Source organism: Abrus precatorius, unplaced genomic scaffold, assembly GCF_003935025.1.
Source record: "Abrus precatorius isolate BTA unplaced genomic scaffold, Abrus_2018 Scaffold4, whole genome shotgun sequence".
Taxonomy (NCBI): domain Eukaryota; kingdom Viridiplantae; phylum Streptophyta; class Magnoliopsida; order Fabales; family Fabaceae; genus Abrus; species Abrus precatorius.
Window position 1 is genome coordinate 14701383 of NW_020874384.1, and position 279021 is coordinate 14980403.

The 279021-nt window shown below is 31.4% G+C and overlaps 27 protein-coding genes, 1 long non-coding RNA gene and 1 pseudogene across 57 annotated transcripts; 14 read left to right on the plus strand and 15 right to left on the minus strand.

Annotated features, from left to right (window-relative positions):
- The first annotated feature begins 441 nt into the window (after positions 1-441).
- LOC113864478 (mechanosensitive ion channel protein 3, chloroplastic-like) lies at positions 442-6959 on the plus strand. Of its 3 annotated transcripts, none has more exons than XM_027498227.1 (14): positions 442-780; positions 1161-1338; positions 1438-1497; positions 1969-2126; positions 2805-2928; positions 3022-3119; positions 3193-3306; positions 3608-3668; positions 4023-4172; positions 4402-4512; positions 4686-4853; positions 4965-5078; positions 5369-5425; positions 5940-6959. In XM_027498227.1, the coding sequence occupies exons 2-14, from the start codon at positions 1261-1263 to the stop codon at positions 6735-6737; spliced, it is 2091 nt and encodes a 696-aa protein (XP_027354028.1). In that variant the 5' UTR covers positions 442-780; positions 1161-1260; the 3' UTR covers positions 6738-6959. The 3 variants fall into 3 exon arrangements, with proteins under 3 accessions (XP_027354028.1, XP_027354029.1, XP_027354030.1); XM_027498228.1 differs by having other exon boundaries at positions 498-780; positions 1177-1338; positions 5940-6900; XM_027498229.1 differs by lacking the exon at positions 5369-5425 and having other exon boundaries at positions 498-780; positions 5940-6903.
- Positions 6960-8748: 1789 nt separating this feature from the next.
- Positions 8749-26152, plus strand: LOC113864401 (mechanosensitive ion channel protein 3, chloroplastic-like). 6 transcript variants are annotated; one of them, XM_027498057.1, is made up of 16 exons: positions 8766-8989; positions 9146-9270; positions 9367-9426; positions 9582-9733; positions 10496-10622; positions 10708-10805; positions 10888-11001; positions 11439-11499; positions 11863-12012; positions 12210-12320; positions 12480-12647; positions 12745-12858; positions 13646-13702; positions 14130-14349; positions 14422-14904; positions 26141-26152. In XM_027498057.1, the coding sequence occupies exons 2-15, from the start codon at positions 9193-9195 to the stop codon at positions 14802-14804; spliced, it is 1893 nt and encodes a 630-aa protein (XP_027353858.1). In that variant the 5' UTR covers positions 8766-8989; positions 9146-9192; the 3' UTR covers positions 14805-14904; positions 26141-26152. The 6 variants fall into 6 exon arrangements, with proteins under 6 accessions (XP_027353854.1, XP_027353858.1, XP_027353855.1 ...); XM_027498054.1 differs by having other exon boundaries at positions 14130-14904; XM_027498053.1 differs by lacking the exon at positions 26141-26152 and having other exon boundaries at positions 8749-8989; positions 14130-15093.
- Positions 18607-27878, minus strand: LOC113864400 (probable ubiquitin-like-specific protease 2B). Of its 3 annotated transcripts, XM_027498051.1 has the most exons (17): positions 27580-27718; positions 26502-26815; positions 26329-26416; positions 26171-26217; positions 25757-25774; positions 25577-25672; positions 25409-25484; positions 25101-25209; positions 24739-24795; positions 23752-23883; positions 22820-23020; positions 22679-22734; positions 22511-22604; positions 21493-21586; positions 20832-20951; positions 19799-20197; positions 18634-19433 (listed from the first exon to the last, which is right to left on the minus strand). In XM_027498051.1, the coding sequence occupies exons 1-17, from the start codon at positions 27668-27670 to the stop codon at positions 18834-18836; spliced, it is 2592 nt and encodes an 863-aa protein (XP_027353852.1). In that variant the 5' UTR covers positions 27671-27718; the 3' UTR covers positions 18634-18833. The 3 variants fall into 3 exon arrangements, with proteins under 3 accessions (XP_027353851.1, XP_027353852.1, XP_027353853.1); XM_027498050.1 differs by having other exon boundaries at positions 18607-19433; positions 25577-25774; positions 27580-27878; XM_027498052.1 differs by lacking the exon at positions 23752-23883 and having other exon boundaries at positions 18682-19433; positions 25577-25774; positions 27580-27715.
- Positions 27879-31989: 4111 nt separating this feature from the next.
- LOC113865235 (MADS-box protein SVP-like) lies at positions 31990-39020 on the minus strand. 4 transcript variants are annotated; one of them, XM_027499653.1, is made up of 10 exons: positions 38962-39020; positions 38688-38795; positions 38179-38537; positions 33730-33802; positions 33357-33418; positions 33163-33262; positions 33033-33074; positions 32621-32662; positions 32372-32529; positions 31990-32220 (listed from the first exon to the last, which is right to left on the minus strand). In XM_027499653.1, the coding sequence occupies exons 3-10, from the start codon at positions 38358-38360 to the stop codon at positions 32202-32204; spliced, it is 678 nt and encodes a 225-aa protein (XP_027355454.1). In that variant the 5' UTR covers positions 38361-38537; positions 38688-38795; positions 38962-39020; the 3' UTR covers positions 31990-32201. The 4 variants fall into 4 exon arrangements, with proteins under 4 accessions (XP_027355454.1, XP_027355452.1, XP_027355451.1 ...); XM_027499651.1 differs by having other exon boundaries at positions 38179-38985; XM_027499650.1 differs by having other exon boundaries at positions 32035-32220; positions 32372-32544; positions 38179-38985.
- A 3800-nt stretch (positions 39021-42820) lies between these two features.
- Positions 42821-43978, plus strand: LOC113865714 (dnaJ homolog subfamily B member 14-like). Its single transcript, XM_027500438.1, has one exon. It carries the CDS (start codon positions 42886-42888, stop codon positions 43714-43716), a length of 831 nt encoding a protein of 276 aa, XP_027356239.1. The 5' UTR covers positions 42821-42885; the 3' UTR covers positions 43717-43978.
- A 1021-nt stretch (positions 43979-44999) lies between these two features.
- Positions 45000-50322, plus strand: LOC113864877 (O-fucosyltransferase 31-like). Its single transcript, XM_027499070.1, has 10 exons — positions 45000-45327; positions 45420-45482; positions 45622-45703; positions 45848-45918; positions 46060-46148; positions 46242-46445; positions 48342-48612; positions 49259-49486; positions 49649-49846; positions 50017-50322. Exons 1-10 carry the CDS (start codon positions 45199-45201, stop codon positions 50224-50226), a joined length of 1545 nt encoding a protein of 514 aa, XP_027354871.1. The 5' UTR covers positions 45000-45198; the 3' UTR covers positions 50227-50322.
- Positions 50323-53337: 3015 nt separating this feature from the next.
- On the plus strand, positions 53338-62191 carry LOC113865935 (pyridoxine/pyridoxamine 5'-phosphate oxidase 1, chloroplastic). 7 transcript variants are annotated; one of them, XM_027500755.1, is made up of 14 exons: positions 53338-53598; positions 53690-53884; positions 53961-53999; positions 54726-54893; positions 55017-55122; positions 55595-55761; positions 55904-56146; positions 56334-56422; positions 56567-56617; positions 56702-56792; positions 58318-58422; positions 58514-58584; positions 58801-58921; positions 61823-62158. In XM_027500755.1, the coding sequence occupies exons 1-13, from the start codon at positions 53443-53445 to the stop codon at positions 58916-58918; spliced, it is 1599 nt and encodes a 532-aa protein (XP_027356556.1). In that variant the 5' UTR covers positions 53338-53442; the 3' UTR covers positions 58919-58921; positions 61823-62158. The 7 variants fall into 7 exon arrangements, 3 of the variants coding, with proteins under 3 accessions (XP_027356556.1, XP_027356555.1, XP_027356557.1); XM_027500754.1 differs by having other exon boundaries at positions 53351-53598; positions 58801-58896; positions 61823-62159; XR_003505026.1 differs by having other exon boundaries at positions 53360-53598; positions 56702-57198; positions 61823-62191.
- A 5115-nt stretch (positions 62192-67306) lies between these two features.
- Positions 67307-70482, minus strand: LOC113865934 (transport inhibitor response 1-like protein). 3 transcript variants are annotated; one of them, XR_003505023.1, is made up of 4 exons: positions 69686-70451; positions 68918-69431; positions 67794-68824; positions 67307-67708 (listed from the first exon to the last, which is right to left on the minus strand). XR_003505023.1 is itself a non-coding variant. In XM_027500753.1 (3 exons), the coding sequence occupies exons 1-3, from the start codon at positions 70210-70212 to the stop codon at positions 68069-68071; spliced, it is 1797 nt and encodes a 598-aa protein (XP_027356554.1). In that variant the 5' UTR covers positions 70213-70482; the 3' UTR covers positions 67712-68068. The 3 variants fall into 3 exon arrangements, 2 of the variants coding, with proteins under 2 accessions (XP_027356554.1, XP_027356553.1); XM_027500753.1 differs by lacking the exon at positions 67307-67708 and having other exon boundaries at positions 67712-68824; positions 69686-70482; XM_027500752.1 differs by lacking the exon at positions 67307-67708 and having other exon boundaries at positions 67712-69431; positions 69686-70454.
- A 5817-nt stretch (positions 70483-76299) lies between these two features.
- LOC113865936 (GEM-like protein 1) lies at positions 76300-79499 on the plus strand. 2 transcript variants are annotated; one of them, XM_027500759.1, is made up of 5 exons: positions 76301-76464; positions 76537-76732; positions 76824-76925; positions 77015-77286; positions 79004-79499. In XM_027500759.1, the coding sequence occupies exons 1-5, from the start codon at positions 76378-76380 to the stop codon at positions 79175-79177; spliced, it is 831 nt and encodes a 276-aa protein (XP_027356560.1). In that variant the 5' UTR covers positions 76301-76377; the 3' UTR covers positions 79178-79499. The 2 variants fall into 2 exon arrangements, with proteins under 2 accessions (XP_027356559.1, XP_027356560.1); XM_027500758.1 differs by having other exon boundaries at positions 76300-76732.
- Positions 79500-84735: 5236 nt separating this feature from the next.
- On the minus strand, positions 84736-85782 carry LOC113865444 (zinc-finger homeodomain protein 2-like). The gene is made up of 2 exons (XM_027499992.1): positions 84928-85782; positions 84736-84830 (listed from the first exon to the last, which is right to left on the minus strand). Exons 1-2 carry the CDS (start codon positions 85751-85753, stop codon positions 84745-84747), a joined length of 912 nt encoding a protein of 303 aa, XP_027355793.1. The 5' UTR covers positions 85754-85782; the 3' UTR covers positions 84736-84744.
- Positions 85783-98701: 12919 nt separating this feature from the next.
- LOC113866172 (serine/threonine-protein kinase-like protein At1g28390) lies at positions 98702-100174 on the minus strand. The gene has a single exon (XM_027501055.1). The coding sequence runs from the start codon at positions 100172-100174 to the stop codon at positions 98702-98704; it is 1473 nt and encodes a 490-aa protein (XP_027356856.1).
- A 6798-nt stretch (positions 100175-106972) lies between these two features.
- LOC113864274 (WD and tetratricopeptide repeats protein 1) lies at positions 106973-119190 on the minus strand. Of its 4 annotated transcripts, none has more exons than XM_027497819.1 (20): positions 118770-119190; positions 118513-118581; positions 117798-117875; positions 117041-117175; positions 116855-116962; positions 116563-116691; positions 115470-115585; positions 115273-115390; positions 113863-113968; positions 112994-113139; positions 112711-112878; positions 112486-112596; positions 111944-112055; positions 111266-111615; positions 110880-110970; positions 108867-108962; positions 108616-108686; positions 108402-108529; positions 107841-107935; positions 106973-107146 (listed from the first exon to the last, which is right to left on the minus strand). In XM_027497819.1, exons 1-19 carry the CDS (start codon positions 118839-118841, stop codon positions 107848-107850), a joined length of 2292 nt encoding a protein of 763 aa, XP_027353620.1. In that variant the 5' UTR covers positions 118842-119190; the 3' UTR covers positions 106973-107146; positions 107841-107847. The 4 variants fall into 4 exon arrangements, 3 of the variants coding, with proteins under 3 accessions (XP_027353620.1, XP_027353621.1, XP_027353622.1); XM_027497820.1 differs by having other exon boundaries at positions 107824-107935; positions 110880-110973; positions 111269-111615; positions 118770-119090; XM_027497821.1 differs by lacking the exon at positions 118770-119190 and adding an exon at positions 117398-117453 and having other exon boundaries at positions 107824-107935; positions 110880-110973; positions 111269-111615; positions 118513-118555.
- Positions 119191-120347: 1157 nt separating this feature from the next.
- LOC113864918 (transcription factor bHLH143) lies at positions 120348-124630 on the minus strand. Its single transcript, XM_027499153.1, has 4 exons — positions 124468-124630; positions 123550-124180; positions 123281-123435; positions 120348-123178 (listed from the first exon to the last, which is right to left on the minus strand). Exon 4 carries the CDS (start codon positions 123159-123161, stop codon positions 122067-122069), a length of 1095 nt encoding a protein of 364 aa, XP_027354954.1. The 5' UTR covers positions 123162-123178; positions 123281-123435; positions 123550-124180; positions 124468-124630; the 3' UTR covers positions 120348-122066.
- A 13879-nt stretch (positions 124631-138509) lies between these two features.
- On the minus strand, positions 138510-140454 carry LOC113865825 (cyclin-D4-2-like). The gene is made up of 6 exons (XM_027500598.1): positions 140155-140454; positions 139659-139745; positions 139457-139555; positions 139166-139367; positions 138922-139049; positions 138510-138749 (listed from the first exon to the last, which is right to left on the minus strand). Exons 1-6 carry the CDS (start codon positions 140452-140454, stop codon positions 138510-138512), a joined length of 1056 nt encoding a protein of 351 aa, XP_027356399.1.
- Positions 140455-153202: 12748 nt separating this feature from the next.
- LOC113865321 (protein CutA, chloroplastic) lies at positions 153203-155641 on the plus strand. Of its 2 annotated transcripts, none has more exons than XM_027499785.1 (6): positions 153203-153482; positions 153583-153695; positions 153786-153848; positions 154897-154928; positions 155142-155236; positions 155319-155641. In XM_027499785.1, exons 1-6 carry the CDS (start codon positions 153316-153318, stop codon positions 155398-155400), a joined length of 552 nt encoding a protein of 183 aa, XP_027355586.1. In that variant the 5' UTR covers positions 153203-153315; the 3' UTR covers positions 155401-155641. The 2 variants fall into 2 exon arrangements, with proteins under 2 accessions (XP_027355586.1, XP_027355585.1); XM_027499784.1 differs by having other exon boundaries at positions 153204-153503.
- Positions 155642-157868: 2227 nt separating this feature from the next.
- On the minus strand, positions 157869-160537 carry LOC113865899 (14-3-3-like protein B). The gene is made up of 4 exons (XM_027500701.1): positions 159974-160537; positions 159756-159878; positions 158480-158596; positions 157869-158370 (listed from the first exon to the last, which is right to left on the minus strand). The coding sequence occupies exons 1-4, from the start codon at positions 160466-160468 to the stop codon at positions 158350-158352; spliced, it is 756 nt and encodes a 251-aa protein (XP_027356502.1). The 5' UTR covers positions 160469-160537; the 3' UTR covers positions 157869-158349.
- A 574-nt stretch (positions 160538-161111) lies between these two features.
- Positions 161112-163335, plus strand: LOC113865558 (pentatricopeptide repeat-containing protein At5g18475). Its single transcript, XM_027500205.1, has one exon. It carries the CDS (start codon positions 161159-161161, stop codon positions 162707-162709), a length of 1551 nt encoding a protein of 516 aa, XP_027356006.1. The 5' UTR covers positions 161112-161158; the 3' UTR covers positions 162710-163335.
- A 1636-nt stretch (positions 163336-164971) lies between these two features.
- On the plus strand, positions 164972-171631 carry LOC113864656 (glucose-6-phosphate isomerase 1, chloroplastic-like). The gene is made up of 14 exons (XM_027498627.1): positions 164972-165801; positions 165910-166032; positions 166347-166445; positions 166545-166628; positions 167046-167189; positions 167269-167334; positions 168806-168874; positions 168966-169073; positions 169412-169464; positions 169547-169685; positions 169794-169950; positions 170188-170266; positions 170640-170706; positions 170807-171631. Exons 1-14 carry the CDS (start codon positions 165265-165267, stop codon positions 170939-170941), a joined length of 1860 nt encoding a protein of 619 aa, XP_027354428.1. The 5' UTR covers positions 164972-165264; the 3' UTR covers positions 170942-171631.
- Positions 171632-172313: 682 nt separating this feature from the next.
- On the minus strand, positions 172314-176428 carry LOC113864834. 2 transcript variants are annotated; one of them, XM_027499003.1, is made up of 6 exons: positions 175988-176428; positions 175384-175474; positions 175103-175260; positions 173141-173168; positions 172832-172940; positions 172314-172527 (listed from the first exon to the last, which is right to left on the minus strand). In XM_027499003.1, the coding sequence occupies exons 1-6, from the start codon at positions 176201-176203 to the stop codon at positions 172446-172448; spliced, it is 684 nt and encodes a 227-aa protein (XP_027354804.1). In that variant the 5' UTR covers positions 176204-176428; the 3' UTR covers positions 172314-172445. The 2 variants fall into 2 exon arrangements, with proteins under 2 accessions (XP_027354804.1, XP_027354803.1); XM_027499002.1 differs by having other exon boundaries at positions 175103-175263.
- A 3821-nt stretch (positions 176429-180249) lies between these two features.
- Positions 180250-195238, plus strand: LOC113864833 (rho GTPase-activating protein REN1-like). The gene is given in 25 exon segments (XM_027499001.1): positions 180250-180290; positions 180412-180517; positions 180746-180832; positions 181132-181168; positions 182057-182133; positions 182517-182587; positions 182704-182782; positions 183058-183202; positions 183666-183785; positions 185067-185144; positions 185588-185643; positions 185720-185789; positions 187513-187597; positions 188595-188843; positions 188845-188869; positions 189345-189581; positions 190661-190981; positions 191168-191217; positions 192147-192207; positions 192299-192382; positions 192468-192524; positions 192645-192814; positions 193037-193097; positions 194046-194156; positions 194612-195238. Coding segments are annotated over 24 exon segments (2799 nt in total). The 5' UTR covers positions 180250-180290; positions 180412-180487; the 3' UTR covers positions 195050-195238.
- Positions 195239-198482: 3244 nt separating this feature from the next.
- On the plus strand, positions 198483-199481 carry LOC113866173. Its single transcript, XM_027501056.1, has one exon. The coding sequence runs from the start codon at positions 198483-198485 to the stop codon at positions 199440-199442; it is 960 nt and encodes a 319-aa protein (XP_027356857.1). The 3' UTR covers positions 199443-199481.
- Positions 199482-200324: 843 nt separating this feature from the next.
- On the plus strand, positions 200325-201659 carry LOC113866174 (annotated as a pseudogene).
- A 3901-nt stretch (positions 201660-205560) lies between these two features.
- LOC113865363 (aspartyl protease AED3-like) lies at positions 205561-207083 on the minus strand. The gene has a single exon (XM_027499851.1). The coding sequence runs from the start codon at positions 207044-207046 to the stop codon at positions 205730-205732; it is 1317 nt and encodes a 438-aa protein (XP_027355652.1). The 5' UTR covers positions 207047-207083; the 3' UTR covers positions 205561-205729.
- A 10051-nt stretch (positions 207084-217134) lies between these two features.
- On the plus strand, positions 217135-219042 carry LOC113865484 (AT-hook motif nuclear-localized protein 17). The gene has a single exon (XM_027500072.1). It carries the CDS (start codon positions 217732-217734, stop codon positions 218563-218565), a length of 834 nt encoding a protein of 277 aa, XP_027355873.1. The 5' UTR covers positions 217135-217731; the 3' UTR covers positions 218566-219042.
- Positions 219043-236213: 17171 nt separating this feature from the next.
- On the minus strand, positions 236214-243007 carry LOC113864961 (ubiquitin carboxyl-terminal hydrolase 16-like). Of its 3 annotated transcripts, XM_027499233.1 has the most exons (12): positions 242270-243007; positions 240460-241936; positions 240288-240376; positions 239958-240043; positions 239680-239842; positions 239467-239587; positions 239124-239281; positions 238907-238991; positions 238604-238816; positions 237494-237555; positions 236752-237198; positions 236294-236670 (listed from the first exon to the last, which is right to left on the minus strand). In XM_027499233.1, exons 1-12 carry the CDS (start codon positions 242554-242556, stop codon positions 236442-236444), a joined length of 3417 nt encoding a protein of 1138 aa, XP_027355034.1. In that variant the 5' UTR covers positions 242557-243007; the 3' UTR covers positions 236294-236441. The 3 variants fall into 3 exon arrangements, with proteins under 3 accessions (XP_027355033.1, XP_027355032.1, XP_027355034.1); XM_027499232.1 differs by having other exon boundaries at positions 236214-237198; positions 240460-241909; positions 242270-243002; XM_027499231.1 differs by having other exon boundaries at positions 236253-237198; positions 242270-243004.
- Positions 243008-254827: 11820 nt separating this feature from the next.
- Positions 254828-258335, minus strand: LOC113865866. Of its 2 annotated transcripts, none has more exons than XM_027500644.1 (8): positions 258298-258335; positions 257887-258076; positions 257677-257768; positions 257548-257590; positions 257376-257432; positions 257195-257249; positions 255165-255292; positions 254828-255079 (listed from the first exon to the last, which is right to left on the minus strand). In XM_027500644.1, the coding sequence occupies exons 2-8, from the start codon at positions 258016-258018 to the stop codon at positions 254948-254950; spliced, it is 639 nt and encodes a 212-aa protein (XP_027356445.1). In that variant the 5' UTR covers positions 258019-258076; positions 258298-258335; the 3' UTR covers positions 254828-254947. The 2 variants fall into 2 exon arrangements, with proteins under 2 accessions (XP_027356445.1, XP_027356446.1); XM_027500645.1 differs by having other exon boundaries at positions 255165-255288; positions 257194-257249.
- A 7198-nt stretch (positions 258336-265533) lies between these two features.
- On the minus strand, positions 265534-266009 carry LOC113866401. The gene is made up of 3 exons (XR_003505044.1): positions 265989-266009; positions 265697-265771; positions 265534-265621 (listed from the first exon to the last, which is right to left on the minus strand). It is a non-coding gene; the product is annotated as an uncharacterized LOC113866401 (long non-coding RNA).
- A 167-nt stretch (positions 266010-266176) lies between these two features.
- LOC113866175 (RING-H2 finger protein ATL43-like) lies at positions 266177-267463 on the plus strand. Its single transcript, XM_027501058.1, has 2 exons — positions 266177-267181; positions 267224-267463. Exons 1-2 carry the CDS (start codon positions 266177-266179, stop codon positions 267461-267463), a joined length of 1245 nt encoding a protein of 414 aa, XP_027356859.1.
- Positions 267464-271954: 4491 nt separating this feature from the next.
- On the minus strand, positions 271955-276465 carry LOC113866176 (probable rhamnogalacturonate lyase B). Its single transcript, XM_027501059.1, has 14 exons — positions 276338-276465; positions 276101-276129; positions 275889-276010; positions 275334-275573; positions 275051-275192; positions 274759-274935; positions 274471-274626; positions 274181-274287; positions 273794-273884; positions 273559-273700; positions 273312-273468; positions 273053-273169; positions 272333-272459; positions 271955-272212 (listed from the first exon to the last, which is right to left on the minus strand). Exons 1-14 carry the CDS (start codon positions 276411-276413, stop codon positions 271955-271957), a joined length of 1941 nt encoding a protein of 646 aa, XP_027356860.1. The 5' UTR covers positions 276414-276465.
- Between the last annotated feature and the right edge of the window lie 2556 nt (positions 276466-279021).

The window sequence follows — 279021 nt, forward strand, 5'->3', positions numbered from 1 at the left end:
TCTCTCTTTCTGCGCATATTATCCACCCCATTTAGCTTGATTTTGATATTATATATTTATTTGTTAATGTTATTATTAGTGTTAACTAAAATAATATTTCAATATTAATAAAAGTAATAATAACGATTTAAGTAAATAAATATCAGTAATAGAAGAACTTCGCATCCGTTTATCACATGGTGAGTCTGTAATATAATTATTATGAAAATAAAACATATAAGATGAGTTCCTTGTCTGTCATTTTTTATTTATTTATCTATATGTTAAACTATTTCATAATTTTATCAAAAAAATTTAAACATGTTTATATAATTTAAGAATCAATCTTCAAATATCGGGATAAAAAACGATGATGATGATAATAATAACAAAAAGAAAAAAGGTGAACGCGAATGTCGTGTACGTATAAGTAATAGGATTTAAGGGCCATCTTCCAGGCGCCACATAAATCCACAATAAATCTGTAATTCGCGGGTTATGAGCACAGATTAATCCGACACAGTTGGTTTTGATTGGACCACGTTCAAGAAACCCGTTAATCTGTGCATTACAATTACAAGAAGAGAAGAAAAAACATAGCCAACCAAGTTTGGCTTTTCGACCACTTCTTCAAATTCCCATCGACAACAACCCCTCCAAAATTTCTTTTCTCTCTTCTTCTTCACGAGGGTAAACTTGTAATGTTCTTTTTTATTTTCTCGTGAAGCACCTGCGTTTCTTTCCGAGGAAAATTATCTTGTCTTCCAAAAACCTTGGAATAATATCGGGAGTACAATTCAGGTATTTTGATATCAAATTTCAGTTAATTCTGTGTTCCATATCTGCTTTTCATTTCAATTTAATTACCTGCTGTGTTGGCTATTTAAAACTCCGATTATTTTGTTATTAGTTTGACACGAACATTTAGGGTTTTGGTTTTTGCTTTTTTGCCTTTTTGTCTCTTGCTTTCTTCATTTGCTTTTTGTTTATTACTTAAGTTAATTTTATCTCAATTTAAAAGAAAAACCCTGAGCTTAGTTCAGTTGGTGAGGAATTGTTACAGAAGGGAAGTTTGCATTTTCTTTCTTGATATTCCCTTCCGAAAATGGGGGAAAGGATCAGGATTGCTAAGAATTATTGAGTTTTCTACTTTGCTAATGTTCTTGTTTTGTTTCTTGCAGGTTTTATTTCTCATTGAAACTGAGGCATTGGGTTGAAAGGGAAAACTGGTTTAATTTAATCTGTGAGCTGATTGCGTGACCTTGCACTTCAATTTCAACAATGGTCAACACGGGTTCAATGCAAATGTCTCCTGATGTTAGGCTTAACAGTAATATTGGATTCAGTTGTTTCCATCGTGTACGTACTTATTTTTTTAATTTTAATATTTAGGTGATTCCCTAGTGTTTTCCTTTTCAAATTTAGAATGCTGAGTTTCATTTCCATGTCATTTGACAGAATCGGATGGGGGTTGGTCGATTGCATTTGGTCACCATAAATCTTTCACCATGTAGTTTGGTATGACTCTTGTGGATTAAAAATTTCATATATCCTCCTCCCCTCCTTCTATTATATATTTTTTTATGGATCTACCTGATCCTTTTTCAGCTTAATTGTTAGATTTTTTTCATTGCTCTTCAGCGTAAAAAAAAAGGCATTTTTATATTATATATTTTCAAATAAATTATAGTATAATGAAAATACTGTCTTGCTATGCATAAGATATTTTTTAAGTGAAGAAAATTGTAGTAACCAGTAAGCTTGGCCTACATAAAATGTGACAAAAAAATTATATCAGGTGAAAGTTTAGAACCTGGGTCCAGCTCAATTAGCTTTGAGATTGGTTGGGTTATTGGCCAGAATTGGGTCTTGAAGCACCCCTAATCTTTCCATACATTTGTTGTTTTTCCTTTGTATGTCTTAGTATTGATTGTGTTTATTAATTAATTTAATCTGAATCCCTGGAGATCTTTCTTTTGCAAATAACAGAAGCAAGATTCTTCAACGCTCCATCTTTTAAGGAGATTACACGCCCCAATAAGGCATGTGCCTTCCAGATGTAATGTTTTCATATGCCGGTCTGTCCTAATACCAGGTGGAGGGAGTGGGACTCCACTCATGAAATCTGCTAGTGTTATGTTAACACGGTTGGCCTCTCTCTCTCTCTTTTCCTTCTTAAGAAAAGTTTCTAAAGTTTAGTGAATATATGCACATGCAATATATATGTGTGAGTGTGAACTTGTTTATGATTGATATTTGCTCTTTTCTCATACTGTTACATGTATAGACAATCATGCTTGTGGCATGAATTTTTTTTTTTTGTTCTCTTATAAGTTTCTTGTTAATGGTTGTACTGTAGTCAACTTGTAGTTATGATTCAGAAGTGTATAGCTATATATCATATTGTGGTTGATGAATAGATGTTCTTTGATATCTTTCTCTATTTAATTTGTAACGTCTTTAAATTACCTATATGTTATCAATAATCTAGTGCCAAACTACAGCTGCATGATTGCTGTACTTCTCATGCCCCCTCTTTCTTTTATGGTATCTATTTATTAGCTTGTTGACACATAATTTGGAGTATATTGAACCTGTCAACTGGTCTTTTTATCTTTTCTCTTTTAGGAGTGAATATAAATATAAATTGGCATTGACTGGACCTACCAAGACTTAAATTATTAGCATATGAATTTGTAAAGTAAGCTGCAACATGATATTATGATATGTACAATTTATATTTGTGTTATTTCTGAACTACTGGTATCAATTGGTGCTAAATTTGTGCTATTCTTGTTGCTTCTCTTTCTCTCGTATTTATGCAGGTCATATGATGCTTTACAAGGAAGCCCTATTCTGATTCGATTGATCCCAGCCCTTGGTATCATTGCTTTTGCTGTTTGCGGTCTTGAGCCACTCCTTCGTCTTAGCAGGATTTTATTCCTTCAAGTAGTTACCATCCATTTTTAATTACTCATTTGTCCCAAATCTGATTGACAAATATAATTAATACCTTTTCTGATCTATGAAAAAATGTTTCAGAGGACTGACAGTAGTTGGAAGAAAAGTACTTCACGATATATTATGGCATCTTATTTTCAGCCATTGCTGTTGTGGTCTGGGGCAATGCTTATATGCAGGTTTGTTTCTGGGCCGAGAAGTATATCACCCAAGAAGCACTATTCGTGTTGATCATAGCATTATTTGTTTCAGGGCATTAGATCCACTGGTGCTACCATCTGTGACCAGCCAGGTTGTAAAGCAGCGGCTGCTGAATTTTGTGAGATCTTTGTCAACTGTGATCTCATTTGCTTACTGTTTATCAAGGTATTGATTTCTGGAGGCATGACTGGATGAAATTGGAAAGGCTTTTTATCAATGATTTTCTGTATTTTATTCTAGGTTATGCTTCCCTCTGCCCCCCTAACTTTGTAATCTGTTTGCATTGCTCTTGCATTGATTAATGTGTTATTGTTTTCTCCTAGTATCAGTCATAAATAGATACTTAGATAGTGTTTTTATCTTGTATTTTTCTTCTTTCTTTGTTGCTATTTTTCACTATTAGGTGTATTGGGTCCTGCATTGTGTTTAAATTATGATGTTATATGGTTGTATTTCTTGTTTTCAGCTTAATTCAACAAGCACAAAGATTCTTTCTGGAGACAAATGACTCCAGTGGTGCAAGAAATGTATGTTCCTGTTACATATTCATTTACTACTTTTGTCTGTTGTCATTTTTCAGTTGCTGTGTCTATAGCATTTTGCTGCAATAATCCCGATGGACTATTTATTTTTATTGTCACAGCATTTAAATGAAGCCTTATTTTTTACAGTAATTAAAAATTAGAAATGTACTCAATGTATAGGAAATAAAAAAATTAGTTGATTGTCTATATATATATATATATATATGCCTGTTTTTCAGTGTTTGGATTGAATGTGTTAAATCAAATTCTTCTTCATTTCCTGTTTGAATCTTACTGTGGAGGAACCCAAAATTGTTAATCTTTATCAGCTTCTCATTTAGGGCAATTGACTAACAGGTGGGCCTTGATTTTGCTGGGAAGGCAGTATATACTGCCGTATGGGTTGCTGCTGTGTCATTGTTCATGGAGTTGCTAGGTTTCTCCACACAGAAGTGGTTAACTGCTGGTGGTTTGGGCACAGTGTTGCTCACTCTTGCAGGTCGTGAGGTAAAGTATTGTTTCTTCTGTACTTTCCACCAGTATGGTTTGTTTTAGTCCTCTCTTGATCATTGTTTGTTGTAAATCATCCTCTAATCAACTTGAACAAATTCTGTAAGAGTGAGTCTTCTATGTGTAGAGCTAGTAGCCATATTCAATTAAGAATTTATATAAAAATAGTTATTCAATACTCTTCTCTGCTTTTGCCATTCTAAGCTCATTTTTGTTGTTAATCCAGATATTTACAAACTTTCTTTCAAGCATAATGATCCATGCTACTAGGCCATTTATTGTGAACGAGTGGATTCAAACAAAGATTGAAGGATATGAGGTTTCTGGTACAGTTGAGGTTTGTATCTCTACCTTACTTAGAAGGAAATTTTACTCGTATAGGAAGTATCATGCTGGTCCAGTAAATATTCTTTTATGAGTGGTCTCTGGAATCACAAGACAAAGAGAACAATTATTACTAATTGTAGATTTTCTTATTTGTGTAACTTTAATTCAATTATTTTTGTCCAGCATGTAGGTTGGTGGTCACCAACCATTGTGAGAGGTGATGATCGTGAGGCAGTTCATATTCCTAATCATAAGTTCACTGTAAATGTTGTGAGAAATCTGACTCAAAAATCTCACTGGCGTATCAAGAGTTACATTGCTATCAGTCACCTGGATGTTAACAAAATTAATGTGAGCATTCTTTGTTCACATGATTGAAAAATTAGTTCAAGGACATTCTACTGTGCATTTCCTTCTTTATGTTAAAGTTAATGTTATCTCCACTCCTATTTCTACATGCAGAATATTGTAGCTGATATGCGCAAGGTTTTGTCTAAAAATCCTCAAGTAGAGCAGCAAAAATTGCACCGAAGGGTCTTTTTGGAGGATGTCAATCCTGAAAATCAGGCTCTTAGGGTAAGTGTCATATTCATTAGTTTACATTTTATATTTTTTATATATTTGGCAAAAGTCTTCAGCTTTTACTCTGCAAGTTTTGATGATGTTTTCTCTGAAGTGTTGTTAGAATAACATGATTCTTTAAAAATACTTTTTTTTGTGGGGAGGGGGATAATGAATCACTCTTATCCTTCTGTTTTCACTTGCCCAGTTCTCGTTGCTAGTGTATGTAGGTGTGTGTGTATTTCCTTTTACACTTGTCCTTTCTCAATTTACCATCCTCTAACTAATGGTCCTCCTTGATGTAGATATTAATATCTTGCTTTGTGAAAACTTCCCATTTTGAAGAGTACCTGTGTGTTAAGGTAAGGCAATACCCACAGAAATTGCAGTTGCTTTTGGTGTATTACATGTTGTATGTTGACAAGTGTTTGCTACTATTTTGGAATGCTGAAGTTTTTAGATGCTGGCAAGTCAATAATTCTATTGTAATCACCTTATTTTCACTGATTTTGTAATTTGCTGTACTTTACCTTACCTTTGGTTGGTGGGATTTTGTGAATTGATTATTACATATGTGGATATTTGTGAATATTTAGATTGTTTGCTTTTATACTTTTCTACGTCTTTACAGAAGGAAATGTTAAGCTTATATTCTATTATATATTGTTTTATCTGTTTTTTTCATTTTTTTTAACTCATTGAACTTCATGCGCCCTGTGAAAAGAAGAGCTTGACCCAATTATGAAGTTATTAATTCAATGCAACAGTGTCTTTCTGCATTTAAGATAATAATTATTCTTTTAATTTAAGTTTATTAGATTCTGTTTATGTAACAAATTAGTGGCTCACTTGTGTGATTTACATGTAACAAAACAGGAGGCAATCCTTTTGGACCTTCTCAGAGTTGTCAGTCATCATCGAGCCCGGCTAGCCACTCCTATCCGCACAGTTCAGAAAATATACAGTGAGGCTGACTCAGAAAATATACCATTTGGGGACACCATTTTCACTCGATCCAGAGCAGCAAATCGTCCATTTCTACTGATAGAACCACCATATAAAGTTAATGGAGAAGATAAAGTTAAGCCTTCAACACGTTCAAGTCGTCCAAATGAGGAAAAAGATGCCAAGATTGATGAAACATTGGCATCTGACACCAAAGGAGATGAGAATATTGCAGCAACATCAACCTCCTTACATGGTGTGAACTCCAAGGATAAATCCAAGTCAACTCCTGAAACGCAAATCCAAAACACGGGTTCTGATAGCTCAGCTGCCAAAACCGTACAGCCTAAAAAGGAAAGTGCAGGAGATACAGGAAAGGGAAGTACAGTTCCTGTTTCTAAAAACAACGCACAAAGTGCTGTGTCTGAAACTTCTGTTACTTCCCATGAGACCACTTCTGCTACTTCTTCACAGTCAAAGCAAGATGAAGAGAAATCTGCTGTGTCTTCGGCATCAGTTAGGCCTTCGTTGGAAGAGAACATTCTTCTTGGGGTTGCTCTAGAAGGCTCAAAACGAACTCTTCCAATTGAAGAAGAAATGTCTCCATCTTCTATCCCTGCAGAGTCTCAAGAATTTGCTGTCCAACGAAATGGGAGTGGAGTTCCTGCTAGCAAGGATAAGAAGGATGGTCAGATATCTCCATTTCCAACTAGCAAACAGAATGACTAGATTAGTAGCTAAATAAACAGAGTAGAAGTTGATACTTCAGTATATATACCTTCAATTGAAGCTAAAAATGATCCAGCTGTTTTTTTTTGAAGTTGGAATTGTGCATTGTATTCTAATTGCCCATGTATGTACATAATTATCAATTAATGGTTTGCATAGTTCGAATTTGATTTAAATATTTCTTTTCATTGGCAGATAAATTGGATGTGGAGCCTATGTTTTTAGAATCGGTTCGATCATTAAATTTGAGAAGATACTGGGTCATGCATGATTCCTTGTTAATAAGGAAAAAAAGACATTATTATAACTCAAAAATCTTCATTATTACATGGGTGATATGGATCAATCAGCTGATCCATTTTTGGTCAACTAGTTGAAATGATTAATCGGGTATGTTTTTAACAATTATGGGTGGAACTCCTTTAACCAACTCGCTCTCATGAGCATGATTTTGTTTAATACTACGTCAGGAAAGAGAAGCAGGTGAAAGGAAGGGAGGGAAAAGTGATCGGAACTCTTGTTTTAAAGATTTTTAAAGTTGGGGGACAATGTGCAAAAAATTCTTAAGATATTATTTTCTGAAAACATTAATTAAAGTCTAATAGGATAAATTACTTCAATTAAGCTCTATCATTATCCAGCTAGTGCCTGTAGTGGACCGCTTCAGCAATGACATGTATATTCAACCCGAGTAGTGATTGACCTTTTCCTGTTCAATTGCATGGCATACCTATTACCATTGTCAGTGACCGATATTATATTGTCATGAACTCTTTTTTATAGTTAACTTATGGCTTAAGCAACTACAAGGGTTTGCATTTTACTGCCGACTAAATATTGGTACAATGCAAATTTTAATATCGCACTGTAAGAGAGAGATCTTTTCAAAATTCTTCTAATTAGAAATGTTCACGGATCGAGTATATTTGATTAATCCGACTAACTTAAACTAAAATTATAAAGTCGAATTTTAATCAGTTTTAGAGTATTAGACTTCTTCAATTTTGGATTAGGTATTAAATCTTTTTGATTTTTTTTTATAACTCGATCAACTTAACCCAATTATATATATATATATATATATATATATATATATATATATATATATATATATAATATTTAAAATTTTGAGGTGTATTTTGATATATTATTTTTTATAGATAATATATTATTTGAGTATAAATCAATATTTTTAAATAAACTTATATTTTTTAAAAAACTTTGAAATATAGACCTAATAACTCAACTGGAACCATCTTGTTTATGACCAGATTGAATTGGTTCAAGTCACGTCAAAAACGACATTCGACTTAGTTAAGACATTTTGATTCAACCTAAACAGTGAGTTCATTGCTAAAGGTTTATGCCTCTTACTTCCACTTTCAACTATGTTCAATGTTGCATCTCTTGTATCAAATGCATCCTAATATATCTTTCGACTAGGGTGTTACACTTCTAAAGAACTACTCTAAATTTGATTTTAATTAATATATTTGGAAGAAAACAACCTTCATGTCTGAAACATCATTTCAAACTAAGATTTCAATATTTGTATCCCTTGTTTAGGTTTGGACCTCTATTTAAATCATCACCTCATCTTTGTTGTTCTTGTTATAATTTTTGTTAACATCACATGATAATTATGATCCAAAGTTAATCACAGAGAAAAACTATGAACATGAAAGAGCATTGAAATACTTCAACAGGTAAGAGTACAAAACAATGACATCAGATTGTTTTATATTTTTATTATTGAATGTTGTTTTTTTAAATTTATTGTTATTATTTTTTATTTGTAATATCATAATCCTCAAAAGTGAAATAATAAAAACATTTAAACAATGTTTTTCATAAAAAATATAAATAATATTAATATATTGTCATAAAATTAATAAATTGGGACAAAGTATTATTATAACAAATAAAAAAGGTATTTAAAAATTCCCCTTTTTGTTTATCTATATAAAAAAAACATGGGTATTATGGCTAGCTGTTTGTAAATCTTACACGCGGACACAAAATAATAATTCGTGATTCCACTTCATGACATGTCATTGTTTTATTGCTAAATTATTATCTTTCTGGAAAAACGATTTCGTGTGCCGACCGACTCCTCTTAGTTCGAAGAATACAAATGTTTGTTTCTTACAATTTGCGAAGTGGCGATTGTTTCCGAGGAATATTATCTTATTTTTCCTCCCACATCTTTGGAATATTATCATTATCATACATCAGCATATCGCTCAGCTCAGGTACTTGGGAATTTGGTGATGGAGAGATTAATTTTTTGCATTTGATGTTGCTTTCCCTAGTCAATCAAAGGGGAAAATTATATATTTATTTGCAATGAAACCTTGTGTTTTCTTCGCTGCTAAGAAGGTTACTTTTGTGATTTGTCTCTCATGCAGGTCAAATAGTCAAAGGTTAAATTAGTTTCTATCAGTTCAATTCAACAATGATCTATTCGGGCTCAGTAAGATTGTGTCACGACGTTAGGCTATACAGTAATAATGGAAGCTCTTGTTTTTGTCTTGTATGTGGTTATTTAATTTGATTTGTTTTCCTTGAGATTTCCTTAGTCCTACTTTGTTGTAAAATGTTGAGTTCTATTTTAATTATTGCTTGACAGAAGCCTATGACTGGTGATCGAGTATGTTTTGTTGCCATCAATCTTTTGCCACATGGTTTGGTATGGCCTTCATGTATTAGAATTTTATGTATTATCTTTTAAATTTTTGTTGGTGGCGGTTTTGTTTGCTTTAGTTCCTGGATACAATTGTTGTATTGAATTTATGTTTCTTTTATCTATAGTCTAAAGTTGTGGAGGACTTTGTGAATTTACAGAAGCGGGATTCTTCAGCACTTCTTTCCAGATTACACTCCCCACATAGGCCTCTACCTTCTAGATGTAATGCTTTGCCGTGCCGGTGTTCTCTAATACCAGCCGGAGGGTGTGAGCTACCACTTGTGAAAGTGGCTACTGTTTCGTTGTCAAGGTTCTTCTTTCTATTTTTCTCCTCCTAGTTGAGAGCACTTTTAACAAATTCGTTGATATGCATGTCTGGGTTTATACAATATTTTATGGTTTTCTTGATAGGGGCCTTTCTAACTTTGCAATAAATTTTAGTTTGATGGGGTGTGTACCTTTTACTTTTGTGTGGACTTTCTCTGCACTGATATCTCTATGTGATGCAACTTACGCTGCATGTGAAAACAATTATGTTTATTCAATATATATTTTCTGCAGTTATTTTACTTGTTACTGGTTGTTAAGTCAGATAGTTAGTAATTATGATTGCAAGTGGACTTTCTTTGATATGTTGGGTGACAATTTGACTCCTCTCCAAGCCACTGTGTGTGGTTAGCTAGTTATCTAGTGTTACACTACAGCTGCACGGTTGCTTCCTCCTGTCTTTTCTTTCTGCTATCTCTGTCATATTTTATTAATAAATTGGAATTCTGAAATGCTGAGCTTCGATCCTCTTTTAGGAGTGGTGGTGATGGTGGAGGAGTGGGTAGAAATAGGGAATCAATCAAACCCTACGGAGACTGCAAATTGATTATATATATATAAAAAAAAAACACTTGCAAAGCAAACCCGTTGCATGGTATTGTGTTGTGTTGTCTACACAAAGTTTTATCACCATAAATCTTATCAGCTGGTGCCAAATTTTGTCTTGTTATTCGTACCCTTCCTTTTTCATCTATTTATTGCTGAACAATCACTGTGGAGATATTTATTTTTGAAATATATGCAGGTCATATAATGCTATATTAGGAAAACCAAGTGTGCTTCAATTGATCCCTGCCATTGGTATTATTGGCTTTGCTGTTTTTGGTCTTGAGCCGCTCCTGCGCCTGAGCAGGAATCTGTTTCTCCAAGAAGTGAGCATCTACCTTACTGCATGTTCTTTCTAAATCAATTGAATAGTATCAATAGTTGACTTTCTGTTCCATGACAATTTTACAGAGGGCTGACAGAAGTTGTAAGAGAAGTAGTTCATGTTATATTTTTACACCTTATTTTAAACCTTTGCTGCTATGGACTGGGGTAATGCTCATCTGCAGGTATCTTTCTGGATTGACAAATCTTTTCCACTGGAAGTTTGTTACGTCCTATTGGTATACACCTTAGCATAAACTGTTTCAGGGATTTAGATCCACTAGTGCTGCCATCAGAAACCAGCCAGGCTGTGAAGCAACGGCTGCTGAGTTTTGCAAGATCTCTGTCAACTGTGCTGACATTTGCTTACTGTTCTTCAAGGTAGATTTGATTTCTGGCAGAAGTATATCCTGTAGTTGTCAGGAAACTAACCAAGTTACGGTTGTATTGCATTTTAATTGTCAGAAATGCTTTTTTTTTATTGTTAAAAGTAGAAGTAAAACACACTAATGTGTATTTGTATATGCAAATCAAAGCTAAGAAAAAGTTGGGAGAAACAAAAAACCGAAGTGCAGAAACAATAAGGATATCACTTATCTAAGATGATTCTATTATTATTTAATTTTAATTATTCAATTATATATTTATTTGATACTTTTTGTTAATTTATTCAAATAATATGCAGATAAAATATTGAGTCCTGTTTATTATTTTGTTCAAATGATAATTGTTTCAGTCTCTCATTTCTTACTATTATGTTTTTGGAGTCTTCTGTCTTGTTCAGACTATAATGTAATATTTTGTCTGCCTATTTTCAGCTTAATTCGACAAGCACAAAAATTTTTTATGGAGAAAAGTGACTTCAATGATGAAAGAAATGTATGTTTCTATTACAGATCTGTATCTTGTTTCTATTTCTGTTTGCATAACATTTTACTGCAATAATGGGTTAATTTTGGTGTTATATCACTTAAAGTTTTAGATTAGTTGTGTTATTCCAGATGAAGATTAAAAAAGTAGCCAACCTCTAGAATTTTTTTTTTTTTATCATATTACTATCTTTTTTCTTTACAATTTTTGAAATTGTGGGCTAGCATTATATAGGCTAAAGTTCCTTATTTTCATGTTGGATGTTTTGATGAGGGAGTTCAAAATCATTAATTTAGTTTATTAACTCCCGATGGTGTTCCATAAGTGATAACACAAATCTTATTCAAATAAAAACTGTACTGTCAATCACAGATGAGCATTGATTTTACTGGGAAAGCTGGATTTACTGCTATATGGGTTGCTGCTGTGTCATTGTTCATGGAGTTGCTGGGTTTCTCCACACAGAGGTGGTTGACTGCTGGTGGTTTGGGCACAGTATTACTTTCCCTTGCAGGGCGTGAGGTACATATAGGTTGATTAGGTTCTTTGATGCTATCTATGGAAATGATTAAGCCATCTTTGTCAATGCATTTTCTATGGATCATCCTTTATATTCAATTTCTCAAATTTTATAGGAGTAACTCTTCAAGGCATGACCATTATCAATCGATAGGCTCTTGTTTCCGACATTCTAACTTCATTTTTTGTGATGTCTTTAGATATTCACAAACTTCCTTTCAAGTGTAATGATTCATGCAACTCGGCCATTTGTTCTGAATGAGCGGATTCAAACAAAAATTAAAGGAGATGAGGTTTCCGGTAAAGTTGAGGTTTGTATTTATCATCTTACTTACTAAAAAGGTTGTTAGGAGAACAGAAAACATACTGTTGGTTCAGTGTAAGTGTTTTACATTGTAGGTAATATTTTTCTCAAGTATATATCTTCAAAATTTTAATTTTGTTGTAATCAAATTTCATATTCTCACTAGCATGTGGGCTGGTGGTCACCAACAATAGTTAGAGGTGCTGATTGTGAAGCAGTTCATATTCCTAATCACAAGTTGAGTGTAAATGTTGTGAGGAATCTTAGTAAGAAATCTCATTGGCGCATCAAGACTCGCCTTGCTATCAGTCACTTGGATGTTAACAAGATTCATGTAAGTATTCTTGCCTTTAAATTTGTTCAGGGACTGTCTGATGACTATCTCGTCATCTGAAAACATAGGTAATCTCTTTCCTAATTTCTTTATGCAGAGTATTATAGCTGATATGCGCAACGTTTTGGCCAAAAATCCTCAAGTAGAACAGAGAAAATTGCACCGAAGGGTTTTTCTGGAGGATATTGATCCAGAAAATCAGGCTCTTATGGTTGATACCTTTTCTGTTTATTGGTTTATATAATAGTTTATGAGCTTACAAATTTCAATATCTTGTTATCTTCCTTTAACTCCAATCTTTGTTTTGAAAGGCTGTTTTAAGCTTCAATTTGAGATGCATCTTTTAGCATAGTGCTTTGAATGAAAAACACCGTTTTCCTGGGCTTTTTCAAACTTCCAGAACCTACCTTTCTTTGACGCATCCTCTAGTAGCCAACTGCCTGAAAATCCTTGGCATATTTTTATTTGTATTGAATACCTTTTATCCTTTACTATTAATAACTATAAATTCTATTATTATATAATCATCAAATTAGTAAATTTTTTAATCATTCTAGACAATAAAATAAATTAAAATGTATACTCAAAGAAAGCTTAAATTCTTATCTTATATCTTTAGTTTTATATTGGATAACCCAAATAGGAAAAAAATGACAATAAATATAAATAAGGATGCTGCAATCCTCACACTATTGTGATAAAAACTAAGGTAAAATGTTTTAGTCCCTACAAATATGACTAAATTTCGTTTAGTCTCCCAAAAAAAAATTGTTGGTTTTGGTCTTCATAAAATTAAAAAAATTTCTAAATAGTCCCTAGAACCATTTATTGATAGCATGACATGCATCTAGACATCTTGGAATATATATAAATAGAAATCTACCTTTTGCCACTATTAATGTTATCTGCTACTTTACTATTCATTGCCAAGAGTTTGTCACATTTATCATTTTCATTTCTCAACTGCATTATCTTATAAATGTCTTCTTCTGTTGCAGATATTAATATCTTGCTTTGTTAAAACTTCACGTTCTGAAGAGTACCTCCGTGTAAAGGTGAGCCTAGATTGCTTGTACTAATTGCCGATGCATAGTATGCATAGTGTGATGGTCAGGGCCTTGTCTGTAAGGCAAACATTTTTATAATAATGCTTATAAATGTTTGCTAATGCAACTTAATTGTATAAATTGTATCCTACCTCATTTTTATGTTTTGAAACTCATTAGTAAGGATTTTTTTAACTATCTTAATTGCATATTAACTTACAACTAATATTATTGAAGTCAGAATTTTGTTTCATTGTTGTTTTTAACTGTGTAGGTAGGTCTTTAACTTCTGAAAAATATGTTGACCAAACTATCCAATATATCTAGTTGTTGCTGCCAAGCATTTCTTCTAAAAGATCATTATTCAATTCACATTCAAATTAGTTTGTTTGGTTGATGAGATAAGTGGCTCACTTATAGCTTTGGTGATTAACAGGAGGCAATCCTATTGGATCTTCTCAGAGTTATCAGCCATCATCGAGCTCGGCTAGCCACACCCATTCGCACAGTTCAGAAGATGTGCAGTGATACTGATTTAGATATTGATACATTTGATGACACCATTCCCACTCATTCCAGATCAAAGAAAAACCGTTCTTTCCCACTGATAGAACCACATTATAAAGTTAAGCCTTCAACTCATTCAACTATTACAAGTGAGGGCAAAGATGCCAAGATTAATGAAACCTTGGCATCTGACTTCAGAGTTGAATGTCACAAATTTACAGAGACATCAAACCCCACATCAATATCTCATGCTGAAACCCATAATATGGATCTTGACATTTCAGTCCAAAAGACCTCCAAGTCCGTCCAGCCCAAAAAGGGAAGAGCAGGAAACACAGGAAAGGGAACAACATCCAAAAATTTAACATCCAATGAGTCACAAGATGAAGAGAAGTTTATGGTGTCATCATCATCGGTTAGTCCTTCCTTGGAAGAGAATATTGTTCTTGATGCTGCTCTGCGGGGATCAAAGCGATCTCTTAGAATTGATGAAGAAATGATTCAATCTATCCCTAAAGAATCCCAAGAATTTGCAGTCCAACAGAATGGGCGTGGCCCTCCCATTAGCAAGGATAAGAAGAATGGTGAGCAGAGTAGATGTTGATGCTTAATAGAGCAGAGGCCTTTGGTTGAACAACAGCAACAACAACCAAACTTTATGTTATTAGATGAGGTTAGTTACATAGATTACACGATTTCATTCAGTTAGACGTTGAAGTTACACAAATTATCTAGCTGCCTTTTTTAAGCTGGGCATTATGCATTGGATTATCCATATGTACATCCGTAGAAATGGATCATCTACATGTTCAATCTTGTGTCTATTTTGATCTATTAAATCTTAGGTAGGTCCTTCCTATTTGCGGTTTATCAAGAGAAAGACAATATTTAAGCAAGATCTTGTTATGTTAAAATTTAATTATCACTAGTCATATTTCTCGTCTAACTTTTCCGTTTCTGTCCTCCCCAAGTCCACCCACACAAAGTGAGAAGGATTGGGATCTTAACCTACTTTGCACGTCAAAGTTTAATACTATGTGATTCAGCACTAATCTATGTCACAGAAGGTAATTTAACTCAAGTGCATGATATTCGAACTATCCAGCCTTCATCCATTGTGATTTACTTGGTCACACAATCATTTCAATATAATCATCTTATTTAAAGAAAGGTATCTGATTGCATTTCAATCACTTAAAGAAAAGACATATGTCTGACGGTGAGAACAGATACTATTGAATTGTTTTGATAGGGAAAAGGAGAATGAAACGTAGACAACTACAGCAGCACTAGCAATGGCCGAGTATAGTGACAATGAACCAAAGAGAGAGTGCAAGAATGCTAGTGGCAACAAAAATCTATGCATTTCTGGCACTGATCATGGTAGAAAAGGAAATGCAATCTCTAGGTAGTATGGGTGAGTTGGTGGGTCTTCTGATGGTATTGAATTTTATTAGCTTCATTGCAAAACAAAACCCCCTAACATCAAATTATATGCAATAGAATCAGTCATCTTTAAAGAGGCTGGTATCTATAATTGCTTAATGTAGCTCGAAAGATAAAAATTGAAGATAGCATTTGTAAGGAGAGGAAAAGAAACAATTGATACAAGTTACATATTCATCTCCACTAGTGACTAGTCAGTAACCTGCAAACATACCATCATTATCCTGAAGACCTTGTGTAATGTATGAAAGTACAAGTTCTGTGTTCATGCAAAATTAAAAATTGAATTAATGTACAAAAGCTTATCATTTCACCAGTAAACTCAATTGAAGCACCAGTAAACGTTGACAACATGAATGAACATTAACACAATTCATAATTGCACAGGCTGTGTTATGAATGTGTGCATCAACAACTTTACATTTCCCTTTCTAATGTGCTTTTGCTTCTCTCTCTCTCCTCTTTGTTAGACGTGGAAGTGATCAAGAACCTTTCTCGACTCATAATAATAAAAATTGAAAAAAAGAAAGTTGAGTAGGAAATGAGACAACAAAAAACTGAATCTGTATGGAGTGTTGGCAAAGATTAAATCTTTATCTAACAAACCAATTTTCAAAAATTAATAAATATATCTCATTTTAAAGCGATAAATAATAAGAATGAGATTATAAGAAATAAACTGTTAACCTTTATGGATAAATATTTTTTTGTTGGAATTAGACATAAAAGTGATCAAAGACCTTTATTGGCTTGTGAGAATCCTTCTTCCAAATTCCATTAGAAGTACACATTAGATAAAGATCAATTTTCAAGAATTAATAAATATACCTCATTTTAAAGGGACGAATAGTGAGAATGAAATTATAAGAAATAAGCTGCTAACCTTTATTTATAAATATTTTTTTGTTGGAATTAGACAGAAGTGATAAAAAACCTTTATTGGCTTGTGAAAATCCTTCTTCCAAATTCCATTTGAAGCACATTGAAAAGGGTGTTCAAGAATGCTCATCAATCTTCCAATCGCCGTCAAGATCCTTGCAAATTCCACAAAAACATGCTCACGTTCAACACCATAACCATCATCAGCACACAATACAACCTTGTCACTTAACTTTTGCACTATCTTGTAAATTTCTAAGCATGTCATCTTTCTTCCACTTGATGATGACAGAAGGTTTTTTTAGTAGTTCTTGACCTTTTGTTCTTCAAGAATCAATGAGTGAAGAGAGAAACTACTGTAAAGATGGAGAAGCTATTATAAATATGCAAAGCCGCAAGAGGCCAAATGGACTCATGTACGTTTATATATAGGGAAGATAATTTAGATTCTTTCCGTTAACCGACTAACTGATGTAGGTTTAGCAGCTAGCGCTCTAAATTTACTCTCATTATTATTTATAATATGTGATTGATAATTATTAATTTGAATTGCAAACTAAACTAAACTAAACTACTAAACTTTCTTATTATCAAAATTTGTATGAGTTAACTGAAAAAAGTTATAATTTTTTTATGAACAATTAATCTATATTTAAAAATTTAATAACGTTAAATAATATCCTTAAGATTTCAGTTAAGAAATCAAAAGTAAACTTTTTATTAAAAAAATTATATTTCATGCTATCAATATATTCCTATCTTTCTAACACTGTTTCTAAATAATATTTTTATTTATTGATTTTTTAATGTCCTTTGAATATTTGTTCACATGACATTTAAAAGAGTTATATAAATATTTAATTTGAGTATTATAAGTTAAATTAAATGATCTCGAATTCGATTCTTGTAGTTATGTTAAATATTCGAAAAGGAAGATTTTGTTGTCTACAGTAATTTTATCCTGTTTGACAGTTTGAACATCATTATACATGTGATATATACCAAAAGATTAAATTTTAAAAGAAAATATGCATTAAATTATAAATTTAAAAAATCCACAAATAATTATCTTTCCTCAACACTTGGTAATAAATTTTGAAGTCATTTATTCGTTTGAATAGCAATATAAAATATTAAATAATTATAAAAAATATAAATTATTAATTATCATAAATCTACACTAGTAAGATATTATGGTATTTATCACAATTTAATCACATATTTTATCTTTTTCTCAAAATACAATCAATACTCTGATCTCTTATAATTTATTTTTTGTGCTTCACTTTCTACAACTCATTATCTCTTAAAAGATGAATTTAGAAAACCTTATATAGCTTATAAGATAATTACATAATTTAATTTAACTATTTTATTTTTCTACTTTAATTTTTTAGTGGGTATGATTAGTAGTTCAAATAAATATGAGGATTAACATGCTTGTGCACCAAGTACAAAATTTAATATATTTTTTTCATACACATTTTTCTTTTTACTTTAGTCCTTGTACTGCAAAAAAGTTTAGATTAATCTTTATATATACAATTATTTTCAATTTTATTTACATAATTAATCTATTTCGATAATTGCTGTTGTTATGACACAATGATTCGCAGATAATATGAAATGTAAGAATCAATTAAGAAAATCGCATATAAGAGTAAAACAGGTATCTTGAATTTATCTACGTGGCACTTACTTCCAAATTTATATTTCCATACCCCTGTATTCTAATTTATAACTTGAACACAATATTTTGACAATAATAGATGTCAAAAGCTCAATTAAAATCTCTTAGGTACATAAAAGCTAAAAACTAATTTAAAAATAAATGTCCCAAATAATTATTCTAAGAGATGACAATTAAAGACGAAAAAGTGAGAATTAAAAGTGTTTACAATTCCGTAGTTTCGTGACTTGTCACCCTAGAACATTGTAACTTGTTCTTTACACCGTGGGATTACATTTTGTTGTTTTCTACTCTCCGAATTAACCTAAAATGTTGAAAGTTAGATAGACAATCAAGAGCAACGATTCGTAAAATTTAAAGAATGAATCTTAGGATTCAAGAAATAGAAGGCAAAAGAGCTTGAAAGGTTTTCATCTAGAAAAAAATTTACTATCATTGTACAATTGAATTGTATCTAAAGTCGCAGATATTTCTCAATTTTGGTGGCAGAAATAACACGGCCACAAAAGCGTCATAAAATCAACCGCTAAGCAACGACACTATTCACATATTGGCAAAGTAAAACCTAGAAACAATTCAAAACAAAGGTAAAAGAAAGCTATATTTATTTATCCATATCTACAAATTGGATTCTGTCACAATGCCCTCACTTCTGCATTGTAGAGGCATAACCCGCCGCCTCTTTGGAGCTTGTTCCTCACAAATATCAGGAGCCATGCCATCAATCATCAGACCATCATCACATGCGGCCTCGTCATCTACTGCATCAGAAACTTGTTGCAATGGTATTGTGGGGATTTCTTCACCAGAAGGGTGGAGATCTTCATTCTTGTTATCATCACACTTCGTAATTGGGTCTTGAGAAATTCCCACGACAGAGGTGGAAATATCAATAACATCATCAGGATTTTCCGCGGGTGAATAAGTTTTCTCACCTTCAGCTTCATTAGATGATCCGGGCTCATTCCCAACGGGGCAGTTTTCAGTAACCCTTACATCTTCTGAATCATCTGAAGCACCACTTAATGCATCTAGAGATGACTCAACCACATCATGCTCTGCTTGCAAAGAGATTTCTTGTCTCTGACATGCCTCATCTTCACAATCTCTAGTGGGAAAATATGGCAAAGAACATGCTTGAGGTGTAATTCCAGCCACTTGCTGGAAGTTGGAATCTGTAGCCAAGAACATAAACTGTTCTCCAAGATCTGTGTCTTCCTATTAAAATACAACAAAATAGGGGTGGGGAATTAGTTTCACAATATCAAAGTAAAAAACAAATGATAGGGCCTGAAATATTGTTGTCGTGTCAGCAGGTATCATTCAATAGCTATATTTAGGAACTATGCCTAAGGAGGTGAATAGGTCCTAAGTTTATGTCAACATATATAATGTAATAGACAGCCTAAATTCCTGAACAAGCATAGCAGCCAGCACAAGAGATAAAAAATTTTGTGGACGCAAAAACTGGCTGTATTGACGTGATAAATTATTTTGCTGTGAGGGGAGACTATGCATGACCCATGTTGAGCGGTTAAAAACAAATTTTCAACAAAAATGCATATGCAGACACAAGTAGATACCTCCATCGAAAACATTGAACCATTGAAACGATAATCAGATGAGCGCTGGTCAAAAGATTGACACTGTCCCAATATGGTTCCTGCAGTAGCTCCAGGCTCAAAAAGCTCTTTGAGAACCAAGCCTGAATTGTTAAAGGATTGAGGATCCAAAGATGATGAACCAGACAATAGAGTGATTTCTATACCCTGCCCAGTATGGGAAGTTGTTGACTCCCTATTGACTTCAGGATGCTCAATCCCAGTTCTGTTCCCATTATTTTCTAAGCACTCATCGTCATCACTACAGTCAGAGGAAGAGATTTCATGTGAACCATCGTTTTCCACAAGTTCAAAGATTAACCTCTGGATCAGTGTTCGCTTAAGATATGCCTCAGCAGGGAGAAACCAATCCACATTGAGCTGGAAAATTAGTAGTTATGTAAGGTCCAATTCATATAAGAAACCATATGAATCAATAATAGAGTTGACAGTCACCTTTTGAATGTTAAAACAGATAACATTGAGACAACTAGCCAAAGGAACTAACAACAGCTGGGAGATGACATACTAAAAATAGGCATGATCATGATCAAACAGCTAAGATAAAGATAGAAATGCTAGCAACAGGCTCTTTTTAAGACATTCTTCAACAGACTGTTATTGGGTGAATTGCAAGTGGGTCAAACTAAAGAGTGTAGGCCCAGGTATTTAATGGGACCTAAATGTGCTTCACCCCGTTACAGTGTGTTGAAGAGAATGCCAAAAAAAAAAAAAATGTTTTGCTAGCACTCCTTGGATAAAGATAAAGGAAATAATAAAGTTGCAACAAATGAATTACGGGTACAGCTATTTCCAACATAAAAATACTAATCCAAGTGACTAATTAAGTCACCAGCAGTTACAGCAGTTAATCATTAACCAAACTTTGAACAATGATAACCAAGTAAGTGATAATTGATTTTAGAATGGAAATAAATTTCCAATGTTTTCTTTTCCGTGATTCTCCATAGGAAATTTGAAATAAGCCAAAAGTAAGATTAAGTAGACATCTTACAAAGTTGGAAAACTTGGTTAGTTTGAATGGATTGAAATTAAGAGGTGCTTCAGCCAGGAAGAGCTCTAGGTAGTGCAGCAAAAAGAGGCCACAATCATACGAGTTTTCTTGCTGCGGCAACTGTCATAGAGTAAGCATTGGGTCACAAAACAATTAAAAAACACATTAACAGAAAACAAAAAAAAATGTCAGTGCACCTTGAACAACTCACAATTAAACATGAGTCCTGAGCAACTGAGGAAAAATACAATGCAATACGCATGTCATATTCCATTTCTCTATTTTTTCCATAGCAAACAAAAAAAATCAGGAAAATTAAAATTATCAAGTGAAGGGATTTTCCTTTTTAAAGTGTATGTAACACAAATGGTTTGCCGAAAAAATCCAACATATCAAGATTGGACCACAATTTAACAGCAGCGGAGAAGATTTTCACATTCATCAACCAGTAAGTAAGATTTTTTAAAAAGACAGAAAATTTTAGTAGTTACCTAAACAATGTAAGATTTTTTAAAAAGACAGAAAATTTTAGTAGTTACCTAAACAATGTACAATCTACTATTTCATCAAATAATACTGAAATTAGTTTTATTCAACGCTAATAAGAGAAAGGAAGAATGATTATCCTTGTGAAAGTCATCAAAATATTAACAGGCAATACCGCAAGTGGAAGAAAGCGCATATTAAAGAATCTTGATGAAAGGTCTTCTTCCAATGCATCCTTATGTCTCTCTTTCCATTCTTCACACAAGTAACTGTCAGCATCACATAAGAAGGGGGAGAAGTATAAGTCCCTTCAGTTTGACTTTTGAAAATGAAAATGCAGATAGACAAATATAAGGAATAGGTAAAGAAGTACTAATAGAAATATACACAAGACATTAATGTTGCAATTATGTAAGGAAATAGAAAACACAGACAGGGAGCTACTAATGAAGCAGAAAATGCTATTAAACGAAATCAGCAGCATCCATGCACACTAAACTCAGTTTTCTTGTTCGTTTTGCATCACTATTTAGAATCAAAGAAAAACCAACCTTGATATTTGCATTTTCAGAGTTCAAACTCAATTTCCAACAATAAAAAAATTCAACATTGAATGTGTTTCAATAACTTCAAAGAAAATTCATCTAGAAGACTCATTTACAGTTCATCAAATGTAGGATCAATGGTCTGAGCTCTACGTATAATTTAAGAGAACTTCAGATTTTACATGTAGAATTTTGCACTAAAATTTAGTATGATGGGACTAAGTTTAAATGATAATTACTATACACAAAGCTTGAGCTAAGGATATAATGAAAAGATCCGTAGAATGGTTCTGGGACTGATAGATAAGCTTACACAATTTTGTGATATATTTTGACAGTCGTGTCAGACTTTGCAACTAATTATGTGTAACTACAAGAAGTTTATTAACAACTAGAAACTTCATTATTATCTGCTTGATAAAATACAATCTAATAAAGGTACTGCAAAATTAACAATTGCAAAATTCAGGTGAGGGGACAGACAGACTGCAATGTTCTCAAAGATGAAGCTGTCGCCAACTTGCATTTGCATATATAACATCAAATTCATCTTTAATATAAAGAACATAAAAACCAGAATACATATTTTTTGGGGCCAGGGAAGGGATTGAGAGAGAAAATAAAGAAAGCAAATGAGTTACAATCTACCTTTGCACCAGGTTTTTCAGACCACTATGACTTCCTTTTATAGAATCCATATGCAATATACAAGGTATCTTAAGTGACTTGTCCAGCTCCTTATCTGGAATATGCATCATATAACATAAATCTCTGAAGGTACATTTTCACAAGAAAGATCATAAGCTGAGACCTCACCATTAAAATTAACCACTTCACCAGGATGGCATATGACTATTAAACTCCAGTGGAGACTACCATCACACAAAAAGATAATGGTGATCAGCAGTTGAATACAGATAGAGAAAATTGGAGAAGCAAAACCTGATAGAATCTCACCTGAAGTTCACGGGAATGAAGATATAATCCTTTGCAAATAAATTTACTTTTCTTGTCCATTTACGAACACGTAAAAATGCTGCTTTTCCATCAGAAGCACTAGATGGATTTTTGTCCATATCAGCCAGCTTTCTAAAGAAAAAACTATTAAAAAAGTGAAATCTAGGCTTTTCCTCCTCTTGTATTTGATTCTTGAGATACCTGACAAAATTGAGATTTTGAAAACTGTTAACCATTTTCAAGAATCACTACATAGATCAAGAACCATATAATTTGATGGTCTTTTAACATATTTATACCAGAAAAAACGAAGGAAATAGCCTGGTATAAGAGGAAGGGGCGAAATCTGTCATGAATAAAAAGGTAGTGTTGGGACAGAATTAACAGATTTTATACATGGCAGGCGGGAATTGGGGAGAAATTTTCCACAATGACGAGTGGAAGGAAAACATGAATAAAGAGGAAGATGAAGAAATTGGTGGGGCAGAAGAGAAATTTTGTCTTGTAAAGGAGAGTTTCTCCTTGACTTTTATTGTAATTTCGGTATCTATAAAATTTTCTTTATTTAATATCTTTTGATCATTATCCTGCAAGTGTCAATAGTTTTAGTATTCTCTTTATATAAACATGGCATATCTTACTGTTCCCCAGCCCAAAAGTGTTTACATATATGATTAGCTATATTCCATTATAAAATGGATGATACAAAAATCATGTAATAGTTTTTAAAGGGAAAAAGACAAAGTCCCATGGTTCACAAAGATACAATCTATAAGAATGAAAATGCAACCGAGGACAGAACATAGGAAAATTAGTATAAACAATCTTACATATGGGATGAATAAAATTTCCAAGAAAAAGAATGCAACATTCCACATACACACACAATGGTGCACATGCACATCAGAGAGAGAGAGAGAGAGCAAACTTACTGGATGTAAAAATCAATAATTGTGTCATTAATGAATGTGTCAGGTTGCAAGAGATCTACATCTCTCTTGCTTAGGGAAACAGCATCTGGATCCCCTTTAGGATAGACAACTTCATCAAAAGGCTCCTCAAAACTGTTTCAGATATAAATTCTCAAACTTAGCCATCATATAGTGTTAGGAGCACGCACACACCCCAAAACACAAAATAAGAAAAGAACATGGATGGTAGAAAGCAAAAAGCAGTAAGCCCTAAAGGAAAAAATATCCAAGATATCATGATCTTAAACATCCACTCGATTAGACACATTAAAAAGTACTAGAAATTAGAGGATTTATGCTCACATTTTAATGTCAAAATAGCAGATATTGTGCAAATTTATCATTAAAGGTAAAGGTATATGGAAAACATGAAACACCATACAAATGTAACCATGGACTCCAACCTCATTTCCAACAAACAAGCAACTAAAGATATCTGCAACGATTGTTTTATTAGAAGAAATAGGGTAGCAAGGATTGAATCTAGACCAGTTGGTCATAAAGGCTCTGAATGTCATGAACCAACGATCCCAAAAGTGTCAACATTGTAAGCCTAATATCTTAGTCTTTGTTTGGAAGCTAATTTTAAGGGAGAAAGGAAAAAGTTTATTGGACAGTAACCCTTGTTTGAGAGTTTTTAAATGTGAGGAAGAATTTTTATAAACCTCCCCATAAACTCATGTTTCTAAGTTCCTATAAATTGGTTGGGGTGTTTCATTCTCCCTCCAAACTCCCAAACAAAGCCTTATTAAAAGCACACACTACACCATGGAATAAAATATGGATACAGGGATTAAAATATTAATAGAAAGCATGTACCATGCAACAGCAAAAGAAATAGGACACCGTAGCACACAAAAGCAGAAAAAAATTTCAAAACAAAAGCTATGGTATCAATACATATAAGCATGCTTGTTCAGAAAGATAAAGGAAGTTAACAACTCTTACTTAGGGAAGTAGCATCTTGATCCACATGAATCAGTTTCATGGCCTTCTACATCCATACTACAAGATAAAAACTGATGATAAGAATACTACATTCATTAAAATGATACAAATTGGCATTTGGAGCACAAAACATATCCAATTCAAATCAATTTTAAACCAAAAATAAACTTAACTGTGAAATGAAATTACACATCATAATTTTGTATACAAAAAACGTACATAACAATCAACAAAGTCTAGTCAAGACTCATGAGTTGCAACCTATTCATCGAATATAATTGATGGAAACCAGTAGCCTACAAATGAAAACCTGCAATGGATAACCAACTGACCAAGGATAAAAATACAACTTAATGACTTACTGAAGCACAATGTTCCAAATAGCCAAGTATTTCATATTAAGAGATGTGATCTGTTTATGTCTCTGAGACCAATTGGAATCAACAACCGCAATCTCCAATTCCTCAATGCCTAGCATATGCACATGCATTACAATCAGTAAACAAGAAGATACTATCTGCAAACACTCTACAAACTCATGATACCAGAAATTACTCAAATAAATTTATAGGTACAGATTAAATAAAAATGACAAGTTCTGTCAAGTATGCCAAGCTATAATGAAGAAGAAAGCCATTCCTCATTGATCAACTACAATAACTACACTCACCTGAAGCATCGCTAACATGATTTGACTGGGTTGCATTAATTGATATGACACGAAGCTTCATAATGACCATTCCACTCTGAAGAAATTGCAAATCAGTCAGGAATTACAGAACACACACATTTTGTGTATGTATGTATGTATTTTAAGCAACAGAACTACAAAACTCACATTTTTAAACAACTGACACTTAATATCAATGAGATCATCAACTGCCCATTCAAGATCAAAGGCTTCTTGCTTTATACATGCAGTTGAAGTATTGAACTTGATGCAACAAGGTGAAAAGGTTAACTTTGGCCCCATATAATAATTATCCTGGTATATGACATAATCAGGATGAAGAACAACTTCTGTATTTGTGTCATCCTGAAGATTACATGAAAGAAAATAATATTAAATACAAAAAAAATGAACCAACACAATATAGCACAAAAATAATGAATAAAATGCGTAGAAAGCATTTATTATTGATCTACTAGATTTAGAGATAGGAAAGTACAGAGTTCGCAACCCAAATGTTTTGTACACCAACTCATATTTCAGATAAAAATTAGATAAACTTTATGAATCAGTAGGGGGTGAGACAAACTAATCCAAAAAATAGGCATCTGTAAAGAAAAACTAAATAGCAATAAATGACAACAGTACAAGAACAGCCAACAATACCAAATCTAAAAAACCTCAAAAGGTGAAAAATGCTGCATGAAATGTAAAATTTTTTAGCACAAACAGATTCAGTTATATTAAAGAAAAAAAAATTACCATGTCAGAATTGTCTGTGCCATTGAATCCATGACCATTTAATGAAACTGAAATGACAAACAGTAAGTTTAGTGAGCAAGCTGCAACCTAATATTTCCAAATTAAATGTTGTAGAGTTAATAAGTATCAAAATCCACAATTATGATAAAATAGACCACCATTCTCTGCAATATCAGAAGCAGGACTTGTTGGAGCACTCTCATTCATGCCCTCATCAGCCTCTGAATTGACATCAACTGATTCATTCTGCAAAAAAAATTGAACATGCACATAAACCTCAGAATTAAATCATTTCCTTAGGCTGTAATCTTACAAATTGAAGTTACAGTACACTGTATGAAGACCCTGAAGGATCAATCTGGCTCGTTTCAGGTGATGATACTTCATTTGTATCCATTTTCTCTGGTTCATCATAGTTATGCATATCTATTTTACAGTGACGGTGATTTTCATGACTAACTGAATTAGATTGATTAGCAGCTTCCAACTCAGAGCTCTTCTCTTTGCTATCATATATATATTCCATTGTATCAGAAGAGGGGTCGGAACCACCTTTTCCCAGATTAAAAATAGCACCAGCTACATCAACATCAACACAAGGAATACTGGCAACACTATTTATGCCAACCTTGTTGACCTGGGAATCTGTCAATACATCACATGACCTATGCAAAATCAATTTAATTGAAAGCCAAATTGAAGATGAATGAAAGCAAGACACAGAGTTATGACAGCCATATTGAATTAAAATTCTTATATTATAAACAAGAAAAAGAAAGAAGCGGGGAATATGCAAGGGAAACTATTTCAACTTGAATTTAAAATTACTAACATAAGAAAGAAATGGCAAAGCTAAAGCACATTTTCAATAATACAACCATGTATTGTTTCACATTCACCTGAAAGTGGTGAGTTCCCAAAACAGTATCATTTCTATAATCCATAATGCGACTAAGATTTAAGACGCTTGATGCTGAGTAGGATATTACTTGTGGGTATTAACATTTTATTATATTCAATGTTTTTTAATTTCATTATAATAATTATATATTTATATGCATTCTTCATTATCTATCCACCAAAGTGTGTAAAGTTTAATGCCATTCCATGAATTCAACATCGTCTTGTGTTAAGGATAATCCAGCTTATCTCAACAAAGATAGCCAGACATCATAACATTTGAACTTTTTTAATTGTTTGTGGATTTGTTTAGTTCTCAAAACAAGAAAAAATTAACTACAAGAAGCATACGCTATACTTAAAAACTGAAATTGAAAATATTAAATATATATCGCAATGGCGACCTAGAAAATTACCATCCAAAAGGCAAAACGACTATATAAATGAAGAATTCTAACTGAAGATCATGTTTGTTTCGTAAAATTCGAATTTAGGGGAAATCGTCTAACCGCGAGCGAGAAAATCGTGTTTATCGGAGGCAATTTCATCCTCTTCCTTGAAATCGAAGACTTGTAGATCTCTGCGCGGAGACTTGCTCATCGACTTCGACGAGGGTTTTTGAGCTGAGAGCGCGAAATTGATGCAAGCTGTGATACCACTCTTTGGGCTTCGATGTGCGTTGAAGAATGCCCTAAATAGTGTCTAATTCCGCCAATTAGAAGAAGCCAGCTGTCCTAAACCTCCGTTGGAAACTTCATAGCTTTTTCTTTCGAGTTCGGAATTTAGGGGCAACAACTCTCTCAGTACTATTTGATAAAAAAATACACATTTAATTTATTGATGATTTTTTCACATGTATTTAATGATATATATATAAAAATATTTAATGTATCTTATTAAATATTTAAAATTATTATAAAATTATGTATTAATTATATTTTATGATTTTAAAATAATAAATATATCTATTTTCATTAAAAAAAATTAAACTTCTTTCTTAAATATATATTGAATATTTAGTTTATTGAAATTAAAAAATTATTATTATATTCATAAATTTAAAATTTATTTTATCAATGTTAATAATATTAAATGTTCAAATTAATATATTATATATTAAATAAAAAATTGTATTCATTTATATAAATATAAAAAAAAAATTGTCAACATCACTTTTGTAATTAGTAAAATTATAAAAAATTAACAATTAAAATGTTTAAAAATAAGTAAATACTTATTTTAATCTCTTTACTTATAAGTGTCAATCCTTTTAATTCTTAATTTTCTAAAAAATTTACTTTAATTTATTTACAGTTTTATTCATTTTAATTTTTATATTTTTGTTTTTATTGTCAATTGTTATAAAATAAATTAATAAAAGAACTGATATTTTATATTTTACAAATAATTCAAAGATTAAATTAAATTTTTAATAAATTCGATGACTAAAATAATGAACATTTATAATTTGAATGATTTTATTAAATATTTATATTTTAAAAATTAGTCTTCATTTTTATATTTTAAAAAAAATTAATTATTAAAAGTGGAAGTAGTATTTCGTGCCAAGTAAATTTAAAAATTTTATATAAAAAATATGCATATTGATGTTTAATTATAAAATATTATATTGATAATATTTTTTCAAATATTATATTTAAAATATTTTAAATTAATTATTTGTATGGAATTTTATATTAATAAAATATTTAAGTTAGACTATTTAAATGATTACATTTTTACTTTAATTTATGGAATATGTAATGTTACTAGGATTAATTTTTTATGTTTAAATTTTTAAACATTAATTATTACGATTAAAACTGGCCTTTGTCATTAAAAAAAAGGTTAAAATATGACAATGGAACAGTGATTTGTTATTATCTGTTTTAAAAAAAAAAATCTTATTTTGCTTTATCATCTTTCTTTAACAGCTATCCTTTTTCGAACATAACAATAATAATATTTAAAATATGACGAATGAGAGTGTAGAAGAAATGAGTACTTTTGAATGATAAATAAACATGACATATCTCAAATATTCTATAATGTTTGACATCTATATTTACAAATTTTCTCATCTCTCCTTTTCTTTTCAAGTTTTTAGCTTCACTTACATCTAAAAATTTATTGATATCTATCATTGTTGAACAAATTTTCATTGGGATCCATCCATATAGTCATAAAAAAATCGAAACAAGTATTATAGATGGCAAAAACCTCAATGGAGCAATGCATGCCAATTTTTATTGTTATTACAGCCAAACTAATAAGCATATAGTGAAGGAGGAAGTAGTTGCATTCATAGCAAAAGAAACATATTTAAATTTTGACAATGAAATTGAAAAGAAAGAGACATATAAGATATCAAAATTCACAAATTTTAAAAATAATTACAAAAATAGTATTTTTTTGAAATTATAAAATAACATTTATTTGTGTGTCTAAAATAGATTTTAACATGTCACTTAATAAATCATATTTTTACATTATTTAACAACTATTAAAATACTTGAAAAATTTTAATTCTAACACTAAAGTTTAAATTTTAAATGTAAGGGACTACGATATATATTTTAATGACTAAAATAAAAAATTACTATTTTTAAATATAAATTTAATTTATGAGTGATGACTAATAATAAATGGTTTTAAAATGAAAAATATAATAAATTTGTTCCTTTATATCGGTCTATATTAAAATTATTTATTTTTATATTGAGTTTAAATTATTTAAACATCAATTATCTTAACATATATATATATAATACTTAAATAATTTCATAAACATTTAAGATAAAATAGTTCGTAATTATATAAAAACAGGAATAATTAATTATGTAAAGTATTAAAAATTATAATGAAAAGAAGAAAAAATCAAGGCTATTAAAAAAAATAAGCACTTGATTTTAAAAAAAATGGTTTATAATTTAAAAGAAAAGTCAGTAATAACAAGAGTTATTCGTTAAAAGTTAATATACTAGAAGATTGAAATACTTTTAAGAAAATGAAAATAAATATATTGTTTGAATGGGTTAGAAAAAAGTGAAAACAAATATCATCATATTTAAACGAACAAAAAATAATTAAATTACAACCAAAAAATTGTATATAGCTGAAAAAAAAATTCTTTTGTTATCATACGTTTTCTTATTAATTATTTATACTGTGTAAAAATTTATAAATAATTCAATTAATAAAAATAAAAAATCCAACACTTCTCAGATCCCTTCCCCAACTAAATAAATCAATTTTTTTTTTATTCTTTCATGTTTCTTATTTTAAGTCCACCTAAACACAGTGTATGTTTCGTAATAAGTTTCTTTTAAGTTACTAAAAATTATAATTTAAGAACATTAGATTCTCATATTACATGTGAATATTTTAAATTATACTTTTAGTAATTATCACTCTTGACGTTTTTCAAAATTGTATTTTTCAACAAAAGTATTTTATAAGAAAACTGATCATTTAAGATTCGCATAAAAGTTAAAAAATAATAATAATAATCATATTGGACACTACTCAATTAGTGTCTCCTTCACTTTCTCAATCCATGTGCAACAATTTCAAAGACTTACTCTCTACAAGTATTTTACACTTTAATAATTTATTTTCATATTTAGACTATAATAATTACTGCATGTTTAATTATAAATTATGTTTTTATTTTTCAAAACACCTAATTATTTTATTAACTTATATTAATTAACACAATAATAGATTATTAAATAATACATTTTATTACAAATTACAACATTTAATATTATATTATAATTTTATTGAATAATATTATTAATATATTAAATTATACAATTTCAATAAAACTTGTTATATATAAATCTTTATACAATGTCATTTATACATCAATGTCGATAAACGGAAGACTTGACAGGTATTATCAAGTAAAATAAATATATAACCCATGAAAGGAAATTATAATAAAAAAAACTGTCAGGTGGCATTTGGATTATAATTTTTTTTATCCTTTTCTTAATAAGAAAGCGATAAAACGTAGAGAGGAATTATTATTATTATTATTATTTCTCAATCATTCTAATCGTTGCAAACTTTAAAATTTAAATACTCAGTTTCATAAAATTACGGGAAACCACGATATATTTTTTATATAAAAAAGTTATAATTAAAAAAATCAAAATCAAATTATGCCAATATTTAAAAAAATAACGGCAAAAAAACTTACCAGACACATTGTTTTGTAAATGAATAAAATTATAAGAGGCAAATTTACCTTTAAGGAGTTCGCATTCAACATATTAAGTACTTCAAAAAAATTATTAAGGTAGCCATTAACTTCTTTAACTCCAAGGATTAATTAGAAATGCGTTATATATAACTGAATTATTTATTAATACAGGATTCGTTTGTTTAAGATTATTTTTATGAAAAATCAAATTTTTAATCACTTTCTAAAATTTTAAGATTGTTTAGTTAAAATTATAAAAATTATCAGAAGCTGCAAATAATCTGGTTATAACTTCAGAGAAACTGTTTTGAATGGTTCTAGAAAAAAGTTGAAATTATGTGTCTACTACTTTTTATAATTGTAACCTCTATAAAAACATCGAAATTTTTTTATATACTTTTTTCTTTCAAAAGCCGAAATAAACAGGTCCATAATATATCACATTATTAATAAAATATCATAATATTTATATTATTATTTAAAAAATGGGCTACATTAACAAATGCTAATTCAATATATACTAGGTCATTAAATAACAATATTCTATAATGATATATAGACTCATAAGTACATTAAAATCAACAAAATTAGATTTGATTCTCATGAATATATCCTCTAGACAAAAGGAAAAAAAATGTGTGTATATATATATATATATATATATATATATATAGTTATAACTATTAATTGAAAAATTAACAACTAATATTGTAATAAAAATACATATAAATATATTACGAATTGTGAAATTGTTATAATGCAATTCGATGATTTTTTAATTAATAACTATAACTTTACATTTTTACATTTAAAATACACTTCTCATCCATATAAACAAATCCAACAAAAACATATGGGCACAATGTAAATAAAAATTATTGGTAACGCCAAAATGGGACTAGACTCTTTCACTAAGTTACATCTTCAGTTAAAGAAGGGCAACCTGAGAAAAACAAAGGTACTGTTTAACAAATGTAATAATAAGTTAAAAACAAACTTTTGTATAACTTAATAGTAAACATAGGAGAAAGAAACAAGTTTAATCCTTATGGGTGTTTACTATGTTGTATAAATGTTTGTTTCAGTTTGCTTACCCTAACTTAAGAGCTGTGTCCGAAGAACCATCCTCAAGAGGAAGGTCATTTATGCAACTTCTAATACCATTCATAGTCTCTAATGAGACACCTTCTTGCATCTTCATATTTGAGCCTACCAGGGAAGGAACTTTTGCTTTACCCAACATTGCCTCTATCTGCATCTCCACTAACTGATTAATTTAACTTGATATTATCTTTTAACAAACCAATACATTGATCATATATTCTTATTAGTAAATTTCTCACCTTTTGCTTTAAATGTTTGTTCTTTTCTTCCAACTCAATTCCCTTTATAAGAAAAATACATGAAAGAAAGCAACAATCCTCAAAAGTCAGAAGTGATCGAGAACGTAAATTAGGGAGTACATAAATCATGCCTAAAAGTAATATTTTAATAAATTATTTGTCTTTGTCCTTTAAAAATGTGTATTTTTTTATTTGGTGTGTTGTTATTATTTTAATCTAGTTCTAAACCATTCATATTTTCATATGGTTTCTCTAGCAACAATCTGTTAATTTGTTTTATTATTTATTTAAATAATATTTAGTTTGACTCACAATTTAGAAGTTTATCTTTTCAGGGACCAGAATTACGTGCTTTTCAATTTGACTAAAAATTGTCAAACACTAACTTCATCATCAAGCTATGTCAACAAACCTTTTTCTGAAGGTCGGAAATCTCACTCATAATCCTCTTTTCCTGAACGTAAAAGTTGAACTTATTAGTACAAATCATGAACACGCACTAGAGGTTTATTCAAATTAACCAAATAACCTTCTGTGTGTACCTTAATTTCAATCACGCGGTTGAGTCCTTTTTCAAGTGTTTTCTCCAATTGCCGCAACTTATTTAGGTCTAGTCCTTGAAGATCGTCGCCTTTCATCTGACTGGTCCATCAAAAAATAAAGACAGTGGATTTTCAAATTCATCTTCCTTTTTCTTGCATTTTAGCTCATCTAATGTTTTACAAAATTGATATACCTTAGTACTTGGCTTCTATCTGCAATTTCCTTACTCAATTTGGCGTTATTGTTATCCACTAGCTGAAATGAACAATTATACAGCTGCCAGTTACTAGTACAGCTTAATCAATCACTACCTAAAAAATTATTATTTACTGACAAATAGCAGCATATTTTTATCTAATAAAAATTAAATTATTCGTATAGACTTTGAAAGTATATACTAATAAATAATGTGTTGATATAAATGTATATATGGTAACATATTAATATGATGAGAGCAATTATATAAACAATTGAAATTTTTACTTTGGTCACCAACAACTTTAGCAAACTAATAAATAGACAAAAGCATAATATAAGAACTGCTTTTTTTTAGGGAGGGGACAAACCTGCGGTTCCGGTGAAGGTCTGGTGTTGATGACATGGGAGTGCCTATAATACCTTGTAATTATGTCCTTCATACTTTACCAGGAAAACAAGAAGAGACAAGGGTGAAGAAAAAGTTAGCAACAAACGTCAAATTAAATACATTTTTAATGGAAATAAAGCAAATGGCAAAGATTTTTGCCAACACAAACAACATTAATTGCAAAAGTGAAATTAAAGTAATTGATGCCTCCCATTGTATTTAGCTGCGCTATTTGTAAAAAACCAAAATTATATTAGTTACTAATGCGTAAAGTTGCAGTCATCATAATTTCAAATCAATACCGTTTTGCAATAATTGTCTATTCAGTGCCAATTGAAGTTATTTACTAAGCACAAACTTCCTTTCCTTATACAACATATATAGTAGAATGAAGCCACATATAAAATGCATTTTAAAAAGTCTGAATGTACTGGTGAACCCATGAACGAATATAGGACACACACAGGTAGTCTAATTAGGAATTGTATATTAAGAATGAGGGAATGAATGATGTTAATACGAAGGGAATTAAGGATAACATGCATCACGACTTGTTTATGTTTCCATATATGAATGTTGATACTAATTCATACCAATTTAATTAGTATAGGCTGAAGCAGAAAGTTTAACCTATCAATTTTTATTCTAACCCCGTAAATCTCAGTTTTTCCCATTGTTTGTTAGATGTAAATTGAGGAAAAGAAAATAATGAAAAAGAAAAACTAAAAAATGAGATACTATTTTTACAGGGAGAGGTGGGACTGACGTCTAAAAATATCATGAAATGGAGGGGATAGCAAACCTACCTTTTTCTATTTTGTTTAAAAATTGAATTAGTTTTTATAATACAAAAAAAATCAATTTTACATTAAATTTAATAAAATAAATAGTTTAATTAAAATTTACTTTTTTAATTTATATAAAAAATTTATATCGTTTCACTTATTTAAACTAATAAAAAATTATTTTATTATCTTTATCAATCTAAATAGTATATATTTTGTTTTTAATTTACATTCCTCTAATTTTTTTTCTCTTTCTAGCTGTTTCACTTCTCATTTAAAGATAACATTCTTGTTCGAAATCAAAGCAATCATCTTAATGACTGTTTGCACGTCTTTACCAAGGAGAAAAAAATTACCCAAATGCAAGTTATAAGCATAATCTAGTCATTTTTATATAATAAAAAAAAAGCTATCTGTAGGACATGATGTTTTCTAATAACTTGCATAGGAGTACGTGAGAAGTTTGTATTAAAAAACGTTCAATAGAGTCAAAGATGTACAGTTAATCATCTGTTTCACACAAACAATGTTAGTGATTGTGTTTTTTTTTTTTGTCAATTTTTATGAATATTCACGTTTATAATTATGTATCATTCACAGATCTAATCTCTAATAATTTATATTTTTTAACCTTGATATACAAGAATACCATCATCCTTTTGGTAGATGGTTCAGGTCACTGAGAGAGCTGGTGGTAGGAAGTAAATTAAAGTTCTCGTGAATTTAAACTATAGTACACAAGTACGAAATTACTGAGCAAGAGGTGTTTTTGTATGGCAATTTCGTACAATATTTGTTGTCCTTTCAACTTTTGTGGAGTATTTTTTAGTGTATACATACGAAGAAAAGGGATAAAAAATAAAGTGAGAGATGAAAACAAATAAATACAATGTCAAAGAGTCATGTTTAAATAATATAATTCTTGAAAAAATTACTATACCATACAAGAATTTTTTGAACTGCTATGTAACAATAACAATATATTTAGAAAGCAATTAGCATTGAAATATTTTCAAATCTATACTTTTAAGAATTTCATATCTATACTTAAAAGAGTAGGGAGAACTCTTCTCCAAAGTCATAAATTATTCTTTTTTCATACTTATAAGTATCTTTTTCACAATTTTTTTTATTAATAGTGAATAATTTATTCTTTTTTTTTTCCTCTTCATTAAGAGTGAGTCATTCTGCTAATTTGTACTGCTTACTTGTGTTCTCTTCATGAAAATATGAATTGTTTAGTTAATACATTATACAAACCAAAATTTAATTTTGATTTGTGATAAAAATAAAAATAAAAATAAATGTCAAACTTATAAATTAAAATTTAAACGTAATAATAAATTAACTCACAAAAAAAAAATTAAAATTTTATATTCGTGGTCATATGGTTCTTAGTGGAACATCTCTACAATCTTTACATTTATACTTTAGATAGCAATTACACATGAAACTGCTCTCTAATAATTTTAACCGCTCTCTTAAATATAACATATTGAATAGCACGAATTTTAGAGTAGTTTTAAACGCTTTCTAAATATTTTTTTGGCATAGTGAACCTATCCTTAATTAACAAATTAAAAGGAAAAGACCCTTGCGTAGTCCATGACGTTTGTTTCCATTTTATCACATCATTGCCCTAACATACTGAGTATATAGTTTAGCTATGTGGGATGAACATGCGTCTCACAAAGGGTCAGGCAACAAACACAAGTTGTTTGGACATGTTAGATTAATATTATCATTGCCTACGAAAGCTACCTAACATTTTCACCAAGGAGCACTTCGATAGAATGAAAACTTCATGATGGATGTTTCTTTCTTTAAATTTAAGATTATTTAGGTACTAATGATATTTATGTAAGAATTGGTAACTTAAAAGACTTGACTAATTGTCATTAATATAGTTAAACTGATGAGAACCCTCTCCTTCCCATACAAAACTAATGAACCAGGTCCTCGTTTTTAAGACAAACATATTATCTAATTACGATCAATTTCAAAGTAATCAATTTAATCAGTCCTTTATTAAAGTCCTTAAGTACGTCTGGAAAAAGAACATCTACTACACTAAAAATGTATTCGAGTAAACACTTTAGTTAATTAAGTATTTATTTAATAATTTTTATCACATGAAAATTCTTACACTATAAATTTAACCATAAAAATTATTAGAATAAAATAAAAAATCAAATTTTAATAACTCACTCTAATAAATTTACTGAAATAAAAAATTATAAAAATATAAATTATTTCTATAAATTTAAATAATTTCTTTATGAACTATTTCAAACAAACTAACAACATCATCATCAATCAGAATTTCATAATCAAAATTATAAATCACAATTTTTACTTATATAAAAAGAATTTCATGTTTTTTCAAGGAATTAAATTATATATTCCTACAAGCACAAGCATAATTTTGGAGAAAAAGTACATAAACTTCACAACAAAACAAAATCCAACAGTTGATTAATAACATGTTTGCTTAATGTTTTACCAAACTAATTTTAGTTTTTTAAAAACACAACAAAAGAAAAACCTTGTCGACAAGAGATTTCAGAAAGTGTTTAAAAAATCAGTTCAATTTCAGTTAAAAAATATAGTTTGTTGCATATGTGAGTGAGTAGAATATAGGTAGTGCCGAGATCAACTCCCTTTTCGGTCATCATGAATTGAAGAGAAGTGAAATGAATGGTTTTTAGAGAAGAGAAGGGAAAATAATGGGTTATTCGAAACAAGTAAAAAAAAAAGTTTTCTTTTCCCTTTTCAAAAACAATGCTTAAAAACCGTTTTATAAAACAAAAAAGCATGAGTACAAGCAATAAGCAAGCCCTTATCTGCATTTTCCAATTCCCATTCCCATACACAATACATGTATAGTTATTGTTCTACCCAACATCACTTATTCAATAAGACATGCTCAACCAGTTGAATCTCAGAACCATGCAGAAAAAGTTAGATGCGAAAAGCCTAAAGCTATACACCATTCAGTCAAATGAATCAATGTGTAAATGAAACGATTAGAGGCTTAAACGGATCGAATGTATAAACAAACTAGTCTATCTACAAAATATATATTGTAAGATTATAGCATATGCTATTGGTCACAAATATCATGTTGATTGAGCTTGGAAGGAGATTCAGTTCCGATTAATGTCAGAAAGCTCAAGTCTTTTGTTTTATTTATATAATTTTATTAGTAATTACTAAAATATCATCACAATTTTCACTTTGTTTTTCTTTTTTAGTATTATAAAAATAGTAAAAACAATAAAATACTATAATAATCAAAAGCTTATAAATTAACGATGCAGTTTCTTTTTGATTTCTCACAACACCCTTTCATAGAGCTTCAATAAACTATTAAATTTCCATGTGCATGTACTTAAGGGAAAAAAGGGAATGAAACGAGGTTTCTGCTCCAAACACATAATTATATTACACCTAATTTCCGTCCCTCTCCTCTCTCTCACTCAGTCTCTCCCACACTCAAACACCGTACATAATGATTGAAAGGAAGCACACGTGAATTCATTGAAAACTACATAAGAATGTGTTATACATATATGTACAGTGCATGTATTCATATACTGAGAGAAAAATAGTACTGAAAATTAAATAGTGCAACAACGCCGTACCTGGAGCTGCCATAATCAAAGAGCTTCCCAGTAGCTGAGAAAACAATAAGGCCAATCTCAGCATCGCATAGCACAGAAAGTTCTTCAGCTTTCTTGAACAGCCCTCTCCTCCTCTTAGAGAATGTTACTTGCCTCGCTGCCTTGTTATCGATCTTCTTTATTTTGATCTTCTTCCGTGTCATTTTAAATTTATTTTAAACTTTTAAATGCATATAAATTAATCTTAAATGATATATATATATAAAATTGAAACAAGTATTTTTTAATTAGAAAATTTTAAAATTAATTTTACAACTTAAAAAAAAAAACCTTGAACTCTTACCCATACATCCTTCCATCCATAATCTCATGCTTTATCTCTAAACAAAATAAATATATAAGCATAATATTATGCTTATAAAGAAAAAGAAATTTACTTTTTTTTGCTTAGCATAAAAAAAACCCTAGTATAGCACACCTACTTTCAGATCTGGCTAACAATAAACACAAGAATATAAAAAAGAATCTACCACACAAAAGGAAGGTTGTTAACATGCAAGGATATGATGAAAGCTTTGGAGTGGTGGGTTTTAGTTTTAATGATTTCACCGTAGCTGGATTGATCTAGCTAGCATCATCTGGATCAGTGAAAGCATATAGAATAAACGGGGGAAAATGTTACCAGTTAGATTATTACCAAAGAAAGGAAGTGGTAGAGCACAACTGGGAACTTTTGGGAGTTAGGAACACAAAAAGAGACACAGAAGATAGAGAGAGAAACAGAAAGAATCAAAGAAAGATAACCTTGATTGGAATGCTGACTGGTTTATCAAGAAAGGAAAGAAACCCTTCCCTTTATAGCTAAAAAACGCTGGACTCTTTCTATATTTTTATAACATATGTATATTTTTTAATATTTTTTTAGCTAAATTTGCTTAAATAAATAAGACCACCATGATCAATGGTCAAAATACATAGGGATATTTAAAAACAATAATTTATTGTAGGAAAAACTGCCATTGGTTTTTAAGAGTGACATAGACGTGAATGTGATCTCTCTTGAACCTGTGGTTGGATTCAAGTTTTGAAGTTATGAATTTATACTTTTTTAATGTTATAAATTGTAATTTTCATATTTATTTTTTCAATGAATATTTTATGTATTTATTTAAGTAGATTATTGCTTTTCGTACATCATGGCCATTGTGCTTTCTGACTTGCTATTGCCTATGGGTAGTTTTTCTAAATATAGTCCATTATTACTAAACTATTTTTTCTTTTGCTTTTTATATTAATAATCAAGGTGCAAATAATTAATAATTAAGTGTACGGCATAATACTTCAAAATTTTGATTAAGATGTTTCATTGATGTCCCTTATTATCACGTTATGTACAGTCCTCCTATTTAGTTGAAGAAAAAATAAAATATTAACTAACAAATGAGATTTTTTTCATTTTTTTCTATTTTTTACAGTTAACATTATTAAATTATATCATTATTTATAATATTTTCATCCAAATAAAGCATATTATTTTTTATATACAGATGTTATTTTTCTTACTTTCTATTTCGATACAATGTCGCTGCTAAAAAAAGTAATTCATAACAAAAAGAAAATTAATGTACAAAGATAAATTTGAATCACTACAGTGACTCAGTAGTATTAATAATCACTGATTTGGTTCCTTGTGTCTTCTACGTTTCATGCTGATTAAATTTTAATCACAAATTTATTTGATTAACCTTTTTATTCTGCCATTTTTTATATTTTGAAACAAATAAAACCTTTTCACACTCTTGTGCCAGTGGCTATAGTGATTATAAAAGAGTCCTAATTATATTTTTTATATTTATAAAAATAACACTTTTTAGAATAAGTCTAAAAAATAATTAAAATTTAGTTTATAATAATATGTTAAATATTGTTTATTAAGTAAAAAGTTAAATAATAAAATTTTAATTCATTATTGATATGTTATTATTTATTTTTAATATTTTAATATATTATATTTTATTAAAAAGCCCCTGAATAATGTTTAATTTATTTTTAAAAAATCCCACCCACAGCTAATACAAAAAGTGTTGCCAACCTTATTGTGGCTGTCTTTATCGCCACCAATGTAACTTGCTTCACTTTCAGCCATGTCCATCCAATCCTCATTACTTTTCTTATTTCAAAAAGTAATAGAACCAAATCACCACCATTCTTGTTATCATTTGCAGATATCAGAGTAGATGCTGATGGAGTAGTCTCTAGTCTCTAGGTGGAGAGAAGGGAGAAAGAAAGAAAAAAAAATATTTAAATTAATTATTAGTTTTTAATAAAATTATTTTGTAAATATTAATTTTATATAATAAAATATTAAAATCAAAATGAAAAGTCAGTAATGTTATTTAACTCATTAATTAATATAAGATAATTGATAAACAATTATTTCAAATATTTTTAAAATGTTGAAAACTAAATTTTAATACTTTTTTTAAAAAAAACTTTTTCTAAAAAAGTACTACTTTTGTGGATACTACAAATATAATTAAGCCTATATAAAAATAGTTACCATGGATAAGAAGATTATTTGCTAAATTTTATTATTATTTTATATATGATTAAAAAATGACATAAAATGATTATTAAATAAAAACAAAGTAAAATAAGTTATTCTCTTATTTTACTTTTAATGTATATCAAAATAATAATTAAATATTGTGTTATTTTATTATATATACAATATAAAATTATCATATTATATCAATTAAATATAGAGTGAGATTATATATAAAAAAATAGTCTATTGTATTTATCTGTCAAAACATAACGTAAATTAAAATAAAAAATAAATAAAAGTTTCTCTTAAATCAAACATGAAATGACACTATTTAAAATCATTAAAAAAATAAATTTAAATTTATTGATGTATATCCTATAATTATATACCATGTCCTAGAGTAATGCAGTTTCTAAAATTTCTTATATTTTAAATTATTAAATATATATTTTGTATTTAAAATATAAAACAATAGACAAAATATCAATAACACATTTTTAATATTTAAATACAAATTATTAAAAAAAACCCTTTTCACTCTTAATTTTCTCTCTTTAGCTAATTTTGTTTTTCTCAAGGTATAACCTTTTTTTTTTTTTCTAATTTTACTCCCAAGATAATTATTATCTCAAAATTCATTTTTAATCTTCTTTCTCTATTTGTTTATTGCATAAACAAATTCTAAACTAATAATAATAATTTTTTTATAATTTCAAATAAAAATAAGATAATAAATATATTTATTAATTCTTGTATAGAAAATTTAAATGATTGTTATTCATACATAGATATATTATTATTTATCTTTCTTACTTTTATAGTTTCTAATGATTTTTTAACAAATAACTTAAAATGTGTTTTTAATATTTCTTAATGATGAAGTTATCTTTTAATGTTTAAAACTAACTAATTAAAATGTAATTTTTTTAATCTAAAATATGATAAATTAATTTTTATTAACTTTACTAATTAATTTAAAAAAAATAGTATTTTACAATTTTAAAATATTATTTTTTTGTCTCTCAAATTTACTTCTTAGATGATTATTGTCTCAAAAATTAGTTTTTAAATATTTTTTATCTACTAATTTATTGCATAAACAAATTCTAAAAATGTTTAAAGAAAAAATTTACAATGCTTTTGATAAAAATAAGACAATTAAATATATATTTTTAATTTGTATGCCATCGTTTAAATGACTTAACTTTATAAACAAAATTATAGAAATTTTAATCCTATATTTATACATTTATAATAAATTTTAACTAATAATTTATAATTTTTATAAAGTATATTTCTAACGTCTTTTAATAATAAAAGAATATCTTAATTTTTAAGATTAAACAATAAAAACTAAACTTTATTATTCATACACACACGTGCTCAAAGTATGAACTTGCATGCACACATATAATATATATATATATATATATATATATATATATATATATATATATATAACAAAAAAAAACTTGAAAGAAAAATTTAACATGGATTAGATTTATATAAAAAAAAAGATAAATACACTCAAGTAGAAGAAAAAAATTGAAAAACTAGCCTAGTAATATGAATTAAAAGGACTAAAAATATGAATAATTAATTTTTTTTTCCTTACCTAAACTATTGGCAAGTTTAGGAAAATTTTCCCTTTAGTTCTCCTTGAATACATATTTATTTTCTTAAATGATAAGCCTTTGAATTACACTCTTAAACTCACAATTTTTTTGAAGTTACAAAAATATGAGTAAAATTCACAATTTTTGTTTGTTTTAAAATAAAATTTAATTAACCATAAAAAATATACTTCAACATATATTATTAACATTACACTACTTAAAATAATAATAACTATTTTTGTTTGATTAAAAAATTTCTATTTCGTTTTTAGAACGAAGATATAAAAAATACTGAAATTTTACTCTAAAGAAGATTAGTTATCATTTTTTAGAAAAAAAAAACTGAATAAAGTAACATACAATATTTATGAAGTGTTTGTAAATATTTATAAACAACTTATAAGAACATCTTATAGTTAAAAAAATAATATAATTTTTAGTTTTTATAAATTTATTTTGTTATATATAACTTTGTTTATCTAAAAACATATTTAATACGTGGGTAGTTCGGCCTGTAATTCCCAAGAAGGCAGTCGAAGGCCCGTCAGAAAAATAAAACAAAAAATGGAAACAAACAGAGCCGAAGCCGAACGCTTGCTCGGAATCGGCGAAAAACTATTGCAGAGCCGTGATCTCTACAGTTCAAGGGACTTTGCCATTCTAGCGCAGGAAACGGAACCGCTTCAAGAAGGTTCAGACCAGATCATCGCCATCGTCGATGTCCTTGTCGCTGCGGAGAAACCCATCAGCAACAACCACCTCGATTGGTACGCTATTCTCCAACTCGATCGCGGTTGTCAAGACCTTGACCTCATCAGAAAAAACTATCGTAGACTCGCCATTCTCCTTCACCCCGACAAGAACCCTTTCTCCCTTGCTGACCAAGCTTTCAAGCTTGTTGCCGATGCATGGGCTGTTTTATCAGACCCTGTCCAAAAGCCCATTTATGATAACGACATCTGCCGGTTTGACCTCTCCGGTTCAGTTCACCACGGTAAGTTACCGGTTCGAAGGGGGAACCCCGGTTTGGACGAATCAGTGAGTTTCTGGACTGCATGTCCCTACTGTTATCGTTTGTACGAGTACCCTAGGGTTTACCAGGGTTGTTGTTTGAGGTGCCAGAATTGCGAAAGATCCTTCCATGGCCTTTCCATTCCGTCTCTGCCTCCACTCGTGCCGGGTCAAGAGGCTTATTATTGTCACTGGGGATTCTTTCCCATGGGCTTCGTGTTTCCAACTTTGGGTTCTGAGGGGCCTGAGTCTTCCGAGGTTCATAATTGGATCCTGCCGCCCGTGGTGAATGCTCCCAATGTAGGGAAACCAGCTGTGGCTGTTGCAAATGGGGGATTGGGATCTGCTCCGCGGAAGCGAGGGAGGCCACGAAAGGTGGTTTGAGTTTTGTGTTGTGGTTTGTTCGGAGCAATAGATATGGAAAACTTGTGGGAAGTTGTTTTTCTTTGTTTAATTATCTTTGTTTGTTGTAGATGTTGTTTAATGGTTGATAATTATGTAACTCTAGTTCTGTTTAATGTTACTGTTCTTTTAAAGGAAATTTAATCAAGAATAAGATTACAGTAATGTGATAATTTTTTTGGTTTAAATGGATTCGGGAACTTTCTTCTTTTGGAAACATGAATTTTAGATGGTGCCGTGAATTTTCCTTTCAACTACACATTCTCCTTATTTGAATATGAAAAAAAAAAGAATTTTGTGAGTGATAAGATATAAAATGAGGTCATGGTGTACAGAGAAAAGCTATTATGACATTGGTACATGACGACAAGGAGGAAAAAGTAATATTTATGACAGAAAAAAGGCATTTATAAGCGTATTTTACCTAAATTGATAAACAGCTCTGATGTAATAGATAATAAACAAATAGAGAGCTTTTGTAAGCATTCTTGATGTGGAACATGTATGATTGAAACAAATTTTAGGAGAAAACCTTCAATCCAATTTGGATTTGAATATGAAGAAGACGTTGGCAATCAAAGTCTATGGTGCAACTCCACCACCACCACCACCACAGGAACACTCCTCACATACCCTCTATCCAACAACAAGAATGCCATCATGTCAGGAATGGTGTTTGTGGCCATGAGAAGGACATGGATCATGTCAGGGATAGTTTCCTGTTTGTGAGAAATGAAGTTAGGCCCAATGATCAATCATGAACTGTCGTTTCGGTCCAATTTAGATTGCAATAAATGTGTTCTCGAAAAATTCTCTTTTGATTGATGTATAAATTGTTATTATTTAATTATAAATTACAATATTAGTAAAAAAAATATATTAATTTTGTAATAACTAACTTTCAAGCCATAAGTGTAAAACTTTGTACTTTTTTGATAATATAAAACTTTGTACTTTATTAATAGATTAAACTTAAACTCATATATTAATAGTCTAAAAATATATAAATATTAGAGTTATCATTTATCCTTAAAAATTATGCCAATTAATTATTATTTTTTATAAATGTTGGGACAGAAATCTAAAAAAGAAGAGATTACATTGAAATAATTTTGGGGGTAACTTCCATTACGTCATATATGATGAAGTGTCTTAAACTTCTTGGAGGTACATCATAACTAATTTTATTGATGTTTTAACATAAATTTCAAAAAGTTGATCTCTAATATCGCGTTAATCTTCATACAAATATTAACCTATTTTTTTAGAAATATACAATACCAACTTGATATGCCTTTGGGCGATAAATTTGATTATTTAGTAGCATTGGAGTTAGATCCCTGAACCTCCAGATGAAGATGAATCCATTGAAGCTGAGGGAAACATCCTCTTCTGGGTCAATTGGGTGCAGAACGCAGTGTTTAAATCATCGTTGAAACTCCTTTATTTGATTCTGAGTGAACAATGAAGCTTTTCAACCAACTAAACCACTCTCAAAAATCCGCTTTCGCTGTGGCTTTCGTGATTCTGTTGCCGCCTTTCATTCCCAATCTTTTCCAACCTCTGGGTCGTGCTTTCCCTTCTATGTTCTCTGTAAGTATTAGTTTTCCATTTTTATTTAACTGTGGCTTTTCTTTGAGAAATTAAAAAGATTGATTTTCGGAATCAATCAATTGCCATTACAGGAGTGGAATGCTCCGAAGCCTATGCACGTGGCTTTGCTAGAGGGTGCCCTGCGACGCCAAAGTGTGAGTAGAGATAGTACATTTTAAATTCTTAATCATAGTTATAATGATAATTATATTTAAATATTAAAAGATTTAGTTAATTTGGCATGCCTTTTCTGTGTAGTTGTTTTAAGATTATCAATTCTTTATTTGTTTTCAGTCTGTTGAACGACAAACTAGTCTTTGGTCTCCCTTGGCCTACCAAGGATGGAAACCTTGTACTGAGCCTCCAAAATCACCTTGTGAGTTCAAATTGTGAATTGATTTTTCTTTTCTTTTTGTTTTATTTACAATTTGACTTTGATTTGTCTTGAAAATGAGGACTGGGTTGTTTGTCAGTAGGGTCTGGTATTTTGCACTTTCCTTATAGTTATAATTTCTTGCAGCGCTACCTGAAAAGACACGGGGTTATATCCAGATTTTTCTTGATGGAGGGTTGAACCAGCAGAAGATGGGGGTACGTGAATGAGTTTGTGTTGAAAGGGTATAATTTGATCTAATATATGAAGTAAAAAAAAGTGGTATTTTAACATGCATCTAATGTCCAAACTTGATCACCCGTCTTATGTAATTCTTCCCTTTCCTCTCTCTTTGAAAGATATGTGATGCTGTTGCTGTTGCTAAAATTTTGAATGCAACTTTGGTGATCCCACATTTTGAAGTGAACCCTGTTTGGCAAGATTCAAGGTATATCCAGAGACAGCTATTTTTGCAATACTTATCTGTTTAGTTTTCAAAATGAGAAGTAACTATTTATGTGAAGTTGTTGTGTTTCTGCAGTTCGTTTGCAGATATATTTGATGTGGACCACTTTATTGATGTTCTTCGTGATGAAGTATCTATAGTGAAGGAGCTTCCTAGTGACTACTCTTGGAGCACAAGGGAGTACTATGGCACAGGCATAAGGGCTACTAGAATTAAAACAGCGCCCGTTCAAGCTACTGCTGATTGGTATATAGAAAATGTGGTGCCTGTACTTCAGAGGTATGCTTATAGCTTGACCTCAGATTCTGCTTTCTCCCCTGTCCCCTCCTCCTCCAATGAACTTGGGTATATTCATTTCTTACTTGGTTAGATACTGTTTCTATTTTTTGTCAATATGACTTTGAAACTTTTGATACTAGTGATGAGAGAGGATTTCCCAGACATAATTGGTATACGTGTTATTTTTCTGTGATATGAATCAATAGTCAGTGAAATGTGTGAGAATGAATGAAAATGTTCTGAGCAATGTTGCATGGTTTGAATTTTCTAGGATAGGGGGAATGAGAGTTATACTGTTTTGGTTTGCTTTTTCAGATAGAATTCTGCTTAGCATCAAATTTTTAAGTATGTGTGACTGTGTGGGTCTATATATATATATGTACAGAGTCATAAAATGGAAATTTCAGTAGAGTGAGATAAGAAATGAATATTTGAGTAAATGAAAATTAATTTATCTGCCCTTTTAGTATTCAACCTATTTTCTCTTTGTATTATAAAGATTTGAATGTGTTCCAATTTTGTTCAGTTGAGGAACTAACAATTAGTTGAGATAACACTTTTTTCTTGCAACTTTTGCTAATTATGGAGTTTGTGAGCCGAAAGTATACCACCAGTCAATAACATTCATTGTCACTAATATAAAGGCCTATATGTGAATGAAAAATTGCAAATTGCTTTAAGATTTTTGCTTCTTCCCCATTTTCTCCCACGCTATCATTGGATATTCAACTGAAAGTTTTCATGACACCCATAATAATATTCTCATCTTCATTTGGAGGCCTTATTGTACCTCCTTACACTGGTAAAGCTAGATATCTAAAATCTAGAAGTGCAAGATAATGCAAAGGGACTGACATCTCTCATTTATCGAGCACAATTTCGTCCATCTTGTCATAATTATCAAAATGTTTGTTTTCTTTCATTATATCTTTTATTTCATCCAGCAAGCTCTGCATCTTTTTCCATATCTCACTCATTTTCAGTCCTTCTCCATCACAAACTTTGATCAACAAATAAATAGGTTTTTGATTGTGATTATATTTTCTATCTCCCTAAAGTTCCTCACTTTTAATAGTCTTTGTAACTAAAACATCCATTTCTTTTGCATGCTCATTTCCTTGTTTTATCAAATCCTTCCATAATTTAATTACAACCATAGTTGCCAAAGTATCTCTACTATCAATAAGTCACTTCTGACAAAATGTGGTGCCAAGCAAATTTAGTTTTTCCCACCTTAAGAAGCCCCAATTTATAGTGCTCTCTAAAATAGCTAATTCTGGAGAATGATTCACTGGACATTTAACAATATTTTTCCTCTCTTATATGCGATACACAACTACTCAAATTATCTTGCAAAATCTTTAAGAAGATTAAGAGTGTGAACAATACATAGGGACCAGAATATATGTTTCTCTACCTTATGTACCTCCCTCCCAGGCTTTGCAATTTGAAACATTGTCTGTGACAACTTGAAGCACATTATGAGGGCCCACCTCTTTGCCCAAAAAAGTTTCAGCATACAAAAATATAGTTCTTCGACTATTTACAGCAAGAATATTTATAAGGGGCTATCATACTATTGGTCTATCCATCAGAAACAATAGAAAACCCTTGAGAATGTCATGTATCTTTGATTGGAAGAGGTCCTTCTCTATGTTTTGTTTACATTCATCAAGTAAAGTAATTCTTGCTTTATCATATGAAGGAGCCTTGTAGCCTTTAAGACCCATGTTTATGCAGAAAGCATGTCACAAAAATGAGGGTTTTTTCACATGTTAAATGGGATCCCATTGGAACATAAACCCTTAATAAATTTCTTATCAACCATATCCTTCTCCTCATTATATTTACATAAATAACTATTTTCAAATGTTGTGCATTTTCTCATTGATACAGTTATGGAATTGCTGCTATTGCACCATTCTCTCATCGCTTGACATTCAACAATTTGCCATCAGACATCCAACGTCTCCGTTGTAAAGTCAACTTTGAAGCACTGATCTTTGTTCCACATATCAAGGAATTAGGAGAGGCCATTGTTCATCGTCTTCGCCACACTTCTAGCTTCAATCAAGCAGAAGGGAATGACTATCTACTGGAGGAAACTGATAAATTTGGAAAACAGCAAACTGGGAAGTTTGTTGTGTTGCATCTGCGATTTGACAAAGTAAAGTCTTCATTTTGGTTTGAGCAGTTTAATGGGAATCAAAGCTTATACATGTAGCTTCATGAAATTCTAGGTCTCTTGTCATTCAAATTTCATTTGGAAAGTCTCGTTATTCAGTTATTGCATTGGGGTTACAATATTCTATGTTGTATATGGTTTGATATGTAGTTACAACTTATTAGACTAACTGTTTTATTTGTTTGGAGTAGAATTGTTGATTAAAATATCCTTAGCATCAAAATATTTTTCCTGTGTTTTAGTGTAATTGTTCGTGCAAATTGATAGTTCATGCATTTGTATTAGAGTAGCCAACTAATACATGCTTGTACATAAAAATATGTTGTAAAGAACTTTTAGGGTAACTAACACTTCAAAGAACTACATATTTTTGCCTGTGTGTGTGCAAGCGCGCATGGTTTCATGTGTTCAATGATATCATTCTATAGTTGAGTACTACTAGTTAACACATGCCGCTATTGAACAAAAAGGATGATTCTGTTGTAAGGACGTTTTCGATTAACTGCAGTTTAATGAAGTGCACATTTCATCTTGGATTTTCTGCAATAAGTTATACATTTTTCAGAGAACTGAGGGTCTTTTTGAGTTTCACGATGACCACGTCTATGATTCCAAATTTCATATGCAGGATATGGCTGCTCATTCAGCCTGTGATTTTGGTGGGGGAAAAGCTGAGAAAATGGCTCTAGCAAAGTACCGACAAGTGCTTTGGCAGGGAAGGGTATTGAATTCTCAATTCACTGATGAAGAATTGCGAAATCAGGGGCGTTGCCCACTGACTCCTGAAGAGATTGGATTGCTCCTGGCAGCTTTGGGGTTCAACAATAGAACACGGCTTTATCTTGCTTCCCACAAGGTTCATTAACAAATGACAGGATGGCTTGTGCTTATGTAACAGCAAAGATTTCATTCTGATTTTCATAGCGATACCGAGTGATTAACAATCTACTAGTTTTTCACCTTTATGGCTAAGCACTTCGTACATAAGCGACAGTCTGAATTGATTATATGGTTTCAGGTTTATGGTGGAGAAGCTAGGTTAGCAACTTTAAGCAAGTTATTTCCTCTTATGGAAGATAAGAAGAGCCTAGTCTCCATGGAGAAACTGGCCAAGGTTAAAGGAAAGGCATCACTATTAGCTGCTGTTGATTATTACGTGAGCATGCAAAGTGACATCTTCATTTCTGCTTCTCCAGGCAATATGCACAATGCTCTTGTAAGCATCATTGTTAAATATTCCATTTGAAACTATTTACGTGCAAGATTACTTACTGTATAGTTTTAGAAGACCCTTGAAGAGCTATAATTTGTTTTGCATTGGCGCAAGAATTGAAGTGAATTCCCAAAATTTATCATTTTAACCAAACGTCTCTTTTGGGTTTATAGGTGGGACATCGTGCTTATATGAACCTGAAGACTATCAGACCAAACATGGCACTATTGGGCCAGCTATTTCAGAATAAAAGCATAAGCTGGTCAGAATTTCAGCGTGCAGTTCTTGATGGACATAAGAACAGACAAGGACAGATAAGATTAAGGAAGGAGAAGCAGTCAATTTATACCTATCCTGCTCCTGATTGCATGTGTGGAGCTTAATAGAAACAAGTTTTGAATTGATCCTAGCTTAATTATGTTTTTCGCTTCTTTAGTTTCTCCCACATTCAATTTTTATATAAAAGTAATAATTATTGTCAATTTCTCAAATTTGCAATCAATTTCTCCATCAGAATTTGAAGTTAATTTACCTAAACCTCTTCCGATTTTATATAGACTAAAAATGTATTTATATTGTAATTAAAAAATTGCATTCATATCAATATTTTATATATGGAGGGCACTACATACAAGAGGAAAATTTATTATTTTCTGTCTATGTACACAGATTTTACTTCAAAATAAGAAGCTTATAATGAGTTTTAAAATTTATTAAATCTTTCTTTTTCATTACACTTAATTTACTGATATGAGATACGATATATGTTTTTTTTTTTTCACAAATTTTTAACTTTTTTACTTCAAAAATTTTATTTTGTTATTAAATCATACTTCATATGGTAACTTGTTACAAGGAGAACATCATTTATATTATAAAACAATTATATTTTTGTTAATCTTATCTGATATTCATCTCTAATTATCAAAAGCTTGAATGTAATGAGGACAAGGTATATGTTTTATATAAGTTGGAAGCTAAAACAATAAAATAATTTACATTTTCTATTTACATAGATAAAATATGGTTTATAATACTTTATATATCTTTAATAAATTAAAACATCTAAATCATATTTCTAATAAGATTATGTTCCTGTACGTAGTTGAGGCATTTAAAACATTAATAAAAGCAAATTATTTTTGGGGAGTAGAGTTTTGTTCATTTGTCTTATAACATGTTCATCTTAAAACTAATTTATCAATGCCGCAAATAGATGTTTTAATATTAATTCTTTTATTAAAATAAAAATTATATAATAATTTGTTACAAATAAATTAATTTACTTGCTTAATATTACAAGTGTGGCCATTTGTATGGCAGCTGTTTCAATATTACATTAATTAGATTATGTAAACAAGTATGATAAGATAAACTATTTAAAAATAATATTAGATGCTAATCTTAAAGTTTAAAACTATATTATTATTATTATTATTATTATTATTATTATTATTATTATTTAAATGTATGTTTAATTGATTTAAAATTTTTAATAATTTATATTGTTGTATAATTATTTTATAACAATTAATTTAATTTTCACTTAATTTTAAAATATGGATAAGTTATTCTTTAATTATTTTTAATCAAATTTCAACTAATTTATATGCAAATTTTGATTTTTAATATGGCATATAAATAACAATTAATCAATAATAAACGCATGCAATAATAAATAAGATATAATATGTCGGCGGAGAAGTGTGTAATGGACTAAAACCACCGACCTACTATATCTATATATATATGTTCCTAAGTCAATGTCTTCTCTTGCTTATTTGTTAGGACTTCTCCTTCTGCCTTTCGCTTCCAACCTCTCTTCTCTCTCCCTCTTTATCTCATGTGTAGCATCTCTCCATTAAAAATAAGAATTGCAATAACCACTCAAAACTACACCAACTAGAAGATGGTGTTGAACCATCAAAAAGATTGTATTGATGAGTGAAGCCAACCAAGAAAGGTTCTTGAGGGCCTCAATTTGACTATAAGAAATCTTTATGTAGGAAATGTGTATGTGGGTCTTCAAATGTGGTTCTTTATATTCTTCTTATCACTAAAGAGAGTTATCTCTTCCTTTCATTTTTTGCAATTGGCTTCTATTCACCTTACATCTTTTACTAATGGGCAATGTAAGAAGTTCCCAATTTTTTAAACATTTGCTTAATTGTTTGTTTTAGGCTTGCACTAGCTGATCTCTTCTTCAGAGAGAAAACATTCAAGGAGTTATGAGTTTGTTTTGGGTAGGCACTTGTTGTTCCTTGCAATGCTTTTCTTGAAGAAAATAATGGTAAAATGGCCAACTTACTCCTCCAAAAAGGAAGCATGTCTTGGGAAAACTAAAATGCATTAAAACCAATAACCACAAAAAATGCTTTGCAGTTACTTTATTTAATTCTTGCTATTGAATGTCACATTTTTAACCAAATACTTTGTGATGGATGTTATACGATAACACTTATTTATTTTTGAAGATCCTCTGTTAACTCAAGTACAATTCCTCCTTCTGCTGGCATTTTTTGCTCCCTATGAGAACAACCAAATCACAGAAGAGGCATCAAAGATTTTAAGAACAGTAAAATAAAAATTTGGAAGTCATTTAAGGGGTTAACAGACCCCACCAATGGTGCCATGTGTATACTTAGTTTGGAAATTGATCAACAATATGCCCCTCTATCTCTATAAATAAGACTCACTTATGAAGAACTGGGAGATTTGCACGATAATCAGCCATGTAATCACAACGGTGCTTCTTAGGGAAAACAATGGTGTAAGGAAAATTTATTGTTGTCGCAAAACAGAACAAAAGAAGGTATTATGAAATAATTATTTAAATCCAAAACATTAATATCCCTCATGGCATTCGGCAGATCTTTTTTTAATGAAACAACATCATGTAATATAACCACTCCATCATATTTTCTTTAGGTGTGTTGGAGTTTAGTTTTGATGGGCAATGGAGGAAAGGGCAATTTTTTTAATCAAACTTTCTAATTTCATTTTTTAAAAATAAAATTAATTTAGTAAAAGATTAATATAAATTTAATGTGTTTATCTTTTACTTATTTTTTATAAACATTATATAATTATTTAAATTAGAAAATAAAATATTTATTTTTCCATCACTTTTCTTTTAAAACTCAACTCTTTTCCTTAGTTAAATTAAACATTTTCTTACAGTTCAAAAGTCAAAACTCTCATTGGCTTATGTTGAGGTTGCATATAAATTTTACTTTGGTTTCAATTTGGAGTTAATATTGTTACATCTTCTGATAGATGTATGTTCTCAAATGTATTTTAATTTCATAATAAAACTTTTACATGCATGGTCATTTTTATATTGCTTGTAAAAATATTTGCTTTAATCACACATTTATTTTAATAATTTCAGCGATAGTCTTAGAGATAAGTATTAGATGGTAATCCACATAATTAAGATTATGATTAATAATTGATTTGATTTAATTTAATGCTTACATAGGCAGGGACAGCTTAAGCTTATGAGATATAAACTGAGGAATCAAACACGGAAGAGGAACATCATCTGCAGTGAGTGAATAGTAGCGGTGAGATGCAGAAGCAGAAGAAGCACTTAATCGATGCTTTCATTGGTGGGAAAAGGAACACGAATAAGAAGCATGACATTGAAATGTCTATCCCTTACCCATTCACTCACTCAAACCCATAATTCACAACACGTCACTACCTTCTCCTCTTCTCTCCACAACCATAACCCTCTCTTTCAGATATACTCCGTAAGCAATTTTCTTTTCCTCTTTATCGAATCAAATCACATCGATGTTTTTCTCTGACATTTTGGCGTTTCTTTATCGAGTTTTGTTTCAGGGAATTCTCAGCTCTCGAATTCGAGCGTTTTCGACCAACTTCAGAGGCGGAACCACACCCACTGCTTCTTCTTCTTTGCCCCAAATCATGGCGAGTTTCGACACTGAATCTGTCACTTACCTTACGCAGCGTGAAGCCGCTGAGATCGATGAGTCGCTCATGGGTCCTCTTGGCTTCAGTGTCGACCAGCTCATGGTTATTCTTCGTCCCACTCTTTGCTTTACTCGTGTTAATGCTTAATTTTCTTAACGCCTTTGGTTCCTATTTTCAGGAATTGGCTGGTTTGAGCGTCGCTGCTTCTATATCTGAGGTATTTGCTTTGCGAGTACTCATCTCAGTTTCCCCAAAAGAAAAATGAAAACTGATAATTACTATGAAAAACAAGTAATTAAGACGAATAGAAGTAGTTATACGTTGTAAATTTATATTATATTCCGATAGTATATGGTTAAATTGGTAATTTATATATATTAAATAATCGAATATATTCACTCATATGTTAAAGGGGTGAATGTTTTGCAAATACAAATGTTACGATAAATAAGGGTATACAAACGGGGTGCAATTAATGCATCTAAAATTATCACTTTGTTTTTCATAGTTAGGGCAAAAATAATATTGGTAGTTGTTTTTTATAAATTGAACTAGAGCTTAGTTAACAATCTATAGTGGCGTGTAGCAGTTGATGCCAAAAATGCTATAGTAGGATACCACATAACGGTCATGGGATGACCGTTATTTGGAAATTTTATATACAAACTAAATAAATTATTCTATATATATATATATGAATGCAAAAACTCCACTATTCAAATTTTGTAGTAGCCTATGGCCATTTGGCACTGCTATTATAGCACCGTGATAGCCTGCTATTGATAACTATGGACCATAGGTAGTATAGCTCAGCCATGAAAGTATTCTTGTTGATGCGTAGTTTACATTAGAATGAGTTATGAAGGAGATAATGCGAAGTCCTGTCTATAAATACCAATGATGCATTTGTGCTTGAATTGAAATAATTGTTTTTCTTTCACAGGTTTACAAACCAAGTGAGTATAGTCGTGTTCTTACCATATGTGGCCCTGGTAATAATGGTGGTGATGGTCTGGTGGCTGCCCGTCACCTGCATCACTTTGGTTATAAGCCCTCAGTCTGCTACCCAAAGCGTACTGCAAAACCTCTTTATACTGGATTAGTTACTCAGGTAGGATGGAACTCATTGACAAAGTTTTGAACCACCATCCTGTGTTTATTGCTCTTGTACGTCACCATTTATTTGTTTGGGTGTGAGATGCTGTGAGTCTCATGTGAAATATTGATGCTGTAGCTTGAAGCACTGTCAATTCCATTCTTGTCAGTGGAAGACCTGCCATCAGATCTCTCAGAAGACTTTGACATTCTATTAGATGCAATGTTTGGATTCTCATTTCATGGTAGGTTACATTTTTTAAAGAAATTGTTTGCAATCCATGCTTATCTAGTATCTACATCATTCTCGCCTATCTTTTGCAAACCAGAGGGATTGAACAACATCCTGCTGCCACTGTTTTTCTGCCTCTAATCATTGTCTTGTTTATGCTACTTATCTGTTTGTTCATGCATGCTTCCTCGTTATTTCAATGCTTATTGTCTCCTCAGAGCTCTTTGTGAGTTGCTCATGGGGTCCCTGGTAGGATCAATATCATTGCTACAATTATGAACGATAACTTGCACCAATCTTTCCAAGTCCTTTCCTAGATGTTGGACTCATTTCACTCAGTTACTTAAATCAAATGGGCTTTTTTTTATTATCAAATAGGCTTTCAATTCACACAGTTTCTGAATTCCAAACTACTCCATGGGTTTTTGAATATATAATACCATTTAACTTCACTTATTTCACTTTGTTATATTCTAATTGTCCAGGTTCTCCAAGGCCTCCTTTTGATGATTTGATCCAGAAACTAGTCTCTTTGCATAATCATAATCAAATTGGTCAAAAACAATCAGTTATAGTGTCTGTAGATATTCCCTCTGGGTGGCATGTTGAAGACGGAGATGTTGATGGTACTGGCATTAAACCTGATATGTTGGTATGTTTCTCAGGGGTCTATCTGTTTCGTTATTTATTTCTTTAAACGTCTAAATTTAGATATAATAACCTCCGATATTATTTTAATGTAAATTGTGTTTCTATTGAGATACCATCCCACCATTGTACTTAATGTTTTGTAGGTTTCTTTGACAGCCCCAAAATTATGTGCAAAGAAATATGGTGGTCATCACCACTTTCTTGGAGGTAGATTTGTTCCTCCTGCCATTGCAGAAAAATATAAGCTTATACTTCCACCATATCCTGGAACATCCATGTGTGTTCGAATTGGAAAGCCTCCACAAATTGATATTTCAGCTTTAAGAGAGAACTATATCTCTCCAGAATTTCTGGAAGAGCAGGTGGAGGCTGACCCTATTAATCAGGTATATTTCATGTAAAACAATACTAGTTGTTGCAGAGGAGTTGTTCTTCCTTTTCCTTGTTGGTGGTTAATCACTTTGATACTTTGCCATGATGTATTTGAGTTACCTAATCTGAGTATTTTGAGGACTTAGATTTTAATGGCTTTGGATACTTGCCAATCTACTATATTCTATTTGTTATCTGCAGTTTCGTAAATGGTTTGATGATGCAATGGCTGCTGGTTTGAAGGAACCAAATGCTATGGCCTTGTCAACTGTAGGGAAGGATGGACAACCGTATGATCTGCTTCTCTGTTTTTTATTTTAAAATGTTTGCCTGAATATCAGTGGGTCCTGTAAAATGAATAACTCTTGTACTTCTGGATAATGTATAGTATCTGAACTGAAATTTCCTAATTATTCTACTTCATTTGGCTGCAGCTCATCACGAATGGTATTGCTAAAAGGCTTGGAAAAGGATGGATTTGTTTGGTTAGTAGTAATCATTTATTCTTGTATTAGAACTGTTTTGGCAAATGGTTATTTGTGTTCACCTAATTCAATTGCTTTGCACAGGTACACAAACTATGAAAGTCAAAAGGCATCTCAATTATCTGAAAATCCACATGCATCACTTCTTTTTTATTGGGATGGTTTAAACCGGCAGGTAATTGTTGTTTTAATTCTAGCTAGCCAGCTACATCTTCAGATTGATTTATTCATACATGGAATTGATGAAGTTAATTTTTCATGCCAAGGAGCATCTAGCCTTCTCCTTGGAAACCTTTGGTGCAGCATGTCATAATGTACCTTCCTAGGAGGCAAAAAATGAGAAGTATATAATATTTGATAGTTAGAACTCCTGAAAAGACTGTTTAAGATGTGGATGAATAAAATTCTTTCAGGTGGTATAACATAGGGAATTAGAATATCTACTTTCAGTATCACCTCTACTTTTGGAAATCTTGACAAACAACAACAACAACGACAGTCTTATCTCACTAGGTGAGGTCGCCTACATAGATCACATGACGCCATTGAGCTCGGTCAAAAACCAAATCTTTAGAAATCAGGTTAATCAAAATGTCTTTTTTAATAACTTTTGGAAATCTTGAGTTGAAGGAATTTGTTTTGATGATATGTCTACTTTCTTTTCATTTTTTGGAAGCTTAGATAGACAAAAATTGATTTTCTATGTTAATGAGTCTTGTTACAGACAGGTAGAAGTCTTTCTTAGTCATGAAATACTAAGCAATACAGACTAGATGTCTAATGTGTGATAAATGCATGGTGTGATGTTTGTCTCCTTGTCTTTGTTATACTCTATCTTTTATTTAACAAAATAAATCCAGATTGATCTTAATATGGTCTGTGTTTTATTTTTTCTACTACTAGTTACATTACATTTGAGAACTTAACACTGAAGAAAACTAGCTGTTCGTAAACCTACCTGCTTTTCTTGTCAGGGAGTTTTTTCCTTAACCTTCTTAGTTTTTCTTTACATGTTCTTATCTTAGAAACTTGCAAAAGAAGGGTGAACATTAATACTTGTCTGCCATACGAATTGAAAATTTGATTTACTATTATTTTGCATTTGATGACTTATTTTACATTGGTGAAGAAATAAAAATGTATTTGTTGTCTTACATACTATAAATTGTAACTTCACTGAAAATGTATTTACAAAAAAATCAATCAAAATGGTACATTATTACTTCTTGTAAGCAAAGGGTCTGCTGCAAATCAACATTTTGGTTCGTTACTATTTTAGAGCAGTTTAATACTTATTGTACCTATTTCACATGAAGAATCCAATTTCTTGTATTACTTCTTGTACATGCATCCAGTTTATACTGCAAACTTCATGTCACTATGCATGTTGGAGGCACGCCACATAACTTATTGATGATCATAATATTTTAATACTGTTGGGTGCTGATTTGGAAAATATGAAGCAGGTGTAATTGACTTAGTCTGATTTCCTAGGTCCTTTTAGTTGGACCAGCTGTAATCTTATTTATTTATGTTCCTTTAAGGGATTATTTGTATAGGAAAAGTTTTTTTTTCCCTTTCTATTTTAGGCTCCTAAATTTGTGGACAGTTTTCATTATTTATTTCTTCCCTGTAATTCATATTTGATTAAGGAATGAAAAAACATTGTCTATTCCATTTTTATTATTTTCTTTTCCTAGGTACGAGTGGAGGGGTCTGTTCAAAAAGTCTCTGATGAGGAATCAGAAAAGTATTTCCATAGCCGTCCTAGAGGAAGCCAGATTGGAGCAATAGTCAGCAAGCAGGTCTATTTCTGCCTCACTTCAATTAATGTAGTTGTGACATGTGGAAATGATATGGTATGTAAACTTACAATTTCAATTTCTTGATCATTAGAGCACTGTAGTGCCTGGTAGGCATGTTCTTTATCAAGAGTACAGAGAGCTGGAACAAAAATATGCGGATGGGTAAGTTGTGCTTTTAACTCAAAGCTATTTGTGAATTCTGATGAAATATGTTAGTCCCATGAGGTGCTCAATAATTCCACGTCTACCCTTGGCTTGAACATGGAAGTTTGATTAGCTCACTATCTCATTTAGGCATGAGGTCAATAGTCAATACCCATTCTTCCATTTGTTAAATCTAGGGTAGCTTGAAATAATACTGTTATTATCTGCTTGCAGAAGTTTGATCCCTAAACCTAAGAACTGGGGAGGATACAGGCTAAGACCACAACTTTTTGAGTTTTGGCAAGGACAGCAATCTCGCTTGCATGACAGGTGGTTGCTCTCCAGATTATGATAGGTTACTTGTTTTCAAATTGCTTTTTTTAAATGGATGAAGCCAAAAAGTATGTACATAATGACCTTTTAGTTACGTATATTAGGCTTTCATGCTACTGTTTAGGTTCAAGATCTATGTTGTATGTGACATTTTAATTGGTCTGTACACTAGTCTGGCTGCTTGGTTATGGTAACGTTATTTAGTAATCTGCCACATCTACTACAGTATTATAACATTTTTAATTTTAAAACTTGTTATCTACTATTTTCCCTTTCAAATTGGGTCCCTTAATTAAGTTTATGAGGGTTGTGTTGAAAGTTATCACTCATAAAGTTCTTTGCTGCATCTTTCTTACTCCATTAGCCATTGAAACAGCCTAAAGATTGAACCTTATGAGTTACTTAAAATTTGGGTACACTCCTTGACGGGCAATTAGTTTTAGGATTTTAATTTTAAAATTCCTGTTTTGATTTGGATTATTTATTATTAGGGCTTTTATCCTATTTTGGATTAAGTTATTTGAGTGTCGAATAGGGTTATCTTGTTAGGGTGTTTTGTTACGTTTGATGTGTAAATATCCATATAAACAATAGAAACCTAGTACTCCCTCTTATTGTTTTTATAAGGTACTTTTTAGAAGGTTTTAATGGTTCATTTTATTAGGCACTTTATAGTTTTTATAAAGCATTTATTATGTTGTTCATTTGTCTAAGTAAATGGAGTTGGTGGGACTGGGAACTTAATTAAAATCAACAAGGGTAAATGTTGATAGTGTGGTTAAGTACAATGATATTAAATAAGGTTAAAATTGTCATGTTATAATAATTAAAAAAAATCAAGGAAATTAATTAATTTTAACTATTTTTAGTAGTTTGTGTAATTTAGTTAAAATGTGCCGTATAAGGACTAGAAGCAGTATTTTATTAGGAAGAAATAGGGATAAACCTCAATTACAAAGATTGAGCACTACAAAACTTGAGAGTCTGTGCCTCGGCTGCCACCCTTCCCCTAAGGCCCCTAATCTCACAAATGACAAGCTACCTCTCCCTCTCAGCCCCTCTTCTTATTTATAGGCAAGATGCCCGATTATTTCTAATTACCAAAGCCAATATCTCGTTCCTTAACAGATACTAACAGATGCTAAAGATATCTAACACCCTTGAACATTCATCTTGTCCTGAAGGTGAAGAGCTTGTGATAACTAAAGAGAATCCCACTGGGACCCACTATCTGAAGTTCCCTGTCAACATTATCAGCCAACATCCTCCTCTTTAACACCAACCAAGGAGTCTGCACACCTTGTAATCTCCTGGGACAACCTTGTGCACAACAGTACCAGGATCATTTGAATCTGCAAAACTGTTCATGACTGATTTGGGCTTGGCCCCTGTTCCCCCTCCCAAATACCCACCTCTGCTTTTGGGCTACAGCAACTATGTTCTCCCTGTGGTTTGGGCTGGCCAGTAGGTCAAGGAAGCATCACACACACCCATCTCACTGCACCCTCATCCCGCTGCTTTTGGTTGCAACTGCTACCAACTTGCTTGATGTTTTCCTTCCGTTTGCTGCTGTCTCTGCTGGAATAATGTTGCTGTTTTGGAGTTGTAAAGCGGCATGCAAAACAGCCATCTGCTTTACCTTCATCGCTGCCACTTCAATAGCATTGCCCCCCATGTGAGTGATACTCTGTTAAGTTGTCTCCAGCGAAGAGGGTTTGGCCAGCCCCCTGAGAACCGGAATTCCATCATCACTCTGTCACTGTATCCATTAAGACTGCAACCCATTTCTGATTACTGTTTTCCACCCATGTTCCCTTCTCAAATTTGTTGTCCATAGTGATTCGACAGACCACTCAAACATTGCTGCACAATAGGTCAAAAACCACTTCCAACCAAGACTCTCAAATTGTCACTTGGGTTGTTTTTATCTGTATCCCGTAAAACCTCCTCCTTTACTATAGAGTCTCGGTGCCTTTGTTCCTTCTCCAAAATCATTTGACCAGGTACATCCTCAATTATATCTAGCGTAGTATTTGTTTCTTTCACTTTTCTTGCTTCAGTGTTCTCTGTTTGTCCTCCCTCACTGTTATTCTGGTTCCTGATCTTCAACCTTCAACCCTTCATTTCCCCTTCTATCTTCTTGCTCCCCAGATTTCAGTTCCCTTTCTTGGTAGGAGCTGGCATATCCAGATCATACTAAGGCTGGAATTTCTTGAGCACTGCCCTCTATAATTCTTCTTGTGATGCCTTAGGTTTACTGACTCCCCACTCGATATCAATCATAATTTGTTTTCACAACCAATTACTGCTTCCCTTCTTTTCCATCATGTTGAAGTGCTGTTGGATTTGAATCAATCATCTGTATGCATCAATAATGTCACGAATGTACTTTCTTCATTCTTGTTAAACCCTGAATGCTTCAATACACACTACTCACAGCTACAAAGATTGGAGCACTGGTACCATTTGATAGAAACTTGGTATCTTATTAAGGTAAGACATAGGAATAAACGCCAATTACAAAGATAACACTAAAGGAACTTCAATGGTTTGCACCTCCTTTCCCTAAGCCCCGAATTCTTGCACAAAATGATAGCTACCTCTCCTTCTCTCAACCCCTCTTCTTTTTTGTATGCAAGTTGCCTTATTTCTTGTAATTATCTTGGTCCAACTAGCACCCTTCACTAACCATTACAAACAGATATCTAACACTAACAGAAACATTTCACATTCCTTTCTGCGTAATAATGAAATATTTAGACTCCTTTTAAAAAATATTATTTGAAATTCTAGTTAAAGGAGTATGATGCCCTACAAGAGGAGTACTCTAGGCATATCAGTTCTGTCCCTGAGGAAAGCTCCATAGTGTTGGGTAAATTTTCCATTAGAGGTTCCTGATATTATATGCATGTTTTATTTACAGGTTGCGATATACTCCCCATGAGATCAATGGACAACGGCTGTGGAAGGTTGAGCGATTGGCCCCTTGATCACTTATATTGTTTCAATATCTCAATATGTGAAAAATAAGGGAATGAAATTCTTTCTATATCTCGACCTATTTTTTCTTTTTTGTGCTATTTCTATTTTTATATGCTTAGTATTGGTTTTTCTTGGCATTCTAAGTAGAATTGATTGCAAGTTCTACATTTTAAGTAAAAAGTTTAATTGTACTTTGCTCTCTTTAGTTTGAATTATGCGTGATTTTTGTTCCCTAAGTTTTTTTAATCTAATTAAGTCTTTGTATTTTTAACATTGGGCAAATTTAGTCCCTCATTAATTTTCTTCTACTTAAAACTGTCGAATTTTGATTTTCTATTCAAATTTTGAGGTTTGTAATGGGATTGAAATGTGAAATCATTTTAGAATTTTAAAAGTAAAAAAGTTAGCGAATAATTATTTCAAAGTACTTGTACAAGATGTGAGATAAGGGTCTCGAGGGAAAATTTATTTACTTTTAAGAGAAATTTAATATTGTGGTTGGTCAGTTTTAAATAGAAGATAATTTAATTTATTCAATTTGTAAAGATTCAGAGTAAATAAAGAAAATTTAGGAGTGTTAGGTAGAAGAAAAATTTGAAAATAGGAAATTTCGTAAGTTCAAAAAAATAATTAAGAACCAAAATTATATATAATCTAAACTAGAAGGATTGTAATTAAATCTATGTAAAATTTTTCAGAACAATGAGCCATGGCCTACCCAAAATTTGTAAATTTGAGATTGGGTTTAATTTTAAGTCCAAGAAAAGACAAACCAATAATATTGAAAGAAGATTGGGAAAAGCAGTTCAATTGAAATAATTTATCATAAGTAACTAAATCAACCATGATATATGATAGCTTCAATTAGTCGCTTGAACTATATTCATTTCAGAAATGGTAATTACGAAACGGTATCGATTATCTTAGACATGTTCTGTAAAACATAAACGATAAGAATGATCTGATTATTTTTCTTGTATTTGTTGTTTAATGTTGCTTGTATTGTTGCACAAGTTGAGAAGTTCATTTTTCGTCTAAATCTAATTATGGTCCCTCGGATCCAAAAGTATGAGATATTCTAAGATAATTGTGACATTCGTAAGTGCAATACGAGCTTTGATTCTTTAGAAAGACGAGGTTTGAATATGACACTTTTGACTGACTATTAAATAGTACCTCTTTGGTAATAGGAAACTTTATTGGGAGATCCTAATTAGATCAAGCCCGATCATCAAGGCTGAGCTTCTTGCCAGTTAAGTGTACTTTTTCTATAAGCATCCCAAATTGAAGGGTGAAAGTGCAGTATATTTGCTGTCTGCCTATACCCAATATCCTACCTCCATCATCTATGCAATATGATCCTGCAGAAATAGAACAAATAGTTTGGATTCCTTTTCTTAAGGTTTGAGCGCAATGCCTCTACCAAAAGTTTGGACTCTTCCTGAATGAACTTTTATTGATATCATGGTAGCATTGATGTGGTTAAGGTCGATCATGACCAAACTGGGCTCCACCATCGTTATAAAACTTGCAAATTTCCTAACTTTTCAGCGTTCCTATCCTCCTCCTTTTGACCAAGTTGAAGCTGATATCTGACAATCACGCTGCTTTATCCAAGGCCAGTTTTATTTAAGCCGAATTGACCCCTGACCTGACTGACGATGCCACCTTCTTTCAGAAAGAGAGGTTCAATGAGTGCTATTTCCATCTTAACATGCTTTTGTTAAACTCACAGTGCACTGTTGTTACTTGTCACGCTTGAAAGATATAGATACCGACATGTTGAGATGGGACGGAGCTAAATTAGGAGTTTGAGAGTTCTAATTATTCTAAAGGAGAAATGATTGGAGTGGTCTTTCCCCCTCTTTCCCATCATGCACCAAAAGAAAAGGTTTTAATGGGATTTGAAGTTTTGTTCTAGAATTCCCCAAGTGGGGGAGCTGTTTGATCGAACTGATGAGTAATTAGCATTGGAAAATAACTGGTTAGTGGTTCTGTTTGAAGGACAATTTAACAAAATATGACATCAACATTAAGCCTAAGACTCAATGCAACCATCCATGGAGGATGACCCATTTGTCAATTTTGGAGTAGGGAACTGGCCCCCCACGGCCACCAAATTAAGTATTCCTATTAACATTCTTAAAGGCTAAGGATGTATTTACTTTTTTGTACATGTACTATACGTATATTATACAGTGGTAGAAAGAGAAGAGTTTTTTATCTAGATAAGCCGTAGGAGAAATGGAAAAGAAAGACACTATAGACGTATATTGTAGACTTAAAAAGTATAACCCCGTTTATTCCCAAAAATAAAAAGTTTTCTACATTGCACAAACACTATCTTAGTTTCCAGTTGTATTTAGGAATGGACAAAGATACTGAAGCACAGGGAATGATGCTACTTTCTTTTTTGAAAACTTTTTCTTTAATGGTTATCTGTATTATGATGAACCTTTTGAGGGACTAAAATTTGCAACTTATCTAAAAAGATTCCGACAATCTGACTTGACTGCTGTCCTATGAGCGATTTATTGATTTATGTATTAGTGCATGTCTCATCCCTTCAATTGATGTCATATAAATTAATGGTGCTGAGATAGTTCTTCCTTTGTTATGTATTTCTGCCAAACTAGAAGCACATTGGACCTTCCCAGAGAAAACCTCCTAAACAAGATTGTTTCTTTCATTTATGGACATTTGATATGGCAGTGTAAGCATCAAATGGAAAATTAAGGGCCAGAAAAATCCTGTGATTTTTTTGGATCAAAGACAGTTGACTCCAAGAAACATTAATTCGGTCGTGGGCGAACCTCAATTGAGGAATTGTCAATCTAGATAATTTTGAAATTCAGTCTAAGAAATTCTCCAATTTTCTAGCTCAGTATATTATATATAATTCCATGTGAGACCTTTAAAATAAAACCCTTTATGCAAAAATGGTTAGCACTTAGCATATACTCCTCAACCGTTTGTATATAAGCACGGATGGTATAGAGGAGCTCCTATTGGTAGATAAAGTTATGCAAATTTAATATAAAGCGAATGGAAAATCATTTTATTATGGAAATTCAACCAACTTTCCCTCAACACATAGGTGTGCAATGTTAGTATACAAAATATTATAGATAGAAATCTGCAGTGCATGGCTTGACTCTTTTGCCGTATACATGAAAATTCAACCAGCTTTGCTTCAAAAGCCGTTGCTTTGATCATGGTCTATAACCCATATAAAACGAGATGTGGGTTCACTTGGGAAAAAGGCGAAGATCCATCCTGGAAGTGGTGTTTGAAAACAGTGCGATTAATATAAACTTTGTTTCAGGTGAACTACATTAGTGGAAGAGCTTAATACACTGATATAGTACAGTACATTATACTTAAGTGGTTGACCTTGTGCTTAGATCAGCCATAAAATGTTATTAACACACAAAAGTTGTGAAAAACCCTTTTGGCTTCCTTTCCCTACCAAGACACCGACACCAACCATGGCCACTGCCAAGCAGTTATTGGCTTCCTTGTTTGATATTTTGTACGTTAGCTTCTTCGTTTTGCCCCTTCATTATTTTATCAACCATGATATCATTATTGATAAAATGCATGATTATAAAATATCTTAATATACGCAAAGCTATAATGTATCTCAATCCATTGCCGTACACATGGCCCACATACTTTAATGATCAAAAGGTCGGCCAGACCCACATGGGTCCTCACCAATTAGCCCAAAGAACCTCAACTTTTTACAATTGCAACTCATTATAATTATTCTTGACCCAAAGAAAAAAACTCATTATAATTATTATTATTTGTTACCATCATTGTGTATGCGTGCTTAGCAAACAGTATAATGCATGTGATAACCAGATCGGTTGCGTGTTTATACATTATTCTTTCCATTCGGATCGTGTAATTTGATGAAATTTTTTTATTGAAAAAGTGATGGAATGGTCTGCGGAATGCCCAGTGGACAAGGCACGACCATAATCAATAGTCTTTCAACGCATCGGAAGGCTACAACCGAAACAAGTGTTGGGGTGAAAGGGAATCGTCCCCGCCTAAGGTCATTCATTACCAATTTTTATTGGTTGTCATTCATTACAACTCGTTTTTTCTCTTATTTTCCTTCTTTTCTCACTTTTTCCCATAGGATCAGGGTAGTGATGGCTACCGGTAAAGAATGACTAGTGCTATGATTAGTTATGCCTGCATTTACCTTTACATCGAGTTAAAGACTATAAATTTGGTAAATTTCATGTTCTGTGCCTTCATCGAGAATTTGCTTTAACATAAGGTGAAAGTAAGAAATTACTACTTTTGCTGTTGTTTTGATAAATTAATATGAAATTTATACCTCTAATAAATTACACATTTTAAAAAAAGTAATTAATATTATCCAAATAATATTCATTCTATAAATCACTTTTCACATGCAGGAACTTAAAATAAATTTATAAAATAAAGGTCATCTGAAATAAAAAAAATTATAAATGCTTAATTGTTTGCCATGGGGAGACTATTTCCAACAATTCCCATCATGAGCAAATATGGATGAGAACTGAGTGTTCCTTTACTGTCTATGTTCAGCGCATAAGCTCCTTATCCTTAGCAATGCAATGTGATTCATTGAAGGAGGTGAGGGTCAGAGACATAAAAAGGAAAAGGGTAAATGGCTAAAAATGCAAAGGGGGCAGTGTAGGAGAGAGCAGTGGGAATTGGCAATGGTCCACTTGGTGCAGCAGAAAATGGTTAGACAAGAAAGAAAGCCAAAGCTTTGCTCCCCATCACTCGTTTATTTGCACAGTCAGATTCCACTTTGATGTTAAGTTTACTTTTACCATTCTGCGTCATGTTAGATTGAATATCAACAAGAAGAAAGCAAGCAAATATATTTCTTTCCTAATAATGAGAGAGAGAGAGAGAGAGAGAGAGAGAGAGAGAGAGAGAGAGAGGGAAAGAGGTGGAGACAACCCATCAAATTATTGGCCCCCTCACACCATGTGGAATTGATTCACACTGCAACTAATAAACCTATTTGTCATTGTGAATTAATAAAGTTTTGTGTCCAAGATTATTGTGCTGTGGACGAAAAAACCTAGCACGCTCCTCATCACAAACCATCACCCCCCTCAAACCCATTAATTATTGAATAAAATATTGTCCTCTCGTTTTAATTATTGATATTTGTAAACATCAAAATTTAATTTTTTAATTTCGTAAAATTTTTACACTGAAATAAAGTGAACGACATTCTATAAAGTTTAAAATTAAAGATTTTACAAAACTTAAAATTAAGTGACTAACAATTACAATTTCAACGACTATCATACTTATAATCGATTAATGTGCCTTCACAGTCAATTTATCATTCACATTCAGATAAAACGAAGAAAAGCATACAGTCCCAGTAAGTGTGTTTGTATACGGTCCATGCATTTTCTGGCATTTATTAACCATGTCACCATGTTAACTTAAAAATAAACTCAAAAGTCAGAAGCCACAGAAACACATCTAAGAAAACAAACGGTGAGATAAGGGGAAAGCAGATAAGCTTGTACCAGTCTGGTATTTGGACTCTCGCCACCTAAGCTTAAACTATCTATCATCTGAATCAAAATACACAGACTAAGTCCTTACAAAGGGAATGCTTTTGCTTTTCTACTGCTACGGTGGAGGAGTTAGAGAATGTCACCTCCAAAATTTCCGTTGCTTTGATCTTTCTGAGTCTGCTTCTCAATAGAATAGACCCATTTATCTGATCAAGGAGACGAGTAACACTAACAAATCCTCAGGGCAGCTTCAGCAATCTCCTCTACCTTCCCCAACTCTGCTATATGATAAAATGAATAAAAAAAGGAAAAGGACATAAATCTTAACCATAGTGGTACAACATTGGATGGTCCCAATAATACCTGCGGGATTTTTCGTTTAATCTTCTGCATCATTCCTCCCCTATCTAACATTAACTCTTCCCCTCCAGAACCCAAGTTCTCATCCCCAAACAAGAATGCAGAATTGGAAATGCTTTGCCCCAGAATAAGCATCTTTATGGCCTGCAATCACAGTAACTCTGGCCAAAAACAGCAGTTGTTAGCTGAACTTGTTTTGATCTCCTGCAGGTTTATTTAAAAATCCCTGCTATATAATTTCACTTGGCAGCCACTATTCTAAGGTGAGCTTCAGAAGACTAACGAAGGATTGTAACAACTTTTGGAGCATCGTCCCGTGGCCTGTCAAGAGACCTATACATGTACAGAATCTCAATCTCATCAACTTTGTCCTCTTCACTATTGATGACTTCCAACACCAGATGGGGCAACCTTCGCGCAACTTCTTGACAAGCTTGGCGCGTCAATTTGCAGGACGACATCCAGAGGAACCTCATGTTGTAAAAATGATGCAAACCAGAACGCAGAGCTCTGTCGCCAAATGGACTATCCCTGATTTCAAGCTTTTGCAGCTTGGGGCATCCTTCTAGCACATACTTGAGGCCCATGTCTGTGTCTCCAGCAAAGGCAACTGACAGTGTCCTAATCAACTTCCCATACATCCCAATGTAACCAAAAGCTCGATCAGTCAGCAAACCAGACACGGCAAGCCTAGTGAGCTGCTTGCAGTTCATAACAATGGCACCAAAACCCTCATCCATGGGTTCTAGTGTCTCGGGGTCTGGCCGATATCGACCAATTATACACAATCGAAACACCGCAAGATCAGGGCAGTTCTTTGACATGGCTACCACAGCTGCATTTGTCATTCTCTGGCAGAAAAACAGAATTGATTGCAATTTCCTACAACCTCGAGAAATTGCCTCAAACCCCACCTCAGAAACAGGACCTTCTGTCTCCTCCCTTGTGTTAACAGGGAAAACTCGAAGCTCCCGCAAATCTTTGCAAGTCGCAGCCACTGCTTGAAGCCCTTCATCACATATTGAATCAAGAACCTGCACATAAACCAAATCAAAACCAAATAGTTTCAATTTAACCCCCAATTCACTAACATCAACACACTCAAATAAGCACAGACAACCGCATACCCAGAACGTCTTAAGCTTATGGCAGTGGCGAATCACTGATTTGAGCTGATCTGCATTGATATCAGCATAGCTGAAATTCAAAGATGTGAGATTTGCACAAACAGGGTAAATAGCAGGCAGATAATCCGGCCAAATTTCCCTAAATCCAGACAAACAAACCAAGGATTTGCAAGCTGCAAATGCAGATGCGTAATCAGGTTCATGATCCCCAACAGCCATAACCTCAGAAGCACCAAAAGACCCAGTTCCAAGATGCGTGAGATGCGGCGCTCGATGCATCAAACGGTACATCTGAGAGATGGAAACATATCGATTCAACCTAAGCTTCTTCAACGAAGGAGACCTAGCCACAAGCCTCTCCAAAGCCTCAAAATTAACCGGACATTCAACACAGTCAAAAACAAGAGACTCCAAATGAGTCTGAGTCTCAGGAAAACACGATATCCAATCCACTTCTTCCTCGTCGTCACCAACCTCAACCACAGATTCTACAAGTTCAAGCACTCTCAAAAATCTGAAAAAACCACCCAAAAAAAGGAGAAAAGGTTACAGTAGAATGCAGCCAAGAGAAATCCTAAAAAAAATAATCTTTTGAACACCCTCTTCAACTTACGAGTAATTATTTTAAAAATAAATAAAAATACTCACATACTAAATTGATATTTTCTAAAAAACACTTGGACATTTTTAAAAACTGATAAAACGATTCAAAAGAGTGAGTTAGTGGTATTAGTGACTATGCAGAGTGTGGATGGGAGTGAAAGGGACCTGCAGTTGGCGGCGACGGCGGCGAGGCCGGCGGTGGCGAAGCCTTCGCAACAGATGAGAACGAGTTGGGTGAAAGAAGGGAAGGAGTGAGCGATGAGAGAGAGATCGTGATCGGTGAGGGACATGCGTTTGAGGTGAAGGTGGTGAAGGGAAGGGTAAGAGGTGGTGAATGCGGTGGCCCAAGGGCTGAAGTGGGCACCCCAATTGAGGGGCATGAGATCGAAATCTGCGAAGCGAGGTTTCCCTTTGATGGTGACGGAGCGCACGCGCGGGAAGCGTGAGGTGGCGCGTATTGGAGAGAGGGCGTAGCAGTTGCCGATGAAGAGGTGGGATCGGGTGAGGGCTTCGGCGCGGTACCATGATTTGCAGACCAATGAGGCGGCGTTGCGGTCGCGGCGTGAGGTGAGGAAGTGAAGGACGTTTTCTAGTACTATTTCTAGTACTTGGTCTGGGGGTGGCGAGTTAGGATCCGACCCGATGCAGTTTCGGGTTTTGGTCGAGATGGATGACTCGTTTTTGTTTTCCATTATTCCCGATCGATCTGGCTGTTATCAGTGTCTGTGTCTGTGAGATGGAATCTTTACGAACATGCTTTCGTTCCAATGAAAAATGAAGACAAAGTTGAGTTTAGTTTTTAGTTGCCTTCAATTGTTCAGGTCTGAGGAGAGGACTCAGTGCTTTGCTCGTTCCTCAGCTTCTGCTCTGCTCTGCTCTGCTCTGCTCACCTGTCTTTCACCTCAGCATTCAGATCCTCTCTCTCATCCTCATCCCACCAACTATCGCTTCTCCTCTTCTTTATTTTTTTTGTTTTCACTCTTTTTTACCATTTTTAATAAAAATTTAAAATTGTTAACCAGTATCCAATCATAATTATATATTAATTGAAATACTAAAATTATAGTAATACTTTTAATTTATCTTTAATTTTTTATAAAGAATTATATTCAATCAATCTTTTAAAAATTTACTTAATAATATTTAAAATTTAATACATACAACTTTTTAATATATTAAAATTGTTATCATAAAATATTATTGTATTTGACTCATTTATCATAAAATATTTAGGTATATTTTAAAAATATTATGAAAGTGCGTGCTGCTTTTGTTGAGTTACTATTTAATTATTATAGTATATCCTTAACTTATACTATTACGTAGCGTATAGTATCTTATAATAGTGTGTACGTATACGCGTAGAAATTTGGGTTGAAGTCGAGCTGGAAGACTCCACTGGAATCGCTTTTTGTCCAATTCCACGTCTACTTCTCTAGACTTTAGCTACCCACTGCATCACCCTCACTTTTAAGTACTAATTCACACTCTTCAGCGTTTTTTGGGGCTTAGTTTCTTTAAGGAGAATCAAATTAAATATAAGATTTTAAAGTATTATATATTCATATATAAAATTTTAGAGGGAATTATAAAAATATAAAACTCAAAATCTTTATTATTTATTAAATTAATAAAAAATTTCTTTCATAATTTTAAAATTTTTATATTTTTAAAAAACTATATAATCGTTAAACTTTATATTGATGTTTGCTGTGGTACTTTTAAATTAGCGAGTATATTACATATTTTTTTAAAATTAATAGCTCTAATTTTTTTAATGTTTTAAAAATAAGATAGTATTAATATCTTTTTTAATTAAACTATTAAATTTATTATCTATCAATATAAATTTAATGGTCATAATTGTAAAATAAGATATCAAAACCTCTTTACAAAAAGTATAATAAATTTTACTTTTTATATTTAAATAATTTTTTTTAAAAATTATATTTTAGTATTTTTTTTCAACATCATACATATAAAAAAGTATCTTTCTCAAAACCTTATTTTATTTTTATTTAATTGTAAAATTACTACTTTGTTTTTATTGTTTTTTTTATTTGTATATGAAATAATAAGAGTAGAAAATAGTATTTTTATATAAATTTTTTAAAAAAATCTAAAATTAAACAACGTTTAATTTTTCATGCTTGAGGGTCCCTTATGAAAAAAAAAATCTTAAAGACGTCCTACTTTGGTAATCCATTATCAATTCTATATTTTATCTATTTTACACATTAAGAATATCACCACCTAATGTCCTTTGTCCAACCATCATTGGTAGAGGATAACCCATTAAAGCTTTATTCAACAATCTCTAATTAAGTCTAAGCACTCATATTCTATCCTTTACGTACTTATAAATTTAATTAACTTATTCGTCAAACTACTTGAGACCAAGCATTAACCCACTCATGTCCCGATTATGAAGATGCTTTCATGTAACAAATATGCTACCCTCTTAAACATTGAGAGAATGAGAAAATATCTTTATATATATCACTGTTGTAATAATTGAGGGGAATGCACTACGTACCCTAGAGTTTACAACATAGCTCTATAATTATGGGCTATGCATGTTTAACAAATGCCTTGCTAGTACACATGGTGCAGGACAAAAAATGTCAATAGTTTATTGATGGTTTCATCCAATATCTTATGAACTTGATTCATGCTTTTTATATACGATGCTGAATATGCAAAACAAATAATCACTGATCAACGTCGGATCTGTGTAGAGCATGTTTAGAAAAAATGTTACAAATTTTATAGAGTCTAAAAGTATTACCCTTACCTGGAAATTTGGAAACTCTGGTAATATGATGTTTGAAGAACGTTCTTGGCTCTTCTCACCTTCACTGTACTAAATTTTATCCATGGTAAGGGTAATACTGATAAAATAAAATATCTATATATATATTATGTACATATATACTCACAGTTATATATTTATCATAAAATGATACCGTGTCATATAAGTTATATCACAATTATTTAACCAAATCACTAAAATATATACTGATGAATTAAGAAATCTATAAATATATAACATTTATAGCTGTAGTTTTAAATCTGTCATTAAAACATACAGTATGGAACTAGAATACTGTCCTATGAATTATAACATTTCACCCAAAAAAGGAATTAAAATACCCATAGTTTCAACTTCGTGGGTTTTAGTAAAAATGTCAATAATAATAATAATAATTTTGGAAATAAAGAATTGACTCTAGGGTTTTTTCACAGCTTCCATTCACATTACGGACAAAAAAAAATTGTTTAACTTCGTTATAATTTTGCCATACATATTTGTGAATGAAATTCATTTCTTATAGTATTTTTTTATATTTATTCATTTCTTATATTATTAATCTTATGGTCCTGTTTTTTTCATATAACTTTTTTTACACTCATTTTACAAATATTTTTATACTTGTTTTTTTCTTCTCGTCACTTATATTATTATTATTTTCTTATATCTCTTCTAAACGAACATATACAGCCCATAACGATATAAAAACATCATTATTCATAATATTGTATATAACACATTTTATAAAAATATTTATGTAAAATTTGATAACTTGTCAAAAGAGACAAAGCAGAACATAAGTTCAGTTTTATAATTATATTTGGTGCTTTCTACGACCACAGCAAAGCAAAGCACGAGATTAGAAGCAGTACATTTTGTTCCATTAAAAAGAGCGGAACAAGAAAACATGTTTTCTTATGCAGTCATTTTATCTCATAACATCGTGCCCAGAATGGGAATAGTCATTTGTTTCTGATTGACATCATACAATAAATCGTAGCTTTTATTAGAATGTCTGAAAAATTATAAAAGCTCTTTATTTTGAAATTTGGATAAGTAGGTTCAATCGATTAAACTGAAAACTGGTCAGCTATTCAGTGTATTCAATCCAAAAAAAATATGTTTGATTTTAAAACTGAAGAAAACCAACTAAAATCGGTTTGAAGCGGCTAATTTGTATTTTATATAATTTATTTAAAAATATTATTTCAATAAAAAATTATAAAAAACATACACAAAATTTACTCATTTGTCTTTCTATTGTTAATTTTTTACACAGTATATACTATGATAATTTTATGCTTAAATTTTAATTTACTTTAATTTCCTAAATTCTTATGTTAATTATTGTTTAATATAGTTTTAATATTAAAAATATATTTAACTATTATCAGTTCAACCAAGGTTGAATAATTGAATATTAAATCAATACCTTTAGTTTTTCAGAGTCTGTGAATGAAAACTAGTTGAAATTGATATCGAGCCTTATATTATTGGGCCTATTTATTGGTTTTTTTTTTCTCATCATAGGCCTACTTTCTGTCTCAAAACTTCCTTCTACTGGGCTTTTACCAGTTGAACATTATTGGACGTGCGATTTTATTTTTCATTTTCAGCATTTTTTTTGAATGACAAAGAAGACCATATATATTTTTTTTCATACCATCCTTTAAAATAAAACCAATTTTCAGGATATATTAGTCACTTTCAGATAGGGATGACAATGGGTAGGGTACTACAGTACCCATCCCCATACCTGCGTTTTAAAAAAATACCCGTACCTGACCCTATACCTGCGTGGGTATGAACATTAATCCTCATACCCGTACCCTCTGGATACTTGCATACCCGTCTTGTACCCATTACTCGTGCTTGTTTGAGAAAAAAATATTTATAAAGAAAAATATGTTTATATAATTTTACATAAGTAGCATAATAAAACAAAAATTCAATATGTAGTTGTCGAACAAGGTACAAATATAGATAAAAAACAAATATTCAAATATCATAAATGTTAAATGTATCTTAATATAATAATTTTCTAAACTAAAATTCTTAGAAATAATAAGCAAAACTAAACACACAAGTTATTTGTCAGTGATAATCCTATCTTGTGTGAGATTTGATTGATTGGTAATGTCAGAACGACAACGAAATAGATCTGTACAATGGTTGTCACTTCGTGTGGGATCACTTAGTAACCTCTTGTGACGGCATTAACAACTAACTCTAATGAATAACATTTCATAGTTATTAAGTTTTAGTGAGACAGACATTGAGAATGAGAATAGAGTTACAGTAGAAAAGTTCAATACTAACAATAGAAAGTTGATACATAAAATATTTTTTTTAACTTTTGAATTTGAAATTGTAAGAAAAATATTAGATTTAATTAAAATAATATAATATAATATATATATATATATATATATATATATTAATACTAGTATTTTTTAACTCATATACTATACGAAAGTATTTTATCAAAAATATAAATTTTTGAAAAATTATTTTAAGGAATTAAATATTTATAATGTATATAAATTTAAAAAAAAGAATTTGAATAAAAGATAAATAGTTACAATAAAATTTTATAATAAAGAAATATACGTATATATTAAAAAAATTATACTTTTTTTATCTTAAAAAATTAACAAATAAAAATTAACAATAATTTTTTATATTTATATCTTTTCAAAAACTTCTTTGAATGTGAATAAATAGTAAGAATAATATTATTTAGATTTAATAGATTATAGTTGTATTTGTAATACATATGTTGCATAGAAAAATATTATTTTAAATTAAAATATAAAAATAAAAATTAAATATTATTAATAAATAATAAGTTTACGGTAATAGTAAGTGATTGTAAAATTTATAAAATATTTATAATATATTTATTATTTATCATTCACTTTATGATTTAAACATCAATATGATTTTATTAACAAAAATATGTGTAAAAAATATTTTATGTGTGTCATATATAAATAATATTTAAAAAAAAAGCCAATCTCATATTAACTATGTAATAATTAAATTGTGTTAACCTAATTAAATGATATAAAATAGTAAATAAATTTTTTTATTAAAAATATAAACCAAAATAAATTTTTTGGTTTACTTTATTATTAAATATATTTTTATATTAATATTATATAACTTCACATAAGTAATATAATAATACAAAAATTTAATTAATAATTGTAGAATAAAGTTCAAGCATATATATATATATATATATGCGGGTATGGGACGGGGTGGGTACTTAAATACCCATAGCCACACCCATTCCTATTAAAATTTGCGAATTTTTACCCACACTCATACCCTTACCCGTATAGCGGGTAAATACCCTATCCATTGTGAGTAAATTTTGTGGGTGTCCATCAGGTACTTTACCCATTATCATCCCTATTTTCAGAAATTAAATTCATGGAAGAATAGTGCTAGAATCAACCACATAATGTTTTTCCTCCGATGGGTAGATAGATGTCCATTATATTTCAACTGAAAAACAAGGGATGTCCATCTAGTATATGTACTAAATCAATTATATATTTTATAAAAAGTAATCTAATGATAGAGATTTTTAAATATATATATTATAAAAATAAAAACCGGGAAATTAATTAAATTCAAGTATATATACATATAAAATTTTAAATATATTTGATCATCTGTGTAATAATTTAAAGAGAAAAATACATATATAAAAAAAAAATTATTTAATATAAATATTTTGATATTCAAATAGCATAATTATTTAATAAATAATAAATAAATAAAACAACGTGGAGGAGACTAAAGTGAAAAGAAAACGATTGCGCAAGACTGAAATGCAGACGCAAAGACTGAACGGCCAGATCTAGAAAGAGGATCGAAGAAGCGAAACCTGTTACATGATCCTACGGTTTCGAAAAGTTTGACGTTTGAATTGAAGTCGCAGGTTTCTTCATCCGTTTTCCATTTCCAATTGTGATCCCTATTCGCCCGCTAACAGTCCGATCCCGAAGCAGAGATAACCTAAGCCGACAACAACATGAGTGGCGACCAAACCCAACCCACCAACGCCAAACCCGACGAAATCCACGCCCCAACCCAAACCCCAAACACCAAACCAGAAGATTCTCATTCTCAGTCTCACACCCCAACCCAAACCACAAACACCAAACCAGAAGATTCTCATCCTCAGCCTCAGTCTCAGTCTCAGTCTCAGTCTCACACCCCCGATTACGCTCCCTATCCTAAACTCGACCCCGACGACGTCGTTCCACCTCCTCAACAACCCCTCGAATCTCGTGCCCCCATTTCCACCGATGCTGCCACCACCATGCCCCACGAATCCAACCCCTACGTCTCTCCTGCGCCCGTCCCTGCCCCCACATCTGCCAAGAGTTACTATTCACTCACTCCCTCACTCTCTTCTCATTCTTTCTGCTTTTACCATCATCCACCCCAACGTTCCTTCTATTCTATTCTTCGCAGGTACTCTGGATTCCGTCAAAGATGTTCTCGGCAAATGGGGAAAGAAAGCCGCCGAAGCTACCAAGAAGGCCGAGGATCTCGCCGGCAATATGTGGCAGCACTGTATGTACTCCCAAGACATTCGAAACTTATTCAAAATACAAGCTTTGGTTATTGGGGTTATGTTGCTATTATGTGTTTGTGTGGAACAGTGAAAACGGGTCCCAGTTTTGCTGATGCTGCTGTGGGGAGGATTGCTCAGGGGACTAAGGTTCTTGCAGAAGGTGGGTACGAGAAGATCTTTAGACAAACTTTTGAGACTGTTCCTGAGGAGCAACTTCTCAAAACCTATGCCTGCTATCTTTCCACCTCCGCTGGACCTGTCATGGGTGTTTTGTATTTGTCAACGGCTAAGCTCGCTTTTTGTAGTGATAACCCTCTCTCTTACCAAGTCGGTGACCAGACTCAATGGAGCTATTATAAGGTATTCGTCTTAATAATACAAAATATAATACACCGTGATTTGATTTCATTACCATGATCTGTCGAGGGCTTCATTTTCTATGGTTATTTGCTAAAACTGCATATTATTATTATTATTTGTAGAATTGAATCGAAATAGATTTGCAATTGTGTATATTTCCAAGTAAAAGAAAATTTTACTTAAACATGTTTACCAGCTAGATTTGTCAACTCCCAAGTTCAGTTATGCTGCATTTTCTGGATTTAAGGATTGCTTTTAGCAGTTGGAGGTCTTAAGTGCTTTTTGATATTGTCTGAAATTTTAAATCTAGACTCAAAGTACGTGCATGATGCACAATTCTTCTAATTTTTTCAGTTTCTAAGGATGAAGAAAGTGGAATTCATTAAATATACCTTTTTTGTGCTTGTGTCTTAACTCATGCTTTTAATCTGAGATTCCTGAGTTCTGATAGCAACTTGAGAAACGAGGTCTGCTGGTATGCTTTTTTATAAATTCAGAATAAATGTTTTCTACAAATGGTGATTATTGATTACAACTTGCACTTATAGTTTACTGCTTTGTTTTTTGAACTGGAGTCAATGATGATGAAAGAGTTATGTCGCTGTGTGGTGTGTGCCCTGTTAGGCTGTTTGTCAGGATGCAGTTTGGTTGGGTTTAAAGTTTAAACTGTGTACTAGACTGCTAGTGATGCAGAACGAAGAAGTATATATGACGATTATTATGTTATTTATTATTTTATTAGGATTTTGTAGTCTAGGAAATTAATATTTTATGTTGGATGGTAATCAAGAGTACTTCCATTCTGAGTAAGGTGTTCCTGATCCCAGACTTATAAAGTACAACTTGGTTTCAGATACTCTGAAAGACCAAAAATGTTGATATTATTAATTTAACAAAAGTCTAAATAACATAAAGCGCTTAAAATGGTTTTATAACCCGATAACAATAAAATCCTAATTAAATATAAAATAAAAATTAATTTCTTACACTAAAAACTTGAATAAAATAAGAATCCTCAAGTAATATATAATCCTTGAATATAATTCTCCATTCTGCGTCAGCTATCCATGCTTGTGGTCTTTGTTAGGTAGGTGGCCATGTATCTTATTCCAGTCTTTAGAAGCTTAAATGCTAATGAGATTATCTTCATTATGATCCATGATAATTTATTGAGAAATGGGATATGGTTCTGAGGGAATGTACCAATGTTGCTGTGAAATAACTATTTGGTTCTGTGCGAATATTAAGAGTTCTTTTTTCAGTTTTAAACTTTTAATTACAAATTTGTAAGCAATAATTGTATTTGTAGATATTTTAATTTCTATTATTGAAGGTATGTAAAAGGAATTTACTGGCACTTAAGATATAAAACCATACCATTGGAAAGTCTAAACTAATTAAATATGGAAAGAGTTATGCTACATGCATTTTCGTGACATTCATATGTTCAATGTTTTCAGCATTCATGTCTTCGTAGGGGTATTAAACAAACTGAACACTACAGAATCATTTTCAATGCAAAAATATTTACAGTTTTGGAGCTTATGACATAACTCTTTTAAGTACCTTTACCTTTGGTAATTTGGTTCGCATTTTAGATTAGACAATGAGAAGTGTATATAATGTTCGTTTATTTTCTCTTATTGATCCCACACTATTTTCATATTTTTCTTTTACTTCAATACTTACGCTCATGCTTTAACTTCTCATGCATAAGGTGGTCATTCCGTTACATCAGCTGAGAGCAGTGAACCCATCAACAAGTAGAACCAACGCATCAGAAAAGTATATACAGATTATCTCTGTTGACAACCATGAATTTTGGTTTATGGGCTTTGTGCACTATGACAGTGCTGTTAAAAATATTCAAGGAGCATTGCAGCCTCAGTGACACACATGGAATTGAAAAGCACGATGTATTATACCAAAGGTGCAAAGATGAGGTTTGTGTTGATAAATCATCCTTCACAGAAACATTTTAAGTGTTTTATCTTTGTATGGTAGTCCGCAAGTTTAGTCTGTGGAGCTTTTATAGTGTTAAAACTGAAACTCTTTCAGTGTTCATGATATATTTGTTTTACCCGTGTGGACATCATATTACTTTCTGAAAGTGAAAATCAATTGATTTGTTGTAAGTTGAGTGAATATAGATGGTGAAGTTACTTTTTAATCTCTTTAATTTTCTCTCTTTCTTTTCAACTAGGAACCCCCATAATCTGTATATCTTGCAGTTGGTTGATTTTACTGTTAACTTCTGAAACATTGATACATTGAGGAAACATTTTAGCCTTGTTAATTCGAGCATAAGATAATCATTTTATGTTCGAGTGCCTAGATTTGAATGGTTCATGATGAAATGGAAGGATTCTTTTATTATCCATAGCTGGTTTTGATCGTGATATACGGTGTGCAATTTTTGTGGTATGTGGCTGCAGAGCTTTGGGGACACAATCTCCTGTCTGGAGACAATATGTGTGGTATAAAGACACTAGGACAACTTTAACAGTAGTTGGTCGTGCAAAAACAACGTTAAGCAAAGTCTCTGGGATTAGGGGAGGTATAGCTAACGGGACATTTGCAGTTTTGTTTTTTTCACACCAATGTTAGAAATTTTTTATACCTTTTTTTCTCCAAAATATCCATTATGATAATAAAATAACACTTCACAAATATGTTTTCAAAATTAAGTTTTCATGCATTCAAACATTAATTTTTTAAAATGTATTTCCGTAATAAAAATTTTACTCTTTCAAAAGATGGTTTTTAGAATTGTAGAATCTTAATTTTGAAAACTTGTTTCTGAAAATTGTTAATAATTTTGGAATTTAATTCATGAATGTGTAAAATATTCATTTTTAGAAATGTAGAATCCTAATTTTGAAATTTTATTTTTGAAAAATGGTTAATAGTTCAAAAAACTAATTTCCAGAATTTTAAAAACTTAGTTTCAAAATTAATTTTTAAAAGTGTAAAATTTTAATTTTGATATTTATTTCTAAAATGACGCTGACATTAAGAGGTCAATGGAGGCAAATGAATATGCCAAAATTTATGACAAAATAAGTCTTTTATAATACCTTCAACATAATAGAAGCTTTTAGAAAGTAATAATAGTTGAAATTTGTTCAAAGAATGTGGTGACGAAAGACAACGAAACTTGAAATAATTAAAAACGAAACGTTAGTCGAGATGAACAGGAAATTTTCAAAAGAGAATAATAATATTTAAAAAAAATGAAAAAAAACAAAAAAATTCACAATTAAAATTGTTTTTAAAAATACTTTAAAAAAAGTAATATAAGTGTAAAAAAAAAAAAAAGGTTCCCATGACGAATTTTTGGACAAACTCAAAAGCTCTAACCAGGCCCATGTTTACTACTGTTCAGATCAGGTAGGATCCACTTTAGCCCATTCTATATATATACTCGCTGTTAAAAAGTTAATATGTATAAAAAGTTATTAAAAAAATTTATTTTAGAAATCTATATATATAAAGATCATTCCCGTCCAATTCAACCGACGAGGTTTGAGGTTTGATTTGACCAACTACTGTAGAATTGGATTACCTTGACAAATCACAACTGCAAATCAACTTGACACTACCATTTAATGGAAGCACGAGACATGACAAATCAATTCAGAGTAACAGGTCAAAGTGAGACCTCTGTTATTGTCTCCGTCGCTCCATGACATACCTTTATGTTCTGCTTCAGCTCCTTTCGTTGACTTCCAAACCCATCACTTTGGTTATGCCAATGCCCCCTATTTGATTTGTATTACCAAATTCAACAACTTATCATAAATCGGAAACCCAGCTTAAGTCAAACCAAATTTAGTTTGCCAAAGTGATTCTTCTCATTTATGACACCATTAACTCCTACCAATCAAAATTACACACCAAAATGTGAATAGGAATCCAATCTTCTCCTCAACTCATATGTGGAAATTCAGAATGAGACAATTATTTTAAGGTTGAATTTTCCATCCTATCTAAATACAAATCAACTCCCTCTTTTTTAATATAATTTTGCTTTATGGGTATAAATAATAATCGAGATAGTCATTGAGTAATCTTAATTTAAAAGATAAAATATCATATAATTGTATATCACCTCTGATTCTACAATTATTCACTTTTAATTTATTTATAGTGAATGCTATGAAAAATAGCCACAAATTGATAGTAATCATAGTATGTTTTTAAATTTTCAAATTAAAATATGATTTAAATTTAAAAATTAACTACTTTCTCTAATGTTTTTCATAAGTCCCATTCTAGAAGATTCTAGTTATTTTTCTATAAGATAATTTATAATTTTTATGAAGCATTTATTATATTTTTTATTTATCTTTAATAAATTAAGTTAGTTATTAGTTAAATTAAAATTTAAAAAAATACTTATTAATAGCTTGAGTTAAGTCTAACAATATTAAATAAGAGTAATATCATTACACGATAATAATTTATTAAAAAATAATTTTATTTATTTATATTGATTTGCATATAATTTAATTAAAGCTACTTTGTAAGAAAGGAAGAGAGAGTATTTTGAAACAGATGAATTAAATAAATATAACATGGAAGTTAAGCATTTATTGTTATTGCTCCTTTCATCAATGATAGTAATGCTGCTATCGTTAGGAGTAATGGTTCTGAGTAAGCGAACGCGCTCTCCTTAATCACGTTTTGGCCTCTATCGCTGTCTCTTCATTCAAAAGAACCTTTATTATCAATTTTAACACACTTTAATTATTGATTAAAATTTACTAAAAATTTTTAAAAAATATAAAAGATAATTATGAATTCAAAAATAAAAAAATAATATTCACATAATTCTTGATAAAGTGTATTAGAAAGTGTGTTATAAGAAAATCAAGTTAAGTGATTACAACTTATTATTTTACATGTTTTTTAAAATATTCATAATTGCGAATTAAAATTTATGAAATTATATAAAAATTGTTAAATTGTGAGGTTTATATGACTTTATAATTTTAATTAGTAAAAAATTAAAATGGGCTTTATTAACACTTATCTTAAATGAATTGTTTTTTTCGTAATTTTGCAGAGAACTTAAAAACGATAATGGTTTACTTCAGGGTTGGTGATCCTCCTTGTTAAATTTTTAAAGTTCCACGTCAACAGGTAAAAAATGTGGCAAAACAAGGATGCTTACTCCTTTGTTTTTTTGTAGAATTAAAGTTAAGGTCCACCCTTTCTGCTTCGCCATTTATAACTTAATCAAACCTCCATGGGCACCCAGATGAGAGCAAACACCAATTTTTTTATCCATTATTTTTGTGATGATTTAGAAAATTAAATAAATAACTAAATTGATTTATACTTTTCTTTCAAGTTTATTACTTGATAATGTTGTGGAGGACACAAACATTAAGAACTATGGTTAGTTAAGCAAGATATTAATTTCTTAGAACTAAACATGTTAGACACAAATTAATGTGCATGATTAAGAAAACCAACCCCTGTGCATTACGTACTAGACCATCAGCAACAAATTTGTTTGAATCATCAAGGTCTTATCAATTTAACTCAATCGCATTGCTTGCTACTACCATACTCAATTGAAAGGGTATGACAGCAAATTTAGTAGAGCTTCACACATGGCAGTTAAATTGATTAAGCAGTACACTTAGTAGTTTTGCCGACAACTGCATGTCTTTACACAAATCAAATTCCCGAGCTATGATCGTCTTAAGGTAAATTGCATCAACCAAAACAGCTGAGATAAATTATAATATATATATATATATATATATTGTAGATTTACAAGTTTTCATTGAATAAATTAATTTTATATAAAAATATAATTAACATGAATTTTATGGTATTAGTTTATTTTAATGTATAATATATTCTTAAAAAATAAATAAATATAAAATTTTAAATAACATACTAATAAATGTTTAAATTATATATATATATATATATATATATATAACTGTCATATGTGTTTCTCATTTTAATTAATCTTCTTTAAGCATCTAATTTGAAGAATTAGTATATTATTTATTTAAAAAGTGTATTATTTATACAATATTTTCATAACACTTTTATTCTTTTTTTTCACATCAATTATCTTATGATATTTTTTCTCTCTTTATTATACAAAAAGATTGAACAAATTTAATGAATAAATAAAATTTATCTTAAAAAATGATACAGCATGTGTTTTTTTTTTCTTTTGAATTTTAACAAATTGAAAATGAATGATAAAATTATCACATGACTGTCCGTCCATGAGGAAAGAGAGAAATTGTTTTTCCGATTTTTCATTATAACTTCCTCGTCCATTTCCATACTGAAAAATTCCTACTAAACATCATTTTCCGATTGTTTAAATAGATTAAAGATAAATACAGCCCCATAAAAGAGAGAAAAATGCACCAATTAAAATCTTAAGTATATGCATATAAACCGGAAAACTAGAATGAAATAAGAAAGGAAAAGTGGATAGAGCAGCATTAACGTGGAGCAGTGTTCATCAAAATCAGAAAAAGTCTGCATGTCTGATCTGCAAGACAGTGATCTGCGACGCAACAGGCAAACAGTGTACGAGTTTGCCGCGTGAAATACCCACTCACAGTGAATATTGTTTTTCGATTGCTTTCTCGCTTTTTCACGCGAAACTAATCCAACACATGCGGGAATGAGATTAATTAGAAAGACTTGTTTTCATTTTTAGAGAAAATTAATTCAAGACACAGCGACCCAACACATAAAGGAAGAAATTAACTGAAAGTCCGTGGAACAATTAATATAGGAGGACGCGGTACCTAGTCTTGAACAAATCGCGCAAACAAACAACTGAAAATAACGTCAAAAGGAACATAAAATAGTGGAATGATTTGTCTATGGCTGAATCCGACCAAAAGAAAACGGTGTCACTTCACTTTTGGATCATGAATCTCTTTGACTCATTAAATGGTATGTGAAATTGCAGGTCGCGTACGTGGAAGTGTGTCCAGAAAAGGCAAAGAAAAAGCGACATTAATATGAGAGAGAAGCGAGAATAAAGGTTAGAGCGGTGTTAAGGAGGAAAAACAGGAAAAGACGACAGATGTGAAGCAACACAAAGTAAACTTAAACAGCTTTGCACTTGCATGCCATACACGTTAAATTCAACTTATATTGGATTTTATTCTCTGTGCTCGTGTCCATTTTTCAGTTCCATACTCCTCCTCACTATCACTTCATCAACTTCCAAATTCAGTTCTTTTTCTTTATTTGGTTATAATTTCCCTTTTAGGAGAAATATTCGCAATTATTGTATGTATAGCAGTTAATGTTAATCTCGCCGTTTGATCCCTTCCTTGCTCAAGGTTTGCTCAGAATCAGCCAATATGTACAGCTAAAATCACATCGCATGATAAAATAATTAAGAATGAATGAGAGTAAGAACCCTAGCTAGAATTTAGAAATAATAAAGATCTTCATTAATTAAAATTTTAGATTACAAATTGTTCCTTTCTTCTTTTGAAAACTTGAGACACAATTAACTCTGGTAATCCAACTTATCCTATTGACTAGACAGAATGATAACAAAAATGCCCAACCATTATGATGATATCGACCTAAAAATTGAAAGAGAGAAATTAAGAATCTGAAATTAGGGTTTCTTACCAAGGGTGTGTTTGTTATTGTGCATCCAAACCTTGAGGACGTGTCTCTTGACACATGTCTCAGCACAGAATTGCTCCACAGCAGCTTCATCATGCTTCTGGATTCGCCACCCTACACTCTCCGCAAATGCCAGCATCTTATCCTTCTGCTCCGGCGTGAACTTTGTCCGAAACCTCTTCTTCGTTCCACTGCCGCTACCTCCGCCGCCGCCGCCGCCGCTGCTGCTGGGGTTTGACATGTCTTCCTCTTCTCTGCTGAAAACCCCGGCAGACGCCACAGGAGGCAGAGCCAGGGGGCGGTGTTGCGACACCGGTGGCGTGACCAAGTGGTGGTGGTGGAGGTATCCGGCAGCGGGAGGTGGCGTCGTGCGGTGGTAGTAATGGGAGAATTGGTGGTGGTACTGAGGGTGAAGCGGCTGAGGCTGAGGCTGCGAGCGCGGCTGCTGGTGGTAAGGGTTAATTTCGCCGTCGATCTCCTTGCGGTGGAAATTCCGGTGGCAGTTACAGGCGGCGCAGATTACGGCCTCCAGCGTGCCTTCTTCTCCGGCCGCCAAGAACTCGCAGCAGCCGTCGACGGCGTGGCCGCCGATGCTGACGGCGTGGTTCTTCTGACATTCTCGGTATCTGACGGCGGCGGTGGACACGCTTTTGCGACCAGAATTGACGGAGGCTGCAACAGGAACTCCCTCGGTAGCGTTCATTTTGGTCCTGGCCGCCGTGTTTCCGAGCGAGTCGTAACCCGGCGGCGCCGCCAAGGGGAACTCCATTTCCTCCTCTTCCTCTTCTTCTTCCTCTTGGTCTTGGTCTTCGTGCTCGTCAAATTCCATGTCGCTCTCCACTTTTTCTAAAAAAATAAAATAAAAATGGGTTTGTGCTGTAATCGCTTGGTATGCGACTAAGGGAGAAGATCTACAATGAAAAAATTCGACTCCAGAGGGTGAGCTGAGTGAATTGAACGATGAAGGATAATAAGATTGTGTATTTATTTATATTGGTTGTAATAATAACGAGAGTTATTATAATAATAAATTTTAGAGATATAATATTTATTATTAATTTGTTTGAACTCGGAGTTGAAGATAAGAGAGGGGAAGAGGATGTGGTCATCAATAACCGGTCTGCACAAAAAGAGGTGTCTCACTCTCTAAAGCTTTTCAAATTTTTGCCATTGCATTAACCTCTGCATCTATTATGTGCAGACTTTTACTTTTACTCTTACTTTAACCGCCATCTTTTACTGTTTTATAAAACACTCTTCTCTTCAAGTTTTGTTGAATAATAAATATTTTATTTTTAATCATTCTGTTAATATACTTATTAACAATATGACTTTATCTTGGTTATATATGTGTATACTTTCACATAATATTAAAACATTTATAAATATACAGTTTAATGAAAAAAAAAGTGTATTATGCTAAGCATTGTTGATATTTGTATTATATAAAAATTTTAAACCATTTTTATAAAAATTTTAATTAAATGATTAAAAAATAAAATTTACTGTATAAAAAAGTTATTAATAGAAACTACGTACCTTCATTTGTGGGTCCATTTGATTCGGTAAAAAGAGGGTAAAAAAAATTAAATCTCGTATTAAAAACATAGAAACTACTTTAATGTTGTCATTTATGAAGTCGTTTATTTCGATTATATAAAAAAAATCATAAATGTTATTACTTATTGAAGTAAAAGTACTTATTAAAAAATCAAAATTATTCAGTTTCATAAATGCATCCATAAAAAATTTTAAAAAAATATAAGTAATAAATTGCGTTAAATTAAGCGCGTTGACCAAACTAAGTAATTAATTATCTAGTCGGTGATATTTTTAAAATATATATAATACCGTTTATTTAAAATATATATATAAAAATTTATCAAGGGACACTAAAATGTAATTGACTTATAATTATTCAAATTCAAATATAATAACAATGACGTGTTTAATAATTAATAAATATAAAATAAAATTTTATATTTATAATATATATATATATATATATACATATATATTCAATGTTCATCATATGTTTTGACACTTTTAAATTTATTAAAATTGAAAGGAAAAAACATGCACATAAAATAAGCAAAATTGTGATATTATTTTATTTAGTTTAAAGTTTGGAATTTAGTTGAAGATAAATTTAACTTTATTAGAAATAATTTAAATATGTACTTGTAAGAATTCAATTATATTAATTAAAATTTAAATTTAAATTAGAGTTAAGCTTGAGTTAACTTCCTAGGTTTTGTTAGTTATGCCACTCAAGTTAAATATTCATCCCTTCCCACTACCTAAGTTTTTATGAGTTAGAATTTTGAGAGGTAGGATTTTGTGGGTTAAATTCAAGTTTATCTACTTAAGTTAAAGTGAGGTGTGTAAGTATAGGTTAAATTTAAATAACTATTTTTTATTTTTGAAAAGAGAAAAATTATTTTACTAAAATTTAAAAAAATTAAACTTTTAAAAATTAGTCAAGTAAAATAAGATAAACTTTATCTTATTTAGTTTTGTTTTATTAGCTTTTAATAGTTGAGAATGAAATTATCATCAAAGAAATATGAAGAAAAAAGACTATGATGAAACAAAAACCTAAATAAATTTACCTAGTTCTTTTACAAGGTGACCTAAATATAGTTACAAAATAATTTTAAAGTGAACAAATTAAAATAAATTTTACCATGTAAAAAGTTATTAATAAAAATAACTATTATTTTACATTGGTGTGTTCTGTTTGATCCGGTAAAAAGAGAGAACAAAATTTAAATCTTAAATTAAAAACATAGAAACAACTTTAATTTTGCTATTTATGAAGTCGCTTATTTCAATTAAAAAAAATATATCATAAATGTTAATACTTATCAAAGTAAACACACTTATCATAAAAATTGATATTACTCATTCTCATAAATGTCATATATAAAAAAAATTGAAGTAAATATTCGTGTTAAATTAGATGCGTTGACGAAACTAAATAATTAATTATCTAGTTATTAATGTTTTTAAAATACATTTATAAATAAAACAATTTCATTTACTAGAAAAATAGCAAAATTTATCAAGAGGCACTAAGACGTAATTGACACTCAACTATTTAAATGAAGTACATCAAAATATGACGTGTTGTTTAGTTAATAAATATAAAATAGTTTTTTATGTTTATAATATATTATTTTATGTTTAAACACATCTAAAACTTATTAAACTTGAAAAAAAAATCACATAACATAAGTAAAATTGTGATATTATTTTATTTAGTTTAAAGATGAAATTTTGGTTAAAGATAAATTTAAAAGTTTTGTTGAATTCAGCCCTTAGAGATGAGAATAAACAATTAATAATAAAAATATTTTATTAGAAAAATAAGTATTTATTATATTTTTATAACTTTAATATAACTTTAAAGATAATTTTTTTTTTATTTGTGAATGCTTAAACTCAACCCTTAACAAAACTCTAAATTTAACTTAATGAGAAATAATCTAAATGTTTACTTATCATAATTTAATTATACTTATTAAAATGTGATTTTAAAATTTAAATTCAAATTAGGGTTTCGTTGAGTTAACTTGCTAAATTTTTTATTAAGTATTTTTGTAATCATTTTACTCAAGTTAAATATCCATCCTTTCTTACTACTTGAGTTTTTGAGTTAGAATTTTGACAACTACGGTTTTGTGAGATAGACTCAAGTTCATCTACTAAAGTTAAAGTGAGGTGTGTTAAAGTCTAGGTTAAATTTAAGTAACTGTTTCTTAGTTTAAAAAAAAATTTATTTTACTAAAATTAAAAAAATTAAACTTTAAAAAATTAGTCAAGTGAAATAAGACAAAGCTTACATTTCAAAAGTAGTAGATTGAAACCTTTACTTATCTTTTAAATTGAGACACTTTCCTCTTTTTAATTTTTTTTTTCATCTAGAACCGAAAATTTAAATTATATTACTTCAAATTAAGTTGAATAATTTGTTTTCTTAGCTTTTAATAGTGAGAATGAAATTGTCATAAAAAAATGAAGAAAAATGACTGTGATGAAACAAAAATCTAAATAAATTTACCTAGTTCTTTACAAAGTTACCTAAATATAAGTATAAAAATAATTTTAAAGTAAAAAAGTTAAAATAAAATTTATCGTATAAAAAGTTATTAATAAAAATAACTTATATTTTACAATGGTGTGTTCCATTTGATTCGGCAGAAAGAGAGTGAAAAAAATAATTAAATCTTGAATTAAAAACATAGGAACAACTTTAATGTTGCCATTTATGAAGTAACTTATTTTGATTAAAAAAAATAATCATAAATGTCAATACTTATAAAAAGTAAAAGCACTTATTATAAAAATCGATATTATTCGGTCTCATAAATGTCATCTATAAAAAAAATTGAAGTAAATAACTGCGTTAAATTAGCTGCGTTCACGAAACCGAGTAATTAATTATTTGATTATTAATATTTTAAAAATACATATATAAATAAAGCAATACCGTTTACTAGAAAAATATCAAAATTTATTGAGAGACACTAACACCTAATTAACACGTAACTATTTAAATTAAGTGCATCAAAATATGAAGTGTTGTGTAGTTAATCAATATGAAATAGTTTTTTATATTTATAATATATATATTTTTTTTGTTTAGACACATTTAAACCTTTTAGTTTTAAAAGGAAAAATCATACACATAACATAAGCAAAACTATGACATTATTTTGTTTTGTTTAAGGATTGAAGTTTAGTTAAAGATAAATTTAATTTCATAAGAAATAATCTAAATGTATGCTTATAATAATTGAATTATACTTATTAAAATATTATTTTAAAATTTAAATTCAAATTAGGGTTAGGTTTGAGTTAACTTGATAAGTTTTTTTTAAGTCACGTCGCTTAAGTTAAATATGCATCACTCCCTCCTACTTGAGTTTTTATGAGTTAGAATTTTAAGAGGTAGGGTTTTGTGGGTTAGATTCAAGTTCATCTACTCAAGTTAAAGTGAGGTGTGTTAAGTTTAGGTTAAGTTTAAGTAACTGTTTCTTAGTTTAAAAAAAAGAAATTTATTTTAGTAAAATTAAACTTTAAAAAAAATAGTAAAGTGAAATAAGATAAAATTTACATTTCACAAGTTGTAGATTGAAACCTTTACTTATCTTTTAAATTGAGATTTCCTCTCTTTTTAATTATTTTCTATCATTTAGAACCCAAAATTTAAACTATATTACTTCAAATTAGGTTGGATAATTTATTTTTTAGCTTTTAATAATGAGAATGAAATTGTCATAAAGAAATATGAAAAAAAACGAGGTTATTGAAAATAGTTATAAAGTAATTTTAAAGTGAAAAAATTAAATTTTAAATATTAATAAATATATTTAAAATATTATTAAAATTATAAAAATAATATTTATAATTTAAAATAATATAAAACCACTCAATTAATTTATTTACTATTTATTAACTAATATTCTTAAAATACTCTTAGCTTATCTTTATCAAAAAAATAATACTCTTAGGCAATTAAATAGTGCTTGAAGTATTGGCAGCAGAAATAACAAGAGAGGGCCCATAAACTTAAGACACCGACTTGTGATCGGAAAAAATAATCTGTCGGCATAAATGGGAGCTGCCTACGTGCCCTTCTCTTTCGACATGATATGATGTCACTTATATGTCACTAATCTCTTTTTTAATATAAATTTTGTTATAATAATGATTAAAAATTATTTTTTAAAACAAATTATTAATTATTTTTATTATAATTTTAATATTTTTTATTTATTAAAATTAAATTTTATATTCTTAAATCGACCTTAAAATATTATAGATTAGGGTTAACCCTCTTTCCCATAATGTTTCTCTTTCTATCTTTGATTTGGTATGGTTAGATGATTCACTATTTATACAATTATACTGAACACACTAGCCTTTTCCAAAACATTAATACCATTATCCGATTATCAAAACCCTTACAAAGTATATCTATCATGCATCTACTTCTGCTTCTTTGTAGCTTTACAATGGAATGAATACATAATCTATCATCAATTATCTTTCTCTGCGAAATATAAAAAATTTAAGGTAGAAATAAGAAGGGAGACAAGAAGATAACAGTGAGAAAACAATGAAAAAAAAACTGCTAATAACAATCATAAATATTTAAGTTGTGTTTTTGCTAATAAAAAAGTATAACTTATTAAGAGTTTATAAATATTGTTTTGGAAAAATAAGACAATGGAGTAATTTGATAATTATAAAATTAAAAAATGGTAGCTTATAAAAATTTGTTAAAATTGAGACTATTATTAACTTATAATTATTTACCATTGTATTATATTATTTTTAAATAATTATATGCAAATACAAATCTTAAATTCCACTCCTCATTTTGATACAGTAGAAGATAGAAAATTATATAATAATTTTTCTTAAAAATATAATGTTTAATATCATATTTTATAATTTTTAATAAAACTTTATTTTGTACAGAATTGCACAAATTTTAAAAAATTATTATAATATGATATGCTATTAAATAATTATAATTCAATCAATTATTTATAAAATTATAATGTTTTAATTATAGATAACTTATAACTATGAATTATAAGTTAATCTAAAAAAAACAAACAAGAATAATAGGGACAGAATTGTTGTTGTAGACAAAGAGCAAATCATGCGCTTAGCAGTTAGCACCTGAGGTTGCAAAATTTCAAAATAGAATAATACATATATTCTAACAATATTCGAACAAGCTCATTCCCCTCTCTCTCCTCCTTTACTTTACATAAATGTATTTAAATTTGTAAGTTATATAAATAAGCCCTAAACATTGTGGTTGAACAAAAAAAAGAGAGTCAGGCTTGTAAAATGGTCAGCTAAAAGGAGCATGAAAAATATATGCACACAATAATCAAACCATGAGGCCTCTCGAGTTATCTCACGTAACAACATTAAACAGTGTATGTCAGAAAAAACACATTTGTGTTTCTGTAAATCTAACAATCAAAGTAGAGTATATTAATAATGTGAAGATGGAAGAAATGAAAAAGCAAAGTGTTAAGATTGATGATGAAAGTGGCAGAGTAGAAAGGGCACACGTGATTCCCTCACAACAGCGGATTCCTTATCGTACTTGTGTCACTCTCATGTCAGCTGGCTGGAAACCCCCTTTCACGTCCATTTTCCTGAACGAGACACCGTTCCACACGCACGCACCAACCTCCTTATCCCTTCATTCATCTTCTTTCTCTCTCTCACTTCACTACCATTTTCATTCCATTTTGTTCCATTTCAATTATTCTTCCTACTTCTAATGCTTGTAAGAGACTTGAGTGACATTTAGTTTTACGAAAAAGTTCTTAGTTATTTTAAGAGTAATATTTTTTTATTTTATATAATTAAATACATATTAAATTATCATATCACTACAAAATAATATTATCATTTATAATTATTTTTATTAGAGTTAAATTGATTTGTTGATCTTTATAATTTTTAATTAACGTTTAAACAATATTTAACATTATTTATATTTTTTAAGTAACTTGAAATTTTTATTTCATTTAATAATTTTTTTCCATATATATGAACATTTTTAATAGTTATTTTTCATAAAAATATTTTTAAAATTTTTATTTTTTTAAATTATATTATTATTGAATGATATCTTTGACTTTGAATTATTTTTATGTAGCATGTTTAAGTTATGCATGTTGACAGAGATAAGTTTAAAATAATGTTTTTTTATCTTTAGTTATTTTATTGTAATAAATTATTTACATAATGTGTATCTAAAGACTTGAATTGCAGCAAAATAAGTTAGATCTTAAACTTTTTATAAAGGTATTTTTTAAATTTTTTAAATATTTTATGAGTAAATTATTTGTTATTAATATTTTTTATTTAAAATTATTTAATTATTTTGTATTAAATATAAGAATATTAATATAGGCTTCTAATTTAGTGTTAAATTTATCATTTAATAATAATAAAATATAATAATTTAGAAAAATTATTCATAAAAAATAATTATTAAAAAAGTACTTTAATTGACAAAAGGTTGATAACTTAAAAATGTTATGTTATTGATATTTAATAGAATATAATCATATTAATTATTAAAAATTTGATTGATTAAAAAAATTTAAACTACAACGATTAGTAATTAAAAATGTAAGAAAATTGTGGAAATTAATAAACTAATTTAAATTATTACTATTTATAAAAAAATATTAAATCTTGAAAATTTTATTTTATTATTATGTATACAAAATTAAATATCATAATTATCTTAGTATTCGTTATACAAAATAGTAAGTATATAAGACTGTGTACATTATACTGCCAAATTGTTACAGTGTTAAATTATTTCAAAATAACATATTCCATTATATTCAATAACTTCTATTATATTAATATTTTATTTTAAAGTAATAAAGAATCAAAATATTATTAACATTTATAGAAACTATTATAACATTGATAAAGAATAGTACAGTTTTATAAATGTTACAATTATTGTATACTAATAATAATAATTTAATAAAAATACTATAATTATGTTTTTAATATTTATCATATTATTCAAATAGTGTAAACTATTAAAAAAATTTGTATTTATAATAGTAAAAGTAATATTACTGCACTCTTGTAGAATAGTATAAAATTGTATGACTATATATCGCATTGAAGTGCAATAATAAATGATATTGTCGTGGTTAATATTATAATTATTGTGCATGTTATGTGTATTTTTTTTTATCGGAGATGATATGTATCATGGATAAATTACAATTATAGTTAATGTAAGAGAATTTCATATAATACAAGATCTTTATATATCATTTCTATTTTTTCTTAAGTGTTTGTCCATTTAATTTATATTTAACATAACTAATTTTTGTATATTATTGTTTTGTCTTTAAAATTTTTTAGAGTTCCAATTTTTAACTTTTTGTGACAATAGAATTTATCAAATGGAAGAATGAGTATATATATATATTATATATATATATATATATATTATAAATAATTAAATGACACATTAAGCATAAAAGATTCTTAATGTTTTTTTACAAGACCTAGTTATATTTGTAAATATTTAAGGTAAAAGTCATATAGATTATTTTTCATTTTTTACTGTAGTTCTATGTAATTGTAATAGTAATATGTACTTGTACATCTTTTATGCATTATTCTGTTATTTTGAGATAGATATTCATATGTTATAAATTTGATTTATGATTGATAAATATAATGTGTATATGGTTTGAAATTTTGGTATACCAAACTGTTTTATATTTCTATTTTGTTTGCATTATTTTTTAATAATATATGGCTTATTAGATATGCCAGAAATTGAAATAATGTCATTTTTATTAAAATTATGACAAAATATTTTTAAACTTAAGAAAGTCGTTTATTATAAACCATTCTTAGAAGTGGACTTTGGACTTTAGAGTGCAATTAATGATTTCTTTGTCAAAACTTCTGAGAGCAATTCCACGAAGAACTACTTTCTTATATGAACTTTGGAGAGCAATTGAGTTTTCACATAGAACCGTTCTTCAAAGTATAAAGTATAAAGAGTGGTTACGCAGAGAATCACTCTCTTAAGTATACTTTTAAGAGTAGTTATGCAGTACTGCTATCTAATATTAACATTTGAGAACGGTTAAATAATCGTTTTCTTAAATATAAGATATTAGATAACACAAAATTTTAGAACACTTATAAACACTATAAGTTCAAATGGAACTGCTTTTACATCTCCTTACTTTTATATCTCCTTACGGGCATGGTGACTTCACTTCTCTAGTCATTAAAACTATCTTTACCTTCATAATTAACTAGCATCAACTATAAAGGTTTGGCAAATTTACACTTATGCAAACAAACCCTATACAACATTGAATTAGAATAAATCATGAGATAATGAGCCACAAATATTCATAATATACCTTAATATTTAAAATTTTAAATTCACACCACGAGGTTAAAGGCCAATTTTTAAGAATTTGAGAGCAATTTATTACTATAACTAAAACTTGATCTACACAAACAAACCCAAATTCTAAAATAACAAATATATGAGCAACGAAGATTAGCAGCTTGAAATAGGTATTTTGAAAGTTATGTTATTTATAAATTGAAACTTGAAGGTGAGTGATTAACGTTTCAGACAATAAAATAAGAAAAAAAAAGTATTACAGACATAATTACAAATATAAAGATAAAAATGATAAACAGTATTATACAATATACAAAATAATGAAATTTTTTAACAGATTAAATTTTTTTAATAGCAAATAAACTATATAAAATTTTTGAAAGTTAAAAAATTAAAATAAAAAAAAAATTAGTGGATGAAATAAAAAATTAAATAAAAAAAATAAGAACACTAATTTTATATTTACGTAAAATAATAAATTTTATTATTTTTAAAATAGTAAGTATTTTGACGTATAAGATACAATGATATATATATATATATATATATATTTATTTATTTACACGACAGACATTAATGAGACAATAATACATAATAATATTTATGATATAATGTTTCAATTTTATCTTAAAATGATAGTTGGACGTAGACACTGACAGGACAATGAGAGACGTTGAAGAGTGTGGGGTATGCGGAGGAGTGTCTGAGCTTCATTTCCATACTTTATGGCAGCCTTTTACTTTGTTATCTTTGGGGTAAAATTTGTTCATGCATATACATATACGTATATTAATATGGTATATTTCTTAATGTGTTTAATAAAATTAAAATTCTGAGTGATATTAATAGAGTAATATTTGTATCATTGTAGTGATTCAATTAGCTACCATAGCCCCTTTAATAATATTTTAAATACTGTGATCGGAACAAGTCTCTTAAATAATATTAAAAATTTAATTTTATCATCCTAAAAAGTTTATAGTATATATATGTGTGTTAAAGTATTATATTTCACTCAGAGAGAACATAACTTAATTAAGAAAAAAAACTAAAAATGTTATTTTTATGAGTTACACGTTGAGAAAAACTTAACGTGATACTTGAATTATATACATTGAATAAATATAAAACTTAATGTAATGCTTAAAAAAGAGATTTTCTTATCTAATGAATTAGAATTTGAAGTTAGGTTTTTCTAGTTATTTAAGTCATAATAATTAATATTCTTGTCAAGAGTTGAGATAAAAAAAAGTATTGAATATATTAAAGTGTAATATACTAAATTTTGATAGATAAATGAATTTATTAATAGAAAAAAAAACATCAACTTAAAAGAAAATAGACATTGTTAAGTTTTAACATGGTACTTCAATTATGAGACTCTTTCATTGTGTTTAAATAATAATATACTCCAAAGTAAAAATGTTTAAAAGTATTATTGCCTTCAAAATTATGAATATTATCAGCATAAGCTACACGTAAGTATTGCCACTATCTGAATAATGTCATGAAAGCTATACTTCCAGCACGTTGCATGGGAATCCACGAGAAGAGCAACAAAGGATAAACCTATTTCGTGGTTTCAAGATTCACCTGTGCTAGTGGTACACTGAATTTAGCAGTGTTTTTTTCTTGGGTCAAGAATTTGACAGTCCTCTATGTTTTTTTTTAGGTTTTAAAATTTTGGAACCTATTAACCCAAGCCCAGTTGCTTCTCTTCTAAGCCCAAAACCAATAAACCTGACCCAAGTTCAACAAAAAATAGTTAAACCAAACCAAGTTTAACATGCAGGCGCACGCACGAAAATATATTGTGATTTTCATATGTTAAAATTGAGTTCACTTTAAATTCTTAAGAAAAAAAAAAGGTTGAATCATAAGGTTGATACTTCATATTTATATTGCCTCAAGTCAAACTACGATTTACTTACTATAATGATTTTTGTTTTTATATTCAAGGACATCGTTCTAGATTCAACTGTTGATGTGTTTTTGGTTAATTAATGACTTTAAAATAATTATTAAAAATAAATAAATAGTATTTTTATTATAAGTTATGTTAAAATGTATAAAAAAGTTTACCAGTGAGCCATGGCTATTACAACAGTACTATTAGTTTATGATTATTATTGAAGATAATTAAATTTTTATATAAAACATTTTAAATTATATTTCAATTAATAATGTGAAGAAATGCTTAACCAGACAGCATTTGATTGCACAAACTTTGTTTTATATGATAATATTTACTTTTAGTATATATACATATGTCTGCGTTGTGATCGATATTTGACTCTTGACTTATACATAAAATAAGTTTTAGAGGCAAAGATCAAATCTCACTCAATGATACACGTGTCAAAGTGATTAGTTTTTATTATATATATAGGATAAAACCTCGTTCAAGCCATTAATAATGATTGTTATTATTATTTAATTCCAAGTTTTTTTAAATAATTTATACAATAAAAAACACTTCTTTTATTAATGAAAATTTTACAAAGTAATAAATAACTACAAATCAACATGTGAATAACTTGTATCGTTAGTTAAAATTTTATGACTTAACTTAGGTGAACAATAATTTTATTTTTTTTTGCTATTAACAGTAATTTTATTTAATCAAGTTGAATTATAGAAACGATATTTTGTAAGTTAGTGAATGTGATGAAAATAAATTGTTTATTCTTAAGAAGGTATGTTTCAAATAACATTCATATGAATGAATTTTGAAAGGAACTTCTTAAATATATGACAAAGCAAGTTTAGAGTCACAAATAATAATTTTAAGACTAATTTTTCAAAGGAGATTAAAGCCTTATAAAATAGCAAGTAATTTAACTTACATGATACTAAAAATGTTACAAAGTACACAAATTATTCCATTATGTCTTCCCATTCAGCATGGCCTAGACTTCTAAAAAAGCCACCATCTCCGTTTAATCTAAATATACTTATTTTTATAAATAAAAATTACGTTAACTATTAAGATAAATTTTTTAATAAAAGGATTTTGACAAAATGCTAATAGATACATAACGTGAACGCATAAAATAAATCTCATTAATGTATTTGAATAATTCTTAAACTAATAAAACTTATACAAGGTATTCTTAATGTCCACAAAAATCAATAAATTCGCACAACTCTTAAAAACACGAAAAAAGTAGTAAGAATGAAATTTAAGCTAAAATTCTCACATTCACAAATAAATGTTCATCTCATTTGTTTAATGTTTATTATTATTTTAATGTCTGTCCAAATGTAAAAAAAGATATTTTTATTAAAAATAAAATATTTATTATCTTAAAATTTAAAAAATTAATTGATATTTTTTTTATAGTAATTTAAAGTATTTGATAACATATGCTTACTGTTTTTTAATCTGTGTCCTTAATTACAAAATGATATTTAATAATAATTAATATTGAAATTGATAATAAGCAAACGTTGAATGGTGCGCAGATGGATGTTTATGTAATATCTTCTTAAATGTGAATTAATTGAGTAGTAAATAATGGTAACAAAAAGAATGTATACAGTATTGGAAGGCCAAGAAGGAAAACGATGCGAACAGCTAAATATGGAAGAAAACAAAGATTTAGGACAGCTTAGTTGCAGTGTTAATGATAGTACAAAGTTGGTGGAAGATGACACTGTGACCACTGGGTCGAATGGACTGAACAGTGAGAGAGTACTGAGTTGTAGAATCTAACTAATCTATCCATTATCCAATGCAAAAGAAGGGCATCATCGTTGTCCACAAATCATGTCACAAACACACCAATGAAACATCCCATTCGAGGAATCCAATAAAATCATTCATCAACCTTCGCTATAACTCCCAGTGTGATGCGACCTCACCAACGGTTTTTCGAGCATTTTCTTTTCCAGCTTATCGTTAATCACCAACTTGGACATTGCCCAGTGAATTGGAACATTGTTATGGCTATTCTCACTCCCATAATGCAAAACCCCCATTGACTTTGACTTTTTCAGCCTCACTCTCCTCCTCCCAAACCCATGCTCCATTTGCTTCGAATCCATTCGAATCCAACCCGAACCGATTGACTTGGACCTCATAACCTTATTGGAGGAGGGCTCACCCTCGTACCCTACACCCGACACACTCGATATTTTCCTATTCCTCCTGCTCCCCCCCTTAACTCTCCTCAAAACCTCCTCACTCCTTTCACAGTCATCCTCACAAACATCCCACGTCATCCCCGCCTGCGCGCTCTCCACACGCGCCACGCGCCGTCTTAGACTTCTCCATATCGGCGACGCACGAATCCTCTTCCTCACGTATTTAAGACACTCCACCACCTCCGCCATGGACGGCCGCTTATCCGCCGTCGACCTCACGCAGGTGGCCGCAAGCACGGCGAGCTGCCGCATCACCGCCTCATCGGGCGGCGTTCCTATCCGGCGGTCACAAATTCCGGCGAAGTCACGGCGTTTAATCAAGGGCAGCGCCCAGTCGACGACGGAGGGAGGACTGTAGTTAACGTCGATAGCATTCCTACCGCTGATAATCTCGAGCAACAAGATCCCGAAACTGAAGACATCGCTCTTGGCGCTGAGATCCTGAGGCGCAAGATAGCAAGGGTCGAGGTAGCCTAACGTCCCCGCGGGTGGTGTACACTTTACGCGAACGTCCTCCACGTGTCCCCTCAACGCGAGGCCAAAGTCACCGAGCCTAGCGTTCCATTCATGGTCGATTAAAATGTTAGAAGACTTAATATCGCGGTGAATAACGGGAGGGTTAGAAGAGTGTAATTGGTGAACCGCTTTCGCTACTTGTAAAGCGAACCGGATTCGACCGGTCCAACCGGGTGGGGGAGAAGTGGAGTGTAAGAGATCGTGAAGTGAACCGTTTGGCATGTATTCAACCACGATTAGTTTGTTGCCGTTTGGGTGCGTCGAGAAGCCGATGAGGTTCACCAGACGAGGGCTGGGGACATGGGAGAGGATCTCGATCTCGTTGTCCGCGGGGGAGGTGCAGTTGGCGCACCCGCTGCATGTGCTGCTGTGGTTGTGGGTGGGTTTCCATACCAGTTTGGTGGTTTTCACGGCGGCGATCAGTTTCCCGCCGTGGAGGGTGGCTTTGTAGACTGTGCCGTGGCTCCCTTTGCCTAAGAAGTTTTGGGCGGAGAAGGATTTGGTGGCGGCGAGGAGATCCGCGTAGTGGAAGTGTGTTATTGTCTTTGGAGGGGTGGGTTTGTTGTTTTTGAGGTGGCAGTAGTGTGGGTCGCAGGTTGCAATTGCGGAGTGGGCATTGCAGGAGAGGTAACCCATTGTGGGGAGTGTGATTATTTGGATGGGTTTGGCGCGAGAGAGGATTCAGAAGAGAAGAGATAGTAAAGGGAAAGTATCCATAACTGGGAAGACATTAAGTTTCACTTTAAAGTCGTCAATGATTCGCAGCTTTGGAAGAGGATATGTTGTGTTGTGAATGCAATCCAAGATTGGACGCACACTTCCTTTTTTCCTTTTTCGCCTTTTTCTTTTTCCTTTATCTCCTCCCCTACCCTCTGTGCCTTCTAATCATTTAAGAATATAATTATGGCAAATGTTCAACAGCTTTTTTTTTTTTAAATAAAAAGTTTTTCTCAGAATTTTCTAGATATATTAATATGTTATACAAGTACAATTTCTCTTCATAATTTAATATTTCCTGCATGCAAAGTCGTGCACCAAGAAGACCAGTTCCCCAAAAATCTACACACATGTATATAGGATGGAGTATTGTTAATTTTCTTTTGAAACCTGCAGTGCATTTACATACCGTGGTTTGAGATTTTATGTAGTTTTACAGTGTGTTTGGATGAAGGTTTAATAATTTAATTTTGGATGAAGAAAAGTTTATTAGAAAATTTGTACAAATTTTCAAACTTACATTTTTGTATTATTATTTAAATTTACTTTTATGGTCAAGTTTGATTTTGATTTACTCGAACATAATATTTTTTACCCCCATGAACCAATTTTGTCCGCGGGGTTGGTGGTGGCCAACTGGTCATATGCTTTTAGCACAAAATAATGTTGTTGCTTATTCGAACGCCTATTTTCTGGTGTAGCAAGTGAAAAAAAAAAAAACAAAGAGGGATTAAAACGAGAATAATTAAATAATGTTATAAACACTAGACAATTTAATCCTTTGATTATTTTTCCTATTCTTAACATATTAGTTTCTAAAAAAGTTAAGTATGTATCGATTTTTTTTCCCCTTCATCATTCAAATCTCACGTATCTAACTCTGGAAGATGCAAGGCTTTTCCTGGGAGAAAGAAAATTTGCATTATCCAAGATATGTATCATTCGATATTGATGAAAAATGAAGCTTCGGTTTCATGACAGCCGAGTCTAATTAATATTGATAATAAATCATTAGAGAATTTATATAAACCACAAAATTGGTTATTACTTGCCTTTAACATTGTTGGATACCTCTCTTCAAAAAAAGGGGAAAAAAAACATTGTTGGATACCTACCCCTCTTTGACTATTTGCACTTTAAGTTACAAGAACATGGTTTAAAAAGAAAAACATGATTGGCTATGTGGGGACATCTGAATCTGTTCCTTTGAAGCATGAATGAAATCTTACATTATGATATATACTATACAGCTTAATAGGACAAAGTCCGATAATTGATTAAATACTTAAATATAGCAAAACAACGTAGGGGGCCAGACCCAAAGGAAACTTGTGTATGAAATAGTTTTGCAAACTGTGTGTATGTGTTTGGCACATCTCATCCATTGCATTGCAAATGAAGTGAAATAATCTCTTCTCCCGCTCTCCTTCAAATATCAATAATTAATTCTTCATCTATAAATAGTTTTAGAGGAAATGGGGGAGAACAGTTCATATATTCCATCAAGTATATATATTTGCATATTTAACAATACTCTTTTCATACACTTTTAACCATTAATTAAAAATTACAAAAATTATAAGAGTATCACTCTTGGTTATATTTAATTTAATATTTTTTGTTATAATTTTTAGTAAATTTTAGTCAATAATTAAAAATATATTAAAATAGGTGTATGAGAGAGTGAATTGTTAGTATTTTTTTATTATATGTTATACATTATGTTGTTTCCTTAGGAAAACAAAACAAACACATCTTGTGTATGACATTTTAAAAAACAATATGCATAACCACTTATGTAAGTTAAGAAAATTGTGTGGAGAATAATTTCTTCATTTGATTATCCAATTGAATTGTGAATAAAATAAGAGAATTGCCGTACAACACGCGAGTTAATAGAGAGCGTATAATAACAAGAAAGTAAGTTAATTAACTGAGCACCCTACCTTCATTTTTTTATTGGAATAAAACTATGTGTGGTTATGGAGAAAACTCTACACAACCTGAAAACACAAGCAACAAAGTACGTTTGTAAACAGAAACAAAGGTACAATACGTTGAAAATGAATGGGTAATTAAAATAAAGTTGGGTTGAGATGGTGAACAATGGTACGGTCCAAATCATTCTTTTTTAGTGACAGTGGCTGAAGTGCAAGAAAGTGAGTATGGGACAGATGGTCACACAGTGACGTGCTTAGGCAGCATTTGTTTGGCTTGAATAACACTCTGAAACGTGGGACGAGAATCTGTTGGTTGCTTTTGTTTGTAATTTAGGAAGTGAGCTATGAAGCTTTCTTCAGCTTTTGAACGATCAAATGTCTCTTTGTAATATATTTGAGAGAGATACTGAGAATCACATTGGACTTCTCAAAATCAATTCAAATGGTAAATGATTCTCTTTACCTTCTCTAGTTCTTATACACATGACATGAGGGTGGCAATTGAAATTGGATGGGCCTATTAACATTTCAACATGTCTATTCATGTTTTTTTTTTATTAGAGATTTCATTTTTAAATATTTATATAGTATTTTACTTTTTTATTTTTATCATATCATGTAATCAATCACATTTTTCACTCGTTAGCTTTCATACTGCCGTACCTAAGTGGGTAGATTGTATTACGCTGTTGATGTTTTGTCTCTTTGAATTTTCATGGCATAAACGTCAAAATTTTGAACACTGTTCATCAAATCTGATATTTTTTTAGGGATGTCTTTTGTTACCCCTATGGATTATTCTTTATTTAAATTTGTTCATTAGATACTATTACTTTAATTAACAAAAACAATACTTTAAATAAAAAATATTTGCGAGAAATGGCTATAAACATTTTAAAACATAAACAAATTTACTTTAAAAAAAAAACCTTTCCTTTTTATTAACAAGGTTGAGATAACGATTCTAGGTAGAGATTATGGCAATCACTTATAAAAGCTATATTATAAACAAACTTTTTAATATATTTTAAATTATCAATTAAAATTTATTAAAAATTCATTAGATTTAAAAAAATGAAACTTGCATAATTTTTATCTAATAACTAAAAAAGGTTAATTTTTAACATTTAAACTGTGATGGGCCTATTAACGTTTGAATATGTCTGAATTAAACAGCAGTGAGTTGGACTTTGAATGGACAATTAGGTTTGGTGCAAATATTCTAACGAAGCAACCTGGCATTTGACACAGTGGCCGGCACCGCCAGTGGGAGTAGATTTTAATTCTAGAAACACATGCAAAAGCAAAGAAAATGGATATCATGTTCATCATCTTTTTCTTTTGAATTATTAGTGTTTACTGTAAGACACAATTATGTTTAAGCTTTGAAAGTTTATATTATAAAATATAATTAGTTTTTTAGTAATTTTTATTTTCATACAGATTTTAAATTAAAAAATAAATATGAACCACTTGAATAAAGATATCACCTTATTCCAATTGTAGTTGTTTACTGTTTAGTATCAATGCAATTTAAATTCCACTCAAAATCTATACGGAAAACATGTCAAGTACGAGATAGTGACTTTTGACTTTTGTTCATCCAAAAGTCCACCAAAGCAGAAAAATGTGAAAATGCCGCGAAATAATATTCACATACTTTGGAATTCATGATAGGATAATAATAACTTCATTAGTTTGAAACTTTTGGAAATATAATAATACAGTAGTAGTGTGCATGGAGTGGTCATCACTCATCATTGTTATCAGAGAAAGAATGTTTAATTTAATTAATTATATGTATCATAATCGTTATTTTTTAGCTCTAATTTTGTATGTAAAAAAAGTAAGAGATTATACAAATTGTCATTTACAATTTTATAACCATAGCTGATTTTTAATTTTTTTTGCACAGGTAAAGTTCAAAATCTTTTATAAATAGAACTACAAAACCCATTCCGTATGATAGTATGTGAATAAAAGTTAGGTTTCTCGTATTAAATAATTTCTTTTTCGTTATTTTGTTTTTTTTTAAATATTTATTGTTTTCTTCAGCTTTTTGACGATAAATAATAATAATAATAATTGTTATTATATCGTATAGATGATATAAATTAATTATTAACAATAATTAATTTTTTTAATATAATATATGTATATTTTTAAATAATTGAAATATTAGCTGACATACAATATTAAACTTAAGTTTAAGTGAATGTAATAGTAAATATTAAAAAACTTTGCTCATACTAATCATATTTGATTTAAATAAAATTAGTCTACAAAAGATACATATGATATAAATAAAAATAAAAAATTTTAATTTAAAATTATAAATTTAATTCATTTATATAAATAAAATTATAAAACACACACATGATCAAAATAAAAGATAAATATAATAAATAATACATATGAATACTTTTAATATAATATTTAATATTTTCATATAATTTAAAAAATATTTCATTAGACAAATAATTACAATAATATTATTTATATATAAAAATTGGTAAAATACTATAATTTTTTATTTATGTGTTTGAAAAATCAAGATTTCATTAAAAAAAATTTAGGACTTTTTAATATTTTTTATATTTAAAAATATTACAAATATTTTTTTATAAATTTCATATTGTTTAATGACGATGACAACCACGGTGATATAAATTTTTTTCTAAAGACTATCTTATTTCAGATTTGTAAAATTGAGACTTTAATTTTTTATTATTATTTTGTTCATTTACTCTCACTTTTTTCCCTCTTTGATTATAATAATGTTATTTCATTATCATACACATAAATAAACTTTTAAATATAATTTTTACTTCAATATCATCCTGTAATTATATTTTTGAAATTGAATAAATAAAATACTAATATAAAATATTTAATTATGATATTATTTACGGTGAAAATTGCAGGTTGTAAACAAATAAAATAAATTAAAATAAATTGCAGAAATATAAAATGCACATAAATGTAACCGTACGACTCTTTACAGTGAACTACTCGTGAGTTTTTTGGTAGCTGGTGTTTAACGTGATGCAGATTTTTAGCATGCAGAGTTTGGGTGCAGGTATATAGTACAAAAAGTCGTCTCTAGTTATGTAAAGCTTTGTAATATTTATAGACAAATGAACCACCTCCGATCTCCTCTTTTCACCGACACTTCTCAGCAACTGTCTTCCATACATGCTTATCTTCATCCTGTACATTATCTACAATTGCTTATGATCATGTTGTCAGTTGAGGTTTTTTCCATAACTGTTATCGCCCACAATCTTTCTTCGTGTCTTAAATCTTCTACTGATGGTAACCGTTGATAACTGCTTTGAACCTTGTAATTATTTTGATATCATTTTTTGAGCTCTATCATGTCTCTTGTAAACTTAGAATATTTTTCCTTAAGTTTCTATTTTTTGAGCAATTTTTGAGAGAAATCTGTAAGCTCATTTAGTCTTGTAGACTTAAGAATAATTTCTCTCTCAGTTTCTACTTTTCGACTAATTTTAGGAGAAATCTGAAAACTCATTCAGTTTCGTGGACTTAAAATAATTTTCTCATCAATTCCTATTTTTTGAATAATTTTCTCTTTCTTCCTTTTTTTTTTTTATGTAGAAGTTATTTCGCTGTGGTTGCGCCTAAACATTTCAATTGTTCTTGCTTCAGACTTTCAGAGATCAGATACTAATTGCCATCCTCCATTTAGAGTATAGTGTTGTTGTGTATCGTTTACCTATTATCACTGTCGGAGGATGCAAGATACTTCAATCAGCTGGTGCGCTGCTCGGGGGTCACTTTTAGGACCTAGGGGGAAGGGGTTCGTCCGAAAGGAGGGTAGGATGGATTTGGAAATTAGGGTTCTGATTCGAAGAATGCCTTTTTCTTATTTTTTTTATAAATATTAATTTTTTAAATTTTTTAAAATAAAATACTAAAAATTAAATGACATAATAAATTAATTTTTATTATTATCCTCAACAGAAAAAAGTTGACAATAAAAGTTATATTTTAATATTTTAAACAAAGTTAAATCTTAACAGTTTTTCTTATAAGACTAAATCACTAAAACTAAAAAAAATAAAATTAATTCTGTTATATTTTTTATAAATATAAATTTTATTTTAAAAATATTTATAATATTAAATAGTGTAGTTAGTAATTTATATATTTAATGATACTAATAAAAAAAGAGTTAAATTTTTTTTAACAATTAATAAATCTTGAATCTATTATTTATTTTTTATAATAAAAACAAAAAATATTTTATTTTATTTCTTATAAAAAGAATAAAGAGAGTACATAAATATAAACATTTTTAATAACTTTATCCAACCGAGTATTTTTAAGAATTAATTTTTCTTTCTCAAAGTACTTGTTTTAAAAAATTAAACATTTATTTTTTACATTAATATCATTATTTATAATATACATTTTTAATTTAGAATCTATATTATTTAAAATCAATTTTGACGTTAATATCGTTTTTTATAATCTATTTTTTAATTTAAAATCTATATTTATTTAAAATCTATCATTTATTAGTAATCACAGTATTGACTATATTTTAAATTTATTATTTTAAACAATTATTTTAAACTAATAATACCTATGCAGTGAACAAAAAAAGCCTAATTATTGTAACATCCGTGTTCAAATAACAAGAGTCCTCTGGATCCTTTCATATACAGATTAAATTTAATATTTCAACTTTACCCACCTACTATACACATATCGGCACCCATGATAATTAGTAAATTTGTACAACTTTTCTTTCTAATCAACAGTCCAGGAAATAAATCCAGGATAATACCTTTGAACCAAAAATATCCGGGATAATACCCATGATTTGAATTTAATGTGCCAAATTATTCCGCGCGTCCCATTGTCAAAGCTCTTCCCACCGATAATGGCAGTACAGACTCATTTAGTACTACCAAATATCAACCTGCAACGGTACAAAAGGGCAGATTACTCCTTACAATTCCAGTCAGATACAAACATAAAAGCACGATGGTTCAGTAAGTGAAAAATAAGCATATTTCGACAAGAGGATAGGATAAGTGAAAAATGTGCGTGTTATAGCTGTACTATTTTATGAATGAGTCTAATTAAATCAGAAATGAGACTTGCTAGTTTCTAATTAGATTTCAGCCAATAACAAAAGTCCTTTTAGATAGTATATGCTAACATTTCTCATTAGCCAAATGTGAAGCTTCAGCAACTAAGCAAGCCCATTCTTAGATTCCAATAACTAAATTTTAGATAGTTATATCATATACAAGTTCAATACATATGAATTAGAATGTTTCAGAAATGAAAATTCGAGATCACATTAAGCCAATAATTGCAGATTTTGGTATATTAGTATGTTGTTCGGTTTGGCCTTGGGTGAACCATCCAGTTAAGTCAATTGAACCATTAAAACCACAAGTAAAGGTGTCATTGGCCCGGTTTTGAAACATAAATAACACCAAGAAATGAGGTTTTTTTCTCAGATCAAAATTTGTCACCCCAAAGAAGCCCACTTTAGGGATATTTCTGAAACTAATACCTTCCTAACTATACTTATACAAGTAACAGCGAATATTAACTCGTGCAAGAGATGAACAAGGTAAAAGTTACCAGTAGATGAGAATTACCAAACATTTAGCTTTGAGCGCATTCAAATGGGCGCAAGCGTAGCGACCCTTCAGGAAACTCATGCATTCTAAATGGTTCCAAAAGCTCAAAGGGCCTGCAGAAGACAAAATCACTTAACCCAGAAAATATCTAACTAGATTCCTTCTGGAAGCATTAAGGAAGAGGACGATTTCATTAAATATATCAGAAATAGGGAAGGAAGGATGGATCAAAAGATCATGCCCAATTCACGAATGACATTTAAAAGTGGAAGACTTTAAATCCAACCCTCCTAGTCAATTGCTTGACATCTATCACCTAGATGAGTAATCTCTGCAGTTGATATGATAGAGTATGACCCACAAAGAGAGTAATAGTAAACTAGTTCAATTAATATAGAAGTGAAGTTCAACATGTTACGACTCCCTACATTAAGAGCAGAATGATAGACTGAGGGGTAGCTTGTGCATATTGCAAGGCATTGTCAACATTAAATTTATTTCCAGGCCTCACAAGGCTTTGTGCTTATAATCCTTATCACAGGTATTCCTATATCAAAAAGAAGGTTTAATAATCCTTACAGAATAGAATCACGGTTACGGGATAATTTTTGTTGATTGCTCTCCATTGCAACCAACACATCACCAGTTTCTGGTCCTGCTGAACCACCGGCAACAGAAGATGGAACAGGAGCAGTTGGAGTCCATATCTAAAATAATGCACCGCCAAAAAGCTTCAGAGATTGAAGATTTTACACCCGAAAGATACGGCACATCATAGAATCACCATTCTCACCTTTATTGTGCTATCAATCCCACTGGTTGCAACAACAAAATCAAATGGATGGCATTGTACACAATTCACAACTGTAGCAGGAAGAAACAAATAGCTTCAGACAACCTAATAAGAAAGGAGACTACCAAATCCTAAAATCAAATGCCGCATTCTACACAGCTTACAACTGTAGCAGAAAGAAACAGGTAGCTTCAGACAACAATGTAAGAGAAGACTACTAAATCCCAAAACCTTAGAAAAATCAATGTTACCTGATTCATCACCATTCAGCATTTTTACGAGTCTACCAGTTCGTTTTTCCCATATAAACCATCTGCCATCATCACTTCCACTGGCAACATATTCACCTACAAATAAACAAGTGATCTTGAATAATCAAAATGAGGAATTTAAGATACTATAAAAAAAACACTCCCATGCCAAAAAAATAAAATAAAACAATAAAACCATATATTTCCCAGGTGGCTTTGCATATACCATTTGAACCATTGTTTTCATTTCTAAAGAAGATATTGGAATTCATAGCGAAGGAAATCAATTTGTTTCTTACTTACCATGTAAATTATTACATTGGTATTGGAATATATATATGTAAGTATTATCTTGTAATGATGATAGCTAGGATGCAGAATATATACAATAGAACCTCGCTGTGTCAATACACACAGTTTTTCACGATTAATGAGGGCTGGGTTGCCTGTTTTCATCAATCAGGTCAATAACTTCTTTCTATTGATAAATTATAGAGGAAATACCTACAATACTTGTGCATTGGACAGTGAATTGTGGCATACCACGGATAATCATGCCACCCCATCTAGCATAATCAAATCTACCATTTGTTGACTCAAATGACCTATGAGCCGAGTTTGAGAGTAGGGCAAGGTGTTGTATATCAACAACACTATATGGGGTTTTTCCCTATCTCTGCTTATTTCGGAAAGGTTTATGGCACCCTCAATCAGTTGTGTTGTGGTCAAAACTGAACACCATAGTGGATAGAAGATGATTGTTTCAATGAAAACACAGGTATAACACCAATCAAGCCTTATCTCAATAGGCAAGATCGGCTACATGGATCATACAACATCATTGATCAAAAACTAAATTTTCAAAAGTCTAGTGAAACTTTTAATAATTTTGTCTAAAATTTTTTTGGGTCTCCCTCAACCCGTCTTTATCGGACTAAGAGTCATACAATCTACTCTCTTTGCAGACGCTTTCAAAGGTCTTCTCTGTACATGACCAAACCACCTTAAACAATTTTAAATCATTTTTTTTACTATAGGTGCTATTTTAATATTTTTTTGTATATTATCATTTTGTATCCTGTCCTTTCTTGTGTGTCCACTCATCCACTTTAATATTCTCATTTCTGTCATTTCCACTTTTTCTTCTTATTATTCTTTTAAGATCCAACATTCACTACGATATAGGATAGTTGATTGTATTGCAGTATAATAAAACTTTCCTTTCAACTTGATAAGTACAATGAAAACATAAGTATAGAATATTAAAAATTTAATTATGCAAATACAAATGCTCAAAGGTCTAAAACTACTAGACTTTTTTTTTTTAATAAAAAAAAATTATATAACCATAAAAGAGAACACACAACAAAAACTTTAAAGACCTGTTTCAGAATGTGAAAAATCTGTTACACAAAGGGCCAAATATAGAGTAAAAAAAGGATGCAAAAGTAATTGAAGTATGACCAAACAAGGACAGAGCAAAAGACAAAGAGAGCCCTAGAGATCATTGGCAGGCCACAAACTGTCATGGGCAGCTAATTGCGATTTTTTTCCTTAGGATTGTAGGATTTATGATTAGATCATTTGTTCAAGGGCACAGGTTTCCAGGTCAGATTTTGTCTGAAAGGTCTGAAAGACACCTGTTTCCCATTAGTTTTTTTTATCATATTTTCATATTGAAACAACTTCTTGTGCAACAACACCTTCCAGCCCTAGGGTAGCTCATTTTCTCTCCTCTGATTCAAAACCTGCTTTGTGGTCTCTGTGGATGCTCTGTGTTGTGTGATTAGGCAGCTTTCTTGGTATTCTATGTTTCCTGTCTCAACTATTGGTATTCAAATGATTAACACAAAACTCCAACAAGGCAATACTAACATGAAAGTAATAAAGCAACCATGAGAAAGAGAAAATAGCAGAACATCTTATCTTTACAATGCTTGTTTGGAGTACGATAAAAATTAACTTTTAACAGAAAATGCTAAAATTTACAATATCATATATGAAATAGCATACCTCTTTGGCCAAGAAAATTAGCCTGTTTTATATCAGTGCCAACATTGCAGTGGCCAATAAATCTCTGTTTCATGTCAACAGCTGCTTCAGGCTGCATATAACACGAGTAAAAATTATCCAAATGTATATGTAATTTTTTATTAGTTTAGTAACTTTAATAATTAAAACTGCATTATCAAAGAATGGAGGCAACACCAAAATCTGAAGATTGTTGTACCCTTCTAGGATTATGTATTGGAACCAATAGAATGGAAGCAGAGTAAACATCAAATGAAGCCATTACAAAAACCTAGGAAATAAATATAAAAGAAAGCATAATTTTTGAAGGATCATATTGATGACAATGCAATAATAATAAGAATAAAATTTTATGTAGTAAAATGTACCATGTAAGACATTCTACTATTTTGAGAAGATGATGAAGGTGACTCGCATGAGCCATTTACACCAGCATTTTCTCTAGAGTCACCTCTACGATGAATTCTAAGATTTAAACTTCCATGAAGAATATTTGATTCAAGATCATGTCCCTCATCACCAGAGATTGATGTTTCAAAGTCCAATTCCAATTCCTCATCATAATCAGAATCATCCCTCTCTGATCTTGGACCATCTTGTGAGCCATCACTATTAGCCTCCGAACGATAGAGTATATCACTTAATGATAATATTCTTCCACCCCGATTGTCAAACCTTGATGCTCCATCATTTGTCTTGCTATTTTTTTCAGCTTCAGCTGTTAAATAACAAACCAGTTTTACTCACATAAAATCATAATAAAAAAATAGCATATAAATTTCCAATCTGGAAATTAGATTAACTAGATCAAATTTTAGCAGTTACGACATTATAGTAATTTTTAAATACTGTAATCATTGACCTACATAATAGAAAGGTGGAACGTGTTTCAGTGATCTCAATGGGGGATTCTCAAACTTCATCAACAAGATAAGTAGAAGAATAATTATGATGAATTTGCACATACATGCAGACAAACAGAAATGCAGCAACTAAATAGACACCCATATTATTACATCCCACCATGAAAGCCATCTTATCCATACCTAAAGCAATATCATTCTTCACATTCTCCACTCTTTCTGCAACTTCAGATTTGGATGGGGCCAATGAATGGGATGCAATAGCAAATTCCAAAGCTTCTTCGTGTCTGCCCAGCTGCATAAATATAACATTCAGAATTAGGTATAATATGTTTTAAGACTATGCCAGGTTCTGTTATAAAAAAGTATGCTTGATGCAAATAAATGGCATGAAAATGAAGTACGATTGAGCCATACAAGTCCCCTAAGGTCAAAACATTTTTTTCCAAGTGTAGATTCAATTATCATGTTTCTCGCCTCCAATCCTAGCTGGGACAGGAATCTTAAGGATTTGGTATAATACCAACATGAATAGCCCTCTCTTAATATTCAAGCTTTATGGTTTAATTATCTTTTATGAAATCTTTGTTTCTACCAAACAAAAATTTGTGACTCACCCTATTTGAATATGAGGCTTAATGCCGAGCCTCTCAAAAGCCAGCATAACAAATACAATTATGATTCAACGTGACCACATTTTAAAAATGTTTGTACAACAAAATTACCTGTGACAATGCTTCTGACATATAGTAAAGAGCTTTATAGGATGAATTATCAATTTTCCTAGCAGCATAGCAGTCTCTTATAGCCATATAAGCATCATTTTTCCACTTCCTCTGGATAAGGGTACAAATGTCAAAACAATTTCCATCCAGCAAAAATGGAAAAAAAATATAAACTGAAAGGAAAACCAAAATGCTAAGACTTAATTTAGTAATATCAAGAACAACCTTAAGCAATAGTGCAGCACGGGTACACAAGCATTCATGTTTTAATACAGGCCCAACAATATGACTGTAGCCACTCAAAACCTCATTACATGCCTCAATTCCATAATAGGCTGTCCCATTGTCCATTGATTTCTTAGCATGCTTTATTAGTTTCATGCATTTGTCAAGCTGCAAAACCCAATCAGTCAATTAAACACTGACAAGTCTTAGTTACACTGCATAACTACAGCAAATAATCATGAAGATAATCCCCCAAAAAAAAACAAAAACAAAAACTCCACACCTTAGCAGCGATGTTCTTTTTAATAGGAAAACCATTTGGGAAGACATTAGACACACAAGGTTGCAACTCTACCCCATTAATTGTTGGAGAGTAAGCCATCAGCTTTGATGCATCTTCAGAAGTATATTGCATCTCATTCACTCCAGCTGCATAGTGAAAAAGTTTAAGTGCAATCTCAACAACTTTTATAGTCTATACACACACACACACTAACAAGAAACTAACAGAATGGAATTTACTGAAATTACAATCATAAATAGATCTTTGACAGCATTCAAATCACACCACACTCGACCTAGACAATAACTTCAAGAGATCAACAAAGAATACCTGACAGTAAATAAAATAAATAAGGCTTACTCAAAGGATTATTTTAGGAATGGGTTCCCCATTAGAATATATAGGAATCAAATCAAGACAAGCAAAGGGTTGCAAAAAAAGGATGCATGGAAAACTCTTGTTGAGCAAACTAAAGGAAGAGTCCCAACATAAGCAAGGTTAACGTGTACACTCAAGAATTACCTTTCATTAAACTACAGACTACTCAGCACACACTTTTTCTTATGTCTATGTGACTTAAAGGTTGCAATGACAAGTATAGCCAAACAAGAAGACACTATGCAAGAAAAATGCATTCCACTTCTTGCCATTCATAAATTAAATTCTTGGATAATTAAAGCACTTTTATAATTTATTTTCCAATACTCCCAAACAATTTGATGTTTTGAACAAATAAAATGCACATTACATTATACTACTAGAGAAAATTTAGCCAATCCCTCAAATTGAACAAACAAAAGCACATTAGATAATACCATTAGTGACAAATAAATAAACGAGAAAAAAAAGTTAAATGTAAAATGCTTTACCATGATTTACATTCATCAAGTATACATGCTCTCCACTATAGCTGAGGAGAACCTCGTGTCCATCAGGACTGAATGTAACATGAGTTAAGTGCAAGCTTGGATGTCCCTAGAAAAGAGAAGATACAATTTGAGTGTAACAATATATAGCTAGAAGTATCAGAAAGACTTACACATGCGAAATATCATAACAAGTTGGAAAAAGGTGAGTGAATATGGTAAATTATAGGACATAAATATGTGCCACTAGGCATTTAGAATGAAAGATTCACATTACAAACTACTTGGTCTTAGTTTTGGCATTTGGAAGATAGGAATTACTAATGATATTTCTCACTGCAGCATTGTTTAATGTGTGGAGACTCCTATGTATCTTGTATTCTTTTCCCAAAATCACTTGCACAAAATTGACAACAAAATCAATATCCCAGCCAAAGCTGCCACTACCACAGCCACATCGCCATCACCTCCTTGGCCGCCACCACAGCCACAGCTGTCATATCCTTTATGTCTCATGACTATCACCATGATTGTCACCACCTTCCCAAGACCTAAAAATGCCCAAACCAACAGCGCATGTTGGTGTGTCAATGGAACAAAGACGTACACAGATTTGAGAATATAAAATACTGTCATTTCAATTTAAGACAAGGATACCATATAGTTGGAATCCAACATGGTAACACTCCCACCCTCTAGACTGGAATGGAATTCCCAATTGCGATTCTAATGAAAAAGGATATTTCACATTTCAAACCTCTCATTGACAGTAAACTTCAAATATTTGGCATACTAACCACCATCAACAGGATTATATACACCTATGACAGCATGAACAGGTACCCAACATTTCAGACAAGTATCATATTACAATCATAATAAAAGAAAAAAAGTCAGAGATGGAAAGAAATAGAGAATTTCTATGACTGTTTCCCTTTTCCAGCACAGCCACAGATTCCTACCCTCATCCATTATAATTACACTCCCAAAAGAGAAGGTAGAGAAAGTTAACATGAAGATATGAGTTTATATTTTACATAAAAGCTTTTATCAGAGATGAGAAAGAAATGCGAGAAAATGACATATACCCACCCAAAAGAAATCAAATAACACAGAATCCAGAAGTAACACACACAAACACAAACACACACACACACACACACTCATACATATATATTTATCTATGTATGTATGTATGTATGTATGCAAAGCTTGCCAACATATCCAACTTTTCCTTGTTTTTGTTTTAGGTTTCCTCATCCAATGGCATTGCATCCCTTCTCCTCTAAAAGAAATCCTTTCACCCCAAAAAAAGGACTTGCAACATTACTAACACTTAACAGATTAAATAAATTACTGACTAAAAACACTTCAAAAGTAGATACTAATAGATCAATAAAGCAAAGCACTAACACGATCAGAAAGATGCATTGGACAAAAGTAATTAACACAAGGAGGTGGAGACATTCTTCTCCGACAGGAGCTCAGAGGCGGTAGCATCCTTCTATCATATAAACGTGCAAAGGCATCACTGCAAGATATAAAAAGTCTGGTATCAATTTGAAACAGAAAATTAATTAAATAACACAAGTATCAACAGAAATATTTACCTCCCACCAACAAGGAGCAAGTGTGGTCTAGTTGAACTAATGTCACAAGATTTTAAAGCAAGGACTTGTTTAGGAGAATCGCCAAGTGACCTTTTTGCTCCACATCTTAAGTCAAGCTGACATTAACCATTAAACATGAGAATCAATAGACAAAAAAACACCAAGGATTCTCCAGCTTCAGAAACAATGATCATAGTTAACCATCTTTCCAACAAACTTTCAGGGCAAAAATTCTAAGAACTACATTGTACAAAGAATGTTGGCATCCTAACTATCTTCTGTACAAAAGCCATTTAATTTCCAGAGCATTAAGAAAAGGAAATAATGAGAGCATCAAGAGATTGAAGACGCAGCCAAGATCTCAAGCATAGAGCTCTTCATCATTAATGATTTCCCTTGAGATGCCTTAGTCCCAGGTTTTCCATGTGCACTTATGCTAGGAGGTAAATGAGCTATAGTAATTAATAACCCACAATAGTTTGAAAAACCTTGGAAAAATATCAGAACATCATATTGTATTCTTACCACTGCACATGAATAAAATGGAAAGTTAGTTTTTTCCCCCTCCATCCGTAAAAAAGTTAACTTTCCATTTAGTATAGGAATAAAGAAATGCATAATAAATACAAGTGAAAACATTTTTTTATAAAAAAGGGATCACATTAAAGATTTTATCAAATGAATTTGATTACATCCAATACAACAATATCCTAAAGCAGGTTCCAGTATACTACTCCAACATTTATTATGGAGAAAGGATTATAAATTTATATTGTATTGACATATGAGAACCAACCATCTATTGAGGTAACTTTCTATTCTAGTGAAATAGAAATAGCTTATTATTTCATCAGATCAACATGTCTCATGTGTTAGACGCCCCTGCAGATGCTCTAATATAGCAGATAAATTAATCTTCAGCAAACCAGCAAATATTACGGATATGAAGAAAAATCAGCTTTCTAAGATCACTTATACACATGCAAGCACTGAAAATTTTAAATTCAACTCCATATGTTCATATGCCAGACAAGGTTCAACTGCATTAAAAAACGATAAGTAGGAACAAAAACAACTAAATTAAACCCCTTACTAGAATATTTCGACACTCTTGGTGTGAAGATCCTGCTGGGGGACAAGAGGTACCTTCCCGAAAATCATGTTGTCTTAGCGTTCCATCTTCACTAGCACTCCATACAACATTGGGGTTTCCATTTTCAACCTGCACAAAAGGAACGCAGAAGACATGAAATTCACAGGATTCAGGTTAAATCAGATAGTCCAGCATATATTTCGTTTTATTTCTTTAATCCCTCCCCCTCCCAATTGATGTAATGCTATTGAAACTATGCTAATTCAGTATTTTCTTAGACCACATAACTTACAGCCAATTTCTTGATTCTTCGAGTGTGACAACGGTAAAGTGCAGATGGAGCAATTGCATTCTCACTAAATCCACTCCCACTTAAGCGAGACAAATTAAATACTCGGACCTGCCAAAATGAAAAATAAATAAAATTGGAGCATTAATATCACATTACCCACTAATATTGGAAGGATCATAGTATTACTTCAGCATCTCCAGCCCCAGAGACTACAAGATCATCAGAAGTTTCTGGTATAAACTTAGTACAGAATATATTTGCACTATGTCCAGTGTCAACAGAATGCAAGAGTTTTCGTCCAGAATAGCTCCAAATATTGATCTGCAAAATTTCAGGCAAATGGTTCAATGTCTTCTATTGCCAGAACAGATGAAGTGGAAGTTATAAAGCAAAAACAGAAGGGCTTTCCCCTATCTGTTTGTTTGCAATCTCTTGAGAGTTAAGAGTGAACTCATCAAACTAATCATGACTTCATAATTACAAATTATAAATTATATCAGGCAAAACAAGACCTAAAAACAAACAAATAATTATTCTCAGTACTTGGTAATTTGATGCTTCTTGATCAACCTCTATTTGGTTTGAAAAATAAATCATAACTGTGAGAACAAGAAACAAGCACAATATGTAGAAGAGAGGCAAAAGTTTCTACTAGAAAACAAAAGTGAAGTCATAGACCTATTTAATAATGGAAAAAGAAACTCCATTTTAACTCGCAAGAGGGAAATTTTAACAATGGAAAATCTACATCAGAAATTAAATTTGGTAGTTTAATGGACCCAAAATTATGTCAATATTTATTTCTTGTATATTTCTCTTCCAATATGAGATGTCTTTTTGAAAAAAGAATCTCCCTTCAACATCTCTTTCTCTGCTTTACATCTTTTCTATCATCTAGGATATGAAAATACAGTTTCGTTGACATTAAAAAAATGTGTTATACCCGTGTATCATCTGATCCAGATATCAATAATGAACCTTGGGAATTCCAAGCCACCGCATTAACACAGCCAAGGTGCCCCTGTTCAAATCATGAGCAAACGGATACCAACCAAAACTCAACAAATAAAATGAGAGTGCATATATTTGGGGGAGGGGCAGGGTTAAATGTACATAAAATGAAGCAAACAGCTGTGAACAGTTGAAGAGAATAATTATTTAGATCTACAGGTAGAGCCAGCATTTTTAAGAATTGATCACTACTGCCTACTTCTTTCAAGAAGATAAGTCTAATCAATGTGATTAATAATATAAGATACAAAAAGATTTCACAGGGACATAATACATATAAAAGTATGATAAGCCAGAGTAATCAGAACACAGAACAATGGCAACAGAATGCTGTTACCTTCTCTGAAAAACTGCAGCCTGTGTCACTAAAGACACTTAAAAAAATTATGTATATTCCTACATGCACAATCGCAAGTACTTAAATCACCTAAACCCATATCCACATACCGCAAATTTACCATAGCACAACAAATCAACATGAAGAGAATAACATTGCAGTTTCGCATTTCTTAACTTCAAGTTCCCACTAAAACACACAGAAACGTATATACGATAAAAACAAAAATCGGAAGAAATTGACAGCAATGCTATTCCTACAAACATAGAAGCATGATACACCAACTAGTAAATTTAGGTATGTTACCAACCTCTAACTCCCTTTCTTGACAAAGCCTCCGAATCAACGAGGAATGAGTCTGCAAACGAGGAAGAGCATCCTAAACAAAACCAGAAATACAGTTTCACAGTCAAAGATCATACGATAGAGCAAAGATATCATCGGCGAAAACCAAAGCACGTCTTGAATGAAACTACCATTCACCAAATTGATAATCGGATTTGACAATATCCACAATCTGGAACCATTAAGCAACTTGGAATTTAAAGAAAAGTAAAAGAAGAATACTCGAGGAGCGTGAAGGCATCGAGTGTCGAGAATGGTGCGTATGTTGCCATCGCGAAAAGGAACAGAGTCCATCGTAGAATCGGTGTGAGTGCGCAGCGAGAAAGTTAAAGTAGCCAATTACTCCCTCCCCGTTGCGTGAATGTCATCAATTGCAGCTAAGGCGGTTATACTTACAAATCCTTCTATACTCTTCTTTATTTCTCTTTTATTAATATTTCAGTAAATCATAATATATTGTGTAAAAGATTTTAATTATAATTATAATGAGCGGAGAATGAGGTTTGTTTTGGTAATTGAAGGAGTGCAGGAGTGCGATGTTGCGTGATATGTAAGCGCCCTTCATCATTGTACTGGCGGTGGATGATTGGTTCCGATTATGTTATGCTTTTCTTTGGCCACTATTACTACTATTACGTATCGTGTCCAACGTACCCGTCCACCATTTCTTTTATCTTCCCCTCTTATGGATAAGCCGAAACTATTCCCAAGCCCATGAATCCAATATCTATTACCCCGGGCCAGGCCCAGCGTAAATGAAGAGAGTAATAATACACATATGATACAATTTTTTTTTATATTGACAAAAATTCATTTTTATAAAAAAAATTATAATTTGTTTTTTATTGTATCACTCATTATTTCTCTTTCTTCTACTTCCATTTCTCAAATAAAGAGGCTTTAGATCAAAGATGATAATAGTCATAATAATAATAATAAAATAGATTTATCCACAAAAGAATTGCAGGTATATATACAAGATGTGTTTGTATATATTGTGCAATTGAGCACTTATTTAATAATTTTTTAAAAATTATAATTTATGTCAAAGATTATTATTATTATTATATAACCTCTTCCAAACCAACTCATGTTACTTGTTTGGCTTAAAAGTTGGTTCCACATAGATCTTTCTCCCTAACTTCTGTTTGCATATTCAATCTCCATTCATAACAGCGAGATAACGACTCACATACAGCCTGTTATCGGGTCATGGCTAAAAAGAGAATAAGTGTTGGTTCGCAAACATGCATATAAAGAAAAACCTTTGGATGACTGGTAAAAGGTCAATTTGATGCTTCATTGACATCATTTTTTTTTTCCAGTTTTCAGGGTAAAGGTAGTAGTATATTGTGCGATGTGATTTTCAGCAACCGAGTAAAAATGTTCAAAAACATTAGTGTTGATAATCTAGTTGTTTACTTTACCAAAATCACAACGGTTAAATCCACAAGACGAGGCATGCCATTTCACCATACCAACTTTAGGTAGCTATGAATTGTAGTTGGATATTTCACGTGTGAGTTAGATTGTTAGCCGTATTAATGCACGGATTTCGAGAACAAACAGCACTCCATTTGGCCATTAGCTTGGTTGAATAGAAAGTGAAGTAAATGAGAAAGAAAAAAGTTGGAATTTTTAAGACCTTTCATTTCATTTTATTTTATTTTCATCTTCCTACCTTCTTTCCATCCAACCAAACATGGGGTAATAAAGTGTTGTCGTAACTTTCTTTCACAGCATTTCCACTAGTGTCAAATGAATTCCATAAAAACTAAATATCGAGAAAGAGAAATATAGAAAATCAGAATTAATTTTGAAGTGTTTGATTCGATTCCTTAGCCACTAAATTAGCTAATGGAGACGTTACGTATAATGTGAAGCGCGCCTTCTTCTCAGAAATGCGATGGTTCAAAAAATTCAGACCATCCATACCTTTCACAAAAGTAACTTGTTGTTCTGTCCGCCAAGGGAAAGCCATGCATCTTTCATACCTCCGTCTGAGGAATATATGCCTCCCCATTCACCAAGCCCCACTCTTCAACTTTTTCCACAATATTCTTACTATTTTAGCTTTCTCTATAGATACCACAATCCTCCTTTTTCTTCAAATATACACATAGTTAAGAGAATATTAACCGCCCATCTAATTCAACTCCAAAATCATTTTTTCGAGCTTGTTTAAATTCACATTTAAACTTCTAGGAGCTTGTGTTTACTTCAATATGTTCACAAATATTCTAATATAAATCCAAATACACCCTAGATTTGTTTGTTTGGATTACCAATATTTTAAATCTAAAAAAATGTTAACCACAATAATTAAGTCAAGGAGAGCCCATTATTACAAGAAAAACATGTCCTATAACATGGTGCTCCAGGCAATAGTAGGCTTCAGATGCGGTGTAGAAGATGAGATCAATGAAGTTGAATAAAACACTGTACAAGATTCTTTCTTTTGTTTGACACCTACCATGACTAGTGACTATTCACAACAACCAGTGCCTCACTCTCTCTCACGCACACATAAATGTATATTTCTCCTTAATAATTCAACGCTGTGGTCCCGCAAAACCCCATGGAATGGAGCCGGATATAACTTCTCATCAACATAGGAATCATCCAAATATGAGTAAGCAATAGTGGTAATTTTTTAAGTATCAAAATATTTTTTTTAAAAAAAAACACATCACTTTCTCATATCATAAATGCGTGCATGCGACGTAAATACACGAGCAACACGACAATAGTAACGCCAACCACATTAAATAATATCAAACCAAGAGATAGTATCATCCCATCCTCTTTGAGTAGTCCATACACCAATCACGATACACAAAACACAAACCCATAAATATAGTAGGGCACTAATCAAACACAAATATCTGTTTCCCATAAGCCAACTACATTACTGTACCCATGCACTGGAAATTTGTGAACGAGAAAGTGTACCCGGGGCAACAGCACCAAGTTACCTAGATCTATCTCACAGCAAGTGAAATTTTGTTCCTCTGATCACAAAAGGCAAAACCCACAAAGGATTGAATTTAACATGACATGGATACAAAAAGTGGAAGCAAGATTGGGCCCCACATTACTAATTTTTTGGATAATCTGGAATAACCAACCTTCTCATTCAAAATAGCTCACATATCCCATGCTCCAATGTGAGTGTTGCATTGCCAAAGACATTGAAGGAAAGATTCGTTCATCCTTTATTGCTCTTAATACACTGAATTCTACACACAGCTACACATGAATTACACTGACCATACCAGCTGATCTCCAAGTTCCAATTCGATCAATAAGGAAGGGTTTCAGAAGCCAACCAAACTCAGTATTTCACAAGTAACAAGTAGTTGACGAGTACAACTGCACAAGCTCCTGAACACAACCATACCTTGTTTATTCTGCAGACTCCATGAAGTATGAACAACCACCAACAGACCAGAACTTACACTATAAAGTAGTACTACTTAGGTCACAAATAATGCCATGTCTGACTAAGAATTCTCCAAATTACGGGGCATCAAGTCCGAGTGCTTTAGCCTTGTATTTCAAGGATTTCAAGCAACGTATGGCATCATCAAGGAGCATAACTGGGTCCTTATCCTTCCTGCCAGGAATTATGCGATGCAGAGCACTCAGAACGTTCCGTATCTTCTCCCTTTTCATCTTCTTATTGCCAGAAAAGGATTCCTCATTGTTGTTACTAGAACATCTTGATTCTGCATCATCTCCCATCGTAGAGGATTTGTTCATATTCAGAGAAGTGGCGGTATCCATGAGTTTTATGTCATCATTATAACCATCCAAAAGCTTCCTCTTCCTGGTTTTCCCAGTGGAGCTCGCAACTTCTTCTGCAGTTTCCCTAAAGATTTCAGGGTTATCATGGGTGGTCATTGTGCTGGGAGAATGCCCTGTGCTAGTAACTTCATCATCATCCTCACTAGAATAGTCATCACTGTCCGAGTAAAGCAATGCATTAATTTCTTCCGTGTCTTCATGCATCTCACTTTCAATGCCAGTGCCCTGATTCTCATTGACTTTATCGGTCAAAGTTGACTCAATCATATGATTCTGATTCTGATTCGGATTCTGATTCAAATTCAAATCTGTTCTAAAAGAAGGTCCATTTCTACTCATATAGTTAGCACCATGCAGATTTGAATGCCAAGAAGCAATGCACTCTCCGGGACTCCCAAACCTAGAACTATAAACAATAGTTGTTTGACCACCCGTCTGGTCAATAACAAGAAATCGTTTCTGAGGGGTACTTGAACCACCATAGCGAGCAATTTTCTCCCTAAAACCCTTAATATGGTCATCAGGGGTTTTTCCCTCAGCAGTGAAGTTTGTAGCAGGAGTAAATCCCTGTCTAAAGCGAGGCAAACCATAAAACCAACCACGTGGTTCATTGGAATTTCCTAACTGCAAATAAGGCAGTGCAGAGGATGCAAAAGCTGGCATTGTCTCATTAATAGAGATCATATTAACACCAGGGTTCATAGCTGCAGAAATACCATTTTGCTTCCCCACATCAAGGGGATTCAAATTTGGTGATTGCCATCCAAATTGTAGATGCGGTATCCAAGTTCCACAATCTTTTCCCATTCAATCAGAACAATCACCTAAAAATTAAAGAAACATATACCATGAAATCATTAATTAAACATAAAAGACATCAAACAGAGAACACATTTTTAATGAATGAATAATAATGTAGGATTTACCTGAAGAAAAACGATTTCAACACGAGAACTATCTGTTACAAAAGTTTTCTTTCACGAACAAGGAAAACAACTAAAAGAACCGGCTTAACCCACCCAAACAAAGCAAAGCAAAACAATTACGTGACAGGTTTGAGCAAATGACGGAAATATTCAGCCTGTACAATAGTAAAAAAAACAAAACAATCAACACGAGTTAGTTTATATGCTGCAAAACTAAAAGCAACACAACCAAGATGTTGGTCAATCAAACGTGGATCAGGATCGCATACCTGGCATTCTCTGAGAGGTTGAAAGCATGCTATAACTCTAACTATAATGGTGGAGCTCCCCGCAGTTCCATTCTCATGTTTCAATGCCCGAAATCTAGTTTGACTCGCTGCTTGGCAAACCATAACTACTTCCCAACCCTCTTCAATTCAAAATACAAGACCCAAAGTTTTATGTTGAAGACAATTAATCTGAACACTTCCACGCCAGTTCAACAGGTTTTAAACTTTTGATTAAATAAACAAACGATACCCAAAGTGAAGTTCCTAAAGAAATTCAAATAACAAAACACACACCCCTACAAAGGAAAAGGATGATTACGGAAACTAAGTAAATTTTATAGAGAGAAAGATGAGTTCTTTTTGGAAGAATTTGCTACCCTTCAGCTGATCTGACGGACGTAGCAAGGAAGAACAACAAAGAAATTGGATCCCATGGAAACGACGCAAAGATATCTAAGATGAAGAAGGTATCACGCGACACAAATTACAGAATCACTTTGCAATACAGATTCAAGGAAATCCCTTTGCGGAATACATCAACAGAAAGACTAAGCCACCACCGCATGCTGTTTTGTCCTTACCCACAAATATTAAACCACCCCTTCTCCTTCACACAAATATTTTCAACACCCTGCAACATAATTTCAACATGTCACAAACCATCTTCCAATTTTGCATGAATATAATCAAATCAAGACAACAACAAAATTAAAACTTTTTCCTGAATCCTCGAACTTTAATTTATTATGTTCAATTTTCACCTAAAGCTTTTTTTAAAAAAAAGAAAAAATGAAATGAAAATTTGAGATTTCAGAACACCAAACTTAAAATGGATAGCTAAACCCAGAAATGATTGAAGAAACCTTGGTGTGAGAAACGAAAGACAAGGGATATGCATAAAATGAAGAAGTTACTTACAATATGGAGAAAAGAGATCGAAATTGGAGATGAATCCGAAAGCTCAAAAGTTAGACAGAGAAGAAGACTGAAAAGGGAGGAGGAGAGTGAGGAAGGACAAAGAACAGAGGAACAAGCGTGAATGGCTACAGTCAAAGTGGAAAGTGGATGTGGAAACTCCAACCCACAAGATAGCACGGGAGTTGAATTATATAGAGCATGCATTGACATAAATGCCCTTGATGGAAGTGCATCATCAAATAATAATTAATTATTAAATTAATGGAAAGCCAAAAGAGGAAAAAATAATAAAACAAAATGCGGGTGTGGATGAATTCATACGTGCGTGAGGGGTGAGGAGTGCACGCAAGGTATTTAGTTTACAATCATGAATCACAGTAGCTGAACAAAAGAGAGAGGGTGTGCGTGGCCCCGTGGATGGTTGCATCATGACATGACCTTGTGAATTGTTTTTTGGTTTCTGATTGAAATGGGGTCAATTAACCCATGTGTGTTGTTCACCACAACCATGGGTTCCAACCAAACCACCCCCCCACTATGGCTGTCTTTGTCTTCGTTTCACTCCACGAATCCGCATTTCACTTTTTACCTTCAAATGCCCGTTATGGCCTCATCAATCACCGTAATTGTTAATTAAGCAACCAGGAATATATCCATATTAATTATCGTTACACCTTTTAAAATTGTTCAAAGAAATAAAACATTATATCATGTTCTGGTATTTCAGCAGACTCTGGCTTGTTGACCAAAAAAGAAGACTTTAGCGTACAATATCTAAAACATGGTACAGTTTAATACAATCGTGTGCATTTTCTTCGTCCCACGTTAAACTAATTGACAAAGAGCTTGTGTTGGTTCTGTATTTGTTGCTCGTCATGAGTTAATTTTGCTCTCTTTTCTAATTATATTTTTCAAATACCTCGCACACTCCGTAACTTCGGTTTTCACTTGAATTTTACCGTCGCAAAGTTAACGCCAAATATCTACTTCATGATCCTTTTACGGTCCCTTTCGGGTCTTTTTTTTCAACTCAATATTTAATCCAATCATCCAAGCAAACACATAACGTAGAATACTAAAAATCTTCATATATACGGCTTCGTAGTAGAATATATCACGTACTTAATTTGTACCAAAAATTCAGTCCCAAAAACAAAATTATAAACATATAGCAATGCACATAACATGGAAAGAACAAGAATAGAAAGAAGATTTTTGTAAGAACATGGAAGGAGAAGGAAGTGAAAATGGGGACCATAAGACGGAAAAGAAGAGATGGTATCCAATGTTTAACATGAACAATCAATAATTTATAGCTTGACCGTTCAAACAAGGAATTATGTAGATTTAAATGAAGGACCCACCTTTTAGCATATGGTATATCATGTCTCAAACTCACTCCACCTGATGGTATATATATATCTCTTGTTATTAACCATCGATGCCTAACTCTAGGATTTGGGGTAAAAAGTTACTAGCCTTTGGTCCCTCCACCGAGTACAATTATACTTTTCATTGATGTGATACATATATGTGTGCATAAGCCATCAATTTGGTTGGCCCATTTCAGGGTCTGCAATTAAGTTCATTAGCATCAAATTTCCCAAACCATCTTATGTAATCCAACCTCTTTATTTTAGAGAACAAAAAGAAGAAGCTAGATTCAGGAAAATGCTAGTAGGTCTTAAACTTCTAGTAGTGCCCTTCTGTTTTTGGCAAAAATATTATAGTATTTGTATAGTTTGAATATATACTACAGATTAAGTTGTCTTTGCATTTTAAGTTCCAATGACGTAGATCATTCCTCTCTTTTCCTTTGTTGTGAGTGACTTCTAACAGTCATGTTGTCATTCATAAACTTCATATTGTCAATCTCTAATGAAAAGATATCTGTAAAAGACATTCCAATGACATTCAAGCTACTGAGTGCTCTAACATGTGTGTCTATATAAAAGATAGTGTGCATATAACGAAATTTTAGCTGCTCTGATTTTTGTAGAGTCATTTTTCTTCACTATACTTGCAGAATGAGGCATTTTGTAGAGTTCAACATAAGAAACGTTCTAAATATCACAAGATCATGTCGGTTATTGATAATTTTGTTGGTCTCTGAAAAAATGAAATCACAATGGGTTTATTGAGCTTGTATGAGGTTAGGTCAGACCTATGAGGTATATATTTATCTCAAGACAACATTATTATATAAATTTTTAACAGTTTCCTATGGCTTGATCATGAAAAGAGTCGTATTCTGTTTGGCTAGCATGAAATTTACGGTGGAGACCGGGAAAAAAAAAATCAATTCCCACTATAAATTTATCTTTACTAAAAACCTTTTTTGGGTTTCCAAATTCAATTACGTTATTATATTTTGCTCAAAATAATAATTCATCAATTGTGTATTGATTAAATCATATGACTTGGGCAAATAAAATTAAACCGAGAGAAGAATCAGGCTTTTTTGGTAGAGTTCTCTTTTAGTACAGAGAATAAGACTGTGAACCAAATAAATGTAATTTTACAAACTATTTATTAGATAATTTGAAATATTATTTATCAATTTAAAAATATTTATACTCTTTTTTTTTTCTTAGTGCATTGCGCCAACTCACAAGACATTACAGTATTTCGCCACTTGAATTAGCATATTTTTTTTAAAGTAAATTTTAAGTAACCCCCACCTAACAACATCTATATTGTTATGTGATAGTCATTATTACCTAGTTTTTTCATTTAACTTATTCAATTATGGTAAATATTTAAACATGTTTTTTAAATAATAGAACTTTTTCTAGAAAAAAAAAAAGACAACTTGTATATTTTTAAATTAACAATAGAATTTTTCATGAAGTTGAAAAAATTAATCAAACAAATCTAAACAGACTGGCTTTGAAATAAGATTTTGTGCCTTACGTCATTAGCTTATTTTAGATTCAACCCTAGACATTATCACCCTTAACATTGTTCATTTTAAAATTTTAAACCAGTAGTCAATCCAAATAAAAAAAAATGATTCCCATCGACGTTGAAGTACGTTGTCACTAGCGTCAAAAGGTAAGAAAAAGACAATCAAATTTACCGTCAATACAATCCCTACGTAAACATTTTTTAAAAAAATTTGAACACACGAGAACGATCGTGTTGGACCATTAACCATGATCACCAAGATGAAATTATATACGTGGCATTTAGTGAATATTTTACAAACTGATTGCATCACCAGCAGCATCAGAAGAATTATGGTGAATTTGAAGTTCTTGACCCAACAAAGGTTCCAAGTACTGTAAGGAATCTATTTTAATCATTAATACCAAAGACCAATAAATAAAATTGTCACCATCAGTATATTATTAAAACGTTTGTTGTTAACCTGATTCGGTTGGTTGGTGGATTGAGTTGAGAACTAAGAGAGTTAACAATAACTGTATCTAGTATTTCAAGCAAGAAATACGAAACACAGTATTGTCTTCTTCACGAATCATTATCTATTTTTATGACACATGTTTGTATAGAATTTTAAAAATTATACACTGTCTAATTGATTGTTTTCACTGAAAATTATACACATGATATATAGCTTAATTACATATGAAGCAAGCGCTGTAACTACTGTTAAAGTATATAAACATTGACACCATCTATGAATGTTCATGCATAACAATTGCATTTACTTGATTAGAGCCCCGAAAAGACTATATAATAGCTCCTAACGATAATAGAAGTGACTCCAAACTGTGAGATACAAGTAAGAAATTAGATACTCTATGCAACCCCTGCTACACTATATATTGCTTCAGATTAGCAATTGTGTTTTGTTTTTGAATCTGCAAGCACCCTTTTCAAATAGCCTTGTGATTTTGTTTTTAATACCAAAAAGACTTCAGTTTGGCAATTGTGTCTTGTACCTCAAAATTATTTTTATCTCAAATATGTCTTAAACCTCTAATTAATTGAGAGTAAAAAAGAATTTGAGGGACTGAATAAGGGATTAAATTCAGAAAAAAAAAACTGTTAAAGAATTAAAATGCTCATGAATCACAATTGCAATTAAGTTTTTTTTTTCTGCTAAACTGAAGATTTGGTCGAAAGCATGCTTTTATTTTCGAATAAATATCAGAATAATTAACTTGATTCTACCAAGCCTCCAGCGGAACTGAGTTACTCTCCTCGCTAGCACTTATCATGAGAAACAGGAGCAAACAGAAGCTTATATATTAGAGTGAATAAATAACTAAATAAAAGGAATCAACAACGCAAATACTGTGACAGACAGGGTGTGGTTGCACCCAAATAAGAAAATACAAATTGGTGTGACCCATGATTTGGTCACCTGAAGGAGATCTTGAGTACAGATAAGATCTCTAGGCACCCAATTACAAAGGCACTCTAGGAGTAGACTTATTAAATTGATAATAAAAAGAAAAATGCACATATTTTTTTCTTATAAAGAGAATATGCATATTTTCATGCCCTCTTGTTTGGAGTGGAGGGAGCAATAAACGAGCCAAATCAGGTTCTTTCCTTTCATGCCCTCCTTCCTTTTGGTGGCCCTAAAACAGCTACACTACATCCCAATTGTGAATTGTGATGCAAATTATCAGTTTCTTTACCGATTTAAAAACTACTCTGCTATAGATAAGTTAATCAACAATAATAAATTAAAAGAATTCCCCTGCACGTCTGTTTGTTATTTTATCATCATGGTCACTTTATTTGCCTTTTTTCTAAAATATATTTCTCTTTTAATGTGATGTCAACTAAGCCAGTAAAACATTTGTAATGTGAGCAGCATGCTTGTAGTGGACCACCTAATAACTACCAGTGTGTGTGTGTGTGTATATATATATATATATATATATATATATATATATAAAAGGTATGTATGTACATGACATGTCATATACTCTATTATGTTGCATGTATGAAGCAAAATAATATGATGTGAGCATCCCCCTCTCCTCCTAAGTTTTTACTCCTTCCTTCATCTGCCTCACTGAGATGCCAGCAAAGATTCAGACAAATAATTTCGGATTTTAACTATGAAATATAATGCATGTCAAGCTATTCAAGTGCTTCCATTGATATTCAGCTCTGTTATTTAAATATTCAAAAATTAATATTATGTACAATTAGTGTTTGTATATGCATATATCTTCAAAATATTTTTTCAATTAAGAAAAAACACCTTTAAGTACGTGTACGCTTAGTTTTACATTCTGTCTTAGTTGAATTGAGCATGCATCTATCATTGTTACACATGAATTCAAGAGTAAATAACCAAAAATATATGCTTGGAATTCTTTAGTGACGCATATTGATGTGAGTCCAATTCTATGCTACTTTTTTCTAATTTATGAAAATAGCATATGCACTTTAGGTTTTGATATTTGGTCGAATTTCTTATTTACCCCTAAACATGACGATATTTATGCTTTCCTCCATGTTCTCCAATATTCCGGCACAGCACGGAGATGACTAAAAGAAAATCGTGGGAGTTAAAAATCGTAAAGGACACTCACGGATGGTGTTCCAACAGTTCATGACATCTATCATTGTTTTAAAATTAGTAACATTATTTGTTAAAATTATTTTTCTAATACTTATTAAGTTATTATCCAGGTAAAAATTATATTACTTCAAAATTACATTCATTCAAAATTAATTTTATCATTTATTTTCATATAATCATCTCATTCAAACAAAACTAAGTGAGCAGATTGTACAGTAGGACAAAAAGAGGTCCCCATAGGAGGGAGGATAGGAGCAACTTTTTCTTTTTTGTTTCAGGAAACAGATTTTTCTTCTTCTATCATTTTTTTAACTTATATTTTCAAGAGTCAAATATACACTATGATCCGCCAGTTTAATAATAATATGTTTTCTAATTATTTAGACCTTTCAATATACTAGTGTTTGGTAATATACATTAAAAAATATTTTAAAATATTTAGCATATTAAAAATGATTAATTAAAAGAAAAAGAAAGAAGAGGAGAGGAAGAAAGAAGAAAAGTGAAGACGTGCTCTACAAGGATTAGGAGAGAAAGTAGATTATTTAAGGCATAGATGAGCACGGTCTTCCATGTTTTCTGCCACTAATGTTTGTATTTATCACGTTCAACTTAACGCGAAACCCTCTCATCCCATGATCGCACTCGGGAAGAAAACCTAAACCGTACGTGCATCACAACAAAGTAAATCAATATTTAAAAGCTAAAGCATTTAAACGAGGAAACCGCAAATTCATGAAATTTTGTTCTATATGAATATTGTCTTTGATAATTTAGACAATCTATGATTTAATTTCTTTTTTTTCTTTTAAAAAGGTTTAAAAACCTTATCCCATACAGGGGTCCATGATTAATTAGTTAAACAAAATTACTTGCATATATAAGTGGCGTGATCAAAGCGCATAGGATGCACGAGGATGTGACACATATGAGGCTCGCATTGACCGAGATAAAAGGTGTTTCTTTCCCTTACCTTTAAGCCTCCTTAAGCACTCAAACACAAGGTGAAGAAGAAAGAGAGAGTAATTTGCTTTGCTTTTTAGAAGGGTCATTGCCCATTAATAAGCATTCGAGTTTGGTGGGGGAGTGTGGGACATGAGACCATGGAGCCATTTGGTTGTGGATTCTCCAACAAAAACAACCACGCTTGGAAAGCTAACACAACGCCTTCTCCATCCACCTCCCCGCACTAAAAAGCTTAGTGTGTTTTCCTTTTTAAAAATACCACAAACCAATGCAAAGTTAGACCAAAAGGCAAGGAGGAATCCATGCCCCTTTCTTCCCTTGTTTTATATACTAAATATCATCCACTTTCTTAGACTTTTATCCTAACCAAACCATTTTTTAATGTGCACAATTTCTTTCCCTTCAAAGAAAAAGGTTGCTTAGAACTTTCAATCCTCACCTTATATATTTTAGATAAGGAAACTATTGCTTCGCTTTTTCTTTAATGGGAATGTATGGAAGCTGATTAAAAATGGGTCGATTAAGCAATTATGTCCTTAGGTTTGTTTAGATTTTTTTTCATCATCAATACACGTGTGACGGATGACGGGCATGCTCACGTTAATTTCACACTGTAATTACGTTCTCTGAATCCCAATAAACTAAAAATAATTAGTTACTAATTTTCTCAGTCTCTTAGATCCTAATCCTCCCAATTCAAAAAGAAAAATGAAAATTTCAAAACTGCAGTATGCGCAATATGCAAAAGACAATATTTTAAAATTCATATTGTTTTCCACCCTATTTATTTATACCGCTTTCTATCTACTCTCTTAAATATTAAAAGTGAAAGTTATCGGTTTGGAATTGGAGATCATAGTTAGCATAACGGTAGTGCTTGAACATAATTGGGATAGGTTGTTGTGTGAATACATGTGTCCCTTAGATGGCAAGAAAAGAAATTATCCTTCATGAGGTAATCTCATACATGCGATGTTAAAGGCGATAACTCCACATCTTTCCACCATAAGTGAGGCATTGAAGTTGTGGGATATTTTCCATTTGGCAAAAGAATCATACGGTTTTTGAAATGTTTGAATCCAAGGGTGATTCTAATCATGTCAGTCCCAATTTCGTTGGATTGATACACACTAAGAATCCATCCAGTACTTTTCTTTGGCAAGTCAACCCACAATAGTATTCCAAACCCTCTCTCTCTCTCTCTCTCTCTCTGTATATATATATATTCCACTAAGTAGTAGGCATTAATTTCAAATATGTCTTCTATTTTAGAAAAGGAAAAGAAAATAAGGGGTATAAAGCTAGGAAAGTACGTGCTATCAAATACATATAATTATGCAAGTGATAATAATATAAAACCAGGTCATGTGGTGTTCACATACTACTTAACACATATAATATGATCATACAAAAAGAAAATGCATAATCCGTACGTCCATTTATATATACAAGAATGATGGTAGATAATTGGGTATGACATTCAAATAGATTTGGACTATTATTTAAACAAGATTATGCTAAATTGGTTATTATGACATTGTCACAAGTGCAATGCAAGAGATGAGTTTCCCCTTTTTTCCCGTGGGATGAAATTAAAGATGTAGCTCTTGACGCATGGTAAATCAGTATACCCCAAAAGAAATCCAATCACTCGTGCGATACTACTTAATGCAACAAGGTGAATGTATTAGACTTCATTTTGGGGTTATTATTATTGCAATGTCTATGACAAATGTAGTGGAGAACACATTATGTTCAGGTACTAATGACCTAGGACTTAATGAGTTGCACCGTGTGCCCATTTATTCGCAATAATAAGCACTGCCAATTCCACTAATAATTCCCAAGAACCTGCTTTACACTAGTCTACCTTTTTTCATATTTTATATCATAAAAAACAATGTCTTCACTAGCCTTAATTACTATATTCAACAGCTAATCTAGTAATGCAACAGTTAATTAATCTCCTTTGCATGCTTGAATTGGGGCTAATTAACTTTTTATTTTAACCTGCCAACCTGCCTTACAAATTTAAATATCGAGTTGGAATTAATATATAGTAATGTATACTTTTCGTAGAAAAAAATATTATTTCACACCTACTTAATATCTGTAAAATGAGTCAAGAAAGAAGTAGTAATAAAAAAATATGATAAAATTTATTATAAATAATTAATTATTATAAGTTAGCACAAAGACTATCAATATGAATATAGCTAGTTATTAAAATCGATTTGCACAATTAATTCAATTGATCAAAGTAGATGATCAACATTGAATCATCGATTATCAATCGTCCGCGCATATGTATCCATATATGTATTACTGCATGGATTTAATAACGATATCCATTTAACGTGCTTCATTATACTGGTAAATAAATAACGCATTAATATACTGAAAGAATATGTTTTATCATTATATACTGAGAATATCACTGAATTCATCGCGGCACACTGGTACGATTTATTGGATTTTTCAATGCAAAACGCGAGAAATCTGTTAGTATCTCTAAACCTGATAATCCTTAGACAGAAAAACATTGTTGTTTTGAAGTAGAAGAAGTGAGGCTAGCTAAAAGAAAAACATTTCTACCCAAAAAATAAATATTAAAAAATTGACATGAAAAAATATTACATTAAATAAAAAAAAACACCTCTCACTTAATTAAATTAAAAATATTGTAAAACAAAGTTCCAAACTAATGATGAGATTTCATAAAATGACTAGTTGTCCATCGTTTGTCATTCCAGGCGAAAATAGTAATTTTCTGTATGATCGATTTTTATTCTTATTTTTCCACAGATTAATTATTGTCAATTTGTTGTATTACAAAACATTATGAAGTAATGTTATAATTTGATGCCGTATGCATTCATAATTCATAATTCAATATATAATAATGTCAGTCACCTATCCCAATATTATTAAATCTAATCATAAGAAAAAAAAATAGAAGGTAAAGGTAACAGGAAAAGAGAAGAAAATCTTGCAATTCCGACCACCAAATCTTGGGCACAGTTTGAAGCAGAAAATTGTAGAAAGAAAAAGCGTTACACGCGAATTCATTAAAGTTTTATAAGTATCACGCCGTCTTACATATAGTTGTTTTCTTTTATTTCAGATTTGCTGTGTTGTTCTGCTCCTCGCACGTGCCTTCAGAGATCAACAATAAAACTAAAATAAATTAAAATCAACGTAAAGCTGCCACACAACTCTAAACCAAACATCACTCAAACCCACCTCACACATCCCACCCTCATTCAAAATTACATTTTCTCATTAGTTACAAATTTTTAATATGTACCCAAAAAAAATTAATACTCACAAAATGTTTATGAAAAAACTACATTTTTATTTTTTTTACTAAAATTTTACATTATATTTACGAACAAAGAGCTGTTATATTTATAAAACCCATTTAATAATCATTATTTTAAATAAACTAAGAATATATATCATCAACAACACGTGATTTTACTTATCATTGACCGTGAAATAAAAAATACTTACTTTTTATCTTGTATTATTCGTCTTTTAAGATAACGTATGCGTTTTTACAAAAATATTCAGAAATTGTTTTTCTAAAATTATTTTTTATTAAAAGAATTCATATATGTTTATAAGCTAATTAATAATTTTAAGTTATTTTATTATTACTAATAATAATATATTAATAAAATTAAATATTATACTCTGTCTTTGTCATTTTAAGTTGTGTATTAATTAAATATTGAGATTTGAAATAAAAATATTTACTCATTTTTCAATATTATAAATAAAAAATAGTTATTAAAATATCAAATAAAGGTAAAAAATAATTAATATTTTTTATTATTATTCTTGACATAATGTTCAACACTTCATATTTATATTAAAATGGGTTTTATTAATAGAGTTTTAAATAATATTCATATAATATATATTTAGGAAAATTATTAAATGAAATTTCACGTCTAGTAAAGAGAGAGAGTATCATTTGAACTGCCTAAGTAAATAGGTGTAGGATTGTGGAAATGATCGCAGCAATGAGATTGTATGTAATAATGGAATGTGAATAGTTAAATTGATGCGAATAATGGTGGAGATGTGATGCATTAGCGCACGCTTTAGGATACTACTCTAACTCTACTCTACTCTACACTACTGTTTCTGTACCCATGCCAGGTTAAATTATTCTAATATCTTCCATTCTCACCCGCACCATAGTCAACCCTTATCATCATCATATGTAATATGCTATGCCTCTTCTCTCCCTCTTAGTCCATTTAATGTGTGTGTCTATTTGCATTTGTTCTGTTTTTTAACCCATATTTGCAAAGCAATGAACATTGCTTCCTGCATTGTCTTCAGCTGCTGTCTGCATTCTCCAAGGACTCAGACATATGTTTTCATGGTTCCAAAACTTACCATTTTGGCTCAATGGATTCAATCTTTTGTCTGTCCAAATTATAGAAAAGCCTTTAATTGGTGCAACGGACTGTCGTGTGCCATGCAACTGGTACCATCACTGCCCCCTGCTAATGTTGGCCCAGTATGGGTTGGGTTCTAAGTTTTTTATCAATAGTTGACATACACAAATATGGTCTAAAAATGGAATTAGAGTTAGTGCTCAAAAAATATATAGTTGAACTTTTGCAAATCATAATTAAGAGAAAGCTTAGAACAAACAATTATTTATTATATGTGTGTGTGAAAAAATATCATCCCTATCATGAAATGAACTTGTGACAACTTCATTTTGAGGGATGGATTTAAATTGGACTGATTAGACTTTCTAAAAAATAAAACTGAAATATTCTGTGAACAAGGTCCCGTGTAAAGCTCACCTCATGTCAAAAAAATAATCTTCTCTTAAGGCCTTCGTTGTAATACTTCAAAGTAGTCTGTTTATTTAAAAAGTCCATGATCCGGATTTAAAAAAAAAAAAGCCCATGATGAAAAAGAGATATATTAAAAACCTAAATCTTTAGTAAAAAGAAAATTCATTCATTCTTGAAAATTAGTTTAAAAGCAAAATATTGCTCCAAACTTATAAAGAATATTATTTCTAGCTAATGTAAAAATATTTTAACACTTTTATGCATTTACAATCACACTTTTAACGCTTGAAGTTTGTAGGTCTAAATATTGGTGAATAATTTGATTTTAAAATTAACTCTAATATTATATTAAAAATTTAAGTTTAACTTGTCACTTCTAGTAATTTTATCGTATTCGAATAAGATTTTTTCCCAAAAAAAAATACTCGTGGTGTAGAAAAAAAAACAACTTTAAAAAATTAATTTAAGAAAAGAAGTTACTTAAAAACTTATTAAAAAAATTATTTAAAGCCAACACTTATGAAGTTTGAAGTGTGTTGGATAATAATAGTGTGAAAACAGGAATGGATAATGATATATATTTTTTATATTAATATTGAATACTAATCAACTCAATTATAAAGGCTTCTGTTTGTACAAAGGTGTGTATGTGACAGTGATTTTTATTCAAATTTTGTTCAATGCGTTAAATTCTCGATAGCTGCCTTACTTTTGTTCGATTTTAATCCCATTAAAATAAGAAAACTGTTTTTTTTTTTCATTTTTATTCCACTCATTTTATTGGATCAACTATTATGTGTTCTTTAAGTAATAAAATTCTTTCCTTATTTTTAAATGTGTATCACTACAATAATTATACGAAGGGTATAATTAATAGGAGTTTTAATGATACAGAATAAGTATTTAATACATCTTAATAAATACTTTCTTTATTTCTTTTTATCTACTATCGTTCAAGGTAAATGAAACACAAATTCGAAAGTGCAATTAATCGTCCTTTATCTTAAAATTTACTCTTATAATATAAAATTGGGTCCTTATTTTTAAAAATGGAACAGCTTTTATACATACTTTTCTCATAACGTGCCTTTATCAGTTTTTACACATCTTGAAGGCTTTTATATTAAATCAATTAACACTGTTCCCCATTAAGTAATTATCCAACAAAAACAGAATTTTTTAATTAAATTTTTATGCAATTTCCTTAATTTAATTCATTCTTAAATTTGTTCAGTTAACATTAAGTATAATAATATAATTAAAAAATATTCAAACAATAAATTATTAGTTAAATAATATATAAAATTACGTCCACTCTTATATTGTTTATTAATTTTTTAATTGAATAATTTAATCTCAAAATTAATTGTTAAATTAAAATTATAATAATATTAATCATATTTAAAAAAATTTAAACTGATTAAAATTTATTTAATACCTTATTCACATATATCAAAATTAACTTAATATATAATATTGAAACATGAATATAGTGACCATTTAATTATATTCTTATAATCATTTAATTTTGACAAAATTTTACATAAATCAATAAGGTAATAAATAATTATAATTCAACGATTGCATTAATAAAAATTATATTTTATATTAAGTTATTGATAATACAAAATAAAGTAAAATATATAAGATTTAATTTAATCTTTCTCATAAATTAAAACTTTGAAAATAGTATATTTTATATACTTCATTTTTTTTATCATTAAAACTGTCTTTTACTCAAATTTGTTCATTTTTACATTTTTACATTTCATGTGTATAAATACTTGTGTAGCACACAAAAATTAGTTATTTTTTAATTTCTTATCACACTAAAAATTAGCTTCTTTTTTTTTAATTTCTTTTAACAACACACATACACAAATTACGTTAATAAGCATAATTCATCAAAACGCAATAGAAAAATTAGTATCCTCATTTTTTAAAATTTATGTTAATAAGTATAATTTATCAGAACAAACTCTTTAATTAATTTTAAAAAAATTATAATAAAAAAACGGAGAAACCCATAGTCTTTCTTTTTGTATATTTATCCTCGTAGCCTAACCGTTAGTGCATGCGAAAGAGGTTAGCAATAACCTTATCAACAATAAAGCAATGGTCTAACAATCAAAGAGTCATATTGAATAGCTAATAAAGCTTTTAGGCATTAAAGTGGAATCTGTCTGATGACAAACCAACAACATAATTTGAAAAAATGGAAACTCAAACCGATTATTAAATGACTAATTTTATAAAGATAATAAAAATTTCCCGCAAACATTACCTTATGCTACTAGTTCTGTCCCCCCCCTTTTTTTTTCTATTTTTCTCTCATTTTAAAAGTAAAACAATTGAACAAATGAAAAACTCCGATGTACTTACACATACGCTAATCCTTATCCCCTCATTCAGTTTCTTTGTTCTTTAGTTGCTGTTAAGAGATCTAAAATATTTAACAGCTGGTGTTTACTCACTTCATGCCAATGGCATGCAATGTGTGTATTAGATTGTTCACTTGATCACCCACCTTCAAATCATGACCCACCTCACCTTATATATAATTTTGGTATCCTTTACATTCGGGTCCCTTTTTTTTAAGAAAATAAAAAAATAAATTATATCTAACTATCTCTTGCTGCTTCCTTTTGGTATTGCATTGAGGGGGCACTTTCCATAAAACACACATAATGTCCTTTTCCGGAAAAGCATCCTATGGATGATGGAAAAATTTCCAACCCACATCACTATAATAGCTCTGCTGCACAGGTTTTGTTTAGCTTCCTCCTTTTGGCATCAGGGCTATTATGTGAAGAGTTTGCACATGAACTAGCATTTGTGTCATCACTTTTGTAGCTGAAACATAATGCTTCTAACACCCCTATTGGGCTATGTGGCACACAAGTGACGGAAGCACTGGAATCCTTGGCAGAGGCACTGTTGGATGACAGCTCGTGGATCATTTTAACACATTTCAATAATCTCTCCTGCCAAAACCCAAATAACACAATGTAAATACTCACTAAACAACCAATCATGAGCATTTTTCATCAATTACAATTTAATCAACTAAAAATAATCACAAGGTGGAAAAAAAGTAAAACTATGGTAATGTGTTCACTTTTTTTTCTCTTCTTGTCATTGGACCACCATCCTTACCTTTTCTACGTGTTGAATCAGAACAGAAATTGTTTTCCCAGTGTCAACTGTTTGGGTTTCTTCTCCCATCACATACACAGCCACTGCTGCGGCAATTTCTGATGGTTTGAATTCCAAGAAGTCAATCCCTGCATTGATTTCACACCATTCAAGTTATCATCTCTAATTCCATTCACAATTATTATCATTGAAGAGATCAAGTGAACAACGTGTAGTGAAGTTAGGGAGAAAAACTGATGGATACCTCTAACAGTGCTTGATATAAGTTGGATGGATCGCATAATTGAAGATCTTAATGGGCTTTGATCACCGTTGATCTTGCAAAGGAAATAATCTAGGAAAGAGAAAGGAGTAATTGCCTGCATTCTCCACTTTAGTGTGCTTAGAACTAGAAGCTCCATTCTCTGTATAGTTTTAGCTTCAAATACAAACTTTGATTCACCCACCTGCATTAAAGACAATGATCAGCAAATGCAAAACTAATACATTGACTTAACAACTACTCCTCCAAACCATTGTAAAGACAAATTCCTACCTGCAAATCAAGAGATAGCGGAACTTCAGTCTCTTCCACTTTGGCTGCCAGAGACAAGCAAGCCACAGCCAACAATTGCATTGTCCAAGCTCTTCCCTTCTGCGAGTGGAAAGACTCAGATCAAAACCAATTGAGACCACAATGAATAACCCCTCAAAAAAATTATTTTTTTTCCTTCTTGTCTTCATTCCTTGTCACTTACTGGTAATTCATAAGCAGAAAGGAATCGATCCAAGTAATTTATAGATAGGTATGCACAGAGAGGACCAAAACCAAAATGCGCTCGGACCTAAAAAAAAAACATTTTTATTTGTTCGTTAGTTAGATCATAGCAAAAGGGAATTAGATAAAAATGAAGCAACCATAGTTCAAGCTAAATCCATCTTGTGAGGCTAGTTTTGGACATATGCATGAACAAATCAAGAGAGTTTCATTCGATCAAACTTCAGAATACAATAGGAGAACCCACGAGGAACCAAAGGAATCAATCGATGTGAAATCCAAACAAAACGGTGCCCTTTGCAAAGAAAGTCAAGGTTCAGATTTCATTTCAGACCATCAAAAGTAAACACGAAGATTTCAGAAACAGCCCATTTTTTCAGTTTTCACAAGCAAAAAACACCAAAACCCGCATGCCTGAAAAAGATTGGAGCTTTGGACTTGTTAAGAAAGAGCAAAACTAAAACTCTTGAACCCACCTTTTGAATCCAATCAATGGCCTCCATTCTGGCCCCGAAGTCCAAATCCCCACTTCGTAGCTTATTCAAGTAATTAGAACGAGGACAGTGTTGGCATTCCTTTTCCACCATTAACGCCAAGCACTCATCACTCTGCAATGGCAACCCGTCTGCGTCAACAAAGTGTTGGCTCCTTTCATGGTACCTAGGACGCCACGTGTCCTCGTACCCCTCCACCGTACCCCCATAATGGCTATCGTCGAAAACACTGCTATCCTCTGTACAAAGGAGGCTCGAAACACAGTCAAAACTGGGTGCCATTGCAAGACCTCAAATTGAACTCAACCACACCCTACCCTCTTTCTCCAAATTCACAAAAAAAACGTGACTTTTTGTTCAGATTATTGATGAGGTCTGTGTTTCAGACACAATAGGCGATGAATAGAGTTTCTTTTACGAAATTATTAGAAGGAACAAATGACAAGCGAAAATAAGAACAAAAACACTATAGAGCCACGCAGTGCTTTGTCTCTCTCTTTCAAGTTTCAAAGCTTTGGCTGAAAAGAGTGGCGCAGGAGAGGGGCTTATGAAGGAAACGAACACCCCTTTTTAGGGTAAAAGGCAGAGAGAGAGCGAGAGAGTGGGGTTGGCGACAGAGGGGTTCTGAGGAGTGTGAATTGTTGTATTTGTAAAAATCATAAAAACCACCAAAGGGTATTTACCATTTTGTAATCTTACTATGTTTGAGACACCCAGTGACACTGGGAGAAAAAAAAAGTTCTTAATTTTATAAATGAAAACAAGAACAAATTAATTTATAAGTGAAAATAAAAGTGAAGAGAAAAAAAAAAACATGTTTTCGTGATTATTTATTACAAAGAGACGTTGGGACTTGGGAGGAGAAGAGGATTATCAGTATATTCTTTTTTTACATTTTTACCAACAAAAAAAAATAATAGCAGTATATTCAATTTGATGGACTTCGTGTTTACGCGTCTGCTACAATTTAGTAACTATGATGCAGATGGTCACCAATTTCTCAACCCATAGTCCTATTTAATCCAAATTATGACTTACTCCATTTCGCCCTGGAAATATTAATAGCTCTGCACATTTATTTTACCAAAAAAATATTCCTTCAAATTCTGAATGTAATAAAGCACAAGCGTCAATTATGTCTTAGTCTCACTTTTTTTGTGGCCATTTTTCATGATGCAATTTCTAAATATACAGAGCGTTGCGACTGTTAGTCAATGTAATAAGAATCTCCATTTAATACGCTTCATTTACCTTTTTGTTGGCTTGATGGGTCTTATTTAACAAATACAGAGAAAATACAGGTACAGTGTTTAAAAAATAAAAGTATTAAATGAAAATAAAATGGGATATTATTATGAATGGCAATAGAAGGAGTGAAGAGTAAAAAAGTGTTTGAAGCGGGTACGTGCATAGTGTGTTGTTTTGTCCCGTGTCGACGCGTGTGCTTCGCTGACATTGGGTGATGACCGGAAGCGTCCGTTTCGTTCTCAAGTCACTTTTCTGTACTACATACGACTACTAGCTGTCATTTCCCTCCAATCTTCCCCGCCAAATACCAACGTTTATTCAATTTTACATTATTTATCAAAATATATTATTATTATTTTTTATCCAAACTAAAATATAACAATATTTTCTGTCAACAAATAATATAGCCATCTTCACATGATACTAGCAATAATCAGTGATGGTTCAATGGGTAAGATTTAAATTTTTCATGTATGAATTTTAGTTTAAAAATTTAAATTAAGAGAACTGTTTTTTTTTATCTTTTGAAATTGCATATATTATTATTTTGTCCTTTCAAAATATTCATCGTAAATTTATTAAAACATATTCTAAAAGTATTTTATGGTCACGGTCTTTGACATGTGATAGTGTCAGATTAATTCAGTTTTTTTACCTAAAATATTTTATAAATTTACTAATCCTTTCATGTGCGAAAAATTATAAAACGTAAATCTGTTAAATTTTGTTCACATAATTTACCTTCTCATCGTTATGTTTGCTTGTGTTGACTGTAATTTGATATATTCATGCTAGTAATAATTTTTAAAATTTAGTATATTTATGTTTAATTTTATTTATTCAGTTTTTTTATATAAAATAATTATAAACAAATATAAACCAATACACATTTACAAAATTTTATTCTAATCATTTAACATTTTGAGAAATTTGTATAAATGTTTTTAACTTTTTAAAGATGTCAAAGAAACCTATGCATTAGTTTCTTAATATTATTTCAATAATTTTATCATCAAACAATATTTCAAATGTCACTGTATTGTTTGTTATAAATCATTAAGAGAATAAATTGTTAATAAATTAAATACTAAAAATTAAAATATCATTATATCGGTACTTATATAAAGACATTAGCAGTTCCCCTTTTTCTTCAAACAAATATACTTGTTTTCATCAAATGGAAGTTTGACTATTTTTAACTATAAAACAAACAAAAATTATAATAATGAAAAAATTATTTATTAAGATCATTAGGCAATTAAAAAATATTAAAACAATGACAACTAAATCATTTAAAAATTTGATTTAATTTTTTTTAAAATTAATAACACGGGTAAATTTTAAACATATTTTTTTTTCTAGAATCAACTATACTTTAAACCGTCTTCATATTAAACAAAGAAAAAAATGAATTTTTAATTTATTTTATTGTTTTTTATTATTATTTAAAGGTCATTTTGATATTATGAAGTATGTTAGTTTGTTTTTAAAAGGGAAATTGCTGAGAAATTCAAAAATAAATTTAAATGTAATTACTATATAAAAAATTTAAGAAGTTTCATATATATTTTTAATATTGACAAGTGTCTTAAATATTAATGATATTTAATGGTATTTGTTCCATGAAAAATATACGATAAAAAAATGTTTAATATTTTTAATTGAGGATTTTTTTCTGTTTTTTTAAAATAATATTAGATAATATTTTATAACTAAAATTAATTAAAGGCAGTTTTAGTATTTTCCTGAGTCTAAAATAGAATAAAAGAAACTCTGAAATAAATTTATAAAAAAATTATTAAAATGCAAAAATACAAAAGATTGTTTTTCTAATTTTTTTTCATGAAATAAATGATCTCAATGAATTACAGATAATGTGAACGAAATTAATTATTTTTATTTTCAGATAAGGAGCATCAGAATAGAACCATGAAAGTTTGGACTTGACACTGTAGTTATGAAGAGAAAAGACTCCATATATGTGTATTAAGTATAAAAATTCATTTTAAAATAATATACTAATAAAGTCATTAAATAAAAAATAATAATTCAGCATTTTATTCTTGCATAGTTAGTGTCTACACAGTAAATAAAATTCCTTTTCAACCCATGGGAATGTAAATTAAACTAATAATGAGAAAATTTAAGTTATACACACAAGCTTTACCTGTACTGTTAAAATACAATTAAAACAAAAACTAATCATGGCAGACATCAATTGTGATCGGCCTTTAAAGGAAAAACAGACTATTAAAATACTTGTCAACCATTTGAATTTCAATTGACCTTTTTGAATAATAAGTATTTTTTTTATTTTCAGATTTTTAAAAATAATTATAATAAACCATAAAGATAGTATCTATATTTTTATTGTTAGTGTATAAATAAAAAATATTAAAATAATAAAATATTTGTCACTAGTTACAACAGTGTGAACCCGTGCTTTGGCTAAAATTTAAAGAGTAACCGTACCTGAAAAAATAAAATAAAATAATTCGCTCAGATCAAGTGGCTAATGTACATGAAATTATAATTCAAAATACTAATAATTTTTATTAAAATCCATATAATTTAATATTATTAATATAACTTTTATAGTTTTTAAATATTATATGTAACATTTTATTTTATTTTCTAAAATGCATATTAGAAAATTATATTTTTTAAGTAGCAAAGTACACAACAAACCAGTATTTCCATTCCCGCGGCGAATTCCAACGAATTATCACATATAATTTTTTTCTCACGTCTTCTGACATCTTATATGAGAGGTAACGTCTAAGAATAATTGATTTTTTTTAATAAAGTCTAATAATAATAATTAAGTTAAAGTTCTGATAGGGATGAAATTATGAAGGTGTGAAGATTGAAAGAGACTAGCATTATCTTTTCAGCTACGCAAGAATAAAGTATGTGCTAATTCAGTGCAAAGGTAGACGGGATAAAAAAATCTTATTTACAAAATTTCATTACAATTGTTAATGTTAAAATATAAATATTATTAAATTTTAATTAATTTGTCTGTTTTCATTTAAAATAACTTCATCTACAATCTTCTCTATCCATTTATATATTTATAAATATTTTTATTTAAAATTTTATAAAATTTTAATAACAATGAGAACCCAATAAAAGGATATATGTTTTCATACTTTTAAATGCACATTATGTTAATTATGAAATGTAATAGCTAATATTAAGTAATCCTAAGCCAAATTAATGTTTTATAAACATAGTTTTAAAATATTTATAATTAATTCATGAATTTTAAGAGAAAAAATTGATAAAAAAAACATTAAACGTTGCAAGAGTAAAATTATCTCACAATAAACCCCGCCTTTTTATTTAACTTTACTTATTTTTTACATTAACAATATGTTAAAAATAAGCTGATATATTACAGAGCATGGCGGTGGAATTGTTTTTTAAGAGCCAAACATGACAGATGTATATTACACAGGCATTGAATACTTTGCAATTGATCTCTAACACCCATCACATGTGCCAATACTTTGGTGCTTTTTTTTGCGGGTGGGTGTCCAAATAAAAGAAAAGAAAATTAAACTCAAAATTTTCTCCCTTCAAAACATAAAAACGTTTGAATTTACATAATTCAATTTCCAACATGTGGTTGCAAATGATAAAACTGTTAAAATTTTCCTTATGGTTCTTGCTTTCACAAACGGGTGAGCACAACCATGGAAATGAATGTACGTATATTATGTGTGAAACAATATTATATTAACTGTAAGTGTGCTAAAATGGCTCATATATCATGCATGTTATTTACATATCAATCATATATTACTAGTATAAAAAATTATGTATATAATCAACTGTCATATCATTAGCAGAAAATTGTAAAGATAGATCAATAATCGTTGGATTAAAAACTACTGGAATATGTTTGATAGAAAAATAATTATATTTAGATGCTAAAATTCAAATTAAATTTAATAACTTGATATTTTTATACTTTGAGAAAAGTTGAAATATTGAATTTATAGGAAAAAAAATGAAGCGTTGTCTTTTATGGGCGGTGAGTGGGCATTTCCCACAAAACCGGAAAAAAGAGACGTACTTTCGCTCTTTTCTCACTTTTAGGCGCGTCTCCTTTTGGGATCAATCAATATTGGTTTGCAAGTACGAGATCGTTGTTAGCAATAAGATTCATTTGACCACCTTGAGTAGGTCCTCATCCTCCTAATGACTAATTTGCAAAGGAAGATCATAGTGTGAATTACTCGACAAAGATGCAATAATTGGTCGGCTATACATGCACAATCAGAAGTAAACTGTAAAACCCTTTTCTAATTAGATGCAATTTGCATGGCTTAGCCATAATCCAAGGCTAATTATATTTTCAGGCAGTGAAATTGCTAATTTCAATCTTGCCATTGTAATTAGTTAAACTTTTATGAACGAGGCTACTAGACAATAAGAGAATATTGTATCTTGTGTGTATATCTTTTTGTTTGATAGAGAGGGATGTGGGGGCTTTAACGTGTTTTTGAAATTTGTGAAGGTAGAGTTTTGAATGTTGAGATGAACAGATTTTGTAGATAAAGTTGGTCCAATCCAACGTGATTTTGGTTGTGTATTATTCATTCAGATGCGCCTCGACTAGGCAATGCTGTTGCCCCTCCGAATAGTTTTTCATTTTTCGTATATGCTCTTTGATTATTGTTTGTGGGCAAAGTAATATATATTTTTCGGATGCAGGCAAAAACAATATCTTGCGTTGGGTTTTTCTACGACAAAGTACCAACAGAAAGATTTGAAATAGAATATATAAATGTTAACGAAATGAACTCTAAATACGTGTGATGATTTAACATTTTCAATTTATTTTTGAATGCAAGCGAATCAGCATAGTCCAATGATTGAATGCTATTGTACTCACAAGATTTGAGGAAATTCTTTAAAATAAATTTGTAGAGCGCGCGCGCGAAAATGGCTGGCAATAGAGCCGTTTCATGAAAATTTTAGGCCCCTATTTTGTTTTTAAAATGAATCCAAATTGATCTTGACTTAAGAGTTCGTGAGCAATTTGGCTACATGTAAATAATAATTAATAGTCATAATCACATTTTAATCTTTAACACAATTAACAGTTAAATCACATTTTAATCTTTAACACACTTTTTGATATATTCTTGTTTTTTTTTTAAATATAATTAAAAATAAAATTTCATTCCATCCAAAAAAAAACTACAAGATTTGATATTGAATAGTCAAATTTAAAGAGATAGAAAGATGTACCGACTTTGAGGTATATTTGATTTTTTTAAGTAAGTTATGCGTAACTTGGTTTATTATCAGTCCTGACAATGAGCTTAATTAAAATTAAAAATAATAATTAAACTTAATTATTGCATATTTAATGCAAATTGATTTGATGAAATAACTAATTTTTGCAAATCTCTCTCAAGAGAACTAAAAATAAAACGAATAAAACCTGCACTAATAACGACATTAATGTGTATATGATCATAAGTTAATATAAAATGTTTATTTTTATTCGTTTAGGACCACCTGTATTTAGACAATACATTAAACATTTAACTAATCTAAGTTTGAATCAAGTCTGATTTTTTGGAGCATATGCATTCTTTGAATCACGGCTTTTAATAAGACCACAGGGTTTTTTATTTTTTATTTTTTTAGATGTAACATTAATCTCAAGCGTTAATTAACTTTGTGATCAAATTATTTTTGGTGAATTTAAAACTTTTATTAGAACGGTCCCTTAGTAAAGCACTCATATCCCAATTTAGCTAATTATTTACACACTGTTTTTGCTAGATGAGTAAACATTTGCACTTGTTTCTTTATTTTACCTATATTAATAGTGTTATTAGTTGCTATAAGAAGAGTTTAACTAATTAACAGGTGTTGTTTGTCTATTTAGCAATTTTGACTCTTACTGGTTTCTTGTCGTGAATTGATCACCGGTCAATCTTCTATTTCCAATCAAAACACAAGGTGACAATGTTGAAAACTTCGACCAATAGTTACTCAAGATCCCTCCCTTTAGGGCAAGCATTGCAAAATTTACTTAAGATCCCCTCTTCCTTGTTTTGTAGCCGTTTGACCATAGATCATCATTTTGGATGACTAATAATTAACAACATCAACGGTGAAATTTTGAAATTGAATCGGACCACAAAACATAGCAAACTTAGTTTAGTTCACTTAGGATGCCGGTTTCTTGGATTCAACACTCAAACAAGAGACGTGCTTAACACATGGAATTCTAAAAGAGACTTTAGGACACAAATTTCTAACCCTTTTCTAATCTAATCTTTGAAATTCTCCTTCTTTTTTTTTTTTTTTTATATCTACAATCTGAAATTCAACTTTTTTCTGCTTTTGCAGTTTCCCTCTCATGGTCTTTGGAATAGCAAAAACACACACTTATGCCATTTCTGGTTCACGCCAGTGTTTGTGCAAATTTCAAAGCCTATATTCCCACCTTTTATTTTTTTTATTTTTTTAAGTAAAACTTAGAGATACACGACACTAGTCGTGAGGATAATGCCCTCTTCCTAAGACTTTTTACTTCAAAAGAGAGTATTCTTCACTGTTTGAGATCCGAGCTTAACAGGTTGTCATTCACACTCACCCTTTGTTTGTTTTTTTTTTTTTTTATCTCATCCCATATGGTAGTTACCTTTGTTTCTCTTGGTTTCCGCTATCTTCTGCCACATCCCCGAGGTCGAGTCAAATGTTTATGGCATGTATATGACATTGTTTTCAATTCTATTATTATACATTTACTAAGTACTGATCCACTATTGAGCTAACCAATTCGTTCACTCATTGATAGACAAATAATTTCATGCTTGTGCGTGTTTGGTTGCGCATCTTATCCTGTGTAAAATTATACGTTCTGCCAAAGGATACCGTTTTACGGTTTTGGCTTTGCTTACTTACGTGGTCACGTTCAAACATCACATGGGTATCAATAGTAATGTCACGTTTGAAAAGAAAACTTTGCATCTAAACTTGGCTTTGGTCTATACAACTCGCGGCATTGGATCCAAGTTGGGGTCACGAATTAATGATAAATTTGAACTAAACAAAGGAAACTTTCTAACATTACCCATCAAGCATATTTATAAAAGTTATCGGTATATATATTCCTTATCATAGGATAGATACATTTTGAGTTTATTCTGTACTCAAGTATGGCAAAGTCAGTAAGAAAAATTATGCATAGCCATCCAATTTTATCATAATTTTGATGCTAATTTTTGTTTTTACCAATGCATTTATTACACGAATTACTTTATTAGAAAAAACGTTGGTGAGTATATATATCATTGTTTTATCCATGTATTATTTACAGAATTGATTTTGAAATAACCAACCACTCGGATCAGTCTGATTTTGTTTCTTCTTTGTTTAAAATATTTAATTTACAACCAGGAGATACACAGAATTGAATTCTCCATCTACAGATTTAAATAAATGATTTCCAGTCATTCAAGCAAGTCCTTGAGATTCAGCACCTCAATAAACTAGTATGTATTAACACCACTGCACCACCATTTCACCCCTTATTCTAATGCGTTATATACAGATATAAATAAAAATTAAATCGTTTTTTTACTATAAATAAATAATTAAAACAAAAAGATGGTGACGATAAAGAGTACAGTACTCTGTATTTTGTAGCCAAATCAAGGTGGGCACAAATAGATGATTTTTTTTAGTACATATAAATTGATTAAGATTGAATTCTTGATTTTTTGAGTACAAAGTTTGTGAACTACGATGCTTTTAAACGAGAGTCAAATATGCAATAATGCAACCAACCCAACGCCGCGGAATGGCACTGTCTAATGCCTCGTCCTCAGCCACAATGTCCAGAACATCTGCCGTATCTTCTGTGTCTCCACGAGAAACCCAAATCTTGATTCTTGATCTATACAACCTTAGAAATTGCACCAATGGCAACATAAATTAATGTCTAATTAATTAAAGTTTATTATTGTAGCACATAATTCTGTTCTTAATAACTAGAAGAAACTAGATCCCCACGTGGACCGAGATTGGGTCCCCGGGTCTCCCCATCTCTAATGCATCTTGATTCTTTCCAAACAGTATTGTGTCGTTTTAGTTGTGAGTCGTAACTCAGTGTATTAATCCAAGACATTCTTAATTAAAATGCAAGTAAAACACGGCATCAACTTAAACAATACGAGGAAAATGCAATTTAAATCGAGCTCAACTCAAATAATTGGATGAAAGTTGGGTAGCACGTATACTAATAAGCGATACATATACAATAACATGCATGAAATTAATGTTATATATCAATCTGTAATACTAAGTTTATAAATTTAAAAATAATAGAAGTATCCAAAAGTATATATATTTTAAATTTCAATTCTAAGCAGAATTAGAGAGAATAGTATAATGGGGAAGACTAATGGAGCTGGCAAAGTGGCTTGTCTTGGCTTAAGCACCGTCTTTATCGAAATCCACAAGAAAATCCAAACAAGGAAAGGCATTAGCTTATTGGCGACAAACGGGGCCTCTATGCCTTGAGAAAGGGGTGAGAAATGTGAGAGAGGGTAGTTTGGTTGACACTTTGGCTATACAATTTTTTTTGTTAATAATTAATTGAATTACTAATCTCTATTGTCTATTTTGCATTAGTCAAATCAAATATAAAAACACCCAACTGTGTGAACTGTGGGCGGCGCGTACCCATTTATAAGATTACTATTGAAGAAATTAAATTATAAAAATGTGAAACAAAATATCATATGGCAATGGCAACCAAGCGTGAAGATCCAATGCTACAGAGCAACCAATTAAACATTGGCAGTTCTTAACTTGTGCGCACGCTACTTCCCTTCAATCTGAATGTGACAACGGATCTCTATGTTTTGTCTTTCCCCATATTTAGCTGTCAGCTTTAATCCCACTTATAATCCGTACTAATTAATATTAAAATGTTCATATTTTATATTATTATTTAAATTTGATTTACTTATTTTTTATTGTCTCTTAAATTAGTTAAGATTTGATTAATATAAATAAGTGTTAATGTTCTAGGAACTTTTCCAAATAAATATTACACCTATCTAACTACTTGAGTGGCTAGAAGCTACACTATAAGTAATAACTCCTGTTGCTTTAAAGTTTCTAGAATATAAATAATATATAATATATATTTATCAACTTGTACTTTTACACATGCATTAAAAAATTTATTTAAATTATTGTGAGCTTTTTCAAAAACATGATTAACACATCTATATCCCAGTTTCCACCACTCATATTTATAATTTGTTGAATAGCCTTGCAATTGGGGGGGTGTGTGTGTTATCGTCATTGAATTGTACATTGGTCATTATGATGTGAGGGAATGAATGTTGCCCCAAAAATTTATGTAAGATCTTAAAACCCAAAAATACTCCTTTTTACAGTTTCAATATGAACTCAAACAACTTTCTTCTGTTGCATTGTTATTACTGCTATTGCAGATTGTTGTCACGGTTACAATTTTATCAATGCTAATGGTATTATAACTATTACTAGCATTATAACTACATTTTACCAATTATTATTATTATTACTGTAATTGTTGTGCTGTTAGTGTCACTGTTTGTATCAGTGTTACTGTGATTAATTTATTAATCACTTTCTTTTTATATATAAGCAAACGACTCTTAGTAACTATCACTAAAAAGAATAAAATTGTGATGAGATCTGACTGTATAGTTATAGAATATATTTGGTGCTAATGCATAATAAATTGTTTGCTGGTTTCAACGGCCAAGAACTAAGAAGGCCATAAAAAAATAGCAAACGGGTATATTCTCCATTAATGATCAAAACTGTAGTACACATTGTGTAAGACTCAAACAAATCAAGGCTGTGTTAAATAGTTGTGGTTGGATGCAACTTCACAATTAATAAAAACTTTAAAATACTAATCCGTTGCCAACTAATTATTATAAAATAAATGGATGGAAATTTATCAAATTGATAACTTATACATATGTATGTATGTGTGTGTCTATATGTATATATAATGTTGTTTTTTAATCTACAATTTAAATTACATTTTTTTTGGAAATATTTTTATTTTTTAAAATATTTTACAACTAATAGCAGTGCAATTATTGGTCTCATTCACACCTATGCAATGGATAACAATGAGAGTGATTTTTTTTTTCAATTGTCGCTCTTGAGCAATTTCTAAGATATATATTTTTTAATTTGGCTATAAAAGAGGAAAAGCGATTTTGTACGGAATTTTTTTTAGGTGACAAATAGACATTTAGAAATGGTAATTAACACAACTTTCTTTCAAACATGTTTATTAAGACATGACAAATGCAGGATGTATTAATTAAATAGTTTAAAGTATGGATTTTAATTAAATTGTGATATTAATATGTTTTTATTACTTTTTCTTTATATATTTTAATGTAGTTATTATTAATATTTTATTATTAAATGTTTAACTCATATCTCGAAGATACTGGTTAACAAAATTTGTATAATATTACAATATTGGTATTGAAATTTAAAACTAGCGAAATGATTGATAGTTAAGGTGAAAAAAATAATTGAGCTTGATCGAATTGACTTGACAATGACTTTAAAAAAATAGTTAGGGCATTTTTTTTTTTGTCTAATTTATTCTAACTTTTTTTAGCTATGTCGGTGTAATCTACCCAAGTGTAAAATATATATTCAAACTAAATTAAATCTTCTATTTTGTGATTTAAATGAAAAATATATTTTTTTTTGTCAAGCTCGATGGAATTTTATAAATATTTTTTGAAATTTACTTTTTAAAAATTAATTTACAGTTTCTAAAATCTAAGTTTTGAATGTAGATGTCTTCTATAATTTTATTTTAAAATGTGTTTAAAAATTTAATTTTTAAATGATTAAAAATAATTGTATGAATAAAAAAAAATAGGGCAAATAACATTCTTCTAAAATTATTATGACTTGCACTAAACAGACAACATGGGCCGAGTTTGGGCTTGGTTGTTTCTATTTCTTTGGAGCTTTGCCCTTCCCTTTATTCAGCCCTGGTTATTGCAAAACAACACACGCGCTATCTCTGTCTAGGCCGAAAATCGAAAGGCCCATTTACAAGGAATTAGTTGAACAAAAACATCTAAAAAGGATTTATAGGTAATTAACAATTATTTATGATTAATATAATTATTGTTATTACTAATGGTGATAAAAATATTTATTTTTTTAGAATTTTATGAATTCAAAATTAATAAAGGAATTAAAACACTAAAACTAAATTTAACTACATTAACAAAAAAATAGATCTTAAATTTAATTTGTTATAAATAGTAAACAAAGAAAAATCGTTGGTTTAAAAAAAAAATATAAAATAGTAACCGTGCAACTTAAAAAAATTATTTTGATTTTGTTTCTGGCGCTTAACCATGATTTTATTTCCTAAAAATTATTATAAATTTTTTAAAATAATACGTGATAGCATTTAATAGCCATATATGACATGATATATTTCATCAATAAGTGATAACAAGAATAATTTCTTAAAATTTATAAAAAAAAAATCAATAATTTTTCTTTAAGGATTAAAATGAATTATATTTACAGATATTAAAAAACATATTAATCTTGTTTTAAACTTGATTATAGTAATAAAATTGAGGGCTCATAATTATGTGTATAGAAAATTGATTGGTTTGGTTTTGACGAGTTTGCTGCACCGGGAAGCATTGGAGCAGCGATGCAAGCATACAGGTGTCAGAAGCAAGAGTATGATACGGAACTTGGGAAGCTAAGGTCGAGCGCATCAAGGAAAGGAGCAGTAGGGGGCTTGATAGAGACGCGCAGCACCTTATAAGATTGCTTCGAACCCCATTTCCAAAAATGGCTTCCACTTCCACCACACTCTGCTCCTCCACTTCTCGACCATCAACCTTCGTTTCTTCCTCTACGCTACGACGTCGTCTTCCCCTTGTTGGGGCGTTTTGCATGCTCAGTTTGGGACTCTCCAATCTCTATTCACCCTTCTATTCCTCTGCTCTCAAAACGGGGGGCGTAAAATCTCTCTTACGGTACTCTGTGTCACTCTCATAGCACACTTTCTCTTTTCTTGATTTCTCGCTCCGTTTATTTCAATTGCATCTGTTTCAGATCCAAATTAGGTATCCATAGCCACTCCTCTGCGACGAGCGTCAGAATGGAAGGGAATAACACCACCGTCCCAAGCATTGTTGTCTATGTCACTGTTCCCAACAAAGAAGCTGGTCCTTTCAACTTTGAACATGTCCTGTTATTTAGTTTTTAATTTCTGTTTCTTTGATTTTGATTTTGACCTGAGTTGCTGTTTTGTGCAGGTAAGAAATTGGCCGAAAGCATTGTCATGGAGAAGCTTGCAGCTTGTGTGAATAGGGTTCCTGGTAAGAATTTGGGCAGAGTTTGGTACTTCTAGCAATTTCTTTTTGTGCTTCTATAAATCATGTTATTTTTGCGATTACATCCCTGGAATTGATTTGATAAATAAGTGATTCTAGAAAACTAGAGAACGAGGATGAAGTATAAATATGCTTACTTTTGCATAATGATTAGACTGCTATGAATGTATTGCGGGGTGAGCTTCCATCTTATGTTAGATTCTTTTTTGATGGAATAGCAAGATCCAGATTGAGAAGTCAATTCGTATTATGTGTTACTTTGTTTGCATATATTCGAACAAGGTCATCCGGGAAATTCTCTTGCAATATGAACATGTCAGTACATGCATAGTTTGATAGCTTTCTTAAACTCACTCCTTTTCTCTTTTGAAAATTTATTGGACTCTTCTGTAACTTTTTAATCACTCCATTTCTAAGCATGTGATTTATTTAGTATAAACAATAGATATATTTACCTTGATGCATGGTCACAAAACTACAAATTGAATTCTTTGTCATATCTTTAGCTGCATGCCCGCATGTAGGTAACAGAAACTAGAATAAAATTCACTATTTGAGATGTGTCTCCGCGTTGAGCTTGTGTACTTGTTTCATTTATGGTGTGTGCGGTCCACCACCAGTGCCATTGTATTAGGGTGGAAGGAAAAGGATTAAGTTTGTTATGGTCTTGAGTCAATTTTTTTCACTTACCAAGTTGATTAAGGGCTAATTTGGATAAACTTCTTAAAGAAACACCTAAAGAAGAAATAAATAAAACAAAGTAAAGAGGCGAAGTGAATCAAATTTCTTCATAACTAATGATTAAACTTTGCATATCAAAGTTTTAGAAGCTCCCTCATCTAACTTTTTTATAAATTGAGGTGCATAAGTTAATTTTAACTTGTAAGAGAAGTTTGATTCATTTTAGCTCTTTGATTCTTTCTATTTTTGTTCTCCTATTAGTACTTGTTTGAGAAGTTTATACAAAATAGCTCTATATAGGTTGCATCTCATGACTGACTTCTAAAAGCCATTTGAATTATGTCTTGTGTAGGTATCGAGTCAGTGTACCAGTGGGAGGGAAAGGTATGACCTTCCATATCTCCATTTATGAAAAATGCTGTTTGAATACTAAATTACGAACAGTAACAGAAAGTCAGAAACTTGGTTTTAAAAACATTTTCACTGTAACATTAAATGTTCTTATTTTCTAGCATGCATTAAGGATCTTACGGAGTTGTTTAAGGAAATTCATTTGAAAGTATTGTCGCTTGATGCTTTGTTTTGCAAATTTGACAGATCCAAACTGATTCTGAGGAACTGCTTATAATCAAGACTAGGCAATCCCTTCTGGAACCACTGACAGAGCATGTCAAAGCAAATCATGAATACGAGTAAGGCTGATATATCTAGTAATTGTGGAAGGACAACAATGTATTCACATGCTTCTTACCTCTTCCTTTTGTCTTTTTTCAGTGTGCCAGAGGTGATCTCCTTGCCCATCAATGGGGGCAATCTCAAATATTTAGAATGGATAAAAGAGAGCACAAGGGAGTGACGATCAAGTTTATAGCTAGATGTGTGGTTTCAAGAGTTCATCTGCGATTGTGTGTTTAAATAATGCTGGCGTGTCATCTATGTAACTAGGCAATGGGTTCTGAAATATTATGGCGTAGAGGATGACGATCGGTCTTGTATTACTGCTGATGATTGTTATGGGTAATGGGTTGAATATGATATTATGTGAATAAACCTTTTCTTTACGGTTTTATGCACATTCGGCCTTTAGTTTTTTGTTGTCTGATTCATGTGTTACGTGCACCATCCATCCATCCATCCATCCATCTGCTTTTAGGTTATAACAGTTTTTTTTCTTTCAATTCCCTACATAAAAATATGTATTGGCATTCTATCCACTCTTTAGCCCCTCTCACTCCTCTGTAACCCCAAAAAACAGTGAAACTCCCAGGTGATTTTCTAACCTCACTCCTTGTAACACTCCTACAAATATATGACGTTGAAGGAAGCCAAATATGTAGCCTGACGTGAGTGGCGCCATTTAAAATTAGGTACAAGTCTTCTTCAAATAGGTAATTGAATTAGTGCACCGAACAAGTGGCCAATATTTTCTTAATTTTTCTTACTTATCTTCTTATCACTTAAAAAAAAGTATTAATTGAAAAATAATATTTAATGTCCTATTTCATGTTTAAAATTATTCTTTGAAGTCTACAAGTTTATAGTTGTAAGTCCATCAAGTTCATTGGGTGGCTTAGTGACTATGTTTAATTTGTTTTAACACAAATCATCAATACAACTTAAATCTACTTTGTGGAAATTAGACAATGATAGGCATTGTAGTAATTATTTGCAATTTTTAAAACTTATTTCCCCTTTAATTTGTATATCTTTATTTTGTTTCTGTAAAATTTTGAGTGTATATATATATATATGTGTGTGTGTGTGTATATATTATTGTTATTGCCAACTTTTATAGAAGGCATACTTGATCTAACAAGCTAATACCCAAAAAAAAAAAAAAAAAAAAACTGTAAAAATTGGGGATCATTAGTGCCGCTTAAATATAATTTTATGAAGCATTTCTTGACTACATATTAATCTCTGAACATGCTTTGAAATATTGTAGATTGGTAGCCATTAAAATTATAAATCTCGTCGTAAATCCCGTTAACCGAAACTCCAATTGAATCCTCTTAAAGTCTTGCTTCCGATGTAAAGTTGGTGGTCACTGGTCGCTGCCCTCCAAAGAACATTCTCCCTGTTAAAATTCCATTGACCCGAGTCTGATTTTCAATATCAGAGGTTTAAATAGTGGGGTTTTGATGAAGTTTACTTTTGCAAGCTGGGAATATTTATTTTCATTCTAAATTGTTTATTGCCACTTTTGTTTTAATAGTTTTTGTTCAAAATATTTTTTTAATCTCTGATAATGAGAGTATTAATAAAATTCTTAAATTAAAGAGACGATACTTAAAAATGACAATGCAAGATTTACCATGTATTACAAACGTCTTTGGCCACATCCAGTTAAACCGGAAGTAGATACTAGAACTAGAAGATACCACAGTTTATTGGAGGAAGGGTGTAAGATGTAGAAGGCACAAATATATTTATTGTGAAATTAATTTGGAGATCCATGTATTATTTGGAGATTTTCAATTACCTTGTTTGAAAGTTTGGGATTAGATTATTATAATTCTAAAATTTATTTTTCCATGTTTTTTTTTATCATTAGAGTGCTTTTAGAATTTTTTTTGGGGGTCAAAAGTACCTTTTAAAAGTTTATAACTTTATCTTAATAGTAAAGCCACATGCTTAATTAAGAAGTTTAAAATTGTAATAATATAACTATAAGGTTAAAAATAATATAAATAATAATAAAATCTTATTTTATTAAGTAAGGTCAATTATCCAGCGTTAATGAATTTGATCAAAAATAAAATTCTCTGAAATATTATTTTTTACTGTATTTCTTTTAATAATTTTCTATAAAATTCTTCTACTCTTTTTTATTATACTAAATGTGATATAATCTAGTGCTTTTATTGACCTTTTTTACACGTGTTCAAACTTTTCTTTTTATCTTTTCAATATTATTGTGTATAAAATGATATATTATCTCATAATTAAAAACATCTAATTAGGAGGGAGGGAGGGGGAGGAAATTATTTTAACCCTAAACCAATAAATCTTCTACACGAACAAACATGAAGGAAATGAAATTATTATTGTGTAGACAGGCAAAGCGTGCGGTGGCTTAGATCAATTACTGCCATTACTTGCAGTATGAACGAAAACGAAAATTATATAACGGCGGGAGAGGAATGTTTCTAGTCAACTTATGCAATTATATAAACCACACTTTCAACTATCTTATACCTCAAGAAGCAGCAAAAATGATTGGTAGAGAAGACATTGCGCCAAATTGGTGTAGATTGCCATTCTACAACACCAAGCGTATTTTTTGGCATCTTTAGAAAGTAATGTCGTTTGCTACTTTTAGTGCATTGAATAAGTTTGATATTTATGTTAACAACATATATCTGTCAGCATCATAGCGTGTACGACGGATGATTTATGCGCCATTATGGCTGTAATGAAAAATGTTGCTTCCATGAGAGAATAATGCGGCTACAATCACACTTCTAGTTCTTATAGGACCACACAAGCTAGAATGAGGGCTGACCCATAATTTAAAATAGGACCCACGACCCTATTTGTTGTGAACTGTGGAAGCAACACAAAAAACTGGGGGTAAAGGGATGATTGCAACAGATATAATTAATTGGATATCCCATTATACAGTATCCTTTCCAAATCATATGACACAGAAAAAAAAGGGTTGGTCTTCTGTTCATACAGCATTATATCACAGATTGTGAATCTTTTTATAAACTAGGGCGATTCTTAATTAGCACAAAGAAATGACATTCAAAGCCCACCTCCTTCAGAGGAAGAATACCACCCATCAACCTTATAATGGATATCAGGGCTCATCTAGCTGGTCCTGCAGTAAGTCAAATATAGTTCAACTCAAATTTTGATCCATCAGGTGCAACGCAATATTAGGAAGAGAGAAATATTCTATAATTGGTGGGTTCTATAGTGACATTTACCTGGACATCAGAAGTCCAAAGGGTGAGGTTGTCTCTTAGAAGTTGCATTATGAGAGTGCTGTCTTTGTAGGATTCTTCTCCCAAGGTGTCCAGCTCAGCAATTGCTTCCTCAAAAGCCTTTCAAACATGAAAACCAGTACTTTTCAGTGAATTTTAGAATCAATAAGTATGTATTGCAGTACTCAGAACACTAGAAGCCAAGCATAAAGGAATCATGCGTATCAATATGGATAAGGCTGGATTGCTAATGGACAAATGAAGTGTATATTTTCCCGGGGAAGGAAATCGAATTTCGGGTTAAAGCTACCGACACTTCAAGTTTGGTACGCAACCGATTAACTATGTTTTAGAATTTAACAAAATTAAGATTTTGCTACATAAGCAGATATTACAATGGGGTGTAATCATGATATCATTGCAGATGCAAAATAGCATTTTATTTCTGAGAAAAGAGAAGAATTTTGATGAACCAAGGTGAAAGTGCTTTTGTCGACTTGTTGCCATGTGTAATTTCCCCTTTTCTATTAGCAAAAAACCTTACCTAGCTAAAGCTTCGTGAGCAAAAGTTTTAGCATCATTACAAAATACAAATACATTCAATATCACATAACTATCACCAAACACAGACATTTCTCTTGAAACTATAAATTCTCCCACAATAACCTTAGCCTCGCCCATAAAACTACAAGTGCCCAAATTTGGCAGTTAGACTGCTATGTTGTGCAATTCATTGTTCATCCAGCTCAACTATCATAGGTACAGAAGTGGAAGAACTATCATCTGTGTTATGTGCGTAAATCAATAACTTGAACACGTTAAGAGAAAACAGATTGCTATAGCAAGCAAAACAAGAGAAATTCACAAAAGATCCGGTTTTCACCCATCTTCTGTTAAGATACACACAGTCATATACCAACTCAAACAGACCTCTTAGTCAAAATGTATTTCAAACATGTCAATACCGCATTCCTAGTGATAAGAATGCAGTCCATTATATAAAACCAGCAAAGATTAAAAAAAAGAGATCCCATTTTCCCAAAATTGTTAAATGGAATGAAATCTTAGAGCAAAGTAAAAGGGCAAGGACAATTGAATGACCAAACATGGCGAAGGTAAAAAAATGTTAAAATCAAGTTTGACCTGATCATTTCAAGGTAACAAACACAAGCAAGCAGGCACAACTTCATATACCAGAAAAAACATTCTAATTCAGACAGCAACCAACTCACAGCACATAAAATTACAAATATAGCCAGATGGGTAAGCTGAACCTGACCTGTTTAGCCATCCCACATGCTTTATCAGACTGGTTGAGAATTTCATAATAGAAGACAGAGAAATTAAGAGCCAGACCCAGTCTTATGGGGTGAGTAGGGGGAAGATCCACATAAGCAATATCCTTCAACACCCAATAAATAAAAAAGATTACTTCCTAAAAAGGAATTAAAATTTGAAAAAACAAAAAGAAATAATAATAAAAAAAAAAAGGAAAACCTGGGCAGCCTTGTAAGACAACATCGTATCCTCAGCAGCGGTTTTCCTCTCATCCCCAACCTTAAACTCTGCTAAATAGCGATGATAATCGCCTTTCATTTTCAAATAGAAAACCTTGGACTCGCTAGCGGAGGCAGAGGGAACAAGATTGGACTCCAAGAGTTTGAGGATACTAGCACAAACCTGAGTCAGCTCATTCTCCACCTTGGATCTATATTCCTTGACAAGTGCCACGTGGTCATCGTTCTTGCGACCCTCTTCCTTCTGTTCAATGGAAGACACAATCCTCCACGCCGCTCGCTGAGACCCGATCACGTTTTTGTAGGCCACAGACAACAGGTTCCTCTCCTCCACACTCAATTCCGAAGCTGGGGTCCACCCCACCACCACCTTCTGCATGAACTCCACCATCTCCTCGTACCTCTCCGCTTGCTCCGACAACTTCGCAAGGTACACGTATTGTTCTCTGTTTAGGTTTTCCGGCACCGCAGCCATTTTTTCCCCCTTCCACGCTTCAACAACCAACAACTACAACTATCTACTCTGTAACAGTACCTGTAATGGAACGGAATGGGTTTTTGTTTATTTATAAATAATAAATAAATAAATAACCTGACATGATATGATGTGGTGATGTGTAGGATTGAGCTGTCAAAAATTATGGTAACATGGAAAACTTTTAAAATTTAATCATTTGTAGTTTTTTATCTTAAAAATTGCCATTCATTTTTTGTGGTTTAAGTTTCTTATTATTTTTGAAAAAATTACTATTTATTTCTTTAATTTTTAAATTTTTTAAAGCATTTTTTGATATTTTATAATTTTAAACTGTTATATGTCTGAATCTTTATATTTGTATTACAATGATTTTTAAATCATATATTTTATAATTTAAAAAATATATATTTTAATATATATTATTTTAAAATACTATATAAAGATAAAAAAAAAAAGACACCTAGATTTACGTAGATTTTATAGAACCCATTAATTAACGGGTCTATTTATTGGGCCTGAGGAGGATACTCAGCCCATTCTTTAGGTAAAAAAGGCTGCTATCCAAGAAGACTCAACCCATGGGTTAAAAAAAAAAAAAAGATACGACGACTGAACCTTGATTACCTAAGGGGGAGAAACCAGGTTGCAAAGAAGAACCATTCGCTATTCAGTCTCTTGTTTGGTTTCATGAAAACTTCAACGATTTACTATAGCAGGCACAGGCTGCATAACTGTGTCACTTCTTCTGAATCGTCTTCGTTGCCGTGGATTTCACCTCTTAAGTTTGCAAAAGCTGCAGAACCCAAACCGGATCCTCCTCCTGAAATCTGCGTTGCTCCCGGCGAAGCTCAGAGGAAGCGAAGGTATATCTCTCACGAGTCTGCGATTAACTTGATCAAACGAGAGAAAGATCCAGAACGCGCGTTGAAGATATTCAACATGGTGTCGGAGCAGAAGGGTTTTAATCACAACAATGCCACGTATTCTACCATTCTCGAGAAGCTTGCTCGGTTGAAGAAATTTCAGGCCGTGGATGGAGTTCTGCGTCAAATGAGCTATGAAACTTGCAAATTCCACGAGGGTATATTTATTAACCTTATGAAGCATTTTTCGAAATTCTCCCTTCATGAAAATGTGCTTCACGCGTTTTTCTCCATCCAGCCAATTGTTCGTGAAAAGCCCTCTCCCAAGGCTATTAGCACTTGTCTCAATCTTTTGCTTGATTCCAATCGGGTAGATTTGGCGCGAAAATTGCTACTGCATGCTAAGAGGAGTCTAACGAATAAGCCTAATGTGTGTATATTTAATATCTTAGTGAAGTACCATTGCAAAAATGGGGATTTTGATTCTGCTTTTGAAGTTGTGAAGGAAATGAGGAAATCTAATTTGTCTTACCCTAATTTAGTTACTTACTCAACCCTAATGGATGGTCTTTGTCAAAGTGGAAGACTAAAGGAAGCTTTTGAGCTTTTTGAGGAGATGGTTTCAAAGGATCACATTGTGCCTGATCCTCTTACTTACAATGTTTTGATCAATGGGTTTTGTCGCCGAGGTGAACCGGAGCGTGCTAGAAATGTTGTTGAGTTTATGAAGAATAATGGATGTCTTCCAAATGTGGTTAATTTCACAGCCCTTTTGAATGGCTTGTGCAAAGTGGGGAAACTGCAGGATGCAAGAGGCGTTTTGGCTGAGATGAAGAGTTCTGGTTTGAAACCTGATGCAGTTACTTATACTGCTTTGATCAATTTCTTTTGTAGGAATGGCCAGAGTAGTGAAGCTATAGAGTTGCTTAAAGAGATGAAGGAAAATGAGTGCCACGCCGATACTATTATATTCAATGTGATACTTGGGGGACTAGGCAGAGAAGGAAGGTTTGACGAGGCTCTGGATATGCTTCAGAACCTCCCACAGCAGGGTGCGTATTTGAACAAAGTTAGTTATAGAATTGTCCTGAATTCCTTAATCCAAAAGTGTGAGTTGCAAAAGGCAAAGACATTGTTGGCGCTAATGCTAAGTAGGGGGTTTCTACCCCATTATGCTACCTCGAATGAATTATTGGTTCATCTTTGTAAGGCAGGAATGGTTGATGCTGCTGCTGTGGCTCTAGTTGACTTGGTGGAGATGGGGTTCCGGCCAAGACTTGATTCTTGGGAGCTTTTAATTGAATTGATCTGCAGAGACAGAAAGCTATTGTATGTTTTTGAGCTGCTTGATGAATTACTGATCACAAATACTTGATATTTACTTTGTGAAGTAATGGGTTTCAGAAGTAATTGGTGTTTAGATTTCTTATCTTCAAGCCAAGGATGATGAGGAAGTGTTTTAAGACATAATGCGATTGATGAATCACAATGCGGCAGGGGCATTCTCCATTAATAATTTCAGGAGGAAATTTTTTGAACCAGCTTAAGGTTCTGGGTTAGTCTATTTTCTCTTTTTTAAGGTAGCACTTCCCAATCCCCATCATGTCAAGCTTGAGGAATTAGATAATTGACATCATTAACATTTTCCCTTACCCAAAAGTAGAGCGATGCCACTGTAATTTACTCATTTTTATGTACAAAAACAAAGCATAAAATTTTGGTTCAGTGGAATAAGACCGACCTTTTCTAATTCCACGACATGGGAGCAGGGTGCCAAGGTGCCCTAAATACAAAAGCATTAAACTCGCCCTCAAAAGACGTTGTAGGTAGGACTTAGAAGTAGAGCATTCAGTGCCAGGTACTTGAAAATTTGTTAGATTCAGTGAAAAAACATCTGTGCTGTTTTGGTTCGGTTTAACATATCTAATGATTTATGCCATGGCCATTGTATGTAGGTTAAAGTGGTGTATATTTCAGTATATTTTAAATAAATGATAGTTTATTTTTACTAATTTTGTTTAAGAAATTTTGAAAAATAATTTGTTTTCTCTTTTTAAATATAATTTTCTGTTTTTAAAAATAAAAAACAAAAAACTTGTTTGTTAATATAAATTTTAAAAAATATTTTTAAAAATATTTTTTTTTCAGTTTTTAAAACTAAAAAATAGAATTACTATTGAGGTGTTTTTGTTTTTATTTTTTCTGTTTTGTTTCCTAAAACTAATAAAAGTTCAACTAACAACAGTTTTAAAAATTAAATTACCAAATAATTTATTTTATTTTATTTTTAAAATTTTTTTTATAATATAATTTTTAAAAACTAAAAATTATAACAGTCAGCTCCTCCGTATCTGTTGTTAAGTATACAGTTAAAATATTTTTTATACTATTTAATAAAAATTATAACAAATTACAACAAAAGAAATGGGAAAGTTGTATATATTTCAAGGGAGAATTTTATCATTCATAGTATTTTTACCCGCATCCAACAATATTAATTCCAATAAAAAAAAAAATCTATTCAATAATAATAATAAAAAGATTAGACCCTTATTTTAGTTCTTGAGAATTTGAACCTAGCATTTTAGTCATTGAAAAAATTAAAATATCGTGTTAATCTCCAACTTCTTTTTTTATCATTCATTTTAGTCTTTACACTCATACTCCATTAATAAATTGTAATAAAAAACTAATTTGTTACGTTAAGTGTCATAGTAGATGTCGGCAAGAAACGACGTCGTTTGAAAAAAAAACGCAAAATGGTGTCGTTTTGCATGATTTTGGTTAAAGGGTTGTTATTTCTTGAAGAAAGAACTTCGGAGCGACAATTGAAGAGAATGTTTCCCCAACAACAGATTTCAAGTCATTCTTAAACTCTAGCAAAGGAAGAAAAATGTTATTAGCACTCAAATCTAACAATTTCAAAGACGCTAATTCAATCTACCAAAAAACTTCAACAGTGTTATCGCTTTAAAAGTGTAAATATACCAGAATTTTACTTAAATTTATGCTCACAGAATGACTCAATTCTTTAACAATTAAAGATATTTTGTCACGTTTATTTTTTAAACAACATTATTTTTTGCCACTTAAATATCTGACATGATACTTAATATTACAAATGTTTTATTATGAGAATTGTGATATTTTAAATTTTTTAAAAATTAAAATGTTGAACACAATGTCTCTCAAAGACTAACATGATTCACGATAGAAGCAGCTCGGTCACTCTCACTCGAGCGTGACAGTGATACAGCCCCTCAAAGATATAATTTTCCAATTCAAGTCATGTTATATTTATCGCTTAACCAGATTTAATAGACAAAAGAAGTAAACAATGAAAGTCAATTTCCTAAAAAAGAAATGTGTTTTTCCATTCACGCAACAATGATTGAGTTTAAAAACATATTTCTAAATTATTTGACGATGTAGCTTAACAGTAATAATCAGTGATTATTCACACATAAGAAGTAATCCTTTGGATCTTAGCAACGTGTAACTGAACTAAGCGAAGGTTTTAAACACATCCTGAAGAAATTTAAATTAGTGCATTTGTGCTGCCGCGTTATTGTTATTGAAAAAGACAGGGTTGGGGGCATTGAGGTAATATGAGTGCAACAGATTACTAAGGTATTTGATCGTCGAGTTATGTACAACTACCAACCGATGAGCGCGTGATTCTGGTGAATATCACAGAGCACACAGAACAAGAAAACAACTTTGTTCAAAGACAAAAACCGCTATCACAAACGCTGTCACCTAAAAAAAACAAAGCTCCACTTCTTGAGATTCTACTGAACCACACCATTTGCATCATCACTTGTTATTTATTTGTTCCCACTCTCCTAAATATCAAGCCACCTCCGTCATGCCCCTACCTTAATTTAAAATCCCCTTCCAACGCTTTCTTTCAATCGCGATCCATAACACATGGCATCAATCTCAGGTATTTGCTCCTCTTCCCCAACCCTTAAAAAATTCCAATACCAACCTCCACCGTTGACCAACACTCTCCGCAAAGAACACGTGTCGTTCCCCGCGCGTCGCGTTGATCGGACTCTGAGCCTCGCCTGTGCTCACTCGGTCGCTCGGGAGGTTCCGGCGGAGGTTTCCGATGGAGCGGTGGTGGCGAGTGAGAAGAAGGGGCTGGAGAAAGATCCACGTGCGCTGTGGCGGAGATACGTGGATTGGTTGTATCAACATAAGGAACTGGGGCTTTACCTTGACGTGAGTCGGGTCGGGTTCACGGAGGAGTTCGTGAAGGAAATGGAGCCCCGGTTTCAAACGGCGTTTCGAGCGATGGAGGAGTTGGAGAAGGGCGCAATTGCGAACCCCGATGAGGGTCGCATGGTTGGACACTATTGGTTGAGGGACCCTAAACGCGCTCCCAATTCCTTCCTCAGGACGCAGATTGAGAACACTCTCGACGCCGTTTTGAAGTTTGCTCAGGATGTCGTCACCGGTAAGGTCAGTTCAATTCTCATTCTTGTTTTTCATTTGGTGATTTGTGTGTGTTGTGGATTTTGCTTCAATTAGGGTTTTACTGATTTGTGTGTGGCAATGAATATTTGGCAGATTAAGCCTCCCTCGTCTCCTGAAGGTCGCTTTACTCAAATACTGTCTGTTGGAATTGGAGGTTCAGCTCTTGGACCACAGTTTGTTGCAGAGGCATTGGCTCCTGATAATCCTCCACTTAAGGTATTCATGTTATTCCTGTTATGTTATTGTTGGTGCTAAATTGTGATGTAAGAGTAGTTAATGCGTGCCAATTTACTCCTCAAATGTGGGAGTTAAATTTGTGGACCTACATGTTTGAATTCAGTTATTTCATTTGTCACAAGTGTTTGATGATAGGCTCCTTCGCTTCTCTACCTCGACAGATGATATGGCAATGATTAAGTGTGCTTGTCTGATATTTTGAAATACCTGAGCAACTAGTGTTGTTCATGTAAAGTATGGATATATAATTGGTTTTTGTGGGGGCTCACAGGATGTTTTTGGTCTTTCGACAGATAAGATTTGTTGACAACACTGATCCTGCTGGAATTGATCATCAGATTGCACAACTTGGATCTGAGCTAGCCTCTACACTTGTGATTGTGATTTCAAAGGTCTGCATGAGGATTATACTTTTTTTTTTGTTTGATTACAATGTTGTCTTGAGTGCTTGAAGATATTTTTTTTAACTTGAAAGTTTCAATTATTTCCAGAGTGGAGGTACCCCAGAGACTAGAAATGGTTTATTAGAAGTACAGAAGGCCTTTCGTGACGCAGGCTTGGATTTTCCGAAACAGGTTTAATCTCAGGTTTTCACTTTTTATATATATATTTTTTATTTTCCTATATTAGTACATGATACTACATCTGAATCAGAAGTTTAGATACTATATAGTATTATGGTGCTAGAATTGTGACTGATAGTTTTGTGAGAGTGAAAAAGCTACTTGTATCTAGATTGATTTGCTTTACCGGTGTGAAGATTCTAAAATACTATTTTTTTTCTCACTGCTATACCTTTCATAATTTTCATAGTTTTGTTTACGTTGTCCGACAATAGTTGGAACTTCTGGAGGGATTTTTTATACTATTATTATTATTTCTGGAGTTGTGGAATATCTAAATGTTGTTGACCCCGTATCACTTGCACATCGTCTGTCAGTGTCACAGTCTGTGGAAATTGTTACTATTCACTAATACATTTTACAACACAGGGTGTTGCTATAACACAAGAAAATTCTCTGTTGGATAACACTGCCAGAATTGAGGGCTGGTTAGCTAGATTTCCCATGTTTGATTGGGTGGGAGGTAGAACGTCGGAGATGTCTGCAGTTGGCCTGCTTCCAGCAGCCCTTCAGGTAAGTGGTCATTAATCTAAAGTCAAAGTGTTTATACATTGATATTTTGTGTTTTCTTATCATTTGCTTCTTGATTTAGGGCATTGACATCACAGAAATGCTTGCTGGTGCATCATTGATGGATGAGGCAAATAGAAGTATTGTGGTATACATCAGTTTCTAATCATCTTTTTCTTTTTTTGTTGAATCTAAATATTACTTCAGAGTTGCATTGTGCCCATGTAATCTTTTTCATGTATGATAATGCTTGTGTTATACCAGAGATATTCTTACTTGATGACTTGCCATGCGTATTTTAAAGTACTATGGGTGCTGCTTCATGTGCTAATACTTGTGTGGTGGTTGGGTGTGAGGGTAAGGAAGTTGCACAGAACTAATTACAGCCTCATCAGTGAGATATTGTAAATCATTCTGATCTAATTATGAAGGTTGATGCTGCCATTCTGACACGTGTATGAGGTGCTTTCTAAGCACAAGTTTATGTGCCTAAATTCCTTCCTGATTACCTTCAATATTTTGCAATATTTATTTGTACTATCTTTGGTTAAACTGAGCAAAACTTAAATAATTGGTCAAACCTGGGGTCTGATTATTGGTGTCGCAAGTAATGAGGTCATAGGGTAAATGTGTGATGTATGGACCAAAAGTCATCAACTTGCATAAGCTGATAAACTTTATTTCTGAACGTATGTCATGCTTTATCAGTTCAGTTCAATTGGTTTCTTTCATCATCATCGATGTAGGACTTTGATCCAGCATCTATTAAAATGACCTTACCACTGTTTTATTGTTAAACTAGCTATCTGGTGTAAGACAGTTGGGTTTAGCATTTAATTGATTTGGTTTGGGATTTCTTGGGCAGAATAAGGATAGAATTTATCATATTAATGAGTTACAGTCGATAGGTAAAGGAAAGGGTTTGCAAGTTTAGAACACGGTTTTGTGGCTGTGAACTGTACCTGTGGTATTTGTGTCTGGGACTCAGGTTTAGTGAATTTTGAGACAAATTGAAGGAAAATTTGACTTAGGTTTTGATGATAATGGTATTGAAAGCCCAGAATCAAATCTTAATATTAAGTAAAATATTGAGATTATTTTTATCTCTAAGCTTATGCTTTGCTTGACGCTAGTGTGCCTTATGTTGCTATATTTTAGAAATTTGACTCTTGACGTGTCTTTTTTGTCATCTTTATGAGAAACTCAATAATGTGAGCTTGTGCTTAGAATAGGACTGTATGAGTTCGGACTTGTGGCATGCTTTGTGGCTTTGGAAAATTACTATTTTCTGCTTGAAGATGATAGGATGTCAAAAAATATGTGAATGAACAAGAATAGCCTAATTGAGAATATTTGCATACAAGTAGGAAAATGCATGCCAGAAATGGTTATATTTATCTAGTAATGCTGTTTTTATATACTGAAGGCCAAATTTTTTAGAAATCCCTTACCTTCTTGAGAAGAAACATTGCATGATTGGTTGTAACATGATGATCAGCTGTATAGTACCATTTCATTTTTTTTTTTTTAATTATACTTTACAATATTGTCTTCTTAACCTTGCCTCTCTCCCCAATAATAAAACAAAGGATCTCTGATTAATACATACTTTTGTGCAGTTAAGGAACAACCCTGCTGCTCTGCTGGCTTTATGTTGGTATTGGGCTACAGATGGTGTAGGATCCAAGGTGAGAATTATATAATTTATTAATGATTAGCATCTGTCTTCTATTTTATTTAACTGTTGCACATTGTTTTCTTCTCATCCTTATTCTGCAGGATATGGTTATTCTTCCGTACAAGGACAGCCTACTATTATTTAGTAGATACTTGCAGCAGTTGGTCATGGAATCTCTAGGCAAGGAGTTTGACTTGGACGGTAATCGGGTATGTCTTATTCTTACCTGCATCAAAATAAAATAATACTGTTTTTGTACTGCCCTGCATCAGCTTGCAGTGTTGCCTGCATCTGGAAGTAGCCGAAAGACTTTGTAGTTATAATTCATTGTTTTGGTGTTTATACTGTATACATGGTGGTGTCACACATTCATTTGGAGCATCATTAACTTGACTGGACATTGTTAATAAGGGATCCTAATTCTCCTTCATTGATGAATCTTTCTTGTCACATATTATATCACATTTGCTAACTATGTCTAGCCTTATATGCTTCAATCCTGCAAGAGTTAATGATATTATCTGAATTTGACTTTTGGATTCCATAGGTTAATCAAGGAATCAGTGTCTACGGAAATAAAGGCAGCACTGATCAGCATGCGTGAGTTTTCATTCCACTCTAAGTTTGTTTGTTATAGTTTGTTGGTTTGATTAATCTCTAGCAAACTTCTGCCCCCTTTCAGCTATATTCAACAATTGAGGGAAGGTGTGCACAATTTCTTTGTGACGTTCATTGAGGTTCTACGTGATAGACCCCCTGGTCATGATTGGGAGCTTGAACCAGGTGTCACATGTGGAGACTACTTGTTTGGTATGCTACAGGTCTGTTCTGCTAATCATGCATATTTACTTACCAAACTTGATGATTTTATTTACAACCTGTTGCTAGTATTCCCCCATGGCTTGGAGCTAAAATTGGAGTTTCTGTAGGGAACAAGGTCAGCATTGTATGCTAATAACCGAGAGTCCATCACAGTCACTGTACAAGAAGTGACGCCAAGATCAGTTGGTGCTCTTATTGCACTCTATGAACGAGCAGTAGGAATATATGCCTCTCTTGTTAACATAAATGCTTATCATCAACCTGGTAAAATATGATTTATTTAGCCCATTTTAGAATGTTATTGACTTTTAATAAAGAATAATGTTGCTATATTGATAGTGTCCATTTCAGAATTTTTCCATGTCCTGTACTGGGATCAACAAATTCTGTTGTTTTGAATTTTGAGTCAACCGTACTGAACTATATATGCAACTTGGGTATTTTTAGTTTCTTCATTGTTATGCAACCACTGCTGAAGTCTGAACTATGATAATTACTTAGGTGTGGAAGCTGGTAAAAAAGCAGCAGGTGAAGTACTGGCACTTCAGAAGCGCGTATTGGCAGTGCTAAATGAGGCAAGGTATGATGTTTATTTTACACCGCTGTTTTCTGGCTTAGCTAGGGTTATTTTGGTCATTGCTTATGCTCTCAGAGACTTGTAGATTTAATTTTTCTGTTCAGTAAAATGTGTTGGTGGGGCCCCTCTTGTTATCTTGAGCGTGAAGTGACTATCCTACCTGGGAGTCATTTTTGTAATTATGTGATATAAGGGGTCATTTCTGTAATTATGTGATTTAAGGGGCATCCACTGAAGATATTTGAAATTATTTGTTAAGGATAATAATCAGAGGGTCAACATCTGTCTAGAATAATACGGAGTCACTTTGTGTATTTTGCATCCTTGTATATATTGTCAATAAGTCTATCACTAAATAATATTTTTGACTTTTCAGTTGCAAAGAGCCTGTTGAGCCATTGACCCTGGAAGAAGTAGCTGAACGTTGCCATGCTCCAGAAGATGTACATTTATTATCCCTCTCTATTACTTTCTCAATCATGTGCCCTATCCCTTGTTCATTAAGAATCATCATAGAAATTCAACATTTTCACTTTCATGCAGATTGAAATGATTTTCAAGATTATTGCACACATGGCCGCCAATGACAGAGCACTTATTGCTGAAGGCAGCTGCGGTTCACCGCGAAGCATCAAGGTTTTTCTTGGGGAATGTAACGTTGGTGAATTGTATGCTTGAGTCAGACTAACGAAATTCAGGTTTTCTAATGTTACAGTTGTGTTTGAATACGGATCAAAAGAAAATCAGCCTGCAATAATTTAGTTTTAATGTTGAATCTCCATTATTAATGAAAGTGGAGATTTTGTTCGGATAAATTCTTGAAGGTGTTGTTGAATTTTGGTGGTCTGAATTGGAACTACATTTGATGAAAACACCATGTAACCTGATGGAGAAGCGAGTGAGTGACTATCGCTAAATAACTTGATCATTTTGCTTCCTACGTTGATTATTTGTGGGGTTGATGAGATTAGAGCAGTGGCTGTCTGGTGCAATCCAATGACAAAATTAAAAACATTGTGTGATCACTAGTAGTACTAGTAGCAGCTGGTTATTGGTTACATAAAGGCTAGAAGAAGCTTGAACTGAAGGAGAAAGCGGATGCATTTTGGAGCTGAGAATAATAGAGAGAGAAATAGTTACTAAAAAAATCCTCTAATACAGTTAGCTTTATGATCTGTGATATTCGTGGAAAGCTTGAGACCACTATAGAATACGCGGAATTATTCTCAGCACAACTGGTTTCTGTTTTTTCATTTTTAGAAAACTAATTTTGATGTATAAATTACTTTTAAAATTTTAATTCTGGAAATCACTTTAGGAATTAAAATTTCAGAAGTGTTTTAATATATTCCATAATTTTTTATTGATGTGAATTTTTTTTTTTAAATGAAATTTTATAAGTGATTTTTAGAATTAAATTTTTAGAAGTGTAATGTGATTAAAAAAATTAGTGCAATCGGTAATTTCATATAAACCCCGTACAACCCACCCACGGTTAACCGCACTCTCTCACATAAACAGCCCGTAGCACCGAGTCCAGCATTATCAAACCACACAGCAAGTCAGCAATCCACTTTCCAAAAGACCAAAACTCCCTAATTTCATATTCATTGACAGGTAACCCTATCTATCCCCACCTGACTTCTACGCTCAGAAAAACATCATTTTTTTTAATCTTAATTCTTAAAATATTTTTTATTTTAGTCCAATTTTTTTTTAAAAAAATTACTAATTTAAATTCCTGACAAAGGAGTCAAATTATGTGCTAACAAAAATCGAATAACATTTTTATAAAAACTAAGATAAAAATGTGATATTTTTAGAATTAATAATTTATTTAAGCCAAAAATATATTACGAAGCAAAAAACAACCAAGTTAAACAGAAGGGCAAGGCAACCGGATGTTCGGTTCTCGGACGTGGAGAGAGGGAAATCATGTTTATGGCTTGAGTTTTGAATTCGATATTTCATTTTTTAATAGCACTCGGAAACATTTAATAGTGATATTTACAATATAAAACTATGTTAAAATCAATTGATTTGTGGTGCGAAGAAATCGAAATTTAAATCAAACACGAACAGGGCATCGGGCGCCAAGCTAAATTGCAGCACAAGCAAGGTACAAGAGTGGTTAAATTACTACATCACAACTTCGCTCCAAGCTGCATGCTGTATTGGCAAATTAGAGAAGCTTCGATATGACATGACAAGAAGCCCAGAATGCTTTAGTTGCAGCCCTGAGAATAACAGGGTTTTGATATATCCTGTCAAGAATGTCAGACGTAAGTGGTAGATAAAAATGGAACTGTTAGCTAAAAAGAGGTTGAAATTAACTGAGAAGGAATTTCTTTTTGCTAGAGCAAATGGAAAAACAGCTAAGAAGAAGAAGATGACACGCAAGGTACTCAATATTCACCACGAGATTATAATACGTATGCTAAAAGGCAGGCACGCAAATCCACATAGCCAAGATATGCCACAAATTAAATGCAAGTTATGCGATGGGTGAGTTAAACAAGTTCCTTAAATTATAAAAATTGGGAAATTGGGTTTGGAATAACCACTTACCCTATGGCCGTAGCCCCCCATGATGCAACATTATAAATAACTTTGCTCCCATCCCAAGCCTTTCGAAGCTTTCCCTTTTTCTTTTTCACTGAGAATGTCTTGCTGATCGCTAATAAAACAGATTAAGAAAAAGTCAAGACATTCTTTCCCATTCTTTTGGCAAATTTACAATGTAATTATCACAATAAGATCATAAAAGTTTATCTGAAATGAAAAGATAGATGAAAAACAGCTATTTTTTGTTTTTCACTCGAATATATGGAAGAATAACAATGGTAAATTATTATAATAGGAAGCAAACAAACTCACCCTCCTGGAGTTGGATAGGGGTCAAATCCTACAAAGAACAAAGAAATCAATTAGAGAGAGAGAGCAGAAATTTCGGATACATTAATAAGTTTGCTGCAATTGATTGTAGATCAAATTTGTAAAACAACATTCCTCACAGGCAAAAAAGAGTACAAGTGATTGTTATCCTACAGATGAATGAGGAGGTTTACATAGAAGCACAATACCAAAAAAGGCCTGCATATTAAATGATTAAGTTTCTAATTCACTAGGATAATTTCTAGACCTTTCACTTCCAAAAAGAATGTTTTATCCGTATCATCAAAGCACAAGCTGTAACATAATACCCATAAAGGCAGAAAGGAAGGGAAACATTCGATATCAACAATGAAGTCCAAACATCTCTATATTTTTTGACATTATAGTTATTAATGTAATTATTGTGAGTAGCAACTACATATTTCCTTATATTGAACAAAGCTACCATGCTCAAAGTGGACATCTTTCCAGAGAAAATACACATTATAAATTTGAAGTTCATTATTAAATATTAAATTAAATTCAGAAGTTTCCAGTTCAACTTTGCTAAGAAACATTAGTGGTAAATAACTAATCTCAATTGACCACACACAAATTATTAAACACAATTTCATGCAAGTCACAACAAAAACACAGACCACTCGCTGCCACCAATTTAGAGTAAAATTGTATACTTTTAGTATCACATAAAATAACAGTACTGCTTCCAGATAAAACACGTAGCAGCCAAAAATTCATCAAAAGTGATAATAGAATATACTGGTAAATAACACTACTTATATTTATTCACAATATTTGGTAGCGTTTAATATAAGATATAAAGTAATTTCCAGGGTAAAAAAACATATTAAAGCACCAGAAAGTCTTGATTTTTTAAATAGCATGCTCAAATAAAACAACAATTTCAGCACCATACAAAATATGCACATAATTTAGCTACAACCATAATTTTGGCATTTTCTGCTGATTTTTTTTAGTCAGATATGGCCATGCTAATATGCAGCCAATCTGCCAACACAATGCTGATACACAACAATACAGGAAACTCCAAAAATTGCACTGAGTATAGCTCAAATTAGAGTGATTTGATATTCTATGAATGAATTCTGTGTGACTCTGCAGTTCGGAGGACAGAAAATGGTGGTTTCTCAGCATGGTTATAACGTATTCAAATCAGATTTCAAAACCAAAGTGGGAAAACTGCCTATTTTAGCTTATTTTCATTTTCTGAAAACCAAAATAAGCCTTCCTTGCATACTTATGTTTATGTCATATAAAGTATTTATAACTACATTTTTCTAAATTTTACTTATGGCATAGTTAGATATGGGGATATGATGATTAAGGTTTGTAGTGATTATGCTTAATAATTGCGGCTTTACAAATGGTTATGCATTATGCAGTCTATTTTACACACATAAATATATTAAATATTTTATTTAATATAACTCCTGACTGTATCCAAATCCAATATTTTTAAATGTTTTGTTTCCACAACATATAATCTACTGGTCATGACTTGTACATGATTCTATGTAACATAGGTGGCAACATATACATATAAGACAAGTTTAAAGATGATTGGGGAAAAACAATTCCCCAAAACCTTTTAAGAAAACATGCAAAACAATTCTCCCGGTGTGGAATTTCAATCCCAACTGAAAAGTATATTTGGAGGTTTGAGCAGATTCAAGAAAGCAGAAGGTTCAATGTACATGGAGCCTGAAAGTAAGGTGTACAGAAGAAAGCAGAAAACAGCTGGTTCTTACAGCATGTCAAGAGGTATTTTGAAGTTTTTAGCCAAATGTTTTGGGATCAGGTTTTCACAAGAATCTCAGTCAAATGATCTCACGACGAATAATATAATGCACAAGAGAAGCAAAAATAACAGGCAAATACAGTAGAGTCATCTGAATAACAAGAGCATAGATACAAAATACATACCTTAGTCTGCTTGATGGATAGCAAATATGCAGCCATAAAGCATGCAATGCCCTCCACTATATCTTCTTGTCTAACAAGGACATAATCTTCTTGGTCTGCGTCAGCACGTTCACTATCCCAGAGATCATTTTCACTGACAATGTCCCAAGAATTACCTTCTTCTGCCATAACCAATTTTTTTTTTCTTTTATTATGATTATAATTTTGAAACAAAGAAAAAACAAGTTGAACTGACTGAAATCATCAAAATACAGAAAACCATTTTGCAACGCAGAACCCACCAGCTGTATTCTGCGAAACCGACGCCTGGGCGCACTCCAACTTTTGAAGAAAGGCAGGGCATTCAACTCTGGATTTGAGCAGATCACATAACTGCATTGGGGCACGTGAGGCCATGTCGTTAGGGAGCATAATCAGCAAAATTTTATCTATATTAAAGTGGTGTTCACATGCGGACGAAACAAAATGGAACGGTTCTGTTCTGTTCTCCATGTTTCCACTTTTTTTAATTAAATCAAAAGACACCACTCTTTTAACCTCGTATAATTTTCTTCTATTTTTGAAAAAATGCACCAAATATAGAACAAAACTCGTTTTATTTCCTGTCCCGTTTTAATCCATCTATCAAACACTACCATATCAATGATCAGTTGAAGATTAAATCGCGACACACACACTAGAGGAGAATCACCGAAACGGTATTAATAAAAACACACATAAAACTCAACATGTTTCTATCACGAATGTCATCAACACGAGAATAAGTGCAACGTTGAGCATCAATGTCAAGAAGACAAGAGCAATGACCATTTCAATCCATAATCGAATAAGAATAAACCATAAATTCAGTCGTAACGGAAACCCTAAAACGGAGAGAGGGATTACCTTGTCCGCATCAGGATCAACTGATGCAGTGGCTTCACCCTCCTCATATTCCACGTCAGCAGAAGGAGAAGTGGAAGCAGTGGTGGCACTTGTAGCGTTGATCAACTCAAGAGCTCTCTGACACTGCAGAAGCACCGCCTCAAGAGTCTTCCTCTTTACGCGAAGCGGGTCCCGGTCCACGTTCGGGTCGGGGCCCAGCAAGGCTTCCGGATCCATAAGCTTAAAATAATGAATGCAAACAAAGCGTTGAAGGGAAAGGCAACCACAGATGATAGGAATACAAATACGAACGGTAATGATTGCTTGGCAATGGCTTCGTCTCTGTCTCTGTCGTGTATTGGAATTGTTCCCTCTTCGTTACACTAACTATCTTTTTCCCCTTTTTGCTTTTTGGGATCTTTCTTTCACTTTGACACGTTTCAAACTTTGGACTCCGAATCAGACTCCGTCCTTTTAATTTAATTATCATTAACAGTTTTGTAACTTTTTTTCATGATAACGTTCATTTCATGCGTTAGATTAATACATTATTTTATCTTTTTACACGTATTATTATTAATTCCTCGTCTTGATATTCACACACTCTATTAAACTCGTTCAATGAATCGTAGATACACAGTTAAAAATATTGTAAGGTTTTATTAACACTAATCTCAAGGTTGATATGGTTTTAAGAGTTTAAATGGGATAAGTTTTTATAAGAAAAAAGTATTGTTATGTAAAATTTTATGAAAATATTTTCCTTTTTGTTATTAGGATTGTGCTCAGACTTTGTTTGTTTGTGTTTAATTGCGTTCTTTATCTTACATCTTTTAATCAAAATAAAACCCATCAATAATAGTAATATTTTTCTAAAAAAGGATCAGTGATGTTTAACAATCAAAACATAAATATTGTTAATATACTACCTTAATGCCTTAGAATATTAAATTTTTATTTCAAGTTGTTTTTTGTTCCATAATAAGATCTATTTGTTTAAGGTTTTTTTTAAACAAACAAATTAATTATTATTTTAAAGCTTTATTTATCTGAAACTTTTTATTAAACATTTCTTTTAAGTCAAAAATCCAAAATTTTAAATATCATATTCGAATACGTTTGTTTTTTATGCTGAACTTTGCCTTTTTTATCCCAAATCTTTACTACCCATCCGTTGAAATTATTTTGTATTTTTTTAAAATTCCTGTTTTCTTCCAACATATAAATCAATTTTCTTCTACTTATGTTTTAAAAAATACTAATACAGTGCTTGAAATACTTAGATTTAAAAGCATTTTTTTCCCATTCCTCTCAATGTCTCCATAGATTGATTCAATTGAACTATTTTAAGTTTTTTTTTTCCAGCTTAAAACCTATCGTCAAAAATATCATATATTTTTTTAATACTAATACCGTAGCCTCATCTTATATTAAATCATTCCAAAATTATCAGTATTATATAACTTTTAAATCTATTTTCGATTTTAAATATGACATATATGCTCAATTATTTAAATAAAAGACAAAGATTCATAACTTTAATCAAAGGAAAAAGGAGTGAAAAGTTTAATTGTAATAATTAGGAAAAGATAATCAAATTTGAAAAAAAAAACATCATTATGAAACTATAATCACACATTGATGACAATATAAGATAAAAGATACAACTGAACTAAAACTATATATTTACATAAATATTCCCTATTTTTAACTTACCGCAAATTTAATTTTACTTACTTTAAAGACATCTTTATCAACATTTTTATATTGAGTAAATTATATTTTCTTAAAGTCCTGCAAACATAAGCCTAATACATTGTCACTTTCGCGAATTTTTTTTTATTAATCTTAACCTTAAAACAATGTTTAAATATCTAAAATTAATATTTTAATAAAAATAACTATCACATTAAAAACATAAAAATATATTTATACGCTTAAATTTATCTTTAGATGTTAAAATGAATAAAACTTTTTTTTTTTCTTCCAAGGAAGAGAAATTAATAATGAAAGTACAATCCACCGTTGATTTGCATTTGCCGTAGTAAAGGACAGTTAACGGTAGCTCTTGATTTGGTATACCGACAAGCTCCTTGCATTTAAACCTTTTGTTTATGTTTTCTGTGCATAATATAAGTGTGAGATTTATTGTGATTTTTCTCCAATTATGTATTAACAATCATGAATTGCATCGGTATTATAGGCACGAGCGAAATGTAAATTTAGTTTATTTTATTTCGGTGCCAAATTAAAAAGTATTATGGTAAATAGTAGTTTATTTGGTAGAAGTTCTGCTTTGTTGACAATATAAGACAAAATAAATGAAGACAATGTAGATATTTGAATTTTTTTTATTTAAAGAAGTTTAATTAAAAATTATTTTTTTACTGTGATTTGAGAATGTTATAGCATTTTTATTTAATGTTGCTCGAAGAAAATCAAATGTTGATTAAAGAATAAAAAAATAATCAAACAATTATTTAAAGAAAAAACAAGTTGTTTACTACAATATTTAAATATTATTTTTGTTTTATATAAATTCAATTTTTATATTTTTTATTTTAAAAATATATAAATAAAATATTTAAATAGTACATATTGTTAACTTTAATTATAATGTTGTTTTTTTAAATTAAAATATAGTTTCTATATAACATTTTTTTATTGTGATTATTGTTTATAACACATTGTTTTTTATACGAATATTCAAATTATAAAATTTATTAGTTTTAAAAATATATTATGCGTATAAAAAATATGTATTTTGTATATAGGCCAAAAGGCAACTTGCAATCAAAATAAGATTCATAATAAAAACTCTAGACAGGGGGATGATTTTAAATAATATAATTGTAGTTTAAATTTGCAACCAAAATAAAGATTGTTATGTAAATGTCGTGTTGAGAGTTGGTGAAAAAAAAACCACTTTTAATTGTTACAAAGTATCAAAATGACATAATCTTAATTAATTTTCAAGTATTAAAATATTCATTCTTATTTTTACTTAAAAAACATTGATTTTGTTAATATTTGTTTGTTTGTCATACAAGTCAAAATTAATGATTAAATTTACTTAAACTTACAAGTAGAATTATGTCAAATTGCTTGTTCTACAAATAGAACTTAGTCATAGGATTTTGGACATCTTCAGTGTTAAATCGAATCAAAATTAGAGTTATACCTCAATAACTAATTAAATAAAAGTCATTATTAAAATTTAACGCTAATTTCAAAGATAACTTTACTTAAAAAATAATATAAAATATTTAAAACAAGAGTCATTTTTAAACAATCTTCTAATATTTTAATATTGTATTTTCATAATTTACTTCCTATAAATAAATATTTATGATATAAAAATATATAAAATAAAATTTGGAATTATGATCGTTATTTTCGAATACGTTACAACTTATACTTAAAAAAATATTTTGATCCTTTTCAACTTTATACGTGCATTTATAGAATTTTATTTATTTTTAAATATCATTAACGGGGCCAAGGCCCAGCAGTTACTTCCTTCTCTCAGGCAACCCAAAATCACATGGTAGTATTATTATTAATTATAAACAGGTCCGGCAAATAAAAATCATAAGCGTGTTTGTTAATTTTTTTTAAAAGGAGTATTTAATGAAAGGCCCTTGTCAACAATCAAGAATAAAAAATGATTATTAAATCAAATACCATAATTTTTTTATATTTAAAATCATCATTCAGTGCTTTTAAAATATTTGTGAGTAATACTTTTTTCAGCAAACAGTTAATACACTGAAAATTTAAATAATTTGACTTTTTACTCAACATATTTTAGATTAAAATCCTGAATTATTAATTTTCGTTGACATTTAATCTGTTTAATTAATTTTAATGTCATAATCGAGACATGACTCTTGATCATAAAATGGCATAGCGGGGACCGTGACTAGGAATAGGAGCCACGTGTTTGCACGTAGTGCGTTTGCGCCATCCGGCAACCTTAGACGCAGGAAGATGGGAGTGAGAAATGACGAAAGGACCCTCACTCTTTCAACCGGGTTTAGTTTTCCCTCCATCTGCTTCGTTTTTTAAGGTTGATGTGTACAACAATAGCAAATTAGGAAGACTCGCTCCTCATTCGCATTTTGGCTTCGATTAACCACACAAACATTTCTCACACAACATTCCATTTGGAGAAGAGAGAGAAACGCCAATCTAAAGACAAAGACCCAAACACTGTTTTCACTTTCACGCTTCCCCATTCTCTCCTTTGTTTTTTTCCCCTTCCTCTCTCAACACGTTCTTTCCGTTCATATTTTTGTTCTCTTTTGATTGGTTTCCAAGCCAGGTATAATACAATGTAGATTCAATACAACGTTGTCGTTTCTTCTTCTTTTATTTTTTAAACTATTATTTTTCCTGTAATAATCGCTGAGCTGCATTGCCGTTTTGATGAATGTTGATGCAAGGTTTGGTCAATTGAATGTGGTGACTTCTGCTGGGTAATCATCTTGGATATACTTCTGTGATTTTGGGATCACAGATATGACCAACACAAGTGCAGAATTGTCTCAGGTGAAAAGCTTTTATTTATTTATTTGCTGTCACCATTTTTCAATGCACAATTTTATTGGCTGCTATATATATATATATATATTCATATTTACCGTGAGTTTTGAATTAATTGAAGAATGGGGATGACGGTGCCTCGGAGTATGGACTTCTGAGCATATATGTGTTATTATATATGTAAATAAACAGGGAAAAAAAATCATACAATATAATTACGTGTTCATTTTGTAGGGGAATGGTGGTGTTTCTCTTCCTTCTCCTAACCCTCAGTCTGGGCCACCAGAGCATCAGCGTTCTCATGGTGGCAGCGGCAATATGGTAATTGTTGTTCTCTGCAAACATGGGAATGATGAGATTTTGTGTGAATTTGGATCAACTGGACTATTTTTCTTGCTTAAATGGAAGAGCATGGCTGTACATTGTCACAACGGTCAAAAATTTCCCATGTTGGACTTTTGCATGACTATAAACGTATCCTAATGGAGCTTACTTAGATGTTGAAAGGCATGCATGTTAAAAAAAACCATCATTGTTAAATTTAGCTGACTTGAAGTGAATATGGTTTCCATGTCCCTCTGATATCGCGGTTTAAATTCCTATAATTTCACATCTTGCAGATTTTCAAGAGTGGGCCACTTTTCATATCTTCCAAAGGTGTGTTTTTCTCCACTAGTTTACATATTTTCTTTTAATAAAACCTAAACATTCATGTAATTCATAATGGAACGAGTAAGAGCAAGTTTAGTGTCTTTTCCTGTGGTACAAATGGTTGTCCTAACTCCTAACCTAAATGTTTAAAGGCAAGAGCAAAATGGGTGTGATAGACATAGTTTTTTTCCCCTTTTTACAGAATAAATCACTCTCTTTTCCCATGGATTTTGTATCTTTACAAACCTCCCCTCTATTGTGAAAACCTATAGAAATCTCTTGTATTTACAAGATACACTATCGAAATCCAAAATGCATTCCTGATAATTGATTCATTAAATCTAAACATCATATGATGTTTCATGGGAATGTCATTTATACTTTGTTCAGCCTTATATGCTGAGAAAAAGGAAACAAAGCATTCATTCATGAGTAGATGGCCCAATTAACAATTTCATTAGGCTCGATCACATTTTGGATTTGGTCATAGCATTTTTTATCAAACAACAGAGTTTTATAAAGGTTTTCATAATATAGAGGAGCAAAATGCCGGGGAAAAGTAATTTATTGAAAAAGGGAACTATGGACCAAGAATTGATGAGAATTTTGTAATGCTTGATCTGTGAAGTTTAGCTAGAAAAGAAAGCTCTGATGTGAACTAATATTAGACAAGTAGGACATGAGAAAGTAAGTATGCTACAACATCAGTATTTTCTCTTAGGCCATTTACAGTGTCAATATTGAAATCATTTATCATTGCTAATTCTTCTTTTAATCCTCCCAAAATTTAATTTCCATATTTTTACTGCATATATAATGCTCAACTCTTGGCAGAATGTCTGAGGAGATTTGAAGTCATTATTATCACATAATGTTTTTTCCTTTGATGTGTAGGAATTGGATGGACATCCTGGAAGAAAAGGTGGTTTATTTTAACACAAACGTCACTTGTTTTCTTCAGAAGTGATCCAGTAAGTACATTTTCTTAGCAAAAACTGACGTGCTTTATTAATTTAATATAATGTTAGTTAATGGGGGCGAAGTCGTGGCTTATTTTTTTCCCTGGCTAGTGGCTATGAGGCATTTCTCTTTTAAAAATAGGAACTGACATATTCCACTGTTAATTGTCTTAGTGTGATTAGCCATAATAAGATTGTCTTGAGGTTGATGCTGATAGTGATGACAAGAGCTAATTGGTAAGAACTAGAAATAGTAAACAAAATGTTAATTAACCATGTATAAGGCTTGAATTTCCAGCTTACACACCTGCAAGTTTAATTTGTGTACCTACCTATTTTTTATATTTGCAAAATTCTTGTCATATATCTTTATCGTTATGTTTTATGCTTTTCAGAATGCTGTCCCTCAGAAGGGAAATGAAGTGAATTTGACCCTAGGTGGCATTGACCTCAACAATTCAGGCAGGTTGGCTTGTGTTCCACAACTACACCTTATTATCATTTTGTTTATCTCATATTGTCATGATAGAAGGATTGTAAAGGATCATGAAGTCTTTTAACTTTTATTGTTAAATTTTGTAGTGTTGTTATCAAACCAGATAAGAAACTTTTGACAGTACAATTTCCTGATGTTCATGATGGACGAGCTTTCACACTTAAGGTGCTTTATTTTTCTTTTCTCAAAATTTTTCCTTCAGGAGATGTCTTTTTTCATTAAGAGGATATAGGATTTTTATTCTGGTGAATTATATTTCCAAACAAATTATTTAGATGCTCTGATGATGGTTGCCTTTTTCTTTTAATAAGATTTATGCTTTCTATCTGTATGATATACATGCTCTTTGGTTAAACACATAAAGGGATAGATGCAGACAGAATGGAAAATGTGTAAATGTTTTTTGCTGCTAACATATCATTTCAATGTTGATGTTGTAGGCTGAAACTACTGAAGATTTATATGAGTGGAAGACTGCACTTGAGAATGCGTTGGCACAAGCACCTAGTGCTGTCAATGTGATGGAGCAAAATGGTATCTTTAGGAACGATCAGACTGATTCAATTGATATTTCTTTGGACCAGTGTATGCCCTTGTTATAATTGTGCTTTCCATATGTCATTTGACCACACAGTTCGCAGTTCGCACTCTGTGGTTCATTCACTACGAATGTTGTTCATGATATGTATATGGTACTTCATGAAATAATTTAATCGTCATCAAGTAAATATTTATTCAAACAACTACTGTTTGGTGTGTTGGTTTTCTGATTTGATATCTGATATGAACATTACATATCCATTTGTATAGTTGACAGTGATAGTGGTTTTAAATTTGTATCATCTAATTGATTGTCTCTTTGGGACATTGGGATTGTTTTTGTTCTACATTACACCTTAAACCTGTTCTTTATCTTTTTTCCTTGTTTCAGTTATGACATTTGTAGAATGCCTTAGTTGTGAGTTTTTATGTGATGATGCTTGTGCTTGATGCAGTAAAAGTCTATAACTTTTTCTTTCTGTTGATCTGAATTTTCTGCACTTTGTAGTAAAGGAGAGAGAACCAGCCAAATCTACTGTCATTGGTCGGCCAATCTTACTTGCTTTGGAGGATGTTGATGGAACTCCATCATTTTTGGAGAAAGCCCTGACATTTATAGAAGAGCATGGTGAGTTTTCTTCTCTCTCTCTCTCTATATATATATATATCCATAAACACACACACACTCATGTATGTATGAGGGGCAGATCCAGAAGATCTGCAAGGGGCTGAAATAATGAAATTTTAGCAGACATAATTATATTATTAACAATTTTTCATGTATTTGGATATTTTTATGTTAAGTCTAAAAATATAAATTACTCTAATTTAATAATGATGAAATCACGTGTTAAAAGGAAAAAAAGTACATTAAGAGATAATCTCATTATCAAGAATGAGGAGTTTTTTTTAGGAATAAATTGTGTAAATTAACTATTAATTTAGTATGATGCACCGACATTCAAATTTATAAACTTCTAAATTTGTAGATATAGAAAGTTTTGATATTCTAGACAAGTTGATTGACTAAATTTAAAGAATAGTATTCAAAAGAAGAAATATAAATGACAAAGTAGAGATACTAAAAGGAAGAGAAGTCAAGTGGTGTATTAAAATAGAATAGATCGAAAGAAATCTTTGCTCTTAAGGATAAACACTCAAGTTTAATATAAAAAGCTAATTAAAAATTGTAAAATTAAACATATTTTAATATGTTATATTAAATTTTATATGTAATTCTTTTAAAGAATATTTGGGGATGTGGGAAGGGTTGGGACCACTTTGCCCCTCTAAAGGGTGCTTATTGGGTGACAACTTAGGTAAAAAAGCTAATCTTGACTTTTTAATCATACATGTATAGTCAATATTAGCTATTTTTACCTCACAATGTCACTTATTACATGCCTTTTATTTAAAAAGTGAAATGGAACTGGTTTTTGTGCATGTCTATGTTAGAATGTTCTGAACTCTTATATTAAAGTGGTTTTTCTCATGCATCAGAGAATTTTATAAATGCATGCTTGATGCATCATTAGAGGCATTTTATGCCTTTGCACAGCTGATGGATGTAAATATTTGGTTCATTTTTTTGTATAAAAGATTTGCCTCGTTTGGCATTTTTAACGCGTTATTGTTCTTTTATTAATGAAGAAAAGAAAATTGCAAAGTAAGAGCAACCTCATCAATAAAAGTTAAGGAGAAAGGAAGTCCTAAGGGTTTCAAATTATACCACTTGTGACCTTGCAATTGGGTTTCATTTCTGGTTTCAGGTGGAAGAGGGAGGTGAGAGTGAGCAACTAGTAAATATACATTAGTTTCTTTTAGCCAAGATCAAGTCTAAATGACCCCTCAAATGTTGCTTAACTGTTCACATGTGTTTCATATGAACTTAATGAATTTTATAAAACAGGAGCTAATGTGGAAGGGATCTTGCGACAAGCAGCTGATGTTGATGAGGTCGAACGTCGTGTTCGAGAATACGAACAAGGTTTGTACTTCGGTTCCTTGCTAATATTCCAACTGTATATAGTTGTTTGGATACATCCACCTTAGCTTGTTGGTTGTCCTTGCTTCAGTTTTGATTACATTGAGTGCTAAAGATAGTTCTCTCATATCTATCCATTAAGAGCTTCCATGGTATTTCAGGATTTTCCATACAAATACATTGAGAAATATGTGGAGTTTTGCTTATAAAAAAAATTCCTTATCATATCGTATACGTTGAATAGAACATTATTCATGTATTTGGATTCAATGAAATTTCCTTTAATATTTGCATTGGCCATGCTTTTCTAGCAAAATAAGATGGATGAAGAAGATGGAGTTTTGTAGTTTTCCAATTGCAGACATTTTTTCTTTCCACTGTTTTTTTTTTTTTTGTCAACATTACTCATCAAGTTTTATGGTCTTGGGTATGTTATATGGTTGTAGGAAAAGTTGAGTTTTCTCCGGATGAGGATGCACATGTAGTTGGTGATTGTGTTAAGGTATTTTCATGGTGAATTGAAGTGTTGATTCCTTTACCATACATTATTTTATGTTCTTATTTGCATACATTTTCAGCATGTGCTTCGGGAATTGCCATCCTCTCCAGTTCCAGCATCTTGTTGTAAGGCACTGTTAGAAGCTTGTCGTAAGTGTCATTTTAGTTTTTCCATCTATATGTTATTTTATAATATTTATCAAGCTACCTATTATTTATGTCTTTTATGTAAACTTAATTTTCCATGATTGTTGTCAGATGCGAAGGTTCATTGAAGTTGATAATAACATGTTTGAATGTGAAATCTAATAATTTTAATGGAAAGTTTTATACTATTTGGACAATTAGTTGAAAGGGAGAAACGAAAAGATCTTATATTAAATGGAATATTTGATTTGAATTATGATAATTTACATCTATTATTTCTAGTAAGAAGCTTGGTTTTGTAAACTAGTTGTTGAAAAGGAGCAGTAGTGTATTTCATGACTTGGTTTTTCACTTCACTTGCAGCTAAACCATGAGATAAGAAGGTTTAGATTTTGAACACTTACACTTGCTCTGAAAGATTTCACAAGAATTGAAGACATTAGTGATTGAAGTTTACACTGGTTGTCAGAACTTGTTTGTGTTTCTGATTAATATTTGCTTTAACTTTGGATGATGCAGTAAAGTTAGGTTTTTTATTTATTCTTTGTCAATAAACAAGTAAATGATACACAAAATTAAATAGTAATCCCTTCCTGCAGCCTTGCAACACTGCCTTCCAAGTTATGTTGTTGAATACCATTGCATCATAGGTTACTATATCTTCTAACAACTGTGCTCGTTATTCTTTTTGGACTTCCAAACATTATTATCATGTTGTCTTATCATGCTTGCCTAGTGGAATAATGCTAGGTGGTTGTTGTCTTATCATGCTTGTAGGCACTTTGCTGTTTGGCTATCTTCCCATCCTACTGCCTATGTTTTATCTTCGTTTTCTTCCTCATTTTGAGGAAATCCAATGCCTGAATAAGTTGTTGAACATACTCTATACATCTTGTTTATTATCTCACAATATTATTAAGTATAAAATATAAACTATTAATAGAATAAAAGAAGTATTAATTGGTATTAGGACATATTGAAGAACTAATTGTCTAAACATAGTAGCTTTATTTGAATTTTAAGTCATGAACAATTTGATCAAATTTGAACAATTTTTTCTGGTTTTAGCAACTTAAATTTTTGCATTATAATGTTACATATTATTAAGATGTTTCACGTTGGTTAGAAATAGAGCCAAAATACTCTTTATAAGGGATAGGATAGTCCTCCTATGAACTAATTTTTGGAAGTGAGTTAGATACATGTTTCTTATTATAGTATCAGAGCCTATCTAGTTTGAACGTTGAGCTACCTAAAGATGTCCAGTCCTGTTAAGCCACCTATGTAAATGTGTGTTAGACCGTGTTAAGATGTTTTACATTGGTTAGGAATTAACAAAGTACTTCTTATAAGAGATAAGGTAATCCTTCTCTTATAAGCTAACTTTTGATTAGACCCAAGTTTCTTAACACATATGACTAAATACTAATATTTGATATATGAGAATAGAAGATAAAAGATAAATATAATGAAATTAAATTTCTGCAAAACTCAACAGTTGATTATGCAGATTTCAAACCTCTTGACCATTTTGCACCAAGAGAAATTTTTTGGTCTCTTATTGATTCTTGCCATACTGACTACCATTTGGGGCTACAAGAGAAAGAGACAATGGGATAATTTTGGCACTGAAGATTACATATTGTTTTCAAATTGTTTTTCAAGTAATATAGATTTCTCTTGAAGTTTAATTGCATTTCATTGTTCAAAATTGGCACACTATTAGGAACTGAACGTGGGAATAGGGTTGCTGCTATGCGTGCAGCAATAAATGACACTTTCCCTGAACCAAATCGTCGCTTATTGCAAAGGTATTTGATTGATTACTTTTGCCTTTTCCCATATCTTTCCTATTGGATTAACTTATTGATCACTATGTTTGTTATTTTATTTGTTGAATTTCAGGGTTTAAGGATATTCTTATTCTTTGGATAGTTAATTTAATAACTGAAATATATATTGTTGATTTGGGTCTGGGATACTCTTGTGTGTTCAGGAACCTACTACATTACAAAAGTTATGTTGAGCCAAAGATATCCCTAGATTTGTCATTTGTGAATGCATGATATGCCTGTATTTAGGATCTACTATTGGTTACTATGTTGAATTCATTGTTTATGATTTGAGAAACAATTAAAACAAAAACTGTGAATTCAAGTGAGCAGGTCAAGATATTGGATTACCTAATGGCTCAAAATGTGGAAGTGAACCATGAAAATACGAATAAGTTACAGATTTTATAATGAAAAATAGATTTTTCTTTTGGAATAATGAAAGTTTTTTTCTATAAGGTGGGAGTAATGATGCCATTGTGTCCTGTCAAAAACACAATCACAATGTCTGTCCATGTCAGGGATTTGTCTAAGTTATTGTTGAATGTCAATTGTTTAACACAACCCTTGCCTTTTATTTGAGCTTAGGACTGGTTATGTACTGATTTGCGACAAAGTATGACATAGGCAGAGTTTTTTTGTTTGTAAGGCTAAATAACTAATAAAATATGATCACTAAGGTTTAACAAGTGATCTATAAGCATCTTTTATCGATACCACATTGAATACTCAATATTACCAAAGAATCAGCTACCAGTAAATAAGCTCATATACGGCATACTTTTCAGTAGTACTGACAATGTCTCCTTGAAGTAACTTGTGATTGAATATTGTATGATAAATGGGTATAGGTCATTTGTTACACTTCCAGTTACACAATTGGGTAAGAGAAACAGTACTTTTTTTTGTCAATTTTCTATTTTTTAGATCATGTTTTGGTGTTGCAAATTACTGATTTCATTTCATTCTTGTACAGAATACTCACAATGATGCAAGCTGTGGCTTCACGCAAAGCTGTTAATAGAATGAGCTCCTCAGCTGTGGCAGCTTGCATGGCACCTTTACTTCTTCGCCCCCTTCTGGCTGGAGAATGTGAGATTGACAATGATTTTGATGTAGGTGGTGATGGTTCTGTTCAACTTTTACAAGCAGCTGCTGCAGCGAACCATGCTCAAGCAATTGTTATAACTTTATTAGAAGAATATAACAACATATTTGGGGTAATTATATCTCACTATTCCTTTTTGCATGGCTTCCATATATATAGTATGAAACCATGTTGCATGCATCTATTAGACTCTAGTCATTCATAAGCTGCAGATGTTTTGTGCTGATATGTTAAATCTTACCTACCTCTAGTACAACTCACTTTCTTTTCTAAATAATTATAGGGAGTGCATTACTTCCTTAACGATTGAATTCCTTTTCATGATAGAAGACATGATCAGCTGCATGTGAAATCTAAATATTTTTTTGTAAGTATATAAATGGATGGTTTTCAATGTCAAACTAGCATCAAGTGGTATGAGATGACTCTTTGCCCCTATCTGATTAATTACATGTTTGATCTTCATATTATATTTTTTATTTTCTGTACCACTGTTTTTCCAATAGAGCCCAGTGGTGTTAATGAATACATGTAACTGATTCCACCTAATGTAATAAGCCTTGGTTGTTATTGTTATTCATTGTTGTCTCTATAGATGTCTAAGTAATAGTGTTCTAGCAGGAAGGTTCTGTGTCCCCTGATATATACACTGACTCAGAAGAAGAGAGTGGATCTGAGAGTGAGGAAGCTACTGATGATGATTTGTCCTACGAGGATGATGATGATGATTATGATGATGACGATGAACAAGATGAATCAGTACAGGAGTCTGATGCAGAAGCAGATGATGATCTTGTTAGCGAATCGTACAGTGAAACTGGAGAATCTGAGGCTGATGATGCAGGCGACGATGAGGTTCATACCTGATTTATTTATTTTATGACAATTTGGTGCAATTATAATAAATAGGTTTTTCATTAAAGAATATCCATTTCATTTCATAGGAACAAATTTAATTTAGGGAAGTAAATTATAAAATCCATTTAAAAAAAATGTAAGCCTGTCTTAAGGATAGAAAGAGTGTTCACACGTAATTCTGTCAGGCCTTCTCTTGCTATCTGACACTATTTCATTCAAGAAAATCTTTAGTTAGACTCTAAGTGGTAGAGTTATCATTAATTTTTCACACACACATATATACTGGGAGGATTCAAATTACATCGGTGTAAATTAGTCTTACTCTTACAATGTTAATAACTTAATATATAAAATAATTTTCATCAATCCAAGTCCAACTGTTGAATTATAATTATATTAACTAGATTATTTGTGTCAAATTTTGTCAAAATCAAATCTTTAATTGTTAATTTCAAAAGTATATATTACGTTAATTTTGATATATATGAATAATGAATTAAATAATTTTGAATCAATCTCAAATTTTGCATGTGTGATCTATGTAATTGGAACTTTTAATCTAATGGTTAGTTTTAGGATTAAATTATCCAACAAAAAGTTATTAAATAGTGTAACAGTAAGTGTAACTTGCACCGGTGTAATTCGATTTTTCCCTATATATATATTTCATATGCATAAAATAGCACCAAACATCTTAATTCCTAGAAGATAAGCTAAGTAGTCCCCCCAGGTTAAACATGGTACTGTAATTATTTTGCCTTTAATCTTGCAGCCTTTTCTTCGTTCAGTTGTTCACTTCTTATCTCCAACTAATCTTGGTTTTTCACTTTACCCTTTGTATTGTCGAACAAGCTATTCCCCTGCCCCAGCTCTAAAAATGCTCCAATAACTTGAATTATTATTCAAACTAATTATGTAAGTTGATGTTGTCCATCAATTTAGTCTGATCATCCTTACACTTTTTCCTCTAAGATAGTTATTTACGTTGCTGCAATCACTGCAACCTGGAGGTGGGGGACTGGGAGGAGAGAGGAAGAGTGAAAATTCTCACTTTTTTTTTTTCTTCTAATGGACAGGACCATGATCATGCTAGTTCTAGTTCAAAATCTTCAAGTGCTAGTGAAGAATTGAAAGCCGAAAAAAAATTATCATCAAAGTCACTTGAAGGTTCACTGAATCAACCCGAAGATATAAAAAAAAAATCTGAAAATCTCACAAGTCCAAATAAGACTGCTCATGCAGATCAGTCCAATAAGCCTGCTGGTATAGTTGGAGTGTCCACTGACCAGGTTAAATTGCATAATTCAAATTCTCCTAGTCCTTTATGTATCAAAAAATCGAATACCATGTCCAATGGGCCAGCACCTCGGCACCGCACCATGTTGGGGCGAGTCTCTGTGAGTAATTCTTTTCAAAATTAATGATGGAATTTTTACCTTGTCAGTTACATCTTTGTCACTTGCTTTAAATTGGTTAAAGCTTTTGCTATTAATTTTTTTTTTCCATTTAGTTTCTTTGGGAGTGAAATTGCCTTTGTACTAATTAGTCTGAGGTTTTATCTCTTCTTTTGTATTCTGCCTCAGGCAAGGAAGAATCTTTCCATGGAATCCATAGATTATTCTGTCGATGATGAGTAAGTAATTGACATCTATCAACTGTATGTTATTCTCTTGCTCTAGCCACTAGTTGTAAACTTGAAAATTTGCAATATTGTAGTTCCTACTTTAAATCATTTGTTGCCAATTTAGTTGTGTTTCTTGATACTCTTATCCTAGGAAAATTTGGACTACAAATGTAAATTAGTTTTTGTGATTGAATCAAAGCATGATATATCTGAGAGATAAACTGCAAAACCTGTAATCCAATTTGTAAAGTATGTGTATTCAGAATACTCACTTCAACCCTTTAAAGCACCCCACACAACAAAATAATCAGACATGCCAATGCCATTGGATCACAATTAAATAGTACATCTCAACTTTTGATAGTAGTACTCTTAGTATGCAAGTCACTTCCTAGAGGAACATAGATATCATCTATGATGTTAATGTGTCATATGGATAGAAAGCTTTATGAAAGAAAGAAATGTCAAAACAACATAATACATGACATGAAAAATAGTTAATACCCAATTGAAGGATCCAGAATCCAGAAGAAATGCTTTATAGATTTGTATGTTTGAAATTAAGTTAGCAAGAGTATAAAATTATACGCATAGTTTCAGTAAGATAAATATCAAAGCCCATCAATTTCCTTTCTTTCTTAAGAACTAGGGAAAATTAATCAAGCAAGATAGACTTTCTTCCTTCGGGTGCACTATCTTTCCATCATTGACATCCAAACCTTTTCTGTCAGAGTGACCCTGTCCATAATTTTTCAAAAATGTTTATAGCCACTTAACTACAAATTCAGAAGAAACATATCTTAGTGGTTCTAAATGTTGACCAGACCTTTCTGTGTATGTGTTGATTCGATGTGGAGCATATACTTAAGATTAAGAGTTGGCATGCCTGTTAGTTTCTTCATGTTTCTCTGTCCACTAATTTATGTTTCTGGCCATAGAGATGAGATTGAAAGGCTTGAAGCTGCTAGGGCAGAATTACAAACTCAAATCGCAGATGAAGTATGCTATTGATTTCCTTTCTGGATTACATAGCTTAGATGTAAGTTAAAATTATTTGAAGTCAATTGATCAGTTTTGCTTGCTGTTGTAGGTGAAGGCAAATGCAAAGTTGCAATCCCATATGGATAACCGAAAGAAAGCCTTGGAAGAACGTCGTCTGGCTCTAGAGCAAGATGTATGTTATTGTTCATTATGAGGGAAGCTTCCCTCTTTCTTCTTGTAAATAAATTGAGATTGTTTTCTAAAATTTCTTTTCACAGGTGGCTAGACTACAGGAGCAGTTGAACAAGGAAAAGAATTCTCGGATAGCTCTTGAGGTAGAACTCTAGTTTTTAATTTACTCAATATTGATGAAATGACTAGTCAAATTCACTCAAAGAAGGTTAATAATGTGTTTTGATCAAACAACTAATTCATAATATTCAAATCTTATACAGAACAAGGCAGGGCTTGAGGAATTAGCTCTGGTAGAAGCAGACCTTGCTAACTTAGAGTGGAAGGTTGAGGAGCTTGGAGTCAGGCTTAATGCACAACTTGAGCGAAATTATGGATCCAGTTTGGAAATCTCTAATCTACCGCGACAGATATCAAATAAAGAGAGAAAATCGTATGTTTATCGTTACCTATATGCTTGTGATTACATTATTTTTTGTTCATATTTTCACAATCTTGATCTTCTATTGGCTTCAGTGTTCATAGAAAATTTTTGTTCACAATAATTCTTCCAAGTCTGAGTAGAAGTCTTTTTGGCACTGGACTGTTTTCTTTTTCGAAGGAAATTGTATGGACAATTAAATTTGACTTTCTTCATGGGGAATATTTGTAACAGGAAAAACAAGGCAGATACTGAAGTTCCTGCCATATCACAAACTGACAGGTCAATAAGTAAGGTAAATCATTATAGTAGCAATAAAGGATTTATTCCTTAGTCTCTGCCACAAGGTATAAATGTCAACTTTAAGAGCAAAATTGCAAGGAGAGACCATAAATCATAGTCCCATCGTTTAAGTATATGATTGCATTGCTTTTTAAAAAAAGGCTAAATAAATTTATTCTCAATCTATACTATTATAAGAAACCAATACCCCTTATAGTGTCTCCAGTGAATAAATTTTATAAAAAAATAACAAAAAAGATACACCTTTGATGGTTGAATAAGTTAAGGAACGAAGATAGACAATGGCACTCAAATTTTCCCATTATCCCTTGTCATAAAACTTTGAAAATATATTTTGTAAGGGCTATCGATCCTCTATCCTTCTTTCTACTTTTATAATAATCATTTGATTTTTACTTGATCCATATGTTAGCAGATAGACAAAAGAAGATTTGAGTGAGTTTTAAAGCAAAGAACATATTAATATAAAAGAAGAGCCTATGGTGCCTGCATAGAGCCTACAGATCAAGAAATTTGAAGTCAATAAAGCATAATGATTACTTATAAGAATCCTATAGAACTTTATTTTCTCCCAAACATATTTCAGTTTGTACTTGCTTGCTAGAAAAATAAATTGCATAATTCCTCAAGCTGTTAACTCTCAAGCTTTGCTTGGTTAAAAGCCAAAGTGAATAATCATTTATTTTTGTTGGAGTAGGGGAGTTTTAGGTAGCACACCACAATGCAATTCCAAAACCTTAAGGCAATGGGTGAATGAGTCCATTTCCTTATAGACCCCTAACTTGCCCATATCTCATTTCATGTGAGACTAATTCACACTTGACTCCAATAATTTTCTTATGTGGCTATATAGAAGAAAATAAGCATATTTGCTGAAAAGGGTGACAGTAACTTGAAAATTATCATTTCTTAAACCATGGGTATTTGGTAATTACAACAGGACACTCATATTGGTGGAGCAGAAAGTGATACTGAGAGAAAGCCAGAGCCAGCACCTACATCAAACAAACATCCACCAACTAGCTCCAAGAAATCTAGTACAAAGGGTGAGGTAGGTTTCATAAACTTGGCTATGAATCTAGACATAAATCAGCATTTTCTTTAAATTGTAGAATCAGAACTATTACCAAATACAAATAGTACTCATCCGTCCAAAAGTCAATAAAATGCCCAAGTCTTTCAAGTTTCAAGCTCCTATTTTGTCAAATTAATTTTGCTATCTAACATTTTCCATAAACAATGTCTTAATTACTTTATCCACGTTATTCCTCCTATCCTCATTCTTCGTTGCATCATTGTCACTTTTATAACATTGCTTAGTATTGGGACGAAGCAATCAAACTAGTTACCTAGCAAGGTAAATTTTGAATTTTTATGGAAGATAGTAAACTACTTGTTAGCTTGGTAACTAATTTCTCGCGTATTTCAGTGGAAAAACCTTGATATTGAAAATTGATAGGACTAGTCGACTAGATAGACTTATTTATTCAAATGCTTTCACAACAGGGAGCAAATTTCACTCCTTCTGCAATGACAAAACTGACATCCAGACTGAACTTTTTGAAGGTGAGCCGAAATCAGATTGCAAACGAACTCCAAAATATGGATAAAGGCCGAGAGTCAAGTCGCTCTGCACACAACGTGGAAAAAGGAAAAGGACATGACCGTCCTCAAGCACTTCCATCCCCTCATAGATATGGAGGGTCTGAAGCTCATCATTCTGTCCCAAACCCAGAAAGAGTTAGAGGCTCGGACAATTCTCAGTCACTGCAGATTTCAGATAAAGGATCGAGCAAAGGTAAATCACATCAAAGTTCAGACAAATTGAGGAAATCAGATAGCCACCCAAGCCACCACACAGATGGATGGAATCAGCAACCAAAACATTTGGAAAGAGGAAGATCAGAAGGTCATCAGACTTTTAATGTGGATAAAGGTCGGTGATTACGAGGCGAGTCTTCTGTTATAGAACAAAATCCAGATCCAGTCAATGTTTTTCTTGTTCAACTGGGGCATTGCTTGTGTCTTTCAACATTGTTTTGTGTGGTTTATGTAATACAATGAGAAGAATCCTTCTTTGATAAGGTTGGCACTAGAGCTCATATTCAAACGAGAGAAGCATTCCATTTACACCAAAAAGCAGGATTTGCAAGGCATAGTTCAACCATCCTCATGACATAGGCCGAACCTTTTGTAACCTTTACATGCTGATTTTTACTAGCTCAGTGAACAACAGCATGATGATTTGCAATTACATTTAACGTATTTGTAGCGGCAATAACATTGAGTTGTTTGCCATAAGCTGGCAAAGCAATAGGCACATAACCTTGGTCCACATTCCGTTGTTCTAGCAAAAATTTAATAACTAATCTCATTATGTCTACCCATAATCAGATTCAGGGGTCTCTTAATCTGAATGGAACTTAAAGTTCCATGACTCTACAAAAATAAAAGAAAAATAAATGCCCATAAAACTTTTAAGCAGATAATACTTTCGTTTCTAAATGTTGAGCAGAAAGAGTTATGACTTGCCCAATTTGGTGAGTGGCTAACTGGTTGCTAACTTGGTAGTATCGGATATTCCGTAAAATGTTCAATGTGGATAGTATGTAGGTATAGGTACTTGACACAAATATGGTTAATATAAATAAATTCGTTTTAGAAAAACCACATAAAAAAGAGACTAATAACTAGCAAGTGTCTTAAAGTCGTAACTCATTAACATATAATTGGACTAGAGAAATGTATTTTCAACACCTCAAATGGGACTTAGTATTTTAAAGTGTATTTTTTAAAAATAAATTTATATAAAAATATGAAATAAAAATAATTATATACAGCATGAACTTTTAGTAATTTAAATAATAAAACTCAATTGGAATATGCCTGTTGGATGTTTGCATTAAGGTAATAATACTAATAGTATTGGGCATGATCCAAACATATGAACCAAAGAATGAGTGATATAAGTGAAGGGGATGGATAAATCAAAATTCCCTGAGCAGCTTTCTGCCCTGTTCAAAGGTGACAAAAAGAACAACCGTGAAAGGACCCTGCCTTGAAATTGTAGGGACGAAACCCTTGTAAAGGGCAAAAGGAGCTTCAGCCCTAACAGTCTTAAAAGCACAGTCCAAAGCCCCCATTATAAGCAGGCCTCTCCCCAATCTCCACCTTCATATTCATAACCCTTGTCTTTATCACAGACGCAACCGCCGCCACAAACCCCGCCGCAAAAATCGCCGCCACGTGTATTCCAAGGCCATCCTTCATCCCCCCCTTCCCTATAATCGTTTCCTTACGAAGCTAACTGTGAAGCCGTCACGATCATCCACCTTTGGGGAATGCGTGTGAAAGGCGAAAGCTGGACGGAGATTGTGCGTTGGAAGAGTGAGAGTTTTTACTCCTTGCAGTTGCATGCGAACTTTGATTAGGTCGAGTGGATGCACACTGCAACTAGGGAGGCAACACCACCTTCGAAGAAGCCTTTGAGACTCATCTCATATTGAATGAAAATCGTTGTGTTTGTGAAAGCACTTTTTAAAAGTGTTTTTGGCTTTGATGAGTGAAGATGAATGGTTATGTGTATATATTATTGATGACGATAATGACAAAAATTAGAAGAGTAATCTCACTTTAAATAATTACTCTTCTAATTTTTGTCATTATCGTCATCAATAATATTATTATTATGATCACATTTGTAAAAATATATTTGGACCACCATGCTCCGGTAACTTTGATAGGTAATTTGCAATTAATTTCTTCTATTGAATACAAAATAATTATATCCAAAGGTTCTAAAATGATGGACGATCGGTTGTTTTGAGATCACCTTATACATGCAACCAACATTTTAGAGAAATTGTATTTGTATAATTTGTTATAAAATAAAGAGAAAAGAGAAAACTATGAAATAAAATAATCAATGTGATAAATAGAAATATGAAGAAAAATAATATTGTAAAAATTGTTATGAAAAATATAAATTAATATTTTATTTTAAATATAATTTTATTCATTTGTTATATACGAGCCTTGTTTGAGTTAAAAGCATAGAATATTTCTTTTGTGATAAGGCTTGATTAATGCAACTGAAATATATAATTATATTATAAGAAGATGACGATTGGGATGAAAGTCTTAAATCTTTCTATATACTATCAGATTTTATATACTATATGATTTTTCCCATAGATTTTCTTCGTAGAGTATCTATGGATGGAATACTAGCTAAGTTATTTTTTTTATTTAATTGTAGTTGTCCTATATAAATTGTAATTTAAGGAATAATATGAGGTTTCTGTACATTTTAATTTATTGTGCAATTTTCTTATTTGTATGTATGTAAATTATAATTGTATTATTTTCATATTATCATAAGGAAACGTAAGCAATTGACCAAAATATTTATAAGAATAATTAATACTACATAAATTTAGAGTTGATTGCAAGGATAAACTTACTAATTTACAAGGGATATATCCATAAAGTAATTTACAAATTTGACCAAATTTGATGTAGAAGTGAAAGACACATGCAATCTGTAAAATTACTAATATCTGTCCTCAATACCCATTTATAGAATAACATTTTGAGATTAAAAACAGCAAAGCAAAGCAATTACGGAATGCCAACGCAAATCTACATGTCCATGATCAATTCCACACCTCATACCATTACCATGCAAATGGAAAAAAAAATGTAAAACTTCTGAAAGGGATAAAATTGAAAGAGAATGAACTTATCACAGCAAATAGCGAACGGTGCAACTCAATTTTCGTGGCACCAACAGTTTTTTTTTTTCCATGAGACAAATTTAGGGTTGTAATTTAATCCACTAACTCTCTCCCATATTATAACCCCTCCATGTAGCACCTTTCATCCCACCAAATTAGAGTCCCTGAAAACCAAAAAGCTAGATTGCACAAAAGCTGAGAAAATCACTCTCCCCTCCTCTCCCCACCCTCCATGCATTCGTGATCAATGAAAAGGGTTGTGAGCGCTATGTTGTCCCAAACATGTCGCTAACATAGAGAGCTCTGAATTAAAGGGAGAATTGGCAGCCATTAATCAAAAACCATCATCGATCTGGGGCGTAAATTCAAACAATGGAGGTGCAGAGGATGAGGGAGTTGATGACACTTTGGTCAACATTGCAAAATAACCGTGTTGCCCTTGTGGGTGGAAACCACACCGCCGCAAGATTTAGCACTCGCTAAGTTCCATTTTGCCTCTCGTTGTTCTCTCTTCTCTCTATACCTTAATTTACCACCCGTCACAATCATTTTCTTATTCTACCTAATTACTTTATAGTTTCTACACACTCACGTCATTCTTAAGATTAACCTTTCGATCTCTTTCTTAACTTCCTACAAGCATGGCAATCGATCTCATTGATGCTACCTTGAAAGCAAAACGTAATTGCAATAAGAAAAGCAAACCCGATTGCCCACTTACTCTTTACTCAGAAGCTCGCTATCTCCTCATTAGGCTTCCCAATTCCAAATTCATCAAAATGTGTTTTGGATTATTGCTTTTGGCATTGGCCTTAACTTCTTTACCATTCATAATGGGATTAACCTTGCTTGAAAAAATCTCTTCCTCCCACCAAGCCATGCCTAATTCTTTTGATCACATCAACTACGATTCTACGAACACCAACCAGGTTTTCTCAAATTTATTTCCTGACTTAACCAACGAAGACGTCATGAATAAAAAGCAACAAAAAGCACAATTGCTAAGCAATGAAGGCCTCAACTTGGCTGCGCCGAGGAAGTTATGTGGTTACTCATCAGAGGCCAAAAAAGCAGCGTTGGAGAAACTAGAGGACGTGCTTTTGGAGCCACCAAGAGCAGCATCAGGGAAATCACGAAAATATTTGAAGCGCACGCGCTACTTACCAGATTTGATGGGTGATTCTCTCGAAAGCTACCCTCGTCATATTTTCATCGACGTGGGGTTGCCAGAGAAAGAAGGAGGGAGTGGAACCGATTGGTTTCGGAAGAATTACCCAACGAGGAAAAAGAATTTTGAGATATATAAGATTGAGACGGAGACAGAGGAATCTTCAGGGAAAGAGGTGTCACAAATAGGAATGTCTGATTGGTTGAGGAAGAATGTGAAGGATGAAGAGTATGTGGTGATGAAAGCTGAGGCTGAAGTGGTTGATGAGATTATGAGGGGTAATTCCATTGGGCTAGTGGATGAGCTTTTCTTGGAATGCAAGCCAAAACAAGGGAACAAAAGGAATAGAAGTCGAAGGGCTTATTGGGAATGTTTGGCATTGTATGGGATGTTAAGGGATGAAGGTGTTGCTGTGCACCAATGGTGGGGTTAGAAAGAAATACAATGGTGTACGTGTGTGTTGAGTTAACGTACTGCATGCATGCATGTGTGTGTGTGTGTGTATAAGTAGATGAAGAGAAAAAGGGTGTTACAAAGAGTTGAGGTTTCAGAGCGATAGAGAGACCGAGAGTGGATTCGCTAAGGACTTCTTCTTGATCAATTTTCATTTTGTGTTCTTTATATTGTCGGTCACAATTCCGTGTACGTTTAGCAGATTGTGTCTGAGAAGTTGTGTTGTGTTATGGTCGTTGGTAAAAGTGTGGATAGCAATTTGGAAGGGGACTGTGAAAATTAATTTCAATGACCATCACAATAATGCACCAACGGAGGTATGTATGTTGAAGGAGGGTTAATTGGATATGTAAAAGATATGACATACAAGAAGGGCGATCCCTGCTTTCCCTTTTTTTTTTTTTTTTTTTTCATTCTTTAGTTTTTGTCACTGTTCAGATCATAGTCATCCAATATATATAACGATAAGATTCTTTTATTTGAATTCTTATATGATTTTTCTATTTCTTAGTTATTTTCAATTTAATATTTCATTAATAATAATGTATTTAAATTTTACCATTACTAATTAATCATATTAATATAAGAAACATCACAAGTTTTATAAATACATAGCATCATAAATAGATATCTTGCTGAATATATTAACATGAGATAAATTTGTGGATTTTATTGTAAATAGAGAAAATTCCCTAGAAAAAGTGAGAGACATAAATTTCTCATCTCCATCTTTTCTTAATTTGTAAGAAAATTCACATATTTCTGGGCCATCAAGTTATCAAATAACACCGTGAACTTATTAAAATGAAAACACGCAGACTTACGAAAATTGAAAATAAAATTTAAATTTAAATTAATTACCATGGACGAGGGATTTGGTGATTAAAGACTGAGCATGAAAAAGATATTACGTTAAAACTTGCAGCAAACTGGTCCTAATATATATTAATTAGTTTTATGAATTTCACCCAACAGGATTTTAATATAATTTTAAATTCTATAATAATTATTTAAAAGTATGTCAAATAATAACATGGCTATTTAATTTATACTCCGGAGGGTTTTTTTTTTTTATTAATCTTCATCATAAATATGCTAACCCATTGAATTTTGAAGAGGCTATAGCGCATACCAACAAAAAATGGTTTGTCCGTCATGTGGATATGCTGAACGAAAATAGTTGTAAATGATTTTATTGGCATTTGCACATAAACTTGATACCTTTCTTGAATCAATAATAATAATTGTTTTAATATCTTAAAAATTAAAAAATATTTATATCTTTTTATAATAACTACTAATTCTACTATCTATTATACATATTTATATGATATTAATAATAACAATTATTCTAAAAATACATAAAACGCACTATCAATCTACTCTAAAAATTATTAGTTTCATTAGGTGTATTTACCCTTAAAAAGATATAAAAGAAAAGAAAAAAAATTGATGATATAACAATTAATGTAACGTCATAATAAGAGAAAAATAAAAATTATTAAATGAAAAGAATACTATTGAGGTATTTATAAATAAATACCATATACTGACTATACATTAGTTACACAAAATCCATTATTAAAAAATCGTGTAAATGAGGAGATATGACGCGGTCGCGGTGGCTATGAAGAAAACGGTGAAGCTGTTGCTGATAACGAACTCAGCTTCGCTGCGCCGAGGAAGCTATGTGGTTACTCATCAGAGGCCAAAAAGGCAGCGTTGGAGAAACTAGAGGACGTGCTTTTGGAGCGCACGCGCTACCTACCAGATTTAATGGGTGATTCTCTCGAAAGCTACCCTCGTCGTGTTTTCATCGACGTGGGGTTGCCAGAGAAAGAAGGAGGGAGTGGAACCGATTGGTTTCGGAAGAATTACCCAACGAGGAACAATAGTTTTGAGATATATAAGATTGAGACGGTGACAGAGGAGTCTTCAGGGAAAGAGGTATCACAAATAGGGATGTCTGATTGGTTGAGGAAGAATGTGAAGGATGAAGAGTATGTGATGATGAAAGCTGAGGCTGAAGTGGTTGATGAGGGGTAATTCCATTGGGCTAGTGGATGAGTTTTTCTTGGAATGCAAGCCAAAACAAGGGAACAAAAGGAATAGAAGTCGAAGGGCTTATTGGGAACGTTTGGCATTGTATGGGATGTTAAGGGATGAAGGCCTTGCTGTGCACAAATGGTGGGATTAGAGGGAAACAGAATGGTGTGCGTGTGTGTTGAGTTAACGTACTGCATACATGCATGCAGCGAAATCATGATTCTTTTCCGTCACATGACCCTCATATTTTGTGTTTTTTCATTTTAGCTTAACACGGAACATAAAGGTTATGTTCGCGTAAAAAAATGAGAGGATCTTAATTCATGTATGTGTATATATGTAGACGAAGAGAAAGGTGTTACAAAGAGAAGAGGTTTTAGTGCGACAGAGAGACTGAGAATGGATTTACTAAGCAATTTTTGTTGATCAATTTTTATTTTGTGTTTTTTTTTTCTATTTAATTTAATCTGAATCTAATTTGAGTGACTGAATGTGATAGGTGGTTTTATTATTGAAATTTTTTTACATATACAAAAATTCAAACTTAAGATTTTACTTAAGCGATATAGAACTATTTCTTACTCAAATTAATTTCTGTTGATTCTATTTTTGTATTCTTTATATTGTAGGTCATACTTTTGTGTATGTTTGTTGTGTTGTTTTATGGTCATTTGTAAAAGTGTGGATGGCAATTTGGAAGGGGACCGTGAAAATCAATTTCAATGACGATCACAGTAATGTTTGCAATGGAGGTGTGTGTTGAAGGAGGGTTAATTGGATATGAGTGAATCATGTAAAAGATATGACATAGAAGAAGGGCGATTCCTGGTTTTCTTTAGTTTTGGTCGGTAGTAAGGCCATATCTTTGAGTAGAGATAGTCTTTTTGAGCTGGGTAGATTACTCTAGTCACAAAGTTTACCTTTCAAACATTTATTACAACTGCATATTATGTTATTCACAAGTAAAGAAAACAATTTCTATTAGTTGATCCAAGTTAGGTATATAGTAGATCCATATAATAATAAATTTTTTATTAGAATTGTTATATGATTTTTTTTTATTTTTAATTCTTTTTAATTTAATACTTCATTAATAATAATGTATTTAAATTTTATTATTACTAATCATATTATTTATATAAGAAACATCACAAGTTTTATAAATACATAGTATCATAAATAGATGAAGAATTATATTAATTTATTAAATAGAATAATAAAGAACTCTATGAAAAAATGAAATATTAATTAGTAAAGTTTTATGATTATGTCCTTATTTAATTTGTACTATATGCTATTTTGATGATTTTTTTTAAGAGTTCAAAATTATAAAACAATCACAAGATAATTTGCAAAATTGATAAAGTTTAACCCTAAGGGGTTGTTTGATTTAGTTTTGCTTTTCAATTTTTAAAAATTACATTTTAAAACAATTTTATAAAACTGTTTTTAAGATGAGAAAATAAGAAAACTTGTTTGATAAATTTATTTTTAAAAACTAAAAAAAGAAAATATGTTTGATTTTATTTATTTATTATTTAGTATTTTAAATTATATATATTTGATATTTAATTTTAGTATTTTTTATTTAATTAAATATATTTTTTATATTTAAAAGGAAATATTAAATTAAAAAATTATTAAAACATTAAAATTTAATATTATATTAAAGTAATACTTCCAATGCAAAGAGTTTCATAAATTATGAATTTAAAACTGTCTTAATTTTAAACTGTTAAAAGTTACAGAAAAAAAGCAGAGTTGTATTTCACTTCTATAATTGTATTTCTTGTAACATTTATTTAGTCTTTGACAACTTTAAACGGCTATACAAAGGTAAAAAACTCATCAAATGGAATAAGATAGTAATTACAACAAATACATCATAAGATACAGTGAAAATTTTGGGAAGAAAGAACTAAATTTGTAAAAGGAAAGAATTTTATCATAACTAGAGATCAAATTCAAAGTTGATATGCAGTTTATGATTGAGCTCATCAGCTTGGATTATATTCCTCCCTTACCCTGATCCTACTAGTTTCAGAGTGCTCTTTCTCATTGTCAGTATTACTCAGATAGCATTAACCAAATCTCAATATAATATCTTACACTCTCTTGTTCAATCAATATAATATAAAAGTTCAAAATTTTGCTATGCTGACCAAATTTGGCTATGCTAACAACACATTTAATATGATTGAAAAAATTAAAGGAATGTCGACAATACTAAACATACTCATACAAATGTTAAAATTTTAAAAATACTTAATTATTGATAGCACATCATTTTCAAACACTACCTTTATCTCGTTATCTTCAAACTTCAATCAAACATTCAGAAAAAGAGAAAAAAAATGCAAGAAGAGAAGAACCAAACATGAGTTTTTTTCCCCAAATATGTTGATGCTTGTGAGGAAGAATATAAATCTAAATAAAAATCAAAATAAAAAATGGTAAAAAAAATCCAAGATGAGAAAAGGAAAAAACCTAAGAAAAAACAATGGTGATGGTTTAAGAGTGTTGAGAAGGTGATAAAGTTGTAAAGTTGTTGTTGTTTGCCGGGAAGACGTGAGAATGTTATGAAGATGGTGAAAAGTTGTCGGTGTCACAGAAATGTGAGAATGCTGTGAAACTCTAATCTATTCTATTTACATTTTTTATTTTATTAATTTATTTACAAGAATGCCATTAATAAGAAACAACTTTTCTGCATCTTGCAAATTTTGGAAAGAGAAATCAAAATTTAAAAACGAAAACACCTTAAAAACTATTATGTATTTTAGTTTTAAAAATTGAAAATAAAAACTTGTTTTTAAAAATAATTTTTAAAATTTAAATTAACAAACAAGTTTTGAAGTTTTTAAATTTTAAAAATTGAAAACTCTTTTTAAGAAGGGGAAACAAACAGCCCCTAAGTCTTTTTTTTTTTTTTTTTTGAAAATTTATTGAAGACGAGTTGGTATCCTCAACATTAATTCATGCTTTTAATTGAATCCTTTAGCTCTTGTTGAACATGCTTGACGTCGCTGCAATAACATATAAGCTCCCACTCCCGAAACAATTATGGTGGATTGAATTTAATGTGTATACTCATTATATATGACACTACATCACTTTTTCAGCTCCTAATTATAAACTCAAAATCATCCGCAGTTGTAGAAAGATTATATTTGTGGCTGATGGAACAATAATTTATAGAAAAAGGATAAGTGGATTTTATTTTAAAATAGAGAAAATTCCCTAGAATTAGTGAGGGATTATTAACCTGTAACAGGGCACCGTGAACTTATTAAAATGAACATACACTGACTTAAGAAAATTGAAAATAAAACTGAAATTTCAATGACCATGGACGATGGATTTGATGATTATAGACCGAGCATGAAAAAGTATTAGGTTAAAAAACTTGCAGCAAACTGGTCCTAATATATAGTAATTAATGAATTTCACCCAACAGGATTTTAATATAATTTTAAATTCTAAAATAATTATTTTAAGAAATTATAAAAGGTATGTCAAATACTTATATGGCTATTTAATGGACACTTGTAAATTTTTTTATTAATCTTCCTCGTAAACATGTTTAAACCTATTAAATTTTGAAGACACTAGCAAATATTAATAATTTAAAACATTGATGGTAAAATATTTATACTCGTCTAAATTTTTTATTTAATTTATATTTATTAGTTTATTAAATAATATTAAATATTATAATTTATTTTAAAAACTTATTACTTTAATTTTTTTAACATGTACTTAGATACACGGTAAAATATAATATATATATAAAAAAGAAATGTTAAAATATTTAATGAGCTAATAATTACTGGTTACTCATAGTACTTTATTTGGCACCTTGGTCGCAATCACATGTTCTAAATTCCAAAACATAAAAAGGTGGATCACTGTGCTTGATTTCCGTGCATAAACTAAAAAATTCCAAAAAAGAAATGATAGCACGAGTTGGCGTTAAAATAACCAAACTAAAAACATCCATCCTCTTACATTAATTTAATCAAGTATCAATACAATGATCGGTCCCCCTTTGAGGTTACGATCAACCTGAAGATACAATAATGTATTTCAAATTGAATATCTTCGGAAGGGAAGCTTATTCAGCGTGGCCACACCCATTTTTTGAACACGACGAAACAACCAAAACTAGCTGGCTAATAAATCAAGAGAACCACTTACAATAAAGCAAAAAATAACTAGCTACTAGTTGCAAACCTCACGGGCTATGCCAACCTTATTATTCACCGTATCAAACAAAATCCTAAGGTTCTGTTGCTGAAAGTTGGCAATCACGTTCAACACCGAGTTCACATTGTTCGGCGCCGCCGCCATTGCAAGGCAAGCCAGCGACCCTGCGCTGCTATGAATCAAGCTATTCTCCAATGGCAGCTTCAGGTCCAACCCCGTGAAGTGAAGCGTAATTTCTGGTGCCAACGTTTCATACGTCTTCACAAAACACGTGTCGAATGCTCCAATGCTCGAGAACGGCCCTGTCACCTGTTTTCTGAACTCCTCCCTCACTGCGCTGTAAACGGGTTCCACGAACCGGGTTATAACAGTGCCCGAATCGATGATAGTTCCGGATCCGGTATTCGGGTCGAAAGCTAGATACTCGCTGGGCACGGGCACGAGTACACGCCCCACGCTGATTCCGGTGAAATTCACGTAATACAGAGAAGGCCGGTGCGGGTTGCGCAAAAGCGGGGTGGTCCGAATGCTCTTGGGTTGACCCACGGGTCCGAGTTTAAGCGACCCGGAAAAGTAGTAGGATTTGAAGCTGGGAAGACAGTAAGAAAAGACACCGGAGTAGAGAGACCCGGATTGGGAAACCAACGATAATGGGCCACGGCCCAAGCCCAAAAGTCCTTGGGCCGGAATGGAGGCACCGGAGATGGCATTAATGCACCCGAAAGAGTATTTGGGAATAATAACAGTGGCTAATCTGAGCGAGTCTTGGACGAGCGTGGCGGAGAAAGATGAATCTGCGTACGATTGGTTGAAGGAACACGCGCCGGATCCTATGGCGGGGCACGAAAGCCCGCGGACCTGACCGCATTGCGGAACGGAACAGTCCAATGGGCCGAAACTGGTGGAGACTTTGGGCGAGAAAGTGGTGTTGGAGCAGCCCGTGCAATCGGAGCATGGGACGAAGGCCTCGTCTGTGCTGGTGTCCAGGACCATGAACATGAGTTGACCGGGGGTTCCGATTTTGACCCGCACCACGTAGTTACCGATGTTGAAGGCCTGGCCCGATGCAATCGGGGCCGAGGAGACGGTCTTTTTTTCCACTAGCGTGGACAAGTACTTGACTCGGGCTGGGTCCTTGGAGGCCATGCTCATGATTCTGTTGTCCCACGAGTCTGTCTTTGGTGGGTTGAACGGTGAGCATTTGCTGAAGATGGGAATGACGTTGAGATCGGAGGAGTCATCGGGTTGAGAGGCACAAGGGTCAAAGGCACTGCTCTTGCTCAGGCAAATTACATACAAAACTATTAAGGCTGTGGCAAACTTAACATCCATGGTTGAGAAAAAGGAAAGATGAAGGTAGCTACTACTAGTAGCTATAATGTTTGGTGTGCATGCATGGCGAGGAGTGAGGCCTTTAATATAGCCAAAGCTCGCAAGAGGTGGTTGTTAATTTACGTAATTGTCCTTGGAGTTGAAATTATTGGCGAGTATTTTGGAGATTATTTTTTCATCTTCAAAATTTAGACAACAAAAATTATCTCTTTCGTTTTTAAGAAGAGTATATATGAAAATTAAAAAACAAGTAAAAATTAAAAATAATTATATATAATACCATTGTTTTTATATTCAAGTAATGATGAAACTGATTTATTTTTGAATTCCAAGTTTTAGAAAGATGTTCTTTTGCACTCTTTCAAGCTCTTATTCTATTTTTATTTCTTGTCATTTTCTCTTAACTTTTGATATTATCTCCCACACACAATTCACCTGCTTGTCCATTAATAATAGGTGTAAGACACGAAAGAGTTTTCAAGAATAATCCCTTTATTTTATATATAGGATTTTTTAAAATATATTATATAATAGTTTTTATCTATTTTTTTTTCTTTTTTCATCACTTCATTAATTTTATCTCACTCTTCTCTCTTTTTTTCTTATGTAGAAATCATTATAAATACCAGTATATATATAAATAACATTGCTTGAAACTATACAGGGTAAGATGATGCAAAGTGAGCTGGCTGGTAAGTGGTGTTCCTATTGAAAGTAAAGGTTAAGAAATAGAACACACGGTACATATTCTGATGAAAACAGTCGTATGGAAGAGTGTGCATTTATGTAAAATACAACAAGCAAAAGGGCGCTTGATCATTGGTGTTATGCAAAGGGACAAAGTTGGGGTTCAGATATTTGCGGACTTACGTGCAGTGACGCTCAAAGTGTTAATTAACATTATTGAAGTGATGATTCGCAAGAGTACTCAAGTCACAAGCTGTTTCAGTGTAGGTGGATGCTGTTGATTAACATTATTGAAATTATTGGACCGTTGTTTTCATTAGTAGTGTGATTTAAGAAGCAGTGGTGAATGGATATGAATGGAATTATAGAGTTAGAAAGAAAGTGCTCGTGAATGGTGATGAGTTTGTGGAGATATTTGGTGGGATTATAAATTGACAGCGCTAGATATTTTGTCCGTACATGGGTCTTGCACGAGATGCGGTCGGTCACGGGCATTCTAAGACTTTTTCGCTCAAATCTCATGCATGCATGGGCCCTCCCCTCATTTCCATTTCTGCATCAACGTTAAATAATAATTTTTAATTTCAAATAACAATTCATTAATTAACACCACTGTCTCAAATAAACAACCATTAACCCGATGGATCCGCATTGTAAAGTCTTTTTTTTTTTCTTGATTGATGTTATTTTAATAACCAGTTTATACAGGATGTTTGGTATAGATACTATAATCGAGTGTTTATATGTTTGAATTTTATTATGTGTATAATATTTTTAACTTATCAATAATTACTGATTGTGATAGGGACTAATCTTAAGTTTTTCAAACTTGATTTATTTAATTTTTTTAAAATGCAAAGTTGCAGAATAATTTAGCTCTAATTCGTCTTTTTTGGGACCTCTTACGTGTATACACGTACTATAAAGTAAATGTTTCCTATTTTTATGCATTAGTGTTCAACGAAACAGGTACACGGAGTTAAACTTGTACAGAAAACCTGGCGAGCTTAATTAGGAATCCAAGGGAGATTAATATTAAGTTCCAATATTCCACCAGTAAAATGGTGAAGCACGTAAAGCCAACAGAAACTTCATTTCGATTTGCAAAAATTATTCACTGAGAGCCCCACCAGAGTCGACACATTTCACGAGGTTGTGCGGCATAGTTCGTTCATATACTGGTAAGTTGTTCTTGGTGTTTCTACGTAATTAGCAACATTTTTCATTTTCTGATCAAGGAGAACATCCCCCAAGGAGAACATCCCCCAAAGAGAAGAGAAGACCAATTTCTCCAAAGTTTCCCTTTCATATGAAGTTGGTGCTTAATTAGTAAAGCAATCTAATTCTTAATTTCATATAAGTCGTTTGCAAAGTGGCAGAATACTACACAACTAAAATTTATTGATTTTCTGCAAAATTTCTTACAAATTACAATTGAGTATATGTAAAATTCTATTTTATGTAGGTTTAAGTTCCCAGGAAAACTTCTATGGATAATAGTTTTTACAAACTTTAGAATCTATAAAAAAAAATTCTTGTAGATTGTTTTCTTTGCAACAAAATAAACAATATTTTCATAGCTAAGATCTCCGGGAAAAAAATTGACAATTTTCAAATTTCTACACAAATGCTGCAGTTCTGTATCTGCAAAAACAAATACTCATATTTTTGTCAAATTCATAACATAAGTTACATGATTCTTGCAAAAAAAACAGCAGGAAAAACTCCGGAGAAATAAACAAAATTATAATAGTATTATAGTCTTAAATAATCTGAATTATCACCAGTTTGCTCCACATGCGCTGATGCACAGCTATTGGCGAGAAATGTGTAATTGTCTACTAAATAAAATCAACAGGGGTTGGCGGGCGATAATATCCTTGCAATCCCTAGAAATGTTGAATTTTTTTCTTAAAAAACATTAGAGAATATCTCGGGGTCCCCCTCCTTGATGCATTATGATTTATGATTAACCACTTAAGTGGAAACGTATCAAACAAATTGACAAATTTAACGGTGCATAAGCAATCTTAATTAACCAGCTGCTAGCGCTTCCTAGAGGATAATATATAGAACTCATTACAGTGGTAGTGTTTTTTGTTTTTAAAAATTGAGGTGCGGAGGGTGTTTAAATAATGAATTGATATAACTACGTTAATTTTTAATCAGTCGAAAAAATTATAAACACCCTATGTATTTGTATATGGAAGAGAGAGACAAGTTTTTCAGTCTCTTCTTCTCCTACATCATAAAATGTTAATATCTCTCTTTTTTATTTGTTTTAAGATAAGAGATGGATTTATTTCTTTTCCATCATAAGTAAAATAAAAATTGATATTTATTTTTTATTAATCATTACATATTATTCAATATTCGCTGGCCGTCAAACATTAATTCAACCATGCATGGTCTAAATAAATTGTAGCAATAAGAGGGGACAAAAAGATAGAGTTCAACATAAATGACCGTAGCGATAAAATGCGCTATGATATCAAACCAAGTGGTTATAACATACAATAAGTTATATTATCAATTTTAATTTTATATTATAATCCAACCAATTATCTAATTTTCTAATGTGATGATAACTTCTACCATTAAATGTCAACCCGTAATGCACCCTTTCTTTAGCTGTTTCTTGAGTTCTTTCTTTCTTTATGTTTTCGTTCCCCTGTTATATATCTCCTGAGTGCTTGTTTCTTTCTGCTAGAGAATTTTTGGTTGTCAACCGAAAGTGGCAAAGAGGAAAGGAAGAAAGAAAGATTTGTCTGTTAACATGGATAAGGCTATAATATATTAAGGATTTTAACCGTAACGGCTATTGGCGGATTGAGAACATGCAATAAACACTATCTATTAACATGTTACGGATATATATATATATATATATATATATATATATATATATATATATATATATATATATATATATTAAGGTATGATACGCTTGAATCATATTCTTTGTTGGGTTTGGGGCTCCCAACTACGTAGACAAAAGCCCAATACTATCAGCTCACTAAGCCCCATTTGGTAGAGGATTAGGAGTCTGACTAAGGAGAATTAGAGTGAGTTTCCCGCAGCCTTAAGAGTGTGTATTTCTGCAGAGAAACATTAAAAGAGAGAAGGGAAGTTAGAAAAGAAAGAAGCTCCAGACTAGCTACTGCATTCCTACGATATTCGATTCGTTCACCGTTGGATCAGATTAAAAATTTTACAGCAGGTTCGTAACACGGTGTTCTTCATTCTGACTGTTCGGATTATTATTTGTAGGTCTGAGGTTGGAGATATTATCTTCGCACAGAAGCCCTGCTTTGGTGACTCTACACAAACCAACTGCAGAGAAATCGTTATTTCTCTTTAGTTAACTGTTGGATCGAGCTGAAACTTTGACAGCAGTTTTCAGATGTATAGTTATTGGTTCTGATCATTGGGATCGTAGAAGGTTTTGGCTGAGAGAAATTGTGTCTGAACAGTAAACCTGTTTTGTGAGATTTTCTCTTTGGTTCGGCTTTATTGCTTTGTTGATATTGACTGCTGTTTGCACGAATTTGTGTACATGATTGAACACTCTTGTAATCCTTATTTGATTATAGTGGAACATGATTGACTGGCTTGAGTATGAGGGCTTTTACTTCTCACATTGAGAGAGTTTTTTCACGTAAATAATTCTCTGTGTCATTGTGTTTATTGCAATCATTTGTTATTGTTATTGCTCCTCATAAGTTCTTGCAAGTTTGGGGAATTGTTTCCACTACTTACTTTGAATAATTGTGTTATTGTATTTGGTTATATAGTTGTTATTTTTGTTCAAAATATATTAATTTTTAGAGTGATATTTTTTAAAAAATTTATAAAAAATAGAAATATAATTTTTAAAATATATTTTTAGAGTGATAGTTTTAAAATATATTAATTTTTAAAAATATTAATTTTTAAAAGAAGAAAATATTTAATTTTTGTATTTTTTGAAAAAATAAAAAATAAAATATATAAAATGCTATAATATAATTTACATTATTAACTTCCTATTATCCTCCCCTCTAACATTTAAACAAGGAAGGAGGTTTACCCCTTTAAACCTTTCTTTTTCCTCATCTAAATTTTTAAATAAAGCTTAAAAAATTGTTCAATTTAATTTAAATTTAACTCAGATTGCACACCTAGATGTGATAGATGAATTTACCATTAAATTTTTTTTACATATACAATGACTCAAACTCAAGGCTTTACTTAAGTAATACTGAACTACTTGACATTCAAATCAACCTCCGTCTTATCTCAACTTGTATCTTTAGAGTGATAATTTCTTTTACGCATATAACTTCTATTTAATTTTTCACATGTAAAACGAAGCATGTCTCGTTGTTTGAATTATAAGCAATAAGTCATATTCTATGTAGTTGAGTTGATGACTTGAATTATCAACTTGTTGACCTGTCACGCAAAATTTGATATTTTTCCTATAAAAAGCAGCCATGGTGATATTCTTCAATGCAGTCACTCCATGCCGTAATATATTGCCTTGGAAACAATGAGCATAGGGCAAAATGCTTCCTCTGTTTTTATGGTTAGCATGCAATTTGTTACTTGATAGAGCTATTCAATATGTAAAGTTTTCTGCTGGGCATTCCATACTTTTGGTCTGAAGATGTGCAATGTGTGTTTTCTTTTCCTTCCATTTTTTCAAAATTTTCTTTTAAATTTAGAAAAGAGCAGTATGTAATCACTGTATTAATGATTAAGAGAGATGTATAATTTGATGCTTAATTTCTTTTAATATTTATTTATAAATATTGAAAACGTCTATGCAGAGTTCTTGAAGACCACAACATAGTAAGGCCCGACCTTCTATAAGTTTGAAGACCAAATATTCCTCTTTCTGGGATTTTAAAATTTAAAAAATTAACTATATGTCTGATGAAATAAATATTTTTATCAATAAAAATTATTATTTTTAAATGTTTAAAATTAATTTCATAAGCTGATATTATCATTTTCTATTATTAAAAATTTTAAAATCCAGTAATGGTTGGTCACGCTGATCATGAATCTTTCGTTCATATTATCTAACTATTTTTTTTTATTTTAATGGAATTGTTCTACTTGTTTATTCATTAAATCAATATACTTTTGGTTACTATATTTTAATTTTTAAAATTTTAAATTTTTATATTTAATTTATTTATTTTCTTAATTATTCAAATTAAGTTTTTTATTCTAAAATTTCATCTAATAATTAATAAAAATATAATAAAGATGTGACATATTATTAATTTACATAAATTAATAAAAATATACAAAATATTCAAATAAATATAATAAATAATTTACATAAAATCATTTTTATTTTATTTAATCATATTAATCAACAGTTTTTCCTCAGAAATTTGTATAAAGTAATGATATGTTATTTTTTTATTAATTATTAAAATTTTAAGATAAGAGACTTAATTTGAAACTTTTAAAAAATAAAAAATAAATTTAAATAATTTATATTTAAATATTAAAATATAGAAAAAGTATAATTTTTATATAGCAGATAGATTGATTCACTTTTGTTATGAATCTGTTTAATAATACTGACCTACTTTTTATTATTTGTTTTTCATTCACCCTGCTTTTTTATTTTGACATTAACATTATTCCACTTTATTATTTTATTTCTTTATTGAATTCAACTTTTTAATTATGAATAATTATCTTTAACAGTTTTTTTTAGCTTTCTTATGTCGACATGTATCGGTATTTTCTTTCAACGCTTCTAATTTACATAATGGTTGAGATATTGAAACAGACAAGTTTGCATTTATTGTGAGAAAACAATGTTTAAGTAACAGCAAAAAGAACCTGATTTGCCACCAACCACAGAAAATGCTTGATATTTTTTATCCTTTTTAAAACCTTACACTCGACACAGTAGCATCTTAGTTTAGACTCTTTGATTAAGTGGCATGTGTAATGTGTTGCTTTTAAAACGAAATGAGTTCCCGTATTTTTGTCTTTCGCAAAAGAATGTATTGTGTTGAAACAGCACAAAAACACAGTGGTTAAAGCTTTTATTCTATGGCTTCTTGAGGAAAAAGCACAGAAGTTACAGGCATATAGTTGTACTTTGATGCCCTTTTTCCCTGTTAGAGCAAGTCCAGCTGAACAGCTCAAATCCGTATTCTTTCTTGCCATGTGCTTATTCCCATTGTTTCTTATATGTTTGATAAAGAAGATTATATATCTACTTTTTGCCTTAAGGATGAATAGGGTAAAGGTTAATCAAGGATTTCTCCAAAATCCTACCTTTTATATTTTGCTTGAGTTCTCACATCTTTAAAGTCGTTGGTTTATTATTATACAATTTAGAGTATATGTCACATTCATCCGTGATAAAACATGGGGGGACACTTGGATTCCTAAAAGATATTATTTAGTCTTTCTAAATTATAAAGATGAGTTATAAGACTCATTTAACTAAATTACACATATTAAACTAATTATTAAAAGTAGTTAATGAATTACATTTTTTAAAGATTATTTAAACATTCAAAATTTATTCTTACACGAGTCAATTTTTGTATATCACACATGATCATGTCTTTTCATTTCTCATTTTTTTTAACGTAAAATTTTAGCTCTTTTTTTTTTCTAATTCATTTTCTTCTTATATCACTCTTTTCACCTTAGATTCTCCATTCCCCTGCCATGATCACCCCACTGCTGCATGGTCTTTTTCTCCTCACTTGTCTTCCCTAATTTCCATCACCTAAGTAATAATCAGCTCTCATCAGAGGTGCCCTAATAGTCAATTAATTTTTATAATTTTATTTATAATAATTAATATCATTTGATGGAGGATAATAAATGATTAAAATATTAATAATTTTTATACAAATATTAATTATCAAAATATTAATAAATGAAGGATATAAAAAAAGCTAAGTAATTTTATAAAATTTAAAATATTAATTATTAATATTTGTACAAAACTTAAAATGTTTTTTTTTTTTTAAATAACGAAAGGAGTCTAATTTGTTTTGTAAATTAATGGATGCTGACTCTCAATTGATTTTACATTTCTTGTATCAATGTTTTAAATTCTTGAAAGTGTAATTGGCCTCTTAGTACAAGGAGTTCATTTTAGGCAGGAAAGAGCAAGGTATGGGATGCATTTTTAAAGAAAGATGTAAAAGTATGGACTTAAAATTAGTGATTGAAATTTTAATTTTTAACATTTTAATAATATTTCTTATATAGTAAAAGTTAGACAAACTCGTGCAGTAAGCATGTGTAATAAATTTATTTTTTTAACTTAATGATCATCATAACCTTGTTTTTAATCTTCTAAAATTTTATTTTTCACTTTAAAGAATCAAATTGTTTTGGTGCACATCTCTCTCACTCTGTCTTTTTTTTTTCCATCATTTTTTTCCCTATAAATAATAAAGCTTGTGTCCTGAGACTGTCTCCTATTCGTATCCTGAAAAGCTGCTGATCATAATAATATTCCGAATGGCAACCACAGTAGACATATTAGTGGCTAATAGTTGTGACTAAAGAAAGAACGATGGGCTATCAGAGAAATGGATTATTTTAAAATAAAAATTATATGAACCTTTAATTAAAAATTAGATAAAAGTACAATAGAGTTTAGAGGAGCACATCACATGATGAATAAGTGTCAAAATATTTTCGAATAAAATTACTAAGAGATAACTCGAATATACTTAGTATTACGCACGTAATGAGCTGCAGACAGGGAGCATTAATTATTATTAATCCAAAGAACATGGTTTTTGGCAAGATTAGAAGTCAAAGTAACTACGAACCAAAGCAAAGACAGTACCACCTACCATTTCCAATTGTTTCGCGAAGATGTACGATTGAAAGCCACCTGGCCCAAGGGATTTGAAAGCTTTGACAAGTTCATACCATCGTCTTATAAGGCCAAAGCACCCCACTTTGGTTATAGGCTGAGATAAAGATTGGGTACACTTGCTTCTTGAAGGAAGAGCCCGTCAATATTGTTTATTCTCCTTTCCATTATTGTTTCAATGAGTTACTTATTTGGATTTGGATAATCTTTACACTGTGTTTAAATAAGAATTATAAGTCTAATATATTATAAAGTGAAATTAATATATTATCTTATCGCATCACATACATCATAATATTTCTCAAATTAATTTTAAAAGGTACTATAAAGAATTTTAATTCTTTCATTTCTTCCTTTCTTATCTAAATTTCTCTACTTTAACTGAAGATGGGAAACATCGGCGTAATAAATTATGAACCTAGCATCTACCCCAATTCAAAGATTTTATGTAACAATTTCACAGGTCTTTCAAACTGTGAATCTGCTAAACCATACATTTGTCCCCCAAGATAGTGTGCATTTTGAACTAATTTGGGTGTTTTTAAAGAAAATTATATTCATTGAGATGTGTTATGAAAATATCATAATTACATCGTTTTAAAAATTAATTTATAAAATTTTTCAGAAGCTAAAAATAACTAATGAAAAAACCTATAAATATATAATTTGTAAGTTTAAACAAACTAAACTAGATCTTTATAAGTACAATTTTGTAATATGTGATCAAAATCATGGGTTAAAGACATCAAATATATCTTATTAAATATTTTTAAATTATTATAAAAAGATACTAAATATAATTTTATAATTTTAAGATGATAAATGTTTTATTTTTAATATTTTTTAATTTTACTTTTAAGATGTATCTTTAATTGCATATTAAAAATTATTATCAATAAAAGAAAAAAATTGTTTAATTAATAATTTCATTTTATTTTTATAAATGGTCAACAGATGATTGAGACGAAGGAACGAGGCCAAAAAAGTGTCAAACTGAACAGTTGATGCAGAAGTGATTGACCGATCCAAATAAACCAAGTCATCAAATTAGCAGAAGGATTAGAATGTGAACTGGACTACAGGGCCACAACCATATAGCGACGGAGGGAAAACAAAGGTGTTCACATGGAAGATATTGATTTGAATAAAAGATAAAACAAATCAGATAATCTTAAGAATTTACCGAAATTCTAAAATTTGAGGATACTAAAAAAATTACCTTTGAGGCCTTAAAAAACATTAGTTATGTTTAGTTTATCATATGAAAAACTGTGCTACGAGTGTCCCCATCTTAGAAGGAAAGTCATTATACGAGATCTTAAAGGACTAGGGGTTATTTTCATTGTCCATAAATGATTCTATCACTGTAATATTCAGGAGGTTTGAAATCATGACTTGTACATATTCTCTTAACACTAGCACATCTGGGCAATACACAAGTTGTAATGAGTAATTAGCTAATAAGGCGAGTAATGTGGGATTGATGAGGTGAAAATAGATATATAAAGGGGAGGAGTATTTGACCAAAATGAAATGATAGAGGGAATGTCCTGGGGGCAGGAAGGGAGGGGGGAAGATGGAGATGTCAAAAGGAAAGACCCGAAATATTTGAATAAAGGGAGAGGAAGGGAGAAAGCATCCCCCATAACCCAAAAGTAGAGGCATCAAAAGGGGGGGTCCTAATCAGTAATCAACCACTGGGGGTCAGGTCTAAGACAAGAGGAACTACCTCTCACTCAAGGTTAGAAAAAAAGGAAGGAAAGGAAAGGCGGTGCAAGATTGTGGCACCCAATAATGATCAATTTGCATTCGACATACATCTATCCCTATCTGTCTCATATGTATCTGTGGACCCCTCCTTCTGTTCCAACCAGCGGCGCCATTAGTCTCTTTACTTAGTTTCCAAGCTCACCCACCTCCTCTCTCTCTCTCTCTCTCTCCACACCCATTCTCCCATATATAACAATAAATAAACAAATCAAAACCCCTCCTCCCTCCCTTCTCCACTTCCCTCTCCACTCCTCTCTATGCCCTGTTAGTATTTTATTACAATAATCATCCAAATCCAATCATAGACTCGCTTGGGATTGGTTAACCATAGAATATTGAGAGATAATCAAAAAAGAAGAAAGGGATGAAAGGGGAATACGTAGAGCAACAACATTCTAAGACCGAAACGCCTACTATGTTCTCAAAGCTTCAACCTCAACCCTTCTCTCACAACCCTTTCCAACTCTCCACGGAAGAAGATAACCGGGCCGCCGCCACACCCAACACTGCCCATAAGCCCAACTCCTCTGGCGACGGTGCCACCATTGAGGTTGTCAGAAGGCCCAGGGGCCGTCCGCCCGGCTCCAAAAATAAGCCCAAGCCACCCGTTATCATTACCCGTGACCCTGAACCCGCTATGAGCCCTTACATTCTCGAAGTATCTGGAGGAAACGACGTCGTCGAGGCCATCGCGCACTTCAGTCGCCGCAAGAACATGGGCATCTGCGTCCTCACCGGTTCCGGAACCGTTGCTAACGTCTCTCTCCGTCAACCGTCCACCACTACCGGCGCCACCGTTACTTTTCACGGCCGTTTCGATATTCTCTCCGTTTCCGCCACCTTCCTCCCCCAACAATCCGGTGCGTCGCCGGCGGTTCCCAACGGTTTCGCCATCTCCCTCGCCGGACCTCAGGGGCAGATCGTCGGAGGACTTGTCGCCGGGGGGTTGATGGCTGCGGGGACGGTGTTCGTCATAGCCGCTTCGTTCAACAACCCAGCGTATCACAGGCTGCCGCCGGAGGAAGAGGGTCGGAACTCGGCCTCCGCCGGCGAGGGACATTCGCCGCCGGTTTCGGGGGGCGAAAGTGGGCATGCCCAAGCCGAGTCTTGTGGAATGTCCATGTACAGCTGTCAAAACTATCCCTCAGATGTGATTTGGGCTCCGACAGCAAGACCACCACCGCCGCCACCTTATTGATCAATCACACGTTGTTTGATACTGTTTCTTTCTTGGGTTATTGTAATCAATTCTATATGCTGTTCTTTTCTGGGTCTGTTTAATTCAGTTTAATTCAATATAACTGGTTTAGTTGAAATCTTTGGTATAATTATAAATGGGAACACTAGTTTAGAGTTGTGGTTACTATTGGAGTTATGTAGCTAGGGGGGTTTATTTTCGGCGCCAACTGTAACGCTGCCTCTTCACTTTCTTCAATGGTTACTGTTTACCGGTAATTACTAGTGAATTTGTTTGGTTGTAATTTTTTTAATTATAATGATTAGTGGATTTATAACGAGGGAAAAAAGAAAAGCTGCAAAATGATGCTTGTAAGGAAAGGAAAGTCGGAAATGGGTTATGCTGGTTACCCTTTCTCTATCAAGTTGAGAATAGGCCTTTTATCTAAAGGGCATGTGGTGTTTACTGTTTACACGTTGGTTACTATGTGGATGGTTTGGTTAGACTAAATTTTCGATAGTGGGTTTGGGTTTGGGTTTGGTTGTAGGGTGGGGGGATGGGGTGTTGCTTTGAAGTTTGGGACTCTGACTCTGATGGGGTGTGATTGGATGACGATAACGCTGGCTTGATAGTGATGAGTGCAGTGCTGATGGGGGTGCAGTGCAGAAGGTAGCAATGAATGAATGAATGATGGATGTTTTGTTTGGATAAAGTGAATTTGATGGCAGTGGAGAACGTGGCTAGGGTTGTGCCTGCCAGTTTCTTACTTTCTTTTCAGCAGCAGAGCTCATCTGCTTCTGCATCTGCATCTGCATCTGCAACTATTGTTCTGCTTTATCGAATATCACTTGAGAACAACAACCCTTCCCTTCCCTTCCCTTCCTTTAACTTAACTTTATCTCTCTCTCCTCTTCTCATTACTTTATATCTGATCTATCTGTACTTTGTTTTGTCCCTTTGTCATCCACCCCTCTGAATTTGCAATTAAAGAGAAAGAGAAACTTTATAAAGTGGTATAACACTTCAAATTGCCAACCCTCTACTGTGCTCCAAACTTTATTGCATCACCCTGCTATCCATAACTCAATACATATTCTTGTTCATTATCAAAACAAATACTCAATAGAGTTTTTCATTGGATTCGACGTTACTCATTACTTCTGCCGGGGAGGGTTTTTTTTTTGTTTTTTTATATATATACTTTACTTTAGGTCTAATTTTAGTTATTTAATTTTAATTTTTTATTATTTATATTAAATATTTTATTTTGAATTTTTATTCAATATTTAGTAGAAATACAATAAAATGTGGTATATACCGATTTATAAAAACTAATAAATTAAAATAATAAAATGATTAAATAAAATATAATGAAGGATTTCTATTTAATCATTTTATATCTAATTATAGTTAATTTGTATAAATTCACGATACATAATACTTTCATTAATTATGAAATAAAATTTTTAGAATGAAAAATTAATTTAAACAGTTAAAAACTATGATAATTAAATGAGTGATTAAAATTTTAAATATATTTATATCGAAATCAAAATATAAAGATTAAAAGTTTAACTAAACTTTTTTTAGGAGGTAGAGAATTCGGAGAAAAAGTGGAAATAGTATAATGTTTCTACACAGATTTTGTTATATCCTTTAAATAAATTTCTGTAAATTATACAAAACAAATATTTAATAAAAAATGTATGCATTTATTATTTTTAAAATATATAAAATATTAATAAAATTTTTATTTAAATTATCAGACAATTTTATAGATATGAAAAATGAAAAATAAAAATAAACTATTACTCTTATAAACAAAATAACTTTAGCAAGAAAGGTAATTAATTGACAAGTCATGCTCACATTTTATTTAGTCAAAGGGTCTCCCACTGTGGTAGAAATTACAAGATCAAATTTCATTCCCAAATCAGTGTTTAGAAATTCAGCTAATTATGCCTACAAAAAGAGAGGGATTTTGGATTGCTGCAGAGGTTTTAACACACACATTAAAAAATAAAGCGATTTTTTTTTTAAATCCTTATTCATTTGTGTCGATTTGCATTGGCAAATACTGTGTATAACTAATTGTGTTATTTTAAATTAGTACACAAATTATTGAATATAACAAATATTAATGTGTTTTTTAATATATTATTATTAGTTAATTAAAAATTTATAAATAAACGAATGCCATTCATATTTTTTTATATTTTTAATAAATTTAATCAATGATGTGTTAGTTATTTTTTATAATTACAATATAAAACAATAGTTTTAATTGATAAAAAAAATACATATAATGAATTCAAAGGAGTATTTATTCATACACAACATGTAAAAATGGACAATATAATAACTGTTTTAATGTATTCCTTCCATTTTTTCTTCTTCTGAGGTTTCAAGTTTTGTACAAGAATTAAGAAATTTATTAATATTTTAAATTTTATAAAAAAATATTGCATCATTTTTATTATGTTAATAATAAATATCATTAATATATATATATACACACACACATACATATAACTACCAGTATTTTATTTTGTCCTACTTATAAAGAATGAAGATCCATATATTTTGATTCATCGATTGTTATATTCATTTTATATTTTATTTATTATGATATTTATATTAATTAATGATATATATATTCACTAATTATTTATATAACTAAATAAATTTATTTATTTTATTTAATATTATAAATATTACTAGAATACAATATAGTTTATGACATATAATGACTTTATAAATAAAATATTAATTTCGTAAAAAGAGGATAAAAGTAAACTAAACAAAATTACCGGAGTATAAAAAAAAAATTAAATGTGTATACTCAATAACGTATAATAAGAACTTTTATATGAAAAAATTATTAAAAAATATAAGATATCACAAAAGTTAATATATTAATAACTTAAATATTATAATTTTTACTAAAATTATTATTTATAAATTTTTTTATTATATATCTTAAACACCTGTTGAAAAATTGAAAGTTTATTTTTAAAGATAATACCTTATCTAAACTGTACTATATATGGCAATGTATGAGTGCTGGGAATAAATTAAATCAGAATAAAGAAGAATTATAATTTATTCATGCTAATTAGACAAAACATAGATTCGGTACTTTTGGTGTTTTCGAAGTGCCAAACATAATTATTATGTAATAAACGAATATGCAATACGAGTGGATAGAACTTTAAATTAAACATCAATGTCGGTGGTAATTTATTTAATTTCTATTTATTTTTTAAAAGTAACCCCATTCTAACGTAAAACAAAATTGTGGTTTTGCTAAAAATCAAAACATATATATATATATATATATATATGTATATATATGTTTTTAATTTGCTGTTTTATAATATATTAGATGTGATTGTCTTTGAAAGTATGATTGACAAAAAAATATAACTTTTATGTTTGATTAAAAATCTTATGCTAACTTTCATTTCAATTTTGATGAGATAAATATTTTCAAATAATACCATATATATATATATATATATATATATATATATATATATATTATCACTCTAGCTAATGCTTCATGAGTACAATGTTTTAAAATTAAATATCAACGCGTCCATGAATAATTGTATAAATTTAGGATATAAATTTTGTCCGACAACTAGAGCTTAAAAGTTGTTGAATGTCCATTAAGGTGTGTATAATTGTCAAAATTATTCATATTTCATATAGAGTAGTAGAAGGACAAGACAACACATCAGATTACCCACTTTATACGCAGTTGCCAATTGACAATAGACACACAAAAAAGTTTGTCCAAAATATACTGTCGAAGATAAATATTTCCAAGTTTGGATTATTCAACTCAGACAGTATGAATTAACTACAAAATTCTCGCACTTACCTTCCTTCATAGCTCTCTGCGCTTCTTTTCTTGACCATTTTCCTCATTTTCAACTCCTGCGCTCTTTCTCCAATTTTTTTGGTTTTTGCTGGAAATTTAAAATTGTCCTTCAGTCAAATACTTTCAGCTGATAATATTCATTCAAAGATACTTCTCAAAATATAGTAACTTTATTTTCAAACTTTACTTTTCATATTAATTAAAATCCGTATAAATTAATAATTTTCAAATATATGCATCATCCAAGGGATTCAATTCTCCTTAATGATAGCTGCATGCTCTAATGATCGATCGATATCTTAAAAAGCGTGGCATCCTCCCAAATAGTCACCACCACGGTACCAAATCAAATATTTTCAACCCCTTTTAGGGAATAATACCACTAAACCTAATTATTCATGTTCTTGTTTTGTGATGACTATGCTGCTTCTTTGTCGGCTAGTAGCATGTTGCATCTCTTGCATTTCGATATGTACAAGTGGACACACGTCGATAAAAGGAGCATCAGTTTCATTCAGCTCGTTCCATAATGTTGTGTGGTTCAAAAGATTGGATTTTCAATAGGAAAATAAACGAGGGCATGATAAGTAAAATTAATGAAGCATTAAAAATTCAAACTGTGAAATGACTTACCATTTTGTAAATTTCAATAAGGCTTAGACAAGTTTAAACCACTACCTAACTTATAAAGAAATTAAATAGACTATAGTCAATATTCAAATTTGAGCGGTGGTGTTTATTGCATGTATCAAATCGGGAAGCTGACATGGATTGGATTCTATTTACGGGTACCGGCAAGATCATGGGTCTCACTGGCAGTGGCACTTATATACATTTAACTAGACAAAGAATAGAAAAGGGACAAGAAAAGAAATAAAAGAAGGAAGAAAGTTTCTCTTTTGAATGTGGGTGATAGCGATATGTGTATATCCAATGTGGAAGGCGATATATAGGTGTGGTCAGCAGCAAAAATCCAATTGGTTTTGTGTCCACATTTCACCCATAATTGTTGCACATGCATCTACTTATCGACGGATCGCCTCCATCTTTGGCTTTAGCCAACCTTGTTTATTTGTGTGTGTTCTCTTTGTTTGCTAATAATGACTAGTCTTAATTTGTTTGTTGCCATGCATGCATGTATTCCTCCATGCTGCATTTATAAAAGATAATGTCAGCTGACTTACCTTAAGTTCCGGGAACAAGTGGGGGGCTCTAAAGGATTGAGCAAATACACGTTGCAGTTTAGATAAATACTTAATAAAATTAGAATGAACATATATACATGTAAATAAACAAGTGTGATACGTGAGTCTTAAGAGAGAAAAACAAACTGAATTTTTATCGTATCATATAAAAATTATATTTTTTTCTTCAAGATTATAAGTATCTTTTTAATAAAAGATAGCTCTGTTTAAGCTAAAATTATCCAAATAACATGATGGAGTTTTTCAGTAAATTTTTTATATAAAATTTGAACACAATTTTGTTTGAGTAGAATTAAATATATGTATTACTTAAACTAACGTTAGTAAATATTTTTTAATATGTAATATTTATAGTTAATTAAAATAATTTAATAAAAATAGAGAATAGTAAATACTATTTTGAATCTGTACTGACGGCACTAAAACCCTGTAAATTAATGACAGAACGTCAAAAAAATAGTGTCAATTGCAGATCTGAGATGCAGTTAGAATGGACCGTTGATCACCTTCCAGAAAAAAAAATGAATTAAAAAGTTTAAGGCTTCTTTATTTTTTTATTTTTTATTTTTAAAAATTACATTTTAAAATAACTTTAATTTTTTAAAAATGAAAATGAAAATTTATGTTAATAAATAAATTTTATTGTATTATAATTTTATTAAAAAAAAAAACTGTTTCTACAATTTTTGAAGTATTGACAGAAGTTCAAGTTCATTGAATCAAACTTATCGAGCAATGGCATAAGTGGGGACCCTGCGGTGAGGCAGACCTTATCTTTCCACGACTAGTAGATAATACGTGCCCGCAGCTGCTCTTTTTCTTTTAAAAAATGAAAAAACTAAAAACTTAAATATAAAAGTCTACATTTAAGTATTTTTTATTTTTAAAATTTTATTTATTTATTTATTTATTTTTATTAAATATTATTTTCTCTGAACTGTATTAATGATAAAGATTAAAATAAAAAAAATCCTGAACATATAAAAACTAAAATTAAAGAAAAAAGTTTAGTAGGAAAAAAAAAACTCAAATATAATTGTCAAATTCATATTTAAGTCATAAAAAAATATTTGACCACATTTGAAGATGAAATCGATAATCATTTATTGTTCACAGGCTTACACATAAATACAGGAATAAATTATTTATTTAATAACAATTTATAACAAAATTATGAATTTAATTAAAATTTATTTATGACATAAATATTTCATCTGATCATACATTATTATATCAATAAAAGTTATTAAATTTTGTAATAATTAATTTATAAATAATATTTATCATATATTTTGATTGATTGACAGTATAAATATATAGCCATTCTTTGGAATGAACTTTCAAGTCCTAATTTTATATTAGTACAAAAAGTGAACCAATTACTAGTTGACTAATAATAATACATTAGAAAATTAAGATTTGATCTTAATAAAAAAAAAGTAAAATATTATCAAATAAAATAAGAAAAAGAATCTTGTACAGCAACAGAAATCCCCGTATGTTATAGCTTATTTTTTTTATATTTCTTATACATCAAATGTGCATTTAATTTGAGACCCATAATCTTTAAATATTTTTTTTAATCTATCTTTATATATAAAATGTGCGTTTTTATTTTTGAATAAGAGAATTTATAGTTATATTAAATAAAAGTATTTTTAATAACTAATTCTTCTTTTTATTTATGTCATCTGACTTTGTTTTTTGCATTACATTTTTTTTAATTTAATATTGGAATATTCACACTTTTTAAATTACTGAAAATATATTTATTTAATAAAATATAATATTTATTATTAATAATTATATTTTAAAATTATAAAATTAAAAACAATCATACAATGTATCTTAAATTTTCGTCTTTTTAATGCTAAGATTTCATAACCCCACTTCATAAAATAATCATAGAAAGCATTTTCAGTGTGAATATTCAATAACACCACTGCGAGCCCAAGTGTATTTGTTGTTGGCACAAAGCACGAAGTAGATCTCCTAAATTTTGTGTGAATTAATAACTTTTCAACAGTTAATGAAAAAAAACAAAAACAAACACTTTTCTAAGTGAACTAAATAGCAGTGCATTCAACTAATGTAGCCAGATAGAAGGGTTGCTTGGGACGAAATATTTTGAAAGAAAAGAGAATTTTTGTATTTTAAATAAATATATTGAAAATATTTTTTTAAAATAAAAAATATAAATTGATATATTAATATAAATTTAATATATTATATTATATATTTATATTATATATAATTTTTAATTTAAAATTAAAAATATATTATTTTCTCTCTTTTTCTCCCAATTTAATATGATTAGAAGGCATGACTACGTCATGTTAAAATATTCAATTCATTTATAAATTTTATTTTTAAAGAATATTATTAATAAATATAAAACACCATCTTAGCACATTTTTCACATGCTCTAAAATTAAATGTTTAATGCGTAAAATTGTTAAAATTGGACATATAAAAAATATTAAATTCGATAAACTATAATTTCATATTAAAAATAAATTTACTGTAATTCACTGTCAAAATCTAATTTAAAGGGGAAACATTATTCATGTCTTATGAGTAATATTTTAATTATATTTTTAACTAATATGTGATATTGTTACAATTTAATAATAATCTTTGATGCCTTTCTTCTTGTAAACATTTTCTGAAAAAAAATCTCATGCATTCTTTAATAACTGTACTTCTAAAAAATTTAATTTGCCGAAATTATTAAAACTACGTAATTTCATCAACATGTATTTTAAATTTAGAACACCTAAATATAAATCTCTTTAATTACTACAAGTTTTTCTTTATCAAAATTAATTCAATAAATTAAAAAAAATTAAAGTTTACTTATCCTGATTCAAACATAAACAATACACAGCAAGTTTAAATTATCTCATGCATGCAAAACCAACTTCTAGTGGTAATGTGAACTCCATTTGTGGCATCAAAAACATATTCAGCCCAAAAGGTGAACTCTGATTCTGGCATGAGAGGAGCTATTAAAGTTTAAAGTTTAAACTAAGGTTTATTATTTCATCTTGTCCCTCTGTAGCTGCTTTGTTCGACACACCTCTCAACCCAAAAGGGCTTATCAGAGCCACAATGTTTCTCCGGCCATGCAAGTAATCACTATTTTTTAAGTTTTAAAATATTAATATTTTAAAAAAACATTTTATTTTATTTTTATATTTAACTAACTTGATGTAATTTTTGTCTATGATTACACATTAAAAGCATATAATTTTTATAACATTAGAGACTAAGGGCAAATGAATTTTTTATAACAAGAAAAAAAACCAAACAATTTCATATTTTAAAAGATTGTTCAAGTCAATTTTTGAATCCAACTCATCTAAAATCAGAAAATATATTTTAGAATTACAAGTTTATAATATTTAATTAAAACAACATACACACAAGGATGGAAAAAAAATATTTGTTATAGAAGCAACATATACACATAAACATAAAATATTTACATGATATACAAGTAATATTAAAAAGGTAAAAATATTTGCTGAAACATACTACCCAAAAAATAATTATCATATACTAACAATTAAATATGGCATTAATCTCTATTATTATAGTTTTATGTATATAAATGAAAATATTAGTAAAAATATTACAGGTTTATTCTAATACATTGATATATTACATTAACAAATAACTTTATCAGTATATAAAATTTTAGATACTATTAATTAATATATCAAATATTAATATAATATAATATTAATGTAGACTCACAACATCTGTATTAAAGATTTAATATTTAATTATTAGATAATAATCATATTAAAAGAAAGAACTCTAATGCTTAGTATTTTTAAAATGATTTTGGGTTCCACTTTTCTCTTTTTTGCCGCTCGTGTTCTTGATATTGATCGCGTGCATGCCTTTGCTGCAGAATTGTTATTATATAATAATAAGTAAGATTGATTTATTTGTTAACTAGAATGAATGGGTTTGATTGTCTTTTTCTTTTCCGGCAAGAAGATTAGAAGAAAACCAAGTTGGATACCAAAAGCAATGCACGCCTAAGAAAAAAGAGAGCACATCATGCATAGGGCCAGCCATTAAATCACAGAGACGTTTATTTCCTTTTCACTCTTCACACATCATTGGGTTCTCTTTGTACCAAAGAAATGAAGATGCAATAATGGGAAGGGATGGAATTCTGCAACCCAAAACAGGAAAAAGAAAAATAAAGAGAGGGACACGCTTCAATTCCTGTCTCATGCTTAGTGTCCTTTGAATAGACTTGAGCTCCAACTTTCCTTATCTCTTCGTTGCCCACTTCACATCCACCTTTTCTTCGTTATCAATTCAACAGTTTAAACAAAAAACAAAAAAACTATGTTTTCTTTAACAGATAAATATGATACTTTTTTATAGTCAAATCTTGATTATAATATATTAACCCCAATCTTCATGACTAAATTTAAATAATTAATAATAATACATTTTATTTAAAAATATTTATCATCTTTATAATTTTAATATAATAAATGTCTTTTTAATAAAATTCACTTAATTTTAAATGCTTAAAATTAACTTTAAAACTTGAATATAGAAATGTGGTCTTAAAAAACTTAATATATTTTATAATAAGATAAATTAATTCAAATACACACTAATTCATTGAAGAAAACTTGGTAAATAATTTCTATTATATTACTGTTTACGCACCTTAATTAGATGTTTTTATTTTCTTAAAATATATCTTAATTTTTTAAATGTGATAAGCTTATATCTTATAAACACTGCAAACTTTTAACACTTTTTAGACTTACACATTTTTGCATTATTTTAATGTTATACATCTTGTATATTATTTTAGCCTTTTCAAATTAACAATATTTTACCATGAAATAACACAAAAGTGACATTTGCAATGAAATTTTAGGTTTCTAACTTTCTTATGTAAAAATTAGCTAGTATTAGATTCACAAATTCAAATAAGCAACACATAAATCCATCAACAACACCTTTTAAATTTAACTTAAAAGACTCACAAAAATTAAATGCCCAAAAGTTTCAAATAAAAAAAATATAAACCTAAATCATATTCCTTTCTAAATTTAGTATCTCCCTCTTAAGTGTTAAAAGACAATGTTTACTCTCATTTGTAACCTTATATTAAGATCCATTACATAAACTTGATGATATTCTAAAATTTTTACTTGAAACGCAAACACATCATGAGAACTTTTGTTAGAATTGTAATAAAGTTAAAGTCAAGGTGGGTAATATAGTGGAATGTGACTAAATTAAAAAAGACTAAAGAATATAAGACGATGAGTTAAACTCATAAAAATAAGATTAGGCACATTCAACGTTTTACTTAATTTTCACTTTTTTTACTTTCATTATTATTATTATTATCTTTGTATTACATACTTTCGCAAAGTGTTATTTTTCTTCTTATTTTTGGCTTCTTTTTTTTTCAAAGTATATTTTTAAATTTTCTTTTCTTTTCTTTTTTTATTTTTCTTTCTTTCATTCTAATAAGTATTCTTGATACCTCACTCCAAACTCAAGATATTTGCTTGTTTTCAAGCAATGAATATACAACCCGAAACTTAATTCAAAAACTCATCGTATGATATAACCTATATGAACCAATCATTGTTGACGAGGAGCACATGAGTTTTTCACTTTATGCTTGTATGAAGTTTAATAAGAAAGGAAGGATAAAAGGCTCGAAAGGGTTAACAAATAATTTTAACGTAAGGTGAGTCATTATGATCAAGTAATTTAAAAGAAAGAAATGTCTCAATCATATATGTTCAAACATGTGAAATACAATTTCAATTAAGAAACATGTTAAGTTCTAGAAAGAAACCTTAAGTGAGAGCTAAACATACAAGAAAAGAAACTTTTAATATTTAAACCCAAATACTCACAACTTTTATTTGTGATAAGAATTTATGTAATTCTAACATTCACTTCAAACACATTCATTAAGTAATGAATAAGTCTTTTTCAATCAACTAAAATGCTTAGCAATGCCAATGAGAGTTTCATGTGCACTTGAGCTATTTTAGATTATTGAGAATTTAATACTATACTAGATAATACATTATAATAATAAAAACATAAAAATTCATAACAAATATCACAGAATATCAAAATATAACCAAAAATATCGATAAGGATAATTTCATAGATAAAGGAATGAATATGATCTCTTTTATCTTTTATAAAATACATTATCGATAAATTTGAATATTAAAATCGAGGGATAAAAATCAACAATAAAAAAATCTTGTGAACATAAATAGTAAATACTTGTTCCTTCGATTGAGAAAAGGATAGGGTGAGACAAGGGAGTAATAACAAAATTGGCCCCATACAAGTTAGTCCTATTGTCAATAGTTTTTCACATTTTATTTTTACATGTCATTTTTTTTGTTGGACATTTTCAAGCTTCAAAGACAGTTTCATAACAAAATCGTAATTTTGGAATGCCCATATGCATAGTTTTAAGAAAAGTGGAAAGTTTACTCACCAAATTTTTAATATTAAGGTTGTCCAACAAGTTTATTGCTAATCTCCATTCCTTTTCCACCAAAAGGAAATTTTCTAACATAGAGTGAAATTCTAAATCAACTAACCACCGATGTCAAACAAAATACATGACCTTAATGCATGCCAAGGTCATGGTCCCATGGAGACATTTCAAGCTCTCTAGTAGCATTTGAATCAAATCATCTTAATTAAGTAGCACTAAATCTATAAAAGCAAAAGTGAATAAATTCAATAGCACAACCCAAAAAAAAAAAGCTAGCATTTTGATCAAAATTGTTTTATTTGATTCACCTACACCAGAAATGAAAAAGAGAAACTTGATTTCCAAATGCTGAGGAGTGAATCTGAACTGCGTCTACCTAGACTTACTGCCACATATGCAATGGGGTTTCGTAATCCTCTGAATAGCCTCCAAGCCTTCTCTTGAAAGACAGTTTGTATGACCAGAATCAGGCTCCATAGTAGGAAAGCTGTATGCACAAACATCGGAGTAGAATAAGGGTAGCTTGAAACTACAGTGTAAATTGTATCACATCACAAACAAAAGAAACTTAGTCATACAATACCAAAGAGGAGGCGATTGAAACAACATTCAACATTCATCATAGTAGAAACATTTCTAAATAAAAAACTGGTCACTATTAACACAAATCACTAACAGTAACAACTAAAAGAGTTGCAGTCTTATACCCAAGTTCAACCATACAAAAAAAAAAACAAGTTGTATTTTTCATCCATAGAACGAGAACCTGTTACCATTGTTGTATTGAAAATAAATATTCTGGACATGAAATAGAGGAGAAGCAAGTATATTCTAGTAGAAGTCAAAGGCAGAAGCCTCAAAAGGAGGTAGAAAACTACATATTTCCAAACCACAATCAGCGTTCTAACCCAAGTTCAGAACTGGAAAAATACTCACACAGGCAACACATCTTTTCCTGATTCTTCCTCACATTTAATTGATGACAATTCAGACCTAGATATACATATTGCTCTAAGAAAGAGGGATTAGGTCTTGCACCCAACACCCAGGTTGATTTTAAATTGATTAAAACTGTGAAAGTGAATTCTTGCTCATCTCAATGGAAAGCCCATATAGCCAAGTTGAACATAATTTTTTTGGTTATTTTTATCGCGGAACTAGCCTAAAACGTTAGGAAAAGTTTACCAATTGAATCAAGACATTCATTGTCACTTTCAACTATCAAATAAGATCAGAAATTTGTTTTAATATCTTCTGCACTCTCAGTACTTTACACCTGTGGCTTGGCTATTAGAATCTGATGGAGCTTACTGTAAATTCCAGCAGGCAACAAAAAAACCCATTACTATACTCCAAACAACAGGAGAGCAAGACATAAGATAAAAGTTTATCCAAAGCAACACTGCAACAGTATTCAAGCAGGTTAACTTAAAAGTATTCAAGGTTAAAAGTCTCAAATGACCACTAATGGCTCTGAAAAGAAATGATAAAATATAAGATGCTCAGCAAGAGAAGTAGATGAGATAGACCTTAGGGACATAACAGATTTCAGACAAATTGCATATTTTCATTGAAAATAAAAGGTAGGGAAGGTGGAATGTTCACGAAAACATAATACAAGTTTTGCACGTCTACATGAGCAAATTAATTTTAAAATTATAAACATCGATGGATTTTTATTTCAAATAAAATAAGCATATCGGATACAGACCACGTTACCATACAAGTTTACAACTGTTTTCAACTCATCTCTATATGAATGCTTCATGTAGATGGCCTAGCAAAAAGTCCAACAACTGGAAAACCACGTAAATACAGAGAGCAGAGTAAGAAAAGAAAATCAGGACAGAACAAATTATTCCGAAATGTATGTCCAATAAATTTATTTTATAGCTAAAAATGAAGGGTCTTGATGTTACCAAGAAGTCGCAGAAAGAGGTTTGGATTCGTCCATGTCTGAGTAACTTAAAGTATTAGGCTGTAAAAAAATCAGTTAGAGAATCAGACCCTTTACCTACACATACAGTTACAAACCAAATAAAAAAGGAAAAAACCTTGATCTTTTGGATGCATTGCGCTGTATAGACAACAAAACTTACATTTTCATCCTTGTCCGGTTTCTTGAACCCGGTTAACGCTTTTACCCACTTTCTTGAGGCACCCATCATAATAAAAGAGATTTGAAATGCAAGAATCAAGATGGAGTGCAACTTCACGTTCTTCCGTTTTCAAGTGTTTTGTGTTGGGAGTTGGAACACAAATAACAAAAGAGAGAAAAGATAGCCATCTTGTTTGCTGCTACTTTTATCGCCAACCGTTAAGACGATGTTAACATTTTTCTAACACTATTAAATATTTAACATTAACGTGCTCAAATAAGATTTTTTATACAATAATAAACCTTTCATTATCTATCACTCATATGACTTTTGTACTAAATAACTGAGATAACAATAAACAACGGTGATTATAAAAAGAGTGTATAAGATTAGTAACTTAGGAGAATCATACGCACTTATGTTGTGTCCCTTTCACACTCATCAAACTCAAGACTGTATTTACAAAATTTGAGTTTTTTCAATTAAAATTTTCGTTTTCACGACAATTCATTGATTGAGTTAAACTCAACTTGATAATGTAGGGGGTTGGAATATTGATTACAAGAACAAAACTTCAAACCTCATTCAATCAAACAGTTACTATCATTAACAAGTCCAGTAAATACATACTCTGAAGTCCCATGTCCATTATCCACTTTGGCTGAGATGCACGTCGGGCTCAGCTTCTTCTACTACTTTTTGGCGTTTTCGTACATATCTATGAAACAACTTACATGTCTGAAGAGACAAGAATAAACAATTATAGCGTTCAGATAATTTAAATGATCTCGACCAAAAAGAAATTGATAACTTAAATGGATAAAAATAAATATAAAAGTTTTAAAAACAATATTTATAAGCATAATACAATTGAAAATTGAAAAAAATAAGTATTTAAATTTTATTATGTCTAAACACGTATCTTGTTTTAAACCAGTAAATTTCAAGTCTTAACCCTTCTGGTGTGATTCTGGAATATGCGAAATAACATCATGTTGAATTAAAACATAAATAGTTTTAAATGTTTTTGAGCAACATTTTTAAAATTATTTGAATTTTTTTAGCTGCAGGTATTCGTACTTGTAAAAGTGAAAATAGACATGGTAAGATGGAGTTCGGATGTTTTCCCTAGTAATCTGATAATTGTAAGTTGAAAAAGGTTTTACTGAGATCTAAAATAATTTAATTTTTTACTGTTAGTATTTAAATTTATTTGCTTCAATATATTTAAATTTTTTTTTATATTGGCGAAATATGTACCTTTTAGTTTCAGAATATAGTTTTCCATTTTCACAAATAATTATAAAAACACTTGTTTACTTTTTTAATTTTAGAATATTTATCCCTGTAATGAAAATAGGATTCTTATTATTTAAAATGAAAAAAATTAAAAATTTTGATATTTCTGTAATTACTTAAGAAATAAAATATAAAGCCAAATAAGCTGTTTCTAAATTAGAATTTTTTAAATAAGAAAATGTTTAGTAACCCTCCAAAATCCGCTAACTTCATATTTTTAAGTTCAACTCTTTTAATTTAAAATTTTTTGCATTAACCTTTCTTTATTCTTTCTTCTATTATCTTCAATTTTTTTTATTTTTTCAAATTTTCGAACAAAGATGGTTTGATTGATTATTTGGTGATGTATGAAGTGGTGGATAATAATTGTCTAAATTTCTGCCATCAAAGTCCAAAATGAGGTTCATGTGGGTGGGGATGAGAATGTGATGTGTGATGGTTGTGAGGACTGATACTGCATAAGAAGGTCAAGTTTGGGGATGGAACGATCAAGAAAGTACAAAGTAGGACAGGGCCACTGCTTCTCCTTTCATGTCTTAAGTTTGTGTCATTGTGATTCGAGTGTACATAGGAGGGGCCCACGTTGGATTTTTTGCTACAATTTTGATTTATAAATATTGCAAATTCTAATAATAATATCAATTCTCATTCAATACTTCTTTTATTTTTTTCTTATTACACAGGAACATTTTTAATGGGTTCCTTGCTTGACTCACTTAAACACCCCTATATCTTATCTCAAGATTATCAATACACCATTTGCAATTTAGCTTTTTAAAAATAAAAAAAATTATATATACATATATACATATCATTACTTTTAAATTTAAATATTTATTATATCGAACTTTTATTATCCTTTTGAATATTATTTTCTTACTTCGTTTATCTTTAGATGAGTCAAATATCAATAAAGATCTAATACTGTAAAAATTATGATGATTTCATGACATTTACTTTAATGATTGAGTTTAAATTCTTATTTTGTTGAAATGTTATATCTATTTAATAAAATTTTCAAAATATATAATACAAGGAGAGTAAATTATAAAAGATAAAAGAAAATGATATATCTCCGTGGGATTCAAGCAACTTAAAGTAATAGACTATTAGAGATATTATTATATTATTTATTACTTTTCTCTCTTTTCTTTCTATCTCTGTACACTCTTTTGAATGTCTAAAAAACATTTTCCATGCAAAGTATTGACTATAATGTCTCACCTTATTCGGGTTTGATTTTCTCTCTATTTTGATCATGACCTGAATCATTCATTCCCAGTAGTATCAAATATCAACTTCATTAGGTTTTTACTTTCCTAAATAAATGATTTTACGAAGAAAAGCACACATTTTGTTGCTATAATTGCTCCACCAGTTCTAACTGAATGAATTTGAAGTTTTAAGAGAGAATCGAAGAAGGCTTCAATATACATTAAAAGAACGGTAATTTTAATTTGCCAAAGCATTCCACAATTGTAGGAAAGACGAACATCTTTAGCTCATTTCTTCAACATTTTGACTTTAACAGGAATGTGTCTAGCTGCATGGTTCATGCAACTAAAATCCATCCTAGAAGCATTATTCTTTGTGTAATTTAACCCACAACTATGAGTCTGAATTCAATTTTATCCGTATTTAGTAGAGGAAAATATCATTTCATTAATTATGAAATTAAGCTTGATTTCCTTACAAGAAAAAGAAAGGCTTTAAGTTGTATTTTAAAAATTAATTTCAATGTAATACAGTGAAACCACTTATTGCTATTATAACTCAATATTGTGTTAATGTACGATGTATTTGGTACATGTTATGCGTGGAAACAAGTATACATGCACATTTATATCAAACACACTCATAACGGATCCAACAATTTAGATGTCACATTGGTTATAAATATAAAGCCCGTCCATTTATGTTGAACTAGCTAAAGATGTTTATGCTGCAAATTTATATAGACTAAAAATATTAAGTATAGTTTGAATAAATTTATTAATAAGAGCTTTTAAAAGTCAAAAAAATTAAATTAAATAGTAACATAAATTAAACTTCTATCACAAGTTAAATAAAATACAACCCACACGCCTGAGAAAACATGAGTGATTAACTCATTTGAACTAGTTTTTTATTTTAAACTCGTCCGTTCGTAATATATTATTAGTTGGTCCTCCAGTAATCTTTCATTTTAACATAGTTTCTCGATTTTTCAGTATTACAATAAAGTTTTTTTTTTACTATTCCAATCAAATCCCTCCCTTTTTATACATTAACTAAAATTCTGGAATTCTTAAATGTTTCTTTAAATCTCCCTTAACTAAACCCATTAAATCACTCTAAAGCTTGCCGATTAAAAATCTTATTTCATAAAAAAATTTAAAAATTCCAAAATTTTCTCATAAAAAAATAAATCTCACATCTTATATTATAAACTCTTTCAATAAAAAATAACAATTTATGAATTATATAGAAAGGTACAGTCGTGAAATAACTGAAATATTATAACAACTAAAAATTTAAAACACTAAATTAAGAAAAAATTATCAAAAAGTGAAAATCAATACAAAAATATAATAAAGGCAAATTAAAATATATACTATATAGTAGCCTCCGCGTAATAGCTATAAATTTTAAATATCATACACAAGTGCAAGTAAAAGAAAATAATACTCTTTATTTCAAATATTTGTATCTTTAGTAATAAAAGAAATTCCATTGAATTTTTTATAACGAAGTTACAGCAGTCTATATCTACATCTAGTTAAGTTATTGGCAAAATGATGTAGCTAAATTTCTTCGTAAAAAGAATGCCACCTTCAAGAGTACATTACGTAGAGCATCCCTCATTATTTACTGCTCCGGAGCTCCGCCTACTGACAAAAGTTTCAATCCGTTCTTTTCCTCGACTTTCTACGTGATACACCAGAGCCTATATCATTAAAATGGTTAGATCCTAGTTTCAGAAAAGGGTCAGTCTCCCTACTACTACTACTACTACTACTACTACTATTGCTACTAATCCTATCACTATCTAACTTTCTATTTTGTAAAGTTGGGTCAGTATGTAAACGAGAAACAACTATCTCCCTCCTTTCAACATCCGCCAGTCTGTTTCTGTATAAAGGATCATCTATCACTGGACTTAAAACTGTGGGAATTCGCAAACCAGATCCATCTGGTGAAACTGAATCATACCGGTCCATATCAGATAGGGGTGAATGTCGAGAGTTCAAGGGAGAAGATGAAGAGGATGAGGATGAGTCAGAATCGGAATTCCTCCACATGCTACTCCAGCCATTCCCTGAATCACCAAAAATATAATCTGAGAAGTCATCTGTGCTGGTTGAATCACGGGTACTATCTGTACTGCAAGAACCTTCATCAGAATTGCTGCTGATAAGGGATGAATTATCACTAGATGAGTCTTCTTCTAAAATCCTTTTCAGATGGTGAAACTTTGAATAGAAAGTTTCTAAGGCAGGTGATCCGTCTGGAGAAATTAAACTATTGACATGTTCAGCAGTGCCAGAATTTGTAGATATATATCTTGCTTTTGTAGTAAGAGTCTTTCCACTGACTTTGCTTTTGGAATCTGGGGATATTATCCTGTTCCTAATTAATCTTGGGGCCCTTGGCGAGCACCTACAAGGTGATTCAACTAGTCAGAGAAGCTGACAAGAGAAAGAGCATTTAAAAGAAATTTTTATTGCAGCCACCCCCAATATTTTTAGAAGTGACCGGTTCAACAAGTCAGACTTGTGAATCCACTACGTTTCTGGTCCAGTTATTCCTTACGTTGTTCAATTCACTTTTGGTTGAACCATTAATTACCAGGTTGAACCCCATTGAACCATAACCCTAAGCTCTCGCCAATTCAATCTCTGGTTCTGTTCTACCACCCCCACCCCTGCGTCAGACAAGAAAAAAGTCGGGTTACCTTGCATAAAAAAGCATATATGCTCCTTTTGTCAAGACTCTCTCCAATTCAACAGCCGTCACCTGCAACAGATACACATACAGGAGATGGTTAAACCAAGTATAATATTGTTAGTTAGACCAATTCAACATCTAGAGAAATGCTTTCGCAAGGGTGCATCTGAGAGGAATCTCATAAGTAATAACCACAAAAAATGTTTGTATGTTTCCTTATGTTTTGTAATACAACACTGATATGAAGACACCTTCACTCAAAGAACTGAATAATTTTATCCCAGAACAAAATGATTCTGGGAGGAAATTGGCTAGCAGAGCTTTCATTCCAGGATCTATTCCCCTGCCTTTGTCATTAGTCTAGCCTTGCATGATGCAATTATTGCAGTTTTTTTATGCTACTACTAGGGTTCGTTTGGACCATGTTGCTCAGTAAAATTTAGGTTTTACATTGTTAGCTATCTCAGTGGGGCTTGTATCAGTAAGTAACAAATATAACAGTAACTTGGGGGAAGAAGAGAGTATAACTGGGAGAATAGAGGGAGGGTCTTTGCTTATGAAGTGTAATTGGGAGGGAGAGCTCAGGCAAGATCTCTGGAACACCTGGAGGAGTCTATTAACATTCCCTCTTCTCTGTTCTTGTATCTCTTCAATACAGGTCAAGAAAAGAACATTAAGAAATTTACAGTGAGGACCATGGACTACTAAATACTTCCTCCGGTCATTTCATAAGGCACATTCTAGAAACTTTTAGTAGTCTTTTTCATAAGGCACTTCATAGTTTCTATGAAGCATTTATTATGTTTTTCCTATTTGCCCTTAATAAATGGAGTTGATGAGAAGCTAAATTTAAGAAGAGTAAAAGTTGATAGTGAGGTTGGGTACAATGGTATTAAATAAGGGTAAAATTGTCATATTATAATAATTTTTAGAAAATCAAGAACTTCAACTAACTTTAACTACTTTTATTGGGTTGTGTAATTAAGTTAAAGGTTCCTTATAAAATGTACTAGAGGAAGTACTAATTAAGAAAAACATAAACCTACAGAAGTAAATTTAGGAACCATAACAGAATTTCTCCTAAGATATGGGAACAAATGCAAACTGAAGGACTTACCACACTGTCATCAACCTTGAACCACTTGTTTTGGATATTCTTCACATAGCACACATAGTGACCTGAAAAGGCAGCATTCATGATATCCAAGTGAACAACTACCCCATACAATCTGTATATGGGTGATTTATCACTAGTCCCACTCATGAAAGGTGCCAAGTCAAGTATTTCAGGAAATTGAATTGGCTTGTTGAGCTTCCCAAATTTCCCAGACTGCAAAATAGATTTAACAAGGTAAACTTTGCGTATAGGCAGCATAGAATTTAGGTAATAACATCTTGTCTTTGAATTTAACACAAATACCTGAAATCTCTTTAATGCAACGGTAAGAACATTGGGTGCCTCTGAAACTGTCAGCTTTTTCTTGGCCTTCTCATAAGATTTGCATCTTAAAATAGGAAATAGTTTATTAATAATAGGGAGAAATGCTTGAGTACTAGTATGACAAATAAAAATGCATTACACCCCAAACTCTTCCTATGAAGACATCAATCAAGAGGGGACCAAAAAATCAACCAACCTGACACAATGGTACTTGTTTTCTCCATCCAAAGTCTCAGTGCTTGTAAACCGTCGAAGGGCCTCCACCAGGGTTGTTATCTCCCCTTCTATCTCAACAGTCAGATCCATAATCCTTTCCTGACGCTCAGACTTTCCACCACATTTCATGCATTTTATCTGCCAAATATTAAGTGAATATTCATTGTCCTTGTTACCTCCAATCAGCGGATGTTATAATGACAATAATAGATTTATCAATTTCTAAACCATGCCAAACACTTTATTGCACCAATGTCTGGGGAAGAAAGAAAACCATAATAGATAGTTATGTACTACTTTCTCAGGTAGAAATAAAAAATTACCTTTGATCGAATGTAACCTCCAAATGTTAGACCCATTAGAGTAGTGTCCTCTTCTGATGAGCCCGATGCATTAGCCCCAGCTTCCATAAGGCAAACAGATTGCATTGTGTCAATCACATGCCTGTTAAGTATGTCATACGCTTGATTAACTTAAAATGAATCAAAAAACAATATTTATGCTAGATTACATGAATTGAAAGCTGTAAAAAATACCTAAGAAATTCATGTGCGTCTTCTTCTCTGCCATTACCAAGCTGACTCCCAATATTCTGTAGATGAGAGATTATGCCCAGAGGAGACACTGAAGATTTTGTACCTTTTGACTTCAAAATCAAACTTTCAAATTCACACGTGAAACACCATTTTTTATTTACACCTGAAATTCAAATAGGAGGTATTTTACCCAGGGAAGCAGTCACACCTTACAACACAGTATTCAAGAAATATGGTACAAGATGATTCCATGATGAAAAATCTGATTGCATACATACATGATTTAGAATGTAATCCTTGAAGCAAATAAGCAGTAAGAGGTGGTGTAAATGCTAAGCACTGAAGCACAGCATTAGCATAGCAGCTGCAAAAAGAAAAAAATAAAGTTGACAAGTTTAAAAAACCAAAATGTGAATCCTACACAGAGGACAGTGAAAGAGCAATTGAATCTACATGAAAATTCAACAACGGAACAACCTAACCATTCACATCAATCATTTAATATGGTGGTATGGCATATGACACTGTAATCTGTAAACATATAAATCCACCTACAAGCATGAACCCTGTTCAAGTTACCTGTTTTATCATAAATAATTTCAAATTACCTGTTTCCACAGTTTATAAGACCAAAAGGGCAAAACTCCACCTTGTTCAAGTTATAAAGCTTGACAAACAATTCATATGGGAAAAGACCCTGCAGCAACTGTAAATGTTAGGGAACATAATAACATTAATTCAAGGCACAAAAGAATGTAAAAAGGTTTGTTCTAGAAGCACCTTGTCATTGTATCTTCCAGTAATATCATTCCCAACAGCTAATGGAAAGTGCTTTGACAAATTTGATCCCCTAAACTGATCAACAACCTTTAAAACAGATGTTTTCAAGCCACTCTTAGAATTGGCAGAACAGCTGGAAACCTGAGAGGAAGTGGCAGTTCGAGTGCTAGATTCAATGCCATTATTCCCACATTTTGTACTTGAATGTGAATGCTCTTCAGTTCCAGAAGCTAAATTAGAATCAGAAAGTTCACGTGTCAGGCATCTAATTTTAGTAGATTTCAAGGTGCTGCCACACTTGTCCACAATATGATTTGATACCACAGAGCCAACTGATTGCAAGTTATGGATGCTCAAAGCATCAGCACAACCTGAATCTTTGCCAACACTGGATGAATGAGGGGAGAAAGAAGATAAATGTGGCCCAGAGCTGTCCTTAGATTCCAGTTGATCAGATTCAGATCCACTTGGAGTACCATGGTTCATAACATTGGAGACTCTGCTGTTGATGAAGGAGAAATTCCTCACCTTTGAAGAATTCATGCTGTCATTCTCAGATGATGCTGATCCTGGACATGGCATATTATCCCCAACACAGTTTGGAAATGCATTATCCAACACAGAATCCTTGGCCTTAGTATCTTGTACATGCAGAGGAAGCATGTTACTACTGAATGAAAAGTGAAATGAAGATCCAGAATCAGCCTTTTTGGCCATGGATTCATCAGAATGGGATGGATGAGTGTCAGACTTAGCATCTTCACCAATCCCCCTTGAATCAAGAGTTTTGTCCCAGAATCCAGAAAACTCTCTAGAAGGTTCAATTGTTTTCCCCTTCCACATACTTGAACCTGAAGTAGCATTGGGTGCAAGTTTTCTCTCTTCTTTACTAAAACCAGGTCTGTCATGATTAAATTTGTGCATCGTAGAAAAACCATCTACTGAATCAACCAAAATAGCAAACTTTGGTGAAGAAGACATGGCTACACCCATGTTATTATCACCAGAAGTGTTATCAGGAATGTCAAGGGTGGGATCAACAAAAATATGTCCCTCTGGCCTGTCATGTTCATTTGAGATGATGCTCTCACAGACAGAGGAATCATCAGATGAATCGCTAGAATTTGTGGAAGCTGAGAATCCAGAAAATGAGTTACTGGATAATTCAGAATTAGAATCTGTTATATTTACCTCCGCAAGGGACTCAACTCTAATATTTTCATCCTTTTCAAGTGAAACTTTTGGAGAAAAGCTGGTATCAGAAATTGGGGTTTTCTCGGAGGTTGTTTTACACTCTGTACTGTCACTTTTAGACTTCTCGCCATGGATTCCAGAGTAGTCTTGCTCGACTACTTCACTGCTTACATCATCACTCCGGTGAGTTGTGCTAGGAGGACGGCATTCTAATTTGTGACCTTGACGCCAATGAACAGTTTGGCACTCAAAAGAACTGAAACACATCAACCAAACGTGTGTACTATAGACATATTAATGACACTATCTTCTGAAAAAAAAAAAGTACACAAAAAAAAACAAAAGCAATGAAATGGAACCCAGGTAACACAGAATGTCACAGTCAGCTCAATCTTCGTCGCATGTAATAAGTAAATACAAATTTAACATAATTCGGAGTATGTAATTTAGGAATTTCAATAGACGCACTCCAGAAAACAAGATCAAAAACAATTTTCCCAACAATAATTAATAAGTTTACTGCACAGCGACGTGTAATCAGGAGAAAAAAAAAACTCGAAATGTTCAGCACAATTGAAAACGGAAGCAAAGAACAAACAACTGGCGGTGAACGCACCAGTAGCGAACGGATTTGCACTGAGCGCAGCGCGCGGTGGCGGGAAAATGGCACACGGCGCATTGATTGCTCGCAGCGGCGGTAACCGGCGTGACATACACATAGGACGCTTCTCTTTCGGCCTTGGCAGTTTCCTCGGCGGCCAAAATCAAAAGCCTCTTGATCTCCTCCTTCCTAGCCACCGAAAGACGCCATTTACGGCGAATTAGAAAACCGATCACCGGGAGGACCACACAGACCACCACAAGGATCAGGCTCGAAAACCCTAGATCCCCGGTGACACGCATTTATCCTGCACCCGACACACATCCAGCAGAAGCCACACACCCTAAGCTGCTACTATCACCACCACCACGCATAGATTGTTCAGCGGCAGCTTAGCAACCTGAAAACCCCCCCTCAACCCAACCCCACAAACCCGTTCTCTGATTGGACGGCGACGAAGATGCTGCAACCCGTGACGGTGAGATTAACAAGGAAAGCCGAATCCGTAATTTAGAAATGCACGTTGATCGCGTTCAGAAGAAAACTGAAGATGCCAGTGGAATTTGAAAACGACGGAGCGTAACTCAGTTCTCGTGGTCGTTTTGTTTTGTTCGGTTTGGATGAAGAAAAAAGAAAAGAAAACGCGGTAAATGTAAATAAAGAGAGTAACATTAAATTAAATATTGAAGGTTACGGAATGAGAGAGTGATTGTCGAGGGAAAGGAATTTGGTTGTTGGAAAGCGCGAATTCTTCTTGGTTTCATGCTCCCATACCCAATCTCTAAACCGGTTCGGTCCGGTCCGGTCCGGTCCGGTTCGCTGTGGAACCTGGAAAAAGCTGGGCAGTGTGACTTGGAAGGTTGCCTGTCAACGCACGTGAAAGTGGGGCCTCATTTGGAGTGTCCCCAGTACGGATTGATTCTCATGGTTTCGGATTCAGGGATCAGACGGTGGAGATGGGCCCTACCTTGTGGACCCTACACGCCATTAAGTTCCCTTCTTCCTTTTCATGTAAGAGATTCCAATTCCATCGAATTAACCATTTTGCAAGTAATTACTCTCTCCTTAGGTGCGCCTCGCTACAAGCCATATACACAAACATGGCTTTTGATTATAGGGAAAGGATACTTTACTTTATTATTAAGATTTTTTTTTCTATTTTATTCACCATGGCTTGTCCTTTTTTTATATATTGTTTTCACTTGAATTTATTAATTAAACGAGTGTGTTAGTTACTGGAATGGTTACTTGCAGTTATTTTTGGCATAAGATGCGTGACTTTTTATTTAAATAAACACAATGTACGTGTACGTAGTGGTTTTTTTTTTTTTTTTGGGGTCAGGTGGAAATTGATTTAAATGGAATTTTAAATGCTTAATACTTTTCCTGCTCATTTTGGACTTTGATTTGCCTTTGAAAATGACATAAACGCCAACCATTGAAAGAAAAATCAAAAAGTTGTTTAGCCTTGAACATTGTTCCTACTTTGGACGAAGACCATTGATAAATGAAGTATGACAGTAACCATGTATTAAAATAAATAAATAAAAGACTAGCTAAATAAAAATATTGAGTGGAAGAAGGGTTAAAGGGGGTTTCATTTTCAAAATACGTTGCATCTAATATATACTTTGTAATACCAAACAGGTATTATCGTGTCGTCATCGCGCACGCTTTCTAACTGAATAGGTTCCGTAACCCACGAGAACCTGACACAAAAGTGATGATTAATTACCTAATTAGGCAAAAAAAATTATCCAAGTTGTTAGCACAAATAACCGTTATTAAATAAATGGAAAATATACATTAGGTATAAGGCTCTCTTAACAGAAATTTTTAGTATCTTGAAAATAATTTTTTATTAAAAATATTAAAGAAACGCTTATTCTTGTAATTTCAATATGATTTACAACATCTAACTGCGATACTATTTTCAAGGTCGTAAAGTTTATTTACTATTATTTTGACTACGGTACCATTTCCTTATTCTAAATTTTAAAAAGTAAATATTTAATATAAAATATAAACATTCTTTCTAATATTTTTTTTATAAGACAATCTAACTAAGTTATACAAATAAATGAAATAATTAAAGTTAATTAATTTTTTAACTTTTGAAATGTGTTATAACAAAACAATTTCTTCCCATATAAGTTTTCATCAACTCTATTAAAGATAAATAAATAAAAAATCATAAAAATTATAAGATACCTTACTATAAAGATTATTAAAAACTCTAAGAAAAAGTATTTTACAATAAAAAAAAAGGATCAGAATAGCATATTTTAACAGTGAGTTGTGATCCGCAAAATAGAATGAAATAACAAAATTCAACATTAAAAATAATATACATAATATCACTGTCTAGTTCAAGACTTTTCTTCCTTTTTTTTCTTGGTATTGAATATTCATTCCTACCTATTACTTGGAATGCGACGTTGGGCAATGCCCCCTACTGAATTGTTAGCTTTGGTTTGCAAGTTGCAAGAAGGATCCTACAAGATTACACCTTCCTTAAAGGGTGAAGGGATGATGTTCGTCGTTCGGTAGGCTTTTTGGTTAGAACATTGCTCAAAAACACAATTTTTCGTTTTTATGGGTTAACCAATTCATGTGGTTTATCTTCCTATCTATTATTAAGATTTTGAAGCCGTTTAGATTTCTCTTAAATCTGAAGCAACAGAAAAAAAGAGGGTAAATGTACATTGTTTTTATTATAATTTCTATATAAAATACTCTTCTTAATCCCATCTAAAAAAATCATTAACTTTATGTCTAGTAATGGCATGATCGTTTTTCTTTAATGTTTAAACCAATATATGTTGAAGTCTAATACTGTTACGTATAGATACAGTCTGACACGCACGCATGCACGAAGTTAATGTCAATTTCACACGAAAAGTAAGAGCACCGACTATGCCACCCCATCTATAATGCATTCATTTCCGGTTTAATGAAATTTATTTTGCTTTCCTTTTCGCCGTCACAAAACAAAATCATGAAATGTATTATTTTAATAATGATGGTTTCAATAACTAGCTTGTTTTTCCTCTTTTTTTTAATAAAAAAAGAAACTATTAAAATGTTTGAATAAATTTTTTTTTATTAATTAATAAAACAATTATAGCTTATAGAAGTTCTATAAATTGACTAAAAAATAACAGAAAGAATAATAAAATGACAAACTAGGTAATAAAATCAAAGCAAACTAACAAATTGGTACAACAATAAGGAATCAATAAAATAACATAAAAATATGTCCTACTACCTCTCAAGCTGGAGAGTGGATGGATACTCCTAGCTTGGACATCAAGGTCTAAAAAGTGGTTGTTTCCAAAAGCTTAGTGAAGAAGTCAACAATTTGATTGGAAGAAGACACAGGCAGAAGATGAAATAATTTGTCGTTCAGCATCTCGTAGACAATGTGACAGTCAATGTCGATGTGCTTGATGCGCTCATGAAAACTAGGATTAGAAGCAATATGCCTTGCAGACTGGCTCTCACAATAGAGAAGAGCAAGAGTGATATGAGGAACATAAAGATTTTGTAGCAACGAAATTAGCCATTGAAGTTCACAAGTGGTGGAGGCCAAGGCACGATATTCAGCTTCAGAAGAGGAACGAGAAATTGTAGTATGTTTTTTTTATCTCCGAGTTCCATTTCAAATAAAGTTCTTAACCCATGATTTCATCAAATATTTCAAAATAAGAAAAAGGGGTTACAATTTCATCAAAGCACTACTACAGGACACTTTTAAATACTATTTTCAAATTTATATCTTAGTCCTATAGCAGTTCCATCCACCCCTTTCACTGAGTCTGGTGCTGATCGTCTTGGTTACCTGAAAAATGAATGTAAGGGTGAGTACTTTACAATACCAAAACACACAACTGGGTATAGAGTCTCACCTCCAAATCAAATTCAATACATTTATGCATAAACAAACATAGACAACATTGTCATTCAATATCAATGCACTCACGACACTAACAACATTTCACATTCAAAATTACAATTAACAATAATCCTATATGCACACACGCTAGCCACATCCACTTTGGCACTGTGATCATAAATTTTTACCATGAATGGTCGCTGGTTACCCCCGCCTCATGAATTTCACGTGGGCAATCACGAGTAGTTCAACAAGGATAGTGGTCAGAAGTCTAGTCAGGAAGAGAGTTTGTAGCCCGTGGTGCACTCGTTCCACAGTCAGTGTCACCACCACTCCCTTCTCCTTAAGATATTTCTACCATCCTCATCTTTCACACTCCCAATATATCGTTGAACCATTCACAGCACATTACAATGGCGCTAACACGCTCATTCACACATATTCCATTCACGCATGCAGTAATCATGCTTACACACAGCACACAGCCCACATTCCATTTCACAACACACGGCACGTAGCTTACAATTATCGTTTAGGCTTATAATATTCCATTTACATTATAGAAAATAATTGTAAGACCCGTAAGCCATTTTAACGAAAATTAAAAAATGATAGTTTTAACTCACTAGTAGAGGGTTGGATGATTAATGCCTCTTAACATTGATCATGATTATGTTTGATTATTTGGTTAGGATCGTGATTTAAGAAATGGTGGAAAGAAAACGTTGGTGAGAAAAATCGGTATATACTTCAAAGTAACAGGGGACATATCTATTTTCAAGGGTATAGTAGAAAAACGTTGGGAGATTGGGTGTTTTATTCCTTGCTATGTATGTATAAATTATTTGAAGGAATTTATAATTATTTCCATACTTAGTGTACAATTATTTGAAATTCCTTTTTGAGATTGATTTTATGGGTGATGATGCTTCTATGATAATTGTTTTGTTGAATTCAGTATAAATAATTGATTGCCTAAAATACTTGAGGAATGACCTATCATTCATATGGAGTGAGCATATAGAAAGTATGTTGAAAGTTGAAAGGAATTGGAGACTTGTAAAATAAAGCTATTAAAAAAAATAAAAAGATTTGAGATAAAATTTGATGGGTTTTAAAAAGTGTTTTAGAAATTAAGAAATGGAATTGTGGTTAATTTTCTTCTTAAGAAAATAATTGTTTAAAAATCTTCTTTAATTTCAAGTGGTTTGATCTAAATTTATTTAATAGTTTTTATATATTTAAAATATACCTATATACATATTTAAATAATTTAAAAGATTTTAATTCATTTTAAAATATTATTTTAAATGAGTATTTTGAAATGTGGTGATAATTGGAAAAAAGTATTTGAGAGCCATTGAAATAGCTGGAAAGTTGTGAAATGTGGTAGTGGTAGTGAGTCTCTACTTAAAATTAGAAGTGTATTGGAATTTTCTGACTGTTTTGCAGAGAGTAGAAAATTTAGAAATATCTGAATTATAGCGGAAACTCTATCGGATTGTCAGTGGAACATATGTTGTTGTTGATTGAAAAGAAATGTTTAATACCTAATTAAAAGACTAAAATTAGGTTCATGCATCATAAGCATGTGATGATGGTGGTGTTGGATGGGAAGTATACGAAATCTAGGAGAGACTCCAGGTTAGTCTTAAGGATAGTCGGGTGTGATTGAGCCGGGCAAAGGTCAGGGCTCACAACCCTGTGTTGTCGGTTCTCACTGCAAAATCGGACTATCCTGACAAAATTCGATGGATTCTCAGAATCAGTTGAGCTATACTTTTGAAACTATCTAATGAGATGGTTATGACCAAGAATAGTTGGTGGCAATGAACTCCTGATCCTTCCCAGAAAGAAAAAAAAAATGGTTTGGGCCCACATGCATATGTTAGTATAGCAATTAACTAGGTGATGCACAGAATCATACATGACATGTACATTGTGTGTTGAGTTGTTTGCTATTTGCTATGATAATTGTAAATATCTTGACGTGTTTTTTACTGTACTTTGGTTGAAATAGGTTTGTCTCACCCTTTTAGTTGCTATGTGTGTTACATGTGAATATGTTTAGTAGGTAAGGACACAGATGGCTTGACCACCTTACCAGTATGATCCTGAAGGAAGATGGGCACATGATTGAGAGCAACAACAATTCACCCATACTAGCACTATTACCTTTTTGTTAGATAGAAACGGGCTAAACCCACGAGCATACCTCATTCCCATCAGGGTACCTATGAGACTTATTTTTTCATTTCCTCTTGGAGTACAGTTTATGAGACCCCATGTCCCACTTCCTGTCCCTATATTATCGCCCCCAATATTACCCCCGAATTTTCTTAGATATTTAGGGCCTTATGTACCGCCTGTAGTACGACCCAATGTAGCGAACATACCTTTACCCAAAAACATATCTATCTCATCCACTTCCATTTCGACTTCCTCTAGTTCTTCTGACTCTCTGAATTCCTCTCATTACTCAAACACCCCTACTGCTACTAGAAGGAAGAAGACTGCTTCTCATGCCGGACTTCCTCCTAGTCTTGCCTCCTCTAAGTAGGAACCTAGTGGGAAATGAAAGTAGGCTAGGGATGAGTAAAGAATAGCCTATACATATATGTAGGTATAACTACTAGTGACTGAGAGAAGAGTTGGTCAAAATTCTTAATCGTTAACTTTTGGAGGAAATAATATTTTTCATGATCATGGGTCTAGGGAAAAGCCTGTAAGGTCAGTTTTTGGTTGTTGTCTCTGATATCGTGATTCCACTTTATTTTGTATATAATTCAGTTATGTGTATATGTTTATATTACTGTATATTTTGACAAATGATATGTATATATGTAATTGGATAATTGATGCAGATGATGTATTTAGTTTCTATTTATGTGAACAGACGTAAACTCATACGTGTGACTTTCTTACTACTTAGATTATTTTAATATTATATTATATTGATAGCGTAATAAGTAGTCAGGATGTCACATATTTCTTCCTCCATGGCTAGAATCTTGAATAAGAAATGAGTTTAATCTGGTGCGAAGATAATAAGAAAATAGGACGCTTGGGAGCAGAAAGGAAGAAGATGGTGTTTTTAGGAGAAACAATTGCATTACTTTGACAAAATCAGAGAGCGGAAGCCAAGCGAGTATGCCATATTAAGATTTTTGAATAAAGAATTTTTCTTATTAATTGATAAAACAATTATGGCTTATATAAGAGTTCTGTGAACAGACTCAAGAATAATAGAAAGAATAAAAAAACAGCGAACTAGCTAATAAAATCAAAGCAAACTAACAAACTGGTACAACAATAAGGAATCAATAAAATAACATAAAAATATGTCTTAACAGAGGCTGAGATTTGATATCTTATATTAAATATTTTTACTAACTTAAAAATTAAAGTCTTTATTTTAATATTATTAGAACATTGCTAATACATTTTATATTTTTATTTTATCTAAAGTTTAAAGATTTTGAATTCTTAAGGCCCATTTCTTGGGCTTCACTTTTATATTGGACCAATCCATAACTCCTCGCCCAATAAACATTCATGCCTCTATCTATGATATTTCTCATAGGCTTTCATCTTTAAGGAATGTAATATTAGCATATTATGTAAGTCCACTCCTTTACCATGAGTGTGTAACACCTACATTTAAGCATTACATAACTAACAACATATTTTATTATGAGATATGTGATATATTTCCTACTATATATTACTTTATTGCTACAAATACTAAATTAAACTTTGAAGTATCTCTTGCAGATGTTTTTTAGTCACCAACCTCGCATATCAATTCTATAGCAGTATTCTCTGTACACTAACAACATACATATATCATATTTAGATATGCATTTACATATTTTACTAAAAAAACAAAAAGTACGAGAATAATCAAATCGTAATTCTTGTTAATGATAGAAATGAAGGCAAAAATGAATATCGTGCCACAAGTTCAAAATAGAAATCCAATTTACGAATTTAGAGCATATCCTTCCTTATGTGTGTTTAACACACAAGCTTTTAGCTTATGTTATGTAACAGACTTGATTAATATTAATTATAATAGTTAGAGTATTTGTGTATGCGCGCTCGCGTGTGCATGTTAGCTAGTTAATTGTTAGTTTTAAGATTGCAATAAAATAACAAAATTAGCTATCCATTAAATATGTCATGAGAATGATTAAGATAATACCAGGAACATCTAAACAAAATGATATTACAAAAAGGATGAACATAACATTAAATGAGAGAGCCAAATGTATGCTAATCAAGTCTAGTTTGTCTACACTGTTTTAAGTATACACAATAAATACAATAATTTATCTCATAAATAAATGACCTTTAGTTCTTTTATATTATTATTTACATAAAGAAGTATAGTTTGGAAATGAGGTAGATTTTTCATATTTGAAAGTTTTTTGGTTATGCCTCATATATTTTGATAGACTCTGACATTAAGATAAATTAAACTCCAAAGAATAGTAAGGTAAACTAAACTCAAAAGCAAGAAAGTATTATTTTATCAACTATAGATCTAACATATATGTATATAGGTTTTGGGATAACCAAAAACAAAAAATCATCACAAGCAGAAATGTCATTTTTAATGAACTGCTAGAACTTTATAAGAAAGTAGCATTGAAAGAAATTTTAGAAAGTGATGTATCCAATAAAAGGCAAAATATAAAGGTAGAGCTTGAGTCATAACCAGAACCAACAGTAGTGCCAGAAACTCCTATGATCCAAATGAGGAGATCTAGTAGAGTATCAATAGCAACACAAAAGTATTATCCTTCATTGGTATTATTTGTTATTAATTGATATTGCAAGCCAAAATGTTTTGTTGACGTCATGCAAGGGAATGACTATATTAAGTGGGACCTAGCAATGAAAGATGAGATAATATCTCTTCAAAAAAATGGACATGGTTATTAACTAAGTTATCAAAAGTAAAGAAAGCATTGCAAAACAGGTGGATCTATAGGTTGAACGAAGAATCTAATGACAACAAAAGATATAAGGTGAGACTTGTAGTGTGAGATCCAAGCGTTAAGCGAGGGCGGGGAGTGATCGTTGGTGCAATGTGAGCACAGACAAAAAGCGGCTCTTGGCAAGCTTCTGGCGATAAAAGGCATATGAATGAATCAAACTTACATCAAAATGAGAGAGATCCAAAAACTGTGTATACAGTTAAGAATAGCTTAAAGGAATTGATTAGGACTACCTATACTAACAAAATACATTTACTTTTCGATGACCTATCACTTAAGAACTTCAAAGTTAAGCGTGTTTAACTTGAAAAATTATGTGATGGGTGACCTTCTAAGAAGTTCCCACAAAGCAAACTGAGAAGTCTTGTGTTAGTTTGTAGGGACTTGAAAAGTTATTGGATGAGTGACCTTTTGGAAAGTTTCTACAAAGCACATTGAAAAGTTTTGTGTTAGTTTGTGGGAACAATCGTCAGTCTTGAATAAGTTGTTGTTACATGTAGTGAAAGATTTTTAGCAGAAATAATCTCTATAAATCATCAACAAAGATTTTTATTTAAGTTGTGCCTTTCATTCTACAACAAAGAGGCAAATAATGCTTATTTGAACTTTTACAATTTTGTACAAAATACAAACTGAAAAGTCAAACCTAACACATGATCTATTATGCAAGATCTCAATATATTCCAACTTTTCTTTTGAGGAGGAGGGACATCTTGTAAATCATCTGCAAAAATTTCCATTTATATTGTGCCCTTCATTCTACAATGAAAAGACAAATAGTCCTTAACTGAACTTTTATGGTTTTGTATAAAATATAAACTCAAAAGTCATATCTAAGATCTGATCTTTGATACATGTTCTCTACATATTCCAACTTTTCTTTAGGGAAAGGATATCATGTAAATAATCAGCAAAGATTTCCAACTTTTCTTTTTGAGAGAGAGATTTCTTGAAAATCATCTCCAATGATTTTTATTTAAGTTGTGCCTTTCATTCTACAATGAAAAGGAAAATAATCCTCAACAGAACTTTTACAATTTTATAGAAAGTACAACTCAAAAGTTAGACTCAAGATTTGATCTTTGATATATATTTTTTACAGAGTCCAACTTTTCTTTGGAGGGAAGGAGAGACATCATATAAATCGTCGGTAAATATTTTTATCAAAAGAAATGGACATCCTATAAATCATCTCTAATAGTTTCTATTTAAATTGTACCTTTCATTCGACAATGAAAAGGCAAATAGTCTTTAACAGAACTTTTACAGTTTTGTAAAAAATACAACTCAAAAGTCAGATTCAAGATTTGATCTTTGATACAGATTCTCTACATGTTTCAACTTTTCTTTGGAGAGTGACATCTTTTAAATCATTAACAAAAGTTTTCTTTAAAGTTGTGAATCTTTAATACAAGTTCTTTACATATGCCGATGGCTTGAAGAAGTGAATCTTGGAGCAAGAATTATACTTAGCAAAATAGGTTCTTGCATGCATGTAGCACATTTCTTTCTCAATAATATTATATGAATTTATTTAAGGGTTGAGTTGAGCATTCTCACATGTATACTTGTTCAAAAAAGAAAAACTGATAATTAAGCAAATGTAATAAAACCTCCAATGGATTCAAACGAGGCAGCAAATAGAGAGAAAATTTCTTCAATTCCCTAGCTTAAGGAAAGAGAAAGTCTAACTCTATGAATGTCATCGAGAAATTAAAATTCATGAAAGAGAAAAAATATCTTCTAAGGATGAATCATAAAATCTCTTATCCTCTCTTGCTCCTGGTGTGCCTATTTCTTGTATTCACGAAAGAGAACAATGAATTGCCAAAAATCCAAAATGTCTCTTTATATCTAATATTTATCTTCTTCCATCTCTTTCACTCAGCGGAAAGAAAAAGTTCTTTTATATATATATATATAAGTTTGTTGTATGTAAAATAACAAAATTTGTTATAATCATTTTATTATTAATGAATTTTATTAAAATTAACTTAATTAAATTATTTTTACATTGAAAAAGAACTTTTATCTCCATAATTATTTTATATGTATACTCTTTTAGTAATTTAATTATTATAGTTTTTATTCTCCTCTACTTTTATGGCATTTTATATATTTTATGGATTTTATTTAAAAAATATTATTGTCATTTTGAAAAAATATATACTAAATATATTGTATTTTATTTGTATTTAAATTGACAAGATTAATTATTTTTAATAGACAAAATTAAGTATTCATACCTGAGACATTTGATCTCTAATACAGCTTATTTACACATTCAACTTTTCATTTAGGGGAAGGACATCCTAAAAATCATGAGCAATGATTTTCATTTAATACCAAACTGGACAAGAAGCAGAGCAATAGTAATATGAATAAATCTCTTCAATATAGATAATATGAATCACCTCACCATAAAGACTACATGTTCAATATAGAGAATTAACAAAACTTGATTTCTTAAATAAAATTAATTTTATTTATTTAATTTATTATCCACACACAGACACATATATATATATATATATATATATATATATAGATATATATATATATATATATATATATATATATATAGAGGCATATATACTACGTTATCCTACTCAACTTGAATAAGAATATCTCCAATGAAGGATATACATATGGTCTAAAAAAAATTATCGTTACTTATTTTAAAGACAAACAAGGATGTAATTCTAACCTTAAAAAGTTCAATGTAAATGAGTCTAGTCACCAAAAGCTACTTTTCAACTACATACACAGGTCACCAAATTTATTTTTATGGTTAGATGCATGCAAAAATGATAGAATGTTGAGCCATTATTTTAACATGAAAATGACAAAATATTTAACTTCAGTTTTTAAGATCAATTTTTAGTAATTAATACTAGTAAAACTTAATTAAAAGAAATATTTATCTCACTTTTATAACTTAAATATAATAAACAGCTTTTTAATAAAATAAAAAAAAACTAATTTTTATTGTTAATCTCAGATATAAAAGTTGAAGCAAACAAAATCTAATTTTTTTTAACAATTTATCTAGTGGATAAAACTTAACATTAATCATTGAGTAAACACAATGCAACTTTAAATAATCAAATTTGACCCTAGACAAGACTTTTAAAAAAAAATTGGTGATTGTGCACATTTGTTTTATTTTTTTTTTCCTTTTATGAAAAATCTATTTCATTTTTTAAACAATTGTTTTTGAAAAATTTTAATGTGTTTGTTTAAACATTGATAAAAATGGGAACCTAAAAGAGACTCATTTTTTACTATTTAAATAAATTGGACAAAACTATACTAAAATTATATTTAAAAATATTTTTTCACAATTGTAACAAAAAATATTACTTTACATGAAATCTCTTAAAACTAAACATTTTTTTTAATATTTTAAAATTCACTTTTAATGTCAAAACAATCAAGCCTTAATCATTTTTTTTAACGAGGGATCGTAAAAAACACAGTAAAACTTGGATGCAAGAATCATTTCCCACATTTTAGCACCAAGACCACCCCACCGAACCAATGTTACCAAACATTTTCATGCATGATTACGGGCATTTGATCAAAATATGATAATCCTAAACTATATCAAACCCACGTAATATAGAAAGACCTTGTCAAAAGAGGTAAAATCCCTTCGGTGATCTTCACGCCTCAGAAGGAATAGTCTTTAGTTGTCCACCGGAAGATATCTTTTGTATACACTAAAAACTACATATCAGACTTTTCTTAGGACGTCTTAGAATGTTTTTCTACACCACCAATTCTCTAGTGGTGTCATGAGCTTTTATTGTAATTATGTCCATCCTTTTGGAATGGTGACCCAGCAGGAGCAATGAGACCAAGGCTTTCCATCACTCTTATCCTCCTCGAACTAAACTCCTGCGACTTTCCTAATGGGGTTGCTTCCTGAGTACAACTAGTAAGTTAACATAACAAGCAAAAACGGAATAAGCAACACACGAAATAACCAGGTTCCACTCCATATACTTACTTGACTTTGGCTAGCCAGATTATCATCATTCAACATCTTATTTTGCTTTTGGGGCTTGACTTTATTCTGCCCATCATCTTGCTTGGTGGATTTTCTCTTACCTGCAGAATTTTCACTTGATGTTCTTGCTGACAGAGGACAAAAAGAGAAACTGTGCGTTAGACTAGGCTGCGTATATGTTGTGGACTTTATGTATTGGCTTACAATCAATGAGTAATATCCAGCTATCACAAAATGAGTATCTAATCTATTCCAATGACTATAGGTAACATAGATGTTATATTTTAACTCCCCCTATGAAGCTGAAGCTACCAAGTTCTCAGCTTGATACAAATAAACCTGGCCAAAAAGTGGCAGGCGGGGCCAAATGCAATCAAACAGACCCAAAACTCAGCACCATGAATAAGACCAAATAGACATAACCAAAACAGCACACATAAAAAGTGAATACAACTTCAAACAGCAGCAGATCCATAGAGAAGATAACCTGCCCTGGGTATACAGTCAAACAGCTGCTTGGAGTTGTAGAACTATGGCAAAAAGGGGATGGATTAGGCTGGAATTGGCCTGCGGTGTTCATCTCTGTCTAACTTGCTGAAAAATTGGGAAAATGCTTTCAGATGGCCTGTGCACCAAGGCTCAAACCGCAGTGAGCATTCAGATGACAACTAGGAAGCTACAGATCTATCTGAGAAGCCACAGATCTGAGGGGAAACTTTCCAATGAAGAGACAAAGCACCTCAACAAATACAGCTCGGGATTATGTGGGGGAAAGAACAAAGCAGTGCAAGCGCACCGCTGGAGAAATTAAGGTTTCTAGCTCATAGTAGCAAAGGGGAAGAACAACTGTAAAAACACCTTCAACAGCTAGGACAGACGGAAGAGATTGAAGAGCAGCAGCCAGAAGATCTAGGAGTAAAGTGTCACTGGAACAGGCCCACATGTTTAAATGTGACAATGGCTTATGGCAGATAAAATGAAAGCAGCCACCAGAAACTAAATCAGATAAAACATCAAACAAAGGAGTTTCAGGAACTATGCAGCAGAATAAAGAAATGATTATATGGAATCACTCCAATACCATGTTGAAAGAAAGAGTAATTGAGATAAATAGGGTGGTATACATTCTGCCATTTAATGATGCTTTTACAATCAGAGATTTGTCTAAGCAAACACAATCTAATCTCTAACCTATTTATCAATGAATTATTGTTCTACTATGACCAACAGAAACCTTAATTCTAACAGTTCAAATTTGAACAAAGGCACTCTTTCTTGCTTTTCCCGCAGTTTGAATCATCTGCTTCAAGGTTCTTTGGCATCATCTCATCTCCCCAAGAAGTTGTTCTTTAAAGAACCATCAAAGGAATATTTTACTTTTCAATAAAATTTATTACTTTCAAAGGCTCAAGCTCAACCTTGAGAGCTGAAGACAACACTCCCCTTAGAGGAGTATTTTAAATTTATTTAGGCAAATACCTTGCACTAGAAAACTTGGGCTTAATTCGCTATCAAAAGCTAGCTCATATGAGGAGGACTACCAAAGCTCTTATAAGAAGTATTCTAACTTTACTCCTAACTAATATGGAACATTTTAAACCTTGTCAAGGGGAGTATTTTATGTAAACCCATTTCCATTTAGTGTCTCAAGTCTCAACCAAAGTCAAAGGTTTGCTTCCATGTATCAGGATCCTAAGCATGTTGTACCATTTACAAGTTTCACCAAGATAAGCACTCGAATATTTAGAACAACAACACATTCTGCAGAATATGTCCAACATTTCACAATCAAATGAATCCGCTTAATATTTACTCTTTAATTCCTTTCCTTTGACATGATTGGAGCATACATGCTAGAAGGTAATGATTACCAATAACAACAAATGGAAAAGGGTCATGAAACCTTTGATTTGGCTTACTGTTATCCTTATCTCCATTTTTCTTTTCTAGGGAAAGAGAAAATTCAAAATAGCTATACCTTTGGTATTTTGTAGAGAAAAACCATTAGAATTACAAGAAAAAGAGCTAACCTTTAGTCTTCGATGATGATCCCTTTGATCTACGGGATTTTGTGCTAGGAAGATCCTTCAACGCATAAAAAAATTGACAACAACACAGTTAATTCAAAATGTTTAAGATGCCTAAGTAAAAAGCAGTAGATCATGCTCATAACTTCATCATTAGCAATCCAAAAGAAGGTGGTACAGGTACCTGTTCAAGAGCCTGCAGAAATATGTTCCTGAGAGAACGATCATTATGCTCTAGCATCTGAAAGCTCAGAGATATAACCAGTTAACCACGGAGAAAATCATGCCAAAGCCATGACATTAACAAAGAGACAAAAAGAAAGTACATATCAAATGGTTACCTAATATCAACTCACCGTCCCAAACTCAGAACGACATTTAATAGGATCTGCATAGGAGCTGCAGAAGGAAACAAGACACGTCATTCAAAATTAATGTGAAAATTCACTAAATTGTATAGAACATCAATAGGAAAAGGCACTGACTATGTATAGCTTCCATACAGCCTAACAAGGACCTCTCGGGGCGATAGTTTGCTCGGTTTAACGCTCTCACTAACACTGTTTTCATCAACAACCTACAACAAAGTTAATTATTTTAGAGAAGGCAATTCAAGGATTAACTAGCTAACATTAAACATGGTCTCTTGTCTTTCATGAAGTCATATAAACCAACAAGAATGAAAATTCAGGTACCTGTGCAGGCCACCATGAGCCATTACGAAGTTTGATAAATATCAAATCTCCCAATGTCACTGAATCACTTGCACGTCCTTCAGTAATTTGACTTTTCCCACTCTTACTCTTAGAAGTCTTCATGATTCGCATTCACCGGCAAAGAAAACTCAAAGGTCCCAACTTGTCGGTTTCACAGCTAACTAATGAACTAAGACCACAAGAAAACATAATCAACGGTATTAAATTGTCATACCAAAGACGAAAACCCAAGAACTAGAAACTGTTTAGATGTTTTCTTTACTTTTTCCGATACCAAATCTTGAAAGTAAATAGAAGCTTTTCACGTTTCTTCTTTTACCAGTGACATGCAAAACTAAATAAATAAATAAGAACAGAGAACGAAAGCATTTGGGGCAGACAGCTACTTACAGAATGTGGGGAGAACAAAGCTCGACTTCGCCTTGCAAGAGACAACCCAAAAAGTGTTGAGTCAGGACTCCTCAGAATCTTTGCTGTTCCGGGACAACAATTAGATTTTGTTAAAAAACATTTTAAAAAATAATGTTTAAATATTATTTTAGTCGTGTACTCTGAAACTTATTTCTGTAAATTTTGAAAAAATATTTTTCAAATAGTTTTTATTGTTAATATTTGCATATAATATATTTTTTCATTACAATTTTTGTATATAATGACAAATGTTATTATGTCATTTTATTATTAAATTTTAGCTAATTTTTATTAGAAATATTATTTTACTTTTTAAATTTAACTATATTTATTTTAATTTTATTGTAAAAAGCGACTATGTATCTTAATTAAAAAAAATGTCTAATCATGAGAAAAAGTTATTAAAACAAATACAAAATTGATGAATTTTAAATTTAAATTTTGAATTTAAATTTCAAATATAATAACAAACGAATTATATCCTTTAAAAGGTTAAATTATTTTTTAAAAATATTAAATTATTTTTTAAAATTAAATCATATTTTTTGAAAGTCAAATTAAATGATTTAGACTTTACATTTTATATAAATAATTTTATTATTTTCAGTAAAAAGACATTTGACACTAAATGATTTTTTTTCCTACTACAGAGTTGTCTCTGTCAAAGCAATTTCAATTACAATAATTTATTATTATTATTTATGATTATAGATATTTTGTATTTAGTTATAGATTTAATCTCTAATGATTATATGTAACTAAATATCTCTTTTCATGAATTGAGATAAATTATTATAATATAACACTTTTTAAACTTTAGTTTAATTTTATGATGTTAATGTTATTTGTTAATTATAATTATTTTTAATAATAATAATATTATTATTATTAAACTAGTCACTCAAAAATAAATTCTAATTAATCAGTTGTTGGACAAGTATATCATTAATAGGTAAACAAAATTAAGAGATAGTTTGAATTTAAGAGTTGAGATAATTAATCTATCACCTAGAGTTTTAACAAGTTAATTAAGTTTAACAATTTCTCAACACTTTATTCGTTCATAACAAAATATTTTATTTTTGTAGTGATAAAAAAATACATGCTTTGCATGGGAGAAATACTATTTCATCAATCAAGTTAAAGGTATGTAAAATATTGATACATAATAATTTCTTCAAAGTGACCACAAATAGCATAACTTATATAAATCTTTTCATTTGTCTAATTCAATCTGATTCATAGTTATTTACTCAATCACACACATTCTTGTTGAGAAGCATATTCAACGCAACTTAATAAAATTGAATTGAAATATACATACATACATATATATATATATATATATATATATATATATATATATATAAAATCATAAAAAATCAAAGTTTTGAGCTTTCATCTATATAAATCTATTATGTAATTTTTTCATTTTTTTCATTTTTTTATTTTTTATTTTAAATTTTATTTTAATTTAAATATTCTTAACTTTTAAATTTGCTTTTATTCAAAATAATAATAATAATATATTTACTATATATTTTTGTGTAAATACTGTCTAAAATACTATTTTTTATTACAATTAATAATTACATTTGCTGAAAACTTTTTAGAAAGTTAAAATCAACAGCACATCACATATTTTTATTTTAGCTTTTATAAAAAAAATATATTATTGGAATAAAAACATGTATTTTATAAAGGAACTAAAATGAAAAGTAATTTTTTTTCAATTTGAAAAACAGTGACAGTGTCCTCTTTATTTTTATTCCTTTGTCTTGTATAGACTAAAATCTATAACTAATATGTTCATATTTCTAAATATAATTATAATGAATTACTTATTTTATGAACATAATTTAAATACAGTCATTTAAGTATTTGTCTCTAATTAAATTTAAAATTTTACCTAAATAATTAATATAATAAAAATTAATATTAAATAACGTTACTAATTTAAGAAATAAATCTCTAATTTAAATTAAAAAGAGCACCAAAAATATTTAAAATTCTGCAAACATATAAGTTTTACCCTCGAATAATCTATCAGATAATCGGGCATCATATATACATCTACATGCATAGAGATCTTGTTTCGACATTGTTTGGTACACACCGATTTTGTTCAGTCATGGCTCAGTCGTCAAGTTCATGCATGATATTGTCCTGCCATAGGGAGTGTCCAAATATTCACCGTGTAATGATAATGGGTTCAACAAATTAAACTCAACAAGTATAACAATATCTAAGCAGAAACCATCTGCTAATGTACTCTTAATATATTCAACCTCTACAAGTGATGGCAACGTTCGGTGTGAATAGCTGCTTGATACATTAATTTGTCTATTTTGTAGTTCTTCTTCAAAGACTACAAGAATGCATCTCTTTTTTAATTGACAAACATTTTACGTTCATGGTCATGGGTTGTTATTCTTTGAACTGGTGCCAAAGTGAAATTTGGGTCAGGGTTGTTATACCTTTATAGTTTTAATGTAGTCAATTTATTTTTTAATAAAATGTAATTTTTTATTGTTTATATTCAACTATAAAGACTAATTTTTTTAAAAAAATCTTAAAAAAAATTCAATGACTAAGATTTGATTAACATAAAGAGTTGCGGTTTTATGTACTGTAAATGATTTGATCTCAATTTAACGACAAAGCTTATGAAATAATATAATTTAAAAATCAATTAAGATGAATTCACAGTTAATTTTTTTTATTTGCATAAATTTAAAGCAATGGTATATAAATTTTGTGTAGAAAATATTAAAATTTCTTTAATGCTTCCTTTTCTTCTATTTAATTTTTTTTTTATGTAAATCTAAGGTAAAATTTCATCTGTTGTCAGATATACTATCTTAAACGAAATGACCATCCTTCATAATCATTTTAAGAAGGCTAAAAACTTATAGCTAACTCTCTTAAGCTACCGGTGGCTATGCATTCGATGTTTTTTCTTTTATTTTAATTTTTTTGATATTAATCTAAGGTAAAATTTTATTTGTTGTCATCTATACCATAGACGAAATGACTAAAAACTTATAACTAACTCTCTTAAGCAACTAATCGCCAAATATCTACCTGGACTAGATGCTTATGCACAATTGCTTATGCATTCGATACTCCACACATTCTCATATCAAAGGACTGTAGTAAGTAGTCATGTTTCTCACTTTTTGAGATTAAAACTTTTTACAGTTACGTTACGTTGGATTAACTATGCAAAATTGCCACAACATCTTAGTTGTGCATCACTCACATTTGAGTCATGGGCCCATGTATTACTAGCCTATGTCATTATTTGAGATATGCAATATATTTTCTTATTATTTTGCTTGTGCAAATACTTATTTGAGTATTAAAATGCCTTTTACACGTACACCATTCCTTCATCATCAACATTGAGTGCACCAAGTCATTGTAGATGCTTGATCACTAAACCACATTGAGTTCACCTCTCTTGCACCCATCGGAATAATAACGTATCTCAATTATCTTATTTAAATATTCAATTACTCTCTCTCATCTTAAACAATTATGCTACACGTGGGCCTAATGCACCTTGAAGTAACCTTAAGGTCTATATCTTCATCAACTTATGCCTAATTTGAGAAGGTATACTTCTTTTTGTGTCAGACATGACATGTACCCATCCAACAGGCCTTATAGAACCATCCTCCATACTTATGTGATGTCACTAGGATAGAATTTACCTTAAACAAGATACAATCTATACCTATGAATAGAAGAAGCCTAATCTCTCAAAAGTTTATATGCATTTTTACCTATATTGTTACTCTACAAAAAACGTTTCTCACTTCAACGTCAGAGTATTTATTGTATTAACATTCTTTACCGTTCCTCAACAACTCGTCAACACTAAACACCACTGTGGATGGTCATCTCGGAACAGTAGCATCCATCATCCGAGTTTCATTAACTAAAACACCTGTTATTCTTCTCGGGTAGAAGTATAAGAGAACAAAAGAATTAAAACTTGACTACAGTAGATGATGATACCTAGCTAGGCTCGGCCATATATTGTCTTTGTTAAATATGTGTACATTAGTTCATTAAATTCTAAATAGAGATCGGCCCTCGATTAAATTCCAAAATTTCACTACCGATGGATTTGCCTATATTGTAAGAATTTCATGTGTGCACACAAAATTATACTTGCCGAGATCAACGTGTGATTTACTGTGATATTTTTTTTTTCTTCCCCTTAGAATTATGGCATTTATTTAAATATTTTTATTTTATAAAGAAATAATTACTAGTATTTTTGTTGTAATTATAAGAAACATACATTTATTTTTATATCCTTATTTATTATAAAATTTATGTTAAAGAAACACTTAATAATTACTCATATCAGAAAGTATATTTATTTTTTTACATACAGTTACTAATTTAACTATTTAATACTATTTATACTTCTAGAATATAATATAAATTTATGACATACGACTACTTTATATTAGTATTGAAGAATTAATTATTTCTTTTTTATAAAAAATTGGAAAGAGAGTATTATATTAGATATTTTTTAAGAAATTTCAAAATTGGGATTACTAATTAAACTAATGAAAATTATTTATGCATTTAGTGGTTTAATTTTTTTATGTAATTATTTTTATTTTTAAGAACATCAACTGTTAGGAATGAAAAAAATTCCACGTATATAAATACTTGCAAGTAGAATTCAAATATGATCCATATTTATCCATAACACAAAATTACACATGTCTTGCAAGTAAAATTCAAATATTTACTTTGATTATCTTTAAATTTTAAAATAATTAATATTTGCCTGATAGACCAGAGATACTCTCGATGCACACACACACAAACAAAAAAATATGATTGTATTTGAATAAGTGTTCATTTAAACATTTATTAATAAGATATTTTTAAAATAATAATTTATATCCTAAATTTAATAATGTAACTTTTTAAAGTTAAAAACAATTTATTTTAATAAGCTATATCAATAAATTTATTGAAGGAAATTGAAAATAACTTGCAAGAATCATAAGTTATTTTTTGTAAGCCGTTGATAAGCTATTTCAAAATTGCATTCATTAACTTATTAATAAGGCAAAAGCGCTTATTACGGCATAAGTAATCACTGCCTACTATATTAAATTGCACAACGATCCTTAATTAATAATATATGAACAAGCTTATATTGATTTACCCGTTAGTTATAACATTGTATACAAATTTTTCTAAATTTCTTTTCTATTTTAGATATATTTTTTAATATTTTTAATCAGATAAATATCTATGGATATCCCATTGATACTCGTCAAACTGTAGATGTGTGGATAATGAACACCCATGCAGTATGAGGTGGACTTCACCTGTAAGGATGGGTGGCTACTACCTGCATCTATCCCACGTCAACGCCATCCCTAATAACAGTAAACATTAGAAAAAAGAAAAGATAAATAGGAAAATTAATATTTTTTAAAACCTTAAATTTTAATGTATGTTAATGCCTTTTGTTTTAAATTTTTAAAGTAAATAAAAAGTTGAATTTTATGTTACCTTTTCTTTATTGCCAAGCTCAAACAATAAGTAACTTGATATTAGATGGTATGAGGATGAAGATGCTGAAAATAAATCATTTGAGCGAACATCACCAACATCACCGTGTGTGGTGAAATTAATTAGAGCCCAGAGCAAATGAACAGTAAATCCACAAATGCATGGTAGGTCCAAATCATTCGAGTCAGTCATCATCAACAAAGTCAGTGTTGTTGAGTCAACCAAAAGGATGAATTCATTATATGATCATCAGAAGAAAGTGCCGCCAATATGATAAGCATTCCATGTCCAATTGAGGAGATACAAGAAGCCTTGTAGGGATGCCCTCTGTTTCAACTAGCATTCGCATCCTTTATTGAAAAATTATTATCCGGACGAAATGGCTGAAAAATGCCCAGTGTGTTTCGCTACTCGATAGAAAGTCGTTGCATATGTTATAAGATCGATTTGATTTTTTCATAATTTGTCCCAGACTTCCAATAGACTATATTCTAATGAAAAATCAAACACATACATTGAAGTACAATATTTTAAAATTGTCCTGCAAAACTTTTTTAGGCTGTTAGTTTGTCATGTATTCCAATATCAGATCCTCAGGGACATAAGGCCAAACAAGGCTGTTTGTAACAGAATCGCCGGAAGACAGAAGTGGTGGTCCACAGAGCGAATTTATAGAATTTTACTTGGTATAAAACTAACAACAAATCACGAAACATAAAATTGAAGGTCAAAGAGGAACGGCTAGAAGTGTCACAGATTGTGTGGCACAAATTGTAATTGACGTGAATTTAAAAAGAGGTAAATATTTTTGGGAGTACAAGAAATAAATAGAAGTCTCAATCTGTAGCAGTCATTCATTTTTCATGCAGAACAAGAAATAAATACAATCAATAAATAAAGTAATATTTTAATATCTCCTGTCCATCTTCCAGAGCATATTTTTAATATGGCTTAACCACGCTCTAGATTGTGGTCCAGATCCCCATTTTAAACAAAAGTATATCATAACTACAACATAGTTATCGTATTACTGTTAATAAGTCTGGACAGCTAGGCCAATTTTGTTTTTCTTGTGATCTCACATGTATCTTGTGTATATTAGTGTATTGAAATGTTTACTGGGTTCTGTAATAAACTAATGTGTAAAAACACCGCAAAATCTCTAGATGATTAGCGGGTAATAGGACAATAATTTGCCTATTGTCAAAAACAATTCATGCAGACATCAAATTGGCTTCACAACCATTCTATAATGTTGTACCTTTTTTGCCTTAATTTATGACACGACCAAACTGAAATAGACTACAGCCAATAAAAATTAGATCAAGTAAGAAGGTTTAATGTTTAATGTAAGGAATAGATTACCACAAGCACATGGTTGAGAGATAGCTAGGTAGCTTATGATAAGAGGCAGTGGTCCCGTAACTGCTGTCTGCACCCTGCAATTAACTTTAGACAAACCAGAAATGTTGTTACGAAGATTGATAGGCTTGATGAGACATCACATGTAAACAACACATGACTAATACAGGCAAAAACAAAAATGAAACCACCATGACAATGAAATCCATATTAAGCATGCTACCTTGTGACCTCAGCAAATAGGCAGAACTTGAATACAAAAAGGCCATTGGCTCTTTAGATTCTGAAGGGAAGACCTGTATGTCAACAATCTCTGTGGTCCTTACTATCTTATAGACTGTATGAAAACATGATAGGTTCCTATCTCCAATGCTGAATGATAATTCTGATGACGAGAGGCCGTTAGATCCATCATCTAATGCATATAACAAGTTAAAGAATCACCATCCTTTTTGCTTACCTTTTCAACTCTGGTGACGTTGTTTGGTTATTGTCTTGGCTCTGTCTAGTGTCTTCCTCACAATCACTATTTTCGCTACAGATAAATGTTCTTTATTAGTGTCTTCTGAACAAATCATGATACATGATGCAAAACAATTTATAATGGGATTATTATACACGAATAAATGTTTTTAAGGCATTGAATATTATTAGCTTTTTAATTTAAAACATACCTTTCAAATAAAGATGGTGGCATTACTGATATTGTATGTAGGTGATGTATTAAATTAATAAAAGTTGAGAAGTTACACGTATTTGTCTTTGTCTTTTTGTATCTTTTTCCCCTGAATCCCTACCATAGAATCTCTCCCAAAATAGCTTCTTCCGTCCACTCTACATGATTAAAAATTAATGCTCAGCTTCACCTCCCTCAACTAACCACTGTCTATTCGTCTTAACGCTAACACAAAAACACCACTACCGTCACTCTCGCTCCCACATGGGTGGTGGAGCTTCTTCAAACCTCACATACTTCTTCTTCCTCATCACTATCGTCCTATTTGTTATACAGGCAGAGAGCAGAGAAACGCCACCGCCAAGTCCCAATCTCGAAGATGGCGGCGGCATTGCTCCACCACCCCCGGAAAAACCATCGTCGACGTTCAAACCAGGCATAGCCGTCGTGGTGTGCGTTTTGACCACCATGTTTTCCCTCACATTTCTTCTCCTCCTCTACATCAAACACTGCAACGGCGGGAACATCGACACTGGAAGCAACATCACCGGCGGCAACTCGACTTCGCGACCGGTCCCGCCGTTAACCGGAAGGAAGAACTCCGGCATTGACCGCTCCATAGTGGAGTCCTTACCGGTTTTCCGATTTGGATCGCTGCGAGGTCAAAAGGACGAGCTCGATTGCGCGGTTTGCCTCACAAAGTTCGAAGCAGCAGAGGTTCTCCGGCTGTTGCCGAAGTGCAAGCATGCATTCCACGTGGAATGCGTGGACACGTGGCTGGACGCGCATTCCACTTGTCCTCTCTGCCGTTACCGCGTGGATCCGGAGGACATTCTCCTAGTAGAGGACGCTAGGGTTTTCCGACGGAACAACGAACAGGAACGTTCGTGTTTAGACATCGAAAAAGGGAAGGAAATTGCAGAGTCTCGGCGGAGGCATTCGTCAGTAGGTGAAAGGGAAACGGCAGAGGAACATAGTCGGAGTTGGACGGCGTCGTTTAGGAGGTCGTTGGACAGTGCGACGTCGAGAAAGAAGAACGAGAACGCGGTTACGGTTGCGGTTGGGGTTGGTTGCTTTGTGCGTCCGAGAAAAGACGGGATGTTGTTGACGGAGGAGAGAGAGAGAGATAGGAGAAGTATGGAACGGAGGTTAGAGCACCGGATCATTGTGTCTCCGGGTCCAGTCCCAAAGAGTGGGGTGGATGAACGGTGGAGCGACGTGCAGGCATCTGACCTGTTGTATCTAACGTCGGAGATGATAATGAGTGAGGTGCAATGGAACACGCGCGGCGGAGGAAGGAGGAAGAAGGAGAATGGCCGTACTAAAAATGATGATGAGCTGAGTCAGGAGGACAGTTGGAATGGCAGGGGGATAATAAATTCGAGAAGCGTGTCTGAAATCACGAGATTGAGCAGGTTCAATAGAGAGTGCCAACCACACCAACAACAACTTCAACGGCACGGGGATAGAGAGAGAGAGAGAGAAGAGAGGTTAGTGAAGAGGTGGTTGGCTTGGATTTCTAAGTCACGCACACTACCAGCGGTACGGTAGGGACTAAGGATGTTGTTATCGCCGGCTTGGCTTCTGACTCACCAAACTACTGTTCCCTTGCAATTTGTAGCTTAGCTTAGCATTATTTGTTCACAACACAACACAATATCAAAAAGTAACTTATTATTTTTTTCAACACTACTGTCTACTACACTATTTTATTTTACTTAGTACTTTATTATTTCTTGCCTTTTCAATTTGGAACATTTTCCATTGGAAGGATGGAATGGAACGGGCGTTAGTGAGCCACCTGCTGCGGATTCCCAAGCCTAGAGTGGTGAAAGTGATTAAGAAGCACGTGGATGGGAGGGACATCATCCTGCACCTATGTGCATGTATGTCATACGGAGATCCCTTGTCCTCTGCTCCCCACTTTCTCAATTATTTTTTCTCACCTTCTATCCCCCTTGGAATTCGGATACCCATACACATAACATCCATGTTTAACAAATCTTTATAGCTTTAAATCAATTTCTACTCTATAAAAAATGTTATCTTTAATTATTCAAAAATATTTATAATGTGAAAATAAAATATTATTATTTTAAATTAACTTTCAAAATTAAAGTTACTCAAATTATTTTTTATTTAGTCCTTTATTTTTTTTAAATAAGTCCCATAAAAAAATTATTTTTAAATAGTTCTTCGGTTAGAAATTTATTTATTTGTCTATATGACTATATTTGACTTTATGCATATATATTGACCTGTTTGCTTTATTATGCCAATGTTAAATTTTAAAAAAATAAAATTGAGTTGGATCTCTGCAGTCGGAGATTAAAAAAATTAATCTTTATTGTTTATTTTTTAAAATTTAAATTAATAATTAAAAAAAGAATCATTGGACAATGAATGTAAGAATTTTAAACGTAGAAGATCTAGATAGCTTCTCAGATAATTGTCTGGGAAAGTGCACAAATGGAGTTTCCAAACATAGAGAAAGGTGGTATGATACAAAATTAATATAAAAGATGATGCAGCAAAAATAAAAATAAAAAAATACACTAGTGCAAAAAATTATTGTTCATCATCTATATTAAAAGATTATATTTTAAATCATTTTTATTTTAAAATATGAAAGATTTGATGTAAATTTAATATCATTAATAATACATCTCATTCATATTATATTTTAATTAAATTATATAAATTAACTTGAATGCATGGTAAATAAATGATAATTAATATTTAATAGATCACTAATAGAAAAATTAAATAAAAATAAAGAGAAAATTTTGGGGAGACTAAGTTTAAAAAAAAAAGGACGAATCAAATTAAAAAATTATAAAGTTTTAAAAGATAAAACTTTATTCCAGTAAATTTATTTCTTCAATTAACGATTTTGATGATATCAATTTTAAATGTACTTTTAACTATTTTAAAATAGTAAGTTTTTATTATTTCTTTATTATATAAAAAATATTTAATTTTAATAAAAATTTACTATTCTAATTTAATTTTTAATCTCTCAAAAATTTGTAAATCCAAAAAACAATAATAAAAAAGGGGCTATTACTAGGCAAAAATGATCTTGACAATCGGAGTTTCACGCCACCACCTCTTGGTAATCGCACGAAACGAATATTCGCGGCCACCCTGCAGTCACATGAGTTTTGTTAAATTTCTCTTGCACGGTCCATAAGTAGCAGAAAACAACACACATGACTTATGAGACTAAGGTACCAACACTTTAATTGGAAACTTCAGCTTTGCATATAGTAATAAGATTGTCTTTGAGTTCCTTTAATTAACTACATATATTTTCAAATTAATTTTTTCCTTCTTAACTACTCAAATATTATGAGTTGTAATCCATAATGTCACATTGTAAAACATAATTGCTAAGTCTTTTTTTGTTTTTAAAATAAAAATATATATACCTTTTTATTTAATATTTGTTCTATAAAATACTAAAAAATATATAAACCTTTTGATCTGAACTTCTTCAGATAGACCTACAAGCATTAAGCACGTAGAGTGGCCTCGCCTGTTGGACTGTGGGTGAAATTTTCCATTTACAATATGAAAATCTAAACCATTGATTGAAAAATTCAAAAAATATATTTCATTAAAAATATGCATATATATATATATACTTATTTTAATGTATTCTAACGTATTATTTAATAAAAATTTACTATTTATTAATTCCTTGATAGCATCCTTCGACACCCTCAAGTTTGCACAACTCTTATCAGAATCTTCATCCAACGACCAATATCTCGAGAATATCTACCACGATCTACAAGGGTCCCTAGCATTGTTTTTTTGTCAACCTTGCATTGTATAAGTATTACTTCATTGAAGAACTTGGTGAGAGACTTTGGTCTGCTCTTCAACAAGCACAAATTTCTAGCAGAGTGTCACAGTAAGTTACAACATACGCAAGCAAGAGGAATCCTGATTCAGCAAGTGACAAGCTTAGAAAAACAGGCAAACTTGACAAGCGCCCAAATCTTGATAATGGAGAATAGAGGAATATATATTAACTTTATTTTCATGCACTAAAATCAATATACAAGTATTTGAAATGGAAAATCATAACTACAAGGCTTTACAAAAGTTTTCAACTTGCAACTTCTAAAACATCACATCATTGCCTTTACAAAATGTAATGTAGACATGCTAGTTATAGACTAGGCCTGTGTCTAAACACCAAAAATTTGCAGTTCCTTAAAAAAAACATGGGGACAGTCAAATGGGTTTTCCTCTCTTTGATCCTTTGGTGCAGAGGTTTTAAATTTCAATGCATCCGTATAGGCAACTTTCATGACAAGTAATTCAAAGAAAAAGTAGAATGTTTATCAAAAGTAGAAATTTTACTAAATTAACTCTTCAATCTTCAACTGTATTGCCTTTTAAAATTAATTAAAGCTTAAATAATTAGGTACGTAAAAACTCCTTCACAAACCTGAGTCTGATTAAGTACGTAAAACTAGGATACAGAATATTTTTGGCCAACAATGGAGTCAAAATCACAAAACAAAATTGAATTTTCAGAACTCATGTGAAAAGCGATCCAACAATATTGAAATTTGAAAATTGAAAATTTGAGGATAAAGAAAGAAAAATTGAGCGGAGAATGAGATAATAACAAGTTGAATTTGAATCGGAATTCAGTCTCGTTTTTGCGAGAACTGATCAATCCTTCGCTTTTAAAATTTGCCAACGGACTGTGTCCAGTTACGACACTGAATCTGGATCCGAAAAATTTACAAAGATCAACTTTATATAACAAACCCCATTTTTATCTAACCTCTAGCATTCCATGATGACCCCTTTGAGAAACTTCTTATTAATCTTTAGCTTTGTTGTTTTTCGAATAAGCCTTGAGCATGATAAAGAACCTTTTTTGACTTGTCAAGAATTCTTCTTGCAAAGGAAACACACCTTGAAGAGGGTACACAAATACCTTTTTTGTGAATTGTCAAGAACACTTATTCTAAACACGTCTGCGTTCAACACCACCTTCAGGTAACTCTGCTTTCAGAGTCACCACACAGCACATTCACAAGCCAACTTTTATCAAGTATAAATTTCGAAGCAAAGAAAATTAAAGGAAAGAGTTACCTAAGATTGAGATTCTACTTTATGCTTTTAGAGATTTTTTAATTTTTTTGTCTTTTTCAGTCGTTCTTAGTTTTCTGGAGTAGAGTGAGTGAGAAGGGACGAGAGAAGCTAAAGATGCAAAACCACGATCCCAAATCGAAACATAAATGCATATCATTTACTTTCATATAAATATAAATTTATTGATCTTAAGAATGACTCAAGATAACGTGGTTTTACTTCACTTTCTTCCACAAGTTCAATCTCATTGGGAACATTTTTTTTAATACTTGTTAGGTGATTGGAACTTATTTATTTTCTTGACCTCTTTCTTATGAGATGATTTTGTTCAGACTTTTGATCAATGCAGGCAAGTATGATAATCCCAAAGATCTTGGGGTTGTAGTATAGAAGAAGATGCGAAGCTGTAAAAAGGATTGGAGAATTGTTTTTTTTTTTTTCTTAGGACAAAGATGAATGACATTTTGATCATAATTATTGATTTATTCTTTTTATGGAGAAAGTTTGTTTAAGTCACTTTACCAGTAAATAATTCTAGGTGAATTAATAAAATTAGGATATTATATTAAAAATTATATTTAATTTGTATACATAAAAATTACTAATTCACTTAAAATAAAGTTATTATATAGGATAACTTGGACAAATTCTTGTAGAAAAATTGATAAAAGAGATGTCACTTAAAGCAAAAAAATAATAAGTATAAAATATATTATCAAAATAAAACTTTAATTCTAATCAATAAACAATGCCAAAAATAAACTTCATTTAAATTTATTATAATCTTGTGGAGCCAAATTTTTTTTATTATAATCTTATCTGCCTTTGAAATCAAACCACTGAGCAATAAAATATTATTTCTTTGATTTTCGTTGAATAAATTTATGACATTTTATCATTGAATATTCTTCAAAAGAATCTTTAGTTTTGATCTTCACTATTTGTATAAGGGGGTCGTTCTAAACGAATATAATCATACAAAATTCCTATAAAAGGACCTGTGTTACTTGCTTGCGTTAGAAAAATGGTGTTGTTCCCCTGCGCCAGAAGAGTGCCTTGCACATCTATGCTGAATAGCCAGTAGAGCCCATGAATTCCATGTCTGGCTATGGTATTCTCCTTTCCAATTAACCCACTTGAAAATAAAGGTGGGTCTGCTGTTGAATTGTTTATCCGAATCTACCCGCCCAAAATTAAAAGAAAAAGGAAAATGAAAAAAAATGTAGTTAGTAAGATAAATACTCTTGTACATTGCACTGTTTCTTTCTTACATCAAAGTTATTGCATAGACTTTTATACCTGTAATTCAGCAGAATGTACAGATGCTAAAGCCAATCGCAATTTGTAGGTTCCATTGGTATTTACATAATCAAGCTTGAAGTTAATTTGCCATGTGGTTCCTTGGTAAGTGTTATTGTCTTTCTTCCTGCAGAACAGCAAAGGAAAGTAATTGATCCAATAATCAGAGAGGAAGAGAGTAGTATGGAAAGGCCATATAAGCTTATGTCTATTGCCACTTTTATATGTCTATTATCACTTCTGATTTAAGTGACTTTTGCCTAAAATATCTCTACTATTAATATGATTATAAGAGAGATAAAAAGGTATTTTAGATAAAAATTACATAAATAGGAGTGACAATAGATACTCCCTCCGTTCCTTTTTTAAGTGTTGATTTTTTAGAAAAAAATTGTTACTGCTTATCTGTTATTGGTAAAGTTCAAGACTATGTTAATTATTTTTTACCAATTATATCCTTACTTCCACTTATAAATCATGAAAGGAGAACGGAAAATGACAGGAGTATGATTGAAAAAAGACTAATAAATTCATTAAAAATAATAAAAATTACTGCTTCTTGGTTTGTGTAAACAAACCTTAAAAGTCACATATTAAGAAACAGATGGAGTACGTAAGAGTGACAATAAATTCACCGTAAGTTCAATTACCAACAACATACACGAAAAGAAGACACCAACTGGCATTGGCCAAAAATAAAAACAGAAGCAAAAATCACACCTGTTAACCTGAGCAAAAAACCAATCTTTTCTGTAGTCACTAACACCAACAGTGTAAACTAGGTCTTTATTTGGATACAAATCAGCATACCTTTCCCACAAACCATATTGCCTATACCTGCCAGTTAAAGGGACATAATATTGGATAAAAAAACCAGGAATCTGGGAAGCAAACATGCATTTAGCTATTGTAAAGTGTAAACTTCACAATATGAAGCAGTTATGACAATTATATGCAAATAGGCAAAAAAGGAACCAACCTATCTGGATGGTTGATATAAAGTCTGTTAATGTACATGGGGTTTGGATCAGGAACATAGAACTCAGCAGCTGAACGATCAGGGATGCCTATTTCCCACAACGTAGGGCCATCTCTTGGTGGCTCATAAACAAGCTCACCCACATTCATTTCACAACCTATGTTACACATTTGCCTAATAAGTGAGTTTAGAACAACAGTACCATATAATTTTGAACTTTAGAAAAGCTTCATAAATTTGTCAAGACCTGAAGTTACGTTGATCACGCATTCATATTGATAATCACCAATGTATCCAGTGACCCAGGAGTACAGATTATAGTTCCCAGGGCGTATGTTAATAATTGAGAAATAGCCTTTATCATCAGTAGTGGTCCAAAATTGATAACCCTGTGAAAGAATAATTAATTGTATCATTTTTACCCCCAGTAGCTCGTAGTGCTTGTTCTTTATTCAAATGCTTCAAGGAAGTTTAAATTTTACCTTGGATTCTCTTTGCCAAGATCCAACCTCTCCTGTGGATGCTAATCCCACAGAAGCACCGTTGACTGGGATGAATGCATCACTCATGTACCTATTATTATACATTCCTTCGGTCATTATTAACATGAATTCACAACTTAATAACATGGAATGAAATATCCGTGTTAAGCCACACAGCATATTCTGCTGGAACAACTCTTAGTTCTATCATAACAATTTAAATTATTAATTGATATGTGTAAGATTGTGAGTGAAAGGATAAAAAAAATTCTTATCTTGAAAAATATTTTTACACATTTTGAGTACGTTAGAAATAATGTGTTTAACTTGAACCTTCGGTGTCTAATAATAATTTCTCATCATGAAGGTTACGCAAGTGATACCTACCTGTCTCTGACAAGCAATCTACCTTGAACTTTACCTCGTTGGTCAGATTTGAGAAAGTCCTCGGAAGCTGGAAATGCATATGGCCAGGTTTCAATTTCATTCACCATCTGCAATTAACGTGAAAATATACGGTTTTTATAATATATATAAAAAATCCAGCATAAGAAATTTATATAGAAGATTTTATGGAAAAATATAACATTTAATATCATTGTGTAATTTTAAATACGTTGAAATATATTATATGTAAGTTTTTATTTTGAAAAATGGGAAAATATAATTGGCACAACCTGTTGTTTGGCGTCCTCCCAAAGCCTGACGGGGCTAAACCCGTTAGACAGAGAATTAAGGTATATGAATATGGGCCCATAGACTTTCTTCCACGGCTCATTGGGTCCAAATTTCATTATCAGATCTATTCCTGAATAATGCGTGCTATGAAATACCTGATTCATGTGGGTTTCCCAAATAACCACACCATTAGGTACCACTTCATTTTCTTTTCAATTGAACAAAAACAAAACGCCGAGGAGAAATTAAAACCCACCAATCCAAAACAAAATTAATAAAAGTCTTACAGAAAGTGTGGTTGGGCCCACATGGGAAGTAAGATACTGCTTGAGGGGTCCAGCAGATCGGAACTCATAGCTTGGCGTAATGAGCCAGAATCCAATGGAATTGGATGGATCGATGCAAATCCAACCGTGAACACGGTTGTTTCGGCTCTCGCACGAGTACTCATACTTGTCATCTACCTGCTTTCGATACCATACAAAGCAACGGGCCCAAAATCTTTTAGTTCACTTGGGCTATGGTTTTGGGCTTATAATATCTTTATTCTTTTTTTTAAAAAAAACTGGGGCTCCTAACCTCTCCTTTGAACTCCGGCTCCACCGGATTGATAAGCCGAACAGCCTCAGGGTATGCGAGAACTTCCCCTCTTTCCGGTGACCGGTCATCCGGCAGAGGCATAAATCTTTGCCTGTTGTCCGCTATAACCATGTAATGGAACCTTTGGAGAAATAATAATAATAAAAAAAACACAAATGTTTGAAAAAATAAGAGAAAGAAATGCATGCTTCTGTTATTTTGTTTTTCCTAAGTCTGAGGAACCACGAAAAAGAACAAAACAAAAACAAAACAAATTACCTACTTGTCTTTCCTAAGCTTAAACGCAATCCTAGTATTGTCAAGATCAAAAGCAGGCCATTCTTCCAAATGCTCGTAAATGGCATAGGTGTAGAACCCCGAAGAACCACTAAGCATTATAAACCTTTTATCAATATTGAGTGGCGCAAGCTTCCCCTCAAGAGAGAGATTCCATGTTCTCGTGAAAGATACCTCTACTTGTTCTTCATTTTCCACTATCACCGTAAAATTTGTGGCTTCCATTCTGCGTATCATTACCAATTCATTAGGTTCAAACTTCATACATATAATTCCAATGGTATAACAAATTCCACGAATCATACCTGTCAAATCTACCCTTTCCCTTTGCTCCCTTTTTTGTTCTTTTTTCCCCACCCTCGTCCCACACAATATCCCAGTACCTACACGGTTACACCAAGAGGATGATAATAAATTAAAAAAGAAATTTAGGGCTATTATTATTGCATGTTTATTGTTTGTGAATTTTCTTAGAAGAGAGTTTCACCTGCTATTAATTTATTATACATTCTGACTAACATTGGAAACTAAATTGATTTACCCTCTATCAGATTCGTCGTTAAGAACTTCAAGCAAATTGTCGAGTCCATTATATTGAATTCCTGTGACAATTCCTTCGGGATTTGATAAGGTGACCTGGACTATGCCATTATCCATTATCACCTGGGCAGAGCAAATAAAAATGATATCCTTCATATTAAATAATAAATAAATTTTATAGCCAGAGAAGAATCAATTGCAGAAGTGGATTACATGTTTATCTTGGATATCCAATCGTACCCCTGGTGATGATGACAGTCTATAAATTAGTCCCTTAAAAATGTTCCAAATCTCTAAAAATAATATTTTCATAATATAAATCCTGGTGTAGTTTTTTTATTTGCGATGTTTAAAAACATATTTAACTGCAGAAAAAAGCATAGTTGTGGCATGCCAGTTACCAATTACAACACAGGACAATAACCAAAGGTAAAACACTAAAGGAGAAACCTGGATGATTAGTACCACAAACCAGAACCACGATGAAATGCATCATCAAGAACAGGAATTGATTAGTGAAGTTCATCGCCCTTTGCTTAGGCTTTGCTTTCTGTGGACTTTGCTTGAAGGCAAATGTTACTTTCAGATTCCTTGTCCTTGTCGATTTGTCTGCATAACTCCTTTATATCTCCACAAGAAAAGTTACAGAGGAGAAATTCTCCTTTAGGAGTGAAATTTAATAGTAGTAGGTTAAGGTTAATGAAAATATAATAATTAGGTACATAGTCTTGTTCATCTCTGGCCAGAGCATTTAAAAGTTTGTCACTTTTGTCAAACTGGATTTTGATATTGCACAAATTAATAGAAACCACAAATGATAAAAAAAGAAAGTAAGTTTGATACATTTTAAATTATAATTAAAGGGAATTTTTACAGAATCTGGTATGAAATCGATAATTATTAATGGGAAAATTTATGATTTAGAAATTTTCAAATATGAATATTTTGACAATAAATCATGTTTATATCTTTCTAAAGGAAAGATAATAAAAATCATCTTTGCCTTCTAAAGGAAAATTTAATGAAAATGCATTACACCATTCACCACCAAACCTTTAACCATGAGTAGGTAATTTGAATTTTAACAACTAATATTTATTTAGCTTGATCACTTCGTCATGGGGGCGTTGGCTTCTAGGAATATAGATGGTTGAAAAGAGAAGCATGTGACAGTTAAAGAGAGGGAGAAGCAAAAGGGTCTTAATAGAAATTAAGAACTTGATGGGGTGATCAAGAGAGTTGTTTAAAGGTTCAGTTAAGTCAATCAGTTAGGTAACATGAATGACACAAAATATAGTCATGTGAAAGAATGCTTCTAAGAATCTTATTGGATTGGTTTTCTTCAACAACAAGACAAAGCATTCGTTTCTTTACCAATTCTTTTTCTGTAACTACTTGGACAGTTGCCCACGGGTCTCTATATGAATTGAAAGTTTAGAACAGCAAAAGGCCAAATAAATATCAAGCCAGAGCAACCATAGATAAGGTTTATCAGCGAATCAAAAATTTTTGCTGCCAAAACTTATATCATAACGTAGACAATTACCCTTTTAGAAGAAACATCCACTTTTTTCCTTTTTTTTAATTTTGAAAACAAAGAAAAAACAGAATTTGAGAGAAGTGTTTAATATGATAGAGTTATGTAAGTCCTAATTTTTTTTATTTAATAATTTTTTATCATATTTTTATAATTTTTAATAAATTTTAATTAGTGTGCTAAAAGATGAGTTTCTGATCCTCTTGAAGAAAAGAATATTGATATCTAGAAACCAAAACCGCTATGCACAATTACGATAGCCACCGAGTTCAATTTATGAAATTAATGCCGCAATTACTGATTGAAGTCATATATAATAAAAGGTACTGCTTTCATATTCAGCAGACATTTTTTACAAAATTAGTAGTAGAAAGTTTTAATTAACTAATATCATTAATATATCTGAACATAATTTTTAATAAAATATTTATTATCAATTCTAAACCAGTATTCATAAAAAGTTATAATTCTTTTTTCTTTCTTTCTTTTTTTTTGTGCTAAACAACCGGTGGTGCACTTATTAGTCTTGCCTCTGAGTAATTTTTCCTAAAAATAATTATTTTAATAATGAAAAAAGTTGGCCAATGCATGATTAACATCTACATTCCCAACCAATATTGGTAAACAAACCATATCAGTTCAAATTGCAAAAATCTTCATGATTATAATGACAGGTTAACGAATTATCAACTAGATCATGATTATAACTTCAAGTGCAGACCCTTATGGCCCTATTGACTTATTCGCATGGGATCTTGGCAGGCAGAGGAAAAGTATAATAATATGGTTAATGAAAGAGACTGAAAAACAAAGGGTCTTCTTTCTTTTATAAAAAGATCATTAAATTAACTTAAGATGTTGATTAATAAGAATCAAATACAATTCTAAATATTTTAATAAATTAAAAAATACCAGTAAATAAATTTTATATGTTTATATATAAATGCTTTACTTTTTAATACAATAATAATTTTTTTTAACCAGTTCCATATTCAGCAATCATAAAAGTTTTTTCAACATAACTTTTAGGTATTTCATTCAACTTGTTTGAGCTAGATGTGGGGAGTATTTCCTGAATTAAGCCATGACGATGCTATTATTTCCTTTGGACTATCCAAAAGATGAAGCAAGGAGATCTCTGTCATGGTTAATTCGGGACATGGCTTGATTATTTTAATTGGTTAAATCTGTGGGAATCATTACTGAACCATGATTAAATCGGATATAACTAGATATATATACTTGGTTCAATTGCATAGTTTGATTCGATTTTTAAAACATTGTTAATTTGAATGATATATACTAAAATTGTTTTGCAACTTATAAACCTTGTTATACCTTGAGCTTTTATGGTTTACCTTTTTTTAAATTGTATCGTTATCTTTGAATTAGTTAAAAATAAATAATTTAAGTTATTAAAATTTATTTTAAATTTCATTTAAACTTGTTAAGATAAAAAATATTTATTTAATTATCGTAATACATTGTCAGTATTTTGATGGCTTTAATCTATGTCATTGATTATATTATTAAATAACGGAAGATATATATATATATATATATATATATATATTAATAATTTAATTAAAATATATTG

What these genes read in the sequence shown, in the direction of transcription:
- LOC113864834 (XM_027499002.1), bottom strand. Translation starts at nt 176,203, where the DNA reads ATGGATCCGGAAGCCTTGCTGGGCCCCGACCCGAACGTGGACCGGGAC. An exon ending in TATCCATCAAGCAGACTAAG is followed by an intron (nt 173,169 to 175,102) that starts GTATGTATTTTG and finishes TGTTCTTTGTAG; the next exon opens with GATTTGACCCCTATCCAACT. An exon ending in TGGGGGGCTACGGCCATAGG is followed by an intron (nt 172,528 to 172,831) that starts GTAAGTGGTTAT and finishes CATTCTTGACAG; the next exon opens with GATATATCAAAACCCTGTTA.
- LOC113866172 (XM_027501055.1), bottom strand. Translation starts at nt 100,174, where the DNA reads ATGGGTTACCTCTCCTGCAATGCCCACTCCGCAATTGCAACCTGCGAC.
- LOC113864877 (XM_027499070.1), top strand. Translation starts at nt 45,199, where the DNA reads ATGAAGCTTTTCAACCAACTAAACCACTCTCAAAAATCCGCTTTCGCT. An exon ending in CCTGTTTGGCAAGATTCAAG is followed by an intron (nt 46,149 to 46,241) that starts GTATATCCAGAG and finishes GTGTTTCTGCAG; the next exon opens with TTCGTTTGCAGATATATTTG. An exon ending in TTTATCTTGCTTCCCACAAG is followed by an intron (nt 49,487 to 49,648) that starts GTTCATTAACAA and finishes ATATGGTTTCAG; the next exon opens with GTTTATGGTGGAGAAGCTAG.
- LOC113864918 (XM_027499153.1), bottom strand. Translation starts at nt 123,161, where the DNA reads ATGGGAAAAGATTGTGGAACTTGGATACCGCATCTACAATTTGGATGG.
- LOC113864401 (XM_027498053.1), top strand. Translation starts at nt 9,193, where the DNA reads ATGATCTATTCGGGCTCAGTAAGATTGTGTCACGACGTTAGGCTATAC. An exon ending in TTTCCCTTGCAGGGCGTGAG is followed by an intron (nt 12,013 to 12,209) that starts GTACATATAGGT and finishes TGATGTCTTTAG; the next exon opens with ATATTCACAAACTTCCTTTC. An exon ending in TGGATGTTAACAAGATTCAT is followed by an intron (nt 12,648 to 12,744) that starts GTAAGTATTCTT and finishes TTCTTTATGCAG; the next exon opens with AGTATTATAGCTGATATGCG.
- LOC113864400 (XM_027498050.1), bottom strand. Translation starts at nt 27,670, where the DNA reads ATGAGCAAGTCTCCGCGCAGAGATCTACAAGTCTTCGATTTCAAGGAA. An exon ending in ATTTGGAACATTGTGCTTCA is followed by an intron (nt 24,796 to 25,100) that starts GTAAGTCATTAA and finishes TTTATCTTGTAG; the next exon opens with TATGGATGTAGAAGGCCATG. An exon ending in CTGAAAAACCTGGTGCAAAG is followed by an intron (nt 21,587 to 22,510) that starts GTAGATTGTAAC and finishes TGATGCTGACAG; the next exon opens with TTACTTGTGTGAAGAATGGA.
- LOC113864478 (XM_027498227.1), top strand. Translation starts at nt 1,261, where the DNA reads ATGGTCAACACGGGTTCAATGCAAATGTCTCCTGATGTTAGGCTTAAC. An exon ending in GATTCAGTTGTTTCCATCGT is followed by an intron (nt 1,339 to 1,437) that starts GTACGTACTTAT and finishes GTCATTTGACAG; the next exon opens with AATCGGATGGGGGTTGGTCG. An exon ending in CTGAAAATCAGGCTCTTAGG is followed by an intron (nt 5,079 to 5,368) that starts GTAAGTGTCATA and finishes TCCTTGATGTAG; the next exon opens with ATATTAATATCTTGCTTTGT.
- LOC113864656 (XM_027498627.1), top strand. Translation starts at nt 165,265, where the DNA reads ATGGCATCAATCTCAGGTATTTGCTCCTCTTCCCCAACCCTTAAAAAA. An exon ending in ACTTGTTTGGTATGCTACAG is followed by an intron (nt 169,686 to 169,793) that starts GTCTGTTCTGCT and finishes GAGTTTCTGTAG; the next exon opens with GGAACAAGGTCAGCATTGTA. An exon ending in GTTGCCATGCTCCAGAAGAT is followed by an intron (nt 170,707 to 170,806) that starts GTACATTTATTA and finishes ACTTTCATGCAG; the next exon opens with ATTGAAATGATTTTCAAGAT.
- LOC113865825 (XM_027500598.1), bottom strand. Translation starts at nt 140,454, where the DNA reads ATGGCACCCAGTTTTGACTGTGTTTCGAGCCTCCTTTGTACAGAGGAT. An exon ending in CCATTGATTGGATTCAAAAG is followed by an intron (nt 139,746 to 140,154) that starts GTGGGTTCAAGA and finishes TTTTTTTTTTAG; the next exon opens with GTCCGAGCGCATTTTGGTTT. An exon ending in TTTCTGCTTATGAATTACCA is followed by an intron (nt 139,556 to 139,658) that starts GTAAGTGACAAG and finishes TTCCACTCGCAG; the next exon opens with AAGGGAAGAGCTTGGACAAT.
- LOC113865935 (XM_027500754.1), top strand. Translation starts at nt 53,443, where the DNA reads ATGCTTTCATTGGTGGGAAAAGGAACACGAATAAGAAGCATGACATTG. An exon ending in AGGCTGACCCTATTAATCAG is followed by an intron (nt 56,147 to 56,333) that starts GTATATTTCATG and finishes TGTTATCTGCAG; the next exon opens with TTTCGTAAATGGTTTGATGA. An exon ending in GGGATGGTTTAAACCGGCAG is followed by an intron (nt 56,793 to 58,317) that starts GTAATTGTTGTT and finishes TTCTTTTCCTAG; the next exon opens with GTACGAGTGGAGGGGTCTGT.
- LOC113865321 (XM_027499784.1), top strand. Translation starts at nt 153,316, where the DNA reads ATGGCTTCCACTTCCACCACACTCTGCTCCTCCACTTCTCGACCATCA. An exon ending in TTGTGTGAATAGGGTTCCTG is followed by an intron (nt 153,849 to 154,896) that starts GTAAGAATTTGG and finishes TGTCTTGTGTAG; the next exon opens with GTATCGAGTCAGTGTACCAG. An exon ending in TGTACCAGTGGGAGGGAAAG is followed by an intron (nt 154,929 to 155,141) that starts GTATGACCTTCC and finishes CAAATTTGACAG; the next exon opens with ATCCAAACTGATTCTGAGGA.
- LOC113865558 (XM_027500205.1), top strand. Translation starts at nt 161,159, where the DNA reads ATGAAAACTTCAACGATTTACTATAGCAGGCACAGGCTGCATAACTGT.
- LOC113865363 (XM_027499851.1), bottom strand. Translation starts at nt 207,046, where the DNA reads ATGGATGTTAAGTTTGCCACAGCCTTAATAGTTTTGTATGTAATTTGC.
- LOC113865866 (XM_027500644.1), bottom strand. Translation starts at nt 258,018, where the DNA reads ATGCGAATCATGAAGACTTCTAAGAGTAAGAGTGGGAAAAGTCAAATT. An exon ending in CTGTATGGAAGCTATACATA is followed by an intron (nt 257,591 to 257,676) that starts GTCAGTGCCTTT and finishes TTCCTTCTGCAG; the next exon opens with CTCCTATGCAGATCCTATTA. An exon ending in TTCTGCAGGCTCTTGAACAG is followed by an intron (nt 257,250 to 257,375) that starts GTACCTGTACCA and finishes TATGCGTTGAAG; the next exon opens with GATCTTCCTAGCACAAAATC.
- LOC113865444 (XM_027499992.1), bottom strand. Translation starts at nt 85,753, where the DNA reads ATGGAATTTGACGAGCACGAAGACCAAGACCAAGAGGAAGAAGAAGAG. An exon ending in CAATAACAAACACACCCTTG is followed by an intron (nt 84,831 to 84,927) that starts GTAAGAAACCCT and finishes CATTCTGTCTAG; the next exon opens with TCAATAGGATAAGTTGGATT.
- LOC113866176 (XM_027501059.1), bottom strand. Translation starts at nt 276,413, where the DNA reads ATGAACTTCACTAATCAATTCCTGTTCTTGATGATGCATTTCATCGTG. An exon ending in TGGGCCCAACCACACTTTCT is followed by an intron (nt 274,627 to 274,758) that starts GTAAGACTTTTA and finishes CACATGAATCAG; the next exon opens with GTATTTCATAGCACGCATTA. An exon ending in CTTGGCAAAGAGAATCCAAG is followed by an intron (nt 273,701 to 273,793) that starts GTAAAATTTAAA and finishes ATTCTTTCACAG; the next exon opens with GGTTATCAATTTTGGACCAC.
- LOC113865235 (XM_027499649.1), bottom strand. Translation starts at nt 38,360, where the DNA reads ATGACACGGAAGAAGATCAAAATAAAGAAGATCGATAACAAGGCAGCG. An exon ending in GATAGAAGCCAAGTACTAAG is followed by an intron (nt 33,263 to 33,356) that starts GTATATCAATTT and finishes TTGATGGACCAG; the next exon opens with TCAGATGAAAGGCGACGATC. An exon ending in TTTCCGACCTTCAGAAAAAG is followed by an intron (nt 32,663 to 33,032) that starts GTTTGTTGACAT and finishes TTTCTTATAAAG; the next exon opens with GGAATTGAGTTGGAAGAAAA.
- LOC113865484 (XM_027500072.1), top strand. Translation starts at nt 217,732, where the DNA reads ATGAAAGGGGAATACGTAGAGCAACAACATTCTAAGACCGAAACGCCT.
- LOC113866173 (XM_027501056.1), top strand. Translation starts at nt 198,483, where the DNA reads ATGGCAATCGATCTCATTGATGCTACCTTGAAAGCAAAACGTAATTGC.
- LOC113865899 (XM_027500701.1), bottom strand. Translation starts at nt 160,468, where the DNA reads ATGGCTGCGGTGCCGGAAAACCTAAACAGAGAACAATACGTGTACCTT. An exon ending in CATGTGGGATGGCTAAACAG is followed by an intron (nt 158,597 to 159,755) that starts GTCAGGTTCAGC and finishes CATGTTTGAAAG; the next exon opens with GCTTTTGAGGAAGCAATTGC. An exon ending in TTTGGACTTCTGATGTCCAG is followed by an intron (nt 158,371 to 158,479) that starts GTAAATGTCACT and finishes GACTTACTGCAG; the next exon opens with GACCAGCTAGATGAGCCCTG.
- LOC113866175 (XM_027501058.1), top strand. Translation starts at nt 266,177, where the DNA reads ATGGGTGGTGGAGCTTCTTCAAACCTCACATACTTCTTCTTCCTCATC. An exon ending in CGGAGATGATAATGAGTGAG is followed by an intron (nt 267,182 to 267,223) that starts GTGCAATGGAAC and finishes AGGAAGAAGGAG; the next exon opens with AATGGCCGTACTAAAAATGA.
- LOC113865934 (XM_027500752.1), bottom strand. Translation starts at nt 70,212, where the DNA reads ATGGAAAACAAAAACGAGTCATCCATCTCGACCAAAACCCGAAACTGC. An exon ending in GCCGTCGCCGCCAACTGCAG is followed by an intron (nt 69,432 to 69,685) that starts GTCCCTTTCACT and finishes TGGTTTTTTCAG; the next exon opens with ATTTTTGAGAGTGCTTGAAC.
- LOC113864274 (XM_027497819.1), bottom strand. Translation starts at nt 118,841, where the DNA reads ATGGACTCTGTTCCTTTTCGCGATGGCAACATACGCACCATTCTCGAC. An exon ending in CAATGCATCTTTCTGATCGT is followed by an intron (nt 113,969 to 115,272) that starts GTTAGTGCTTTG and finishes TCTCTTTTCTAG; the next exon opens with GGACATCCAAGCTTGCACTT. An exon ending in AAAAGAACATCGCTGCTAAG is followed by an intron (nt 112,879 to 112,993) that starts GTGTGGAGTTTT and finishes TGGGTTTTGCAG; the next exon opens with CTTGACAAATGCATGAAACT.
- LOC113864961 (XM_027499231.1), bottom strand. Translation starts at nt 242,556, where the DNA reads ATGCGTGTCACCGGGGATCTAGGGTTTTCGAGCCTGATCCTTGTGGTG. An exon ending in CTGGAAGATACAATGACAAG is followed by an intron (nt 240,377 to 240,459) that starts GTGCTTCTAGAA and finishes CAGTTGCTGCAG; the next exon opens with GGTCTTTTCCCATATGAATT. An exon ending in AGGATTACATTCTAAATCAT is followed by an intron (nt 239,843 to 239,957) that starts GTATGTATGCAA and finishes TTTGAATTTCAG; the next exon opens with GTGTAAATAAAAAATGGTGT.
- LOC113865714 (XM_027500438.1), top strand. Translation starts at nt 42,886, where the DNA reads ATGGAAACAAACAGAGCCGAAGCCGAACGCTTGCTCGGAATCGGCGAA.
- LOC113865936 (XM_027500758.1), top strand. Translation starts at nt 76,378, where the DNA reads ATGAGTGGCGACCAAACCCAACCCACCAACGCCAAACCCGACGAAATC. An exon ending in TGCCCCCACATCTGCCAAGA is followed by an intron (nt 76,733 to 76,823) that starts GTTACTATTCAC and finishes TATTCTTCGCAG; the next exon opens with GTACTCTGGATTCCGTCAAA. An exon ending in CGGCAATATGTGGCAGCACT is followed by an intron (nt 76,926 to 77,014) that starts GTATGTACTCCC and finishes TGTGTGGAACAG; the next exon opens with TGAAAACGGGTCCCAGTTTT.